Source organism: Homo sapiens, chromosome 19 (genome assembly GCF_000001405.40).
Source record: "Homo sapiens chromosome 19, GRCh38.p14 Primary Assembly".
Classification (NCBI taxonomy): Eukaryota; Metazoa; Chordata; class Mammalia; order Primates; family Hominidae; genus Homo; species Homo sapiens.
This window is the reverse complement of record NC_000019.10, coordinates 43,645,402-43,866,496: the sequence shown is the minus strand read 5'-3', so window position 1 is coordinate 43,866,496 and position 221,095 is coordinate 43,645,402. Positions and strand designations below refer to the sequence as shown.

At 47.1% G+C, this 221,095-nt stretch overlaps 6 protein-coding genes, 1 long non-coding RNA gene and 2 pseudogenes across 53 annotated transcripts, besides 35 other annotated features; 5 read left to right on the top strand and 4 right to left on the bottom strand.

The window, feature by feature from the left end:
* Nucleotides 1–14,479: 14,479 nt before the first annotated feature.
* On the bottom strand, nt 14,480–39,176 carry ZNF283 (zinc finger protein 283). 12 transcript variants are annotated; one of them, XM_047438638.1, is made up of 8 exons: nt 39,053–39,176; nt 38,516–38,721; nt 38,216–38,295; nt 36,280–36,397; nt 35,116–35,179; nt 30,905–30,992; nt 29,318–29,444; nt 14,480–19,558 (listed from the first exon to the last, which is right to left on the bottom strand). In XM_047438638.1, exons 5-8 carry the CDS (start codon nt 35,160–35,162, stop codon nt 17,856–17,858), a joined length of 1,965 nt encoding a protein of 654 aa, XP_047294594.1. In that variant the 5' UTR covers nt 35,163–35,179; nt 36,280–36,397; nt 38,216–38,295; nt 38,516–38,721; nt 39,053–39,176; the 3' UTR covers nt 14,480–17,855. The 12 variants fall into 12 exon arrangements, with proteins under 12 accessions (XP_047294594.1, XP_016882122.1, XP_005258841.1 ...); XM_017026633.2 differs by having other exon boundaries at nt 38,557–38,721; XM_005258784.4 differs by lacking the exon at nt 36,280–36,397.
* Nucleotides 39,119–39,318: an enhancer, noted in NCBI's record as "active region_14744". NCBI's record gives its function as "activates an Ori minimal core promoter by ATAC-STARR-seq in GM12878 lymphoblastoid cells {active_cell/tissue: GM12878}" and the evidence as "EXISTENCE:reporter gene assay evidence [ECO:0000049][PMID:35858748]".
* On the top strand, nt 45,863–70,570 carry LYPD5 (LY6/PLAUR domain containing 5). 3 transcript variants are annotated; one of them, NM_182573.3, is made up of 5 exons: nt 45,863–45,957; nt 66,663–66,791; nt 67,509–67,685; nt 67,896–68,042; nt 68,668–70,570. In NM_182573.3, exons 2-5 carry the CDS (start codon nt 66,728–66,730, stop codon nt 68,904–68,906), a joined length of 627 nt encoding a protein of 208 aa, NP_872379.2. In that variant the 5' UTR covers nt 45,863–45,957; nt 66,663–66,727; the 3' UTR covers nt 68,907–70,570. The 3 variants fall into 3 exon arrangements, with proteins under 3 accessions (NP_872379.2, NP_001026919.2, NP_001275692.1); NM_001031749.3 differs by lacking the exon at nt 45,863–45,957 and adding an exon at nt 64,050–64,180; NM_001288763.2 differs by lacking the exon at nt 45,863–45,957 and having other exon boundaries at nt 66,651–66,791.
* Nucleotides 67,432–67,601: an enhancer, noted in NCBI's record as "active region_14743". NCBI's record gives its function as "activates an Ori minimal core promoter by ATAC-STARR-seq in GM12878 lymphoblastoid cells {active_cell/tissue: GM12878}" and the evidence as "EXISTENCE:reporter gene assay evidence [ECO:0000049][PMID:35858748]".
* Nucleotides 80,797–81,296: an enhancer, noted in NCBI's record as "H3K4me1 hESC enhancer chr19:44289353-44289852 (GRCh37/hg19 assembly coordinates)". NCBI's record gives its function as "activates a minimal SCP1, AML or CMV promoter by ChIP-STARR-seq in naive H9 embryonic stem cells {active_cell/tissue: H9 hESC(naive)}" and the evidence as "EXISTENCE:reporter gene assay evidence [ECO:0000049][PMID:30033119]".
* Nucleotides 80,844–81,291: a transcriptional cis regulatory region, noted in NCBI's record as "candidate enhancer chr19.4591 targeted for multiplex CRISPR interference". NCBI's record gives its function as "positively regulates KCNN4 gene expression with high confidence in K562 cells {active_cell/tissue: K562}" and the evidence as "EXISTENCE:mutant phenotype evidence [ECO:0000015][PMID:30612741]".
* Nucleotides 81,297–81,798: an enhancer, noted in NCBI's record as "H3K4me1 hESC enhancer chr19:44288851-44289352 (GRCh37/hg19 assembly coordinates)". NCBI's record gives its function as "activates a minimal SCP1, AML or CMV promoter by ChIP-STARR-seq in primed H9 embryonic stem cells {active_cell/tissue: H9 hESC(primed)}" and the evidence as "EXISTENCE:reporter gene assay evidence [ECO:0000049][PMID:30033119]".
* Nucleotides 81,786–82,080: an enhancer, noted in NCBI's record as "tiled region #14970; K562 Activating DNase unmatched - State 5:Enh". NCBI's record gives its function as "activates a minimal TATA promoter and a strong SV40 promoter by Sharpr-MPRA in K562 cells {active_cell/tissue: K562}" and the evidence as "EXISTENCE:reporter gene assay evidence [ECO:0000049][PMID:27701403]".
* Nucleotides 81,786–82,080: a silencer, noted in NCBI's record as "tiled region #14970; HepG2 Repressive non-DNase unmatched - State 10:DNaseD". NCBI's record gives its function as "weakly represses a minimal TATA promoter and a strong SV40 promoter by Sharpr-MPRA in HepG2 cells {active_cell/tissue: HepG2}" and the evidence as "EXISTENCE:reporter gene assay evidence [ECO:0000049][PMID:27701403]".
* Nucleotides 83,292–83,758: a transcriptional cis regulatory region, noted in NCBI's record as "candidate enhancer chr19.4589 targeted for multiplex CRISPR interference". NCBI's record gives its function as "positively regulates KCNN4 gene expression with high confidence in K562 cells {active_cell/tissue: K562}" and the evidence as "EXISTENCE:mutant phenotype evidence [ECO:0000015][PMID:30612741]".
* Nucleotides 83,292–83,785: a biological region, named in NCBI's record as "CRISPRi-validated cis-regulatory element chr19.4589". NCBI's record gives its function as "regulatory_interactions: KCNN4".
* Nucleotides 83,426–83,595: an enhancer, noted in NCBI's record as "active region_14742". NCBI's record gives its function as "activates an Ori minimal core promoter by ATAC-STARR-seq in GM12878 lymphoblastoid cells {active_cell/tissue: GM12878}" and the evidence as "EXISTENCE:reporter gene assay evidence [ECO:0000049][PMID:35858748]".
* Nucleotides 83,736–83,785: an enhancer, noted in NCBI's record as "active region_14741". NCBI's record gives its function as "activates an Ori minimal core promoter by ATAC-STARR-seq in GM12878 lymphoblastoid cells {active_cell/tissue: GM12878}" and the evidence as "EXISTENCE:reporter gene assay evidence [ECO:0000049][PMID:35858748]".
* Nucleotides 85,273–85,542: a silencer, noted in NCBI's record as "silent region_10731". NCBI's record gives its function as "represses an Ori minimal core promoter by ATAC-STARR-seq in GM12878 lymphoblastoid cells {active_cell/tissue: GM12878}" and the evidence as "EXISTENCE:reporter gene assay evidence [ECO:0000049][PMID:35858748]".
* Nucleotides 85,524–99,964, top strand: KCNN4 (potassium calcium-activated channel subfamily N member 4). 6 transcript variants are annotated; one of them, XM_005258883.3, is made up of 9 exons: nt 85,524–85,794; nt 89,861–89,956; nt 91,878–92,305; nt 94,366–94,497; nt 96,668–96,778; nt 96,937–97,055; nt 97,465–97,534; nt 98,790–98,957; nt 99,408–99,964. In XM_005258883.3, exons 2-8 carry the CDS (start codon nt 89,887–89,889, stop codon nt 98,952–98,954), a joined length of 1,095 nt encoding a protein of 364 aa, XP_005258940.1. In that variant the 5' UTR covers nt 85,524–85,794; nt 89,861–89,886; the 3' UTR covers nt 98,955–98,957; nt 99,408–99,964. The 6 variants fall into 6 exon arrangements, 5 of the variants coding, with proteins under 5 accessions (XP_005258940.1, NP_002241.1, XP_005258939.1 ...); NM_002250.3 differs by having other exon boundaries at nt 94,362–94,497; XM_005258882.3 differs by lacking the exon at nt 89,861–89,956 and having other exon boundaries at nt 94,362–94,497.
* Nucleotides 86,149–86,278: an enhancer, noted in NCBI's record as "active region_14740". NCBI's record gives its function as "activates an Ori minimal core promoter by ATAC-STARR-seq in GM12878 lymphoblastoid cells {active_cell/tissue: GM12878}" and the evidence as "EXISTENCE:reporter gene assay evidence [ECO:0000049][PMID:35858748]".
* Nucleotides 86,637–87,136: an enhancer, noted in NCBI's record as "H3K4me1 hESC enhancer chr19:44283513-44284012 (GRCh37/hg19 assembly coordinates)". NCBI's record gives its function as "activates a minimal SCP1, AML or CMV promoter by ChIP-STARR-seq in primed H9 embryonic stem cells {active_cell/tissue: H9 hESC(primed)}" and the evidence as "EXISTENCE:reporter gene assay evidence [ECO:0000049][PMID:30033119]".
* Nucleotides 87,896–87,945: a silencer, noted in NCBI's record as "silent region_10730". NCBI's record gives its function as "represses an Ori minimal core promoter by ATAC-STARR-seq in GM12878 lymphoblastoid cells {active_cell/tissue: GM12878}" and the evidence as "EXISTENCE:reporter gene assay evidence [ECO:0000049][PMID:35858748]".
* Nucleotides 88,192–88,692: an enhancer, noted in NCBI's record as "H3K4me1 hESC enhancer chr19:44281957-44282457 (GRCh37/hg19 assembly coordinates)". NCBI's record gives its function as "activates a minimal SCP1, AML or CMV promoter by ChIP-STARR-seq in primed H9 embryonic stem cells {active_cell/tissue: H9 hESC(primed)}" and the evidence as "EXISTENCE:reporter gene assay evidence [ECO:0000049][PMID:30033119]".
* Nucleotides 91,851–91,890: a transcriptional cis regulatory region, noted in NCBI's record as "KCNN4 K1 GATA1 binding motif region targeted for CRISPR/Cas9 perturbation". NCBI's record gives its function as "positively regulates KCNN4 gene expression in K562 erythroleukemia cells {active_cell/tissue: K562}" and the evidence as "EXISTENCE:manual assertion [ECO:0000218][PMID:33828297]" and "EXISTENCE:mutant phenotype evidence [ECO:0000015][PMID:27044088]".
* Nucleotides 100,078–100,241: a silencer, noted in NCBI's record as "fragment chr19:44270408-44270571 (GRCh37/hg19 assembly coordinates)". NCBI's record gives its function as "represses an EF-1alpha promoter that drives an FKBP-Casp9 reporter gene in an ReSE screen in phorbol 12-myristate 13-acetate-treated (for megakaryocytic differentiation) K562 erythroleukemia cells {active_cell/tissue: K562(+PMA)}" and the evidence as "EXISTENCE:reporter gene assay evidence [ECO:0000049][PMID:32094911]".
* Nucleotides 100,628–100,717: an enhancer, noted in NCBI's record as "active region_14739". NCBI's record gives its function as "activates an Ori minimal core promoter by ATAC-STARR-seq in GM12878 lymphoblastoid cells {active_cell/tissue: GM12878}" and the evidence as "EXISTENCE:reporter gene assay evidence [ECO:0000049][PMID:35858748]".
* Nucleotides 101,148–101,377: an enhancer, noted in NCBI's record as "active region_14738". NCBI's record gives its function as "activates an Ori minimal core promoter by ATAC-STARR-seq in GM12878 lymphoblastoid cells {active_cell/tissue: GM12878}" and the evidence as "EXISTENCE:reporter gene assay evidence [ECO:0000049][PMID:35858748]".
* Nucleotides 101,398–101,457: an enhancer, noted in NCBI's record as "active region_14737". NCBI's record gives its function as "activates an Ori minimal core promoter by ATAC-STARR-seq in GM12878 lymphoblastoid cells {active_cell/tissue: GM12878}" and the evidence as "EXISTENCE:reporter gene assay evidence [ECO:0000049][PMID:35858748]".
* Nucleotides 101,805–102,030: a silencer, noted in NCBI's record as "fragment chr19:44268619-44268844 (GRCh37/hg19 assembly coordinates)". NCBI's record gives its function as "represses an EF-1alpha promoter that drives an FKBP-Casp9 reporter gene in an ReSE screen in phorbol 12-myristate 13-acetate-treated (for megakaryocytic differentiation) K562 erythroleukemia cells {active_cell/tissue: K562(+PMA)}" and the evidence as "EXISTENCE:reporter gene assay evidence [ECO:0000049][PMID:32094911]".
* On the top strand, nt 111,535–138,514 carry SMG9 (SMG9 nonsense mediated mRNA decay factor). Of its 8 annotated transcripts, none has more exons than XM_005259057.4 (14): nt 111,535–111,843; nt 115,750–115,905; nt 118,445–118,519; nt 118,600–118,864; nt 118,958–119,055; nt 121,613–121,725; nt 126,279–126,390; nt 128,280–128,375; nt 128,815–128,900; nt 132,002–132,108; nt 132,764–132,871; nt 133,045–133,173; nt 133,495–133,639; nt 137,448–138,514. In XM_005259057.4, the coding sequence occupies exons 2-14, from the start codon at nt 115,756–115,758 to the stop codon at nt 137,527–137,529; spliced, it is 1,566 nt and encodes a 521-aa protein (XP_005259114.1). In that variant the 5' UTR covers nt 111,535–111,843; nt 115,750–115,755; the 3' UTR covers nt 137,530–138,514. The 8 variants fall into 8 exon arrangements, with proteins under 8 accessions (XP_005259114.1, NP_061981.2, XP_011525415.1 ...); NM_019108.4 differs by having other exon boundaries at nt 134,823–138,514; XM_011527113.2 differs by lacking the exon at nt 111,535–111,843 and adding an exon at nt 111,904–111,933.
* Nucleotides 111,755–112,114: a silencer, noted in NCBI's record as "silent region_10729". NCBI's record gives its function as "represses an Ori minimal core promoter by ATAC-STARR-seq in GM12878 lymphoblastoid cells {active_cell/tissue: GM12878}" and the evidence as "EXISTENCE:reporter gene assay evidence [ECO:0000049][PMID:35858748]".
* Nucleotides 112,345–112,604: an enhancer, noted in NCBI's record as "active region_14736". NCBI's record gives its function as "activates an Ori minimal core promoter by ATAC-STARR-seq in GM12878 lymphoblastoid cells {active_cell/tissue: GM12878}" and the evidence as "EXISTENCE:reporter gene assay evidence [ECO:0000049][PMID:35858748]".
* Nucleotides 118,584–118,713: a silencer, noted in NCBI's record as "silent region_10728". NCBI's record gives its function as "represses an Ori minimal core promoter by ATAC-STARR-seq in GM12878 lymphoblastoid cells {active_cell/tissue: GM12878}" and the evidence as "EXISTENCE:reporter gene assay evidence [ECO:0000049][PMID:35858748]".
* Nucleotides 146,476–150,421, bottom strand: IRGC (immunity related GTPase cinema). Of its 4 annotated transcripts, XM_011527118.4 has the most exons (3): nt 150,355–150,421; nt 149,548–149,620; nt 146,476–148,004 (listed from the first exon to the last, which is right to left on the bottom strand). In XM_011527118.4, the coding sequence occupies exon 3, from the start codon at nt 147,936–147,938 to the stop codon at nt 146,547–146,549; it is 1,392 nt and encodes a 463-aa protein (XP_011525420.1). In that variant the 5' UTR covers nt 147,939–148,004; nt 149,548–149,620; nt 150,355–150,421; the 3' UTR covers nt 146,476–146,546. The 4 variants fall into 4 exon arrangements, with proteins under 4 accessions (XP_011525420.1, NP_062558.1, XP_005259115.1 ...); NM_019612.4 differs by lacking the exon at nt 149,548–149,620; XM_005259058.4 differs by lacking the exon at nt 149,548–149,620 and having other exon boundaries at nt 146,531–148,117.
* Nucleotides 149,948–150,448: an enhancer, noted in NCBI's record as "H3K4me1 hESC enhancer chr19:44220201-44220701 (GRCh37/hg19 assembly coordinates)". NCBI's record gives its function as "activates a minimal SCP1, AML or CMV promoter by ChIP-STARR-seq in naive H9 embryonic stem cells {active_cell/tissue: H9 hESC(naive)}" and the evidence as "EXISTENCE:reporter gene assay evidence [ECO:0000049][PMID:30033119]".
* Nucleotides 164,935–164,994: an enhancer, noted in NCBI's record as "active region_14735". NCBI's record gives its function as "activates an Ori minimal core promoter by ATAC-STARR-seq in GM12878 lymphoblastoid cells {active_cell/tissue: GM12878}" and the evidence as "EXISTENCE:reporter gene assay evidence [ECO:0000049][PMID:35858748]".
* Nucleotides 165,085–165,134: an enhancer, noted in NCBI's record as "active region_14734". NCBI's record gives its function as "activates an Ori minimal core promoter by ATAC-STARR-seq in GM12878 lymphoblastoid cells {active_cell/tissue: GM12878}" and the evidence as "EXISTENCE:reporter gene assay evidence [ECO:0000049][PMID:35858748]".
* Nucleotides 165,145–165,194: an enhancer, noted in NCBI's record as "active region_14733". NCBI's record gives its function as "activates an Ori minimal core promoter by ATAC-STARR-seq in GM12878 lymphoblastoid cells {active_cell/tissue: GM12878}" and the evidence as "EXISTENCE:reporter gene assay evidence [ECO:0000049][PMID:35858748]".
* Nucleotides 165,553–166,053: an enhancer, noted in NCBI's record as "H3K4me1 hESC enhancer chr19:44204596-44205096 (GRCh37/hg19 assembly coordinates)". NCBI's record gives its function as "activates a minimal SCP1, AML or CMV promoter by ChIP-STARR-seq in primed H9 embryonic stem cells {active_cell/tissue: H9 hESC(primed)}" and the evidence as "EXISTENCE:reporter gene assay evidence [ECO:0000049][PMID:30033119]".
* LOC105372412 (phospholipase A2 inhibitor and Ly6/PLAUR domain-containing protein-like) lies at nt 165,972–179,108 on the bottom strand (annotated as a pseudogene). Its single transcript, NR_172891.1, has 7 exons — nt 178,356–179,108; nt 176,366–176,438; nt 174,078–174,215; nt 171,316–171,447; nt 168,980–169,144; nt 168,565–168,711; nt 165,972–166,949 (listed from the first exon to the last, which is right to left on the bottom strand). The product of NR_172891.1 is annotated as a phospholipase A2 inhibitor and Ly6/PLAUR domain-containing protein-like (transcript).
* Nucleotides 179,109–185,878: 6,770 nt separating this feature from the next.
* LOC124904724 (uncharacterized) lies at nt 185,879–197,733 on the bottom strand. Its single transcript, XR_007067264.1, has 3 exons — nt 197,314–197,733; nt 196,017–196,471; nt 185,879–186,014 (listed from the first exon to the last, which is right to left on the bottom strand). It is a non-coding gene; the product is annotated as an uncharacterized LOC124904724 (long non-coding RNA).
* Nucleotides 186,681–187,180: an enhancer, noted in NCBI's record as "H3K27ac hESC enhancer chr19:44183469-44183968 (GRCh37/hg19 assembly coordinates)". NCBI's record gives its function as "activates a minimal SCP1, AML or CMV promoter by ChIP-STARR-seq in primed H9 embryonic stem cells {active_cell/tissue: H9 hESC(primed)}" and the evidence as "EXISTENCE:reporter gene assay evidence [ECO:0000049][PMID:30033119]".
* Nucleotides 190,964–191,063: an enhancer, noted in NCBI's record as "active region_14732". NCBI's record gives its function as "activates an Ori minimal core promoter by ATAC-STARR-seq in GM12878 lymphoblastoid cells {active_cell/tissue: GM12878}" and the evidence as "EXISTENCE:reporter gene assay evidence [ECO:0000049][PMID:35858748]".
* Nucleotides 196,260–196,559: an enhancer, noted in NCBI's record as "active region_14731". NCBI's record gives its function as "activates an Ori minimal core promoter by ATAC-STARR-seq in GM12878 lymphoblastoid cells {active_cell/tissue: GM12878}" and the evidence as "EXISTENCE:reporter gene assay evidence [ECO:0000049][PMID:35858748]".
* PLAUR (plasminogen activator, urokinase receptor) lies at nt 196,328–220,402 on the top strand. 18 transcript variants are annotated; one of them, XM_047438925.1, is made up of 8 exons: nt 196,328–196,431; nt 198,806–198,916; nt 201,038–201,181; nt 209,857–210,018; nt 210,924–211,058; nt 214,126–214,272; nt 217,354–217,927; nt 219,949–220,402. In XM_047438925.1, exons 1-7 carry the CDS (start codon nt 196,377–196,379, stop codon nt 217,605–217,607), a joined length of 1,008 nt encoding a protein of 335 aa, XP_047294881.1. In that variant the 5' UTR covers nt 196,328–196,376; the 3' UTR covers nt 217,608–217,927; nt 219,949–220,402. The 18 variants fall into 18 exon arrangements, with proteins under 18 accessions (XP_047294881.1, XP_047294883.1, XP_047294882.1 ...); XM_017026872.3 differs by lacking the exon at nt 196,328–196,431 and adding an exon at nt 198,175–198,720; XM_047438927.1 differs by lacking the exon at nt 201,038–201,181.
* Nucleotides 197,480–197,559: a silencer, noted in NCBI's record as "silent region_10727". NCBI's record gives its function as "represses an Ori minimal core promoter by ATAC-STARR-seq in GM12878 lymphoblastoid cells {active_cell/tissue: GM12878}" and the evidence as "EXISTENCE:reporter gene assay evidence [ECO:0000049][PMID:35858748]".
* Nucleotides 197,600–197,829: a silencer, noted in NCBI's record as "silent region_10726". NCBI's record gives its function as "represses an Ori minimal core promoter by ATAC-STARR-seq in GM12878 lymphoblastoid cells {active_cell/tissue: GM12878}" and the evidence as "EXISTENCE:reporter gene assay evidence [ECO:0000049][PMID:35858748]".
* On the top strand, nt 205,721–205,997 carry RN7SL368P (RNA, 7SL, cytoplasmic 368, pseudogene; annotated as a pseudogene).

Below are 221,095 nucleotides of genomic sequence, written 5' to 3'. Positions count from 1 at the left end.
AAGGAAAACTAACAAACAGAAAGGACATCCACACCAAAAACCCATCTGTACATGACCATCATCAAAGACCAAAAGTAGATAAAACCACAAAGATGGGGAAAAAACAGAACAGAAAAACTGGAAACTCTAAAAAGCAGAGCGCCTCTCCTCCTCCAAAGGAATGCAGTTCCTCACCAGCAACGGAACAAAGCTGGATGGAGAACGACTTTGACGAGCTGAGAGAAGAAGGCTTCAGACGATCAAATTACTCTGAGCTACGGGAGGACATTCAAACCAAAGGCAAAGAAGTTGAAAACTTTGAAAAAAATTTAAAAGAATGTATAACTAGAATAACCAATACAGAGAAGTGCTTAAAGGAGCTGATGGAGCTGAAAACCAAGGCTCGAGAACTACGTGAAGAATGCAGAAGCCTCAGGAGCCGATGCGATCAACTGGAAGAAAGGGTATCAGCAATGGAAGATGAAATGAATGAAATGAAGCGAGAAGGGAAGTTTAGAGAAAAAAGAATAAAAAGAAATGAGCAAAGCCTCCAAGAAATATGGGACTATGTGAAAAGACCAAATCTACGTCTGATTGGTGTACCTGAAAGTGACGGGGAGAATGGAACCAAGTTGGAAAACACTCTGCAGGATATTATCCAGGAGAACTTCCCCAATCTAGCAAGGCAGGCCAACGTTCAGATTCAGGAAATACAGAGAACACCACAGAGATACTCCTCGAGAAGAGCAACTCCAAGACACATAATTGTCAGATTCACCAAAGTTGAAATGAAGGAAAAAATGTTAAGGGCAGCCAGAGAGAAAGGTCGGGTTACCCTCAAAGGGAAGCCCATCAGACTAACAGCGGATCTCTCAGCAGAAACCCTACAAACCAGAAGAGAGTGGGGGCCAATATTCAACATTCTTAAAGAAAAGAATTTTCAACCCAGAATTTCATATCCAGCCAAACTAAGCTTCATAAGCGAAGGAGAAATAAAATACTTTACATACAAGCAAATGCTGAGAGATTTTGTCACCACCAGGCCTGCCCTAAAAGAGCTCCTGAAGGAAGCGATAAACATGGAAAGGAACAACCGGTACCAGCCGCTGCAAAATCATGCCAAAATGTAAAGACTATCAAGACTAGGAAGAAACTGCATCAACTAACGAGCAAAATAACCAGCTAACATCATAATGACAGGATCAAATTCACACATAACAATATTAACTTTAAATGTAAATGGACTAAATGCTCCAATTAAAAGACACAGACTGGCAAATTGGATAAAGAGTCAAGACCCATCACTGTGCTGTATTCAGGAAACCCATCTCACGTGCAGAGACACATATAGGCTCAAAATAAAAGGATGGAGGAAGATCTACCAAGCAAATGGAAAACAAAAAAAGGCAGGGGTTGCAATCCTAGTCTCTGATAAAGCAGACTTTAAACCAACAAAGATCAAAAGAGACAAAGAAGGCCGTTAAAAAATGGTAAAGGGATTGATTCAACAAGAAGAGCTAACTATCCTAAATATATATGCACCCAATACAGGAGCACCAAGATTCATATAGCAAGTCCTGAGTGACCTACAAAGAGACTTAGACTCCCACACATTAATAATGGGAGACTTTAACACCCCACTGTCAACATTAGACAGATCAACGAGACAGAAAGTCAACAAGGATACCCAGGAATTGAACTCAGCTCTGCACCAAGCAGACCTAATAGACATCTACAGAACTCTCCACCCCAAATCAACAGAATATACATTTTTTTCAGCACCACACCACACCTATTCCAAAATTGACCACATACTTGGAAGTAAAGCTCTCCTCAGCAAATGTAAAAGAACAGAAATTATAACAAACTATCTCTCAGACCACAGTGCAATCAAACTAGAACTCAGGATTAAGAATCTCACTCAAAACCGCTCAACTACATGGAAACTGAACAACCTGCTCCTGAATGACTACTGGGTACATAACGAAATGAAGGCAGAAATAAAGATGTTCTTTGAAACCAAAGTTTTTCCTCTTCAAGACTGCTCTTGGCAATTCTAGACCTTTTTATTTCTATGTGCATTTTAGAATTAGCTTGGAAAGATTTACAAAATGTTTGCTGGGATTTTTGTTAGGATTGCATTGAATCTTCATATCAATTTGGGAAGAATAAACATCTTAACAATGTGGAGTATTTCAATCCATGAACATGGTATATTTCTCTATATATTTAGGTTTTGTTCAATTTCACCTAGCAGTATTCTGCCTTCAAAAACACATTATGGGGCATAAACTCCCAACTTTCTGCCACTGCATAGCTATTGCCATCATTCATAAATCACACATGCACATTAACCAAAAGTAAATACTAGCAAAGCAAATACAGTCTGCCCTCTGTATTTGTGGATTGTGCATCTGCAGATTCAACCAACTGAGGACCAAAAAAATAGCAATAAGACAATAAAAAATGCAAAATTTTAAAAATACAGTATAACAACTACAGTTGACCCTTGAAAGTCCAGAGGTTAGGAGTGCCAACCCCCTGTACAGTCAGAAATCGAGAGGTAACTTTTGACTCCACCAATTAGTAACTTCTACTAATAACCTACTATTGAGCATTACCAATAACATAAACAGTCAATTAACACAATTTTGTATGCTATATGTATTACACACTGTATTCGTAAAATGAAGCTAGAGAAAGAAAAAAAAATTTTTTTTGAGAAAGAGTCTCGCTCTGTCACCCAGGCTGGAGTGCAATGGCGTGATCTCAGCTCACTGAAACCTCTGCCTCTGGAGTTTAAGCGATTTTTGTGCCTCAGCCTCCCTAGTAGCTGGGACTACAGGCAGACACCACCACGCCCAGCTAATTTTTTGTATTTTTAGTAGAGACGGGGTTTTGCCATGTTAGCCAGGCTGGTCTTGAACTCCTGACCTCAGGTGATCTGCCTGCCTCGGCCTCCCAAAGTGCTGGCCGAGAAAGAAAAATATTTTAAAGAAAATCATAAAGAGAAAATACATTTACAGTACCATACTGTATTTATCAATAACATATTTACATAATCTGTTTATAAGATGAATCATCTGTCTGAAATGGCAGGCAACTGCAGCCACAGACCTCAGTCTATGGTACGTGACAAGCAATTCAACTTTTTCTTGTAATGTAATAACTTTTCACGGCTTCCTGGGAGCACTTCGAATATCACAAGCAGTGCTTTGTATGGGCACCATGCTGTTATTCATCGTTTACAGTATTGCACTGCACATGATGAAAAATATATGAGAACTGCAAGAGATCACTTTTTACTGCAATATGCAATTTACTGGAGAGATAAACTGCTCCCACAGAAATGACTAGTATCACATAGTGTTTTAAGTGAATACTTGCAACACTTGCATCCACTGCAATAACAACTGGAGGTGGCTATGATATTATTATAATAGAACAGTATGTTCTACGGTTAATTTTATGCAGTTATAATTTAATACTGCATCTTTACAATTAATTACATTTCTCCAACTGCAAACGGTGCCATGTATGGTCTGTAAGTGTTTGTGTGTGTGAGATTTAATATATTTTAACTTTTTAAAAATTTTGTCATTTGTTAAAACAGCATCTATATACCTAAAGATTGTTACATACATTCAAGAATTATTATTTATGCAGTATACAGATAATTCTTGATACACAGAGCAAGGTATTCCCAATACCCTTGCTCTGACTTAGTGATATGTCTCTCTTCCCCCTCCACCTCCAGAAGTAGAGAAATACTTCTAAAGATATATAATACTTCAAAAAATTATTTCTAGCAATTTTTTCCTAATTAGCACCTAAGCATCTATTCATTTGGATGATTACAATTAAAATTAAATTGTTATGAAATACTTTATGGGGTTAAAAACCTATTATTTTACTTATAGAAACTTAAAAATTGACAAATGTACATATTTATGTGGTACATAGTGATGTTTATGTATATATATACACACACATACATATAAAATGCATAGTGATTAGATCAGAGTAATTAGCATAGCCATCATTTCATATATTTCATTTCTTTGTATTGGGAATATTCAATATCCTCCTTCTAACTATTTGAAACTATATATTACTGTTAACTATAGGCATCCCACAGTAGTATAGAATACTAGAATTTATTTTTCCTATCTAGCTGTGATTTTTTCATCCTTCAACAAATCTGTTCATATTCTCCCCTTCTCAACCTATAGTATCCTCTGTTCTACTTTTTACTTCTGTGAGATCAACTTTTTTGGTTTCCACATATGAATGAGAACATGTGGCAGTTAACTTTCTGTTCTTGGCTTATTTCACTTAACATAATGTCCTACACTTCCATCCATGTTACTGTGAATGACAGGATTTCATTCTTTTTATGGCTTAGTACTCCACTGTGTATATATACCACATTTTCTTTATCCATTCATTTGTTGTTGGACACCCAGGTTGATTTCATGTCTTAGCTATTATACATAGTGCTGCAATAAATATGGGGATGTAGATGTCTCTTGGATATACGGATATCCTGTCCTTTGATAAATGTCTGGGTGGGATTGCTGGACCATATGATTACTTCTATTCGTAGGTTTTTTTGAGGAGCCTTCATACTGTTCTCCACAGTGGCCATACAAGTTTACATTCCCATCAACAGTATATAAGAGTTCCCTTTTCTCCACAGTTTTGCCAGCACTTGCTAATTTTTTTGTCATTTTGATAATAACCATCCTAAGTGGGATGAGATGACACTTCATTTTGGTTTTGATTTGCATTTACCTGATGATAAGGCTGGGAATTTTTCATATATTTGTCATCCATTTCTGTGTCTTCTTTTGAGAAATGCCTGTTCAAAAAATTTGCCCATTTTTTTAACCAAAAATTTTTTTGCTGTTGAAATGTATATTCTGGATATTAATCCCCTGTTAGATAAATAGTTTGCAAACATTTTCCCCAATTCTCTAGGTTGTCTTTTCACTCTGATGATTGTTTCCTCTGCTGTGCAGAAGCCTTTTTAGTTTGATATAATTTCATTCGTTTATTTTTGCTTTTGTTGCCTGTGGTCTTACTTAAAAAAAAAAAAAATTCATTAAAATTTTTCCCAGACCAGTGTCCTGAAACATTTCCCCTATGTTTTCTTCTAGTAGTTTTGTGGTTTGGGGTCTTACATTTGGTATTTGATCCATTTTGAGTTTATTTTTGTATAGCATGAAAGATGGGTATCTAGTTTCATTCTTTTGCATATGGTTATTCCGTTTTCCCAGCAACATTTATTAAAGAGAATGTCCTTTCTCCAATGAGTGTTCTTCATACCTTTGACAAAAATCAGTTGACTGTGTATATATGGATTAATTTCTGGGTTCTCTATTCTGTTCCATTGGTCTATGTGTGTTTTTATGCCAGCACCATGCTGTTTGGGTTACTGCAGCTTTGTTTTGTATTTTGAAGTTTCATGGTATGATGCCTCCAGCTTTGTTCTTTTTGCTCAAGATTGCTTTGACTATTCGAGGTCTTTTGTGGTTCCATACAAATTGTGAGATTTTTTTCTGTTGTTGTGAAGAATGCCATGGGAATTTTGATAGGGATTTCATTGAATCTGTAGATTCCTTTTGGCAGTATGGTTATTTTAACAATATTAATTCTTCCAATCCATGAGCATAAGGTGTTTTTACATTTACTTGTATCCTCTTCAATTTTTTTCATCAGCATTTTGTAGTTTTCCTTGTAGAGATCTTTTACCTCGTTGGTTAAGCTTCTTCCTAGGTTTTTGTTGTTGTTGTTGTTTTTGCAGCTTTAGAAAATGAGATTGCCTTTTTGAGTTCTTTTTCAGCTAGTTTGTTTTTCGTGTGTAGAAATGATACTGATTTTTGCATGTTGACTTTGTATCCTGCAACTTTAGTGAATTTGTTTATCTGTTCTAAGAGTTTTTTGGTAGAGTCTTTAGGTTTTTCTATATAGAAAATTATGTAGTCTGCAAACAAGAACTATTTAACTTCCTTCCTTCCAGTTTGGATGCCCGCTATTTTTCTCTTGCCTAATAGCTCTAACTAGGACTTCCAGTATTATGTTGAATAAGAGTGCTGAGAGTGGGCATCCTTGTTTTGTTCCAGATCTTAGAGGAAAATCATTCAGCTTTTCTGCATTCAGTATGATGACAGCTTTGGGTTTGTCATATATGGTCTTTATTGTGTTGAGGAACTTTCCTTCTATACCTAATTTATTGAGAGTTTTTATCATGAAGGAATGTTGAATTTTATCAGTTGCATTTTCTGCATCTATTGAGGTGATCATATGGTTTTTGTCTTTCATTCTGTTGATGTGATATATCATGTTTATTGATTTGCATATGTTGAGCCATTTTTGCATTCCTGGAATAAATCCCACTTGATCATAGTGTATTGTCTTTTTGATGTATTGTATTCTATTTGCTAGTATTTTGCTGAGGTTTTTGCATTTCTGTTCATCAAGGATATTGGCCTGTAGTTTTCTTTTGTTGCATTCTTATTTGACTTTGGTATCAGGGTTATGCTGGTCTCATAAAATGATTTAGGAAGAGTTCCCTCTGCTTCAATTTCTTGGAAATATTTTCAGAAAAATTGGTATTAATTCTTTAAAGATTTGGTAGAATTCAGTAATTAAAACCATCCATTCTTGGACTTTTTTTTATTGGGAGTCATTTTATTACTGATTTAATCTCATTATCTGTCATTAGTCTTTTCAGGTTTTCTATTTCTTCTTGGTTCAATCTTAGTAGGTTGCATATGTCCAGTAATTTATCCATTTCCTCTAGTTTTAAAATTGTATTGGCATATATTTTTCATAGTATTGTCTAATGATCCTTTTTTCTGTGGTATCCATTGTAATGTCTCATTTTTCATTTCCAATTTTATTTATTTGAGTCTTCTCTCTTTTCTTATTTAGTCTGGCTAATTGCTGATTTTATTGTTTCAAAAAAACAATTATTTGTTTCATTGCTCTATTGTATTTTTGACTCTCAATTTTATTTTTGCTCTGATTTTTATTATTTCTCTCCTACTAATTGGGCTTGTTCTTCTTTTCTAGATCCTTGAGATGCATAATTAGGTTGTTTATTGGAAATTTTCTATTTTTGACATAGGTATTTATTATGCTGATGAAAAAAGTGTGTATTCTGCACCCATTGGGCAGAATGTTCCATAAATATGTTAGGTATATTTCATCTATGGTGCAGTTGAAATCCAATATTTCTTTGTTAATTTTCTGTCTAGATAATCTCTCCAATGCAGAGAGTAGAGTGTGGAAGTCCCAAACTATTACTGTATTTCGCTTTATCTCTCTCTTTAGATCTAATAATATTGGCTTTATAAATCTGAGTGTTCCAGTGTTGGGTGCATATATACTTACAATTGTTATATTTTCTTCCTTAATTTATCCCTTTATTATTATATAATGTTCTTCTTTGTCTGTTCTTACAGCTTTTGACCTAAAATTTGTTTTGTCTAATATACATATAGCTATTCCTGCTCACTTTTGGTTTCTATTTGCATGGAATACCTTTTTCCATCTCTTCACTTTTAGCCTATTTGTGTCTTTATAGGTGAGGTGAGTTTCTTATAGGCAGCATATAGTTAGGTCTTGTTTTTTTTTTTTTTAATCCATTTAGCCAGTTTATATCTTTTAAATATGGAATTTAATCTGTTTACATGCAAGGTTATTATGAATAGGTGAGGGCATACTCCTGTTATTTTATTGATTATTTTCTGGTTGTTTTATATATTCTTTGTTCCTTACTTCTTCTCTTATTATTTTTGCTTGGGTGGTATTCTGCAGTGATAAGGTTTGATTCCTTTCTCTTCTTGTGCATTGGCTCTACCAGTGAGTTTTATAGTTTTGCATGTTTTCAAGATGGTGTTTATAGGTTTCCAGCTATTATTTCTTTTAATTTCTGCCATCTATGAATAAATCAGCTATTATTTCATTAAATATGTTTCCCTCAACTTTCTCCTTCTGGAATGCCCATAATGTGAATATTTGTTCACTGAATAGTGTGCCACAAATCCTGTAAGGTTTTTTCATTCTTTTTTCTTTTTTTGTCTGCCTATGTTATTTCAAACAGCCTGTCTTCAAGTTCAGAAATTCTTTCTTCTGCTTGGCCTAGTCTGTTTTTGAAGCACTTGACTGTATTTTTTATTTTATTCATTGAATTCTTCAGCTCTAAATTTTGTTTGGTTCTTTTTTATGATGTTTCTCTCTTTGTTGAATTTCTCATTCAAATCGTAAATTGTTGCCCTGATTTTGTTGAATTATCTATCCGTGTTCTCTTGTACCTTGTTGAATTTTCTTATAATCATTATTTTGAACTTTTGTTCTGGCATTTCATATATTTCCTTATGATTGGGGTCTATTATTAAAGAATTATTGTGTTTCTTTGGAGGTGTTACGTTTTCTTGCATTTTCATGTTTGATGTTTCCCTATGTTGATTTCTAGTCATCTAGTGAAACTCACATCTTCCAATATTTTGGAGTAGGTTTTATAGGGAAAGACTTATCTGCTTGGACTCAAGCACATTACATTTATTGTGCACTTTATTTCTATTATTGTTACATTAGAATATATAATTAAATTATTATACAACTCATTATTTTGTAGAATCAGTGGGAGCCCTGAGCTTGATTTCCTGCAAATAGGCAGTCCCATCTGGGGGTGATGGGAGACACTGACAGATCATCAGGCATTAGATTCTCATAAGGAATGCACAACCTAGAACTCTTGCATGCACAGTTCACAATAGGGTTCATGCTACTATGGCAATCTAATGCCTCCACTGATCTGACAGAAGGGGGACCTTAGTCAGTAATGTGAGTGATGAGGAGTGGCTGTAAATACAAATGAACTTTGCTCGCTCTCCTACTGCTCACCTCCTGCTGTGTGGCCCAGTTCCTAACAGACCAGTATGAGTCTGTGGCCCGGGGGTTGGGGACCCCTGCTTTAAAGCAAGAAAAAGAGGGCCAGGCATAGCAGCTCATGCGTGTAATCCCAACACTTTGGGAGGCTGAGGCAGGAGGATCACTTGAACCTAGGAGTTTGAGACTAGTCCAGGCAACATAGGGAGACCCTGTCTCTACAAAAAGTTTAAAAACCAGCCAGCCATGGTGGCCTGTGCCTGCAGTCCCAGCTACTCAGGAGGCTGAGGTGGAAGGACCAAAGGAACCCAGGAGTTTCAGGCTGCAGTGAGCTATGATCATACCCCTGCACTCCAGCCTGGGCAATAGAGAAAGACCCTATTCAAAAAAATATATAAATAAAGCCAGAGAAAGAAAATACATAAAAAGAACACGATAAAATTAACATTTTAGATAATATGATAGTAAGCCAAGAAAACACCAAAAAATCATCAGATAAATTATTAGAACTAATATAAGAATTCAGAAAAGGTATGGACTCAGGGCTTTTGCCCATGCCTTTTGGATGCCACTTATAGTCTTGGCAAGCCAGATCTGGAGGTCTGTGGGAATCCCTTATACAGAACTTACAGGCAGTGCCTTAACCATGCTGCATGTTTTCACTCATATAATACCCTCCACAGTGCTACGACATGGTTATGCTATTGTTATATCTCTATTACAGATACTAAAGATTAAGTGACTTGAGATTAAGACATTAAGTAAACTACTAGTAAGTGGTGGAGGTTTAGTCTCTGAGACAATGCCCTCAACCTCTGCATTATTTTGTGTGGTGTGAGTTCCAGAATCAAAGAATAAGGGTTGATTCCTTCACACTACATTCAAATTACCAGAAGTCAATTAAATCCAGGAAGTCATATTATTCCAAATTGCATCCTTATAAATATTAGCTTCCTCAGTGCATTTAACTCTACTTTAGTCCTCACATATTTTCCTTCCCTAAATATGAGAAACTCATACTATTCAGAGCCTTGAGTTTTATTCTCTAAAGGAGGCAGCAGTACTCCACCTCTATTTAGAGTCTAAATATGAATCAATCCATTTTCACTTTTATTCCTTCAACAAATATTTGAGCATCTTCTCTGAGCCATACATTTCTCTAGATATTGGAGATACAATGATAGCAAGAGAAGCATATCCCCTGATCCTGTGGAACTTATGTCCAAGAGTGTAGACAATCAACATGGGGACAAATAATGTCACTTTCTTTGACACATTATTTAAAATCAAAGAATGCCTGGCCGGGCGTGGTGGCTCACGCCTGTAATCCCAGTACTTTGGGAGGCTGAGGTAGGTGATCACTTGAGGTCAGGAGTTCGAGACCAGCCTGAGCAACATAGTGAAACCCCATTTCTACTAAAAATACAAACATTAGCTGGACGTGGTGGCACATGCTTGTAATCTCAGCTACTCAGGAGGCTGAGGCAGGAAAATTGCTTGAACTCGGGAAACAGAGGTTGCAGTGAGCCAAGATCATGCCACTACACTCCGACACGGGTGACAGAGCAAGACTCCCTCTCAAAAAATAAAATAAATAAATACATAAATAAAATCAAAGAATGTCACTTAGTGTTTGGTGAAATGAGGAAATTTTTAAAAATAATCTGAAAGAGTGTGACTGACAGAAGGGTGGGGCTAGTCAAGTGGGTGGTCAAGAAAGACCTGTTCAATCAGGTGGCATTTGGGCAGAGACCTGAATTACAAGAAGCCTGTGAAGAATAAACTATTCTCAATGACATCATTAATTATTGCTCAGTTGCCCCCCACAGTGGAATGTGTTGACTCACAGTCATGCCAGTAATGTTGGTATGAATCTGGTGGCTTAGAATATTTGCCCACAATTCTTCCCTTACTCTCCACCCTTGGCAGAGCTCATCCCTGCCCCATTGGTGTTGGGCTTGGCCATGTGTCTAGTCAACAGAATTTGGGTGGATTACAATGGATATAGATACTTTAAATATGCTTTGGCTCAGCCTCTTGTGTTTCTGCCATCTACTATGAAAAGAACATGCCTAGGAACCTGCTGGCCAAGAATAGGGAGACACCAAAAACAGAAGGGTAGAATAAAATCCTTTCAACCACGTGAATTATTTCCAAGTCACCTCTTCAAAGAAAGCAAGTGGAAGGGGTTTTCCACCAGAATGAATGAGTAGAAAACAAGAAATTCAGTAGAGGAGAGAGGTGAAGAGAATCCCAGTGGTGATGGTGGTAGAGGCCACAATATCTCTTGTGCACCAGGCAGAGATCTGGGCAAACAGTCCGGAATGAACCATATTTTTTAAATGTGGCCAAGGACACTGCAGACCCTTCCTCCACAGTAAACACTTGGGTATAGTGAAAATAAATTGAACCAAAATTTTTATTGATGAAATCCATAATGACACTGGTATATGACTAACACTGAATTATGAGATAGTAAAGGAATACTTTCAAATCTTGAATGTCTACTCTAAGGCAATGTACTCTGCTATTTACATGGACTATCTGCTCAAGAACACAGAAGAGGCTGGAAAGTGTAGTTGTCTCTGAAAAGGGTGATTTTAAAGCTTCAGAAAAGGTGAGAGATAAGATTTTTATTTCTTTTGAATTTAGTGCTATGTATGTGTGCTGTAAAAATGAACTGAGGCCAGGTACAGTGGCTCACACCTGTAATCCCAGCACTTTGGGAGGTGGAGGCAGGCAGATCACTTGAGGCCAGGTGTTCAAGACCAGCCTGGCCTACGTGGCGAAACCCTGTCTCTACTAAAAATACAAAAATTAGCTGGGCACGGTGGTACACGCCTGTAGTCCCAGCTACTCGGGAGGCTGAGGCAGGAGAATCGCTTGAACCCGGGAGGCAGAGGTTGCAGTGAGATCACACCACTGTACTCCAGCCTGGGTGACAGAGAGAGACTCTGTCTCAAATTTTAAAAAATGAATTGAGTAAATATGTTCACCCAAATTCCAATTACACCTTGGTTTCATTTCCACATTGTAAATCTTGGCCTTCTCAGTCTTCAGGTTAACTAACAGAATTCTAGAAATTAAGAGTAGGCTCCTCTGAGTCTGGAAGAAAAAATACTTAACAAGGTTAGACCAAAAATATTTTCCCTGTCCCCTACATCTACAAACAATCAGATAATATTCTATATCATAAAAAATTCCTAGTAAATGTTCTAACAATATAGACTTTATATTTCAGAATTTCTGCTTTTAAAAATTAACATTAATCTCAAAAAGGTGAAATTATGTTTGTGGTCTTAATATATACATTAAATTATCTGTATTATGAAATTTATACATATTTGTAATTTTACTTTTTAAAATAAAGGATCACTTGTTATGTCTCATACATAAAAAGCTAATGAAACTTAAGAGTCTGATTTTTTATTTAACTAAAACCTTTGAGAGTCTATGGCTAATTTAAAGTAATACCAATGATTATTTCAGGAATTACATATAACCCATTTTAGCAACTAAAAGCAGATGTACGCTGCTGGCCAATGGGAAATGTTTCCTTGCTCCTGTCACGGGAGATGCTCTCCCTTATTATTTTCTGTGGATGTTGTCATGTCTGTTTGTAATATCTGGAAACCTGCCAGCCATCATGGTGCCAGCCAACACTGGGGAGTGCAGAGTGGAAAATGGAAGAGAAACTGAGCCTCTGAAAATTTAATTTTGCGGCCGGGCGCAGTGGCTCACGCCTGTAATCCCAGCACTTTGGGAGGCCAAGGCGGGCGGATCACGAGGTCAGGAGATCAGACCATCCTGGCTGACACGGTGAAACCCCGTCTCTACTAAAAATACAAAAAAAATTAGCCGGGCGCGGTGGCGGGCCCCTGTACTCCCAGCTGCTCGGGAGGCCGAGGCAGGAGAATGGCGTGAACCCAGGAGGTGGAGCTTGCAGTGAGCCGAGATAGTGCCACTGCAGTCCGGCCTGGGTGAAAGAGCGAGACTCTGTCTCAAAAAGAAAAAGAAAAAAAAAAAAAGAAATTTAATTTTGCTGATGAATCAAAAATATCTGGAGCCCACTGTCCCTCTGAAAGCATGTTATATCATTCAATATACTTCCTCATTGTTCTAGCCAATGTGGTATTTTTTTTTTTTGAGATGGAGTCTCGCTCTGTCACCAGGCTGGAGTGCAGTGGCACGTTCTTGGCTCACTGCAAGCTCCGCCTCCTGGGTTCACGCCATTCTCCTGCCTCAGCCTCCCGAGTAGCTGTGACTAAAGGCGCACGCCACCACGCCTGGCTAATGTTTTTGGGTTTTATTTATTTATTTATTTTTTTTTTAATTTTTAGTAGAGACGGGGTTTCACTGTGTTAGCCAGGATGGTCTCAGTCTCCTGACCTTGTGATCCACCCGCCTTGGCCTCCCGAAGTGCTGGGATTACAGGCGTGAGCCACCGCGCCTGGCCCCAGTGTGGTATTTTAATTTCTGCTGAGTGTATCCTAACTGAATCAAACAACTAAGGGTCATGGTTCATACTGGGAACTGGAGATGCAGAGATAAAGCTGATTCCATCACAGTCATCAAAACCAGCTCACTGGTGGGGAATACACACACACACACACACACACACACACACACACACACACACACAGAGAGAATGTCATGGCCTAGGTGTTAATTGTTGTCCTGCAAACTGAACAGAGGCTCTGTAAAAAACAGACACATCGAATGCATCCAATGCCCGGAGCAAGGAGCGAAGAGAAATTGCAAGAATATACAAATAGGCAGCAATCAGAAAATGGAAAATTAAACCACAATTATCAACAATCAAATGCCACTATATTACCTATGAGAGTAATGAAAATATTCTTTAAACTGATGATGTCAAGTATTTTCAAAGATGTGGAGAAAGCAGAACATTGATATACTGCTGGTGAGAGTATAAGACGGTTCATTTGTTTGGAAAACTGTTCAGAAGAATTTAAACTTACTAAAAAGTTGAACAGATGTGTATCCATGACCACACCCCAGCAATTCCACTCCCAGTATATACAGAAAGAAATGTGTACACGTGTGCTCCAAAAGACATGTACAAGTATGATCATAACAGCCCTATAAGGAAGTTCTGACTTCCCAACACATTATTCTTAAGAGCACATAATGAAGGATTTTAGGGGCCATGCTGGGATGCGTCTTTTATGCGGATCTTGGCTAGTACTACATGGCTATGAAGGCTCCTTAAAGGAACTGTGCTAACACTCAATAAATCTGTTATGTCTGAAGTAGGAATTAAAAGACAAAAAAAAATGCAACAGATGGAACTAGAAAAGTGGTCAAGGATCAAACAAAATAACCTAATAGGATCATACAATATTAAAAAACAGGCTATTGCAATACCAAAACAAACAAAAATACAATAAAAAAGAAAACTATTATATAATCTCACTCATGAGATGCAAAAATACTAAATAAAATGGCAAAATGAAATCAAGCAATGCATCAGAAGGATACTATGACTAACCTGGAATATCCAGGAATGGGAAAAAGTCAGTGAATCTATCAGAATAAATTATCACATGAACAAATTAAATACTATAGAAGTGCAGAAAAAGATAGTGAAACGGCATTTAATAAAACTCAGGAGGCACCACTACTTAGCTACAACAAAGATTTTCACTCATAACTGAGACCATGATGCTGCCATTCCATCATAGCTAACAACCAGACATGGTGACTGAAATTCTCTTTTGGTTATAGCAGCAGTTCCCAATGCAATTTCACCCACCTACAAAGATAATAGGTCATGGGAATAAGTATTTCAACAGTGAAGTTTGCCATACACCAGTTTAAACAAAGTTCAACCATTTTCTTCACTAGAATACTCCTTAGTCTTTTTTTATTTTTATTTTTTTGAGACGGAGTCTCGCTCTGTCGCCCAGGCTGGAGTGCAGTGGCGCAATCTCGGCTCACTGCAAGCTCTGCCTCCCGGGTTCACGCCATTCTCCTGCCTCAGCCTCCCCGAGTAGCTGGGACCACAGGCGCCCGCCACCACGCCCGGCTAATTTTTTCTATTTTTAGTAGAGACGGGGTTTCACCGTGTTAGCCAGGATGGTCTTGATCTCCTGACCTCGTGATCCGCCCGCCTCGGCTTCCCAAAGTTCTGGGATTACAGGCATGAGCCACCGCGCCCGGCCGTCTTTTTTTTTTTTTCACTTCTCTTTAGTCTTTTGATAAGCTGGTGAGGTGCTTTTGCTTGTTCCTTAGGAGGGGATTTAGTAGATGCTACTTTATAAGCTTCTTTAACTGTAAAATCCTCCTTCATTGTCAAGTACTAGTAAGCACTGGTGATTCCTTGAGATATAATTTCAGAAATGTTGGGATAAGGCACCATGTCTACATTTCTTGGTTAACAGGCAAATGTGGCACCCAGAGGGAGTGGCATAATAGCCAGTTACCAATAATATATCCTGTTAAAACTCCCAAAGTACTCTGCTTTGTGTTACAGTTGATTATTAAGAGTGCAACTGTTGGCTTTTTATGCCTTTGAAAAAGTGCAATCATGTAGAATGATGATCACTAGATGGTGAATGACTGACTGAACAGTGATATTACGAATCCCCTATGTGCACAAAATAGAGAGGTCAGGTGTAGACCTATGACAAGGAACCACAGACATTTAGTTATCAATGCATTAGTTCTGATGGAACTGACATTATTTTCAAAAAGAAATAATTTTTAAAAGGGTCGATTTCTAACTGTGTGAGTATATAAACACACACTCTATTTCTTCATAACTAACCTGCCTTGATGCTAGCACTAAATCATGACAGGCACCTGGTTGAAAGTGGTTGCAAGAAGCCATCAATTTTAAGATGCATTGTGATTTCCAAATAGTAAAATATAGCCAGGCGCAGTGTCTCACACCTGTAATCCCAACACTTTGGGAGGCTGAGGCAGGTGCAGGAGTTCAAGATCAGCCTGGACCAACATGGCAAAACCCCATCTCTACTAAAAATACAAGAATTAGCCAGTATGGTGGTGCACACCTGTGTATCCAGCTACTTGGGAGGCTGAGGCACGAGAATCACTTGAACCCGAGAGGTGCAGGTTGCAGTGAGCCGAAATCACACCACTGCACTCCAGCCTTGGTGACAGAAAGAGAGATCCTGTCCCAAAAAAAAAAAAAAGTAAAATACATACCATATGATCACACATTTCCAAAGATCATTGATCAAGGCTGACCAATCCTATTAGGTATATAATGGATCTTTATAACAGACAACTCCAGTAGTTACCATAAGTGATCAAACTTGGCACTGGTGATACTGGGGGAAATGGATACTATCTGCTTCTGAGGTATTGCAAGATGAAGTACACATCACCATCTATGAAGTGTTCTGGTAAAAAATGTTTAAGCCTCTATTTCCAACTTCATGTTACGAGAAATGTGAAGGAGAGGCCCATATCAAATTTCACCATGAGGAATGAAACTAATGTGTGACATTCTATAAAACAGCTTTCCTAAACTCTTCAAAAGTCTGGATTTTTTCAAGTCTCATTTTTTTAGCTCAGCTTAAGGGATAAACTCTGAATTAAAATCCCCTCAAATTCTTTATACTGTACTAGATCTTATCCAGAATGAACTATCTGAAATTCAAATGGATGAGTGGTTATGGGAAGCTTTTCTGAATTCATTCCTCAAAACGGTTGTGCCTCTCCTAAGAATTCACCAGTAGTAATACTAATAATAAAGACAATATGAACAATAGCTAATATGTATTAAGCATAGGCTACATACCAGATACTCTTCCAAGGATATGATGCATACTAAATCCATCTAATCTCTGTAACAGCATTATTAGTTACCATCAGCATTTGAAACATCATGTCCAGAAGAGATAAGCATTTTGCTCACCATCCTACAGGTAGTATGGAGGTGAAATGGTGATGACAGTATGGTATTTGCCATGGATAAGGGTTTTCCTACATTTGTTACATTAACAGAGTTACTCTCTAGGATGAACTTACTGAAGTTTAACAAAGACTGAATAGTGTTGGAAGGCTTCTGCACATTTAACATATCTGGTATAAATTATCTTATGCTGTTACAGGCATTAGAAAATTTTGATTCCCTCATTTGCCAAATCTTGCTATAGTATGAATATTCTGCTATTCTAATCAGAGAGGTGCAAGTGAAGAATTTCTTATTTAAATTGTCACTTGTCTCATGTCTTGAAAAGTGTGAGTCTTGTCTCAAATTATTTCTGGGAAAGAACAAACTTTGTTTTCAATTCTCAATCATTTATGGACTGATAATTTTGTAAAACAGAATGTTATGGAAATGTCAAATTGCTATAAAAGTTCCAAATATTTACTCACTTTCCACGTTTATCTCACAATTGACAGATGACAATTTTATGACTGCACCAGTCTCTGGATAATAATTTGGGTAGCATTTGTCTAAAGGCCTTCCTATAATTCTAATTCAAATGATTTCTCATTTGGATGAATTCTCTGATGTACTCTAAGATATTTACTGTGTCTATAAGCCTTCCCAAATTCCTTATGTGCATAGGATTACACAGCAGTATGAATTCTCTGATGTGCAGCAAGAACTGAATTAAGTTTAGGTCCTTCCCACATTCCTCCTATTTAAACTCTTTTTAACAAATACCAATTATTTGATGTTAATCAGACCTTATGTCATGAATGAAGATCTTCACACATTCCTTACATTTAAATGATTTTACATCAGTATAAATTGATATCCAATAAGACTGTACAGAAGTCTAAAGGCCTTTTCATATTAATTATATTCAAAATATTTCTCACTAGTATGAATTGCTGGATAGCAAGATAATTGCCCATAAACAGAAATGAATGGCTTTTGCACAACCCTTACATTCACAAGGTTTCTCAAGAGTAAGAGTTCTTATTATGATAAGTTGTCTATACACACACACAAAATATTCTTTTACAACTTTCAATCATAAGGTTTCATCAGTATCAATTTTCTCATTTGAGTAAGTTGTCCACAGAAAGGCTTCCCCACATTCGTTATATTTGTAGGGTTTATCATTACTATGAGTTCTCTCATGAACAAGTTTTGAGCCACAAGTAAAGGTCTTCCCGAATTCCTTACGTTGATAAAGCTTCTCACCAGTATGAAATCTCTGATGAACACTAAGTTGATAGCCACTACCAAAGGCCTTCCCACAGTCTTTACATTCATAAGACTTCTCATTAGTATGGACTCTCTCATGCTTAACTAGGCTTGAACCCCAACTGAAGGCCTTCCCACATTCCTTACATTTGAAAGGTTTCTCACCGGTATGAATTTTCTGATGTTGAGTAAGGTGATAGCCACGACTAAAAGCCTTCCCACATTCTTTACATTCATAGGGTTTCTCCCCTGTATGGATTCTTTCATGTTGAACAAGGCTTGATCCACAATTAAAAGCCTTCCCACATTCCTTACATTCATAGGGTTTCTCACCAGTGTGAAATACCTGATGTCGAGTAAGTTGATACCCACTACAAAAGGTCTTTCCGCATTCTTTACATTCATGGGATTTCTCACCAGTATGAACTCTCTCATGTTTAACAAGGCTTGAACCCCAACTAAAGGCCTTCCCACATTCCTTACATTCAAAAGGTTTCTCACCAGTATGGATTTTCTGATGTTGAGAAAGGTGATAGCCACGACTAAAGGCCTTTCCACATTCTTTACATTCATAAGGTTTCTCACCAGTATGAATTCTTTCATGTTGAATAAGACTTGATCCGCAATTAAAAGCCTTCCCACATTCCTTGCATTCATAGGGTTTCTCACCAGTATGAAATATCTGATGTCGAGTAAGTTGATAGCCCCAACAAAAAGCCTTTCCACATATTTTACATTCATAAGGTTTCTTACCAGTATGGATTTTCTGATGCTGAGTAAGCTGATAGCCACGACTGAAGGCCTTCCCACATTCTTTACATTTATAAGGTTTCTCACCTGTATGAATTATCTCATGTTTAGCAAGGCTTGAGCCCCAAAAAAAGGCCTTCCCACATTCCTTACATTTATAAGATTTCACACCAGTATGAATTTTCTGATGTTGGGTAAGGTGATAGCCACGACTAAAGGCCTTCCCACATTCTTTACATTCATAGGGTTTCTCACCAGTGTGAATTCTCTCATGTTTAACAAGGCTTGATCCCCAGCTAAAGGTCTTCCCACATTCCTTACACTCATAGGGTTTCTCACCAGTATGAAATCTCTGATGCACATTGAGTTGATAGGCACTTAAATAATTCTTCCCACATTCTTTACATTCAAAGTGTTTTTCAGCTGTATGAGTTCTCTCATGTTGAACAAGTTTTGAGCCATGACTGCAAGCCTTCCCACATTCCTTACAAACATAGGATTTCTCTGTATTATGAATTCTTTGATGTGGAGTAAGAGATTTACTTTTTCTGTAAGAAGGTATTTTTTCATAGCTGATTATCATTTGACTGAAGTATCCCTCTTGATGTCCTTTTAGTCCCTCGAATATGCTTTTGCACTTCCAATTATTTCTGAAGATGGATGCCTCAAGGCCAAGGGTTTTACTTTTGTCCTTCATCTCCCACTGGGAAAAATTTATTTCAAAAATATCATTTTCTGAAAATATTTTTTTGGTCTCATACGTTTTTGACTCCAAATCTGAAAGAAAACAAGAAAACCACACATTTTATTTCCTTCACTAGGGAAAAAAAAAAAAAAACTACAGTAGAAATAAAAGACAAATTAGGAGACTTACTGAACTCACTCCTTGGCATTAAGGCACTCCCTTGTTAAATAACAAACTCAGCCTTGATTTTGCAGCTCTTGTGATCTGAATGTTCTGATTTTATAGTTTTCTGGAGGATTCCACAGAGGTCGCTTCAACAAGTCCCTCATTTTCCCACGCTGATGTTCCCTCAAACCAAATGTCAGCTTCCATCAATCAAGCCCTTATGTGCCCAGTTGTGGTCATCCAATGTATCTTAATGGGAATCAAATTCTTATCATAATGAGCTTTGGCTGATTTTGTTTTGTCTAACAACTCTTTTGTCTAACAACTCAATGGTCGCAACTCTGCCATTTTATCAAGGCAGCCATGGGCAATATGTAAACATATAAACAAATGGGCAAGACTATGTTCCAATACAACTTTATTTGCAAAAACAGGTGGATTTGGCCTCCAGAGCCAGAGTTTTCCAACCCCTGAGATAAAGCAAACATTGCTTTCATAAATGTTCACAATTGTAAAAATATAAAGTTCAATTAAATTTTACATTTACTTAGATTTATTAGCCAGAATTTTTATAAAAGGATTGATTTTTATAACTTCATATAATGCTGCAATTATGTGACTCTATAGATTTTACCTTATTTAAAAATTTTAAATGTCTATCAATTTTAAAAATCAACAGTAATTGTATTGCTATTTAAGGATCACTTTAAATTATAAGATCTCCAATTCACTTAGACAAAATGATCTTGAGAGTTACTAATAAATAATTTCTGGTTGCATAAAAAGTTCCTAAGAAGATATTCATAAAAGAGGAAGAACAAATATTTTGAGTTATTTTTCAATTAAGTTTACTTATTTCTTGACCATTGTTAAACATATTTTCACTCAACTAAGCTCAAACTACCCTGTCAAAAATCAATGTGATACACACATCATCTTATAACACATTAATACTGTTAATTATATTTTAAAATTGAAAATAAAGCTTTAAATTATAGTGTCATTCAGCATGGTATATTGACAATATTAGCAGGTTTAAATGCATATGGGAAATGCTATGTCATATAATGTATGAAAAAAGTGACATAAGTATGATATGATAGAAAAGACTGCTAGCTAAGGGAAAATGATGATCTTGGAGTAAACTGTCCACTCTATATGAGGAAATTAAAGTATTATTCTTTTTCTTCAATACATGAAGAAAATAAATCTGCATAATTTTGCCACACTTCTGTGTATGCTTCAAATTTTAAGAGTCAAATAATTTTCATGCTTTTAGCTACCTTATACTACACATCTAAACTATTTTTAAATAGAACAGAATTTTTTATTTAAATAAAAATTAAAATCTTGCTACCTTCTCATTATTTTAAATATTGTGTTGATGTTCTGATTAATTAGTCACAACTATTGTTCTTGTCAAAAGCTCCTCTGACAACTCTTTTTGTTAATGCCTTTTCCAATTCAGAATAATGAAACAGATTGTAACAGATTATGTCTTTCACATAAAATCTGCCTTTCAGGTTTCCTAAAAGGCCACTGAGCAAGCACAAAGATTTGCTCTTTCGCTTACAAAAGATACTAGAAACAATCAGGTTTCTTTGACATAATCCAGAATTTACTTAGCCCAAAACTACTATGACTGTGTTTTTGTTTATATAACCCCAGGTATATTAAAAACCAAAAGCTGACAATAAAAAGAGAAGTTTGGCCTTTCTAGGCTAATAAGTTACTTGTTATTAAAAGGTACCTGTCCCAGCAATAATGTACTTGTCAAGTTGGAGAAGATGTATATTCATATTCATGTACCCACAGGTTATGACTTTCTATAAATTAATTTTAAGAAAGATTGTGTACCTAGGTTTAAATACCCTTGTCAATTTGGAACAATCGTAATACTCTTTCATTGTCCATAATGTGTTTTGACTTCAAGGTAGTCACTTACTTTATCCTTATAAATTAATTAGGTTTTATACCTCAATAGAGGATTTAATTTTTTTCCATTATGAAGTTGTTGTTTATTATATTAAATTAACCAGAGCCATTGAGCCTTAACAACTACAAGAAGGTTTTTCCAAACTCAAATCTACTGACATTTGGGCCCAAATCATTCTTGGTTGTGCGGGGTTTTCATGTGCCTTGCCTGTTGATGACTGTATAACATTTTGGTTGAGCTATTAAATGATGGATGATTATTGTGATGTGAATGTGGGAAGTAAGTTTAATCATATATAGTTGGTCACAGGTCTAAACTGCACTATTGCTGTTTCATTTAACAATGTCTTGCTGCTTTTTATGCATTAACATTTGGGTGTAAAGATTCTGTGGATAACCAAAACAAAGCCACAGTATTTAAGCTGACCAACCTAATATTCCAACTGAATATGGAGGTGACCAATTATGAACTAAAAGGAGTACAGTTTTGTACAACATAGCATCAGTAGTTTAGCGAATTTTAATTTCTATGTAAGGCTTAGATTTTAATTTAACATTATAGATTTAGATTTAACATTTTAGTTACTTACTACTTATGTTTTATGTAAGGTTTTACAGTGTCAGTAAATAAATATGGGTTTAACTTCTTAAATGTCAAGAAAAATCATTGAGGACCCAAAAGACTTTTAGTTTATGTAGTTATATATTTTGATATTTGTCATGTTAAAAATTTAAACAGAGAAATTTTAAGATATTTACTAATTCACTTAAAATAACAATAAACCATTAACTGTTAACATAAATGATTTGTTATAAAAATAATCTTTTCTAAAACAAAACAAAAGATGTTTTAAATTTTTTCAAATCTTTTAAATGGATGGTTTAATAAAAGACACCTGGATTCTCATATCTGCTTCTGCATTCAATCTATGGCAATATGTTATTTAGGTTGAAATATATGAAGAAAATCATATATATGAAGTATATGAAGAAAATCTAGCCTCTCATGGTACATAGTTGGAAAATGGCAGAATATTTTACTAGTCCATGCAGATAACTGTGGATATTTTTCTTTGACACCACCCTAAAACTTAAGAAATGGTAGTGTCTGGCAGGTTAAGTACAATGTGGAATATAAAATCATATCTGTGAACTTTTCATACTATGTTACATTGCACTTTGAATAATCTTTTATCCATGTGTAATTTTGTAACATCATACACTGGTCATTTGGAAAATACTGATTCAAAGAGTTATGCAGATCTTTGAAATGTTGACGTAGTTCACTATACAACATCAAAAAATCACATGTTAATATTACCACCCATCTCATAAAAAATCTTAATGTATTAGGAAGCTATAAAGCTCAAAATTATGAATAAACATTTTACAAAATTCTAATTTTAACATGACAGATTGAATTATATCATTGGCAACAAATATTAGTTATTTTTGAAGTGACAGGCTCACTTGCAAGAAAATGTTTTCCTACTGCCCAAGTCTGAACAAACAAAGTTTTTCATTCTTTGGTGAAAAATATGGTGTTTTGTCAAAAAAGCAGTTGGTTTAACTCACAATTTTTTTGGGGGTGGGGACGTAGTCTCACTTTGTCACCAGGCTGGAATGCAGTGGCACGATCTTGGCTCACTGCAACCTCCGCCTCTCGGGTTCAAGCGATTCTCCTGCCTCAGCCTCCCGAGTAGCTGGGACTACAGGCGCGTGCCACCATGCTCAGCTAATTTTTGTATTTTTAGTAGAGATGGGGTTTCACCATGTTGGCCAGGATGGTCTCGATCTCTTAACCTTGTGATCTGTCCGCCTTGGCCTCCCAAAATGCTGGGATTACGGGCATCAGCCACAGAGCCTGGCCTTTAACTCACAACTTAAACAACTGTACAAGTGGTTTTCTTCAAGGCAACCATCATACTTTGGTATACAGCAGAAGACCTTAATGGATACTTCCCATTTCATTACATAGAATATTTTTTAAATGTATATATAATCAAGGGTTGAGATTTAATAAAATGAATACTGCTTCTTCAAGATGTTCTTAAGTGAAAATGGGTTTTTTCTTAACACATTTTCTTTGTGTGTGGAGGTAAAGAATATGATGATTACTAGTACTATTTGGTGCCTCTGCCTTTGCTCATGCTAAAGCAGAGAAGATTCACCATGGCTTCTACACCACCAGTGGAAGTGTCACCACAGTGAAAAAGGCAAACCTCTCAGTATTGTTATGAGAATATTTTTCACTTTGTGAAAGGTTTGGCCCACTGAAAGGTTCTTGGGAACTCCCAGGGGTCTTCAGTCCACAGTTTGAGAACCACTGCCCTACCTAGAGTAAGAATTATGTCCAGGACTAAGGATAAAACCAAACTGTACCTGCCTTCAAAAATCAACTCTTAAAAAGATCATTGTGATCTGCTATTAATTTAACTGCTTGCCTGAACAGTTTAACTATTAGGAAGATAATAAAATCCCCAAGTCACTACAACATGGCATCTACAATGGCCAGTATACAATGAGAAATTGTAAGACCGGTAAAGAAGCAGGAAAATTTGACACAAGATTTAGAGAAAATACAGTCAATAAAAGCAGACCCACAAAACCAAATGTAAATTCTATAACTATAAAATGTAGGTGGAATGAAATCTTTATTGGATAGGCTTAACAATAATTGGACACTATCAAAGAAAAAAAAAACAGTGACTTCAAGACAGGTAAATAGGTATTACCAAACTGAAGTACAAAGAGTAAAAAGACTGGGGGTTGCACCTCCGTGACTGGTGGCACCATATAAGTGGTCTAACACACATATAATTGGAGTCTTAGGAGGAGGAAAAGTACTAAAGAAGCAGAAAAAAGTATTTGAAGATACAATGGTTGAAATTTCTCCAAATTCAATAAAAAAATCAACCCACTGATCAAAGGTAAGGGAAAGTGAAGCATGATAAATGTAAAGGAACCATATCTAGAACTTTATAGTCAGATTATTACAGACCAAAAATAAAGAAAAAACTTAATAACAGAGAATAAAGTATATATAAAATGAACAATAAGAATCATAGCTGTCTAATCATTATATACAATAGAGTTCAGAAGATAATGGAACATTTTTGAAGCTAACTAAAAGAAAAAATATATCAGTTGGGAAATTCATATCTGGTAAAAATATCCTTCAAAAATAAGAAAGATGAAGGCTGGGTGCAGTGGCTCATGCCTGTAATCCCAGCACTTTGGGAGGCCAAGGCAGGTGGATCACCTGAGGTCAGGAAATCAAAACCAGCCTGGCCAACACAGTGAAACCTTGTGTCTACTAAAAATACAAAAACTAGTCAGGCATAGTGGCACACGACTGTAATCCCAGCTATTTTGGAGGCTGAGGCACGAGAATTGCTTGAACCTGGGAGGCAGAGGCTGCGGTGAGCTGAAATCATGGCACTGCACTCCAGCCTGGGTGACACAGTGAGACTGTCTCAAAAAAAAAAAAAAAAAAGATAAAATTAGCTGCTAGTAGCCATATAACACAAGAAATGCTAAAGGAAGCTTTTCAGGCTGAATGAAGTTTACAGATTAGTAAAATTCTTACATTATACAACAAAGTAGTATGTTATTAATTTCAAGTAGACCATGCTAAATTAAGGATGCATATTGTAATCCCAAAAGTAAATACAAATAATACAGCAAAAGATAACAGATGAGATAAAATGGAATACTAAAAAATACTTGATGAATCCAAGAAGGTGGAAACAAAAGAAAGAACTAGTGAAACAAAAAATAGCAAGATAGTAAACTGAAATCTAACCATATCAATAGTGACATTAAATGAATATGTAGGAGTGATGTCACACAAAATGATGAAATAGGAAGCTCTAAGGGCTGGTACCTCCATCAAAGCAACAATTGAGCTGGAAAGACAGATTGTCATTGGCCAGGTGCGGTGGGCCACACCTGTAATCCTAGCATTTTGGGAGGCCGAGGTGGGTGGATCACGAGGTCAGGAGATTGAGACCATCCTGGCTAACACGGTGAAACCTCATCTCTACTAAAAAATAAAAAAAAAAAAGGAGAAAAAAAATTAGCCGGGCGTGGTGGCAGGCGCCTGTAGTCCCAGCTACTCAGGAGGCTGAGGCAGGAGAATGGTGTGAACCTGGGAGGCAGAGCTTGCAGTGAGCCGAGATCACACCACTGCACTCCAGCCTGGGTGACAGAGCAAGACTCCATCTCAAAAAAAAAAAAGAGAGAGAGAGATTGGCATCCACAAACTCTTAATTCTGGAATCTTATCAGGCACTTCCATAACAACAAGGGGAGTGCTGGATGAATAAAGAGGCTACTATTCTTAGGTGAAAGAGTGGCTCGTGCAAGCCACCATCCCCCATTTCTCAGTCCAGCCAATGCTATGGGATGACAGGCCTATGTGCCTGGAATGCTGTGTACCAACTAATCACTTCCTTCACTCCTCAGCTCCACCACAGCTGTGGGGAGAGCAGCCTGTATTCCTGGAACAGCCGGTTGGGACCTGGGTGGGCAGCGTGACCTTGTCTTCCAAAAAATTCAGGGTTGTGCAGTTTGGTGGGTTTTGTGTTACCTTGAGGGACCAGCACAGATAACTGCCTTGATTTTAGCCCCATCAGCCACAGCAGCTTTCCCCAGAAGTATCTATTGGAAGATTTAAAGGGCTAATGGACCTTTTTTTCCTCCCCTTTTTACAGCCAGATATTTAAGTAAATCTTTGTCTGGTACTAACTGACTGTAGAGATGATGGAACAGAAATTTCAGTGACCACATACAATAAGGAATATACAATTTGCAAAAAGAGTTTGAAAAAATCTGACAGCTCCAGCCCTCAACAAGCAGAAATCAGCTATGCCTGAGGAATGGGAAAATTGAATCTCCAGAGGTACCACATTATAATACTCAAAATGCCCAGTTTTAACAAAAAAAATTACAAAGCATACAGTGAAACAGGAAAATATGGGGCCCGTTCAAAGGAAAAAAAAGAATCTGACAGAAACCATTCCTGAGGAAGCCCAGACATTAAATGAACTATCCAAATATGCTCAATGAGCTACAGAAACCATGGACCAAGAGCTAAAGGAAATCAGGAAAAGAATGTATGAACAAAATGAAAATATCAATAAAAGGATAGAAATTATAAAAAAAAGGAACCAAACAAATTCTGGAGTAAAGTAACTGAAATGAAAATTTCAATAGTGGATTCAGCAGAAGAAAGACTCAGCAAACTTGAAAATGAGTCATTTGAAATTATTGCACTAGAGAAGCAAAAAGAAAAAGGAATAATGAACAGTGAAGAGAGCCTGAGGGATCAATGGGATACCATCAAGCACACCAACATACACATCATATGAGTCCCAGAAAAAGAAGAGAGACAAAAGTAGAGAAAAAAATTTGAAGAAAAAATGTCTGAAAACTTCCAAAATCTGACAAAAGGCAGGAATACACACATCCAAGAGGCTCAACAACTTCAGACATGATAAAGAGATTCATATCTAGACACATTATTGTCAAATTATGGAAACCCAAAGACAAAAAGACTTCAGAACACAGGAAGAAAGCAGCAGCCTACCACATACAAGAATCTGCAACAAGATTAACAGCTAATTTCTCATCAGAAACCACAGAGAACAGAAAGTAACAGGATGGTATATTGAAAAGTCCAAAAGAAAAAAAAAACTGTCAACCAAGAATTCTATACCAGCAAAAACTGTCCTTTAAGAATAAAGGTGAAATTAAGGCATTTCCAGAAAAAACAAAAGCTGAAGGAGGTGATTACCAGTAGACCTACTCTAGAAGAAATGTTAGACAAGAGTGTTTCAGACTAAAGTGAAAGGACACTAAACAGTAATTAGAAGCCATAAGGAGAAATAAAGAACATTGGTAAAGGTAACTACATGAGTAAATATAAAAGTTAGTATTATTGTACTTTTGATTTATTGATTTAAAAGACAAATGCATAAAATAATAACTATAAATCTGTGTGAAAGTAACCAGGCACTTCAAAGCAATAGCTGATTGTAAAACTAGACAAGGGAAATTTCATACAAGATGAACCTCTAACACCTTGTTTATCAGAAAACCAGGAGGTACTCAAAGAGTGACGGAGATGTGCCAAAAAGCCATATCATGAAAGGATTCCCACTGACTAAATCTGGACAAGCTCCAACACTTTGAGCTTCAAAATAAATAACAGAAAAAAAACAGAATATAGCCCATTGACTAGAAAGCGAACATATGAATAAATGGAAAGTTTAAAGAGGAACACAATATTTATTTATTTATTGAGGTAGGGTCTTGTGTGTCACCCAGGCTGGAGTGTGGTGACACAATCTCAGCTCACTGCAGCCTCAACCTCTTAGGTTCAAGCAATCCAGCCACCTCAGCCTCCCCAGTTGCTGGGACTAAAGGAGCGCACCACCACAGCCCAGCAAATATTTTTGTATTTTTTGTAGAGATGGGGTTTTGCCATGCTGCCCATGCTGGTCTCGAACTCCTGGCCTCAAGTGATCCAACCGTCTCAGCTTCCCAAAGTGCTGGGATTACAGGTGTGAGCCACCACTGTGCCCAGTTCCACAATATTTAATAGTTTCAAAGTTCCTCCCCACAAAATAGTTGTGGAAGGGAAAAAGGGCAACTGCACAAGGAGGAAGCCAGCAGACGCTACCTTAATCAAGTACTCAGAGTGAATAACATGAGTAATGATAAATTAATCATACCACCCAACAAAATGCAGGGAGAAGAACGCAGCATCAATTCTGTGATAATCCTGCCAAAGATCCATATTCTAAATCTAATCATGAAGAAATAGCAGACAAACCCACATTCAGGAACACTATACAAAATAGCTGGCCTGTAATCTTCAAAAGCATCACAGACATATACGCAAGTCAAGGAAAGACATGTGAACTGTTTCAGACTGAAAGAGACTAAACAATCCAAATTCCACAAACAAGAACAACAAAACAATGTATTATCTGGCCCCTTCCTATCTCCCTGGCCTAATTTCTTAGTACATGTTCCTTTAATAACTCTACTCTAGAGTTCTGGTAAAGTTCCTTTCCAACAACAGGGTCTTTGCATTTGCTGTTCACTGTGACTGATCTGTTCCTCCGCCAGATATTCACATAGAGATCCCAGGCTCCACATCTCTGTTCAAGAAAGCGTTCCCCGACTGTCTTACCTAAATTAGCCCTGTCAGTCCTCATCATTTTCTATTCCCTTATGCTGTTTACCTTTTCCAAAGAATTTGCTTCATTACATACTATTTATCTATTTATAAATTTACTTATTTGATGTTTCTGCTTTACTACAAAGTAAACTGCACGAAAATGGGCAAGTTATCAAAGCTTGTTCATGATTCAATTGACAGTGCTCAGCACAAGGCTGGCCAGGAGTAGATATTCAATATAATATTTGCAGAATTTATGAAATCTGGTTTCTTTGCCATAGTTATGAAATAAATGTTCTATAATGCAAATCCAGCCCCTTGGCCATTAAAGGAGAGAGGTGATTGCAGGGAGGGCCCGAGAATGGTGTAAAGCTCACTGAGGGATGGGGAAGATCAACGTGTTTAACAAACCCATTTCTAACCCAGCAAGTATAAAAGCATGCCCTTGGGAAGGGGGAGAAGAAATTCACCTGGTTTCTTCAAAGATAGCCCTGTAATTTCCAGTGCAGAAAACTGATGATGCAAAGAGGAGACTCTAAATTATTTCAGGCAGATGACCTTACCCAGTGACACCAAGTTACTATAGTTCTCCAACATTACATCCACGTACAAGTCCCTCTGAGCAGGGTCCAGGCATTCCCACTCCTCCTGAGAGAAGTCGATGGCCACATCCCTGAATGTCACCAACCCCTAAAACCAAAAACCCATGTATTACTTGTGAAATTAAAGAAAACATTTCCAAGAGGAAAAAAGAGGGTACAAAGGATGAACTACAAAGAGGGGGAGAAATATAACAATCGAGTAGGCTGAAAGCCTCTGATATAGGTAGGAAAAAGCAAGAAAATCTGTGACTAAAGCAGGATGTCAACATGTTCTACGAGAATCTTGTTATAGCAGAAAAAACTTCCCGGATACTGTGAGATAACTCAGCTATCCAGATCTGTCTGGTAATATATTTTAAAAATCTCAGTTTCTTCTCTGTTATATAAAAAGTGCCTGCGTATACATCATGCAGATTTACAATGTGCTATGTGCCTTCCTCATAAATTCTTTGTAAAAGTGAATTGCTCACCATCTTTCCCCTTTAAGAAATAAAAACAAGGCCAGGTGCAATGGTTCATGCCCGTAATCCCAAGCACTTTGGGAGGCTGAGGCAGGCAAATCACTTGAGGTCAGGAGTTCGAGACCAGCCTGGCCAACATGTGAAACCCCATCTCTACTAACAATACAAAAATTAGCCAGGTGTGGTGGCAGATGCCTGTAATCCCAGCTACTTGGGAGGCTAAGGCAGGAGAATCGCTTGAACCTGGGAGGGAGAAGTTGCAGTGAGCCGAGATTGTGCCACTGCACTCCAGCCTGGGTGACAGAGCAAGATTCTGTCTCAAAAAGAAAGAAAGAAATAGGAAAACATGAAAACTTTTTTCCAAATGTACTACAAAATCTTTATTTTATAAAAATGATTCCCATTAAATTAGGGACTATCAAGACTCAAATACATCACTGTTAGATTACATCATAAGCATTTTTTCTTATGATGAATAAACAGTATTTTTATTTGTTGCAATTCATTTTATCCTCCAATATATGAGCTTAGTCACTCAATTATATCTGTACATTTAGGCTGAACAAAATTTCTGTAGATTTTCTTGATCGTGGAAATATATTATCATCTAGACCTTAGGCATCATCTTATCTGTTACTATCAACTACCCCTCGCTTAGTACTTCACTTGTCCCTGAGTTAGAGAGTACTGATACAAGACACATGAGGATACTGATATAGGATATTGCACATGACACAAATGTCACTCATGGCCTACACATCCTGGTTGACGACAAAATGACTTCAAAGTCAACTGGTTCAAAATCCACTGGTGGTGGAGTCCTTTGGTGACTCCAAAGACCACTGGTCTTCATCTCTTAGGAAATTCCTGGGAAGAACCACTTAACTCCCCTCTCTCTAATCTGAAGCGCCTCCCAACACATGCAGCTTCACATAAACTGAGGTTGAGACCAAGCAACCCCAAAGTCCTTATCTCTGTGGAAAACTTGGGTCTATGGAGAAGTTCTATAGGTCTAAGGAAAATTAATGAAAAGATTCACACGCCCTAAAAATCACAGTATTTCATGGAGAGAAAAATACCAACTTACATCAGTCATGGTTCTGGAATTGCAAGAACTAATTAATGCTCCATGGGATTCCTCTATTGGTGAAGCACAGAATCCAGAAAAGCCAGAACTGGGGAGGGAAAACGAAGCGTTAAACCAGGTGTGCCTCAGTGATCCCATCCTGACTTACACTAATAGAAGATCTTATCTTCTCCATGCCTGCTTCTGCTACACACCCCACGCACCATTTATGGAATTCAAACTTTCACCTAAACCCCAAAGGTCTTCAGCAGGGAGGTTTCTGGCAGTGTCTGGTTCTGAGGATGTGAATCTGGACCTGGGATTCGACAATTCAGTCCTGCCCAGGAAATCAGATCATCCTCCTTCCATTCCTACCTCTCAGGAATACCTGTCATGGTCCAAGCTAGAACGTCCTTCATGGGCTCAGGACTGAAGGAAGTTGGTCAAAACATGGGAGCTGGACAGGCTGTATAAGGAATTCATCAGGAACCCAAAAAGCTGACTTTCTAATGCATATATCAGAATATTCATGACGCAGAACATCATGCAATGAGTACATGCTAACTTAGGGAAATAATCAAGATATACTCAATAGAAAAAGGAGGTTATGAGACTTATGATTACATTTATAAAATACATATATATCAATACAGAAAGACTGACAATCACATCAATAGATGAAAAAATGTTTAGAAAGTTATACATCTCAAGAAAGAAACAGGCCAGGTGAGGTGGCTCAGGCCTATGATCCCAGCACTTTGGGAGGCTGAGGTGGGTGGATTATGAGGTCAGGAGATCGAGACCATCCTGGCTAACACGGTGAAACCCCGTCTCTACAAAAATACAAAAAATTAGCCAGGCGTGGTGGCAGGCGCCTGTAGTCCCAGCTACTCAGGAGGCTGAGGCAGGAGAATGGCGTGAACCCGGGAGGCAGAGCTGGCAGTGAGCCGAGATCGCGCTGCTGCACTCCAGCCTGGGTGACAGAGCAAGACTCCATCTCGAAAAAAATAAATAAATAAAATAAAAAATAAAAAATAAAATTATATATCTATATATATTAATAACATTTATCTTTTCATTATGATCATAATGTTTTCTGTTTAGGTAATCCACACAATCATTGTAACCATGGCCATACATTACATGAACTGTATAATTTCTACATATGCCTATGTCTTGCCTAGAAAAAAAAAGGATGAAATTCCCCAAGTTATGCCATGTATATATTAATGGAATAATACTAATGGAATAATATTAATGAAATGATATTAATATATTCATGGCCTAAGTTGAGGAATTTCATCCTTTTTTTTCATTTTTTGAGGGGAGGTTTTATTTATTTTTTTGTTCCCCTTCCATTAATGAGGTTTTGATTCTACTTTTCTTATCTTGACTGATGGATTTATTTTGTATCTGAACCTGTCTTAGACATGGTACTCTCCAGATAACTGAATCCAGATAACTGAATCACCTGATCCTATTAGGCTCACTTTGCAACCAACATTAGTAGAATAAAAACTATAAAGTATAAACCTTACAGAATAAATTCCATTTGCCTCCAAATGCTTGATCATGGTTCAACGGTATTGCTTATAACTGCCTTCCTATGAGTTCCTAAAGCAGGTCCCCTGGATTGCCTACTGGCCTTTGTTGCTGACTGCTGGCTGCCTTATGCTTACCCCAAGGCATATTTGGTCTCCAAGGTAACAACTATGTCTTCCAAACACTGTATTACCCGCTAAGTACAAGTATCACAGGGTCAGGCATTTGGGGCAAATTCTTTACCCAAAACTTCACTTCTAGAAATGTATCCTTAAGAAATAGGTAAAGAAGGGCCAGGCACGGCGGCTCATGCCTGTAATCCCAGCACTTTGAGAAGCCGAGGTGGGTGGATCACGAGGTCAGGAGATCGAGACCATCCTAACATGGTGAAACCCCGTCTCTACTAAAACTACAAAAAAAATTAGCTGGGTGTGGTGGCGGGCACCTGTAGTCCCAGCTACTCAGGAGGCTGAGGCAGGAGAATAGCGTGAACCCAGGAGGCGGAGCTTGCAGTGAGCCAAGATCGCACCACTGCACTCCAGCCTGGGCGACAGAGCGAGACTCCATCTGAAAAAAAAAAAAAAAAAGAAATAGGTAAAGAAGAAAGAAACACACAAGATGAATACACAAGGGTACTCAACCAAAAATAATTTCTGGTAACCAAAAATGAGAAACTACGTAATAGTAAGCAAAAGGTTTAATAAATTATGGCCCACCATATCCTCATTAGTTATGATGGTGTTGGTTCATATTAATTGATGAAGAAAGACATGCATGATCAATTCCTTAGGCAGGCCGGTTTGTAACTAACATAATGTGGGAGGCATATTCTATTGAAATTAAGATAAAAGTTCTGGTGTGAGAGCTTTAGGATGTGAATTTGAGCTTGATAGTTATCCATTTCTCAATACCTCTGTTTCCTCATCAGTAAGACGGGTGAGAACAGTGTCTACCATAGAAGAGTAAGTAAGAAATCCATACAAAATACTGAATGGTATATGATAATTGTTTATAAGTTGTCTTTTTTTTTTTTTTTTTTTTTCAGAGACAGGGTCTTGCTCTGTTGCCTAGGCTGGAGTGTAGTGACACAAACACAGCTCACTGCAGCCTCAACCTCCTGGGCTCAAGTGATCCTCCTACCTCAGCCTCCATCCCCAGTAGCTAGAACCACAGGTGCACGCCACCTTGCCCGACTAATGATTCTTCTTTAAAATTGTTTGTAAAGAAAGGGTCTCACTGTGTTGTCCAGGCTGGTCTCGAACTCCTGAGCTCAAGGAATCCTCCTGCCTTGACCTCCCAAAGTGCTGGGATTACAGGTGCAAGCCACCAGGCTTGGCCACATTTTCATCATTATTATTGAAAATGAAGAATGTTACTGTCCCTTATCCTGTTATGCCAAAGAAACTTAAGGCTACTCTATTTTGCTCACAGTAAAATGTGTCTTTCTCAGACCTGCTTTCTTATAACGTGAACTCAAATTTCACAGGTCAACCTTGAGTCTGCTATTCTTCCTAAATAACAATGTGAGCAAAACAGGTTCTCAGAAACATATAGAGGAAAATACCCCTTCCTCCCAGAAGTTACATAGAGATTCAGCATCATTAAGCTGCATCAGAAAATACAACCTGATTAGGTATAAAGCTGAGAACTTAACCAAAGGCTCAGTCTTCTGTACAAATTGGTGGTTTACTTAAACATTTACAACAAGAACCTTCTTATTCTACCTCCTGGTATTTACACCTGTCCTTGGAAATATTATCTGTAAAATGTATTTTTTGTAAGATGGCTGTATATTGGAGATTATTGCCATTGTCTGTAGAGGTAACCTTTAAAATAATCTAATTCTAAAACTCTTTTTTGCCTGGTAATTCATTTTTAAATGACATTTCTATAATCCCAGAAGTTGTAAATATTTGAAGGTTTTCAAATAAGGGAATCACTAGTACTTCCCTCTTCTCCCTAAATATTCAAGATTAACATAAAACCTAGAACTGGGTTGGATTTTTTTTTCAAACTAAGAACTAAAGAGTCTTCAATTCATTTACATCACCAATTACTATAATTTTATTCTGCAGAAAAAAAGAAAAAAAAAACAGACCCATAGGCTCAAAGGAAAAAGGATTTAAATAAAAATATTCCAAAGTGCTGGGTGTGGTGGCTCACGCCTGTAATTCCAGCACTTTGGAAGGCCAAAGGAGGCGGATTGCTTGAGCTCAGGAGTTCAAGACCAGCCTGGGCAACATGGTGAAACCCCATCTCTATCAAAAACATGAAAAATTAGCTGGGCATGGTGGCACACACCTGTGGTCCCAGCTACCTTCCCTCTGAGGTGGGAGGATCGCTTGAGCCTGGGAGGTGGAGGTTGCAGTGAGCTGACATTGCACCACTGCACTCCAACCTGGGTGACAGAATGAGAAACTATCTCAAAAAAGAAAAAGAAAAAAAACACCAAAACATTAAAAATGATTAACTCTAGAGGATGCAATTTTTAGCTTCCTTCTCTATATGTCTCCTGGACCGCTGAGTTTTTTTTTTGGACCAAGCCTGCATTAATTCCATAATTGGAACTATAAAGACATTTCCAAATGTAAAAAACTGAGTGACAGGAGGAATATATTCCAGTCATTAAGAAAACTGAACAAACGGGGCCAACACTGAAAATCAGTGGGCCTGAAACAATTTACACCTACCAGCTCTCGAACATCCTGTAGCTGTTATTCAATGTAATGAGACACATTCACTGTCAAGATTCTCCTGTAAATCAACACAAATGAGATAAACCACCTTCAAAGTCTGAGGAAGAAAATAAATGTGCATAAACAAAACAGTATTTGGTATAGAGTAGATACTCTGTAAGTACGGCTGCACCTTTCCACTTCTTCAGTGAATGACCAATTAAAGTAACATTTTAATGTAATTCTTGAAATATGTCTTCCAAAACCGTGTCTTATCAGATGGGATTGACACATAACACAATATTCTTGAGCACTTTTGTTCATAACTATAATGATTGCTTAAAATTATATCATTTATATTTTTCCTTCCTTTGACTCTTTATAAACTTAATTTTTATTAGGTGCATATCATTCCATCACTAGACATACTGCAATTTACTTGACTATTTCCATTCTATTGGACACTAATTTTTTTTTTTTTTTTTTTTTTTTTTTAGATGGAGTCTTGCTCTGTCACTCAGGCTGGAGTGCAGTGGTGCAATCTTGGCTCACTGCAACCTCTGTCTCCCAGGTTCAACCAATTCTCCTGCCTCAGCCTATTGAATAGCTGGGTCTACAGGTGCACGCCACCACGCCCGGCTAATTTTTGTAATTTTAGTACAGATGGGATTTCACCATATTGGTCAGGTTGGTCTCGAACTCCTGACCTCAAGTGATCCACCCGCCTCGGCCTCCCAAAGCGTTGGGATTACAGGCATAAGCCACTGAGCCCAGCTGGACACTAATATTTTTCAAGCTCTTTCCCGGCAATTACAGTCTTTTTTCCAGAACAATGGAGCTAGATCTTTTTGGGTCATGGTCACTTTTGATAATCTCATGAAATTATAGACACTTTGCCCACTTAAAAAAACACATTTACACATATTTACAAAAATTTAGTCTCAATTTCAAGGGATTTTGGTCACCTGGAAGCTCGTCAATGGAACAAGAAGACCTCAGGTTAAGACTTCCTGTCGTAAGGCTGGGCACAGTGGCTCACGCCTGTAATCCTAGCACTTGAGGAGCCCGAGGCAGGCAGATCACTTGAGTCCAGGAGTTAGAGACCAGGCTGGGCAACATAGCAAAACCCCCTCTCTATAAAAAATACAACAAAAACTGGTCAGGCTTTGTGGCACGTACCTGTAGTCCCAGGTACTCGGGAGCCTGAGGTGGGAGGATCGCTTGAGCCTAGGAGGCCAAGGCTACAGTGAGCCATGATCATGCCACTGCACTCCAGCCTAGGCAAAAGGCCAAGAACCTGTTTAAACAAACAAACAAAAAAAGTGTTCCTGTCCTAGATCATTTGAGCATGTGGTCACTTTTTCGTGTCTGTGTGTGAGACAGTCTTGCTCTGTTACCCAGGCTGGAGTGCAGTGGCGCGATCTCGGCACACTACAACCTCCGCCTGCTGGGTTCAAGCAATTCTCCTGCCTCAGCCTCCCGAGTAGCTGGGACTACAGCCACCCGCCACCATGCCCGGCTAATTTTTTGTATTTTTAGTAGAGACGGGGTTTCACCATGCTGGCCAGGCTGGTCTCGAACTTCTGACCTTGTGATCCACCCGCCTCGGACTCCCAAAGTGCTGGGATTACAGGTGTGAGCCACCGTGCCCAGCCCCCACTTTTTTAGTTAATTTGCAAGCACCCGTCACAATCAACTTCATACTTCTGTTACTCTAATCTATAAAAAGTTTATGGGAAATAATCTAGAAGAGCCCAATAATAGCAACTCAATATTCAGTAAGCCCATATCATGGGGATGACACTGCTCTACGAAGCTTTACATATAATATCTCATCTTACATCATATCAACTCCATTAGGTAGGTACTATCCTGTCCCTATTTTATAGATGTGGCACAGAGGGCCTGAATCAATTGTCTAAGCACACACAGCTACCAACAGGCAGAGCCAGGATTTGAATTCAGATACTTTGGATCCAGAGCCTTAATTTTTTTGTTGTTGCTGTTTTTTCGAGATGGAGTCTCTCTCTGTCACCCAGGCTGGAGTGCAGTGGTGCAATCTTGGCTCACTGCAACCTCCACCGCCCGGGTTCACGCCATTCTCCTGCCTCAGCCTCCCGAGTAGCTGGGACTACAGGCGCCTACCACTACGCCCAGCTAATTTTTTGTATTTTTAGTGGAGACGGGGTTTCACCGTGTTAGCCAGGATGTTCTCGATCTCCTGACTTCATGATCCACCTCCCTCAGCCTCCCAAAGTGCTGGGATTACAGGCGTGAGCCACTGTGCCCGACCCCAGGGCCTTATTTTTAACTACAACATAGTACGGCTTCTTACATGCCACAGAAAGCTGGACTTCAAACAAGTCATGCTTGGAAATGTTACAGATTTCTATCTAAAGATTATCTGAAAGTCCCCACTCTTGTTGGTGCAAATTACAAATCCCTATGTTCAAAGCTCAATCATATTTCCACCCCTAAAAGCCTCACAAAGCAGACAACATTGTCATTTACTGCCAGAAACATTCCCTTACTTAAAATCCCTTATACCTTGCCTTTCTTTAAGCATCATGACTATGGGCCAGGCATGGTGGCTCACACCTGCAGTCCCAGCACTTTGGGACGCCAAGGCCAGAGGAACACCTGAGCCCAGGACTTCAAGGTTGCACTGAGCTATGACTATACTACTGCACTCAGCCTGGGCAACAGAGTGAGACCTTGTCTCTAAAAAAAGTTAAAAAAAAATTTTAATTATGACTACAGAAAAGATAAAAAATAATGTTTATATAACACCACCTAATTACTAATCTCTTCAAATAATCATAGTATAAAATAATGCTCTAATAGCAATCTACAAGAGGTGCCTTTCTATAACTCTTCAGTGCATCATAATGCACTGAAGTATTTGAACAATTTGCCATATGAACAGGTGGGTAAGAATTGTGGAGAAGAACAATAGGGGGCCACTGGGAGGAAATATGTACCAGCATGGCGGGTCATGTAACTGGGAAAACCCAGTCAAGATATTTCAGGCCAAGGAAAGAAAATGTTCTCATGACCTAGAAGCAAAGGTAATTGTATGTGTATGTATTTAAAAAGTATGTATAAAAAACCTCACCTGAACCTTGATTTCTAAACATGCAAAAATCCTTTTCTCCTCTTCAAACTCCTTCTTAGAAATCTGGCAACCTGGCAGCACTGGGGGAAAAAACAGTAACATGAGACATCAGCATTTCTAGCGCGTCACAGACTTAATTAAAAAAGAAAAAGAAGAGCAAAACACCCTCTGGGGCCACTTCTGCCTTCATCCACACAAAACCAAACGGAATGAAAAGGGAGGCTAGAGTCTGTCTCTGTGTTGAGGGCAATTCTTGGGGACAGAGGTCTGCTTGCAATGGCTCTGAAACATGTAGCTCACCACCAAAGAGCTCCTAGAGGCCCCTCTTCTAGGAATCCCACCTCTAGAACTTCCCCATCAGGTCTTGACAAGATCCTGTCCCGCGGACACTTCCAGATCTAAAATTCTCATCCTTCTTGCTTGAAACGTTCATTATGGGGCTTAGCATAGACTTCTTTCTTGCGGTCATTTAATTGTGGCAGGCCCGAAGACAGGCTAAAGGGAACCTAGAGCATTTGGTCAAAGCAAATCACATTTACAAATACGGCCACGCACCCTGTCAGCCCGTCACACATTCACAACTGCACCCACCTCCGTGGGGACACGCCCCGTCCCTGCCACGCCGTCTGAGACACACTGTCCCTCGGCTGCTCGCGTGCACACAGGCTTGAGGATCCGGACACGACACGCTCTGTCCGTGACCCAGCCCTCCCCACCTCCAGCACCCCCGATGCCACCCCCACCCTCACTGCCGGTTCCAGTCGGGCCCCAGTAAAGCCAGCCGAGCCCTCCCAGCTTCACCCGGGCTGATTACTTCTACAGACACGACCAACTCACCATGCAGAGTCCAAGAACCTTAAGGACACCGGAAAAGGACCCAGAGACCTGTGGTTAGTTTGGACCCAGAGGCTGATGGGAAACAAGAGCCTGGAAATGCTCGCAGGCTGGGAGAGGAGCTTCTGGCAGGCAAGCTCGCCCCGCCCCTAAAAGGCCTGTGCCCCGGAGACTTCTGGGAAATGTAGTCCACAGCGGCAGAGTCTCCGGAAGTTGAAACCTGGACAGCAGGGATGCTCCCAGCATGCAACTTGGCTTCACCTGTCAAAGGCGCTTTTTTCGAAGACGCCCGGGAGCTCTTGCTTTTGCTTGAGGGTCTTTGGTGTTGACTGAGAGCGAATTAAAAGGTTCTCAGCTTTCGCTAAGGAACGCATTCTGGAGTCTAGAACAGGCGAAGATGGGACTGGGGTGTCTGGGGACTTAGACGTGAGCGAGCAAGGGAATCCGGGGTAAGTTCGCTGGAAATGACCTGCGCGACACTACCAGTTTACCTGGGTATGAGCGCCTGGAACAGTGTCTGGCAATTGAACAGATGGGTGTGTCTTGCTGTGAGGGAGTTTCTTAGTTCGATTCGGTGTCTGGGACCCTGCGTGGACCTGTTTATGTTCATGGGATGTTTTCTAAATTTATGCCTGTGTGAGTCTGTTTTATTAGGTGTGAGATGAACTGTGTTACAGATTTTATATGCCGCTGTTGAAAGACAACAATAAGTGGTAGTGAGTGGATATTGTGACCGTGGAGACTTATGGCAGTGCAAAGGCGGCCATAAACAATGCACAAGCAATCCAGCATGGCTGTGTTCCAATAAAACTTGATGGATTATAAAATTTGAATCTCATTTTTTATAGAGTATGAAACCATTTATTCTGAAGCACACACTCATACTCCAAAAACAATACTATATATTCCCTCTCTCTCTCTCCTGTGTGTTTGCGTGTGTGTGTGTGTGGGTGTGTGAGAGAGAGAAAGGTTTTAAAGGAGACAACTAACTGATTCTGAGGTTAGGGCAAAAAGATTGGGGCTGTGGTTGGTGTGGTAAGAACCTTTGGATATAAATACTTTTTTAAAAAAGAATTGTCTAAAAATATTAAAGCGAAATTTTATATTAAAACTAACAGAAAGAAAAGGAAGTTACTTTTTAGGGGCTCTTTCTGGTCACTGATATCACCTCTCTCATCCTCTGCCATCTCTCACCTCCTGGTCTCTCTTGCTTATCAAGAGAAGACTAGAGCTCTTGGATCCCAGCTTTTCCCCTGCCTCAGCTGAGGCCACTACCCTGGTTGACTCCCATGGTGACATGGATGCCTCATCCAGTATCGTGGGTCTGAGTCCTCATCTGCAGGGTCCTTGAGCTTTCCTCGGCACCCATCCCCGTTTCCCATCTGGGACTTCATTATCATCAGCATCTGCTCCACCTCCAAAACCACTGGTGGAAGCAGCCTCCTCTCTTCCCATGTTACTTGCTCAATGACTCCCACAAGTACTACTCTGAATATTTTGGGGGTCTGATTTTTTTTTAATTTTTTATTTCCATAGGTTTTTGGGAAACAGGTGGTGTTTGGTTACATGAGTAACTTCTTCAGTGGTGATTTGTGAGATTTTGGTGCACCCATCACCTGAACAGTGTACATGGCACCCAATTTTTAGTCTTTTATCCCTCACCCCCTTTCCACCCTTTCCCCCAAGTCCCCAAAGTCCACTGTGTCATTCTTAGGCCTTTGCATCCTCACACCTTAGCTCCCACTTATGAGTGAGAATATACGATGTTTGATTTTCCATTCCTGAGTTGCTTCACTTAGAATAATAGTCTCCAGGCCGGGCATGGTGGTTCACACCTGTAATCCCAGCACTTTGGGAGGCTGAGGCAGCTGGATCACCTGAAGTCAAGAATTCAAGACCAGCCTGGCCAACATGATGAAACCCTGTCTCTACTAAAAATACGAAAATTAGCCGGGCACGCTGGTGGGTGTCTATAATCCTAGCCATTCAGGAGGCTGAGGCAGGAGAATTGCCTGAACCTGGGAGGTGGAGGTTGCAGTAAGCCAAGATAGCGCCATTGCACTACAGCCTGGGCAACAAGAGGGAAACTCCATCTTAAAAAAAAAAGGAAAAATAAATAAATCCAGGCAAATGCATTAATTCATTCCTTTTTATGGCTGAGTAGTATTCAACTGTATATATCTACCACAGTTTCTTTATCCACTCATTGATTCATGGACATTTGGGTTGTTAAGCATTTTTGCAATTGTGAATTCTGCTGCTGTAAATATGTGTGTACCAGTATCTTTTTTGTATAATGACTTATTTTCCTCTAGATACCCAGTAGTGGGATTGCTGGATCAAATGGTAGTTCTACTTTTAGTTCTTTAAGGAATCTCCACACTGTTTTCCATAGCGGTTTTACTAGTTTACATTCCCACCAGCAGTGTAGAAGTGTTCCCTGTTCACCGCATCCACGGCAACATCTATTTTTTTTTCCATTATAGACATTCTTTCAGGAGTAAGATGGTATTGTACTGTGGTTTTGATTTGCATTTCCCTGATCATTAGTGATGTTGAGCATTTTTTCTTATGTTTGTTGGCCATTTGTATATTTTCTTTTGAGAATTGTGTATTCATGTCCTTAGCGCACTTTTTGATGGGATTGTTTGTTTTTCTTGCTAATTTGAGTTCTTTGTAGATTCTGGATATTAGTCCTTTGTCAGATGTACAGATTGTGAAATTTTTCTCCCGCTCTGTGGGTTGTCTGTTTACTTTGCTGACTGTTCCTTTAGCCACGCAGAAGCTCTTTAGTTTAATTAAGTCCCAGGCCCTTTGTTTTTATTGCGTTTGCTTTTGGGTTCTTGGTCACAAAATCCTTGCCTAAGCCAATGTCTAGAAGGCTTTTTCCAATGTTATCTTCTAGAATTTTTACAGTTTCAGGTCTTAGATTTAAGTCCTTAACCATCTTCAGTTGATTTTTGTATAAGGTGAGAGATGAAGATCCAGTTTCATTCTCCTACATGTGGCTAGCCAATTATCCCAGTGCCATTTGTTGAATAGGGCGTCCTTTCTCCACTTTATGTTTTTGTTTGCTTTGTTGAAGATCAGTTGACTGTATTTGGGTTTATTTACGGGTTCTCTATTCTGTTCCATTGGTCGATGTGCCTATTTTTATACCAGTACTATGCTGTTTTGGTGACTATGACCTTATAGTTTGAAATCAGGTAATGGGATGCCTCCATTGCTTTGTCTTGCTTTGGCTATGCGGGCTCTTTTTTGGTTCCATATGAATTTTAGGGTTGTTTTTTCTAGTTATGTGAAGAATGATGGCAGTATTTTGATGGGAATTGCTTTGAATTTGTAGGTTGCTTTTGGCAGTATGATCATTTTTACAATCTTGATTCTACCCATCCATGAGCATGGGATGTGTTTCCATTTGTTTGTGTCATCTATGATTTCTTTTAGCAGTGTTTTGAAGTTTCCTCGTAGAGGTCTTTCACCTCCTTGGTTAGGTATATTCCTAAGTATTTTATCTTATTTTATTTTTGCAGATGTTGTAAAAGTTGTTGAGTTCTGGATTTGATTCTCAGCTTGGTCGCTGTTGGTGCATAGAAGAGCTACTAATTTGTGTACGTCGGAAACTTTGCCGAATTGGACTACATTTCTAGAAATGGATTCCTGAATTAAAAGAGATGCTTCTCTTAAATATTTATGTAAAGTTACTCTCAGAAAGGTTGTAAGTGGATTCCTCCCACCAAAAGTATTGTGAATGAATATCTTCTTAAAATTTACAATTGTTTTGACCATTTCCCAGTCCTTAAACCAATGATAACATTTTATTTTCTTTTTCTTTTTTCTTTTCTTTCTTTCTTTTTTTTTTTTTTTTTTGAGACAGAGTTTTGCTCTAGTTGCCCAGGCTGGAGCAATGGCACGATCTTGGCTCACCGCAACCTCCACCTCCCAGGTTCAAGCGATTCTCCTCCCTCAGCCTTCCCAAGTAGCTGGGACTACAGACATGCGCCACCAAGCCCAGCTAATTTTGTATTTTTAGTAGATATGGGGCTTCTCCATGTGGGTCAGGCTGGTCTTGAACTCCCAACCTCAGGTGATCCGCCCACCTCAGCCTCCCAAAGTGCTGGGATTACAGGCGTGAGCCACTGCGCCCGGCCTTTATTTTCATAATATTTCCATGTCTTTTATTTCTCATAAGCTTACATATGCATTCAAGTATTTATTGGTCATTTTCAATTTTTCCTTCTAAGAGTCTATATTCTTTACCTATTTCTACACATTTTTGTATTCATCTATATGTTGATTTGTTTTAAATTTATTATCTGTTTGTTGTATCTGAAATATTTTCCCTTAGTTTATTTGCTACTTAAATTTGAGGGAGGCAGGGAAGTTTACTGAAACATACTTTATATTTTCTATAATTTATTAACTATTTACTTCATAATTTGTGTTTTGGCTGTCAAGCCTACAGACCAAAATTATAATAACATCAATTTGTAATTTGATAAGCACTCTGGTAGTCTATTTTTAAGTTATACATGTCGTGAACATTATTTGTTTTAATGTGTGAGGGATGGAAGTTACTTTATTTTTCCAGGTGGTTAACTAGTTAACACAGATTATTGCTTTTCTGTAATACTTTTACTGAGATATAATTCATATACTCTAAAACTCACCCATTTAAAGTGTACAATTCAGTAGATTCTTTTTTATTTCTTTGAGACAGAGTTTTGCTCTTGTTGCCCAGGTTGGAGTTCAATGGCGTGATCTCAGCTCACTGAGATTATTGCTTTTCTGTAATACTTTTACTGAGATATAATTCATATACTCTAAAACTCACCCATTTAAAGTGTACAATTCAGTAGATTCTTTTTTATTTCTTTGAGACAGAGTTTTGCTCTTGTTGCCCAGGTTGGAGTTCAATGGCGTGATCTCAGCTCACTGCAACCTCCGCCTCCTGGGTTCAAGCGACTCTCCTGCCTCAGCCTCCCGATTAGCTGGGATTACAGGCACCTGCCATCACGCCTGGCTAATTTTTGTATTTTTTAGTAAAGACAGGGGTTTCACCATGTTGGCCATGCTGGTCTTGAACTCCTGACCTCAGGTGATCTGCCCACCTCAGTCTCCCAAAGTGCTGGGATTACAGGTGTGAGCCACCGTGCCTGGCCGAATTCAGTAGTTTCTAGTTTATTCAAAGAGCTATGCAACCATCATCACAATCAATTTTAGAACATTTTCATTGCCCAAAAAGACACCAATACCCACTAGCAATCATCATTTTCAGCCACTCCATGGGCTACAGGGATCTTTTCTGTTATTGCACTTGTTCTATATTCATATTTCATGTAATAAACATGCATTGCTTTTGTAATTACAAAGTAAAAAGAAAAACGTTTTAAAAAAAACTTATGTTGGGATTTTAAATTGATCCAACTGATTTCACTTTTTCTGATGCCACAATCAATTTCTTATTGTTTTACTTTTAATCACTCAAGTAATTCCATGTTCTAATGCTTTTCGGACCAGATCGGGAGCATTCAGAGTGGTATAGCTGTAGAGATGTTCTAATGCTTTTCAGTGAGGAGATAAAACAGAAATGAGGGAGGTCTATTAAGCTAAAGTAGTTCAGTATTTCAAGAAAGAGTACGTCGCTGAGATAGTAGAAGGCAGCCAAAAATCTTTCAAAATAAGTAATAAAAATATTTATTTGGATTTAGCAACATTCAGTTAATTGTTGCAGTTTTTAAATATTCAAATAACTGATGATAAATAATGTCAGAAATGAAAGTGTCCCCCTACTCATTCCCTATCTACAGAAATGACCAAAGTTAATATTTTCAGGTATTCTTCCAGATTTTTCTGTACACTGAATGTATGTATAAAGACACAGCTATTTTATACAGAAATGGGATCATGCTATCCATATAATTCTGCCATTTGCCCTTTCCACTTCAACACATTCTTCTACTTCATTTCATGTCAGTTATAGATTTAATTCATTCCTTTTAACGTTGAATTATTACCTAACCCAGCACTGTTCAATGTAGCTTTCTGTGATGTTAGAAATGTTTATATCCCTCTTGTCCAATACAGTAGCCACTAGCTGTCTTGGCTAATGAGCCTTTGAAACATGGCTAGTGTAAGAAACTGAATTTCGAATTTTATTTAATTTTAATAGATTTAATTTTAAATAGCCACAAATAGCTATCATATTGGCTAGCACAGACTAACAGTGTCTCAAAAAACGAACATTGAGGTTCTTCAGTATTACAATGTGAATTCTTCAGTATTACAAACACGGCTTTGGTAAGCATTACTGTACCCACATCTTTGTCTTTCATGCCAGCATTTTTGTAGGCTAGATTCTTGTATGTAAAAATGCTGGTTGCTTAGGGGTTTGCTTTCACACTTCGTGAATGCTACTACACAAAACTGTAAAAGAGCTGTAGTCATTTCCACCCACTACGTGTGAAAGCTCTCATTTCCCCACATTCTCAACAATATTGTGTACCATCTACATTTTTAGTTTTTGAAATTTGATAACTGAAAACGAAGTATGCCATCTGTTTCCGTTATCAGTTTATTGCTCTCACCTCCGCACGCACTCTTCAATATACGCTCCCTGCTAAAGGGATTCCCCCGAAGGGTTCCTGCGCCTACGCACTCGGAGCACAGGTTACAACTTCCAGAAACCCTTGGGACGCGCCGTCCCAAACTTGGGTTTCTGGCGTCTCCTGCGTTTCCGGCCCGGGACTACAATTCCCACAGGTCACTGGGCCGAATGAGCGTGCGCTCCTGATCCGCTTTGCGCATCCCAGTGATTCTTGGGTTCCGCGTGTAGTTTCGGAAGGAGACATCGAAGCAGGGCGAGGCGCAGAGGGCGTTGCGGACTCATGCCCCAGTCGGCAGTGCGGGTAAGGGTGGGAGAAGCAATGAGGCGAATGCGAGCAGCCGAAGAAGGCGACAGTGTGGCTGGGTATGAAGACTTGAGGGAGGGGGTGGGGCAAAACGAGGTCAGGCGTCTCCCTGGCCGCGTGTGATGGACCGTCCGTGGTGGTGACAGACATGGTGTAGGGGGTGTGTGCAATATTATGTGCGTGATAGAGCCAAGGATGTGCCCTACCGTGCGAATGGTGACGTTGCGTCTGTATGAGAGTGCACGTGCCACGGCTGGGATGTCTTGTGACACAGGGAATGGGGTGTGTGTGCATCTGTGCACATGAAATGGCCAGGGTATGTCTTCGTGACTGCATGTGTGCTCATGACACAGCAGGTGTGTTTCTCTTTGTATGACAGACTGTGTGTATGTGTCAAAAAGAAGAAAGTGCTTGGTGTATGACAGGACTGGAATGAATCTGTGACTGTGACACAAGTGTGTGGGTTTGTGTGTAGAGTGACAGCTGGAGTGTGCCCTAGACAATCGAGCTTTCCTACAGGAATGGTGAAGTCTTTTCCTTCTCTAGCTACACAGTATTGTCCAATAATTGAAGTTTTTAGGACCCAGAAGTTGCTAATTTGGGCCTTCTGAACTGGAATTGGGTCAGGAACTGGATCAGTGGGCACCAACTCTCTAGCTTCCCAAGGCCATCAGTCTCCCATAGTGGTTCCCTCACATACATAACAGAAAGTAACATTGAGGAAATGAGCTACACTTTCCGCTAGCTGGAGAAACAAGTTCTTTTGTCCTTTTTGGAAGCTCTGGTGTTGGCAGATTCGGCTCATCATAAAAAGTTTGAAACACTGGTTTGGGAGAGTGCCTGTGTACCTCCCCTCAAACTAAAAAGGCAACTTGGGGGTTTAGCCCTGACCCATCGATCTCCAGGGTTACACGTTCTCCTTTTTTCCAACGGGGGTCTAGGGGATTAGTGGGTCATGAGTTAGAGGCCTGTGAAAATTGTGCCTATTGACCATGTGTTATTTAAGCTACTTAGAAAAAGGACAGAAAAGACCCGGTTCACCTTCAGAAAAAGGAAGCCAATCCCTCCTGTGCTACCGGTCACTGTAACCCGCTAGAACTAATAATCACTAATCTCCTAGACCCCTCGGGAGGCTGAGGCAGGAGACTCGCTTGAACCCTGGGGGTGGAGATTGCAGTGAGCTGAGATCATGCCACTACGCTCCAACCTGGGCAACAAGAGCAAACTCCATCTCAAAAAAAAAAAAAAAAAAAGAAGAAGAAGAAGAAGGGAAAAATGAAAAGAATGAAGGCTATGTCCAACTTGAAGTTAGAACACAGAATAATAGAATAAATACAAAGAAAGTTGGTTGAGGTCAACAATAAGCACAAGTTAAAGAAATAGAAAACACTGATGCAATAGAGGCTAAATGCCAACAACTGCTTATTTGAAGTGATCCATTTCTGAGATAATTAAAAAATAGATTATTTCAAAAGATGAATAAAAAAGAGAACAGGCACAAATAATATTAAGAAAGAAAAAGACTACACAAGAATAGAAAATATTTTTTGAATTAGAATAAATTTGAAAACAGATGAAATGGTCAATTTCCTAGAAAGCTATAACTTAAAGAATTGACAAGAAGAGACAGAAACTTTTAATAATAGACAATTAGTCATTAATGATACAGCATCAGTAGTTTAGAATTTAAACTCTAATCATCACCAGGCTCAGATAATTGCATGCAAGAGTTGAATTAAGAAAGAGTTCAGACACATCTTATGTGTCACTTCAGATCCTCTCAGCCTCACCTGTGCCTGGGGCCTCTGGAAACTTGTTTCTCTTGATTCACTGCTGCAGCAACATCCCTGCATGAACTCAGAACAACTCTACATGGGCACAAGCAGCAACGAAACCTGACCTCATGCCTGCAATGGGCACTACTTGTCTCAAGCCCCAGGGCTTTCCTGTTGATGCTGATGCATGAGACGTTACAGAACCCATTGAACTATTCACACGCGACCTGGAAGTACAGCGGAGTTAATAGTCTCTGGGACAAACATTTCATGAACCAGTGGATGAATTCACCTCCCTTCTTCTCCTCAGCTAGGTGGTCTTAAAACACAAAATTAAACAATCAATTACACTTGATAGCAAGCAGTGGCCAGCTCAGTAAGACCTTCATACAAGTGTTGTCTCCTTCCCTACCACACTATACTTTTCCCTCTCTCCTGCTTCCCTGGAACTGTACCGGCTGATAAAATAATAGCACAGAAACTTCTTCTCAGGGTCCTCCCTGTAGGCAATGTAAGCTAAGAGGAGTGTTTCCAGGAGAGACCCTCAAGATCCTTGTGATAGGATTTCAAGCTTGTTACTTATCCATGTTTGGCCCAAGTCTGATCTCACAGTGAGTTCAGTAAGTCCATGAACTCACCCTATGGTTGTTTTCCTCTATCCTTTAACATATATTTGGGATAGATATGCTCATCTTCTGGTAGAACTCATTATAGTGGCTTCCTAACTTGTGAACTAAGAGTACTTATGGGCTGGGCGCAGTAGTTCATGCCTGTAATCCCAGCACTTTGGGAGGCCAAGGCGGGTGGATCATGTGGTCAGGAAATAGAGACCATCCTGGCCAAAAAGGTGAAACCTCATCTCTACTAAAATAAAAAAATTACTTGCGTGTGGTGGTGCACACCTGTAATCCCAGCTACTTGGGAGGCTGAGGCAGGGGAATAGCTTGAACCTGGGAGGCAGAGATTGCAGTGAGCTGAGATGGCGCCACTGCACTCCAGCCTGGTGACAGAGTGAGACTCCATCTCAAAAAAAAAAAAAATAAATAAAGTCCTTATGGTATAAAGAGCCAAGTGGAAACCCTTGAAACTCAATACTGTGCTGTGGGAGGAATTGCAGAGATTGCATCATCATCAAAATTTAGAGGATGCAGGATTATTTGTCCCTATCATACCTCCATTCATTTCACTTGGCCCCTGCAAAAAACCTGCATGACTGAAGCTAGTGGATGTGGTAGATTGAAAAAAAATCCCACAAATTCTTCCCATTCCTGTGTGTATATTCTTTGCAACATGACTTTGCAGCTCTTCCCTTCAAAGGTGGAGTCAATTTCTCCACTCCTTGAATCTGGGAATGTGCATTTGATTTTCTTTGAGACAGTAGTAAATGTGACATATAGAGGTTTGAAAAACACTCACTGAATGGAAACTGCTTTCTTGTTGCATTTTGAACCCAGCTCCCATGGGTTCATGCAAGCGTGAACTAGACTGAGGGATGATGAGAAACATAAGGCCAAGTCATTCTCATGCCCCCTCCCCCACAATAACCAACCAACCATTAGAACTTTGAGTGAGGCCTGACTATACTATGCAGCTGCAGCCAAACCAGCCCAGAGCAAAAGAAATGCTCAGAAAGCCCCCAGAATTGTGAGAAATAATATTCGTAATTTCAAGCCTCTGAGTTTTGGGGTTACTGATTGTTTTCGTCTGTTTTCATGCTGCTGATAAAGACATACCCAAGACTGGGTAACTGATAAAGAAAAACAGGTTTAATGGACTCATAGTTACACATGCCTGGGGAGGCCTCACAATCATAGCAGAAGAGCAAAAGAGAACAAAGAGACATCTTACATGGCAGCCAGCAAAGAGAATGAGAGCCAAGCAAAAAGGGTTTCCCCTTATAAAACCATCAGCTCTGATAATACTTATTCACTATCATGAGAACGGTATGGGGGAAACCACCCCCATGATTCAGTTATCTCTCACCGGGTTCCTCCCACAACATGTGGGAATTATGGGAGCTACAATTCAAGATGAGATTTGGGTGGGGACACAGCCAAACCGTATCACTTATTATGTGGCCAAAGCTAATTCATAGTGACTACTTTAAATGTAAACAAATAGCAGCTCCAATTTCAGCTGCTATGTCAGATGTGACATCTTTACTGGAGTTGACCAACCTAGTTTTTGGTCCTTAGTATGTGCTTAATGATCTGACAAATGTATTTTACTTGATCTCTGACATTTAGGAGAATTAAAAGCCATTCATGTGTGCATGGTAAGGACTGCAGCACTGTCTTGCCCCAGGTTCCTGATAACCCTCCTAATCTCCGTCATATTGTAGTCCACAGAGGCCTTGATCATCTTTACATTCTGAAGAACATAGCACTGGTTCATTCCACCAATAAAATCATGCTAATTTGACCTGGTGATCAGGAAGTGGCAATCACTGTAGAAGCCATAGTAATGCAAATGAGTGACAGAAAGAGGGAGATAAACCTCATGAATGTTCACTAACTTACCACATCAGTGAAGATTTTAGAAGTCCAATCATCTGGGACATGCCATAGTATCTCCCTTAAGGTAAAGAATAAGTTATTACAACTCACACTTCCTAAACTGATAAACAGGCACATAATTTGGTAGGGCTCTTTGACATTTGAAAGTGATAGATACATGATAGGTAGATAGATAGATAGATAGATAGATAGATAGATAGATAGATAGATAGAGTGGGGCGTGGTGGCTCACACCTGGAATCCCAGCAGTTTGGGAGGCCAAGGCGGGTGAATCGCTTGAGGTTAGGAGTTCGAGACCAGCCTGGCCAACATGGTGAAACTCCATCTCTACTAAAAATACAAAAATTAGGCATGGTGGTGCACACCTGTAGTCCCAGCTACTCAGGAGGCTGAGGCAGGGGAATCGCTTGAAGTCGGGAAGCAGAGGTTGCAGTGAGCTGAGATCGCGCCACTGCACTCCAGCCAGGGTGACAAAGTGAAACTCCGTCTCAAAAATAAAATAAAATAAAATAAAAATAATAGATGGGTATATATAGATGTGTGTTTATATATAACATATATGATTTATATGATACATATATAAATCACACTTCAGAATAGTGTTCTTTTTTTCTCTTTTTTTAATAGTTCTAGGTGTCTTTTATAGCTGGTTTTTGGTTTTGTTTTTGTTTTAGACAGAGTCTTGCTCTATTGCCCAGGCTGGAGTGCAGTGGCATGATCACAGCTCACTGCAGCCTTGACCTCCCTGGCTCAAGTAGATCCTCCCACCTCAGCCTCCCGAGTAACTGGGACTACAGGCACATGCCACCGTGCACAGCTAGTTTTTAAATTTTTTGTGGAGACGGGGTCTCCGTGTGTTGCCCATGCTGGTCTCAAACTCCTTTTTCTTTCTTTCTTTTTTTTTTTAGAAATAGGTTCTCACTATATTGCCCAGGCTGGCCTCAAACTCCTGGCCTCAAACAATCCCCCCACTTTCGGCCTCCCAAAGTGCTGAGATTACAGGCGTGACCCATCATGACTGGCCTGGAATTTTGTTCTGACTCATTTTTCAGATAAACTTGAAGGCTGCTGAGTTTCAAAGCAGGTGAGAGCTCTACAGCAGGTAAAGCCTGCGATGCAATCTCCCTGTCCCTGAGCCACATGAATCAGCAACTTTGATGGTGTCACCTCTATCCATAATGGTTGAAGCTGTTATGTGGAGTCTCTGGCAAGATACAAAAGCAAAATTACAGCCCGTAAGGTTCTGAAGTAAGTCCATTTATTATGCAGCATATAAGTGCTTTCAATTTGAAAACCAGCTGCTGAGTACTAATAGAGTCTGTGATTTTGACCATGGGACATCAAGTATCTATATGACTAAAACTACCTGTCATGAGTTGGGTATCTAACCCACTAAGTCATAGTGCGATTTGGGCACAGTATTAATTCATTGTAAGAGATCTAGATGGCACAAAAGAGTTACACACACAGACAGCTCAGACTCTCATGTCACTGACCTTGGTTGCAGCTATGTTGTTCCTTTAATTCACATTCATGACATCATATGAAGATTTTCCTGTAGAATATTAAGGAAGAAAAGGTCTGGCTCACAGATGGATCAGTGTGACTGATGTATTTTGGAAGCTGAACCTAAATTATCATATTACGGGACCACTACTCAGAGGTGGGTCCTACAGGCAGTGGTGAAGGTAAATCCTGGTGTACAGAGCTGTGATTGGAGATCTTCACTTCATTTGTTTGTTTGTTTGTTTTAGAGACAGGTCTTTCTCTGTTACCCAGGCTGGAGTGCAGTGGCAGGATCATAGCACACTGCAGCCTCAATCTCTTGGGTTCAAGTGATTTTTTCATTTCAGCCTCCCCAGTAGCTAGGACTACAGGTGTGCACCACTACACCTGCTAATTTGTTTTGAATGTTTTGTAGAGATGGGGTCTCCCTATGTTGCCCAGATTGATTTTGAACTCCTGGGCTCAAGCCATCGTCCCGCCTGAGACTCATAAAGTGCTGGGATTACAGGCTGAGCCACCACACCTGGCCCCTTCACTTAAATTGGAGTGAGATGTGGCCCAATGTGCAGATATACATGGGCTCCTGGGAAATGGCCCATGGCTTTCTGTTTGGTCAGGATCTTGTAAGGAATGAGACTGGAAGCTCAGGGGCAAGTAGGTCTAGGAAGAAGTATGTGGATACATTTATGGGCGTACATACAAAATGCATGCATATATGTGTCTCATCCTAATTCCTACTAAAAATAATCCTTGGTTGGGCACAGTGGCTCATGCCTGTAATCCCAGCACTTTGGGAGGCCGTTGCAGGCAAATCACTTGAGGTCAGGAGTTCGAGACCAGCCTGGCCAACATGGTGAAACCCCATCTCTGCTAAAAATACAAAAATTAGCCGGGCTTGGTGGTGTGCACTTGTAATCCCACCTACTCAAGAGGCTGAGGCAGGAGAATCACTTGAACCCGGGAGGCAGAGGTTGCAATGAGCCAAGATTGCACCACTGCGCTCCAGCCTGGGCAACAGAATGAAACAGCGTCTCAATAAATAAATACATAAATACACAAATAAATACAACAATAATCCCCACAAAGAAAGCTCTTAACAACAGGGATGATCCATCCCATGAAAGTAAGTCAGTCCATCTCCTCAGCCAGCCCCATGCTGGTTCAATGGTCTCATGAACAGAGTGGCCATGGTGGCAAGGGTGAAAGCTATGCCTGTGTGTTAGTCTGTTTGGCATTGCAATAAGGGAATGCCGGAGTCTAGGTAATTTATAAGGAAAGAAGGTTATTTGGCTCACAGTTCTGCAGACTGTACAAAAAGCATAGTGCCAGCATCTGCTTCTGGTGAGGCCTCAGGAAGCTTACAATCATGGTGGAAGACGAAGGGGGAACAGGTGTGTCACATGGCAAGAGAGAGAGCGAGAGAGAGACGGTGGAGTTCCCAGACTTTTTAACAACCAGATCTTGCATAAACTCATTACTGTGGGAGGGCACCATGCAGGGGCTACCTTTCACTGAAACTAATCAAGTTACCGCCGCTACTGAGTACCCAATCTGCTAGCAGCAGAGGCTGATCCTGAGCACTTGATATGCAACTGCTTCTCAAGGAGACCAGCCAGCTACCTCATAGTAACGTAATTACACAAGACATCTCCTGAATGGGGCAGGAATTTATTCTTACAGTGTCCTTAATATCTTTATGAGGTCGGAGGTGGGACTTGATTCCGGAGGTGGGGCTCAGACACCAGACCTAATTGAGGACCAGCTAAAACAGGGCCTGGGTGGAAGCAGCTTTCCATAAGACACTCCCGCCAGTGTGCCATGTCAGTTTACCATTGCCATGGCAATACCCGGAAGTTACCACCCATTTCCATGGTGATGACCTAGAAGTTACCACTCTTTTCCTAGAAATGTCTGCATCATCTGTCCCTTAATTTGCGTGTAGTTAAAAGAGTATAAATTTGACTGCAGAACTGCCTTTGAGCTCCAAGAAATCTGGTTAAATGTTGTGGCTCAAACCTACGATTTCCTTGTGGGTAAAAATGAATGTTTTTAAATATTTTAATTAGTTGGCCTTGTAGGTCTTCCCTGCATGTTCTTTATCACTGTCACAATTATTGTGTGAATGTGAGATGAACGATCAAGTTTCAAGTTATTTAGCCCTTTAAAAATAGTCTGAAAAGAAGGGAAGGGAAGAATTGAATTGGAGAAAGACCCTTGCCTATGCCAGAATTTATATTTAGGAGTGAAGCAAAAGATGTCTGCAACTTGCTTTTAATGGTTCAACAGTAATAGACAAATAATAGATGATAAAGATGATAATGATGATAGATAGCTGGATGGATGGATAGATAGATGATAGATTGATAGATAGATAGATAGATAGATAGATAGATAGATAGATAGAAAAAATAACCACAAATCATTCCCCTCCCTCTATCCACACCTTTTGTTAGTGTCCTTCTGCACTGACTCTGGGATACCCTGGTGACTTGCTGTGGCCAATGGGACATGGGACATTAGCAAACATAACATAAGCAAAGGCATGAAAAGCACCTGCTTATTAGGGGTTGCTCTTTTTTGCTCCCCTTTGGAACGTTGCAACTCCCATGTGATAAAGTTCAAGCTAGCCATTTGGAGGAGAACTGAGGCCTGCCTGACAGCCAGTCTTGTGAGTGAGACCATTCTGGGTCATCCAGCCACCACCCAACCCTCCAGCTGACCACAAGCACATGACAGAGCCCAGCAGAAATCAGTCAAGCCAGCCCATATCAGAAGAACAACCCAAGAGACACACAGGATTTGGAGAGGGGTAAAATGCTTGATGTTTTAAGCCCCTACATTTTGCTTGTGGTTTCCTATGCACCAGAGGCTGACACAGAAGATAGAGATAGAATAAGCAAATATGGCAAATGTTGACAATTTTGATCCACATAATTGCTATATGGATGATCAATGAGTCTTCCTGCCTGCCTTCCTCCCTCCCTCCCTCCCTTCCTTCCTTCCTCCCTCCCTCTCTCCTTCCCTCTTTCTTTCTCTCTTTCCTTCTTTCTTTCTTTCTTTCTTTCTCCCTTTGTCACCCAGGCTAGAGGGCAGTGGCGTGATCTCTGCTCACTGCAACCTCCGCCTTCCAGGTCCAAGCCATTCTCCTGCCTTTGCCTCCCAGGTAGCTGGGATTATAGGTGCCCACCACCACATCAGGCTAATTTTTGTATTTTTAGTAGAGACAGAGTTTCGCCCTGTTGGCCAGTCTGGTCTTGAACTCCTGACCTCAGGTGATCTGCCCGCCTTGGCCTCCCAAAGTGCTGGGATTACAGGCGTGAGCCACCGTGCCCAGCTGATGAGCTAATTTTTCAACACTTTCATACCTTTAAATTTGTTTGCAATAAAATTTAGAAAAATCACCTTTATTTTCATGATGTCACGTTTCTCAACTATTCCATGTTATCCATTTTTTTTTCCCTCAATCTCCTGGGCTCAAGCTGTCATAGTCATCCTGCCTCAACCTCCCAAATGCTGGGATTACAGGCATAAGCCATGGCACCCAGCCCCATGTCATCCTATATTTCAAAGTTAATCTGTGAAACCTTGCTTATATCAAGTTAACTCAAAATATTCACCTCTCACCTTTTATTTAGAGCCTTCTCCAGGCTCTAAATAAAATATAAATACAAAGGATATTTAATAATTCTTTATGAACATATTTTAAAGCTGTATTAGAAACTACACAAATGCTGCCAAAGAAAGGTGTTTGATCACGCTGTGGGTGGTCTGGTATATATTTACTATTATTTAAAAAATATTTTTCTGTTAGGCTGGGCGCAGTGGCTCACGCCTGTAATCCCAGTCCTTTGGGAGGCCGAGGCAGGTGAATCACCTAAGGTCAGGAGTTCAAGACCAGCCTGGCCAACGTGGTGAAACCGCATCTCTACTAAAAGTACAAAGAATTAGCCAGGCGTGGTGGCAGGCCCCTGTAATCCCAGCTTACTTGGGAAGCTGAGGCAGGAGAATCACTTGAACCCAGGAGGCAGAGGTTGCAGTGAGCCAAGATCGCTGCATTCCAGCCTGGGCAACAGAGCGAGACTCTGTCCAAAAAAAAGAAAGAAAGAAAGAAAAACGGAAAGAAAGGAAGGGAAGGGAAAGAAAGGGGAGAGGAGGGGAAGGGAGGGGAGGGGAGGGGAGGGGAAGGGAGGGGAGGGGAGGGGAGGGAACGGAAGGGAAGGGTAGAAACTAGCAAAATTAGCCAGGCACAGTGGCATGCAACTGTGGTCCCAGCTACTCAAGAGGCTGAGGAGGGAGGATCACTTGAGCCCAGCAAGTTGAAGCTGCAGTGACCCATGATGATGCCAGCGCACTCCAGCCTGGGTAACAGAGAAAGACCCTGTCTAAAAAAAACACACGACTATATAACATCAGTAGCAAGACAAGCATGTTTACTCTCATTAATTCTATTCAATCATGTACTGGGAGTTCTAGCCTATACAATAAGGCAAGAAAAAGAAAAAAAAGGCATAAAGATTGGAGAGGAAAAAGTAAAATGGATTTTGTTTTGCAGATGCCATGATTCTACTGTCACCATGTGCAGTTGTTCATGTTGGGCACTGCACAAGAACACTACACCTAAGGAGGTGCTATTCATATCACAGACATCTTTACTATTTTGAAAACAACTTTTTGAAAATTATTATGTATTGTGCATGCTATTGACGGTTGCAAAAGTGATTTACAATTTATTGCAACTATGTTCCAGCAGATGGCAGTAAAGTGTCTTGTTCCAAGAGGGTTGGTAGCTACCATTCTACTTCCATATACTAAGGAGACATTGGTTTTGAAATGGAAAGACGTGTTGATTTTATGTCATTTAAAATAGTCTGTGCTTCTAAACAATGAGCTGCTCTTCCACCTGATATGCAGAACATTTTGTTAAAGTCCCTAATGGTGCCAGCACATTGTCTGTATTCAGTATTTCATATTGCAGTTCATATTTTCATCTAATTATTTACTCTACCAGACTGGAATTGTTGAATTCTATGTTTAAATCTACAAGTCCTGGCCAGGCACAGTGGCTCACGCCTGTAATCCCAGCACTTTGGGAGGCCAAGGCGGGTGGATCACCTGAGGTCAGGAGTTGAAAACCAGAGTGACCAACATGGTGAAACCCTGTCTCTACTAAAAATACCAAAAATTAGCCCAGTGAATGAGCCGGGCGTGGTGGCAGTCGCCTGTAATCCCAGTTACAGAGGCTGAGGCAGGAGAATCGCTTGAACCCGGGAGGCGAAGGTTGCAGTGAGCCAAGATTTCGCCATTGCACTCCAGCCTGGGTGACAAGAACGAAGCTCTGTCTTAAATAAATAAATAAATCTACAAGTCCTTTCACTTGGCACAAATCACTGTATAATAATATCCGGTCAGGTGCAGTGGCTCACACATGTAATCCCAGCACTTTGGGAGGCTGAGGTGGGCAGATCACGAGGTCAGGAGTTCGAGACCAGCCTGCCAACGTGGTGAAACCAAGTCTCTACTAAAAATGCAAAAATTAGCCGGGTGTAGTGGCGGGCGCCTGTAATCCCAGCTACTCGGGAGGCTGAGGCAGGAGAATCACTTGAACCCGGGAGGTGGAGGTTGCAGTGAGCCGAGACCACGCCGTTGCACTCCAGCCTGGGTGACAGGGCAAGACTCTTGTCTCAAAACAACAACAACAATAACACAACAAACTAATATCCGGTTACCATTAATCATCCACAAAGAATGTGTGTGGGTTGAAATTAAAGAGTATTATGCAAGTCTGTTAATTATACTATTATAGTAGTTGCTTATTATTGCTTTAGAAATTTCATCAGTATAAAAATAAACTTATGAAAATTTAATGATTTGTTGCCTACATAGTATTGTAAGATGCTAAAATTCTAAGATAAAATATTAACCTTATTCGATGTCTATCAAGGACAAAAAATAATCAGGACCAGAAAATGGAAAGCTATTATGAAACAAAGTGGATCATTGAATGAATTTTTGAGAAAAACAAAGTTGCAAGGGGAAAAAATTTCCACAGCTGCTATTTTGGCAGAATGTAGCACAGATCCATTAATTATTGAGCAGAACAGACCATGAATTTACTCCTTCCACTTTTGGGTAAGCCAAGAAAAGAAAATTCAAGAAATAACTGGAAGACAGGAAAAATGGAGAATAAACGAACCCTTTAATTACATGTTCTTTTCGTCAATCCAGGTACCCAGCCACCTAATTTAAATATTAAACTCTTTAGATGTGAATATTTAAATATTAAACCCTTAAATTTAAACTCTTAAAAATTATTCACCTTAAATAAGAGCAGTTAGGCTGGGTGCAGTGGCTCACGCCTGTAACCTCAATGCTTTGGGAGGCTGAGGCCAGTGGATCAGTTGGGGTCAGGAGTTCGAGACCAGCCTGGCCAACATGGTGAAACCCCGTCTCTACTAAATATACAAAAATTAGCCAGGCGTGGTGGCAGACACCTGTAATCCCAGCCTCTCCGGAGGCTGAGACATAAGAATCACTTGAACCTGGGAGGCAGTGGTGAGTCAAGATCACGCCACTGCACTCCAGCCTAGGCAACAGAGTGAGACTCTGTCTCAAAAAAAAGAGCATTTAACTTCCAAAAGACAGTAACGGTAGACAGAAAAGTAGTTTCACATCAATTTTTTCAACTGAGGAATAAATGACCAGATCAGGTAACTTTGTTTAATCTCAAAGGATTCTGTAATTAATGTTTATTTCAAAGAGGTGGAAAAAATACACTGGAGATGGAGAAAAATACACTAAAACAAAGAAATGAGTAGAATGTGGTGGATGCTGTGATTTGCCACCAAGATCTCTTTAGGAATGAAGGACTCTGACAGCTGCTTCTGATGTCAGCCCCTTGGGCATTGCCTCAGCTGATCAGAACCCAGAAGCCCAGTGCCAGACCTCCCCCTGGGGTGCACTGAACCCTTGGATTGACTGAATCAGGACCCAATCTCACCCTCTGCTCAAAATCCAGTTTCCTTTGCCTCCTTTATGCAGCTATTGATCCCAAGGTCCTGCATGCTAATCTCAGCCTCACAATCTGCCTCCCAGGAGAGCCTAGCCTGCAACAACACAGGTGAGCACAGCTATCACAAATTATTTGAAAATTAGAAGGTGGGCCAGGCGCGGTGGCTCACACCTGTAATCCCAACTCTGGGAGGCCGAGGCAGGCGGATCACCTGAGATCAGGAGTTCGAGACCAGCCTGGCCAAAATGGTGAAACCCCATCTCTACTAAAAACACAAAAATTAGCTGGGCGTGGTGGCAGGCGCCTGTAAATTCAGCTACTACTCAGGAGGCTGAGGCAGGAGAATCGCTTGAACCTGGGACACGGAGGTTGCAGTGAGCTGAGATCACACCATTGCACTCCAGCCTGGGTAACAAGAGCGAAACTCTGCCAAAAAAAAAAAAGAAAAAGAAAAGAAAAGAAAAGAAAGAAAATGAGGTGAGGGGCACTTCCACAAGAGCGTGCAACATTCAAAATGATTTGATATAATAACCAAAAAAATTCAAAGCAGGGTCCCAAACAGATATTTGTACAGCCATATTCATAACAGCATTACTCACAATAGCCCAGAGGCGAAACAACCCCAGTGTCCATTGATGGAAGGATGAATGAATAAATAGAATGCGGTGTATCCACACAATGGGATATTGTTCAGCCTTTAAAAGGAAGGAAATTCTGACACATGCTACATACAACATGGTTATACCTTCGGGACATTATGCTAAGTGAAATAAGCCAGTCACTAAAGGACAAGTACTATATGACTTCACTTATATGAGTTATCTAGAGCAGCGGTCCTCAACCTTTTGAGCACCAGAGACTGATTGTGTGGAAGACAATTTTTCCATGGACCTGGGGAGTGGGGGATGGTTTCAGATGATTCAAGAGCATTACATTTATTGTGCGTTTTATTTCTATTATTATTACATTGTAATATATGATGAAATAATTATATAACTCACCATAATGTAGAATCAGTGAGAGCCCTGAGCTTGTTGGGTTTGTTTTGTTTTGTTTTGTTTTGTTTTGTTGAGACGGTGTCTTGCTGTGTCGCCCAGGCTGGACTGCAGTGGTGTGATCTCAGCTCACCACAAGCTCCGCCTTCCGTGTTCAAGGATTCTCTTGCCTCAGCCTCCTGAGTAGCTGGGATTACAGGCGTGCCCACTATGCCCAGCTAATTTTTATATTTTTAGTAGAGATGGGGTTTCACCATGTTGACCAGGCTCATCTTGAACTCCCGACCTCAAGTGATCCTCCTGCTTCAGCCTCCCAAAGTGCTAGGATTACAGATATGAGCCACCACGCTTGGCCCACTGAGCTTGTTTTCCTGCCACTAGATGGTCCCCTCTAGGGGTGATGGGAGACAGTGACAGATCATCAGGCATTATAATCTCATAAGGAATGCATAACCTAGATCCCTTGCATACGCAATTCACAATAGGATTCACGCTGCTATGAGAATCTAAGCCACTGATCTGACAGGAGACAGAGCTCAGGTGGTAGTACAAGTAATGGGGAGAGGCTGTAAATACAGATGAATCTTCCCTCCCTCACCCACCGCTCACCTCCTGCTGTGCGGCCCCGTTCCTAACAGGTACTGGTACCAGGCCCCGGGGGTTGGGGATCCCTGATCTAGAGTAGTCAAATTCACAGAAACAAAGTAGAATGATGCTTGCCAGGGGGTGTGGGGAGGAGGGATAGAAGAAAGGGGAGTTGTTTGATGGGTAAAGAGTTTCAGTTTTGCAAGATGAAAAGTTCTGGATATTGATTGTACAAAACATGAATACACTTGATACTACTGAACTGTAAAAGAAAATTAAGATCTGATTTGAAAGAAAGAGATATTGATGCTGCAGGAAGAATGCATGTGAAAACAACAAAAGAGGCCAGGTGTGGTGGTTCACGCCTGTAATCCCAGCACTTTGGGAGGCCGAGGCGGGTGGATCACCTGAGGTCAGGAGTTTGAGACCAGCCTGGCCAACATGGTGAAACCCTGTGTCTACTAAAAATACAAAAATTAGCCAGGCATGGTGGCAGGCACCTGTGATCCCAGCTACTTGGGAGGCTGAGGCAGGAGAATCACTTGAACCTGGGAGGCGGAGGTTCCAGTGAGCCAAGATGGCGCCACTGCACTCCAGCTTGGGCAACAGAGTGAGACTCGGTCTCAAAAAATAAAAATAACAAAATAACAAAAGAATATATTGGCATACAATCTGCATGATCCAATTTTTGACAAGGTCATGACTAGAGTTCCAAAAGAAAATTCACAATTCTGATAATGTGTGAAATAACATTTATGCAGAACATGAGGACTGGAAGCAAGGGATGACCCACATTACTTAGGGAATATCTTAAAACGCATTACAATTATGACTTGTTTGATTAATGGAATCATTTCCAATAAGGCAAGAAATACTAAATACTTCTCAACTATTTGGGCCACAAACCCTAGAAGGTACCCACATTTAGTAAACTGCTTATGAAAATCAAATATGAAAAAAAATTTTGAGAGGCCAGATGTTTGCAAACATGATTGGAAATGGAACCATGCGTGGAAACTGATGGAATGCAACAGAAGATCCTTGAGAACATTCTAAGGCATTCAGAATTCTAAGGCATTCAACAGACTCGTGAACACTCAGACACCAGGCAGATGAAGACAGCCAGATGGATGCTCCCAAAAGGTACAGGGAGCTGACACTTCAAAGTCTCCAAAAGTACCTGAATGATACCAGAATCAAAAGTGCACACAGCACTCACATACTCATGCATTCACCAGACTGGTCTGCCTACCCTGTAAGCCTCAATCCCTGAAACTGACAACTGCTGTGAAGACCTTCAGTGCCTCCACCTTCCACGGGGGCTTCAGAAAAACCATCCTCCTTCCTGGCCAGACTCCACTCTCCAGAGACCCCCGAGCACAACCCTGCCCCGGTCTGGATAGACCCCCACTGAGAGCCTGGGGCAGAAACTGGAGAATCAGGAAGGAAGAATAATTTGTATGCAAAACAGGTTCTGGGAAGTGAGGCCTGATGGGAAGAGGAGGGATTTGGCAAGATGACAGTAAGGGAGGACATAGTTTGGTGAGTGTCCATAGTGGCTGCTGTCAAAGAAAAATTGCACAGGCAAGGCAGACTTTATTCAAGGAGATTGCAATAGGGAAAGAGACTGAACTCAACTCCACTGAAACAAATATGCTAGGGTGGTTAAGCCCTAGGTGAGTTAATGGAAAAATATTGGAGGACAATGGGGGAGGTGGGTCAATGGGATGTGTCCATCACATGGAGTTATTCTGTCAATGGGATGTGTCCATCACATGGAGTTATTCCTGAGTCTGCAAATGTTTTTCTCTGTGATTGGGCCATCTGAGTTTGCTGATTGTCAATTATCAAAGTGAGGCTCCTACCCTCCCACAGAGACTGGGCGATAGGGGTGCTATCTCCCTTGATGATTTCAAAGGGATAATTCCCAGGTCCTTGAAAAAGACATTCCTGGGTTGTAACGCTGGCAAGAGACCAGGAGAAGATTTACCTACATTTCAAAGGCGCAGAGAAGGCCGGGCACAGTGGCTCACGTCTGTAATCCCAGCAATTTGGGAGGCCGAGGCGGGCAGATCACTTGAGGTCAGGAATTCAAGACCAGCCTGGCCAACATGGTGAAATTCTGTCTCTACTACAAATACAAAAATTAGCCAGGCATGGTGGCACATGCCTGTAATCCCAGCTACTCGGGAGGCTGAGGCAGAAGAATGGTGTGAACCTGGGAGGCGGAGCTTGCAGTGAGCCGAGATCACGCCACTGCACTCCAGCCTGGGCAACAGAGTGAGACGCCGTCTCAAAAAGAAAAAGAGAGGGGGTGCGGGGGGAGCAGAGAAAGAATTTGCAATTATATTTGGCCCTCTGTGTCTATGGGGTTCTGCATCCACAGGTTCTACCTCCACGCATTCAGTCAACTTTGGATAAAAAATATTTTGAAACCAAAAAACAATAAAAAAAATAGAAATAGAAAACAATACCGAGGGATGACTGTACAAGTTTTCTAAAGTAAGTGTCCTACAAAAAGCGTGATCCAGGGCCGAGAGGAAGAAACCTGTCTAAAGTTTAGTCGATCTGAGGGGACCATTAAGGCTCTTTTGGTCACCAGTGTTACGTGGACTCTGCCATCCAGATGTGGGTCTGAGACTCTGGGTGTCTGCACATGGCTGGTGCCCACTCTGTGGCTAGTATCCACTAGCCTGATCCAGCAGGCAGCATCTCCAGGCAGCAAGAAGTGAGACAAACCAGGAGGTGCTAGCCTGGGGTCTCTGCCTCAGCACCAACCACCTGCTGGGGCCTCCTCTGGACCTCCTCACCTGCTGAGTGTCTGAGCATCCACATGTGTCTGCCTGTGTCCTCGGGGGACAGTGACCCTCTGGTTGTCTGCTGTATCTCCATCTTCTTGATTTCATTCATTTAATAAATGTTTCTGAAACACCTGGGGGCATGTCGTGTCTATCGGGGTGTCCCTCTTCACCTCTAGGTTTGTCTGTGTGACTACACAGTCACATCTGTTCACAGCAGGCTGTGTCTGTCTTTCTGCATCTCATGTGTAATTGCTTCCTCGAAGGCACACTCTCTCTCTCTCTCTTCCTCTCTCTCTGTTTCTCTTTTGTGTCTGTCTCTCCCTGTATGTCTCTTGGTGCCTCTCTGTTTGTGTCTTCATTCATTGATTCATTCGTTCAGTCATACGGTATCTCAGACATTCCTGGAGGCCCCCGAAGAGTTCACAGCCCGGTAGGGGAGACAGACGCTAGCCCAGCCTAGTTTGATCAGGGCTGGGAGACAGGAAGGTGCTGGAGGCTGAGGGTGTGTGGATGAGTGGGGAGATGGGGTTCAGAGAAGGTTTAGATGATGGGACGATGAACGTGTCTTTGGGTGTGGAGACATCCCAGGATTGGAAGCTGTGTGGGTGGTGTGTGTTGGGGTAGGGGGAGGGAAGGGAAGTCAAAAGGCCATATGTGCCACCCTCAGATTAGAGCAGAGTGCTGGGAGGGGTGAAGGAAGAAGGCCAACAAGACACCAATCATTCAAAATTAAGGGTTCCAGACTTCTAGTTCTCTCCTCCCTCAGACCCAGAAGTGTAGATCTCCAGCAACTGAGGATCACCCTGTTTCCATCACGATTACCTAGGAAGAGACCCGCCCACATAGGGAGGGTGGGACGAAGAAATACTGGCCAGGCTGGGTGGCCGGGATGCTTAGGACTCAGTAAGGAGAACCAGCCAGGCAGCACATCACAGCGGGAGGAGCTGTCCCAGGTGGCCCAGCTCAGCAATGGCAATGGGGGTCCCCAGAGTCATTCTGCTCTGCCTCTTTGGGGCTGCGCTCTGCCTGACAGGTACGCAAACTTCTGAATCCAGTAGTGAGAAGGGGCAGGTGGCCTGGACTCCTAGATCTGAGGGAGGAGAGACTGGGGGCCTGGACTCCTGGGTCTGAGGGAGGAGGGGTTGGGGGCCTGATCTCCTGGGTCTGAGGGAGGAGGGGGCTGGGGGCCTGAACTCCTGGGTCTGAGGGAGGAGGAGGCTGGGGGCCTGGACTCCTGGGTCTTGGTGGGCAGGAGCCTGGAGGCTATGTCATTTTCATTTCTCTTCCCTGCCTTTGTTCTTCTCCCATCAGTCATTTTTCCTGGTGTCTCTCTTCCCACCATCCCAGCCTTTCTTCTCTTCCTTGCCCAACCCCCAATTCAAAGGTATTTCCAGGGAGCCCTCAGGACTCTTTCCGAAACTGGCAGAAACCCTGGCTTCACCTTCAGGCAACCTCTACCCCATTGTGGGCTAGGACAGGAACATAACTCATTTCAGAATGGAAGTGGTTACAAAGACAGGGAATTAGAAATGTAGAAAGGAGGCTATTCCTGCACACAACCAAATCTGTGTGTTTCTGCTCCTTAATGGGAGAGAGTTTGATTTCTGTATGTGTCCAGGTTCAGTATGTCCTATGAGTCTCTGTGCTTGTGTGTGTTTCTCTGTATAGGTTTTAAAGTCTTAGTCTGAACAAATGCGTTTGTGGGTCTGTTTCTGAGTTTGCTTTCTTTGTAAAAGAGATGCGTGTGTAATTTTGTGTATCTGTGTCTGTGTTTATGTATCTGTGATTTGTAAGCCTATATTTATCTCTATGTATATATGCTCAGTTTTTGTTTTTTGTTTTGTTTTTTGAGACAGGGTCTTGCTCTGTCGCCCAGGCTGGAGTGCAGTGGCACAATCACAGCTCACTGAAGTCTTGACCTCCTGGGCCCAAGCAATCCTCCCACCTCAGCCTCCTGAGTAACTGTGACTATAGGCATGTGCCACTGCGCCTGGCTAATTTTTGTATGATTTTGTAGAGGTGGGGTTTCACTATGTTGCCCAGGCTGGTCTCAAACTCCTGAGCTCAAGCAATCCACTCACATCAGCCAATGAGACTGGCCTTTTTTCTTGTGGTTGTTTTTAAAATAGAGATAAGGTCTCACTCTGTTGCCCACACTAAGGTGTAGTAGCACAACCATGGCTCACTACAGCCTCAAACTCCTGGCTCAAGCAATTCTCCTGCTTCAGCCTCCCAAGTAGTTGGGCCTGCAGGGGGACACCACCATGCCTGACCAATTGTTTGGGCCTTTTGATGTGTTTTTTTTTTTTTTTCTCTCCATGTATCTGTGTTACATGGGTCTATACATTTTGTATCCATATGTGATTTTGATTTTTTTTTTTTTTTTGAGACAGAGTCTCCCTCTGTCGCCGCCCAGGCTGGAGTGCAGTGGCGCGATCACAGCTCACTGCAACCTCTGCTTCCCAGGCTCCAGCAATTCTCGTGCCTCAGACTCCTGAGTAGCTGGGACCACAGGCGTGCACCACCATGCCCAGCTAATTTTTGTATTTTTAGTAGAAACGGGGTTTCACCTGTTGCCCAGACTGGTCTCTAACTCCCGAGTTCAGGTGATCCTCCTGCTTCAGCCTCCCAAAGTGCTGGGATTATAGGCATGAGCCACCACCCCTGGCCTCCATATATGATTTTAAACTGTATGTTTTTGTGATCTCATTTTCCTGTATCTCTAAACATCGCATAATTGTGGCCTCTGGTTTTATTTGTGCTTCTGTGATTTGGGACCTCTCTGGGTATGATTTTCTGTGCATCTGGTCCCTCTCTGTGTTGATATGGTTATCATACAGGCACAAGCATCCTCACAGACATACGCTTTGTGTCTGTGTGATTTTCCATGTGTGAAGTGCTGTGCCTTAGTTAGGGAGGTTTATATTGCAGGGTCCAGATGCGTACTTGTTTTGTGTGAGAATGTAAAACTCTGCCTGGGTGCATTCAGGATATTCTGTGTATATTTGTGAGACTTGGATGAACCTGTGTATGTGTTGTTATTGTGTGTTTATGTCAGTTTGTGTGTTGCTGGGGCTGATGTATGGGTTTACAGGGCACTACAGGACCACACTTCACTCTACCTGTCCTGGAGTGCATGTTTCTTGTCAGGGGTCTCTTACTGTGCTGTCCACTTTGTGAGTTAAGCTTGGGGAAGGATGGGCAGAGCAAGAATGAATCACTTTTCCTTCCTATTCTAAGTCATAGCTAGGGAGAGGGCTTCCTGGAAGAGGGTGGAGACCTGGAGTGTCCTGGAGGGAAAAAACTGGACTGTCAGCTGCAGAGAGGTCATTACTCTGCCATGAGACAGACACAGCTGTGACCAGCTGCAATAGCAGCACCTGGTCTCTCAAGGCGTGTCTTCCCTGGGAGCAGAGGGGCCAGGCCCGTGTGCCTGTCATTTGCTGGGTGGAGCTCTGAGTTCCTGGGACAGGCTCACACTGGCCCTGCTGACTCTGCCACGCCTCTCTCCCCAGGGTCCCAAGCCCTGCAGTGCTACAGCTTTGAGCACACCTACTTTGGCCCCTTTGACCTCAGGGCCATGAAGCTGCCCAGCATCTCCTGTCCTCATGAGTGCTTTGAGGCTATCCTGTCTCTGGACACCGGTAAGGAGCGGGAGCCGGGGGACAGGGATGAGAGATTAGGGAGGAAAAAGGGGGGAGAGGGGAGCAGAAAGGGAGGGGAATTGAGTAGAAGATGAAAAGATAAAGATAGAAAGATGGGGAGGGAGAGGAAGAAGAGGAGGAAGAAAAAGAAAAGGGTGGATGAGGGCTGGGGCAGTGGCTCAGGCCTGTAACTCTAGCACTTTGGGAGGCAGAGGCTGGCGAATCACGAGGTCAGAAGTTTGAGACCAGCCTGGCCAACATGGCAAAACCCCGTCTCTACTAAATATACAAAAAGTTAGCTGGGCGTGGTGGCGGGCACCTGTAATCCCAGCTACTCGGGAGGCTGAGGCACGAGAATCGCTTGAATCCGGGAAGCGGAGGTTGCAGTGAGCCGAAATCGGGTCACTGCACTCCAGCCTGGCGACAGAGCGAGGCTCCGTCCTCCGCCCCACAAAAGAAAAAGTGGATGAGGGACGAGCGGTGAGGGGAGGAAACAATGGGGAAGCAAGGAAGAGAAGGTGGGAGAGGCGCACAGGGAGGAAGAGTGGAGGAAGAGAAGAACTCGGGGGAAAAGGTCTGGGGGTGAGAGGAAGGAGGGAAGGAGGGAGGGGAGGAGGTGTAGGTGAAAGTGAAAGGATAGAGGGAGGAGGAAGAACGCTGAGACTGGAGGGAGAAGGGTTTCGGGAAGCAGAGCACGAGCCCCGATCCCGCCCCCAGGGTATCGCGCGCCGGTGACCCTGGTGCGGAAGGGCTGCTGGACCGGGCCTCCTGCGGGCCAGACGCAATCGAACGCGGACGCGCTGCCGCCAGACTACTCGGTGGTGCGCGGCTGCACAACTGACAAATGCAACGCCCACCTCATGACTCATGACGCCCTCCCCAACCTGAGCCAAGGTGCGCGGGAGAGCGGGGCTGGGCTCCGGGAGGGACGATGAGAGGCCTGGCAGCCTCGGGGAAGGCGTGGCCTCCGCTGGGCGCCTGCTCTTGGCGCGCTAGGATCCCAACCCCCGAGACGTGCTAGGCGCGGGCTCTGGCGCAGTGCGCAGCCCGCACGACTGTGCCAGGGTACCACTGCCTGAGTGTGCATCTACGCTCTCTTGCCAGCACCCGACCCGCCGACGCTCAGCGGCGCCGAGTGCTACGCCTGTATCGGGGTCCACCAGGATGACTGCGCTATCGGCAGGTCCCGACGAGTCCAGTGTCACCAGGACCAGACCGCCTGCTTCCAGGGCAATGGCAGAATGACAGTTGGTAAGGGGCTGGAAGGGTGGAAGGGCCTGGGCAAGGGATATGGAGGCAGGGCAGCCATGAGGGTAGTGATACCAGACAGGCCCAACAGGGAGACATGGCCCTGCTCTGAGGTGGGAGGCATGACCCTGGTCTGAGGGAGAAGGTTTGACCCTGGTCTGAGGGAGAAGATTTGGCCCTGGTCTGAGGGAGAAGATTTGGCCCTGGTCTGAGGGAGGAGGCATGACCCTGGTCTGAGGGAGGAGGCATGACCCTGGTCTGAGGGAGGAGGCATGACCCTGGTCTGAGGGAGGAGGCAAGACCCTGGTCTGAGGGAGAAGCCTGGCCCTGCTCTGAGGAAGGAGGCCATGCCCTGGTCTGAGGGAGGAGGCATAACCCTGGTCTGGGGGAGGAGGCATGGCCCCTGGTCTGAGGGAAGAGGCATGGCCCTGGTCTGAGGGAGGAGGCACGACCCTGTTCTGAGGGAAGAGGCATGGCCCTGGTCTGAGGGAGGCCTGGCCCTGGTCTTAGGAGGAAAACCTGAAGCAAGTCTGAGGACCGAGGCATGGCCCTAGCTACCAAGGTGAAGGTTCAGGTGCAGCTGTCTCCCTCAGTTCTGACCGTTCCTCACTGCTTTGCCCACCTCCAGGCAATTTCTCAGTCCCTGTGTACATCAGAACCTGCCACCGGCCCTCCTGCACCACCGAGGGCACCACCAGCCCCTGGACAGCCATCGACCTCCAGGGCTCCTGCTGTGAGGGGTACCTCTGCAACAGGAAATCCATGACCCAGCCCTTCACCAGTGCTTCAGCCACCACCCCTCCCCGAGCACTACAGGTCCTGGCCCTGCTCCTCCCAGTCCTCCTGCTGGTGGGGCTCTCAGCATAGACCGCCCCTCCAGGATGCTGGGGACAGGGCTCACACACCTCATTCTTGCTGCTTCAGCCCCTATCACATAGCTCACTGGAAAATGATGTTAAAGTAAGAATTGCACTCCTGTCCCTCTGGCCTTCCATCTCTCCCGCCCTTGTGCCCCACAACCTGGCCAACAGTACTGGAAGAAACTGGACACAGTCACCAGCATCCCCGGGGAGGGCAAAACAGCCATGTCGTGCCCCGATGAAGAGCAATTCTGATCACAGCTGTTACTCACTGAGCACCAGCCAGGCACCAGGCACCCCATAACACGGCTTCCTGTGCTCTCCCTCCAGAGCCTGTCGCAGCTCTAGGAGGGAGCTATACAATGATGTCTTTATTAGTGTCATCATGAGAAGCCCAATAAGCAGTATGCCCTAACAGTTAGTAGGCCAGGCTCTGGAGCTAAGCTGCATGGGTTCAAATCCCAGCTCCACCATTCAGCCTGCAGAGACCATGAGCGAGTTACTTAAGCCAGGCTCTGGAGCTAAGCTGCATGGGTTCAAATCCCAGCTCCAGCATTCAGCCTACAGAGACCATGGGTGAGTTACTTAAGCCAGGCTCTGGAGCTAAGCTGCATGGGTTCAAATCCCAGCTCCACCATTCAGCCTGCAGAGACTGTGGGTGAGTTACTTGAGCTCTCTGTGCCAATATTTTCTCACCTATAAGGTGGAGGTGAAAATAAACTCTATAACATGACAAGAACTACTTCACAGTAGTTGCAGTGAGGATTCAACGAGATGAACATTTAGTACTTGGGACACAGCAGTGGCCCAGTGTAAATGGGCTACTTGTCATAAGCCCTAAGTCACAGGTCAACAAACTGAGAGGCAAAAGCACTTGGTTGAGCTTGTGTATCTAGTGAGTATGGATTCAGGGACCAGATTCCCAGCCCCACGAACTGCTAAGCAACCCCACCTCCTAAACACATGAGTGCCGATTAACTTCACAGAAAAACACACAAGGCAAAGTTCAGCGAGGTGAAATTCTCCAAGCTATAAAGATCAGGGAAGACTTCCTGGAGGAATTCACCCTTGAGCAAAATCCTAAAGGATCAATAGTAGCTGGCAAAAAGAAGCAGGAGGAAGCGCATTCTAGGTAGAGGAGACAGCCTGGACAAAGGTCTGAGGGAGGAAGGAGCACAAGGAGTGCAGGACACTTTCATGAGTGCAGGACACTTTCATAACTGCATGAACTTCATAGAGATGGGATCCTTTAGCATGTTCTCTGTGCACATGCTTGACCATGTTCTTTCACATGCTTTTTGCCACTTGATCTTTCCAGCAACTCAGTGAGAGAAGCAAAAAAGTAAGTTGCATCCTGCTATTGTCTGAATGTTTGTGTCTCCCCAAAATTCATCTTTTGAAACCTAATTACCAAAGTGATATTACTGGGAGGTGGGGCCTTTGGGAGGTGGTGAGATCATGAGGGTGGAGCCCCCATGAATAGGATTAGTGCCCTTATAAAAGAGGCCCTGGAGAGCTGCCTTGCCCCTTCCACCACATGAGAACACAGCCAGCAGGTGCCTATAAGCAAGAAAGTGGGTTCTCACCAGCCATCGAATCTGCTGGTGCATTGATTGCAGACTTCCCAGACTCCAGAGCTATGAGACATAAATTTCTGTTGTGTATAAGCCATACAGTCTATGGTATTTTGTTACAGCAGCCTGAAGGGACTAAGACACCTTCCTGTTTTACAGACAAGATGCCCAAAGCACAGTGAGAGAGCAATTTTCAGAGTAAGTGCATAGCAAGAGTAGACTCCCGTGTCTTCTCGCTCCATGTCAGCAAGTAGACTTGTGGGAAGGGGGGCAATTCAGAAACACTCCGCTCCTATGCTCCTGTAAGGCCATGTGACAAGGGCTTCAGGTGTCTTTACATCCTGACATACAAGGGGAAGCTGGATGTCTTCATTCATCCTTCACATTTACTGAGCACCTACTATGTGCAAGGCACTGTTCCAGTTGCTGGGCATGCAGCAGGGAACTAAAGTGGCAAAAATTCCCACCTTCAAGGAGCTAGCCTTTTTGATGGGCTAGCAATCCAAAGCGAACTTTGGATTTTGCTTGTGTATTTATTAGAGACAAGGTCTCGCTCTATCCCAGGCTGGAGTGCAGTGGCACAATCAGCTCACCGTGGCCTCAATCTCCCAGGCTCAAGCAATCCTCCCACCTCAGCCTCCCTAGTAGCTGGGACTATAGGTGTGTGCCACCACACCCTGCTAATTTTTGTATTTTTCATAGAGATGGGGCCCCCACTATGCTGCCCAGGCTAGTCTCAAACTCCTGGGCTCAAGCAGTCCTCCTGCCTCAGTCTCCCAATGTGCTGAGATTACAGGTGTGAGTCACCATGCCCAGCCAGATTTTGGATTTTATTGCAAATGTGGTCTGAAGTTGGGATGGCCAGTTTGATGTGTCAGCTTACCTATGTGACAGTTCCAGTTATTCAGTCAAACACTAATCAGTGTGTTGATGTGAGGGTATTTCGTAGATGTGATTAAAGTCCATAATCAGTTGACTTTGAGGAAGGGAGATTGTTCTAGACAGTTTGGGTGGGCCTGACTCTATCAGCTGAAAGGCCTTAGGAGCAGAGATGAGGCTTCTCTGAGGAAGAAAAAAACTGCACCTATGGACAGCTGCTTCAGCCCATGCCTGAGATTCCAGCTTGCTCTTTCTGACCTGCCTAGCCAGGCCACATAAGCCAATTCTTTGCAATAAATCTTATATTATAGATTGTCTACTGGTTCTGTTTCTGTGGTTAATCCAAGACTAACACAGAATGTGTTGGAGCCAGCGTGGTGGCTCATGCCTGTAATCCCAGCACTTTGTGAGGCTGGGTTGGGCGGATCACCTGAGGTCAGGAGTTCAAGACTAGCCTGGCCAACATGGTGAAATCCCGTCTCTACTGAAAATACAAAAATTAGCCGGGCATGCACCTGTAGTCCCAGCTACTTGGGAGGCTGAGGCAGGAGAATCACTTGAACCCAGGAGGCAAAAGTTGCAGTGAGCTGAGATCATGCCATTGCATTGAAGCCTGGGCAACACACAGAGACTCTGTCTCAAAAAAACAAAAAAAAGAATGCGTTGGAGAAGTAGAAGGCTGCCATAATCATATATAAGGGTGTATGTGTGTGTGTGTATGTGTGTATATATATGTTGTATGTGTATATAATTATATGCACATATAATTACATGTAATATATGATATAACATTTTCATTGAGGTATAAAATATATACAATAAAATGCATAAATTGCAATTTTTCCATATGTACATACCTGAATAACCTCCACCTAGGTCAAGATGTAGAATATTTCCAGCCCATGTCCCCAGAGCCTCCCTCATAGCCCTTCAGAGTCAGTTTCCCACCCCAAGGATAACCATGACTCCAACTTCTATCACAGATCAATTTTGCTTATTTTTAAACTTCATATGAATGGAATCCTACAGCATGTGCTCTTGTGTACATGCTTTACATTTTAAAAGCTTCCCTGTGGCAAGAATGGAAGCTAGACCTGTGAGGTGGCTACTGCCCCAGTCTAGGCAGAGATGATATACCTAGGCAAGAGATGATGGCAGAGGTAGTGCAAGGAGTTGGAAAATGAATAGATTTTTTAAAAATTTAGCTTCTCCTTAACAGGCTGCAAGGAATAGGTTTTATTAGTGGAGAAGACAGGACCTGCTGATATATTGGTTGAGGAGTACTTGAGATGACTCCTAGGTTTCAGCCTGAGGAACAGGGTAAATAGGTTTCAGCCTGAGGAATGGGGAAAAAAGGAATCGCTCAGCTTCATAGTAATCTTTCTTCTTCTTCTTCTTCTTTCTTATACAGAGTCTTGCTCTTTCACCCAGGCTGGAGTGCATTGGCACGATCTCGGTTCACTGCAAACTCCGCCTCCCAGGTTCAAGCAATTTTCCTGCCACAGCTTCCTGAGTAGCTGGGATTACAGGCATGAGCCACCGCGTCTAGCTAATTTTTTGTGTGTGTTTTTAGTAGAGACGGGGTTTCACCATGTTGGCCAGGCTGGTCTCAAACTCCTGACCTCAAGTGATCCACCTGCCTCAGCCTCCCAAAGTGCTGGGATTACAGGCGTGAGCCATCACACCTGGCCAGCTTCTTTATAATCTTATGGTGCCACAGTGATGATAAAGGCAGTCCGTCGTTGGCCAAGGGGTTGTTAGGCAGTGTATGACTGTACTTCTGAGATAGAAGATTATCCCTGAGGCATGGTGGCCAAGGACTCCTGTGAGATGAAATACATGAGCAATTGGCAGTTCTTTGTCATGAGAATGATTCAAAAACTTCTAAAAGCTTATACTTGACAGCTCTCACTAAGTAGAACAGGGGTGCACCGACTGCCTTAGAACTCATAGTATGGGGGGTCCAAGTGAAACTGTGGACTCGGCTATGTAGCTGCTTGGGTATTGCGACCCAGATGCCTTCCTGAGTGCTTAGCAGAGAGGGAGATGCCTTTCAAAAGTAATTATGGTTTTGGACCATAAATTTCATTTTATTTATTTATTTTTTAGACAGAGTCTCACTCTGCTGCCCAGGCTAGAGTGCTGGAGTGGCACGATCTCGGCTCACTGCAACCTCCACCTCCTGGGTTCAAGCAACTCTCCTGTCCCAGCCTCCTGAGTAGCTGGGACTGTACAGATGCATGCCACCACATCCGGGTAATTTTTGTATTTTTAATAGTGACAGGGGCCAGGGGGAGGGGGAGCTTTCACCATATTGGTCAAGCTGGTCTCAAATTCCTGACCTCAGGTGATCCACCCTCCTTGGCCTCCCAAAGTGCTGGGATTACAGGCGTGAGCCACCACGCCCAGCTCGGACCATGAATTCTAAATCATTATAACTAGGCTCACACACATCTTTATTAATCAAAATAGGAACCATTACAATCAACACATTTTTGCCAATGAGAAATAAGTTTGTTGATTCCTGTAGTATAAAAATATGTGCTTCAGGATTCAACAAACTCTGCTTTATGACCCATTTTGAACTCAAATAAGAAATAAGAAAGTCGCTCTAATGTGCTTTTTGTCTAATATCATTTCCAGAGTCTAAAATAAACATAAAATAAACATCAAGTAATAAGTCATTAGCAGAAAAACATAAAGCAAGAAATGCCCATTACAAGGATGTATAACAGGCCAGGTATGGTGGCTCACAACTGTAATCCCAGCACTTTGGGAGGTCAAGGTGGGCAGATCACTTGAGGCCAGGAGTTTGAGACAAGCCTGGCCAGCATGGTGAAACGCTGTCCCTACTAAAAATACAAAAATTAGCCAGGCATGGTGGTGCACACCTATAATCCCAGCTACTCAGGAGGCTGAGGCAGGAGAATCGCCTGAACCTGGGAGGCGGAGGTTGCAGTGAGCCTAGATCGTGCCACTGCTCTCCAGCCTGGGTGACAGAGTGAGACTCTGTCTCAAAAAAAAAAAAAAAAGATGTGTAACATAACCACATTTATTTAAGAATGTATTCCAATATCAAATGGCAAATTCCAACAATGCAAAAATCGCAATTACTTTTGCACTCACCTAATAAAAGCTTCACCTGCTGGAAACAGTGGCTCACACCTGTAATCCCAGCAATTTTGGAGGCAGAGGCAGAAGGATTGCTTTAGCCCAGGAGTGCGAGACTAGCCTGGGCAATGTAGCAAGACCCCGTCTCTCTAAACAATTTAATTAAAAGTAAAATAGGCTGGGCACAGTGGCTCACGCCTGTAATCCCAGCACTTTGGGAGGCCGAGGCGGGCGGATCACGAGGTCAGGAGATCAAGACCATCCTGGCTAACATGGTGAAACTCTGTCTCTACTAAAAATACAAAAAATTAGCCAGGCGTGGTGGCAGGTGCCTGTAGTCCCAGCTACATGGGAGGCTGAGGCAGGAGAATGGTGTGAACCTGGAAGGCAGAGCTTGCAGGGAGCCGAGATTGCGCCACTGCACTCCAGCCTGGGCGACAGAGTGAGACTCCATCTCAAAAAAAGAAAAAAAAGTAAAATAAAAGGCTTCATTTATTAGCAAGGATGTGGAGCTACTGGGATTCTCACATCCAAGTAGTATGTGTGTAAAATAGAACAACCACTTTGAAAAACTATTTTTCAGTACCTACCTGTGTTTAAAGTGTGAGGAAAGCCAGAAGCAGTGGCTCACTCCTGTAATCCCCGCACTTTGGGAGGCCAAGGTAGAAGGAACACTTGAGCCCAGGACTTTGAAACCAACCTGGGCAACATGGTGAGACCTTATCTCTACAAAAAACTAAAAATATTAGTGGGGCATGATGGTGCATGCCTGTGGTCTCACCTACTAGAGAGGCTGAGGTGGGAGGATTGCTTGAGCCCAGGTATTTGAGGTTGCAGTGAGCTATGATCGCTCCATTGCACTCCAGCCTGGGCAACAGAGTAAGACACTGTCTCTATTTTTTTTTAAGTGAAGAAGATGTGAATGAAGATGTGGCAGTGCCCCTGAAGGGCTTACAATGTCAAATAGGGATAACATTTTCTGAACTTTCTCCTACAGCCAATGGGGATACATGGACTGATATAGAGAAGGGGCGAGGCATGGTCAAAGCCAGGTGATATGAGGCTCTCCCTGTGGCCATGCAGGAGACAGGCCCGAGGGAGTGAGATTGGAGGCAGGGAGACCAGGGAGGTGGATGGTGAGAGGGCCTCTCATGCTGCCTGGTTTCCAGAGTCAAGGGCAATTTAGGATTAAAAGGCTGGAGGCAGAAGGAGGAACTGAGAAACCAGAGTGTGAGTGTTATGGTCTACGAGGAGTTAAAGTCCCTTCTAAGTGAGGGTAGTGGTTTCCTCTGGAGGTTGGGGGTTCCCGATCATAAAGGAGCACATAAGGAGATTCTAGGGAATGCAAATACTTTCTCTTGGTGTGCCTTTGATTTTATGGAGGTTCACAATACATCATTTGTCCAAAATGTACCACTATGTTTTATGCACTTTTGGCATATAAGGTATATTTTATTTATTTATTTGTTTTTGTTGTTTTTATTTTTTGAGACAGAGTCTCGCTCTGTCGCCCAGGCTGGAGTGCAGTGGCACAATCTTGGCTCACTGCAAGCTCCGCCTCCTGGGTTTACGCCATTCTCCTGCCTCAGCCTCCCGAGTAGCTGGGACTATAGGCGCCCACCACCATGCCCGGCTAATTTTTTTTTTGTATTTTTAGTAGAGACGGGGTTTCACCGTGTTAGCCAGGGTGTTCTCGATCTCCTGACCTCATGATCTACCTGCCTCGGCCTCCCAAAGTGCTAGGATTACAGGCTTGAGCCACCGCGCCAGACCTATTTTTTTTTTAATGTCAAAAGCAAAGACATGGCTAGAGCTCAGGTCTTTGGACATCCATATTAGAGCTTTTTAATCTTTGGTGATAGGGATTCAGAATACTGGTTATCTCTGGTGTATCAGTTGGGAGGGTTACAAGAGAGCCTCTTGTGGTGATGGAGATAGCTTGATAGAGATGGTGGTCACACATGTCTGTATACAGGTTTAACTGAATTAATCCATACACTTAAGATCTGCGGACTTGCAATGTGTAAGTCTGTCTTAGGTCAGTCCTGGTGGCTCACGCCTGTAATCCCAGCACTTTGGGAGGTCGAGGTAGGAAAATTGCTTGAAGCCAGGAGTTCAGGACCAGCCTGGCCAACATAGAGAGACCCTGTCTTTACTAAAAATTTTAAAAGTAACTAGGTGCAGTGGTGTGCGCCTGTAGTCCCAGCTACCTGGAAGGCTGATGCAGGAGGATCTCTTGGGGGCAGGAGGTCGAGGCTGCAGTGAGCTATGATTGGGCCGCTGCACTCAGCCTGGGTGACAGAGTGAGACCCTGCCTCTAAAAAGAAAAAGAAAACAATTTTAAATGCCACATATGATTAAATGGTATTACCTCTAGGTTTTACACTGAAATAACATAGGAAGTGAGGAAGTAAATGGAAGCACAGATGAAATGCAATTGACCACGAATTGGTATTTGTTAAATAGATACATGGAGATTTATTATACTCTTCTGTTCACTTCTATATGTTTGAAGTTCTCGATAATAAATATATATGTACACATATATGAATATGTATGTATATATGAAAAGGTAGATAATAGATAGAACTAATACCTATTTAACTCACAGTGACCCATACACCCACTTGGGAACCCAGACATCTCTCTTCTTCTGGTAATGCAGATAATGATTATTTAATGTCTGGATTTTACATACAACCTTGCCCCTTCCCAAGATTCCCCCACCCTCCCAAGCTTAAGCGGAAGTGGAAGTCCAGGTCAGCACCAAGGACAGATCCACAGTATTGGGTCTCAGAACCACAGACAGCAACTCAACTAACGGAGGACAAAAGACAGGGAAATGAAGAAATGCCATCTTGAACAGTGTGGAACAGGACAAGAGGCTAGAGTCAAAAAACGCCTATCAGTATCATTGAACAAGAGCATTCCTTCAACAAATATTCATTGAGCATCTGCTATGTGCCAGGCACTGTTCTGAACACAGGATGGCCAGGTTCCTGTCCTTAAACAATGAGACAGATAAAATGAGATCATTTTATATAGTCATAAGTTCTATGATAAAATATAAAGCAGTGAAATAAGATGTAGGATGATTGAGGGAGATGGAAGAGACCGTTTTTGAAGAGGTGGTTAAGGCAGAGATTATATTTGAGCAGAGTGGCTGGATACTGTGGCTCATGCCTGTAATCTCAGTACTTCAGGAGGCTGAGGAAGGAGGATTATTTCAGTCCAGGAGTTCAAGACCAGCCTGGGAAACATAGGAAGACTCCTTTTCTAGCAATTTTTTTTTAATTTGCTAGGCATGGTGGCTTGTACCTGTAGTCCCAGCTACTTAGGAGGCTGATGCAGGATAATCACTTGAGCCTGGGAGGTTGAGGCTGCAGTGAGCTATGATTGTGCCACTCTACTCCAGCCTGGGTGACAGAGCAAGACCTTGTCTCAAAAAAATTTAATAAAATAGGAAACAAAAATTATATATAAATATATATGAATATATAAATAATATAAATTTATATAAATTTATAAATATAAATAACATAAACATAAATATAAATATAAATATAATGATATATATTTATAATATAAATATATATTTTATAATGTAAATAATATGAATATAATTATATGTTTATAATAATAGAAATATAAATAAGTATTTATAATAATAGAAATATAAAGAAATATTTATAATATTATAAATATAAATATTTATAATATTATAAATATAAATATTTATAATATTATAAATATAAATATTTATAATATTATAAATATAAATATTTATAATAATATAAATATAAACAAATGTTTATGATAATATAAATTTATATATATTATATAAATTATAATTATTTATTAGATATTATATATAAATTATATATAATATATAAATATAATATATAATATATTTATATATTATATGATTATATATTTATATATTATTGATATATGTATTATTTTTATTATATGTTATATGATATTATATATTGTATACTATTATAATATATATAATAATTCATATATATATTTGAGCAGAGAACTGAATGAAGTGAGGGAATGCCCCATGAAGAGAGTGGAGGTGCAAGCATTCAGGAAGAGGGAACAGAAAATGCTAAGACCCAGAGGCAGAAAAAAGCTTGGTATGTTTGAGAATCAGCAACAAGGCCAATGTGATAAAGCAAAGTAAATGCAAAGGAAAGTGATGGGAGGAGTTTCGCCAAGATAGGAATAGACACACAGAAAGAAAGCAATAGAGAAAGACAGACAAGAAAATTGAGACCCAAGCTGAGACTGACCAAGAAAGGCTCATAGGCAAAAAAATTAGGAGCAAAATGATGCTAGCTGCAGTGTATGGAGTGCAATTTGCATTATACATTTTATTATTTTATTATCTATTCACATATACATACATATGCATATACTTTTTTTTTTTTAGTTGAAGTCTCACTCTGTCACCCAGGCTGGAGTGCAATGGCACGATCTTGGCTCATTGCAACTTCTGCCTCCCAGGTTCAAGTGATTCTCATGCCTCAGCCTCCTGAGTAGCTGGGATTACAGGTGCCCACCACCACGCCTGGCTAATTTTTTTTGTATTTTTAGTAGAGATGAGGTTTCGCCATGCTGGCCAGGCTGGACTTGAACTCCTGGCCTTAAGTGATCTGCCTGCCTCAGCCTCCCAAAGTGCTGGAATTACAGGCGTGAGCCACCATGCCTGGCCCATATATATATATTTTTTATTATGGAAAACTTCAAACATGCAGATATGAACATAAGGGTATAATAATCTACTTTTTATTGTGTAACAACCCGCTCCAAAAGTTAGTGTCTTAAAATAAACAATCTCATGATTGAGGCTTGACTGGGCATTTCTGCTGGTCTCTCCTGAAGTCATTCACATGGTTGCATTCTGTTAGGACAGGACTGGGGCTTTAGCCAAGATAGCTTCATTCTCCCTGCATGGCCTCTCCATGTGACTAGCTTGGGCTTCCTTACAGCATGGTGGTCTTCTAGTTCTAAGGGTACAAAAGCAGAAGCTTCTAGTTTCCTTAACATCTGGACCTGGAACTGGTTCAGTGTCATATTTGCCACATTCTATTAGTCAAAGCAAGTCATGAGCCAGATAGACTGAAGGAGAAGGAACATACTGTTCCTTTTCGTGGGAGAAGCCACCTGCCAGTGCAGGGAAGGGAGGAGTCACTGGCAGGCAACTTGGGAGACAATGTATCACAAGACTTTAACATAGACCAGGCCTGCTGTTAGGGCTCCAGACATTCTCTCTCACCTAAGCCTCAAGCAGCCCTGTCACATAGGAAACATAATCCCTCTTTTACAAGTTTCACAGAGCACACAACTATGGATGGCAACTAGGTTTGAACTCAGGTTTGTCTCTAAACCAGGCTGTACGTATAACATATTCCATACAAAAATAAAGTTAGGCCGGGGGTGGTGTCTCATCCCTCTAATCTCAGCCCTTTGGGAGGCTGAGGCAGGTGGATCATCTGAGGTCAGAAGTTCAAGATCAGCCTGGCTAGCATGGTGAAACCCCGTCTCTACTAAAAATACCAAAATTAGCCTGGTGTGGTGGTGCATGCCTGTAGTACCAGCTACTTGGGAGTCTGAGGCAGGAGAATCGCTTGCATCCAGGAGGTGGAGGTTGCAGTGAGCCAAGATCGTGCCACTGCACTCCAGCCTGGGTGACAGAGCGAGACTCTGTCTTGAATGAATGAATGAATGAATGAATAAAGTCAGTGGTCACATCGAGGCTTAAACCGAGGTCTCTAGACTTCCATATTGTGAGATATAGATATCTGTATATCATATACATCTGTATACACTATACATCTGTATACTATGCCATATACTATACTACATATCTGCATATACTATATATAGAGTGTGGGTGTATGTCTCTGTGTAATAACATAATATACATACATTTTTAACTGGCGGGGAACACAGAGATACAAAGAAGAAAATAAAAGCAGAAATGAAGAAAAAAGGAGAAAGGAGAAAAGCATGCACTTGGAGACTAAGACCAGGAGATAGAAACAGAGAAGCAAGACAAGGCGCAGTGGCTCACACTTGTAATTCCAGCACCTTAGGAGGACGAGGCAGGAGGATGGCTTGAGACCAGGAGTTCGCGACCAGCCTGGCAACATAGTGGGAACTGATTTTATGACCAAAAAAATGTTTTTTAATTAAAAAGAGAGAGAGAGAAGAAAGAAAGAAAGAAAAGAAAAAAGAAAGAGAGAGAGAAAGAAGAAAGAAAGAAAAAGAGAAAGAAAGAAAAAACAAGGACAATGATATACAGAGAGAAAAATGAAGACTGAGAGCAAAGAAGAGACTGAGATTGATGGAATCACGAGGTCTCCCTCCTTTAGCCTGGAAACTCCACAAGAGCAAGAATTTTGTCCATTTTTGTTCATTACATATCGCCAACTCCTTGAGCAGTGCCTGGCACTCAGTAGGTGTTTTGCTCTATGTTGGCAAGAAACCAGGCTGGACAGGGAGAGTGTCTGCAGTTGCCTAAGTGAACACTAGGTGACAGTATTTATAAGCCCTGGAGCTTCCAGGCTCCAAGGTCCCAGAGATGGCGGTGGAGGATTTGCCGCCACTGACCTCTGACTTTCAGGATCTCTTCCTCGGGGCTCAGCCCTGCCTTTCCCTGCACAAGCCTTGGGCGATGAATGACCTTTCCGCCTGAGACACCCTCTTCACTCTCCTTCACCAGCCTGCCCAGTTAAACAACTCTTTGTCCCTGGCCCCTTCCTGCTGGGCCCCGAGGCACCTGGGTTCTTTCCAGGCCCGGAGATGGGGCTGCGACAGAGGTGGTGCAGCTGGGACAAGGCCAAGGAAAAATCCTGGAGACTCTGGAATCAGTTCTTCCAGTGTATGAGACCCAGCCCCTCCTCCCTCAGACCCAGGGGTCCAGACCCCAGCACCTCCTCCCTCAGACCAGCAGTCCAGGCCCCAGCCCTCCTCCCTCAGACTCAGGAGTCCAGACCCCAGATCCTCCTCCTTCAGACCCAGGAGTCCAGGCCTCAGCCCCTCCTCCCTCAGACCTAGGAGTCCAGATCCAGCCCCTCCTCTCTCAGACCAGCAGTCTAGACCCCAGCCCCCCTCCTCCCTCAGAACCAGGAGTCCAGACCCCCTGCCCCTCCTCTCTCAGACCAGCAGTCCAGACCCCATCCCCTCCTTCCTCAGACCCAGGAGTCCAGACCCCAGCCCCTCCTCCCTCAGACCCCCTCCTCCCTCAGAACCAGGAGTCCAGACCCCCAGCTTCTTCCTCCTGGACCCTTCCTCTTAGGCATTTTGAGGTCCTCTACTATTCCCTCTCCCTCTCTTTTACACAAACCCCTCTCTCCCTCCACTCCCCATTCTAGGATTGAGACCAAGGGTGAGTCACAAGAAGCCCTGAGGCCCTGAGTCACCTCGCCCTCCCCCCTTGGCCCCTCCCTGGGCTGGAGGCAGCTGGCTGAGGAGTGAAGCAGTTTCCTAGGACTGACCCCTGCATCCCAGGACTGCAGTTTGAAGGCAGGTGCCCTTCCCACTGTAACCCCATCACTGCCACCCAGGCATGTCCATGCCCATCCTTTGCTGTTTTTCTCTTTCAGTCATGGCCTATTTGGAGACAAAATTTCTCTGTGCTCTAACTTCCGTGTCTTGATTGTGTTTTCCGGTTTCTCTGCACCTGTGGGTCTCTTTGATTTTTTTTAATACATGCCCCCACCATCCCTGGCTGAATGCCTCGAGGTCTCTCTGATTATCTCTCTCTCCCTCTGTGTCAGTCTCTGTCTCCGTTTTTCACAAGTGCCTGAACTGGGGCACAGATGCCATGGCATGGCCGCAGCTGGAGCGCTATTTAGTGGCTTCTGACCCTTGGGTGGCCACAGTCTCTGGATCACTGGCCCTCAACCCCTGAGTGGGACTGGGGTAGAACCGGAAGGAACCAGGCTGTCCGTAGATGTGCCAGTGAACAGCAGAGAGAAACTGAGGCAGAGACAAGCATAGAGAGGCCCGGAGAGAGAGAGAGAGACCCAAGAGGAGACCAGGAGGCAGGGAGAGAGTGAAACAGAGACGGAGAGAAACACCGATTCAGCAAGAGACAGACAAAAACAGAGGGCCCTAGAGACGGAGAGATGGAGACAGAGTGAGACACGATGACAGAGACACAGGCAATGATGAACACAGAGAGAGACATGACAGAGAGACAGTGACGGGGAAAGAAGGAAACAGAGGAGCAGAGAGGGACACGAAGATGGAGAAAGGGACAGAGCGATGAGAGAGACACAGAGAGGCTAAGAGAGGCAGAGACAGAGAGACAGAGTGAAGAGAGACAGAGAGAGACAAAGGTACCAGGAGAGAAGAACAGAGACAGAGATAAAGACAAACCTGGCCAGGCACGGTGGCTTACGCCTGTAATCCCAGAACTTTGGGAGGCCGAGGCGGGTGGATCACCTGAGGTCAGAAGTTCACGACCAGCCTGGCCAACATGGTGAAACCTCGTCTCTACTAAAAATACGAAAATTAGCTGGGTGTGGTGGTGCACACCTGTAATATCAGCTACTCGGGAGGTTGAGGTAGGAGAATTGCTTGAACCTGGGAGGTGGAGGTTGCAGTGAGCCGAGATCGTGCCACTGCACTCCAGCCATGGGAGACAGAGCAAGACTCTATCTCAAAAAAAAAAAAAAAAAAAAAAAAGACAAACGCGGAGGTTTCCAGATCAGGAGAGACTGAGACAGGAAGCAAGTCCCAAAGAACCAGAGAAAGAGCCGGAGAGGGAGGAGAGAGACGCAGCGAGCCGGGCGGCCAGTGGGCAGGGGTGCCCAGGCTGCAGGCTCAGGAGTGCCCGGCGGCTGCACTTTCCCCAAGTGGACGCATGTGTGGTGTCTGGGCGCGCCCGGGTGTGTCTCCAGCCCTCTCCCGCCAAGTCTCGCCGAGTGGGTAATTGTGTGTGCCGAGGGGCGGAGCCCCCGCAAGGGTTGTGTTTTTGCCACTGGGCGTGTCCATGTGTATGGTTTGGTGTCTCTGGGTGTGTTTGTGTGGGCTGCCTTGGTGTGCAGTCAGACATGTCTGTGCGTGTCTCGCTTCCCTGGGGCTGGTGGGTCCAGGGTCCCACACGACCTAGGACACAAGGAGGGGGAGGGTTGTGTCCGCAGGTTCCTTGCAGAGGGGTGTGCATGAGGCCAAGGGCAGTGTCACCAGTTCAGTGCATGATGCTGGGAGGTGATGTGCGTCACCAGGTCAGTGCATGCCTGTGTGTCTCCACAGGAGGGTTTGATCTGTGTCGGAGCGTATGGTGTACAGATCCATGAGTGGCTCGTGCTGCGACACATGGAGATGTCCTATGTTGTGTGTTGCTCTGAGAGTCACCGTGCACATTCCACACTGGCATTTGCTGTATCTCACGTCAGGGTCCATGTCCCTGTTGGGGGCCTCTTCCTTCTCAGCCCCCAGCACCCACCCTGAGTGCCAACCACCCCAAGTGTCTTGTGTTTGTGTAGCTGTGTGTTATGTTGTGTCAGAGGATACACCCCCCTCCCCCGATGCTGGTGTTGTGTGGGTGGCGGTAGACCTCAGTGTCAGTAGTATCAGTGAGTGGTGACATCTGGTGTTTTATGGGACATGTGGTCGTTTGTGGAAGGTTGGGTGTGTTGGAAAACATTGTGTTTATGTGTTTTGCGTTACTGTGTGCTGGTGTATTACTCCGCGTATGTTGTTGTGTGGCCACGCATGTTGGAATATAACGTGTTGGGTTGTGTGGAGGTATTGTATGTCATGTTTGGGTGTGGCTCATGGCTCAGAGGTGATGGTGTATGTTGCGTTTGTTTTTTTGTTTTTGCTTGTTTTAGAGATAGGATCTTGCTATGTTGCCCAGGCTGGTCTCAAACCCCTGGGCTCCAGCAATCCTCCCACCTCAACCTCCCAAACTGCTGGGATTACAGGCATGAGCCACTGCACCCAGCCGTATGTTGCATTTGGGCACTGGGGTCTATGAAGGTCCAACCCCATCCCCTTCCCCCAGGGCATCATCCTGGATGTTGTCCTGTGTGGCCAGAATATACCAGAATCATCTTGCTTCAGGCATGTGCTTCTTGGGTTTCTCCGTGTGTCGCTGTACCTTGTAGGTCTCTGCATGCATCCACTCAGCTTGTCCTCTGACCATACATTTGAATCGCACCACACATCAGAGCATGCTGAATCAGTGCGTGTTTTGAATCATCACTGCGAGCACTTGTGTTCGAGTCAACAGGCGCCACAATGTATGTGCAATTCTCTAGCTCTGGGTGATTGGGGGCTACTATAGGTATGTCCCTAAATGTTGTGTGTCTACACGTATTGGGTTTCGTTCCAAGGGTGTGTAGTGTTTAGGAAACTGGGACTGCACAGTGTTTGTGTCGGTGTGTGGTGTGTGGCATCAGGGCGTCACTACTTTAATATATATTGTGTGTTTGTGTAACACCTGGTGTATGTTGTGTTTGTGTGGCCACAGTTGTGCATCGTCCTATTTGTGGTGTTTGGGTGTGGCTCTTTGTGTCAGAGAAAGTTGTGACAACTTTGAGTGTAATATTTGTGCCTGTGTGTGGACGGTGTTTGGGTGGCTGTGTGTGCCACGGGATACTGCCTGCTTGCTAAGTGCTGGTGTGTGTCACACCATGTGTGTGGTGTCTGGGTGTGGCTGTGGGTTTCAGAGCTTGCTGGGAGTTGTGAGTCACTCTGTGTAGGTTGTGTTGTGTGCCCTGGTGTGTTAGTCTCCGTCTTGGGCTGTGGAGTGTCCTTCGGTGTCTGGGTGTGGTGAGTAGAGGTGTGTGTCACAAAGTACAGACCATTGTGTGTGACAAAGCCCATCGTGTGTCTGTGTGTGTCTTTATCCACGTGGATGGACGTCTCTTTCTTGCTCTGCCCCAAGACACACCCTAGCCCCTCCTTATTCTCAAAAGGGGGAGCTGGGGAGCCTCCCCCTACCCTGGGGCCTCCCCTGCCCCTCCCCGCCCTGCCTGGCCGTCACCACTCCCCAGAGGGCACAGGGCTCTGCTGTGCCTCAGAGCAAAAGTCCCAGAGCCAGCAGAGCAGGCTGACGACCTGCAAGCCACAGTGGCTGCCCTGTGCGTGCTGCGAGGTGGGGGACCCTGGGCAGGAAGCTGGCTGAGCCCCAAGACCCCGGGGGCCATGGGCGGGGATCTGGTGCTTGGCCTGGGGGCCTTGAGACGCCGAAAGCGCTTGCTGGAGCAGGAGAAGTCTCTGGCCGGCTGGGCACTGGTGCTGGCAGGAACTGGCATTGGACTCATGGTGCTGCATGCAGAGATGCTGTGGTTCGGGGGGTGCTCGGTGAGTGGGGCATGGTGGCTGGGAGCTGGGACTCCTAGGTCTGAGGGAGGAGGGGCTGGGGGTCAGGACTCTTGGGTCTGAGGGAGGGGGGGCTGGGGGTCAGGACTCCTGGGTCTGAGGGAGGAGGGGCTGAGGGTCAGGACTCCTGGGTCTGAGGGAGGAGGGACTGGGGACTTGGACTCCTGGGTCTGAGGGAGGAGGGACTGAGGGCCTGGACTCCTGGGTCTGAGGGAGGAGGGGCTGGGGGTCAGGACTCCTGGGTCTGAGGGAGGAGGGGCTGGGGTCTGGACTCCTGGGTCTGAGGGAGGAGGGGCTGGGGGTCAGGACTCCTGGATCTGAGGGAGGAGAGGTTGGGGGCCTAGACTCTTGGGTCTGAGGGAGGAGGGGCTTTGGCTGGGACTCCTGGGTGCTCCCAGGAGACAGTTGCTGGGGTCCTTCTCTGCAAAAGGAAGGGAATATTTGTTTCAGTGTTTCAGTCTTTGAAGATGTTGCCATTAGACGGCCAGAGGTCCAGGACCCCTGGAGGCCAGAGGGTGGCTGATCAGACACTCAAGCCCCCCAAGAGCCAATAAGGGGAGAGGTAGCCCCAGGTTTGGTGAAGGGAGAGTGGAGGAAAGACAAAGTTCTTCCAGTAGGCGGCAGCTCTTTGGTCCTTGTCTAACCTCTAATGTTTACCCAGTGCCTTAGATGCAAAGGACAGAAAAAACTGCCTTGGGGGTGGGGATGGGAAATGGGAAACAAACCTCTCCCCCGACCTGCCTCCCCCCACCAACCCCAACCCAGTCTCCACTGTTAACAAGCTCAATTTCTCCCCAAATCTGCATGCTGATTAGTCAGGGAAATAGTGGAGAGGTAGGCTTACAGTGGCCTGGACTCCTAGGTACCAGGAGAGGAGGGGGCTGGGTCCTGGATTCCTGAGTCTTAAGGAGAAGGGGGTTTTGATTGCTTTTGGGGAAGAGGGGCTGACTCCGAAGATGAGTGGTGAGTAGGGAAGAAAGGGGAAAGTGGGGTCAGGGCAGGTCTCAGCAGGCTCCCGTCACATTCCAGCCCTGGTCAGGCCAGTGATGGGGCAGATCAAGGACAAGGGTTGGAATAAGTGGCTTGAGGGGAGAACAGACTTGCTCAACAGGAAAGGAGGGGCTGGAGACCTCTCTGGCAGAAGGGTTGTGGAACTGGGCTGGTAGGGCCAGATGCGGACACTGATATGAAGATTGGGTAGATTCCTGAGGGTCTGATGTTCCGACTTGGATCTGGAGGGGGTGGTGGGCAGCTCTGAAGTGACCAGGAGCCACATGGAGGGTCAGGCATGCAGCTTCCTCTGGCAGGCGGCGGGCACTGAGGGGGTGGGGCCGCCGAAGTCCATGCCAACAGGAAGCATGGCCGGGGCCTGCCCGCCGCTCCCACGCCGAAGCACCGCACCCAGAAGCCGAGGTGGGAACACAGTGACCCTGGCAGATGGGAAGAGACGGGGTCCATCCTACCCCACTTCACCCCTCTGCTTTCTCACCCCTCATTTCTTCCTTCCCTCCACCATGGCCAGGCCACTGCCTCTATCAGTGGGACCTTGGGGAAGCTGTTACAACCCTCTGAACCTCAGTTTCCCCATCTGTAAATTGGGGTGAGGGTTAAAATACATGACCCTAAGGGTCACCCTCCACCCTTTTTATTTTATGTAGAGATGGGACCTTGCTTTGTTGCCTAGGCTGGTCTTGAACTCCTGGACTCAGGCAATCCTCCTGCCTCAAAGTGCTGGGATTACAGGCCTGAGCCACAGCTCCTCAGTCCCCTTTTGAGGACTCTCTTAATAACATCCACCGCCCCTCACCACCTCCATCTCAATCTAATGAGCTCATTTCTGCAAAGGACCCAGACACCTGCTCCCCAGGGGGAGGGGCTGGCAGAGAGGCAGGTGCAAAACCCTAGGGAGTCCAAGGGAACTGGATAGAGATATCCAAAAGCACCAGGTGGGGTGGAGGAGGAGGGATGGGGAGAGGTACAGAGAGAGACAGAGACACAGAGATACATGGAGAGAAAAAGAGAGATGGAGACAAAAATGCAGAAAGATAGAGAAGTACAGCTAAAGAGAAAGACAAATAGGGCTATCAAGCTACTGAGAAATCCACCAGTGAGAGATACACACACAGCGTTAGAAAAGACAATAGAGGGCCGGGCGCGGTGGCTCACGCCTGTAATCCCAGCACTTTGGGAGGCCGAGGTGGGCGGATCACAAGGTCAGGACATCGAGACCATCCTGGCTAACACAGTGAAACCCCATCTCTACTAAAAACACAAAAAATTAGCCAGGCATGGCGGCGTGTGCCTGTAGTCCCAGCTACTCAGGAGGCTGAGGCAGGAGAATGGTGTGAACCCAGGAGGCGGAGCTTGCAATGAGCCAAGATCGTGCCACTGCACTCCAGCCTGGGTGACAGAGCAAGACTCCGTCTCAAAAAAAAAAAGAGACAATAGAAACAAAGACCCTCAAAACACATAGAAAGACAGCAACAACCATCCCTAGAGACAGGGAAATTCAGAGAACAGAGTACAGGCCCAAGTGCAGACAGGTCCGGGATTTGGGGGAAGAGGAAATGGAAAAGTAGAGAGGACCACCAGAGAAGCAAATTGCAGTGTGAGGAGGGAGCTTGTTGTCTAGTGGTGTGGGCAGTTAAGACAGACTGAAGAAAGAGGCAGGGAACCAGGGAGCCATAGAAGGTGGGGGAGGGCTGGTGACAACAGCACTATTGTTCTGATAGGGGGTTGGGGAGCAGGCCCCTGGGGCAGGAAACTGGCCCTCTTCCCCTGCTCAGAGGCGGGATGCTGGCCCAGCCAGGGGAGCTGGCAGCCCTCTTAGGAGAAACAGGTGCAATGCTTTGTAAGGACGCCCAGGTGGTCCCCTCCCCCTGCAAATACCCGCCAGGCAGGGACCAACCCCTCTTAGGAAATCCAACAGTCCCAGTCCCCTCTAAATCCCTCTCTCCAGAATTCTAGATTCCTCCAAGGTTGTGCCACACAAAGAGAGGAAAAAAAAAAAAAGGAACAATTTCTCCGTGGTTTCTGGAGGCCCTGTGCTTCCGGCCAGATCTGCCCTGGGCTTAGAGCCAGAAGAGAGGGGTGGCAGTGGGGAGCTGCAGGGGGGCAGAACCGAGGGGGCTGTCTCAGAGCTGAGGCTGGGTCTCAGGGACTCAGCCCTCCGGATGAGAGCAGAGAAGGGTGTGACTCAGTCTTTGAGGATTGAATGGTAGTTTCTACATTCTTCCAGATCTGGGGTTGGGGTTGATTGAAGTTGGTTTCTAGGACAACACCAGGTGGGTAGGAAGGGAAGGGGAGGGGGCACTCTCTAGAGGCTAGATGTCTTTTTCTAGACACCACACACACACACCCACACACACACACACACACACACACACCTGAAGAACTATTTTTGATGTGAAATGGGACAGGAATAAGAAGGAATGTGAGTTTCAAGGTCCCCCTTCATGGGTATGGGTCTTGGGAGAAGAGCTGAGGAAGAGGGTAGACACCAGCATCTGGACAGGGTTGTCCTGTTGGGGAGAAAGAGAGCATTCCTGGGGACCAGATGATGGTGTTTTTTTGTTTGTTTGTTTGCTTGCTTGCTTGTTTCGAGACGGAGACTCGCTCTGTTGCCCAGGCTGGAGTGCAGTGGCGCGATCTCTCAGCTCACTGCAACTTCCACCTCCTGGGTTCAAGATTCTGGTTCCTCAGCCTCCCAAGTAGCTGGGATTACACACCCAGCTAATTTTTTGTTTTTTTAGTAGAGACTGGGTTTCACCATGTTGGCCAGGGGGTCTCAAACTCCCGACCTTCGGTGATCCACCTGCCTCAGCCTCCCAGAGTGTTGGGATTACAGGTGTGAGCCACCGCACTGGGCCCAGATGATGGTTTTGAGACTTCTCCAGAACCGACACATCAAGAGGGACTGATTTGCAGGGGAAGGAGGCTAGGAAAATTGGGAATCAAAAAAAAAAAATGGTGGTTTTGAAGGAAAGGTGGAGGGCCAGGCGGAGGGAGACCTGGGATCTCACACCGCTTTTTCCGTCCCCCCTGACAGTGGGCGCTCTACCTGTTCCTGGTTAAATGCACGATCAGCATTTCCACCTTCTTACTCCTCTGCCTCATCGTGGCCTTTCATGCCAAAGAGGTCCAGGTAGGGCAGGCCCCGCCCCTAAGCCTTGCTCCCTCCAACCCCCTCAGCGCCCTGTCAGCTCACACTTTCCACCCTCCTCCTCCTCCTGATCTGAGTAATGAAGTTCTTCTGCCCTAGGTGCTGCGTCCACACCCTCACCTACCCAGATGGGATGAACCATGAGCAGACAGGCAGAGCCTCCCCCACCAGCTCCGCCTTCCCCTGTAGTCCCCAGCCCCCCCTTGCACACTCACGGATGCTGAGAGTGCCCTTGCAGCCCTGCTTCCGCCCCCAGGCCTCTGTCCACTCTGCTCCCAGGCACTCAGCTTCCCAGATCTCTGTGCTCCGACATGGCATCCCCAATCCAGTCCTCAAGCAACCTAAGGTCCTAGGGCTGCCCACTCCTTTTTTTTTTTTTTTTTTTTTTTTTTTTTGAGACAAGGTCTTGCTCTGTTGCCCAGGCTAGAGTGGAGTGGCACGATCTCTGCTCACTGCAACCTCCACCTCCTGGGTTCAAACAATTCTCATGCCTCAGCCTCCCAAGTAGCTGTGACTACAGGCAGATGCCACCACGCCCAGCTAATTTTTTTGTATTTTAGTAGAAACGGGGTTTCACTATGTTGTCCAGGCTGGTCTCCAACTACTGAGCTCAAGCAGTCTGCCCACCTTGTCCTCCCAAAGTGCTAGGATTACGGGCTTGAGCCACTGCACCTGGTCCGGTCCCAGGGGTGCCCACTCCTAATCACCCTATCTCTGTGCCAATAACCTCCCTCTTGCCCCAGACCCAGGAGCTCTCCCCATCCATACCCCACCTTGGGTCTCACCCAGACACATCCCATCCCCTATTGTCCCATTGCCCCAGATCCTGTTGCTCCATTCCCTTTCCCCTCTTCCCCCTCTCCTATCATAACTTTGCATGTAAAATGGGGATTATTGGCCATGTGTGGCAATTCTATGAGCAGTGCCTGGCACATAAGAGGTGCTCAGTAAACAGTGCACATTATCATCTTATCATAGAGTAGCTAAGTAGCCTGTAGCCCAGTGCGCCATTGCCCATGGAAGGGACCTGGGCCTCAGCTTCCACATCTATAAAATGGGGGCAATAATAATATCAATCTCACTGGGTTGTGGGCATTTACTAAGTCACAATATGTAAACGGGATAGAGCAGTACCTGGCGTATCCACGGTGCCCAGTACATGCTGATTTTGTTATTGTTATTGTTTTGTTTATTTTGAGATGGAGTCTCGCTCTGTCACCCAGGCTAGAGTGCAGTGGCATGACCTCAGCTCACTGCAACCTCTGCCTCCTGGGTTCAAGTGATTCTCCTACCTCAGACTCCCCAGAAGCTGGGACTATAGGTGTGCGCCACCATGCCCGGCTTATTTTTGTATTTTTCAGTAGAGATGGAGTTTCACCATGTTGGCCAGGCTTGTCTCAAACTCTTGACCTCAAGTGATCCACCCACCGCAGCCTCCCAAAGTGCTGGGATTACAGGCGTAAGCCATCGCGCCCGGCCCATGGCTTTGTTATTGCTGATATTATTATTACAGTTATTACGCGTGTCAACCGAAAGGGGAGTAGGAGCGAGCTCCAGGCATGTGGAATGCAAGCTCTAGGGAGGCAGGGGGGTCTGTTGGGTTCACTGTGTATCCTTAGCACATAGAACAATGTCAGGCACACAGTCGGCGCTCAGTCAGTGTTCAAAGGCTGGAAGTGGGCTGAAACTAGTGGGGTGGGTGGTGGGGAAGGAGGAAAAAGTGGAAAGATGTCTTCCTCAAGTCCTGTCCCGCTCCCTCCCTATCCCTCTCCCGCCCTGCACTCCCTCCCTCCTGGCCAGGCGGCACACCCCACTTATCTCAGGGCGCAGGCAGGCGCGGGCCGCCGCCTGACCTGCGCCTGACCTGCTCCTGACCCCTCCCTTCTTGGCCCCCTACCGGCAGCTGTTCATGACCGACAACGGGCTGCGGGACTGGCGCGTGGCGCTGACCGGGCGGCAGGCGGCGCAGATCGTGCTGGAGCTGGTGGTGTGTGGGCTGCACCCGGCGCCCGTGCGGGGCCCGCCGTGCGTGCAGGATTTAGGGGCGCCGCTGACCTCCCCGCAGCCCTGGCCGGGATTCCTGGGCCAAGGGGAAGCGCTGCTGTCCCTGGCCATGCTGCTGCGTCTCTACCTGGTGCCCCGCGCCGTGCTCCTGCGCAGCGGCGTCCTGCTCAACGCTTCCTACCGCAGCATCGGCGCTCTCAATCAAGTCCGCTTCCGCCACTGGTTCGTGGCCAAGCTTTACATGAACACGCACCCTGGCCGCCTGCTGCTCGGCCTCACGCTTGGCCTCTGGCTGACCACCGCCTGGGTGCTGTCCGTGGCCGAGAGGTGAGGGTGATGGAGGCATAAATGCGCAGGGGGGAACCCCGGACAGCCACGGCGGCCGTCCTGTGCCGCGGTGCAGGTTGAGGCCCCCTAGGACCAAGCAGTGGAGAAAGTTCACACTTTGACCCCTTCTCCTCTTGCTGGCTGAAATTTGCCCACACTCCCATCAACTGGGGTGAGAGGAACCAACAGACAAGCCCCCAGCCAATCCTCCACCTGCAGCCTTCAGTCTCCCCAAACGCACACACAGACCCTAGAAAGCCCCTCCCTTCCGGCTGCCTGACCTCTGCCTCAGGTTTACAGGCCATCTGTTCGGTCTCCGAACCTATCTCTGGGACCTGCCTAAAGGGTTGCCTCTGCCTTGGAGGAAGGAGACATATTTTCCCAATTAGCACGGAATGCACTGTAGGTAGGTGCTTTTTGTGATCCTAGGAAGGGGATGATTTGGAACTGCTCTGGAAAATAATTCCAAGCAGGGAATTGGAACTAGATCCTGGTTGCCAGCTAGATACTGTGTAACCCGATGCCGCGCCTCAATTTCTATCCCTTTCAGAGAAAAACGAGGTTGGGAGTGATCTCAGCCAGTGGTCCTCAAAGTGTGATTTCAAGACCAGCAGCATCACCTGGGAACTTGCAAATGAAAACTCTCAGGTCCCTTCCAGACCTACTGAATCCTGGAGGGTAGGGCCAGCAATCCACTTTAGCAAGCCTTCCAGGTGATTCTATGGCCCAACCAAGGTTGAGAACCTCTGGTCTAGTGTATGTGGCAAAGATCCTTCAGGGCAGGAGGAGAATGAGAAGATCTGGCTTTAGATCTCTCCTCTCTGAGCCTCAGTTTCCTCATCTGAAAAATGCATGTCACGTTCCACCATCTGTAGTCTCCCTGGCAGTTCTTGTTTTTTGATCTGGAGTCTCAATTATCCAGGCTAGCGTGCAGTGGCACAATCTCTGCTCCCTGCAACCTCTGCCTCCCGGCTTCAAGCAATTCTCATGCCTCAGCCTCCCTAGTGGCTGGGATTACGGATGTGCACCACCATGCCTGACTAGTTTTTGTATTTTTAGTAGAGACCACGTTACCGTGTTGCCCAGGCTGGTTTTGAACTCTTGATTTCAAGTGATCCTCCTGCCTAAGCCTCCCAAAGTGCTGGGATTACCATGCCCGCCCTCTGTCATGAGTTTAAACTCCTTCACCTTCCAGGATCTTAGTTTTCACAATTGGGAAATTGGTCAGAATCAGGATTAATGAATGATCCCCCCACCATGTTTCTCAATTGAATGATGGGAGAATGGGGAGGAAGTCAAAGTTCCACATTCCAAGGCAGAAGTCCTGAAACTAGAATGTACTTCGGAATGAGGGGGTGGGGTTTGTGAACAGTACAGATTCCATCTTCGCTCCTAGAAACTCCAACCCGGTGGGTCTGGGGTGTCAGGGGCCCTCATGAATGAAGCTTTCCCTGCTGGTCTTGCGGCAAGGGGCCTGTGGACAAAGTTAGACAAATCTCAATGTTTCAACCCCTTCCATGGCTGGACTTAAATGTCTCCTCTGTGAAGTGAGAGGAAAGGAAGGCCGAGTCCCACCAAGCCTTTTTAGAGTCCTTTTTGGTCCTGATAGGGCCACTTCTGGACCACACAGCATCTTTGTGGAAATTAGAAAAATATACCCCTTCCTCTGGGTGGATGTAGCCACCAGTCAGGGTCTGACTGGGTTTTGGCCCCCTATCGACTCTCCACCCTCAACCACACGCTCTGAATGCTACAGCAGCCCGGGTAGCCTAGCTGAGACCATACCGGCATTGGGATTGGCCAGACCCAGTCTCAAATCCCAGAGTGGCTAAGCAACTTGCCCAGGTCACACAGCAGAGAGGAGGCCATGCAGGCTTTCCAAAGCTCAGAACTTAATGGCTTTTTGTCCAGGTGATTCTTAGGACTATGGGTGTATACTGGGAGGGGAAGGGAGGGAACCAGAGGGAAGGGGATGGGAGGGTATAGAGGGAAGGGGAGTGAATATCATGGAAACCTCTATGGTGGGGTTTTAGAACTAACCTACCCTTCCCCATAGGCAGGCTGTTAATGCCACTGGGCACCTTTCAGACACACTTTGGCTGATCCCCATCACATTCCTGACCATCGGCTATGGTGACGTGGTGCCGGGCACCATGTGGGGCAAGATCGTCTGCCTGTGCACTGGAGTCATGGTGAGTACAGCTGCCTTGGGGACATGATCCCTATCCCAAACTGGTCATCCTCTGGCCCCAGGAAGCCATGATTAAATGGGTTCAACACAGGCTCTCAGGGACAGCTCCTGAGAAACTTGAGTGTCTGGGGCCCCCAGAGCCCCATTCTCTCTTCAAGAACAAGATACTCACCTGTAATCCCAATATTTTGGGAGGCCAAGGTGGGAGGATCACTTGAGCCCAAGAGTTTGAGGGTACAGTGAGCTATGATCATACTGCTGCACTCCAGCCTGGGTGGCAGAGTGAGACCCTGTCTCTTAAAAAATAAAATAAAAAATCAGACCTAGGAATCCAGCCCCTAAGTCCTTGCTCTCTCTAGAACCTAGGGCCCCAGCCCTTATCCTCCTCAGGGACCCAGGCTCCTGACTTCGCAGCCCCATTTTCTTCCAGAACTGGGAAATCGTCTCCCAGCCTCCATCAAGGGTGTAGAGTCCAGTTATCAAGTGCATACCTGTGGGGCCAGGCTACCTGGGTCCGAATCCTGCGGCTGCCACTTCCTGGCTGGGGAGCTCAGGCGAGCCACGTGATCTCTCGGGGCCTCACTTTCCTCATCTATAAAATGGGGATGCTGATGCTCCTCATGGGCTTGCTGAGATGATTAAATGGGTCCAACTACGTAAAGTGCTTCCAACAGTGCCCAGCCCACAGGAGGTGCTCAGTAAACAGGTCTAGGGGTGGCCAGGCATCCAGCCACCCCACACCAGCTCCTGTTGCCCTCAAGGATGAGGCAGAGGCTCTGCAGCCTGAGTCAGCCTCTTCCTGAACCCTGACATCCACCTCCTTCCCTCCATAGACCCAGTCACTCAGGTCCTCCCACCCAGCCCTGGCCCCCTCTAGAGACTAGCACCTAATGCCTTGGCCTTCACCTCCCTACAAGATCGGGTTCCCCTCACCCTCGGGGACCTAAGCCACCAGCACCTAGCCCAGATGTGGGCCTAGGAAGGACATATTCATCCCCCAATCCCTAGGTGCACAGGTGAAGGATGTGGTGACCTCCACTCCCCCAGTGGTGAGTCTTTGGAGCAAGGGAAGAGGGGCAGAGACTCAGTTAGGGACCTGCAGCACCGCTCAGGACCTCCTCCCTCATTTGACAAAAGGAGAAACAGAAACCTAGAGAGATAGGGTGATGTGCACTTGAGCTCACAGCCTGCTCCTGGAAGAAAGGCTCCATGGCATGGTTGGGCCATAAAAGCTTACTTTTCCGGAGCACATACTCTGTGCCAGTCTCTGCCCTACACACTTGCCAGGGGTAATTCATGAAATCCACCTAGTAACCCTGTGAGGCCATTTCACAGATGAGACACTGAAATACTGAGAGATTAAATAACTTGCTCAGAGCTGGGCTTGGAACCCAGGCAGTCCCCTGGAGCCAGCGTTTGTGACTGGAAGTTGTTCTGAGTGATCAAGAGCTGAAACTATAGGGTTGGGGATGCTTCCTAGGAAGATTCCTTCTAACTTGGGGACAGGTGAGCAGATGCCACAAGCAGCTAGGAATTGCCAAGGCCTTGAAGGGCCAGGAGCATTGGGAGAAGGAAGGGAGGAGAATGAGTGTTCGGAGGAAGGTGCTCAGGGAGGGCAGGCAGCATGGAGCCAGGGCTGAGTTGTCCAGGTGGGAGGCATAGACCTTGGAAGGCCTTGGGAGCCAGGCTGAGACGTTCAGGCCAGTGGAAGCCTGGGAGATTAGAGGGGACCAAGGGGGTTAGGGGAGGATGAGTGGGAGGCTGGAGACGGTCCAGGAGAGAGAAGACAGGGCTGGAGCTAGGAAGAAGTTGTGGGAGTGGGAGAAGGATGGTCGCCCTCCACAGTGCAATGGCTGACCACATGAGCACTGAGGACCCAGAGGCCTGCCCCTGGCTCAGAACCCAGCCTTCCTCTCACTCCTCCAATCCTATCCTTCATTCAAGAGGCCACCCTGAGGGTGTGAATGCTATGCATCAAATTTGGGCTCGGACGTATGCGATTTATGATTCTAGCTCCACCGCTCTGAGCTGGGACCTTGGCTCTCCTCTCTGAGCCTCTTTGCTTGTCTGCTAACTGGGGATGGTCGTGCCTACCGTCTGTGGCTGTTGGGCGGGTTCAAGGAGGGAGTCGGTGGCACAGCCTCATGCCACGGTGCCTGCTGTGCCCACAGGGTGTCTGCTGCACAGCCCTGCTGGTGGCCGTGGTGGCCCGGAAGCTGGAGTTTAACAAGGCAGAGAAGCACGTGCACAACTTCATGATGGATATCCAGTATACCAAAGAGGTGAGATGGGCATATGGCACCCATGGGACACCCCTCTTCCAAGAAGCAGGAGTCCAGGCGCCCCTGCTTCCCCTAGGACCCAAGAGTCCCAGCCCTAGCCCTGCCTTCCCAGAACCGTAAGGGTCTATCTCCACGGACACTGTGCCACCCACCCCCAGATGAAGGAGTCCGCTGCCCGAGTGCTACAAGAAGCCTGGATGTTCTACAAACATACTCGCAGGAAGGAGTCTCATGCTGCCCGCAGGCATCAGCGCAAGCTGCTGGCCGCCATCAACGCGTGAGGGCCGCTTTGTATGCACACGTGTCCATGTGCACCCATGTCCAAGTCACCTCTCTGCACGGCTGTGTGTGTGCATGTCCATGCCTGTCCAGGTCAGGACACCCAGGTGTGGTCTCACTCAACATCCAGGTCTCACCTGGATCTGACCGTGCATGACTCTATGTGTCTGTGCTGGTTTGTCTCCGCATATCTCGGTGTGTCTGCGGACCTGGGTACCTGGGTTTCTACTGGGGATGGGGGCTCGTGGGGAGGCAGGGTGCATCCCCTCCCACTCTTTCAGCTCTTCGACAACTTTGTTTCTTTGTTTTGTTTCTTCATGTGCCTCTCCTCCCTTCATTCCTCCCCTGAGCTACAGCTACATTCAGGGACCAGGCTTGTAAAACTGACTCCCCACTTCTTCCCACAGGTTCCGCCAGGTGCGGCTGAAACACCGGAAGCTCCGGGAACAAGTGAACTCCATGGTGGACATCTCCAAGGTACTAGGATCCCGTGGGAGGAGGTCTTGAAGAAGGGGGAGGTTGGGGCCACAGGGAGGGAAATCTGGCCCTAGAACAGGGAACCTTGGCAGGGGCCTGGCACACACAGCCTGTCAGTAAAGGTCTGTGGTTGAATGAAGGAAGGAAGGAATGAATGATGCAACACAGAGCTTCTTACATTCATGAAAGGCACAGATCCCTTACAAACTGAAAAAAAAAAAATTGCACAAAGAACCCCAGTGTTTGGTTTCAAATTATCTTTATTGTTAAGTTACTTACATGTGGACGGATATAAAATTCCTTCCAACTACAGCTCATACAATAAAACCAAAGCAAATTTACAAACCAAGCCCATAGACGGCAAAACCAATACAATTAAAATGAACAACACTGACAAGGACACAGGTGACATTGTTTCCGTAAAACTCAATCTCTGCTGCTCTTGTGGAGGGGTACTCAGGGCAACAGGGACGTCCATGCAAGTTTGCCTGGCCAAGGCGTGACTCAGCTACCCGCCCCCTTCTTCTGCTGAGACCATTTGATTTCGCCAGTGCTTAGGGACAATGATGTCACAACACCCCCTTGGCCTGGCTCACAGCATCTTCTGCTTATCTGGTGGCCTTTGCTTTTTCTCGTTAGCCCACGACAGTTCAAACAGTGGCCCCTGGCAGCAATGCCATGGTAAGCACGGTCACAGATGCAGGCCCCAAAACCGCATGGCAGGTCTCAGTGACGAGGCAGTGGCCCAGATCTGCAGGAATTGGCAGGTGGTAATTTCTGAAGGTTATCAAGCCAAAAACACAGAATTCAAGAATTTCCATAGAAAATCCACAAACCCTCAGGGATCAACTAGTGAATCCTAGCCAGAGAATGCAGTAAAAGACTATGTGGATTTGGAAGTCAGGCATCATCCATGCTAGAAATATCTAATGAGCACCTGCTATGTTCTAGGTCTTATTTCAGGAGCTGCTTTGGGCATGTCATTTAACTGTTCCATGCCTGTTTCCTCAGCTGTAAGACAGGAACAGGATTCCCACTCCCTGTGGCTTTTGGGAGGATTTTAAACCATATAGGGAAACACCTGGGCAGGTAGCTGGGAAGTGGTAGGTGGTCAATACATGGTAACAGTTATTGTCGAGGGTAATCCTCAGAGGACCATAAGGATGTGGTCAATATTGGTTCCATTGCCTTACGCTATGGAGTAGGTGGGGGTCGACCCCAGCCCCGACACCTCTGATCCTCTCCTCCCACCCAGATGCACATGATCCTGTATGACCTGCAGCAGAATCTGAGCAGCTCACACCGGGCCCTGGAGAAACAGATTGACACGCTGGCGGGGAAGCTGGATGCCCTGACTGAGCTGCTTAGCACTGCCCTGGGGCCGAGGCAGCTTCCAGAACCCAGCCAGCAGTCCAAGTAGCTGGTGAGGGGGCTGGGACTTGGGCAGGAAGGCATCCTGGAGGAAGGGTTCCTGTGGCCAGCACCCTATGTGGCTAAGGGGGCGGGGGATGGCTGGGAGACAAGGCCGCCTTTTCTCATCAGCTCTGGCACTGTCTGGAGGAAAGGACTCAGTTCGGGGCTGGACTGGCAGTGAAGGAAGATGGTGTACCCTCTCCCCTTCACTGACCCTTGATGGCCTTCTCCCTCTTTGCTTGGTCTCTCTCTCTCTCTCTGCCTGTCCTGGGCACATTGTCTGGCTGTCCATCCAATGTCTCTGTCTAAATGCCCTCCTGCCCCCTGGCCTCGGGGCCCGGAAACACCTGCCCCCTGTCTCCCACTTCTGCCCACCGGTTTCTGTCTGCACCTCGGTGTGTCCCACTCTCACTCTCCCTCTTCCTGGCCTGCCTCTCCATCAGTCTCTCTGTCTCTCCAGGACCCACGAGGAGGAACCAGGCTACTTTCCCCAGTACTGAGGTGGTGGACATCGTCTCTGCCACTCCTGACCCAGCCCTGAACAAAGCACCTCAAGTGCAAGGACCAAAGGGGGCCCTGGCTTGGAGTGGGTTGGCTTGCTGATGGCTGCTGGAGGGGACGCTGGCTAAAGTGGGTAGGCCTTGGCCCACCTGAGGCCCCAGGTGGGAACATGGTCACCCCCACTCTGCATACCCTCATCAAAAACACTCTCACTATGCTGCTATGGACGACCTCCAGCTCTCAGTTACAAGTGCAGGCGACTGGAGGCAGGACTCCTGGGTCCCTGGGAAAGAGGGTACTAGGGGCCCGGATCCAGGATTCTGGGAGGCTTCAGTTACCGCTGGCCGAGCTGAAGAACTGGGTATGAGGCTGGGGCGGGGCTGGAGGTGGCGCCCCCTGGTGGGACAACAAAGAGGACACCATTTTTCCAGAGCTGCAGAGAGCACCTGGTGGGGAGGAAGAAGTGTAACTCACCAGCCTCTGCTCTTATCTTTGTAATAAATGTTAAAGCCAGAAGTTGCCATTTCTCTCTAAACATATCTACACTCCTAACTGGCAGACCGTCCAGTGGAAGACTGTTGCCTTGTCTGAACCTGTCTCAGAGGCCTTCTCCTGTAAGTGCCCTCCCAACTCTGTAGGCTGGGCAGTCCTCAGCAACAGTCCCCTGCCCAGATCTGAGGCAAAGAGCAACAGCTTTGAACTCAGACAGATCAGGGTCCAAATCCTGGTTCTACCATCCACTGGTGGTGTGATCTTGGGTAAGTGGCTTCACCTCTGAACAGTTTACCTCACCTGTGAAATGGGACTGCCTCCCCATGGAACTGCTGTGAAGATTAAAACATGGAGTAGCCCAGAGGCATTTAGTAGGAACCAAATATGTGAGAGAGAATCTTTTTTTTTTTTTTTTGAGATGGAGTCTTGCTCTGTCACCCAGGCTGGAGTACAGTGGCGCGATTTCGGCTCACTGCAACCTCCGCCTCCAGAGTTCAAGCGATTCTCCTGCCTTAGTCCCCAAGTAGCTGGGATTACAGGCACCTGCCACCACGCCTGGCTAATTTTTGTATTTTTAGTAGAGATGGGGTTTCACTATGTTGCAGATGCTGGTCTTGAACTCCTGGGCTCAAGCAATCTGCCCGCCTCAGCCTCCCAAAGTGCTGGGATTACAAGCGTGAGCCACTGTCCCTGGCCAAGAATCATTTTTATTATTGTTTTTGATTTTCACACACAATGCGTGGCTGCCCTTTTTCTGATTTTTTGTTGCTTTTCTCCCTCTATTCATGCCTTACCAGAATCTAGATGACAACTCACTCATCAAGAGACTAACAGAGGCCCCAAACCTCCCCAAACCACCCACATACCCGTTTCACATCCGCTCAAGAGAGGATGTGAAAGGGAAGGGGGCAAAGGAGGGGGGCTGGCACTTCCAGAGGCCCTACTGTGTGCCCAGCTCTGTTTATAAGTCACCATAACCACTCTCCTGACCCTCGTTACCCCACTGCACAGATGTAGAAACCGAGGTTTCAAGAGGAGCCAGGCCTCCCCTCAGGCCCCCAGCCGGAAGCTAGGAATACGGGCTGGAGAGCCCAGATTCACACCCATCCCGCCCCACTGCAAGGTGAGTCAGAGGCAGAGTGGCCTTGGGCCACAAACCGAGGACTGACTTCCCGCCGCAACTTCATTCCAGCTTGAGAGGCTGATTCATTCTTGCTTCCCTCCTCTTGAGGGGAAGATCAGGCTGCGAGTCATCCTTTTCTGTTGAGCTATCTTTGGATTTCCCTTAAAGTCCACAGCCAGCCTCGCCCCTTCATCCCTGAGAGCTAAATTGGAGCCTCCGCCACCCACTGCCACGAACTGCCCTTCCTCTGGAGGCCAGCCCACCTGGGGAGTAAAGGCGGGGACTCAAGAAAGGAACTGGATGAGACCTCCAGATATTGCTGACACCCTTCCCCTGCAAGAAGCTCTCCTGGCAGTGTTGCCAAAGCCCCTGCCAAACTCATTCTTCTGGGACCTCTCTTTCCTTGCCTCCACTCCCTTTTAGCTGGCAAACACTCCTTCCTACGCCTCCTGTAGGCCTCGGCTAATATGTCCCCTCCTCCAGGAGGCCCTGTCTGATACTCCTATAGCCTCATAAACCTATCCCTATCACGATAATAATATTGGGTCTGGCCAGGCATGGTGGCTCACGCCTGTAATTCCAGCACTTTGGGAGGCCGAGGCAGGCAGATCACCTGAGGCCAGGAGTTCGAGACCAGCCTGGCCAAAATGGTGAAACCCTGTCTATACTGAAAATACAAAAATTAGCCAGGCGTGGTGGTGTGTGCCTGTAATCCCAGCTACTCGGGAGTCTGAGGCAGGAGATCACTTGAACCCAGGAGGCGGAGTTTGCCGTGAGCCGAGATCGTGCCACTGCACTCCAGCCTGGGTGACAGAGCAAGACTCCATCTCAAACAACAACAACAACGACAACGACAACAAATTAGCCAGGTGTGGGGGCACACACCTGTGGTCCCAGCTACTTGGGAGGGTAAGGTGGGAGGAACACTTGAAGAGGCTGGGAAGTCGAGGCTGCAGTGAGCTGTGGTCGTGCCACTGCACTCCAGCCTGGGTGACAAAGTGAGACCCTGTCTCAAGTAGTAGTAGTAGTAGTAATAATAATAATAATAATAATAATAATAATAATAATAATAATAATAATAATGGGTCAAGCACCACGCTAAGCCCTTTTAATAAGTGACCTCACAAAAGGAGGCAAGGTAGGCAATGTTGGTCCCATTTTACAGATGAGGTAACTGCCCGAAGCCATAGCAAAGCAGTTTGGAGCCAGGATGTGACCCAGGCAGCCTGACCCCAGAGCCCCAGCACTTAGCCACCTGGCGCATTCAGACACTCAGGAGACCATCACATTGTATTTTCATTTTTGTTCATGATTGCGTCTTCAACACCAAGGGCCTGACATAGACAGGGCCTCAGTGAATGTCATTAAACGAACCCTCTGAATGCCTGGGATGGCCTGAAGCCACCCCATGTTGGTTTCAGCTGAGCCATCCCATGTTGATTTCAGCTGAGGCAAGGTCAGAACCAGTGAAAAGGGGCTTTTGACTAAGAACCTAGGAGAACATACAAGAGATCCTGTGTTCTGAATTATCTTGGATCTGCCCTGGCCCGCCTGCCCTCATTCTCCACTGTGGGGCTCAAGCCTGGATGCCCCCACTTCTGGCAGGTTTTGCACCCCCCTCACCAAATCAACACTTCCTGAAGGCCCTGAGCCAGGAGCTGGGCTGCAGACATGAATCAGAGGGCTCTGTCCTCCAGGAGCTGAGTCTCATGGTGATTTTGGCTCCTTCCTTCTCCTATTTCTGTTCTGCCTGCACTCTCATGAGGACTGGGTGGGGGAAAGGCGGTCCAGAGAGGGCAGGGGCTTCCCAGGGTCATACAGCCAGTCACGGGCCTTTCCCCTTCATAAATCCCCCAACTGCCCTTGAGGACCTTTCTAACACCCACACACTTCCCATTCCTCCCACTGCCCTCCTGTCAAAGTCTAGCTCTGAGTCCAGCTCTTTTTTTTTTAGAGACAGAGTCTTGCTCTGTCACCCAGGCTGGAGTACAGTGGTACAATCGTAGCTCACTGCAGCCTCGAATTCCTGCACTCAAGTGATCCTCCTGCCTCAGCCTCCCAAGCAGCTGGGACTACAGCTGTGTGCCACCATGCCTGCCCCCTTTTTTTCTTTAACTGACATATATTTTAACATACAATAAAGTACACAAATTTTAAATGTAATCTCAATATATTTCTTCAAATACATTCACCTGAGTAGCCATCACTCAGATCAAGCTAGAAGTGTCTAGCCCCCTAAAGCTCTCATTTCCCTCCCAGCCAACAGCCCCCTTCATCCCAGGAACCACCATCCTGACCTGTCTTGATTCCTTTTGTTCAACTTTGAACTTTGGAAGGAACCCTGCTGCACGCCCTGGTGTGTATCTGTGTCTTGGGCTCTGCAGGGTGGTGGTGAGATTCAGCCATGCTGCTCATCCTTTTCATTACACAGTAGTATTCCATTGTGTCAGTATGCCCACAAGCCTCACCCGGGGGACTCTGCAAGCTCAGTCTCTCCCCGTCTTCTGGCCTCCCCTTCTCCTCCCTGTCCTGGCTGCTCAGGCCACTAGGCTCCTCTTCCTTCCCAAACTGCCTGCTGCTCTCCCCTCCTTCTTGCCCCATCCACTCAGAATAAAAATAAACATCACTAACATTTATTCAGTTCTTTGTTGTAGAGACGGGGGTCTCACTATGTTGCCCAGGCTGGTCTCAAACTCCTGGGCTCAAGAGATCCTCCCACCTTGGCCTCCCAAAGTGCTGGGATTACAGGCAGGAGCCACCATGCCCAGCCCAGCTATTTATTATGGTCCATAAAGGAAGCTGTATCATCATCATCAACACCAGACTGGCAGTCCAAAGGCATGCTTTAAGCTTTTATGTTGTGTGGAATAGCTGCTAACATATACAAACCAGGAGAGTGCTTTTTATAATTTGGAGGGGGTGTCAAATGATAAAACTTTCCTTTCTTTTTCCAGGATGAGCTGGCCCTTCTTCAAGTCAAGTCTAGCCCCCTCACCCTGTCCACACCTCCTCAAAAAACAGCTCCAAAGTCTCCTGGTCTCTTTTCCCTCTATCATTCCCATCTGCACACAAACATGCTATAATTTCTCCCATCTTATAAACATCCCACTGGAACTTTCAGAAGCATTTTAGATTCTCCATTTTCCTTAAAGTTCACTATTCACCAAACTGCAAAATATCTGTCGCTCTGTCACCTAGGCTGGAGTGCAGTGGCGTGATCTCGGCTCACTGCAACCTCTGCCTCTCAGCTTCAAGCAATTCTCGTGCCTCGGCCTCCCGAGTGTAGCTGGGATTACAGGTATGCACCTCCACCACGCCCAGCTAATTTTTTGTATTTTTAGTAGAGATGGGGTTTCATTATGTTGGCCAGGCTGGTCTCGAACTCCTAGCCTCACGTGTTCTGCCTGCCTCTGCCTCCGCCTCCCAAAGTGCTGGGATTACAGATGTGAGCCACCAAGCCCGGCCATAAAGTTGGTTCTAAACTCCTGCTACATAGAATGACATAAAAGACTTTGCCAGACATAAAGAGCTAAAGATGCCAGACACACGGAAGACATGCTGTAAGATTTCATTCGCATGAAGTTCAAAAACAGACACAACGAATCTCTGTGCCTGTTTTTGAAAGGCATTAGATGGGTGGTTGCTTCTGGAGCAGGGGAATTGACAGGGAAAGAGCACAAGGAAGACGTCTGGGTGCTGGAAATGTTCTCTGATTAGCGGTTACATGGATGCATAAATTTGTGAAAATTCATTACCTGGTACACTTAAGATCTGTGCCCTTTATATACTTTACCACACTTAAGTTATATGTCACCCAAAAAGAAAATAAATAAAAATAAAGAAAAATAAGTACTTATACATTTTTCCTGATAGATACTGAGAAGGTTCCATAACACAGTTAGATGGGGGATCAAAAGTCATGTCTTTTCCATGGTGGACCCCACATCTGCCTCCAGCTGCTGCCCCGTGTCTCTGCTCCTTAGTCCATTATCTTCTCTTTGGAACCCTTTGATCCCATGGCGCCAGGTCATCCCCTCTCCTGACACTCCTGGCTCCATCTCAGCCCCTCTCCAGGATCCTGGCTTCTACATGCGGGATGCTCAGGCCTAGTCCCTGCTCTCTTCAACCTCTCAGCCTAGATGATCTCAGCAAATCATAGCTTTAAATATCATCTATAAATAGGCAGCTCCAAAATTTAGCATACTTGTATAGTTATTAACAAAATGACAGGTTATCTGTGATTTTCTTAAAACAAACAAAACTCCAGGGGGTGGCGGGAAGTATGCTTATATGTGGGAGGGAAAAATAGAAGACATAAGACAAGAAAAATGCAGATGTCTGTCAATATTGGGCGATGGGTACGTGGGAGTCTCTTCATACCATAACATCTTTGTGTGTATTTTTAAAACTCTGTAGTGACTGTAATCCCAGCCTTTGGGAGGCTGATGGGGTGGATTGCTTGAACCCAGGGGTTCGAGACCAGCCTAGGCAGCATAGTGAACCCTCATCTCTAAAAAATTAGCCGGGTGTGCTAGAGCATATGTGGTCCCAGCTACTTGGGAGGCTGAGGCAGGAGGATTGCTTGAGCTCGGGAGGTGGAGGTTGCAGGGAGCCAAGATCGTGCCATTGCATTCCAGCCTGGGTGACAGTGCAAGACTTTGTCTCAAAATAAATTAATTAATTAAACTAAATTCTGTGACGCAAAGTCAGAAAGTCTTTATCTACAAACCCCGGCTTTTTCCCCTAACTCCAACCACTTATTTGATGACCAACGTGCATCTCAAAGTTAAGAATTTCAAAGCTTGTTGATTTCCCATCAAAAGTACTTTTCCTCATCCCGGTAAAAAGCCTCAGTCTTAGGCCGGGCGTGGTGGCTCACGCCTGTAATCTCAGCACTTTGGGAGGCTGAGGCGGGTGGATCACGAGGTCAGGAGATCGAGACCATCCTGGCTAACATGGTGAAACCCCGACTCTACTAAAAATACAAAAAAATTAGCCGGGCGTGGTGGTGGGCACCTGTAGTCCCAGCTACTCGGGAGGCTGAGGCAGGAGAATGGCATGAACCCAGGAAGCGGAGCTTGCAGTGAGCCGAGATCACGCCACTGTACTCCAGCCTGGGCGACAGAGCAAGACTCCATCTCAAAAAAAAAAAAAAAAAAAAAAAAAAAAAAGTCTCAGTCTTCAGGCAGTTGGCCAGGACCAAAACCTCTCGAACTTTTTTTTTTTAATTATTATTATACTTTAAGTTTTAGGGTACATGTGCACAATGTGCAGGTTTGTTACATATGTATACATGTGCCATGCTGGTGTGCTGCACCCATTAACTCGTCATTTAGCATTAGGTATATCTCCTAATGCTATCCCTCCCCCCTCCCCGCTAGAACTTTTTTTAATGCTGCAAATAACATGATGTTTTAATATATGTACACATTGTGGAATGGCTAAATCAAGCTAATTAACATATGCATTATTTCACATACTTATTTTTTTGTGGTGTGAGAAAACTTAAAATCTATTATTTTAGTAAGTTTCAAGCATATAACACATTGTTATGAATGAGAGTCACCCTGTTGTACAACAGATCTCTAGGATGACTTTCAAGTCACCCCTGATTCATGCTTCCTCTCACACCCCATGTTTAATTTCTTGGCGCTACCTTCAAAAAAGATCCCAGTTCCTGACCCTTCTCAACTCATCTATTAGCACCACCCTCTTCCAGAACCACTATCCTTTCTTGCCCAGGCAAGGACACCAGCTTTCTCATCTCCTGCTTCCGCCCCTGCAGGCCATTCTCCTCACAGCAACCAGCACTGTTTTCACTGAACATTTTTGCGCATAGCTAATAATTACGTGGTTTAAAAAAACAACAACGCTTTTTAAGTTCCCATAGCCCTGACCCACATCTGTCTATAACCCTCATCCCTATAGGCAATCACTGTTAATTTTTGTTGTTCACTGGAGAAGTCTTTGTAAACATTAATTGGAACAAGCCGGTGCTTGTTTGTAGCCCTGCAATGGCTTTGTTACATTTGGAAGTAAATTCCAAATGCTTACCATGGCCTGTAAGACTTTATGTAAACTGGCCCTGTCTACAGCTCCGTCTCTAAATAATCCTGCCCTTCTTTCCCTCCCTTGCTCTGTTTCAGCCACTCTGGCCACCTTGACCATCCTTGGACAGCCAGGCCCACTCCCACTTTGGGGTCTTTTACTGGCCGTTCTTCAGCATCTTTAGATGGCTCATTTCCTGACCTTCCTTAACTGCATTCAGGCCTCTGATCAAATGTCATCCCCTCAAAGCGGCCTTCCCTGGCCACCTGTCACTCTCTGTGACCTCTATCACTGTCAATTCCTGTAACCTGACTTTTTTTTTTTTTTTTGAGACAGAGTCTCGCTCTGTTGCCCAGGCTGGAGTGCAGTGGTGCGATCTTGGCTCACTGCAAGCTCCGCCTCCCAGGTTCATGTCATTCTCCTGCCTCAGCCTCCGGAGTAGCTGGGACTACAGGCGCCCGCCACCACGCTTGGCTAATTTTTTGTATTTTTAGTAGAGACGGGGTTTCACCATGTTAGCCAGGATGGTCTCGATCTCCTGACCTTATGATCTGCCCGCCTCGGCCTCCCAAAGTGCTGGGATTACAGGCGTGAGCCACTGCGCCCGGCACCTGACTTTATTTTTAATTGAAAAATAAAAATTGTATATATTTATGGTGTACAACATGTTTTGTATATTTATACATTGTACAATGGCTAAATCAAGCTAATTAACATATGCATTATTTCACATATTTATCATTTTTGTGGTGAGGACACTGAAAATTTATCCTCTTAGCAATTTTCAAGTATACATTGTTACTAACTATAGTTACCATGTTGTGGACTGGATCTCTTGAATTTATTCCTCCTGTCTAAATGAAATTTTGTATCCTTTGCAATGTCTTCCCAATCCTCACCCCCGATTTTCTTTTCTTCCAAGCATCCTTTATCTGATGTCATCTGCCCCACTAGAATATCTGCTCCCAAAGGGCAGGTGCTTTTCCTATTCATTACAGGATCTCCAGCCTACAGCTGTGCCTGGCAGATGACTAGAGTTCCATAATTCATTCAACATATAAATGAAAGAAATGAACAAAAAGTGAAAAAGAGATGAACAGGGCCAGGCGCAGTGGCTCACACCTGTAGTCCCAGCACTTTGGGAAGCTGAGGTGGAAGGATTGATTGAGGCCAGCCTCGGCAACATGGTGAAACTCTGTCTCTACAAGAAATACAAAAATTAGCCGGGTGTGGTGGCACATGCCTGTAGTCTCAGCTACTCGGGAGGCTGAGACAGGAGAATTGCTTGAACCTGGGAAGCTGAGGCTGCAGTGAGCTATGATCATGCCACTGTACTCCAGCCTGGGTGACAGAGGGAGACCCTGTCTCAAAAACAAAAAATAAAGACATGAACAGATCATTTGGCAATGGCTCTCAAAATTCCCAATGTGCATACCCTTTGACCCAGCAATTCTACTTGCACTTCAAATGAGATAGTCTACTGACAATACTAACATATACATGCAGCCACGTGTACCAGGATATTAACTGTAGCATAATCTCAGCACTTTGGGAGGCTGAGGCAGGAGGACTGCTTGAGCCAGGAGTTTGAGACAGCCTGGGCAACATAGTGAAACCCCGTCTCTACAAAAAATAGAAAATTAGCTGGGTGTGGTAGCACATGCCTGTGGTCCCAGCTACTCCTCAGGCTGAGGTGGGAGGATTGCTTAAGCCCAGGAGGTTGAGGCTGCAGTGAGCCACAACTGTATTACATGACTCCAGCCTGGGCGAGACAGCAAGAACATGTCTGAAAAAGAAAAAATTAGAAAACAGAAACATACACACAAACCCCTGCAGTAAATGTTTGTAAGAGCAGAAGTTCAGCAACAGTCTAAATGCTCATCAACAGAGAAAGTGTTAAAGTATGATATATCTCCAGAACAGCATACCATGCCACTAATACAAAAGGCAGCTCACTGGGTGCCTGACTGTACTGCTGACTCATCACCAGGCTGGCTCCCCGGTGCCAGGGAAAAAGTGTAGGCTTGCTCTGGAGTGAGACAGGCTTGGGTTTGAATCCAGGCCCGGGTTTGAATCCAGGCCCTGCTGCTTCCTGCCTATGGGGACTTCGGTAAGGCCCTTCTCTCTTCCAGGCTCATTTGTCTACATCTGTTTTTTTTTTTTTTTTTTTTTTTTTTTGAGACAGAGCCTTACTCTGTCACCCAGGCTGGAGTGCAGTGGTGCGATATCAGCTCACTGCAACCTCCACCTCCTGGGTTCAAGTGATTCTCGTGCCTCGGCCTCCCGAGCAGCTGGCATTACAGGCGCATGCCACCACACCCGGCTAATTTTTGTACTTTTAGTAGAGATGGGGTTTCGCTATGTTGGCCAGGCTGGTCTTGAACTCCTGACCTCAGGTGATCTGCCTGCCTCGGCCTCCCAAAGTGCTGAGATTACAAGCGTGAGTCACTGCGCGGACCAACATCTGTTAAACAAATTAGGGGAGAAGATTATAGTGATGTATATAAAGCAGAGAGCACACAGCCTGGTACACAGTGGGTCCAAGGTCAATGCCAGGCCTCCTCTTTCCCTCTTTTAAGAAAATTCTACCTCTGAGGGTTGCCCTGACGTGAAACTGGCAATCGTGAGTGATCTGGGGTTGAGAAATTCAGATATGGCCTGAGCTGAAGAAGTAAAATTGGACACTGATAGACATAATACAGAGATGGCCTGTCATGTGTATCTTTATCAAACACCCAGAATCTTTCCCCAGAATCCATCAACAGTGGACTCAAGTCATTCTGGGTGACTGGTGTTTCTACCTGTGGCAGCCTGGAGAGGTGGCTCCACCTGGTACTGGTACTGGGACAATGACAGTAGGGATGAGGCCTGGAGGGGAGAGGGCTGCTCAGAATCTACAACTATCAGCATGGTAGACCACAAAATAATACACAGAGACAACACACAGTACCATTAGGCAACAGGCACTGTTCTATGCACTCTCACCCATTTAATGCTGGCGGCAATGTTGTAAGTAAGGTTATACCACACCCAATTCACAAACAGGGACGTAGAAGTAGAGAGTATTAAGTCACTTGGTCAAGCTCAGCCGCTATTTATATGAACTCAACACATGCTCTTAACTCCAATGCTTTATTATAACAGCAGCTCCAGAAGGAAACCGGGAACCAGTGCTTTAGGAAAGGAAAATGGGAACCAGAGGTGGAAACTTACTTTTATTGTATACAGCCAGAGAGGTTTGAATTGTGTATGTACATGTAATACCTGTTCAAATATAATTTTAAAAAACTTTTTTTTAGACCAGCCACGGTGGCTCACGCCTGTCATCCTAGCACTTTAGGAGGCCGAGGCGGGCGGATCACTTGAGGTCAGGAGTTCGAGACCAGCCTGGCCAACATGGCAAAACCCAGTCTCTACTAAAAATACAAAAAATTAGCCAGGCGTGGTGGACGCCTGTAATCCCAGCTATTTGGGAGGCTGAGGCAGGAGAATCGCTTGAATTTCAGGAGGTGGAGACGGCAGTGATCCGAGATCTCGCCACTGCACGCCAGCCTGGGTGACAGGGCGAGACTCCGTCTCTAAATAAATAAATAAAATAAAAATAAATAAAATTTCAAATAAAAAGCTAGAACCTTCCCATCCACCCACTCTGCCCACTGGGGAACTGCCGACCCTTCCGAATGCGCATGCGCTCTCCAGGCCGCGCCCGTCGCCCAATGTTCCTCTTTGGCGCGCGCAAGACTCCGCCCACGTGTGTTTAAATTTTCGACCCTGGAGCGGATTCCCTTCTCCAACGCGGCCTTCGAGGGTTTTAAACATAGTTCTGTCTCAGACTATTCTGCATCTCCCAGGCCTTAAGGATAAAACTGACACTGGAGACCCTTCAGGGTCTGACCTGCCCATTCTGCTGCCTCACCTCCCACCCAGGTGGACCCTGAATCCAAGCCAGTCTAGACCTCTTCCCCCGGGGTCTTCGCCGCCTTTGCTTAGCTGTTCCCTGGAGTACCCTCGCCTGCCTGTCCTTCAAGGTCCAACCGGACCCGCGCCCTTTCCTAAGTGATTTGAGGCCCTGGCAGTCTCTCCACAGGCCGGGGTGTCTTCCAGGGCGCACGCCAAGTCTGATTCATTCATGTGTTCTTGGCACTCAGCCCAGAACAGTGAAATTCCTCCCTGTCGTCCCACCCCACTGCATCCCGCCAACATCACCGAAGAGGCACAACTCGAACCCCAGATCCGGGCCGCTCTCCCTCCTGCCGGCTCCTCGGCGTATCCATTTCCCTACTCATCTCCCCACCCTCAACCCCCCAACCGCGCGCACGCGCATTGAGTCAGAGCCGCGGCGTCCTCCCGCCTCCCGCTCCGGAACCCGCATGCGTGCTGAAGCCGACCGCCTCCATCCACGCACGCTCAGCCCGGCGAGCGCATTCAGTTCTCGAGCTCCAGCCCTCAGCGCATGCGCAGGACGAGTCGCCTGAGGGAACTGATCTCAGCTCGGGCCCGCGTTACATCCTCCTCCTCTTCTTCCTTCGGCCCAGCTTTCCTTAGGGGCTGCAACCCGGACGCCGAGGCCGGTTTCGGAGTGGGGAGTGCCCATTTTCTCTCCTTCCCACGTTCCTGGCCCCCAGACGCCATTTGCAGGCGGGTGGCTTGGGTCAGCCTCCCCGCCCCCACCCGACTCCCGTCACGGGAGAGCGCACACCGCGCCCCGAGAACCAATCAGCAGCCGCGTTAGGTAAGGGGGCCGCGAGCCCGCGCGAGGCTAGCGCACCGGCGGCGGGCGGGGCGCTCCGGCAGGCCCCGCCCCCGCCTTGGCCATTGAAAGGTCGCTGGGACGTCCGGCGGGGGTGCGGCACTGAGTAGGGGGCCGGCGACCGTCAATTCGATACTGGGTTGGCAGGAATGGGGGCGGGGGACGGAAATAACGTGTAAATGAGAAACTTATGCTCTGCGAGATCCAAGTACAGCCTGCAAACTGCCCGTCAAGTACTGGGGAGGCCGCCCCAATAACGTGTAACGAGAAACTTGAGTTGGGTTCCCCGAGGGAAGCTTTGTAAAGCAATGCCTAAATCCGGGGGAGGCTCCCTTCTAGAACCCCGTAGAGAGAAGTTTAAATCCTAGGGAGTCCTTAGGAAAATGTGCAAATCGACTACAGTTCTGGGCTGGGGAGTGCCCCACGAAGTGGGCTTACATACTCAGGAATCGGGAGAGTCTCCCCAAATATTTGCAAATAGTGAGGTTCTGGGAGATCCCCGAAGGGAGTGTGTGAAGCGATGCCTAAATACTGAGGAGACACTCCCCAAAAATATGTAAATTCGATTTGTTAATTTTCGGGAAGTCACCCTAGAAGTCCATCAGCAGACACTTAAATAGACCAGCTTTCCTAAGTTTGGGGGTAATCCCCAAAGGAGCCCGGAAACAGCATTGGAAGTCCCCAGCTTGCATGTGGGTGGGGTTTTTTTTTTTTTTCTTTGAGACAAGAGTCTCGCTCTGTCGCCCAGGCTGGAGTGCAGTGGCACGATCTCGGCTCACTGTATCCTCCACACCTGGTTTAGGTGGGCTTTTAAGTTCCAAGGAACTCCCCACATTCAGATACTGTGGAAGCTCCCAGAATAAAGGGCACAGGGAGGCCAGGTGCGGTGGCTTACCCGGGGAATCCGATCACTTTGGGAGACCGAGGCTGGCGAATCACTTGAGGCCAGGAGTTCGATACCAGCCTGGCCAACATGGCGAAACCCCGTCTCTACTGAAAATGCAAAACTTAGCCCGGCCTGGTGGTATGCACCTGTAATCCCACCTACTTGGGAGGCTGAGGCAGGAGAATTGCCTGAACCCGGGAGGCAGAGGCCGCAGCCAGCTGAGATCGTGCCACTGCACTCCAGCCTGGGCAACAGAGCAAGACCGTCTCAAAAAAAAAAAAAAAAAAAAAAGAAAAGCATTCACACAGGGGCGCTTACTTTGCACAGGAAAGGGCATCCTCATAGGCCAGTAAACAGAAACCTCAGGGCTGGGCAGTATCCCAATTGAGGCATGAAGACAAGTACTTAAGCACTGGGTAGATTTCAGAATAATGTGTAAAGACACTTAATTGCAAGTGAGGGAGGAGTCTCAGATTCTGGGGAGAATCTCCATCCCAGACTAAGCAGTCATTTCGGTATGGAATGAGTCATTTTCCCTAAGCAGCTGTAAACAGGCCCTTGTCCTCCTCTGTCTAGGAAAGCAGTCTTCAGCCTGGCTTGTGGCTCTGGGAGAGGTCATGTAGCACAGTAGGAGAGGAGCTAGACAAGCCACTTGTCTGGCTAGCAAAATTATGACTGCATCTTGTAAACAGACCCTTCCATTCTGGAGAGTCTCGGAGGGACCTGTTTATGTCATTATGAGGTGGGGCAGGGGAGGATTCATGGAGGGATTTAACAGATACTTCCAAGCTAAGCAAGGGTCAGCAAACTGTTTTTTTGAGACAGGGTTCTGCTTTTTTTTTTTTTTAGACAGGGTCTTGCTTTGTTACCCAGGCTAGAGTGCAGTGGTGCAGCATGATCATGGCAGCCTTGACCTCCCAGGCTCAAGTGATCCCACCACCTCAGCCTCCCAAGTAGCTGGGACTACAGGTGCATGTCACCACGCCCAGCTACTTTTTTCTTTTTTAAATGTTATATAGAGACAGGATCTTGCTATGTTGCCCAAGCTGGTCTCGAACTCCTGGGCTGAAGCAGTCCTCCTGTCTCGGCCTCCCAAAGTGTCGGGATTACAGGTGTGAGCCACCATACTCGGCCATTCAGTAAAACTTTCTGTTAAGGCCAGAGAATAATTATTTTAGGCCCTGCAGACTGTATTGTCTGTCTCAGCTCTGCCATTGCATCAAGAAGGCAGCCACAGACAGTTTCTAAATTGATGGATGTGGCCATGTTCCGATAAAACTTTCTATTTACAAAAACAGAAAGCAGACCAGATTTGGCCCCTAGGCCACACTTTGTCAACCTGACTTCTGAGCTTGAGCAGATAGCCCCACTGAGTTCTACAAACAGTTAAGTAGTCAAATACCACCCTAGACTGATGTGTGAACAGCTGGGAAAACTCTCTAAGGACCTGTAAACAGATACTGAAATGGTGGAGAGTGGGTTGCATAGGTAGCCAGACATTATATAACATCTCAAATAGAATAAACACTGGAGACACCTTGAAATGAAATTCACTGTGAGGGAAGGCAGACCGTCAGGAACGGAAGACAGACAGACACTGAAATGTAGTGGGATACCAGGTGAAAATAGGCCCTTGAGTGTTGGAACCTCACCATGACATACACTAGTAAGTGGCTGGAGCCCCACCATGACATACACTAGTAATGACTAATCAAGAGTAGCTGTTGGACTGAGGATCACATTGCTGGTTTGTAAGCAAATGCCTTGCTGCATTTTGGTAAGGAGAATATCCTATTTTTATGTGAACTTGCCCCTGTGAGTTTATTTATGTTGGAGCATTTTAATAGTTGGGAATAGTTTTGGCTGCAAGTAAGAGATAGATGTGTATTTGTTTTTCACTGCCTCTCGAAGTAGGCAATTCAAGGTTAACGTGGAACCCCCCAACCTTGTGTCTTGTTTTATTGTACCTTCCATTAAATTGCCTTACAGCCCAGGATAGCTGCTTGAGCTCCAACCTCCACACCCACATTCCTGTCACTGGGAGGAAGGGGCAGAAGGCATGTGCCAGAGTCTGTGAAGGGAAGTTTCTGGAAGCTGCCAAGCCACACTTCTAGTGTCATACCATAGCCAGAAAGTACTTACTCACATGGCCACACCTAACTGCAAACAAGGATGAGAAGTTTGTTCTGGATAGCCATGTACCTAGCTCAGAACTGAGGGTTTTACTTTTTTGGAAGAAGTCAGGAGTGGATGTTGGGAACCAGCTTGCAGTTGCTACCACAGGCCCAGAGCTCTGTTGAAAGGAAGGGCCTTGGCCGGGCATGGTGGCTCACGCCTATAATCCCAGCCCTTTGGGAGGCTGAGGCAGGTGGATTGCCTGAGGTCAGGAGTTTGAGACCAGCCTGGCCAACATGGTGAAACCCCATCTCTACTAAAAATACAAAAAAAATTAGTCGGGTGTGGTGGTGGGCATCTGTAATCCCAGCTTCTCAGGAGACTGAGGCAGGAGAATTGCTTGAATCTGTGAGGTGGAGGCTGCAGTGAGCCGAGATTACGCCATTGCACTCCAGCCTCGGTGACAAGAGCGAAACTCTGTCTCAAAAAAAAGAAGAAAGGAAGAGCCTTGGTTGGGCACAGTGGCTCACATCTGTAATCCCAGCACTTTGGGAGGCCAAGGTAGGTGCATCACCTGAGGTCAGGAGTTCGAGACCAGCCTGGCCAACATGGTGAAACCCCATCTCTACTAAAAATATAAAAATTAGCCAGGCATGGTGGTGGGTGCCTGTAATCCCAGCTACTTGGGAGGCTGAGGCAGAAGAATTGCTTGAACTCAGGAGGCAGAGGTTGCAGTGAGCCAAGATCAGGCCACTGTACTCCAGCCTGGGCGACAGAGAGACTCCATCTCCAAAAAAAAGAAAGAAGGGACTTCGTATAGTCTAGGATATGCCAAGTAGAGTAGGAAGAGACTCTGTCATCCTGAAATCCCCTCATTCCCTCCATAGGTAACCATGTCTGAGTCTGGACACAGTCAGCCTGGACTCTATGGGATAGAGCGGCGGCGACGGTGGAAGGAGCCTGGCTCTGGTGGCCCCCAGAATCTCTCTGGGCCTGGTGGTCGGGAGAGGGACTACATTGCACCATGGGAAAGAGAGAGAAGGGTGAGTGTCTGGACCCAGGAGCAGCATTCATGTATCTATTTGGTTCCACGCACCTGCCATGTGCCAGGCACTAATCCAGATGCCGGGGATATATTTGTAAACAAAACCTACCACCCTCATGGATAAAGAAGGTGGAGAGTGATAAAGGAGACTGTTCTAGATAACATGGTCAGAGAAGGTCTCTCTGAAGAGGTGACTTTTTAGCAGAGACTTGAAGGAGATGAGAGAATAAGCCATGCCAGCATCTGAGATGAAGAGCATTCCAGACAGAAAGAACAGCAAGCGCAGAGGCCCTGAGGTGGCCCATATCTGGCGTGTTCAAGGAGTAGCCATAGGAGGCCAGGATGGCTGCAATTGATGAGGAAGGAGGGAGAGAGATAGGAGATGAAGTCAAGTAACTGGGGCCAAATCATGTAGGACCTGGTAGGCCTTGGAAAGAACTTTGTATTTCACTGAGTGAAATTGGCATTGGAGAGTTTGAGCTGAGAGGTGCCATAGCTCATGTTTTAAAGGGTCATGTCATAATAACAACAACTGTTACTCTTTTTACTGAGCAGCCTATACTGTGCTTGCACTGTGCAAAGTCTTTTACATCCTTTGGGTCTTCCTGAACCCTTACAGCTACCCCATGAGGTAGATTCTATGATAGATCTGATTTTCACTAATGAGGAAAATGAGCCCCAGAGGTGAAGGGACTTTTCCAAAATCAGAGTCAATAAACTTTGGGTCCAGGACTCAGATCCAGGTCCAGCTTAGTCTCACATATAGCATCGCTCTGCCTGCTGTAGAGAGCGCCCTGGGCTGGGAATCAGGAGGGATCGGCTTGTGCCCAGGCCCAGCCTCGCTCCCCTCCTGTACCTAGGTGACTCACTGCCAGAACCTGCCCCCTGGGCTTTTTTCTCTAGGGCCCTGTCCACCTCAGAGATGTCAGGTAGGGTGGAAGTAGGTGACAACTGGGGCCAGCTTCTGAGCTATAAAACTGTACAAACATGAAGAATAGTTTTTTCACAGTGAGCTGGGCTCTTACTTGCTCCTTCTCTTGGGCCACAGTGTAAATGAGAACACGTAGTCTCTCTTCCTTCCACATAATGCCCTCCTGGGGAATGTTATCCCGCCACACCTTCAGGTTTAATCCTTGAACAAGCACCTCCTAAACCTCATCTTTGTCTCTAAATGTGCTACTGAGCCCTGGCAGCCTCTTGTCACACCCATGGGCTTCTTATCCTCTGTGTCCCGTGCTGACCTCGGCATCTTTCTGCCATTTTTCCTCTTCCCATTTTTTTCTCCCATATCAGTGACAGCCCATTGGGCCTTATCCTGAATGCCTCTCTCGCCTCTCCCCTGCTTCCTCTGTGCTAGTCAGGCACCAGTGCTTTACATTCTGCCGCCTGGTTATATCTGTGTGTCTTCTCTCTACCCTCACAGCGTTCATCCCAGGTATAGACTGAATATCCGAAGTGCTCCAAAATTCCAAATGTTTTGAGCACCAACGTGACATTTAAGGGAAATGTTTATTGGAGCCTTGCAAATGGATTTGGGGTGCTCAACCAGTAAATATGCAAATATTCCAAAGTTCAAAAAAATCCCAAATTCAGAACACTTCTGGTCCCAGGCATCTGAGATAAGAGATACTCAGCCTGTATCATCTCCCCCTTCCTAGCCTCCTGGAAGTCCACAGCCTCTCCTCCTGTAGTTTTTCCCTTGAAACTTCTTTTCGAAGCACTTTCACTTCGTCTTTTTGTTTGTTCTTCACCGTAAGCCAGTGAAGTGAGCAGGGTTTAAGTAAGTGTCCTCAGTATATTGGTGAAGGAACAGACACAGTTAGGGGTCAAGACTCTCATGAGGTTACTCAAGGAACCAGAGAAAGAACGGGACTCAGACTCAGATTTCTCCCCTCTTCAGCAGACTGAGGGTAAGTTGGGGAGGCATGAAGAGGTCAAGGCTTGGGATCAGCCTGCCAGCTTTGCCAGAGCAGGAGGGGGCTGAGGCAGAGGTGATCAGGATAGCAAGTGCCACCAGCAGCTCTCACATAGTGAGCACCTGCCATGTGTCAGGTGCCATGCTAGACACTTGATGAGTTCTCTCTCCTTTCATCCTCATCATAGTCTGTGAGGAAGGAATTCCCATACCCACTCACAGATGGGAAAATGAGGCATAAGTGAAGGTGGCGAGGGTGGTTCCTTATTCAAGTTCACACAGCCAACACGAGGCGGGATCAGGTTTGCACCCAGACCTGTCTAGCTCCTAGTTCCTTTCCTCCTGGGCTTGTTGCCTCGCAGAGGCAGCTGAGCAGAATGCTTGAGGATTTGGTTCTGCAGCCAGGCTGCCTGGGCTTTGTGACTTTGGGCAATCTGCTTAACCTTTCTAGGCTTCATTTTCTTCATCTGTAAAGTGGGGGTAATAATAGTATCTATCTCACAGGGCTGTTGGTAGGATCAAGGTAGTTAATATATTTCGGCATTTAGAATAGTTCATGGTACATAAAGATCTGGAATGTCCAGGAGAGCCATTCATGAGTAACTGCCCTCCCTCACCACAGGATGCCAGCGAAGAGACAAGCACTTCCGTCATGCAGAAAACCCCCATCATCCTCTCAAAACCTCCAGCAGAGCGGGTGAGCAGAGAAGGAGGGAGGAGGGGGAGCCGTTAGGGAAGGGATTGCCCCCATTGATGGGATTTTTTTTACCTCCGTAGTCAAAACAGCCACCACCTCCAACAGCCCCTGCTGCCCCGCCTGCTCCAGCCCCTCTGGAGAAGCCCATCGTTCTCATGAAGCCACGGGAGGAGGGGAAGGGGCCTGTGGCCGTGACAGGTGCCTCTACCCCTGAGGGCACCGCCCCACCACCCCCTGCAGCCCCTGCGCCACCCAAGGGGGAGAAGGAGGGGCAGAGACCCACACAGCCTGTGTACCAGATCCAGAACCGGGGCATGGGCACTGCCGCACCAGCAGCCATGGACCGTGAGTTGGGGCTGGGCAGTACCAGGTTGGGAACTGGCGTCTCCTCACAGATCCTCACTGCATCCTCTGTCTCCTGCTTTCTCCAATCTCCAGCTGTCGTGGGTCAGGCCAAACTACTGCCCCCAGAGCGCATGAAGCACAGCATCAAGTTGGTGGATGACCAGATGAATTGGTGTGACAGTGCCATCGAGGTACCGAGGGGTCCTGCCCTGCCTGAGCTTCCGCACATCCTGCATCCTCTGATCTTCCACCTCTCTGTAGGCAACACCAGACTGGAGGGTTTTGAGGCAACTTACAGCAGTGAGAGGGGGTGGTATCAGAACATTCTCACCTAACCAGAGCGGAATTTCAACTAGCTCGGCTGTGCTTGCTAGTTGGTAAAATACAGAACTCCTTTGGTACCGATTGGTAAAGAAGTACTCTCACTACCACCCCAGGACCCCTGGGATCTCCCGTGCCATCCACAGCAGGGGAGTCTTTTGGACCCTGCTCCAGTACCCTTCTTATTTGGTTGAAACCCTTGCTGGTGGCTCATGCCTGTAATCCCAGCACTTTGGGAGGCCAAGGTAGGAGAATCACCTAAGCCCAGGAGTTCAAGACCAGCCTGGGCAACATAGGAATACTCCATTTCTACCAAAAATTTAAAAATTAGCCAGGCATGGTGGCAGGAGGCATCCAGGCCACTCAGGAGGCTGAGGTAAGAGGATCACTTGACTCCAGGAGGTCAAGGCTGCAGAGAGCTGTGATCATGACATTGCACTCCAACCTCAACAACAGAGTGAGACCCTGTCTCAGTAAAAAAAAAAAAAAAAAGAACAAGAAGCCCACGCTGTCTCAGTGTCAACTGTTTTGAATGTCACTCCCCCAAAGTGACCCCCATCCATCCCACCACCCCCTGCTCTAGTTCAGACCTCACATTCCTAGATCATCATACATAACACCAGTCTCCCAGATGTTGTGTCCCTTCTTCTGCTTTTTCTCCCCTAGACCTGTCACACCCCTGCTCAGATTGTCCCAGAGGTGTCACCTCTCCTACCCAGCAGCCTGGACTTATTAGCACAGCCTCAAGTCCATTTATTGCCTTGCCCCTGCCACTTCTGTGTCCACTCTCACATTGGAATTAACTGGGGAGCTTTAAAAAAACAAAAAACAGAACAACAACAAAAAACCAAACCCTACCCTTCAGCGCTATTAAGGAAAACTTTCTGCAGTGATGAAGATCATATATATTTGAACTATCCGTCCAGTATGGTAGCCGCTATCCCCAGATGTGGCTTTAGAGCACTTGAAATGTGGCTAGTACAACCAAACAGAATTTTTAATGTTGTTTAAGCTTACTAATTTAAATAGCCATGTATGATCAATGCCTACTGATTGAACAGGGCATCCATAGATATTCTGCTTTAATGTGTTAAAGCACGTTAAATCCTGATTGGGCCCAGGATTTGCTTTATTTATTTAGGAGACGGTCTCGCTCTGTTGCCTAGGCTGGAGTGCAGTGGCACCATCTCGGCTCACTGCAACCTCCACCTCCCGGGTTCAAGCAGTTCTCCAGCCTCAGCTTCCCAGGTAGCTGGGACCACAAGTGTGCGACATCACGCGCAGATAGTTGTTTTTTTTTTTGTTTTTTTGTGATGGAATTTCGCTCCTGTTGCCCAGGCTGGAGTGCAATGGCACGATCTCGGCTCACCGCAACCCCCGCCTCCCGGGTTCAAGCAATTCTCCTGCCTCAGCCTTCCGAGTAGCTGGGATTACAGGCATGTACCACCACACCCAACTAATTTTGTATTTTTAGTAGAGATGGGGTTTCTCCATGTTGGTCAGGCTGGTCTGTAACTCCCGACCTCAGGTGATCCGCCTGCCTCGGCCTCCCAAAGTGCTGGGATTAAAGGTGTGAGCCACTGCACCCAGCCGGGTTTTGTATTTTTGGTAGAGACGGAGTTTCACCATGTTGGCCAGGCTGGTCTTGAACTCCTGGCCTCAAGCGATCCTCCCACCTTGGCCTCCTAAAGTGCTGGGATTACAGGCGTGGGCCACAACACCTGGCCTATAGGATTCGCTTTTAAAAAACAAAACAAAACAAAATTTTAAGGTAATTCTAAGGAGCAGCAGCCACAGTTCAGAACGTAGCTGTTTTCCTTGAGGAGTGTCTCTTACACCCCCTGGTGGTGAAAGTCAGCAGAGCTGGTGGCCCAGAGTTGGTCTCAGTTAATTTCCAGAGGGGCTCTTAAATCCCACAGACAACAGCATATGAATGTAAAAAAAAACAAAAAAACACACACACAGACGAAAGCCTGGGTGGCTCCTGTTTGCACACCACTCCCTTTCATGTGCTTTCCCAGGTTTGCCAGGAATCTGTGCCAGTAGCCCTCAGTCGCCGAGTCCTATCTTCTCCAACCTGCCCTTCTGTTCCTGTGACTCTCACTTTCACTTCTCCAAGATCAGACTTCCCTTTTTCCCGCTGTGTTCAGCCACACTGACTTCCTTTTAGCTTCTTGACCATGCTAGGCTCTTTTCTACTTCAGAGTTCTCACAGACACTGTTGTTTGTGTCTAAAACATTTCACATAATCCTACCATGACACGGAACAGAGGCCCTATGCCTAGTTGAAGGGGTTGGGACTATAGGAGTTTCTCTTCATATATGATAAGGCAGGTGGGGGAGCCACAAGGGTCTCTGGAGTCCCCCCCTCATTCCAGCTCCAGCAGCTGACAGACTTGTCAGAGTCATTTATGTATTTTCCCACAGTACCTGTTGGATCAGACTGATGTGTTGGTGGTTGGTGTCCTGGGCCTCCAGGGGACAGGCAAGTCCATGGTCATGTCATTGTTGTCAGCCAACACTCCAGAGGAGGACCAGAGGTGAGGGGCTATCAGATAGGGTGCAGGAGGGAGGTGGGCACCCACTGGGAGCAGGGGCAAGGTGGGCTTGGGTGTTTCAAGTGGTGTTACCAAAGGACTTTGGAAAGTTGCTTTTCTTCTGTAGACCTCAGTGTCTTCATGAGATGAAGATGATAATGGGCTGGACTAAATCTGTGTAGCTCCAAGGCATCCAATCCTGTTCCTCCCTCCCTCCCTCCCTTCCTGCCTGGCCTCAGGAAATGGTACAGGTCCTAGACAAGAAGTGGGATGATGTAGTTGTTAAGGTTTTGGATTTGGGCCCACCTCAGGCTCAGCCCTGCAACATAACTGGTTGACCTTGGGCAGGTCACTTCATTTCCCGTATCCCCTGTCCAGGTAGATTTTTGGAGAATAAAATAAGATCAAGAAGGCAAAAGTTAATGAGCACCTGGCATAGAGCAAGTATCACAGAATGGTAGCTGATACGATCTGAGAAATAGAGTGGGGAAAGAGATCTGGAGACAGAGAGTGGTTTCTGTACCAGCCTCAGTCCTACTGTGTCACCTTGGGAAAATGGCTCTGCTTCTCCAGGCTGGGGAGGATCAGACATGAGGATTCTCTGGCCTGAACAACATTCTTGAGTAAGGATGGAATGTGATTATGAAGATAAAGCATAAGGGCACAGGAGCAGGTTTTGGGGAGGGGAGAACTTGAGAAACAGGTCCCGAAACTGGGGGCAGAGAAGGAAAGGGAAAAATGTAGGAATTTGGGAATGGGGGAGATACACATCTCATTAAGGGAGAATCAAAATGGGGAATGAGAATGGATAGTAGCCACTGGGGTGGTGAAGAACAGAGACATGTTGAAGTTACCTAAAAATACAGGGATCTGTTTTTTTGTAAAGCAGGTGATACTACCCTGGCCTCCATGGATGAGCGTCAGGAGTCCATTAATCCCTTAACAGTATATGCAGAATTTTATTTATTCATTTATTTTTGAGACAGTGTCCTGTTCTTTCACCCAGGCTCAAGTGCAATGGCACGATCATAGCCCACTGCATCCTCTACCTCCCAGGCTCAAGTGATCTTCCCACTTCAGCCTCCCAAGTAGCTGGGACTACAGGGGCATGCCACCACACCAGCTGGTTTTTAACTTTTTTGGTAGAGATGGCGTCTTCCTCTGTTGCCCAGGCTGGTCTCAAACTCTTGGGCTCAAGCAATCCTCCCGCTTTGGCCTCTCAAAGTGCTGGGATTACAGGTGTGAGCCACCACCGTTGGCCGTATGCAGAATTTTACACACATTTGCAGTCAGGCTTTTCTTCTAGGGAAAAGGTCCCTAGTTTGCACCAGATCTCAGAGTGGGCTGATGGAGATCTAGAAAAGGTGAAGACCACTGTTGGGCGAATACACATCCCATAAAGCTGGAGCTGTGAGGTTCCTCTGCCTCTCTCCCTCCTCTTCTCTGCTCACTCATGACTCAGTTTGGTTCCATTTTGGAATAGTTCCAGGTCTTAGATAACATTCTTTCCATTTCAGCTTTTCACCCCAACTAGCAAATTTTCCCCATGGGTCTCAGTTCAGATTCCTGAGGTAGGGAGAATCCTGTCACCCAGCTTGTCTTTTTGAGCCACGTCAGCCTGTGGTGTGGTAGACTTCAGTATCAACTCTTTTCATCAGGTCTAGGTTTTGCCTCCTAATTCTCTCTCTCTCTTTTTTTTTTTGAGACAGTCTCGCTCTGTCACCCAGGCTGGAGGGCGGTGGCACAATTTCAGCTTAACACAATCTCCATCTCCTGGGTTCAACCGATTCTTGTGCCTCAGCCTCCCGAGTAGCTGGGACTACCATGCCCAGCTTATTTTTATATTTTTAGTAGGGATGGGGTTTCGCCATGTTTACCAGGCTGGTCTTGAACTCCTGACAGGTGATCTGCCCACCTCGGCCTCCCAAAGTGTCGGGATTACAGGTGTGAGCCACCGTGCCTGGCCTTCCTGCTAATTCTCTTTCTAATTCATCTGTTTCTTCCCTCCTTCACTCCCACCTCCTTAGTCCAAGCCATTATTATCTTACATGCAGGATACCAAGAGGTTTCTGTCTGGTCTGCCTGATTTAATTCAGTTTTGACAAGTACTGTATTAATTGCTTACTATGCGCCAGGCACTGTTCTAGGTGCTGGGGATACAGTGGTATACAAAACTGGAAAAAATCTGCCCTTGTGGGACTTATATTTTAATAGGGAAGATAGTAAACAAAATAAACACACTATTCGGCACGTTAGAATATAACACAATGGAAAAGGGTTATAGGGAGGTAATGTTGGGCCTAGGTTACAGGTTTTAAAAATTATTACTATTTTTTAAGAGACGAGGGTCTTGCTCTGTCACCCAGGCTGGAGTGTAGTGGCCTGATCATGGCTTCACTGCAGCCTTGACCTGGGCCCAAGCCATCCTCCCACCTTGGCCATATGAGTAGCTGGGAACCACAGGTATGCACCACCATGCCCAACTAATTTTTTAATTTTTTGTAGAGACAGGATCTCACTGTGTTGCCCAGACTGGGCTCACGTGATCCTTTGACCCCAGCCTTCTGAGTAGCTAGGACTACATTTGTGTACCACCATGCCTGGCTAATTTATTTATTTTTTATTTTTGAGACAATTGTCGCTTTGTCACCCAGGGTGGAGTGCAGTGGCTCCATCTTGGCTTACTGCAACCTCTATCTCCTAGGTTTAGGCAATTCTCCTGCCTCAGCCTCCCGAGTAGCTGGGATTACAGGCGTGCACCACCACATCCGGCTAATTTTTGTATTTTTAATAGAGACAGGGTTTCACCATGTTGGCCAAGCTGGTCTTGAACTCCTGACCTCAAGTGATCCTCCCACCTTGGCCTCCCAAAGCTCTGGGATTACAGGCATGAGCGACCATGCCCTTAATATTTTTTTTTATTTTTTGTAGAGATGAGGTCTTGCTGTGTTGCCCAGACTAGGTTATAGTTTTAAATAGGATGGTGAGGGAAGGCCTTGCTAAGGGGAACGTTTGAGAAAAAGCATGCTGGGAGGAGCATTCCAGTGAAAGGGACTGGCATGGGCAATGCGTCTGAAGTGGGAGCTTGCCCATAGTGTGTGTAGAAGAACGTGGCAGCCTTAGAAGGGGAGTGGTAGGAGATAAGGCCAGAGAGGCAGAGCGAGGCACTCTGGCACTGGGCCTTGTAAGCCTATCTCCACTTTTTCCACCGTACGGTCCTCACCACATAGCAGCAAGGGGACCTTTCAAACCACAGTCTGATCCTGTCACTCCTCTACTTACATCTCTCCAGCAGCTTCTCCAGGCTCATAGGCCAAAGCCTTACCATGCTCCACAAGGGTCTGTGTATCCTCTTCTTGCTCCCTCCCCTCCCACATGCACCATCTTTCTGCTCTTGCCATGCTGGTCTTTGAGTCCTAGTACAACAAGCCACCTACTTTCTGCCGATGCAACCTTCCTCTGCGTCCATCCCCCACCCAGTGCCAATTAACTCCCTCTTTCTCTCTCACCCTCAGCATTGTCATTTCCCTCTCCAGGGCAGCCCTTTCTGGCTCCACCAACTAAGCAATCTGCACTTGGAGCACTGCACGCCTCTTCTTTCTAACACCCACAGTTACTGATTTCTGGTAATTTGTAAACTAGACCAGAAGCTTCACAGAAGCCGACTTAGTCTTTTTTGTTCACTGCTATATCCTGGTATCTGGCAAATAGGAGGTTTTCCGTATAGTGTTTGTAAAGTGGAAGGATGCCTGCTTTGTGTCAGACAACAGATTATGCATCTTGAGGGGAGATAGAAATTACCCCTTGAGAGGTAGGTACTATTACCCTGATTTTACAGATTTCAAAAGGTAAAATCACTTTGCCCAAGTCACAGAGTCACCAAGTTGAACTTAGTGGTTTAGGGCACGGCCCTGCTCTGCCTGCTTTGCCCTCATATTCCCAGCACCCAGCACACGTAGAAGTGAGGGAGACTCACCTGACAGGGGAAGATGCTGGGAACAAGACCCAAACTCTCTCTCACTGTGGGAGTGGAGGGCACTCAGTGCTCTCTCTCCAATGCCTGGGATCTAGTAGGTTTATTTGATAATTAACAGCTAAAAGTATATATCATTATATATCAGGCACCATTCTAAGGGCTTTACACATACCGACCTCACAGTAATACACAGAGTTTTGATCATGTGGTTATCCCCGTTTTATAGATGAGGAAACTGATGGAAAAAGGTTAAGGAGTGTGCCTAAAGCCACACAGCCAGGAAGAGGCAGAGCTGGGATCTGAATCCTGGCAGACTGGCGGAGTCTCTGCCCTTCAACACCTCAGTGTACTGGCTTCATTAATTGAACTAATGGATCTCTTTATGGATAGGAGTGAAATTGTGTGCTTCAAAACATGCACTACCCCCGCCTCCCACCCCCTGACATGGGCCACAGATGAAAAGCTTAGGGAGCAGGCAGGGCACCACGGCTCACATGCTCAGCTCACAGGGTCACACTTCGGATGCATCCAAGGCTGAGAACCAGAGCTCTCACACACCCCTGCCTGCTCCTCTCCACAGGACTTATGTTTTCCGGGCCCAGAGCGCTGAAATGAAGGAACGAGGGGGCAACCAGACCAGTGGCATCGACTTCTTTATTACCCAAGAACGGATTGTTTTCCTGGACACACAGGTGCCAGCCCCGCCTGCCTTTGCCCCACCCTGCCACATCCTGCATTGAGCCTCTTCCTGGAATGTGATTAAGCCAGAACCCTGCGTGGATTCCATGTGCTTCCAGTCAAGCCATGGACATACTGGCTGCCCTGGGGCAAATTGTGTCTTTTCTTGGCCCTTAGTCTCTTGTCACTTTTGCCCCCATCTCATTCGCCTTCTACACAGTAGCCTAAAGGATTTCTAGTATAGTGCTGAAAAGTGTGGGCCCTGGAGAATGTGTGTTCTGATCCTGTCTGTTAGTTCTTACCAGCTGGGTGACTTTCAGTTTTAAACTCCCTTAAACCACAGCTCTTTATCTGTAAATAGGGATGGTAACTGTACTTAGCCTCTTAGGAGTTTCAAGGATTCAGTGGAACAATCCAGGCAAAGTGCTTGGCCAGGACCTGGCACAAGGTTAGTGCTCAGGCTCGTCACTGTCGTTAGCACTGACTGGTCCTGCGTTTACCTGGCAGTTTTCCTCGGCTTCTCCCTTCCTCTCAGGCAAAGTCCAGATTCCTTAAGCTGGCATTCGGAGGGTGTGGCTTGCCTCCCTCAGACTGCCTATCCTCGCCTCTGGAGGAGCCACCAGACCCCCAGCACACACACACTGATCTCTCTCTTCTCTGGACTTCGCATATCCCGTTTTTACCTGAAACCACCAACGAATTGTGTGACCTTGTCAAGTTATTTATTTTCATTCCTCAGTTTTAAGTGGGAAAAACAATACTGCCTGCCTCATAGGGGTTTTGTGAGGTTTCAGTGCATCGATGCAAGTAAAGTCCTAATGACAGCACCCAACAGGAGTTAGGTGCTAAATACCCTTAGCAATTAATACCATTATCAGTACAATAGGCTCTCGCCTTGCGTTTTTGCCTGGCTAACGCCTTCTTCTTCCTCAAGACTCCACTGGGGTGTGGCCTCCTCTCAGAAGCCCTCCCCTTCCACTGTTGCCCATATGCACCTCCCACCATAGCATGTGATTTGCCACCGTGTCTGTTCCCACTCCCTGCCTGCCCGAAGCTCTTCAGAGCAGAGCCCTGGCTCTGGGGGTGAGAGCTGGGGCACAGGGCCTGGCCCTTTAGTTGGCACTCATAGTTGGTGGAACAGAGTTCTGGTCACTGTGGCATTGATGACACAGAGTGGAAAATCTACAAATGTGATGTGAGCCTTGTGTGCCAGGCCCTGTGCAGGGGCCATGGAGACCTGGAGACAAACCAAACCGGCTGTGGTCTGGGTCAGAGACCTGTGAAGAGGAGGACGGAAGTTAAACAAGACAGAATAGAGCACTGCTCAATGTTTGGAGTTTGAGAACGCGAGCAGTTGTGAAAGCCCCTTTCTAAAAGAATTTCACTGCAGTAAGAAGCCAGTAGACTATCAAGCTAATTTAATTTAGCTCTTAAAGTTTTTTGATTGAATGTTCCTTTAAGAAAAAAAAGTCCGGTGAGCTCACCACTGATTCTTATACATACTGATGCAGTTTTTAAAATTCTCACCAGTTTTCACACTAATTATTTTTTTTTTTTACCTAAGTAATTATCTTAGCAAAGTTTTGAAAGCGTATGAAACAACTGACAACAAAATGAGCCTTTAAGGGACATGACTCATTTGAGTAAACGTTAAAAATTCATTAGCACAAAGCAGTTTCTTCTCTTTGGGCATGAGGTGCTTGCGAGCAACAGTGATTTGTAAAGGAGCTGGAAAAGTGTATCAGCTTTGAGTTTTTTTTCTTTAACTTCCTTTTGCTGTTCTAATTAGAAATTGCCTGCCTTTGTTTCTGACCTTGTTTTGTCCTGAGATAGACAATGTATTTGCCTTGAGCGTGTGAAACTTGGGTATCTGAGTGACACTCTGTTCTCTTCCTTGCTGCAGCCCATCCTGAGCCCTTCTATCCTAGACCATCTCATCAATAATGACCGCAAACTGCCTCCAGAGTACAACCTTCCCCACACTTACGTTGAAATGCAGGTGAGGGAGCCAAGCCAGGCCCAGGACTGAGGTTTTACATCCCCACCCCCATCCTCCCAAGATCTGGAGAGCTGGGTGTGGGTGGTCCACTTAGTTTCTGCTTCAGAAGAGCCCTGGCTGCCCCAAGGGCTATAGGAAGAGGACAACACTGAGAGTCAGGACTGGCTCAACTCCTGGCTCTGCCCCTCAGGCAAGTCATTTCCCACCCCCTCCCCTTTGACGCCTCAGCATCTGCCTGTGTAAAATGGGGGTGATAATTCCCACCTTTCCTGAGTTAGGGATGGCCTGTAAGGGAAGTGCCATCACAGTGCTGGGCACACAGTAGCTGCTTGAAGGCTCCTTGCCTTGCTGCCTCCTGAACTGAGTCCTGGGATCAGGGACTCCTGATTAGTCTGGGCAGAAGAGGTCCTCACCTCCCTTCCATCCTGCCCACCCTCAGTCACTCCAGATTGCTGCCTTCCTTTTCACGGTCTGCCATGTGGTGATTGTTGTCCAGGACTGGTTCACAGACCTCAGTCTCTACAGGTGAGGAGCTGAGGGGTTGGAGGGTGGGGAGGAGGAATGAGGCAGGAGACAAAGGCCCAGAGACTTGAGCCACTGACTCAAGGGACAGCAGCCAGAGGGATCCTTTTAAAATGTAAGTTGGAGCAAATCACTCCCATCTAACCTCCCCCTCAAAGCACTGCGCGCACACACAGCCCTCCACTGACTTTACATATCTACCAGAATAAATCCAAAGTCTGCCCGTGCATGGCTTACAAAGTCCTTTGCTCTCTGGTCACCTTGCTGACTTCTCTCACTGCCTCCCCTCGCTCCCTTTATTTTTATTTATTTATTTATTTATTTATTGAGACGGAGTCTCGCTCTGTCGCCCAGGCTGGAGTGCAGTGGTACAATCTCGGCTCACTGCAGTCTCCATCTTCTGGGTTCAAGTGATTCTCCTGCCTCAGCCTCCCGAGTAGCTGGGATTACAGGCACCCACCACCATGCCCAGCTAATTTTTGCATCTTTAGTAGAGATGGGTTTCACCATGTTGGCTAGGCTGGTTTTGAACTCCTGACCTCAGGTGATCCACCTGCCTCGGCCACCTAAAGTGCCGGAATTATAGGCGTGAGCCACCGCACCTGCCCTCACTCCCTTTATTAAAGCCACAGGGCCTCATGGCTGTTCTTCCTGCAGCCCAGGACCTCTGCACTCCGCCTCCCTCAGTGGGAAATACCCTTCCCGCAGATCTCCTCAGACTCTCGCCCTCGTGCCATTCGAGTCAACTTCAGGCCTTCCCTGACCATCTAACATAGCATCCCCTGTTACTCTCCCTCACTTCTGTGTTTTCCTTCATTGCATTTACCTCTCCTTAATAGGATACTGTAGCTTTCCTTATGATCTTTCTCCCCCATTCGAATGTAAGCCCTAGGAGGGCAAGGTCCCCAGCACCTCACACAGTGCCTGGCACACAGTAAATATTTACTACAAATTTGCTGAATAAGGAGCATGAGGAGCTGGCTTGTCTGATCCGTGGAGTTTTGCTGTTCATCTCCTTCAGGCTCGTGTGCCCTCCTGTTGGTACTCAGGGAGGCAGGACCTGGCAGGAGTCCTGCCTGAAGCAGCCACAGATTGCAGAAATGCCTCCAGAAGAGACTGGCTCAGAACCTATGGCCACAAGGGCTCTTCCTGGCTTCAGGCCCCAGGAGACCGCTGGGAGGTGTTGGGGGGAACAGCTTTGGGCACACGGACCAGGCAGAAGGAAGGGACAGGAGCTTATAGGGAGGGGAGAAATGGAATTAGGAAGCAGATGCCTTCAGAGCTAGGTAGTGCCTTTGAATCCTAGCTCTTACTGGGCATGTGTCTGTTTCCTCCTCAGTTCCTCATCAGCAGCATTATGTTGTGTAGATTCAGTGAGTTAAGGAATTTAAAGCATTCAGCTTAGTCCCTGTTACATAGTAAGCAGTTGATGGAGAAAACTTAATGTTTGTATTAGTAACCCTGGGGACAGGGATGAGCTGAGGGTCTGGCCAACAGCAAAAAAGGCTTGCTGGGGAGTTGGTTGTTCTGACCAGATCTAATGCAGCTGAGCTGTGACTTCATTCTGAAACACCTATTCCTACCACCATCTGGGATTCATTCACATCTAGGTGTGCCAGGCACTGTTCTGGGCACTAGGGACACAGGTGTGAACAAAACAGATAAAAGAGAGAAAACAGATAAAACTCCTTGGGGAGTTTACATTCTGGTAGGAGTATTGGCTCAGGCCGGCACATGGCAGAGCCTTGTTTTTAAGGTCTTGTCTACAGGTGGGCTTCTCAGAGTAGGGGAGCCCCTTGAGATTGTAGATGTGTTTGTGTGTGTATGAGGAGAATGTCCCTGTATTTTAGCAATCCCATTATCCCTTACCTTAGAAAACAGGTTTATGTACTCTTAACCTATTGTAAAAAATTATTTTAAAATAACATAAACTGAAAATTCCACTAAAAAACCACACAGATTTTTTTTTTTTTTTTTTTTTTTTTGAGACAGAGTCTCACTCTGTTACCCAGGCTGGAGTGCAGTGGCACAATCTCGGCTCACTGCAACCTCCGCCTCCTAGGTTCAAGTGCTTCTGCCTCAGCTTCCCAAGTAGCTGGGACTACAGGTGTGTGCCACCATGCCCGGCTATTTTTTGTATTTTTAGTAGAGACACAGTTTCGCGATGTTGGCCAGGCTGGTCTCGAACTCCTGACTTCAGGTGATCTGCCCGCCTCAGCTCCCCAAAGTGCTGAGATTACAGGCGTTAGCCACCGTGCTCGGCCACACAGATGTTTATAGCAGCTGTATCCATAATTGCCAAAACTTGGAAACAACCAAGATGTCTTTCAGTAAATCGAATGGATAAATCATCAGTGGCACATCTAGACAATGGAATATTATTCAGCACTGAAAAGAAATGAGCTATCTCACCATAAAAAGACATAGAGGATCATTAGATGCAGATCAAGTGAAGCCAATCTGAAAATGCTATATACTTGTAATTCCAACTATACAGACAGTCTGGATAAGGCAGAACTACGGAGACAGTAAAAAGATCAGGGGTTGGAGAGAGGGAGGGATGAATAGGGACAGCACAGAGGATTTTTAGGGCAGTGAAACTACTCTGTGATGCTATAATGGCAGACACACACCTTTATACATTTGTCCAAACCTGTAGGACGTACAGCACCAAGAGTGATCCCTGATGTAAACTAGGGATTTTGGGTGATAATGATGTGTCAGTGCAGCTTCATGGATCTTAAATGAACCATTCAGGTTGGAGATGTTGATAGTCAGGGAGGCTGTGCATGTGCAGGGGTTGTGTGGGAACGCTACGTGCTTTCTGCTCAGTTTTGCTGTGAACCTAAAACTGCTCTAAAAAATAGCCTTTAAAAAAAAAATACAGTAAACTCAAAGAATTTATACAGTTGGTAAGTCCATGGGTTGGTATCTGAGAGGATTATCTCTGAATTCTCTGAAATTGTGAGAAACATGGTGTGTATATGGTATTTTTCTGAGCATGGCTGTAGCTTTCATCAGAATCTCAAAGGAAGCCCCTGTCCCAGGCTGTGGGACCTGGGGTGCAAGTGCAAGAGCAACAGCCACTCACCCCAAACCCCAAGGTTCCTGCAGACAGCAGAGATGGTGAAGCCCTCCACCCCATCCCCCAGCCACGAGTCCAGCAGCTCATCGGGCTCCGATGAAGGCACCGAGTACTACCCCCACCTAGGTGAGAGGCTTTCTGGGGACTGGAGGGGTGGGCAGGAGGAAAAATGAGGGGCTGAAAGTCAGGAGCACGCTGGAGAAGAGGGGAGAGAGAGGAAGGAGTGGGGTTCTGGGTGGAGCACTTTTGAGAGTTGTGAGGAGCAAAGTCAAAAAGGATTAGCTGCTCCTTCCAAGTTCCCACTGCCCTGGTCCAATCCTGACAGTTGAGGGCATGACCCCTGAGCCTGTGTCTGGAATGGGACAGGCCCCAGGTCTGCCTATTTCTGGGTCCCTGGAATCTCCCAACTCAGGAAGTGAGTATTAGGTTGGGTTCATCTGGGTGGCCCCGTCCACCTGTTCTCCCTCCTCTAGCCTTTGCACATGCCGTTCCTTTGCCTGTTTCATCCTTTCTCCGCTCTACTCTTCTTCAAAGACCCAGTTCATTTTATGATCCCTCGCTAGGGCCTCAAAGAGACTAGGGGCAGAAATCAGACCTGACTCACTTCTGGGTCCCCAGCATTGCCCTACACAGAGCCTGGTGCTAAAGTGAAGTGAAGTTATATAAATATTTACACAGTGATCTGAACTCAGGGGTAACAACAGGTCTTTGGGGTGAGAAAGGGGAGTCCATGAAGCCAAGCGATGTCTGCCTGACAGGGCCCGTCTCTTCCCACCCTCAGTCTTCTTGCAGAACAAAGCTCGCCGAGAGGACTTCTGTCCTCGGAAGCTGCGGCAGATGCACCTGATGATTGACCAGCTCATGGCCCACTCCCACCTGCGTTACAAGGGTAAGGGTTCCCACATCACCCCCCAAGCTAGTCAGCCTCCTAATTCCTGATCCAACCCCGTGGGTCAGTCTCTACCCCCAGACTAGTCTCCTGATCCTGCTTTGACTGTCAACAATTCCCACTCCCCAAACCCACAACATGGTACCTGAAGGCTGAAGCGTTTTCTCCTCCAGGAACTCTGTCCATGTTACAATGCAATGTCTTCCCGGGGCTTCCACCTGACTTCCTGGACTCTGAGGTCAACTTATTCCTGGTACCCTTCATGGACAGTGAAGCAGAGAGTGAAAACCCACCAAGAGCAGGTACAGTTACCCTCAACAGGTTCATGGAGAGACAAGTCCTATCCTGATCAGAGAGAGACCCAGCACCCACTGGTCTAGGAGGCGACATGGGTTGCCCTGGTTTGGGAGCAGTGTGGAGCCTACCTGGTCTGAGAGAAGATCCTGGTTTGTTCCTGGGGTGTGTGGACCCTTTATTAGGAGTGTGTTTCAGAGTCATAGAAGTACAGGAAGAGCTCAGCCGGGGCTGAACTCTCAGGTGCTCCTTGAAGCCCAGGATGCTGTTAACTGGGAGAAAGACCCTGGCAGTCTATCCCTCTTACCCTCCCTGCCCCAACTTTCCAGGACCTGGTTCCAGCCCACTCTTCTCCCTGCTGCCTGGGTATCGTGGCCACCCCAGTTTCCAGTCCTTGGTGAGCAAGCTCCGGAGCCAAGTGATGTCCATGGCCCGGCCACAGCTGTCACACACGATCCTCACCGAGAAGAACTGGTAAGAGCTCTTTGCAGAGGGGGTCAATTTGAGGCACCCCACCCTGGTGTAGAGAGAAGGGGGCGTCCCTTAGATCGGCATGACCTTGTGAAGCCCCTCCTCTCCAGATCCCAGGTTCCTTTTCTGGAACAGTGATGATTGCTACTGTCTTGTAAGCATCTCACCCATGTGGCAACATGCTGTTTCCTGTGACTTTGAATCCTCCTAATCAGCCAGCATCATGTAGGTCCTTGTCACCAGTTTTCCTGGTGGGGAAATTTAGGCTCGGGGAAAAGTGTTACATAGCAAGGCCACACATCTGTGGCTAGGAGTCATTTGATTGCTAGGAGTAGGACCAGTGACCAGATTTAGCTTAAGGAAGATTTATTCCAGGGACCTGATCACAGAAAGCAGGGCCCTGCAGCAGATGGGAACCAGGAAGCCATCAGGGTCTCATTCTTCACACTTCTGCATTTGTCTTGTTTCCTGCCTCTGGCTTTCTCTCCCTGCTTTCACTTGGCCCGGCACTAGCTCTGTGGCCCCTACTTTACATTACTTCTTTGTCCAGAGCTCTCAGCATATGAGTCCAGGTCTTCCTCATCTTACTTCAAAGAGAAAAATTGGAAAGATAAATAGCTTAACTGGGTGCAGCCTCTCTAACTTGGCTCCCTACATCTGTTTGCAGTTGGCTGTGCCTGGAAGGGGTCAGGAGTGCAGACAAAGCAGCAGGAAGCCCCTCAGGGCTTGTAGGGCAGAGATGGGGCAGAGCTTTGAGTCCCAGCTCTGCTCCTGCCATTGGTCTAAACCAGGACCCAGAGGAGAGAGGGAGAAGATTGTGGGTTGTGCAGCTGCTGTTAGATGTTTTCTATGTCGTAAGACTCTGGAGGGAGGTGGAAACTGAACCCTCACCCACAAAGCCAGCACTGTGTGGAGTGGGAGAAGTTTAGGTGGTGGAGACTTGAGGTCTTAGTCCAAGCCCTGGAACCTTCAGCTTTGCATAACCTGGGTGAGCTAAGAAAAGTTGGGCCACCTCCCATCACTGTTAGGATCCTCCCTGTATCCCAGTCGAGGAGATTGGGTTCCAAGAGGCTCAGAGTCACATCTCAGGTCATAAAAGGGGCCTCAGTTTCTCCACCTGTCCCGGGTTGGTGCTGGGCTGGGGGGAGCCCCGGCCAGGCAGCCCTGACTGTTGGCCTCCTCACAGGTTCCACTACGCTGCCCGGATCTGGGATGGGGTGAGAAAGTCCTCTGCTCTGGCAGAGTACAGCCGCCTGCTGGCCTGAGGCCAAGGAGAGGAATGTCATGCAGGGGACCTCCTGGGTCCGCAGTGTACTGCGAGGGAGCACAGATGTCCATCCCCCGCTGGGGTGGAGAGCGGCAGCAGGCCTGATGGATGAGGGATCGTGGCTTCCCGGCCCAGAGACATGAGGTGTCCAGGGCCAGGCCCCCCACCCTCAGTTGGGGCTGTTCCGGGGGTGACTGTGAGCGATCCCACCCCAAACCTGAGATGGGGTAGCCCGTCCTGTGTCCTCCACAGGGACAAGCAGTGGGAGGAGTCTGAATGGTCACCAGGAAGCCCGGGCTCCATCTTGACCTCCTTTTTCAGGGACAGGAGCAACAGGCCCCTCTTCCCTGACTCTAAGCCCTTCCCTGTAAGGTGAGGCAGGGTCTGGAGAGCTCTTTATTGGAACAGATCTGGTGGTTCAAATAAACACAGTCATGCAAGCCTGTTCTTATGTTCCACTTACTCCTCTACCCACCATGCAGCTCTGGGAAGCAGGACAAATTGGACACCCAGCCCTTGCGGGCAGATGGAGATCAGTCTCTGCTAAGAAGTCCCTAGAAGGGGTTATTCTGTTTCCTGGGGTGGCATCAAGCCTCCCCTGTGTATGTTTTGGATGGGAAAATACACTGGTGCAGCTGAGTACAGCAACTACCCTCGTGTCTTCTGCTCTCACTTAAAGACAGTTACCTGCCTTTGGGTTAAATGCCCAGTTAAATACAGTGCCTAGGCTGGGCATGGTGGCTCACGTCTATAATCCTAGCACTTTGGGAGGCCGAGGCAGGCGGATCACTTGAGATCAGGAGTTCGAGACCAGCCTGGCCAACATGGTGAGACCCTGTCTCTACTAAAAATACAAAAAAAAATTAGCTGGGCGTGGTGGCGCACGCCTGTAATCCTAGCTACTTGGGAGGCTGAGGTGGGAGAACTGCTTGAACCCGGGAGGCAGAGGTTGCAGTGAGCCAAGATCACGCCACTGCACTCTCCAGCTTGGGCAACAGAGCGAGACTCCGTCTCAAAAAAAAAAAAAAAGCCTACTTTTGACTTAAGAAACAGAACTTGTCCTTAAATGTAGTAAGTACTTACCCTTAATCCAAATACCATGCCTCACCCGTACAGACAGTGCCTTCTGTTGGTTAAATACAGTGGCTTTCCTCTCGTAAACCTCATCTACTCTTGCTTAGAAATGGCAACCCTCACCTTTAATGTAAATCCAGAACCTACCCTCAGTTAAATCCACTCTGCGATTTGGTACAGTACCAACCCTCATCTGCTCAGTTAAATACAGTACATGATCTTAGTTTGAGGTTTCCCAAAGTATGTCTCCAAATTGGTCTCGCCACCCCAAATTAATCCATCGTTCAGTAAAGCAGTCAGCTCCAGTCCAGCTGGCTGAGTCTGTTCATCCATTGCCCTCCCCCACCCCCTGCCGCCCGTGGCACATATTTGTCTCCCTGGTTTCCTCCTGCTTTCAAGCATCCCATACAGCCCTGGTGTTTCATACCATGGGGATCCAGGGCCTTGTGAGAAACAACTGAAGTGAGGGGGGGCGGGGGGTCAGTGAAGAAAGCACTCAGCAGGGCCAGAGAAGGTCAGGCCAGAAGTGGATAGAATGCCAGTCTCTACAGAGGGCTGAGGCCTGGGAGACAGGAGGCCCAGCACAGGCTCTGGCACAGCCACTTCCTGACCGACTGTAGTAGGCAAGGAGCCTCCCCTCTCTGGCCATTATTCCAACATTTAAGATCATCCTCGAGGCCCTTCAGAGCTGTGACATTCACTGCCCTTTTACCGAAATGCTTCTAAATCCTTTGCCCCACTGTCGTGATCTCTACAGAACCCTCCTGACCATCCTCTCCAGCTAGATAACCCAGCTCTTCCCTGCCTTGTCAAAATGTCTGCCCCAAGTCTCATCCCCACCCCTGCTTCCCCAGGGGGTCTTCCTGCTGGTTGATTTGGGGGTTTGCCAGAGTAGGAAAGGTGGTGGGGGCAACGGCCAGAGAAAGATGGGAGACCCAAGGCAAGACGGCACCAGACAGCATGCAACTCAGTCCAGGAGAGTTGGAGCTTCAGTTTCTTCCATCCCAGCCCCTTTCAGCACAAGGCTGGGGACAGAGAGAACTGTGCCCTCCCAGCCCTAACCTACCACCTCCTGCTGGCCCAGCTCAGGGCTGAGATTGTTGATTGGATTCACCTGTGATCTTGTGGTCAGTGTTGCCAAGGAAGGTCTGAATCAGCACACTCTTGGTGTCCCTGGCTGCCAAATCCAGGGGCGTGTGAAGCATCCGGTAGATGGTGGTGAAGGAGGTGCTGCAGGTGACCAGGATGCCCGGATGGGTGAAATGAGGCACTCTGGAAATCCGGCCTAGCGTTTCCACCACCACCACCGTGGTGATCTGGTGACCTTGGTCCAAAGGCCCTGTCCCACCTCCAGGGTTTTGTGCAGGGGCTGGCTCGTTGAGGCAGTTTGACAGAGGAGTCAAACTGGCAGTAGCCTTCTGAACAGTGGGTAAGTATGTACCGGTCACCCGCCACCCCCTTTACATCCAGCAGAGGACTCAGGCTGATGCTGCCAGCAGGCCACTGTGGACACCAGCTAGATATACTGCTGCAGGGAGGCCTTCTGCTCTAGGATGGGCTGCAAGATGGGCCTGGCCACCAGGAATGCCTGCTGCTTGTGGCTCTCCAGTCCCTTCATCATTCCCAGCAGGTGGAACTCACGCTTTTCAATTCAGACACAGGAATACATTGGTATCCTTCTCACCCTCCACTGCAGGAAACATGAGCACCGCTCAATCAGCTTCTACACTGGAGCAGGCCATGTTGTGCTGGCAGCTGCCTGGGCTCAAGCGCCTGTCATGAGCGCAGCACTTGGCCTAAGAATGTCAGCCCTGCAGCCAGGCTGCCTATGTTCAGATCCCAGCCTTGCCATCTACCACCTGTGTGGCATTGGACAAGTTGCTAAAGCTTGCTGGGCATCTGTTTTGTCTGCAAAATAAGGTGATGATTGTACCTACCTCCTAGGGGTGTTGTGGTGATTAATTGAGTTCATAATGGTGTCTGTTTTAGTCGGTTCTTGCATTGCTGTAAGGAAATACCTGAGACTGGGTAATTTATAAAGAAAAGGGGTTTAATTGGCTCAGAGTTCTGCAGGCTGAACCAGAAGCATGGTGCTGGCATCTGCTCGGCTTCTGGGGAGGCCTCAGGAAACTTACAATCATGGCGGAAGGTGAACTGGGAGCAGGTACTTCACATGCCCAGAGCAGGAGCAAGAGGGGGCAGGTGGCACACACTTTGAAACCACGAGCTCTTACAACAGATTCACTATTGTGAGGACAGTACCAAGGGGCTGGCGCTGAACCATGAGAAACCACCCCCATGATGCCGTCCCTCCCGCCAGGCCCCACCTCCAACAGTGGTGACTACAAACTACAAGTTGACATGAGATCTGGTGGGGACACAGATCCAAACCATATCAGTGCCTGACCTATGCTGAGCCTCAATAAATGTTAAATGCCACCATCATCCACAGGTGCCAGGTCTGCATTGGGCACATAGCATTTTGCAATCCTCTAACTTTGCAAATAAATGAGCCAATACATACTCTTTCTCCTTAATGCAAGCGATTGGTCTCTATCACCAGTGACTGAGAAGTGCCGACTGTTAGGGAATGGCAGCTAAAAAGCATTATTTCACTACAAAGTCTAGTTCAGTCATGCGCTGGTACCGGGGGTGACCTCTTTTCCCACTCTGGGCCTCTGCTGGAAGACGAAGGGGAAGGGGTGGGCAGTATCTCAAGGGTCCAGGCTCTCCTTCTCTGCCACCAGTACCCCAGAGCATGTCCCTGACCTTCCAGCTACTGTTGACAGCCATCCAGGATCTGGCTGAGCCCACTCTCCTCAGAGAAGGTGCTGGGGTGGCAGCTTTGGGGGTGGCAAACTCCATCTTGGAGCAGAGGAAGGAGAAACGCCCTGCTGCAGGATCTCGCGAGCCAGCTGGGCATGGCCGGTGGTCAAATGCTCTGATGCAATGATAATGAGGATGTAACGGTCCAGCAGCACCTGCTGGAGGTACTTGTCAGCCTAAAAAGTGGGCGTGCCTATGCCTGGCCGGTCTGATGATGACCGTGGGTGCGGGTAGGGTGTAGGGTCCACAGCCATTTCTATCACAGCCATGCAGGCTGAGTTAGGGTCTTTATTTCGTAGCCTCTCATGATATTGACAGGTCAACTTGCCTGAGCCTGTGCCCTTGGTAGTGCCAGCGTGCAGCCTGCATTCTCCCGTGAACAAAGTGTGGCCTGCAACTTGGCAGCAACTGCTGGCAGATTCCCCATCTTGCGGGCCTCCGTCAGAGCCCTGGCTGCCTCTCACGACAGCATCAGTATCTTGAACTGGCTGAGGGCTGGCTGGGCTGTACTTGCCATGGGTTGCCTGACCCCTAGTTCTCCAGCTTCAGAACGTGGTGACCCTTAGCAGAACAGGGGAGGGAGTATTTTCACCCTGAGTTACCCATTCTCCAATCCCTCTGCATGCCTGTCATAAATGTGTTACAATATACTTGCTGCCTTGGCATCCACTTTTAGGCCTGACATACATTGTTTGAAACTCAACGAAACCTCATCACCTTGGCCTAGTAAAACTTCCCCTTCCCCTTGTGGCTTGCAGTTTAGCCCACTTGTTCCTCATCTCACCAATCCAAAATCCAACAACATCCTACAGTGGCTGACCATGGCCCTATGGGATGGTCAACATCAGAGCGATGTAAATAAGTTCCCCCTTCAAGCGTGTTTTCTTTAAAATAGCCAATCCACAACCACCATGGGAAAGCCTAAGGGAATACAGGCATAGGCCCACAGGTTGTTTTTTTTTTTTTTTTGAGACGGAGTCTAGCTCTGTTGCCCAGGCTGGAGTGCAGTGGCGCAATCTCGGCTCACTGCAACCTCTGGCCTCCCGGGTTCAAGTGATTCTCCAGCCTCAGTCTCCCGAGTAGCTGGGATTACAGGTGCCCGCCACCACCCCTGGCTAATTTTTTGTATTTTTAATAGAGATGGGGTTTCACTATATGTTGGCCATGCTGGTCTCGAACTCTTGACCTCAGGTGATCCACCCACCTTGGCCTCCCAAAGTGCTGGGATTACAGGTGTGAGCCACTGCACACAGCTCTCCATGACTGTTTGACACTATCTTTTGATTCCCTAAAAAATGTTTACAAGAATTTCCGCTAGATAATGCTGAACTGGCTGAACTATGGATATAGATGGATCGTATCTGAAAGATGACAATGGTAAAAACTGTGTAAGATATGTAGTTACCACTTCCTTCGAAGTTGCTGAAGCCGCCCCTTACCTGTGGCTACTTTTTTTTTTTTCTTTTGAGATGGAGTCTTGCTCTGTTGCCCAAGCTGGAGTACAGTGGCGCAATCTCAGCTCACTGCAACCTCTGCCCACTGGATTCAAGCAATTTTCCTGCCTCAGCCTCCCGAGTAGCTGGGATTACAGGCACCCACCACCATGCCCAGCTAATTTTTTTGTATTTTTAGTAGAGACAGGGTTTCGTCATGTTGGCCAGTCTTCCTGAACTCCTGACCTCAAGTAATCTGCCTACCTCGGCCTCCCAAAGTGCTGGGATTACAGGTGTGAGCTGCTGCGCCTGGCCCCTGTGGCTACTTTTGCACGAAAAGCTAAACTCACTGCCCTTGCTGGCCTCCTCGTGAAAGGGCAATCTGTTACTCTATACAGATAGTAGATATGCCTTTGGGGTTGCTCCTGATTTTGGACTGCTATGGAAATGAAGGGGTTTACTCACGTCCACTGGAGGTCAAATTAAAAATGGATCCTATGTACGGGACTTACTGGATGCCATCCAGCTGCCAGCTGCCTTGGCTATTATGGAAACTCCCGGACATTCAAGGTTAACCTCTGCGGAAGCTAGAGGAAACAGTCTTGGCTGATAATGCCGCAAAGGATGCTGCTGTTAAAGGTTCGGTTCCTCAAATCTCTCTTGAGGCCCAGCTAAAAGAGCCACCAAAAGGTGATCTAAAAATGATTACCAAAGATGCACAAAATTGGGCACCAGAAACGGAAGAACAAAATTGGAAAGATCACACTGCTAGTTCAATGATTTGAAAAAAAAAAAAAAAAAAAAAAAAAAGCTGTGTTTAAGGCCTGATAACCAGTTCTCTCCAAGTCAATATTCTTAACTACAGTACATAATCTGACCCACTGGGGAACTTACAAATTGTTTTATGAAACAATATTAGGGGGAGTGACATTAAAAGAAGCTGTACTGGCCAAGTGCAGTGGCTCTCGGGCCTGTAATCCCAGCACTCTGGGAGGCCGAAGGGGGCGGATTGCTTGAGTCCAGGAGTTCGAGACCAGCCTGGGCAACATAGGGAAATCGTGTCTCTACTAAAAATATCAAAATAAGTAGTTTCAACTACTGGGGAGGCTGAGGTGGGAGAGTCACCTGAGCCTAGGAGATCAAGGCTGCAGTGAGTGGAGATCGTGCCATTGCACTCCAGTCTGAGTGACAGAATGAGACCCTCTCTCAAAAAAAAAAAAAAAAAAAAAAAAAAAAGCTGCCAAAAAAAAAAAAAAAAGCCTATTTGGCACTTGTGCCACCTGCCGTAAGTTTAACTCAGGAAAATGTGTACATCCCGATCCTGGACATTTTAATCTACCTAATGGGCCCTTCAAGGTTTGGCAAATGGATTTTATCCAACTACCCACTTCCGTGTGTGTGTGTGTGTGTGTGTGTGTGTGTGTGTGTGTATATATATATATATATATATATATGTACTAGTAACAGTTTGCACATTCTCCTATTGGGTAGAGGCTTTCCTGGTAGACAAGCCACTGCTTCAGCTGTGGCCAAAATTCTCCTGGAAAAAAAGTATTCCCACCTAGGGAACTCCCCTTGAAGTACATCGTGATCAGGAGCCCATTTTACTGGCCATATAATAAAACAAGTGAGTTCAGTTTGGCCAATTTCTCAGCATTTCCACTGTCTACAATCCCCAATCTTCTGGCTCAGTGGAACAAACAAGGGGAACTATAAAAACCCAGTTGGATGGCCGGGCACAGTAGCTCACCCCTGTAACCCCAGCACTTTGGAAGGCTGAGGCAGGCAGATCACTTGAGATCAGGAGTTCAAGACCAGCCTGGCCAACATGGTGAAACCCCATCCCTATTAAAAATACAAAAATTAGCCAGGTGTGGTGGTACACGCCTATAATCCCAGCTACTTGGGAGGCTGAGGCAGGAGAATTGCTCAAACCCAGGGGACAGAGGTTGCAGTGAGCTGAGATCAAGCCGCTGCACTCCAGCCTAGGTGATAGAGTGAGACTCCATTTCAAAACAAAAAAACAAAAAACCCAGTTGGCAGAATTTATCTACACCTTCCTTGACCTAAGTTCCTCCTTTGGTATTATTAAATCTAAGGGCCACTCTCTTTGGGGCTCATAAACTTTCACCTTTGGAAATAGTCACAGGCCATCCTATGCACTTGGCCTCCTCTGCTTTTGACCCTTAATTGATAAAAGGAGACATATCCATCTGGGTGCAGTGGCTCACACTCGTAAAATCCTAACACTTTGGGAGGCTGAAGCAAGGGGATCGCTTGAGTCCAGGAGCTCGAGACCAGCTTGGGTAACATGGCAAAACCCTGTCTCTACAAAAACACAAAAATTAGCTGGGTGTAGTTGTGTGTGCACCTGTAGTCCCAGCTACTCGGGATGCTGAGACGGGACGATCACTTCAACCGGGAGGCAGAGGTTGCAATGAGCCAAGATCCCGCTACCGTACTCCAGCCTGGGCACCAGAGGGAGACACTGTCTCAAAACAAAAACAAAAAAACAAAAAAAAACAAAACAGACATACTTCAATATTAATAAAGCCTTACTAAGGTAAAGGCATTAATAAAGCAATGGATAGAAATCATATTTTGATAGAACAATCTTTCCACAGCACAATCATAGGAGACAAAGACCTACAACACCATGATCTGCAGCCTGGCGACTTTGTCTATTGGAAAAGACACGTACGCAAGAATTCTATCCAGCCTTACCAGAAAGAGCCACATTAAGTCCTTCTCACCAATCCCTGTGCTGCCAAACTAAAGGGCATTGACTTCTGTATCCACATCTTTCATATTTATTTATTTATTTATTTTTGAGATGGGGTTTTGCCCAGGCTGGAGTGCAGTGGCATGATCTCGGCTCACTGCCACTTATGCCCACTGGGTTCAAGCGATTCTCCTGCCTCAGCCTCCCAAGTAGCTGGGATTACAGGTGCCTGCCACCACGCCCAGCTAATTTTTGTGTTTTTAGTGGAGATGGAGATGGGGTTTCACCATGTTGGCCGGGCTGGTCTTGAACTCCTGACCTCAAGTAATCCGCCCACCTCGGCCTCCCAAAATGCTGGGATTACGGGCGTGAGCCACTGCGCCCAGCCTATTTTTTCTTTTTTTGAGATAGGATCTCATTCTGTCACCCAGGCTGGAGTGCAGTGGCACGATCATGGCCCATTACAGCCTTGACCTCTGAGGCCCAAGTGATCCTCCCACCTCAGCCTCCTGAGTAGCTAGGCCTACAGGCGCGTGCCACATGCCTGGCTAGTTTTTTGTATTTTTTGTAGAGACAGGGTCTCGCCATGTTGCCTAGGCTGGTCTCCAACTCCTGGGCTCAAGTGATCCTGCTGCCTCGGACTCCCTAAGTGCTGGGATTACAGGTATGAGCCCTGCGCCCAGCCACAAAGTCAAACTTTGAGACATACATGTTCAGATTCCCTGTTTCACCCCAAAAGTGACTGCAGTCTACAGAAAAGACATTGAAATTAGATCTTAAAACTGCCCAAAACCAGAATTTAACTAAATGCAAAAATACGCTGGGCATGGTCATTCATACCTGTAACCCCAGCACTTTGGGAGGCCAAAGCAGGAGGATCACTTGAAGCCAGGTGTTCAAGACCAGATTGGCCAACACAGTGAAACCCCGTTTCTACTAAAAGTACAAAAAAATTAGCCGGGCACGGTGGCTCATGCCTATAATCCCAGCAACTCAGGAGGCTGAGGTTGGAGAATCGCTTGAACCCGGGAGGTGGAGGTTGCAGTGAGCTGATATCATGTGACTGCACTCCATCCTGATGACAAAGTGAGACCTTGTCTCACAAAAAAAAAAAAAAAAAAAAGCAAAAATATTTATGCTCCTAATCCTTTAATTGTTGATGGTCTCCAGCAATGTCATAATTAGATAATAGAAGCTTGGGCAAATACTGGTTGACACCTCCCTACAACAGCCTGGGTAAGTTTTCTGTTCGTTTTTTTCAGACAGAGTCTTGCTCTGTCGCCCAGGCTGGAGTGCAGTGGCACAGTCTTGGCTCACTGCAACATCTGCCTCCCCAGTTCAAGCAATTCTCCTGCCTCAGCCTCCCAAGTAGCTGGGATTACAGGTGCCTGCCACCACGCCTGGCTAATTTTTGTATTTTTAGTAGAGACAGGGTTTCACCATGTTGGTCAGGCTGGTCTCGAACTCCTGACTTCAGGTGATCCACCGGCCTCAGCCTTCCAAAGTGCTGGGATTACAGGCATGAGCCACCACACCTGGCCGAGCAACTTAATCATTCTCTCAGTGCCAAATGTAAACAGTAAGAGAAGCTTCTTTTCCAGGGTGTTATGAACCAGGAGTACCTAGCAGTGATGAATAAATGTTAGCTAATATAAAGTACTTAGCCTTGCGTGTGGTTACACTCTCAGTATTATTATTGGTGATGCCTCAGACACTCTGGGCATTGTTATGACTTTTATTGTTATGGTTACTTTTTAATTTGGTCTTGAGCAGGGGAAAGTTAGGTTTGAGTGTGTCAAAGTGAAAAATAAAAATGTAGACATGAATCTCTAAACTTAGCTTTTTTTTTTTCTTTTCTTTTTTTGAGGCAGAGTCTTGTCACCCAGGCTGGAGTGCGGAGTCACAGTCTCAGCTCACTGTAACCTCCGCCTCCAGGTCTCAAGCGATTTTCCTGCCTTAGCCTCCCTAGTAGCTGGGACTATAGGCAGGCACCACCACACCAGCTAATTTTTGTATTTTTAATAGAGATGGGGTTTCTCCATATTGACCAGTCTGGTCAGAAAGCTCAACACATAGTTGCCCTCCCGTTAAGACCCAGGGCCTTTCAGCAGGTCCCAGTATTCACACGCGCACACCCCGACCCAATCCCACAGAGACAGGTGACCCCAGACTCAGCAAATGAGTCACAATCTTAGACTCACAGCATCAAAATCAAGAAGTCAAGGCTGAAGAGAGCTGTGATCACGCCACTGCACTCCAGCCTGGGCGACAGGGCAAGACCCTGTCTCTAAAAAAAATTTTTTTTAATCATGGAGAGACCAGGATTCTTCCCAATCACAGACACGCCAGATGTCTCAACACCATGTGCCTTCCTGCTCTGAGACACACCCGCCCTCCTTCTGGAGTAAGACTCATGCTAGGCCACGGAGTTGCATCGTCGGCCTCCTCTCTCCTCCGATGTTCATGGAAACATCCAGTCACTCTCTCACCATGCCATTCTCTGTCTTCTCAAGCACCACACGGAGGTGAGCCCTGTGGCCGCCTGGCCTCCCTCTCCCTGCCACCCCCTACCCCTCCATGGCTCCCAGGCAGCAGGCAGGCACGGATGCCCACTCTCCCCAACCTGTTTAGCCATTGCTGGACACCACTGTGCTCATCCCAGGCCCCTGGGGCTGTCTTTGGTACACTGGGTTCTCAGACACGGACATGAGATTGAAACTAAAGTACCTTAGCAGGGGCCAGGTGCAGTGGCTCACGCCTGTAATCCCAGCACTTTGAGAGGCCAAGGTCAGGAGTTCAAGACCAGCCTGGCCAACATGGTGAAACCCCCTCTCTACCAAAAATACAAAAATTAGCTGGACGTGTTGGCGTGTGCCTGTAATCCCAGCTACTTGGGAGGCTGAGGCAGGAGAATTGCTTGAACTCGGGAGGTGGAGGTTGCAATGAGCCAAGATTGTGCCACAGCACTCTAGCCTGGGCTCTGAGTCTCGAAAAAAAAAAAAAAATTAGCTGGGCTTGGTGGTGCTCACCTATAATCCCAGCTACTTAGGAGGCTGAGGCAGGAGAATTGCTTGAACCTGGGAGGCAGAAGCTGCAATGAGCCGAGATCGGGCCACTGCACTCCAGCCTGGGTGACAGAGCAAGATTCCATCTCAAAAAATAATAATAATAAAATAAAATAAAATAGAAAGCACCTTAGCAGGATGCAATCTCCTGTCTTGGCCCTGCTGTCCTGTGCCCCACAAATTCCTCCTGGCCACTTGGGGACCAGGGAGAAAGACACCACCAGGGAACCCTGGGCCCACCATCCATGTCTCCAACCTCCCTCTCCAGGGCACTCCTGTCCCCTTTCACTACACCCCTGTTGGCCCTGGGCCCACCTGCCTCCCTCCTCCCCTCCCCAGTGCCCCCTCCTTTGCCCTGCCCAGGACGCCGGCTCCCCTGCCTGCCAGGGACACAGGCTCCCTCCACACCCACCCCCCAGGCAACTGCAGCCCTCACATTCACCACATCGGCCTTTTTTGTTGGTAATTTGGATTTTGTTAAGACTTAGTTTGTGGGTGAGGCAGGGGGGCGGGGCTGCACTCTTTATTTCTCTTCTGAGTCGTGTTTCTTCCAGCTGTCCAGAATGTACTTAAGAAGGAGGCCGAGCTTCCTGCAGGTTGAGAGTGGGGCTTCCTCCCCACCTCCCTCCCCGGAGCCCCCCTTTTCCACGCCATTGTCACTGGCCACTTCCAAGCTGACCTCCGGCTGCGGCTCGTCATCCTCCAGGGCCTTGATGCGGACACGCTGGGCGTCCTCAGCCATCTCGTTGAGGCAGCCCTGGAGCATGGTGTAGACAGCGCCAAAGCTGATGCCGCCAGCCACCAGCGTCCCAAACACAGGGATGCCCCTCTCAAAGGCGCGGGCCACCCGCATGGCGCCGTCGGACGACTGGGAATAGAGCCGCAGGACAGTCTCAGGCGAGACCTCGTTGGCCAGTGGGGAGCGGATGACCGAGCGCAGGTCACCTGCCTGTTTGCCCACCTGCTCGGCCAGCTTGGCCAGCGAGTCGTCGTCCAGACCAAAGCTGCGGTGGTAGCCACGCAGTGAGTGGATGAGCAACGCATCATCGTAGGCGGCCGCCAGCCCTGGGACCGGCAGGGCCTGGATGACGCCCAACACCAGGGCGGTCTTGAGGACTTGCTCTTGAAGCATGGCCTTCTTCTTCTGCAAGGCCTCCAGCGAGATGTCGGGGAGCGACAGCAGGCCAGCGTGGCGCCGGTGGGAGGGCAGGTCGTGCTCCCAGGTGGACACCAGCGTGGGAAAGTCGTAGCGGGCCGGCGAGAGGTTGGACACCAGGAAGATGCGAGGGTCAGCCACGCCGGCCTCCCGCAGCCGCTCGGCACAGTGGTCTCGGATCTCCTGCAGGACAGCGGCCTCTCTGAAGCCCGACGGCCGCTGGGTGCGCGTGGCCGCCAGGTCCTCGTCCACCTTGGTGCGCACAAAGTAGAACTTCTTGCCCTGGCACAGGATCTCAGCGGCCAGGCGGGTCTCGACGGCCCCGCAGCGGCGGGGGGAGACCAGCAGGAAGAAGTCATAGCGGCTGAAGTCTACCTGCTTTAGGTACTTGTCAGCCGGGCAGCCTGGAGAGCCGGCTCCTGGCAGGTCCCAGAGGGTCACGTCAGGGAACTGTGGGTGTGGATAGGGCGACGGTTGCATCGTGGTCTCCATGACGCCCGTGAGAGCCGCGCCAGGGTCCTCGGCCTCCAGGCCACGCAGGGCATTGATGAGGGAGGACTTGCCCGCGCCCGACTCGCCCGTGACGCCCACCTCCAGGCGGATGCTTTCCGTGGAGGCCAGCAGCTCCTGGAGGTGAGAGGCGGCCTGGGGGAGGTCACCCGACTCAAAGGCTGTGCGCAGGGCCTCCAGCCTTTCCTTGGCCATAAGGATGGTGTTTTCCTCCTCCCCAGGCACCACGGGCAACTTTGAAGTAGCCATGGTGGCCAGTGGTTCAGAGGGTGGCGGGGGACAGGGGAGAGTCACAGGATGCGTGATCCTCAGCGCCTGCAGAGGAGAAGGGAGCCATTCACACCTCCTGGGCCTTGGCATGGGGCAGGGAGAGACAGATACCACGGATGTGAAGGGAGTCGCCCTGGAAGCCCACAGCTCTCTTTTTCCTTCAAGAATTGGGGACACATTTTTGGCACAAGTTAGAGGGCTTTGGGGTCTGGCAGGCCCAGGTTCACATCCCTTTTCTGCCACTAACTTGCTGTGTGACCAGGGGCAAAATGAAGCACCTCTCTGGGTAATGGGCATGACCACCAAGCAGCCTCTTGGAGCACTATTGGAGTCTCCAGGGTAACCTAGGCACAGGTCAGTTTTCTGGGTGTATGTGTGCCCTGGAGGGTTCTGTGCTTAGAATGGCCCAGTGCTTGGTTTAATGCTCTGCTGACACTAGCTGAAATTGTTTGTTTGTTTGTTTGTTTGTTTGAGACAGGGTCTCTCTGTCATCGAGGCTGGAGCACAGTGCTACGATCATGGCTCATTGCAGCCTTGATCTCCTTGGCTCTAGCAATCCTCCCACCTCAGCCTCCTGAACAGCTGGGACCACAGGCGCATGCCACCATGCCCAGCTACTTTTTAAATTTTTTGTAGAGATGGGAGTCTCACTATGTTGTCCCAGCTGGTCTTGAACTTCCGAGATCAAGGTCCTCCTGCCTCAGCTTCCCAGAGCGCTGGGATTAAGGGCATGAGCCACTATGCCTGGCCTGAAATTCTTTATAATATTTGAACCAGGGGCCCCATATTTTCATTTCGTACTGGGCCTTGCAAATTATATAGCCAGGGCAAATTACATAGCCAGGGCTGCATAGGAAAGGGTGGTACAGGCCCATTCAGAGGAAACAGCTGCACTCCTGCGGTGGCTGGGATTGGAGGGTAGGGTGGAGGGGACCCAGACCCGGAGCCAGACTGCCTGGGATCAAATCCTGGCTCCACCACATACTTACTGAGTGATGTGAGGCAAGTTACTTAACTCTCTCCTCACTCTCCTCATCTGAACACTGAGAATGATACCTACAATCCTGGCAAACCACCTCCTAGGATCTCTGTGACTTGAATGAGTTATGACATAAAGCAGCCCATAAAACGGCGCCTGGCTCAGGGCAGGTGCCTCGTGTCATTGGCATCACCATCATCGTCATTATTCTTATCATTAGTAATATTCTTAGCTGTGTGACTTTGAGCAAGTCCTCGCCCTGTCTGAGCCTCAGCTGCCCCGTGGGGGATACTCCTCCCCACCTCGCAGGGCTGCTGTGATGCCCACAAACCCCGTTCAGCTAGCCCTAGGCTGACTTTGGGTTCAGACGCCCTTGGGTTCGGGAAGCCAGACATGGGGACCACCTGGACACCAGGAGTCATTTCCATGAAACCCCACCCCTGCCATGGCAGCCCTTGCCTCCCGGGGTTCAGTTCCCCTCCCACCGCCCAGAGCTCCTGTCGTGATGGTCCCCCCTCAGATCCCTCCTCCTCACCAGGAGCTTCCCTGGTCCTCCCTCTTCCCACTCACCCTCCTCTGGCCCATCATCTCTAAAATACATTTACTCACTAAGGGTCTTCAGGGTGCCCTGGGAGAGCTGCTCATGTCTGGGATCACTGTCCCCATTTGACAGGGAGAAGGACTGAGGCTCAGACAAGACAAATGAGGTCTCCTCATCCAGAGGCATAGCCAGGACCCCAACCCAGGTCCCCAGGCTCCTTCACCCACCTAGAGAGCTACTCTCCCTTCAGCTGCATGTCCCTGCCTCCTGCATTGTCTCCTTGCCCCCTGCACCCCGTCTCTTCACCTCCTACCACTCACCCCATCCTCTGCTACCCCACTCCACCCCCCACAGAAATATGTCCTTAAGACATTGTTCCCGGCTGGGCATGGTGGCTCACGCCTGTAATCCTAGCACTTTGGGAGGCCGAGGTGGGTGGATCACTTGAGGTCAGGAGTTCGAGACCAGCCTGGCCAACATGGTGAAACTCCATCTCCACTAAAAATACAAAAATTAGCCAGGTGTTGTGGCGCATGCCTGTAGTCCCAGCTCTTGAACCCAGGAGGCGGAGGTTGCAGTGAGCCAAGATTGCACCACTGCACTCCAGCCTGGGCGACAGAGCGAGACTCCGTCTCAGAAAAAAAAAAAGGAAAAAAAAAAGACATTGTTGCCTCCAGATCTGAGCCTCCTATCCTGGGTGTGCCCTCTCCCTAGTATGGTCTGCGGTGGGAAGAGTAGGAACCTGGAACAGGTCCTGGCAGCAAGGGGCAGACAAGTCAGTGGTTGGAATTTGGGCTGAGGGGGTCCGGATTAGACCATAAGCTCCTGCTCCGCCCACGCACAGGGGCCCAGCGAGAGAGCCCTGGGGGACTCACCTGCCCTGCAGGCTCTCCCTCTCCCCTCACACTCTCCCCACTGATAGGATCTCCTTCCCTCTTAGCCAAGGTCAGACACCGTTGCTAGGACCCATTATCATAGCAAGCAGCAGCTTATTGGTCAGCCAGACCTGGTGCAATAATGCGACAGTGATGTCAGGGGGTGGGGCCCGGAGGTGGAGCAGGGACCCCAAGCCCCAGCTGCTCATGGGGTCACCACCCACTCACACTGGGCCCTCCAGTTCCCCTGAAGACTCCAGAGAGATCTTTCTAACACCAAGACCTGTTCAAAATCCTCCATGGTCTCCATCACCCCCCAAGGACAAAGTCTCAGATTCACAGATTGGTTTCCAAGGGCTTGGCCCTGCTACCACTCCACCCTCCACCCAGGGGACTGTCAGTTCCCCAGAGAAGTGTGAAAGTTGATGATACAAATTCGGTCATTGCTGGTGGGCACAGTGGCTCACGCCTGTAATGCCAGCACTTTGGGAGGCCGAGGCGAGTGCATCACTTGAGGCCAGGAGTTTGAGATCAGCCTGGGCAATGTGGTGAAACTCCATCTCTACTAAAAATACAAAAATTAGCCAGATGTGGTGCATGCATGTAGTCCCAGCTACTCGGGAGGCTGATCTGCTATCTTGTAAGCCCAATAATTTAGTCATTGATTTCTTTTTTTTCTTTTTTTGAAACAGTGTCTTGCTCTGTCACCCAGGCTGGAGTGCAGTGACACAATCTTGGCTCACTGCAACCTCCGCCTCCTGGGTTCAAGTGATTCTCCTGCTTCAGCCTCCTGAGTAGCTGGGACTACTAGCATGCACCACCAGGCTTGGCTAATTTTTTTTTTTTTTTTTTTTTTTTAGTAGAGGTGGGGTTTCACCATGTTGCCTAGGCTGGTCTTGAACTCCTGACCTCAGGTTATCCGCCTGCCTCGCCTCCCAAACCTCCTGACCTCAGGTTATGCCGCCTCCCAAAGCGCTAAGATTACAGGTGTAGCCACTACACCCGGCCCCTTCTTGTCCTTTATAAGTGTCTCTGTCCTGTCTCCCCTCCGGGCTTCCTCTCTGCCCAGGCCAGGCTCCACAGGGCCTTCTCCATTCTCCTCTTGTAGGGAATTTACAATAACGCTACTCAGAGGATTTTCCTGACCATCTGCAGGCCAGTTCTGGAAAGGAGCCTCTGAGAACAACTAAGGAGAGAGAGGCCCAGAAGGGGAATAGACTAGCTCAGAGCCACCCTGAGAGCTGGGGAAGAGTGGGCTGTTGGCCGCATAGTACAGAGTTCTTAAGCCACAGGTGAAAGGGAGGTGCAGGGCAAAAGACACACGACTCACTCATGCTCTCACTGACTGACACAAACACACAGAGCTGAAGAGAGTGAACAACATGGTTCTCAGACTTCCCCGGACACCGAGCACACAGACCAGCAGACAGCAAGGACTCCTTCCCAAAATGCATGGACACGCACCCCTGGCCCAAGAGAGAAGGGAAAGACACAGAAAGAGCCTCAAATACAGAGTTACTTCGTGGCTGGGCATGGCGGCTCACTCACGCCTGTAATCTCAGCAATTTGGGAGGCCGAGGTAGGAGGTTTGCTTGAGCCCAGGAGGTTGAGACCAGCCTGGGCAACATAGCAAGACCCTATCTCTTTTTTTTTTTTTTTTTTTTGAGACGGAGTCTCGCTCTGTCTCCCACGCTGGAGTGCAGTGGTGCAATCTCGGCTCACTGCAAGCTCCGCCTCCCGGGTTCCTGCCATTCTCCTGCCTCAGCCTCCCGAGTAGCTGGGACTACAGGCGCCTGCCACCGCGCCTGGCTAAATTTTTTTGTATTTTTTAGTAGAGACGGGGTTTCACCGTGTTAGCCAGGATGGTCTCGATCTCCTGACCTCGTGATCCGCCCACCTCGGACTCCCAAAGTGCTGGGATTACAGGCGTGAGCCACCGTGCCTGGCCAAGACCCTATCTCTTAAAAAAAAAAAAAAAATGAGCCAGGTATGATGGTGCACATCTGTAGTCCCAGCTACTCAGGAGGCTGAGGTGGGAGGATTGCTTGAGCCCAGGAGTTCAAGGCTGCAGTGAGCCGTGATCATGCTACTGCACTCCAGCCTGGGTGACTGAGCAAGATTCTGTCTCTAAACGAAACAAAACAACAGAGTCACTGAAGGAAAGCAAGACTCAGACAAACACACACTTACCAAAGCCTCGCAAACACACACATTCCGGGACACAGATGTGCAGACTTTAAGAGACACAGTTACACACTGACAACATATACAGAAACCCCGAAACCCACTGACTCCATTCAGGAACCTCATTCATTCTGCTGCAGCAGCTAGGGCTCCAGAGATGCATCAAACCCAGGCACTGCTTCAGGGGCTCCAGGCCCGAGAAAATGGAGATTATTGCAGCCCAGGATGATTGTGGACCAAGAAAGAGAGCCACTGCCACCTGCACACATGCACCGATGCAGACTGGCATGTTCCCAGGGATGCCCCTAGCAGCTCCTGAGAGCACCAGCCAGAGAGAGAGGGGTTGCACCCTGCCTATCTGCATGCTGGAAACGCAGCAATGGACAAGACAGCCAGGCTCTGCCCCCACAGGACTCAGAGTCCAGTGGTGGAGTCAGATCCATCCCAAGATAATGATGACAGAGGGGGCAGCACTGGGATGGGGGACCCCAGAGGGCTGTGGGAGCACAAAGGAGGAAGCCCGACTCAGCCTGGGAGTCAGGGAGGGCTTCCTGGAGGAGGGGGCACCTGACCTGAGATCCAAAGGATGAGTAGGAGTGAGCCAGATGGCACATTAGGGAGTTGCATCCCAGGCTAAGGGACCAGCCTCTGCAAAGAACCTGAGTTGAGAGAGAACTTTCATTCGTTCAATAATAAACTCAATTTCAGGCACACCTCATTTTATTGCATGCAGCTTTATTGTCCTTCACAGATACTATGTGGTATTTTTTGCGGGGGGGCGGGGATGTGGTGGAGAAGAGGGTCTTGTTCTGCCACCCAGGCTGGAGTGCAGTGGCGTGATCTCTGCTCACTGCAACCTCCACCTCCTGGGCTCAAGCAATCTCTACTACCTTTGCCTCCCAAGTAGCTGGGACCACAAGCACGCGCCACCATGCCCAACTCTTGTTTTATTTATTTATTTATTCATTTATTTATTGAGACGGAGTTTTGCTCTTGTTGCCCAGGCTGGAGTGCGTGGTATGATCTTGGCTCGCTGCAACCTCCACCTCCCAGGTTCAAGGGCTTCTCCTACCTCAGCCTCCCGAGTAGCTGGGACTACAGGCATGCGCCACCATGCCCGGCTTGTTTTGGTATTTTTAATAGAGATGGGGTATTGCTATCTTGGCCAGGCTGGTCTTGAACTCCTGGCCTCAAGTGATCTTCCCGCCTTGGCCTCCCAAAGTGCTGGGATTACAGGCATGAGCCACCCCGCCTGGCCTGATACTATGGTTTTTACAAATTGAAAGTTCGTGGCAACCCTGTGTCCAGCAAGCCCGTTGGTGCCATTTTTCCAACAGCACGTGCTCATTTCATGTCTCTGTGTCACATTTTGGAAATTCTCACAACATGTCAAACTTTTTCATCATCATTATCTCTGGTATGGTGATCTTTGATGTTAGCATTGTAATCATTTCGGGGCACCATAAACTGTGCCCACAGGTAACAACAAACTTAATTGATAAACATTGTATGTGTTCTGACTGCTCCACTGACTGGCCATTTTCCTGTCTCTCTCCTTCTCCTTGCACCTCCCTCTTCTGTGAGACACAACTATAATGAAATTAGGCCAATTAATGACTCTAAAATGGCCTCCAAGTATCCAAGTAAAAGGAAGAGTCACGTGTCTCTCACTTTAAATCAAAAGCTAGAAATGATTAAGCTCAGTGAAGAAGGCGTGTCCAAAGCTGAGATAGGGGCCAGGCATGGTGACTCACACCTGTAATCCCAGCACTTTGAGAGGCCGAGTTGGGAGGATCCCTTGAGGCCAAGAGTTTGAGACCAGCTTGGGCAATATCGTGAGACCCCATCTCTACAAAAAATGTTTAAAGTTAGCTGAGTGTGGTGACACTTGCCTGTAGTTCTGGCTACTTGGGAGGCTGATGAGGGAAAATTGTTTGATTCCAAGAGTTCAAGGTTACAGTGAGCAATGACTACAACACCGTACTCCAGCCTGGGCAACAGAGCCAGACCCTGTCTCAAAAAAACAAAAAGGCCGGGCATGATGACTCATGCCTGTAACCCAGCGCTTTGGGAGGCTGAGGCGGGTGGATCACTTGAGGTCAGGAATTTGAAACCAGCCTGGCCAAAATGACAAAATCTCGTCTCTACTAAAAATACAAAAATTAGCTGGGCGCGGCGATGTGCACCTGTAATTGCAGATACTTGGCAGGCTGAGGCAGAAGAACTGCTTGAACCTGGGAGGCGGATGTTGCAGTGAGCTGAGATCATGCCACTGTACTCCATCCTGAGTGACAGAGCAAGACTCCATCTCAAAAAACAAACAACAACAAAAAAAAGACTTCAGTGGAGGCATTTACTGCAGATGTGGTAGAAATAGCAAGAGAACTAAAATTAGAAGTAGAGCCTGAAGATGTGACTGAATTGCTGCAATCTCATGATCAAACTTGAATAGGCGAGGAGTTGCTTCTTATGGATGAGCAAAGAAAGTGGTTTCTTGAGATGGAATCTACGCCTGGTGAAGATGCTGTGAATATTGTTAAATTGACAACAGGGGATTTAGGATATGACATAAACTTACTTGATAAGGCAGTCGCAGGGATTGAGAGGATTGCCTTCAATTTTGAAAGTTCTGCCATGGGTAGAATGCTATCAAACAGCGTCGCATGCTACAGAGAAATCTTTTGTGAAAGGAAGAGGCAAGTGATGCAGCAAACTTCATTGTTGTCTTTATTTATTTATTTATTTATTGGGACCCAGTCTCACTCTGTCACCCAGGCTGGAGCGCAATGGCGCGATCTCAGATCCCTGCAGCCTCCGCCTCCGAGGTTCAAGCAATTCTCCTGCCTCCGCCTCCCGAGTAGCCGAGATTACAGGCATGCACCACCACGCCTGGCTAATTGTTGTATTTTTAGTAGAGATGGGGTTTCACCAAGTTGGTCAGGCTGGTCTCAAACTCCTGGCCTCAGTTGATCTGCCTGCCTCGACCTCCCAAAGTGGGATTACAGATGTGAGCCACGGCACCCAGTCAATTGTCTTATTTTTAAAATTGCAGCCAGACCCAGTGGCTCATACCTGTAATCCCAACACTTTGGGAGGCCAAGACAGGAGGATTGCTTGAGCCCAGGAGTTCGAGACCACCCTGGGCAATATAGGGGGACCCCATCTCTACAAAAAAATTTTAAAATTAGCCAGGCATGGTGGCGTGTGCCTGTGGTTTGTTACTCAGGAGGCTGAGGTGGGAGGATTGCTTGAGCCATGGAGGTCAAGGCTGCAGTGGGCTGTGATCACATCACTGCACTTCAGCATGGGCAACAGTGAGACTCTGTCTCTTAAAAAAAATTGTTAAAATGTGGGAAAAGAAAAAGGAAAACGAATCTCTCTTAGAATCAATGAAGGTGATTTGTGAGTGTCTACTCTGTGTCCCTCCGGGGTGAGAATACAGCAGTGATGGGACGGCTCTGCCCCACAGAGAGGAGGTTGATGCAAAGTATACTTACTACCTCCAAGAACCCCTTGGTTGATGTTGGGGACCCAGTGGTGACTGAGACAGCACCAACCCTATGGACTCTGAGTCTTGTAGGGAACACACCTCCGTCCTCAGACAGTGATGACCCACAGTGGTTACAATGGGGTTGAAGCTGCCCAGAGAGGTGTGGGAGCCATGGGGGTTGCCTGACCCAGCCTGGGGGTGGGGGTGGAGTCAGTGAAGGATTTTTGGAGAAAGTTCATTCATTCAACACATGCTTTCCAGACACCTACTGTGAGTCAGGCCCTGGCTGGTCGAGGCTGGAGACACAGCAGTGAAAAAGACAGTCCCTGAACGATTTCTTCTGCCCACTCCCAAGCCTCCTTTCCTCCCTGCCCTTTCTCTCTGTGTCTCTTAGAAATTCTAAAGCACTTTCCTAGGAATATCTACATGTGGTGGCCTCCACCTTCTCTCCACTCTCCACAACCTGGGTAAACCTGAAGTCAGTCCTCAGGGATTCATTCATTCATTCATTCATTCATTCATTCATGTAAATACTGGCTGCCTTTTAGGTGCTAGGCACAGTTTTAGGTACTGATACAGTGATGAATAAGACACAGAAGGCCCTTGCTCTCGTGGAGCTTATATATTTTTTAAATATGTAGAGAATAAACAAAAGTAATTAAGATAGTGTCAAGTAGTGATAAGAAAAAAGAAGAAAAAGGGCCAGACATGGTGGCTTATGACTGTAATCCCAGCACTTTGGGAGGCCGAGGTGGGTGGATCACTTGAGGTCAAGAGTTTGAGACCAGCCTGGCCAACATGGCAAAACCCCATCTCTACTAAAACTACAAAATAAGTAAATAACGAAATAAATAAATAAATAAATAAATAAATAAATAAATAAATAAACAAAAGAATAGTCAGGTGTGGTGGTGGGCACCTATAGTCCCAGCTGCTCGGGAGGCTGAGCCATGAGAATTGCTTGAATCCAGGAGGCAGAGGTTGCAGTGAGTCGAGATTGTGCCACTGCAATCCAGCTGGGGTGATAGAGCAAGACTCTGTCTCAAAAAACAACAAAAAACAAAACAAAAACAGTCCTTGCTCTCATGGAGCTTATAAACAAAAGTAATTAAGATAGTGTCAAGTAATGATAAGAAAAACAAAGAAAAAGCAAGCAAGAGGATAGAGGTGGGCAGTTGGGGAAGGGGTTTGGGGAAGGGATAGACTGCCACTGGCAATTTTCCCTTCCCTGTGGGCATGTACCACTCTTTCTAGCAAGAGGCAGAGTCTCTTTCCCCTTCCCTTAAATTTGGGCCAGTCTGGTGACATTCTTTGTCACAAGAAGTGACACTCTGGGACTCCCAAGCCCAGGCCTTAACAGGTGGCAGCTCCTGTTTTCTCCTTCTTTCTCCAGAACTACTATGCAAAGAGGTCCTGCTACCGTGCTGGAGAGACCTCATGTAGAGACTGCAGCCACATGGAGATGAGCTTGAAGCCATCCAGGACATTTCAGCCACAGATGAGCTCCAGCTGAATGCAGGCACAGGTGTAACCCCAGCCAACACCACATGGGGGGCAGAAGAACCATACAGCTGAGCCCAGCCAACCCACAGGCTTTCCAGAAACAAGCCAGGAGTGAGGTGGGACTCTTCTACATTCAGTGACTCAATTTGGTCAGAACTAAGGACAATGAGGAACTGGCCTTGGGTGCAAAATTTAAGGGAGTGCGAAAAATTGAGTCATTGAGATAAATTATATTTTAATGCAATTTTTAATGCAATATTTTAACTAATAAAAATTAATGCCAAAAAATCCATGGTTTGTTCTTTTGTTTTTTTAGACAGAGTCTTCCTCTGTCGCCCAGACTGGAGTGTGATCTGGGTTCATTGCAACCTCTGCCTCCCGGGTTCAAGCGATTCTCGTGCCTCAGCCACTTGAGTAGCTGAAATTACAGGCGCCTGCCACCATGCCCAGCTAATTTTTGTATTTTTAGTAGAGACAGGGTTTCACCATGTTGTCCAGGCTGGTCTCAAACCCCTGACCTCAAGTGATCCACCCTCCTTGCCCTCACAAAATGTTGGGCTTACTGGCGTGAGCCACCGTGCCCAGCCCTGATATTTTCATGAACAAAATATCAAAATTCTAAATAAAGACCAATGCCACACCAAGCCCTAAATATACACTCCAGCTTTGATGGAAAAATAACTCATCAATAATGTTTTCAAAATCTACATCTTGGCTTATTTCATTTTCAATTGAGAGAATCTCCACGCTTGACAATTTCTCTTAACCAAGTGATGATGTTCAATAATTTTTAATTAACTTAAGCTGAAATAAAATTATAATACATTTTATATTGTTGTAATTAAAATATTTTAACTTGAAATAGCGTGAGTTTTAATACACCCACTCAAGAATTTTTCAATATTATTTTGACTACTTTAATGTTCTGGAAAAAAATTAGCCACTGAAAAAACATGAAGGGCCAGGCACGGTGGCTCACACCTGTAATCCCAGCACTTTGGGAGGCTAAGGCGGGCAGATGACCTGAGATCAGGAGTGTGAGACCAGCCTGGCCAACATGGCAAAACCCTGTCTCTACTAAAAATACAAAAATTAGCTGGGCATGGTGGCATGTGCCTGTAGTTCCAGCTACTTGGGAGGCTGAGGCAGGAGAATTGCTTGAACTCGAGGGGCGGTGGTTGCAGTGAGCCAAGATCATGCCACTGCACTCCAGCCTGGGTGACAGAAAGAGACTCTGTCTCAAAAAAACAAAAAAATTACATGAAGGCCAGGTGCAGAGGCTCACACCTGTAATCTCAGCACTTTGGGAGGCCGAGGTGGGCGGATTGCTTCAGCCCAGGAGTTCGAGACCAGCCTGCGAAACGTGACAAAACCCGGTCTCTACAAAAATTAGCTGAGCTTGGTGGCAGGCGTCTATAGCCCCAGCTACTTTGGAGGCTGTGGTAGGAGGATGGCTTGAGGCCAGGAGGCGGAGGTTGCATTTAGCTGAGATCAAGCCAGTACACTCCAGCTTGGGCAACAGAGCCAGGCCTTGTCTCAAAAACACAAAACAAAAATGAAACCATGACAGAGGGGCATGGGTAAATAGTGCCTTTTGTGTCAGGCCCCACGTGGCTCAGCGCAACACTGGTCAGAACCCCACGTTGTGACCTTGGAAGGTTCAGAGAGAGAGGGTGGGAGGAGGCAGAAGGGATGGCTGGGAAGTTGGATTCGGCCTGATGGAGAGAAATAGGTGTTCTCCATGCAGGAAGGCCCCAGATGAAACACTTGAGGCAAATCTGACAACACTTATTAATGAATTAAACGCACACATTTCCTTCAGTTGAGCACCCCTGCTCCTAAAGATCTATCTGATGGAACTTTTCATGACTGAAGGAATTTCATTGACCACTCCCTGGAGCCTGCAGGGGAAAAAGGATGTCTAGGGGGCCCCATCTGGATGGAAATGGCACATGGGGAGTGGGGCACACCCGGGGAGGTGAGGGCCACTTCACTGTTTCTTACTTCTTCTCTCTTTTTTTTTTTCTTGAGACAGAGTCTCGCTCTGTCACCCAGGCTGGAGTGTAGTGACATGATTTAAGCTTACTGCAACCTATGCCTCCCAGGTTCAAGCGATTCTGCCTCAGCCTCCGGAGTAGCTAGGATTACAGGTGACCGCCACCACACCTGGCTAATTTTTCTATTTTTCAGTAAAGACAGGGTTTCACCATGTTGGCCAGGTTGGTCTCAAACCCCCAACTTCAAATGGTCCTCCCACCTTGGCCTCCCAAAGTGCTGGGATGACAGGTGTGACCCACCGCACCTGGCCTCTTACTTCTAATTTTTAAGTGTAACTTTCAATTTCATTTAATTACACATTTTTGAATTTTTTAAAACATGCATGAAAGGGATATGATATCCAAGCTTTTTTTTTTTTCTGAGACAGAGTCCTGCTCTGTTGCCCAGGCTGGAGTGCAGTGGTGCAATCTTGGTTCACTGCAACCTCCGCCTCCTGGATTCAAGCGATTCTCCTGCCTCAGCCTCCTGAGTAGCTGGGATTACAGGCATGCAACACCACGCCCGGCTAATTTTTGTATTTTTAGTAGAAACAGGGTTTCACCATGTTGGTCAGGCTGGTTTCGAACTCCTGACCTCGTGATCCACCAGCCTCAGCCTCCCAAAGTGCTGGAATTACAGGTGTGAGCCACTGCACCTGCCCCAAACTTTTAAAATTCATTAGAAATTATTCAGGACACAGAGACACATAACAGATGATAACTGTCTTGTCAGGAGGATGTTTACTGCTGCATCTCTCATAGTGGGAGGGACAAAAGAGAAAACAGCGTCAATTCCCCTCAATAGGACGATGACTGCTGAATAAATGTTGGTAGATCCATGCCATAGGCCATGGAAACCACACCACACAGCCATTAGAAAGGGTGAATCAAATGACTCGGAGGGTTGAGAAAAGCAAGATGCAGAGAGTTGGCCAGGCACAGTGGCTCTTGCCTGTCATCCCAGCACTTTGGGATGCCAGGGTGGGCAGATCGCTTGAGCCTAGTAGTTCGAGACCAGCCTGGGCAACATAGTGAGATCCCATCTCTACAAAACATATACATACAGCTCAGCATGAGGGTGCATGCCTGTGGTCCCAGCTACGTGGGAGGCTGAGGTGGAAGAATCACTTGAGCCCGGGAGATCAAGGCTGCAGTGAGCTATGAGCACCCCTATGAAGGAGTCTGTGGGGGAGAGAAGAGAAAGGTGAGGAGAGAGCCAAGCAGAAAAGAAGAGAAAACTTTCCTTAAAAAATTAAAGGTGGCTGGGCATAGTGGCTCACCCTGATAATTGTAATCCCAGCACCTTGGGAGTTCGAGGCAGGAAAGTTGCTTGAGCTCAGGAGTTTGAGAACAGCCTGGGCAACATAGGGAGACCAGAAAGAGAAAGGAAGGAACCGGGCATGGTGGCTCATGCCTGTAATCCCGCACTTTGGGAGGCCGAGGCGGGTGGATCACCTGAGGTCAGGGGTTCAAGACCAGCCTGACCAACATGGTGAAACCCCGTCTCTACTAAAAATACAAAAAAAAAAAAAATTAGCCAGAAGCAGTGGCATGCACCTGTAGTCCCACCTACTTGGGAGGCTGAGAGAATCACTTGAACCTGGGAGGCGGAGGTTGCAGAGAGTTGAGATCATGCCACTGCACTCCAGCCTGGGCAACAGAGTGAGCCTCCATCTCAAAAAAAAAAAAAAAAGGAAGAAGGGAGGGAGGGAGGGAGAGAGAGAGAGAAAGAAAGGAAGGAAGGAAAGGAGAGAGAAGCGGAGGGGAAAGGAGGGGAGGGGAGGGAAAGGAGAAGGAAAGGAAAGGAAGAAGGAAGGAAGGAAGAAAGAGCTGGGCATGGTGGCACATGACTGTGGTCCCAGCTACTCAGGAGGCTGAGGCAGGAGGATCACTTGAGCCCAGGAGGTTGAGGCTGCAGTGAGCTATTGATAGCACCATTGCCCTCCAGCCTGGGCAACAGAGTGAGACCTTGTCTGAAAAAAAAAAAATCAAAAGCATGCCTGTAGGTGGCAAAATTGGAAATACCATGTTCAGGATAGAGGTGATCTCAGGTGAGGAGAGAGGAAAGGAGCTGTGGCCAGGGACAGCTATGGCCACTGGGTATGTATTTCAAATGTTTTGATGTTTCTTGTCTTTCAACTGAGTGCCAAGAGACTCCACTTATTCTTTATTTGTTTTTGTTTGTTTTAAATAATTTATAGTAAAATTTTAAAACTTGAATAATATGCCTACATGTATGCCCCTATGGAAAATTAGCAATGTACAATAACATCAAATTCTTCACCCAGGTTAGCCCCACCCCATCCCCAAAGTCCCTTTTACCCCTGCAGATTCCAGGACCATTAAATGACTGTTTTCCACAAATGTTTCCTGACCACCTGCCATGGACTCTGGACTCAGCCAGGACAGGTCATATCCGGGACCCATCCCCCGAGACTCCAGTCTGGCAGAGATGTTGCTTCCTTCCTCACCACCCCCAGGTTCCTTCACACCCATACCTTGGGGTAGGCAACCTTCACAACGGGAGGCCATGTTGGGTAACAGACAGAAACGGGACCCATGACCCAAAGGGCACTCCCCCTCCCCAATAATGACAGTAAGGGCCACCATTTACCTGTGTTGAACTCTGAATTCCAGGCGCTGTTCTGAGTTCTGTGTATGTGTGGACTCTCTCAACCTTTGTGTCCACTCTGTGAGCAGGAACCACTATTGTCCCATTTCACAAATGGGAAAGCTGAGGTCAAGGTACTCACCTGAGGCCACTAGTAACTGAACTAGTGACTGGGCTCAGTGGCTCACAAAATGGTGGTAATCCCAGCATTTTGGGAGGCCGAGGCAGGCAGATTGCCGGAGCTCAGGAGTTGGAGACCAGCCTGGGCAACATGGCAAAACTCCATCTCTACTAAATATACAAAAATTAGCTGGGCATGGTGGCACGCCTGTAATCCCAGCTATTGGGGAGGCTGAGGGAGGAGAATCACTTGAACCTGGGAGGCAGAGGCTGCAGTGAGCTGAGTTTGCGCCACTTCACTCCAGCCTGAGTGACAGAGTGAGACTCTGTTTCCAAAGGTAAAAAACAAAAACAAAAACAAAAAAACAACTAGTAACTGGCAAAGTGTTGGCTTTCGAACCCAGACAGACTGGAACCTGAGTACATCCTCTGAACCACTATGCTGAGCTCTGTGGCTATGTCTCTTGTACGCATATTCAACTAGTCACTTTTTTTTTTTTTTGAGTCAGGGTCTCACTCTGTCGCCCAGGCTGGAGTGCAGTGGCGCGATCGCAGCTCACGGCAGCCTCAACCTCCCAGGCTCAAGTGATCCTCCCACCTCAGCCTCCTGAGTAGCTGGGAACACTGGTGTGTGCCCCCACACCCAGGCTAATTTTTGATTTTTTTGTAGAGACAGGTGAACTAGTCACTTTTGATATGAGCTTTCTATGAAGGATTTAGAAGAATGTCACAGATCCATGGGTGAAGGGAGATCTCCCCTGAAGGATTAGGATATTCTAGGCCTTCTGCAAACAGGCAGGGATGGGTGTGGGTTATGCTAAGCTCTCAGTATGCTTTATTTTATTCCATCCTCCCTCCCAGAAAGGATGTGTCCGTCCTACAAGAGTCGAAAGCATGGGCTCTGATGCACAGGGAAGTATTTATGGGTGAAATATGATATCTGGGATTTGCTTTAAATGTCTCAGCACAAAAAGGAAAGAAGGGAAGAGGGAGGGAATATAGGAAGGCAAGAAGGGAGAAAGGAAGAAAGAAGTATGAAGGAGAGGAGGGAGAAAGAGAGAGAGGAGGAAAGAAGGGAGAAAGGAAGGAGGGAGAGAGAAAGAGCAAAGGAGGGAGGGTAAAAGCAAAGGAAAGGCCAGGAGCAGTGGCTCACGTTGTAATCCCAGCACTTTGGGAGGCCAAGGCGGGCGGGTCACTTGAGGTCAGGAATTCGAGACAGGCCTAGCCAACAAGGTGAAACCCCGTCTCTACTAAAAATACAAAAATCAGCTGGGCACGGTAATGCGTGCCTGTAATCCCAGCTACTCTGGAGGCTGAGGCAGGAGAATCGCTGGAACCTGGGTGGCGGAGGTTGCAGGGAGCCGAGATCACGCCACCGCACTCCAGCATGGGCAACAGAGCAAGAGACTCCATCTCAAAAAAAAAAAAGCAAAAGAGAGAGGTGAGGAGGGAGGAAGAGGGGAAGGTGTAGGAAAGGAGGAGGCAGGGAAGGGGGAAGGAAGAGAGAGATAATTTGGCAAAATGTGCATAATTTTGGACACTGAGAGATTGATACTGAAGGGTCATTTAATGACTGCTTCCAGCTGCAAACATCTCCTGGGCGCCTGCTATGGGCTCTGGGCTCAGTCACATTTTGGTCCCATCATAGATTGGGGTATCAGTCTGTCATAGATATTATACTATTTTCTCTACTTTTGTGTATATTTGGACATTTTCTTAATGTTTAAGGGGGGGAAATTTTATCTTCTAGAGTCAGACAGATGTGTGTTCAGTCCCAATGTTCTTCATACTAGCAGTCTCTTAGCCTCCTTCAGCCTCAGTTTCTTCCTCTATACAATGTGGATAAATAATAGCACAGTCCTCATGATTAACAACCTGAAGACATGACTATTTCAATTGGTTGAAAGCTTAGGGTGGGCCAAGCCTTGTGCTTAATGTACCTTACAATAACACCTTACAATATGGGAACACAAGGCTCAGAGATGTTATGAAACTTGTCCAAGACTACACTGCAGATAAATTGTGAATCCACACCACAAACCCAGGTCTGTTTGAGTCTAAAGATCTTTTATTTTTTTTCAATTTTTTTATTTTAATTTTTTTTTTTTTCCTGAGACGGAGTCTCACTTTGTCGCCCAGGCTGGAGTGCAGTGGCGCGATCTTGGCTCACTGCAAGCTCCACCTCCCAGGTTCACGCCATTCTCCTGCCTCAGCCTCCCGAGTAGCTGGGACTACAGGTGCCCACCACCACGCCTGGCTAATATTTTTTTTTTTTTGTATTTTTAGTAGAGACGGGGTTTCACCATGTTAGCCAGGATGGTCTTGATCTCCTGACCAGCTGGGACTACAGCTATACCTGTAGTCCACCACCATGCTAGGCTAACTTTTCAATGTTTTGTAGAGATGGGATCTTGCTATATTGCCCAGGCTGGTCTTGAACTCCTGGCCTCAAGCAATCCTCCTACCTCAGCCTCCCAAAATCACACTGTGATTACAGGCATGAACCACTGCGTCTGACCCACATTAACTGTTTCTTACTGCATCTGCCTTGGAGCCTTTGCCTTTCCAGTTCCCTCTGCCTGGAATGTCCTCCTCCCCCACCTCAGACAACTGCATGGCCTTCTCCCTTGCCCCACGTAGGTCTTTACTTCCTCAATTAGGTCTTTACTTACGTCACCTTACTGAGGCTCTTACTCACCATGTATAAGATCATATCTCTTTGGCAGCGTTCCCCATTCTCCTTCCCCGCACTGTTTCCTTCCTAGTACTCACTGATATGTGATGTACGATATGTGATATTTATTTATTATGTGTCTCCTCCACTAAAATACCACTTCCATAAGAGCACAGAATTTTGTCTGTATCGCCAGTGTCTCATTTACAAAAGAATACATAGCTTGTGACTGATAAAGATTTGTTAGATGAATGTTAAATGAATTGTTTCTATTCTTTCGGTTGGGCTTTCTGTTACTTTCAGTTTTTGTTTTTGAGACGGAGTCTCGCTTTGTTGCCCAGGCTGGAGTGCAGTGACGCAATCTCAGCTCACTGCAACCTCCGCCTCCCAGGTTCAAGTGATTCTCCTGCCTCAGCTTCCTGAGTGACTGGGAACACAGGCACTCGCCACCATGCCCGGCTAAGTTTTTGTATTTTTAGTAGAGACGGGTTTCGTCCTATTGGCCAGGCTGGTCTCAAACTCCTGACCTCAAGTAATCTGCCGGCCTCGGCCTCCCAAAGTGCTGGGATTACAGGCGGGAGCCACTGCGCCTGGCGGGGGCGGTCTCTTTCAAGCCCCCTAGAGCCACGCCGCCTAATCTGTCTGGTGCATGGCCTGGAGTGATTTCTTAGGTAGCCCTCCCTCCCACTGTCATAGCCCCCAGGCACTGGGATTACAGGCGTGAACCACTGCGCTCAGCCACTTTCAGCAGAAAGCAAATGGTTCCTGGCATTCTGCCTGTGGTGAGCAACCCAGTTTCACTTCTCCGCTCAATCCTCTGAGTTCAGTTCCAGATGCAGCATTTGGTCTTATGCCCACCCTGGCCAGACACTGTTGTCGGTTTGTCCCCTCCAGGTTCACCAGTTGAAGTAACTTAACCTCCCCTGGCCTCAGAGGAGAGAGGACCACATCAGGGCCCTCTTTGAGGCTAAAACTTCAGAAAAAGGAAACTCAAACCACTTGGCATTGTGAGATGTGATTCATTCAGATCTGGTTACAGCTGGGAGATTGGGCCCACACAGAAGAGGGGCTCCTCACCCCACCCATGCCCCCTGCCCCGTCTTGGCCCATGGTGGGGGTGGAGGAGGCTGCTCTGAAAACCTTGGAAGAGGGTGTATCGGATCCTCAAGCCCCGCCTTGGCTGCCCAGGATTTTGCTAGACCCCAAACAGGGAGAACAAAAGAGAAGTTGCTTGTCAATGTGTGGGAGAAGAGACACATCCCTGGTGTCTGGGAGCAGCCGGATATTGGGTATCCCCTCGTTTGAAGAAGGAGGCTTAGTAACTTGAGGAAGAAGAACAGCCCTCTTCTGAGGGAGGAGGTTTGGCCTTGGGGAAGGTGCTAATCTGAGGGGGGAGGTATAGCGCCCCGCCCCAACTTAGTTGAGCAGACGCCTGATCTCAGCAGCAGGTGAGTGGCCTTAGTCTGAGCGGGGAAGACACACCCTAGGCTGATGGAGGCATGGCCTTTGGGACCCTGGTGTGAGGAAAGAGGACTTAGCCTTGAGTAAGCCCTGAGTCTGGAGCAGAAGGTCTGGCTTTGGGAAACGCTAGTCTGAGGGAGGAAGCTCATCCCTGCTTCCTGAGTTTCTCACCAGAGGCTTCCAGGTCTCCGCATTGCCCCAGCAGAGGGGAGCCAGGGCACCATCTAGCGACGTGCCGAACAAGCAGGTGGAGGGGGCCTCCCGGGCGGCGGGGTGGTCCAGGCGGGATTCCTTAGCACAGCGTCGCGGTTGCCAGGACTACCACCAGAACCGGGAGGGAGAGGCGGAGGCCGGGCGCGGCGCCCGAGCGGCAGTGGGACTCTAGGACGGCGCGGCGGTGGGGGCTGCAGTGGCTCGACAGCCAGTGTCTTGGGAGCACAGAGAGCCCGTGGGTCCAGTCCAGGGCGCTGCACAGGTCTCGGGAGCCGCAGCCGCGTACGTTCACGTTCCGGCCGCCTGCCGAGACGGAGACAGGGTGCAAGGAGGGGACGTGGGGGCGCGCGCAGGCAGAAGGCCACCCCCGCGCGCACCCAAGCGCACACGCGCGCGCCTTGCACACGCACAGGGCCCGCGAGCCCCTCGAGTCCATGTCCTTCGTGAAAGCTCATCAGGAATGTTCTTTTCTTTGAGCTGGGAGCTGGTCACGGCTGTCTCTCTCTCGTTGTCACTCTTTCTACCTTACACGTATGTTACAGGTGTGTTTTCACTCGTGTGCAATGTTTGTTTCCTTTTTTAAAAACTTTTTTTAAAAAAATGAGACAGAGTCTCGCTCTGTCACCCAGGCTGGAGTGCAGTGGCACAATCACAGCTCACTGCAGCCTCGACCTCCTGGGCTCTGGTGATCCTCCCACCCCAGCCTCCTGAGTAGCTGCGACTGCAGGCCGTAGCACCAGGCCCAGCTAATTATTTTGAAAATTTTTTGTAGAGATAGGGTCTGCCTCTGTTGCCCAGGCTGGTCTCAAACTTCCAGGCTCAAGCGATCCTGGCCTCCTAGAGAGCTGGGATTACAGGTGTGAGCTACCACACCTGGCCCAGAAAATTTTAAATTACACACGTGTCTTACATTACATTTCTTTCAGAAAGCACTGATATAGTTTAGTGGATTATCTTATTCAATTCTCACAACAGTCTTAGGACTTAGCGACTGTTGTTATTCCCGTTTTGTTGTTGTTTTTTCTTTTTTTTTTTTTGAGACGAGGTTATGAAACTTGTCCAAGACTACACTGCAGATAAATTGTGAATCCACACCACAAACCCAGGTCTGTTTGAGTCCAAAGATCTTTTATTTTTTTCAGTTTTTTAATTTTATTTATTTTTTTTTTCTGAGACGGGATCTCGCTTTGTCGCCCAGGCTGGAGTGCAGTGGCGCCATCTCGGCTCACTGCAAGCTCCGCCTCCCGGGTTCACGCCATTCTCCTTCCTCAGCCTCCTGAGTAGCTGGGGCTACAGGCACCTGCCACCACGCCCGGCCAATTTTTTGTATTTTTAGTAGAGATGGGGTTTCACCATGTTAGCCAGGATGGTCTCGATCTCCTGACCTCGTGATCCGCCCGCCTTGGCCTCCCAAAGTGCTGGGATTACAGGTGTGAGCCACCACGTCCGGCCCTCCCCTGTTTTTTAAAGAACTTGTTGCATACCAAGTTATCCCCTTTTACAGATGGAGAAATTGAGGCACAGAGAGGCAAAGTCACCTGGTCAAGGTCACCCAGCTCAGGTGGTGGATTCAGCATTTGAACCCAGGCAGCCTGGCCCTAGAGTCCTGTTCTTATGCCCTTTACTCTGTCACCTCCCTCATGAGTTCACTTTGTCCTCACAACGCCCTTCAAGGTGTGTGTCTACCATCCCCAATTACCAGAAGAGAAAACAGAGGCTCAAAGAGATAAAGTCACTTGCCTTGAGCTACACAGAGTAAAGGGTGGAGGGGAGACTCCAAACTCAAGCACACCAGTATCCAAATCTAACGTGCTAAGGCTCACTCGTGCACACACACATGTGCACACACACACACATGCTGTCCCCATTACCTTCTTCACACACACACACACACACACACATGTGCTGTCCCCATTACCTTCTTCAGACGTTAGGTCCAGCTGGACACACTCAGATTCCCCACTGGGACACTGCATGTAGAAGGAGGAATTGCAGGGCTCCAAGTAGCTCCCAGGACATGTAGGACACAATATCTCACTCAGGGTGTGTGAGGCCAGATGAGCTGCTGTGTAGAAGAGGATGAAGGTCAGTCAGAAGGAATCTCAGGACCTCCCGGGGCCCCGAGTGCACTCCTAGGCTCTACCACATTGTCACGAACTTAATATTGTCATGACCTTGGTGGGATTTCCTCCCAAGCTGGGATCAGGGTGCCTGAGGGCAGCCTGGTTGGGGTTGAGTGATGTTCCTTCCTGCATTCCTTCCTCAACTCTGCCTCCAGAGTCACCCACCACCTCCTTGGCCACCCATCTGACTGCTTTCTGGTGACAGCATACCGAGAGGGGTGGGCTCCTGGTAGTTGCCTTGGCAACAGGTGGTGTTGACGCAGAAGCCAAAGCCAACACCATAGGTCAGGGCATAGATGGAGTTGCCAAATTTGCAGTCCTTGGAGGTCACGCAGAAACCGTTTCTCCAGGAGACAGGGTTACCTTCGCCAAAGCCTGGAGAGAGATGGAGGCCAGGCTAGTGAGGAAAGGCAATCACAACCCACCACCCAACCGAACTCCCCAAATCTCTCTGAGTATTTCCCTGATGGCATTCACTCTGCCTGAGATCTCCCCATAATACATCCAAAGCTGGTCATTGTTCATTAAGACACATTAAGTTCAGGCTTGGGGCAATTGTTCATGCCTGTAATCCCAGCACTTTGGGACAGGAGGATCACTTGAGCCCAGGAGTTCAAGACCAGCCTGGCCAATATAGTGGGACCCCCCGCCTCTACAAAAAATAAAATAAAATTAGCCAGGCATAGTGATGCAGTCCCACCTACTTGGGAGGGTCGCTTGAGCCCAGGAGGTCAAGGCTGCAGTGATCCAAGGTTGTGCCACTGCACTCCACCCTGGGTGACAGAGTGAGACCTTGTCTCAAAACAACAACAACAGTTAAAAATCACATAGTTCAGAAAGCCTTCCATGATCCCCTGCCTTCTCTCCTTAGGGTTTCAATTAATAGGGTGGCTCTGTATCTGTGAGGTCTCCCCACCCTGTCTATGAGCACCTCATGGACTTAGTAAGAAACTTCTCTAAGATCCCAGAAATGTCCAGAACTGGAGCCTGGAACACTATCTTTACTATGTCTCTTTATGCTGTAAAAAGATAGCAAAGAGCCGGTTTCAAGTTCAACTCCTCTTCCCGTTTACAGAAGAGTCCACTTTTCCTTCTATGGGGAGAGAGTGACAGGAGCCTTAAGTGGGGCTGCCTGCCCAGAGTGTTGTAGTAGATACCAAGATGGCCACAACTGTATCTCCCATCCTGCATGCTCTTGTGCAACATAATCTTGCCACTCTCTCATCAAGAGGTGGAATCTGTTACGTCACCCCTTAAATCTGAGCCTGCCTTGGGATTTGCTCTGACCAATAGACTGTGGCAGAAGTGACACTGTGACAGTTCTGGGTCTATCCCTTAGAAGGCCTGGTTGTTCCCACTTCTTCCTTCTCAGAAGCCGGCCACCGTACTATAAGGAAGCTCAAGCTAGGAAACTGACTAGTGAGAGCTCAGAGGAGCGAGGCTCTCCCCAGCTGTCTTAAACATTCCAGGTGCAGTCAAGCTCCCAGCTGAATGCAATCACATAAGTGACCTCAGCCTTTACCACTTAGAGCAGAAGAACTGCCCAGCTGAGCCCAGTCAGCTGCAGAATTGTGAGAAATAACAAATACTTGTCTAATCCAAGAAGCTTTTTTTCAATTGTGATTTTTTTTTTGAAAATCACACTGTATAAAATATACCCTCTTAATGTTTTTTTTAAAAAAATAGAGATGGGGGGAGTCTCACTATGTTGCCCAGGCTGGTCTTGAACTTCTGGCCTCAAGTGATTCTCCTGCCTTGGCCTCCCTAAGTGCTGGGATTACAGGCATAAACCATCATGTGTGGCTTTCTTAACAATTTTTTTTTTTTGAGACGGAGTCTCACTCTGTCACCCAGGCTGGAGTGAAGTGGTGTGATCTTGGCTCACCGCAACCTCTGCCTCCCGGGTTCAAGCAATTCTCCTGCCTCAGCCTCCCAAGTAGCTGGGACTACAGGCGCATACCACCAAGCCCGGCTAATTTTTGTATTTTTAGTAGAGACAAGGTTCAAAGCATGGCCTTGAACTCCTGACCTCAGATGATCCGCTGGCCTTGGCCTCCCAAAGTGCTGGGATTAAAGGCATGAACCACTGCGCCCGGCTGGCCTTCTTAACAATTTTTAAGTGCACAATTCAGTAATGTTAACTATATTCACATTGTTGAGTGTAACAGCTCTCTAGAACTCATTTTGCACAACTGAAACTCTGTACCCATTGAACAACTCCCATTCCCCCGTCCCCCAACCTCTGGCAACCACCATTCTATCTTCTGTTTCAATGATTTTGACTACTCTAGATAACTCAGTGAAATCATACAGTATTTGTCTTTTTATGACTGGTTAAGCCACTAAGTTCTGGCCAGTTTGTTATTCAGCAGTAACTTAAACAACTATGGCAGCAGATTTCAAACTCACACCCTCCACTGCACCCTAGCCTCTGCCCTGCATGTCCAGGAAAAGGCTACAATGGCTGAAGCTAGGCAGCAAAGTGGGAGAGTGAGGATAGGTCTTGCTGTACCCCAAGCCCTATTTCTGTCCCCATGGGCACTCACCTGTGATGCCTGCCATCTGAAGGCAGTAGTGATTATCCTCTGGGCATGGAAGGGGGCCACAGCTGTGGAGGTCTCAGCAGGTGAAGCAGTCGGTGGTCTCAGCTTTGGTGTGGGTCACAGTTGCATGAGGACCTGGGGACAGAGGAAGATGAACTGGATGGAAGACAACCAGTGTGCATGCACGTGCATGGAGCTGAGTTTCCAGGCACATCAGTATGTGCCCATGAGTGCGCAAAAGTGCCTTTTGTGCGCACTTCTGCAAGAATGCCATTTGTGTGTGCAAGTTTGCAGGCCTGTTAAGTCTGTGTGCACATCTGGCTGTGCCTTCCTGTGTTGAATTGTCTGTGTGTTTCTGAAACTGTCTGCAGGAGGTCAGGGATGTGTGTTTTTGTAGCTCTGCAGGACACTGTGTGAGTAGGTGTTTACCTGCGTGTCTGTATAAACAAAGGCGTGTGTTTATGTGTATGTGTATAAGGCTGGTTTTATGGGTATGTGTGTGTTTCTGTGGCTGGGTGTGTCTGTGTTTCCATCAAGGTGTGGGGGTGCTTGTATATATATATATGTTGGTATACAGATGTGAACGTTCATGGATGTTGGTAATGTATTTCAGCTTGCCTGTGTATATTTTGTGCTTTTGTATGTTTGTGGGTGTTTATGCCTGTCTCTTTCCCATGTCATATATATGAAAGCCTGTGTGTCCATGCATAGATATGTTCTGTGTCTGTGTCCACAGGGATCATGTGTGCAAAAATTCCGCGTCCCACATTTCTGTTGTTAGTCTTCCTATTTTGCCCTTTTTCTTTCCATCTTGTAAATTTCGAGCTCCCAAGTCAGCCTTTTTTCTTCATTGTGATAATTAATTAAATCCGCTGCTCAGGGCTGGTCACAGTGACTCACACCTGTAATCCCAGCACTTTGGGGGGCCTAGGCAGGTGGATCACCTGAGGTCAGGAGTTCGAGACCAGCCTGGCCAACATGGCAAAACCCCATCTCTACTAAAAATACAAAAATTCACCAGGCTTGGTGGTGGGTACCTGCAATCCCAGCTACCTGGGAAGCTGAGGCAGGGAAAATCGCTTGAACCCAGGAGGTGGAGGTTGCAGTGAGCCAAGATCGCACCATTGCACTCCAGCCTGGCCGACAGAGAGAGACTCTGTCTCACAAAAAAAAAAAAAAAAAAAAAAAAATCCATTGCTTAGTTTAAAAAAGGAAAACTCCTGGCAGCTGGAGATTTGAAGAAGCTAAGGTGAGAATGTTTCGGCTTTGCCTGCAAATTCAGTAACTACACTCTCCTATCAGCCTTTTTTTTTTTCTGAGACAGAGTCTCTCTCTGTCACCCAGGCTGGAGTGCGGTGGCGCAATCTCGGCTCACTGCAAGCTCCACCTCCCGGGTTCACACCGTTCTCCTGCCTCAGCCTCCTGAGTAGCTGGGACTACAGGTGCCAGCCACCACGCCCAGCTAATTTTTTGTATTTTTAGTAGAGACAGGCTTTTGTCGTATTAGCCAGGATGGTCTCGATCTCCTGACCTCGTGATCCGCCCATCTCGGCCTCCCAAAGTGCTGGGATTACAATCATGAGCCACCGCGCCCGGCCAGTAAACACACTCTCTTTTGCATCACAGAATGGTTCTTCAGCTTTGGCAACGTAGGGAGGACCTCACCTCTAAAAAAAAAATTGAAAAATCAGCTGGGTGTAGCAGTGTGTGCCTGTGGTGCTAGCTGCTCAGGAGGCTGAGGTGGGAAGATTGCATGAGCTTGGAAAGTCAAGGCTGCATTGAACCATGATCGTGCCACTGCACTTCAGCCTGGGTAATAGACGGCGACTCTGTCTCTAAACACACATACACACACACACACACACACACACACACACACACACACACACACACACAGAGAGAGAGAATGGTCCTTTCTGGTGTAGTTTCTGACAAAGTTTCCTCTACATCTCTGGAGCTGAGGGAATGCAGCTGTATCCAGAGAAAATTGCCTTTCTCACCTCTAAAACGTCTATCCCTCTGTTCAGTTGGTTGAATTGCTTAATAAACTGTGGCCCCAGTAAATACTATTTCAATTAGCATATCACTTTTGCGGAAGACAAAACTTCTTGTGACTGTTCTTTGTTAAGCCAAAAGAAGACTATTGGCAAATCTGTCTTCTTTCACAAGCAAGGAAGTGAAGAAAAGAGGGAAAACACCATCAGATTTATCTTTTCTTTTCTTCCTTTTTTTTTTTTTGAGAAGGGGTCTTGCCCTATCACCCAGGCTGGAGTATAGTGACACAATCTCAGCTCACTGCGACCTCCGCCTCCCGGGCTCAAGCCATCCTCCCACCTCAGCCTTCCAAGTAGGTGGGACCACAGGTGCATGCCACCATGCCTGGCTTTGTTTTGTTGTTGTTGTTGTTTTGTTGAGATGGTGTTTTGCCATGCTGCCCAGGCTCAGATCCATTTAAAGAGAACGTGGATCTTTAACCTCACTCACATAATATGTTCAGAGTATGTTCATGTTTAGAAATTTGTGTGCCTCTGCATATTTGTTTTGGGTGCTAGGATGTAAATGTGGATGTTTGTGGATATGTGCCAATAGATGTTCTGCTTCTGAGTGTGTCAGGTGGTGTGTGTGTGTGTATGGGTAACTGTACTCATTGGGAGCATTATCGTAGGAAATGTGGACACCCTGGGAACACATAGGTTTGAAAAGAGCATAGGGGATCCAGGGAGGTAAGAAAGGTTGGGTTTTTAGGAAGGCAGGGGTCAAAGCACCTGGATGTGTAGGAGTAAGGCAGTTGCATTCAGGCTTAGCGGTGAGATGAAATCCAGAGTCTTCTGGACCCAGGGTGGCATTCTCATGTAAGTTGCAGACCTCTGGTGTAGCACAGCCCTTCAGAATTTGGGGACCCCCTGTGGAAATGAGATGAGATTGCAACAAGAGGCTCAGAGTCCAAGCCTTCCAACTTGATGTCTATCTTTCGCTATCTGAAAGTTGCCATCTTAGTAGTTCTATATGATTCAGTTTCAAATCTACCTGGTCAGTTTTTACAACCTCTTGTTGCCTGCTCACATTTGTGATTCTAAGTTTATTCCTTCAGACATATCACGTGCCGGTACGCTATGTTCTACAGCTGATAATTACAATAGCTGAGCTCCTCACAGGTCTGTATCTGTGATTTGTTATTTCTGCTATCACTCATGGTGGCTTGTTTCCTTGTGCGTTTCATGAACTATGATTGTGAGCTCATATTTGGTTGATATTCATCTGTGGGAATCCTGGGAGCTTTTCCCTGGGAAGGAATTGCTTTTGATTCTACTGAGTGCCAGGAGGTGCTACTGACCAGGGATCATTTTGGCTTCTGTCCGAGGTCCCTTGCTTATGTGGGAATCTAAATTCCAGAAGCATGCTGCCAGCCCAAGACCTGTTTACCTAAAGCAGGTTATTATCAGCATTTGCTCCCAGGCCACCATGCCTTCCATGTTTTCTCACTGCTCCCATTATGATTTCTGTTCACATTTTTGTTTTGCTTAGGGACACGTGGACATTTTCTTAACTTTCTGCAACCCCAAAAAGTGTGGAAAAATATTTCTGTACAGGATCTTGTTTATCTGTAAACAGTGGCATACCAAGCAGGGGAAGGGAGTGGGAGCAGTCCAGCCTGGGAACAGGCTACAAGGGGCTTAGTGTCTATAGAGAATTTTTTTTTTTTGAGACAGAGTCTCACTCTGTCACCCAGGCTGGAGTGCAGTGGCACAATCTCGGCTCACTCCTACCTGAGCCTCCCAAGTAGCTGAGATTACAGGTGTGTGCCACCATACTCAGGTAATTTTTGTATTTTTAACAGAGATGGGGTTTCACCATGTTGGCCAGGCTGGTCTCGAACTCCTGTGCTCAAGTGATCCACCCGCCTCAGTTTCCCAAAGTGCTGGGATCACAGGCATGAACCACCGTGCCCAGCCTATAGAGAATTTTTTTAAATCATAAAACCAACTAAAAATCAGTTTGCTTTTTATTATCACCAGGTAGTACCAGCAATTCTAAGCAATGTCAGTGATAAACTGCTCCTCCCAACCATGATGGGCCACTTCCTCTATTTCACTGTCTCAGTCCTCCACCTTCCCAGTGTGCCACTGTTTGGAGCAGAAGACCTTTTAGAGGATTGAGTCCACCATACTGCCAAAAGCAGAAGCCCAGGCTACTGCTCTCGATCCTTTGATTGGCTTCATAATTAGTCTATCCTCTGGCTACTGTGGTTATATTATAAATCTTTTGCTGAAAAGGCCTCTCCTCCAACTGTTTGCAAATCATACTGGTGATTTAAAAATACCTTTGCAAATCTATGACACATCAACAGGTGGGGTCCATGCCTCTTTCATCTTGAAACCAGATGGAACTTTTGTGACCATTTTGATCAATAAAGCAGAATAGAAGTTACATTATGTGACTTCCAAGGCTGAGACATAAAGACCAAGCAGCTGTAACTTTGTTTGCTGAATGAAATCGTTAGCCACCATGTAAAGAGCCTTGAGGTAGCCATGATGGGAGGAAGCTCAATCTAACCGATGTGGAGAGGCCACATAGAAAGGCCTGTGCTTACATATATGCAAGAGATGCTCAGAAAGCCCCTGGTTGTTCCTGCCCCAGCAGTTCCAGCTCTTAACACCCTCTGACTACAACATACGAGAGACTCAGAACTCTCCAGAGGAGCTCTTCCTGAATTCCCAAACCAAAGAAACTGGAAGAGATCATTAAATGATTGTCATTTTTAGCCACCCACCTTGTGAGTGATTTGGGGTTTTTTTGTTTTTGTTTTTGTTTTCGAGATGGGAACTTGCTATGTAGCCCAGGTTGGTCTTGAACTCCTGGGCTCAAGTAATCCTCCCACCTTAGCCCCCCAAAGTACTGGGATTACAGGTGTGAGCCACTGCTCCTGGCCTGTGGGTGATTTGTTAAATGGCAATACATAACCAGGACGCACGTGCAAATGAAGCTCAAGCCTTATTTGTGCAGGTGGGAAGAAACCTGCCACAAAAATCACCTCCTGTGAAGGGGCCCTTACCTCTACTCCAGGTCCCGTGGAGGGTGACACATGCAGTCTGTTTCCCAGTGCAGTTCATGGAGCCGACTTATTCCTGGAACAGTAGTGACATTTCACAGTGTTGGGCTTGGCCTTGGGCCCTGCCTCTGGTGGGAGTGGACAAAGTCAGGGCGGGGTGGGGGCTGAGGAACACCCCTACAGCCATCCTTCCTCACTAGGCCTCTGTTCTCCTGCCCTCCCTCTCTCACTGCCTCTACTCCCACAATCCAGATCATTTCCCTCCAAAGTGATTCTGCGCCTGGCCCCAGAATAAGTTTTCAGGGGCTGCAAGGAGTGTTTGAGACCGAGGCTGGGCACAATGGCTTATGCCTATAATCCCAGCACTTTGGGAGGCCGAGGCAGGTGGAAGACTTGAGCCCAGGAGTTCCAGACCAGCCTGGGCAACATGGCGAAACTCCATCTCTACAAAATGCAAAAAAAATTAGCCAGTCATGGTGGCACATGTCTGTAGCCATGGTACTCAGGAGGCTGAGGTGTGAGGATTGCTCAAGCCCAGGAGGTGAAGGTTGCAGTGAGCCAAGATTGTACCACTGCACTCCAGCCTGGGCGACAGAGCAAGACTGTCTAAAAAAAAAATTAATGCAGTTATAATCATACCTGACATTTTATATACTGAATAGCATGCCCACCTCGTAACTTGAACCTGGGGGTTTTATTTTGCTGAGAGACACAATTTAGGAGGGCAATTAGACACAAATTAGGAGGAGGGAAATCGCACTTGTTTGAAAGGATGGCTACCTCTCCCCATTGCTACATCTGCCAAGTACAAATTCCTTCTTAGAAGAAATAACCAAGCAACGAAAAGTGATCTTTGTCACCACCCAGGGCCAGATCTAGGGTGAAACCAGGGGCCCAAAATTTAAGGAGGCACGACTTTTCAGGGTTGTGCAAGTAGAGGGCTATCCCCTCAGCGTGAGCATCTCCTTAAATTTTGCACCCTGGGGCTGTGCATGAGGGCTCACACTTGTAATCCCAGAACTTTGGGAGGCCAAAGTGGGTGTATTGCTTGAGGCCAGGAGTTGGAGACCAGCCTGGTCAACGTGGGGAAACCCCATATCTGCTAAAAATACAAAAAAAATCAGCCTGGTGTGGTAGCATGTGCTTGTAATCCCAGCTACTCAGGTGGCTGAGGGAGGAGAATTGCTTGAACCCAGGAGGCAGAGGTTGTAGCGAGCCAAGATCGCACCACTGCACTCCAGCCTGGGTGACAGAGTGAGACTCTGTCAAAAAAAATAAAAATAAAAAATAAAGAATAAACATTTTTGCATCCTGGGCTCCTGGCTGGGCTCCCCTAGACCTGGGCCTATCACCACTTGTGAGGTTTCTTGTTCTGTTTGACTAGCCTTCAAGGGGAGCCCCTCTATTAAAGACAAAAAGAGAGGCGGGGCACAGAGATTCATGCCTGTAATCCCAGCACTTTGAGAGGCCCAGGCGGGCAGGTCACTGAAGGTCAAGAGTTTGAGACCAGACTGGCCAGCATGGCGAAACCCTGACTCTACTAAAAATACAAAAATTAGCCGGACGTGGTTGTGTACATCTGTAATCCCAGCTACTCGTGAGGCTGAGCCACGAGAATCGTTTGAACCAGGAGGTGGAGGTTGCAGTAGGCCAAGATTGCGCCATTGTACTCCAGCCTGGGCAACAGAGTGAGACTCTGTCTCAAAAAGAGAGAGAGAGAGAGAGAGAGACAGAGAAACAGAAAAGAGCTTGGAGTTCTCTTTAGCCTCCCAGTATTCAAATAAACATGGCAACAAAAGGAGTGTCTACCACGTGCCAGCCTAGGGGATGAACACCCTTTAAAACCTACATCACACCCATTTTCCAGATGAGAAAACTGAGAGTCTCCTTCTTGCCCCAATCAGCCAGACAAAAAGCTGTGAGGCAGGAAATTGAGGCTGGGTCCCCATGACACCCTACCCTGGTGTGTGAGCCTGAGGTCCTCCCAACAAACCTTACTGGGGAAGGTGGCTGCAGTTGTTTTCACAAGAGGCTGTGCTGACCCAGAGGCTTGCATGGGGGCTGTAGGTCAGGGCGTAGACACCTTCTTAGCATTCTCCAGGGGCCACACATGACCCCTTCTCAATGAGAGTCCCATTTTCTAGGGATAGAGTTTGAGGAAGGGAGATTAGGGCCCCTGCTTTCCAAGCCCTCCAGGACCTCTGCCCACTCTATAGCCATCCCCCTGGCCAATCCAGGGCCTCTTTTGCTGTTCAGCTGCCCTCTGCCCTTTACCCCAGTAGCACCAGGCTGAGCTATGAGGCAGGGCTGGCAATCTCCAGTCCCAGGATGGCTCATCCATGCCCCCCTTCCACCCACTGCCTTTGTCCATTCTCTCCACCCAGCCCCTGTCCAGTCCCCAGCCCGGTCCCCCACCCAGCTGCATCTGGCTAAACAAGCAGAAGTCCTGGGCAGAAGGACAAGTTATTTCAATGCAGGTTCACAGCAAAGAGCAGGCTGGACATGTCTTAGAGCTTCCTGCAAGGAAGAAAACAGTGATCAGACTCTGCAGTTTGAGAAGGACAAAGAACACACACACACACACACACACACACACACACACACGATTCAAGAATAGGACTAATCAGGCATGGTGGCTCATGCCTGTAATCCCAGCTATTTAGGAAGCTGAGGATGACTTGAGCCCAAAAGTTCAGGCTGCAGTGAGCTAAGATTGCACGACTGCACTCCAGCCTGGGCAACAGAGTGAGATCCTGTCTCAAAAAAAAAAAAAAAAAAAAAGAATAGGACTAAGGGCTGAGGTGGGAGGGCCATTGGGAGATCAGCAACCTTCTTTGTTGTGAGGAGTGCGAATGGCATTCCAAGTCGATGAAACAACGCAGACAAAGGTTTGGAGATGAGAATCACAGAATCTCTAAGTGGGAGCTGCTGGGTTTAGGGTTTCAATTCAAGATCGCACAGTGAGGTCCTGGCTAGGATCCAAACCACTTAATTCCCAACTCAGGCAAAGGTGGCAGAATTAGAGCCAAAGGGGAGACAGGCAGGTGAGGTAAAAGAGTAACAGTAACTGCTCCTGGATAATCCAGCAGAGCTCACCCTCAAACAGAGCCACTGCCAGGCTGGCACTGTTCTGAGCTCCTCAAACGTGTGGATTCAACCAATGTCTCAACAACTGTCTGAGGCAGGGGCATTGTCACCACTTCACACATGGAAAAAATGAGGCACAGAGAGGTTATGTGGTTTGTCTGGAGTCACACGGCTAAGAAGTGACAGAGTCAGGATTTGAACCCAGGCAGCCTGGTTCCAGAACTAGGTTCTCAGCTGCCCTGTTCTTCTGCCTGCTAGACAATGAGCCCAGTTGGAAGGACCTGGGGCCCAGACTCTGAAGCCAGACTCCCAACACCACATGTGACCTTGAGCCGACCCTCTCCCTTTCTGATGGACCATGACGCGCTTACCTGCTGGGGCAGCCAGTGCTCCCAGGAGCAACAGGGCAGAGAGAGCCAGAGCATGATCCAGGCAGGAGAGAAGGAAGCAGGACACAGGTGCCCTTGCCTTTTATTCAAGGGCCTTGGCCAGGGTAGCAGCCCCGGAAGAGGGAGAGCAAATAGGCCGGGAAGATAGCGGTGCCACCCACCATCCTGGCCACTGGGACACCCAGCAAGAGAGGGGACTGAGAGAGCATCGAGATGGGGAAACTAAGTCCTGAGAGGCATGTGGGGAAAGCCTGGGACTACTCAGTGAGGCCAGAGAAGGACAGGGGGACATGTTGTTATTATTATTATTACTATTAATAGGTTGTGGCCAGGTGCAGGGGCTCGTACCTGTAATCCCAGCACTTTGTGAGGCCAAGGTGGGAGGATCGCTTGAGCCTAGGAGTTAAAGACCAGCCTGAACAACATAGTGAGACCCAGCGTCTTAAAAAAATTTAAAAATTAGACAGGTGGGCCAGTCGCCGTGGCTCATACCTGGAATCTTAGCACTTCGGGAGGCCAAGATGGGCAGATCACTTGAGGCCAGGAGTTCGAGACCAGCCTGGCCAACATGGTGAGACCCTGTCTCTACTAAAAAAAAAAAAAAAAAAAAAAAAATTAGCCGGGCGTGGTGGCACGCACGCCTGTAATCCCAGCTACTCGGGAGGCTGAGGCAGGAGAATCACTTGAACCTGGGAGGCGGAGGTTGCAGTGAGCCGACATCACACCACTGCACTCCAGCCTGGGCAACAGAGCGAGACTCTGTCTCCAAAAAAAAAGGCATTTGAAGCCCCAAATCTTTCTCTCTCAGGCCTTATCTACTGGTTCTTAACCCTTCTCTTTCTTTCTTTTCTGATGTCTTTCCCCACTAACACCCCTTTCCTTTCTGCTTCACAACCTCAACCTATAAAAACTTATCCCCTTAAGACCAGGCTGTCTAACGACACTGAGGTCCTCAGATTTCTTATGTCTCTGGAACTAAAGCTGAACTCTGTGCTATATCCAAGGCATTTCCTGAGGTTACTGAAGAGCCCCATCATTTTGCCGATAAATCTAACTTCACAGTTCAGGCTTACCCATCCAGCTTCTCTGATCTTTACCAACTTGTTTTGCACCCTTGCGGGAGAAGGCCAGGCCCAACACTGGATGGCAAAAGCCAATTAGGGCCTGGCGCGGTGGCTCACGACTGTAATCCCAGCACATTGGGAAGCCGAGGCAGGCAGATCACAAGGTCAAGAGATCAAGACCATCCTGGCCAACACGGTGAAACCCTGTCTCTACTAAAAATACAAAAAATTAGCTGGGCGTGGTGGTGCATGCCTGTAGTCCCAGCTACTCGGGAGGCTGAGGCAGGAGAATAGAATTGCTAGAACCCGGGAGGCGGAGGTTTCAGTGAGCCGGGATCACACCACTGCACTCCAGCCCAGTGACAGAGCAAGACTCCGTCTCAAAAAAAAAAAAAAAGTTAGCCTGGTGTGGTGGCACATGCCTATAATCCCAGCTACTCAGGAGGCTGAGGCACAAGGATCTCTTTAACCTGGGAGGCAGAGGTTGCAGTGAGCCAAGATTACACCACTGCACTCCAGCCTGGGCGACAGAGTGGGACTGTGTCTCAAAATAAAAAATAAAAATAAAAATAAAAATTAGCCAGGCGTGGTGGTGCACACCTACAGTCCCAGCTACTAGGGAGGCTGAGGTGGGAGAATCGCCTGAGCCCAGGAATTCAAGGTTGCAGTGAGCTATGATGTCACCACTGCACTCCAGCTTTGGTGACAGTGAGACTCTCCTCTAAAAAAGAAATAATAATAATAATATAAAATAATAATGGGTTGCCTCATCACTCATTACACACATTAGCTCACTAAATCCTTACAGTAGTCCTACCAGCCATTATCATTAACCCCACCCACGGAGGATACTCAAAATATTTGACCACCTGTCAATACAGGCCAGGGTATTGGTAGTAACAATCCTGCCCACTTGCTAGAGTAGCAGCCTGTTGGCCTCCAGGGACCCGGTCTTTCCCTCATCTTTCTAGAATATGAAGATGTCTGGGAGGACCCAGAGATGCCATCAGGGCACTCAAGGCCTCCAGGCAGGGGAATTTTATCAACCAAATCTGGACATACCTCAATATTTTAACAACCAGTACAACTGAAATCAGCCCTGGGGTTCCCTCTTTTACAAAAAAGGGAACCAGGGCTCACAGCAGTCAAGGCCTTGTCCAGGGGCACATAATAAGAAAATCAGCACAACCAGGATTTGAACCCAAATGTCTCTGGCTTGAGCACAGGGCTGCACCAAAAGGGAAATTGATCTGCCCTCTCTGGATGAGACCCGTGTCATTCTCCTCCTGCTCCTCCCTGGGCCACCTTGATTTTCACACTTGTTCAGTGGGAATAAGATCAATTTCAACCACCCCATGAGGGGCCTTCCAGCCTGGTGCCTGGCAAGTCCACCCTTCATGGGCTTTGACACCCCACCTGCTCCTCCTATGAGGTGTAACTCTGGGGATGTCCCTTCCCCTATTTCAGGCCTCAGTGTGTTTATCTGCTAAATGGGTGTAGCCCAGGGCCTGGATTGCTGTAAGTGCCCTCCTTTTTTTTTTTGAGATGGATTCTCACTCTGATGCCCACGGTGGAGTGCAGTGGCAGGATCTCAGTTCACTGCAACCTCCACCTCCCAGGTTCAAGTGATTCTCCTGCCTCAGCCTCCCAAGTAGCTAGGACTACAGGTGCCCGCCACCATGCCCAGCTAATTTTTTGTATTTTTTTAGTAGAGACAGGGTTTCACCATGTTGGTGGCGGTCTCGAACTCCTGACCTCAAGTGATCCACCCGCCTCGGCCTCCCAAAGTGCTTGGGATTACAGGCTTGAGCCATGGCACCCAGCCTGCCTCTTTACTAATGCTAATGGTGGCTCTGTTAGGATTGGAGGTATTTGTAGTAGTGAGCTTTAAGAAAACCACACACCCGTCCAGAGGGGTGATGAACGCTTTAGAACCAGACAACCCGAGTTCAAATTCCAGTTCTGCCACTTCCAAGTTAAGTGGCCTTGGGCAAGACATTTTACCTACTGGGCCTCAGTTTCCTCATTTGTAAAACAGGGCAACTAGGAGGACCTCCATCGAAGGGCTGCTGTGAGGATTGAGTTGATTTATGTAGAGCACTTAGAACAGTGGGCAGTAACTGCTGTGTCATTGTCGTTGTCATCATCATCATCATCGTTATTTAGCAATATAAATAAGGCTGCTAAGGGGACAAGTTGAGGTTGACCTCCCCTCTTGGCTCAGAGGAGAGATCTCAAGCGAGAGAAAGGACGAGTTCAAGGTCACCCACAGGCCTGCCAGGCTTCCCAGAATCCCAGGTGGGGCCCCTCAATCAGTGTGTACAATCAAGGAGGTGACTCTGGAAGGTGCCAACCCTAAGGAGGAAAGATAGCAGCCTGGGGATGGGAGATGGCTTTTCTCAATGGGGTGCTAGGGCAGGGAGAAGTCTGGGGACTTGGCTCACATCCTTCCCAGGTAAACCAAGAACCCTTTGGTGCAGGAGAGGTGAGAAGATGGGACAGAGAGTCCCTCAGCCAAGTCTGGAGTTTGGGGAGGAGGGAGCAGCGCCTGACACTTCATGACTAGAGGAAGCCAGTCTCTCTAGATGTTATCGTCACCGATAACTCGGGCTGGGTGACAGGCCAGGAGCTGCACAAACACGAGGCTTGTGGACTGAAGAATGAAGAGCAGGCATGCAGGGAAGGGACATTTCCCTGCACTTCACTTGAAATGTGGTGGCAGGGGGGCATCAGACAAGTTGTTTTGTATTTTATTTTTTATTTTGAGACAGAGTTTAGCTCTGTCACCCAGGCTGGAGTGCAGTGGCACAATCTCAGTTCACTGCAGCCTCAACTTCCCATGCTCAAGCAATCCTCCCACCTCAGCCTCCTGAGTAGCTGGGACTACAAGCACGCACCACTACACCCAGCTATTTTTTTTTTTTTTGTAGGGACAGAGTCTTCCTGTGTTGCCTAAGCTGGTCTCAAACTCATGGGCTCAAGCAATCCTCCCACCTTGGCCTCCCAAAGTGTTAGGATTACAGGCATGAGCCAGCACACCCAGCCCAGACAAGTTATTTAATGCATATACTCTACAAGCAAATATAGACACATGCCCTTCTCCTTTTTCTTTTCTTTTCTTTTTCTTTTCATTATTATTATTATTATTATTATTATTATTATTATTATTTTGAGACAGACTCTCGCTCTGTTGCCCAGGCTGGAGTGCAGTGGCGTGATCTCAGCTCACTGCAACCTCCGCCTCCCAGGTTCAAGCGTTTCTCCTGCCTCAGCCTCCCGAGTAGCAGGGATTACAGGCACCCACCACCATGCCTGGCTAATTCTTGTATTTTCAGTAGAGACAGGGTTTTGTCATATTGGCCAGGGCAGGCCTCTCTCCTTTAATGCACAGTGGGGTATTCCCTGCACTGTTCTGCCCCTAGATTTTTGAACTTGGCCATAATGTAACCTGAATTGCATGAAGAGTTTCTTCTTTCTTTTTCCGCTGGATAAGTGCACCTCTTGTAGCATTAGTATTTTCCCATCTGACGTTACAAACTATGCTGCAATGAAGAGCCCTGTGACCATATCATTTCACGCATGCACCAAGTTCCTGGACGTGGTGAGTGGTTTTGGAAAATGACGAAGGTTTTGCCACACTTGTGATTTTGAGAGCAATTGCAAAATTACCTCTTATAGGGCTGTACCAGTTTACACCCCCAGGAGAAACAATGGGGAGTATCTGTTTTCCCACAGCCTCATCAACTCCATGCATTATCAAACTGTTTTATTTTTGCCAACCTGAGAGGTGAAAAGGTGTGTGGTCGAATACAAGTGGCCACGAGTTCTGTGCAGCTCCTTCCATCAAGAGATAGCGTCGATCCTCCTCCTTTCAAATCTGAGCTGGTCTTGTAACTTGGTTTGGCCAATAGAATGAGACATATTGATGTCCCATGAGTTCTGAGCCTGGGCCTTGAGCTCCTGGCCTCAAGAACTTGCAGCTTTGTCAGGGCGCAATGGCTCACCTCTGTAATCCCAGTGCTCTGGGAGGCGGCACGGTAGGGGGATCACTTGAGCCCAGGAGATCAAGACCAGTGTAGGCAACACAGTGAGACCCCGTTTCCAAAAAAGAATAATTAGGCCGGGTGCAGTGGCTCACGCCTATAATCCCAACATTTTGGGAGGCCGAGGTGAGTGGATTATTTAAGGTCAGGAGTTCGAGACCAGCCTGGCCAACATGGTGAAACCTCACCTGTACTACAAATACAAAAATTATCTGGTCATGATGGCGGGTGCCTATAATCACAGCTACTCAGGAGGCTGAGGCAGGAGAATCGCTTGAACCCAGGAAGTGGAGGTTGCAGTGAGCCGAGATCACACCACTGCACTCCAGCCTGGGCCACAGAGCAAGACTGAGTCTCAAAATAATAATGATAATAATAATAATAATTAATAATTAGGCCGGGTGCAGTGGCTCACCCCTGTAATCCCAGCACTTTGGGAGGCCAAGGTGGGTGAATTGCTTGAGCTCAGGAGGTCAAGATCAGTCTGGGCAACATAGCAAGTCCCTGTCTCTACTGAAAATACAAAAAAATAGCCAGGCATGGTGGTGTGCACCTGTATTCGCAGCTATTCGGGAGGCTGAGGTGGGAGAATTGCTTGAGCCCAGGGGATGGAGGTTGCAGTGAGCCGACATCTCACCTCTACACTCTAGCCTGGGTGACAGAGAGAGATCCTATCTCAAAATAAATAAATAAATAAATAAATAAATAAATAAATAAATAAATAAAATTAATAATTAGTTTTAAAAATTTAAACAAAAAGAACTTGTCACTGCTGTTCTCACTTTCTTGCTGCTGAAAACCCTTTGACACTGGATGAAGGAGCCCAGGCTTACCTCTTGCAGGGTGAGAAATCTTGAGGAGAGAGGCTCCCAGCACCCCAAACATCACGGTTGAGAGTCCAGACATATAAATAAGACCATCTGTCAAACTGAATACCTATAAACAATAGACATTTATTTCTCACAGTGCTGGAGGCTGGGAAATCCTAGGTCAAGGCACCAGTAGATTTAGTGTCTGGCAAGATCCTGCTCTCTGGTTCATGGAAGGCATTTTCTTGCTGCATCCTCACCTGTTAGAAGGGACGAAACAGATCTCTGGGGTCTCTCTTATTGACTAATTTTTTTTAGAGCATAGTCTCACTCTGTCACCCATGCTGGAGTGCAGTGGCACAATCATAGCGCATTGCAGTCTTGAACTCTTGGGCTCAAGAGATCCTCCTTCCTTAACCTCCTGAGTAGCTGGGAAGATGGGCATGTCCTACCACGCCTGGCTAACCTTTTTTTATTTTATAGAGACAAGGTCTCCCTTTGTTGCCTAGGCTGGTCTGGAACTCCTGGGCTCAAGCGATCCTCGTGCCTCAGCCTCCCAAAGTGCTGGGATTACAGGCGTAAGCCACTGTGACTGGTTAGTGTCATTTTTATAGGGGTCATTTGTGCTTCTTTTCCTGTCCTCTATTAATTATTATTATTATTATTATTATTATTATTATTTTTGAGACGAGTCTCACCCTGTCCCCCAGGCTGGAGTGCAGTGGTGCAATCTCAGCTCACTGCAACCTCCGCCTCCCAGGTTCAAGCAATTCTCTTGCTTCAGCCTCCCAAGTAGCTGGGACTACAGGTGCACTCCACCATGCCCAGCTAATTTTTTGTATTTTAGTGGAGACGGGGTTTCATGGTGTTGCCCAGGCTGGTCTCGAACTCCTGAGCTCAGGCAATCCACCCATCTTGGCCTCCCAAAGTGCTGGGATTACAGGCGTGAGCCACTGTGCTCCACCCAATTGATTCATAGAAGCTCTGTTAGCCTCCTATGGCTGCTGTAACAAAGTACTACAGACTGGGTGGGTCAGAACGACAAATGTATTGTCTTACAGTCCAGAGTCCAGAAGTCCAAGATCAAGGTGTCATCAGGGCCATAAACCCATAGAGGACTCCTACCTGGCTCTTCCCAGCAGCAGTGGCTTTCTGGCAATCTTTGGCGGTCCTTGGCTTGCAGCTGCCTAGCTCCACTCTCTTCCTTTGTCTTTACATGGCATTATTCCTGTGTCTCTCTGTCGTCACAGGGCCACCTTCTTCTTTTTTTTGAGATGGAGTCTCACTCTGTCACCCAGGCCGGAGTGCAGTGGCACAGTCTCGGCTCACTGCAGCCTCTGCCTGATGGGTTCTAGCGATTCTCCTGCCTCAGCCTCCCAAGTAGCTGGGTCTACAGGCACGCGCCACCACGCCTGGCTAATTTTTGTATTTTTAGTAGAGATGGGGTTTCATCATATTGGCCAGGCTGGTCTCAAACTCCTGACCTCAGGTGATGCACCCACCTCAGCCTCCCAAAGTGCTGGGATTATAGGCGTGAGCCACCGCGCCCGGCCTAGGGCCACGTTCTTATAAGGATGCCAGTCATAGTGATTTGGGGCCCAACCTACTTCAGTATGACTGCAACTTAACTAATTATATCTGCAACAGCCCTATTTCCAAATAAGGTCACATTCTGAGTACTGGGGGTTAGGACTTCAACCTATGTTTTTCTGGTGTGGAGGGGAAGCAATTCAACCCATAACAGGAGCTCCTTATATATTCAGAATATTAGGCCTTGAATTGCAAAGATGATTTCTGCTGTTGCATCTAGGCGGTGGAATAAAAGAGCTGCAAGGTGCTAGAGGCAAGGAAAGCTTTTTTCTTTACACAAACTCAGTGAATATTATTCCTCTGGTCCCTGCTTCTTTCCAAGTCACCCCTAATACCATGAAGCCAGAGAGAGGCATAGCAAAGAAGGCTGCTGAAGGATGAGATGGAAAGAGGCGGGAGCTGGGAGAGAACAGGATGAAACTTCTATTAATAGCTCCTAGTCTTTGCTTGCCCTACTCCAGGGCAGCACCCCTCAGCATGGTGGGTGTAAGTGTAGGAAACAGAGCCAGAATGCAGGGGTTCAAATCCTGACACTACACTTAGCAAGTCAGTTTATCTTATTTTATTTATTTATTTATTTATTTTTGAGACAGAGTCTCGCCCTGTTGTTTAGGCTGGAGTGCAGTGGCGCGTTCTCGGCTCACTGCAACCTCCACCTCCCGGGTTCAAGTGATTCTCATGCCTCAGCCTCCTGAGTAGCTGGGATTACAGGCACCTGCCACCATACCAGGCTAATTTTTATATTTTTTTAAAGTAGAGACGGGGTTTCACCATGTCGGCCAGGCTGATCTTGAAATCCTGACCTCAAGTGATCCTTCCGCCTCGGCCTCCCAAAGTTCTGGGATTACAAGCATGAGGCACCACACCTGGCCTAACAAGTCAGTTTAGAAGCCAGATGTGGTAGTTCAAGCCTATTAATTCCAACACTTTGGGAGGCCAACACTGGAGGAATGATGGAGGCCACGAGTTCAAGACCAGCCTGGGCAACATAGTGAGACCCCCCACCCTCCCCCACCGTCTCTATTAAAAAAAAAAATTCAATCAGCCAGGCAGCCAGACACGATGGCTCATGCCTGTAATCCCAGCACTTCGGGAGGCCAAGGTGAGTGGATCAACTGAGGACAGGAGTTCAAGCCCAGCCTGGCCAACATAGTGAAACCCCGTCTCTACTAAAATACAAAAATTAGCCGAGCATGATGACAGGCATCTGTAATCCCAGCTACTCAGGAGGCTGAGGCAGGAGAATTGCTTGAACCTGGGATGTGGAGGTTGCAGTGAGCTGAGATTGCACCACTGTACTCCAGCCTGGGCAACAGAGCCAGAATCCACCTCAAAACAAACAAACAAACAAAAAAGCTCTCTAAAATCAGCCAGGCTTGGTCACATGGGCCTGTAGTTCCAGTTACTCAGGAGGCTGAGGCAGGAGGATCACTTGAGGCCAGGAACTGGAGGCCGCAATCAGCTATGATCCTGCCGTTGCACTCCAGCCTAGGCAACAGAGCAAGACCGTGTCTCAAAAAATAAAAAATATCAGCTCAATTTAGGCAAGTGAGTTAACCTCTTGTATTGGTGTCCTATTTTGCTGTAACAAATTAGCTTAGATCTAGTGGCTTAAAACAACAGAAATTTATTCTCTCACAGACTGGAGGTCAGAAGTACAAAATGTGTCTCATGTAATCAAAATCAAGGTGTCAGCAGAGCAGTGCCCTGGTCAAGAGATGTCCGGGGTGAGTGATTTCCTTGTCGTTTTCCAGCAGGAGCTGCATTTCTTACGTTTCTTGGTTCTTGGCCATTTCTCCATCATCAAAGCCCGCAGCAAATACCTTCTGTCTCCCACCCTGTTTTCCTCTGCTTCTCTCCCATGACTTACTTTTCTTCTGTCTACAGTCAAATGTCCCTGTCCCTCCTTCCTCCAGGGGCACTTCTGATTACACTTAGGGCCCATCTGGATAATTAGGAAAATGTTCCTGATTAAGTTCCTTAACTTAATCATATCTGCAAAGACCCTTTTTTCCTTTAAGGTAACACCCATAGGCTCCAGGGCTTAGGACCTGGATATTTTCGGGGACCATCTCTCAGCCCACCACACCTCTCTAATCCTCAGTTTCCGTGTGTGTGTACGAAATAGGATATTTACAGATTCACCAATAATATAGATAATACTCTCAAAACAGTACCCACTGTAACACAAACACAATAAACTTGAGACGGGGAGAAACTCATTTAAAGTCTCCTGTTTTAGGCCGGGCGCCGTGGCTCATGCCTGTAATCCCAGGACTTTGGGAGGTGGAGGTGGGCAGATCGCTTGAGCTCAGGAGTTCAAGACCAGCCTGGAGAACATGGTGAAATGTTGTCTCTACAAAAAATACAAAAATTAGCCAGGCGTGGTAGTGCACGCCTGTCATCCCACCTGCTTGGGCAGCTGAGGTGGGAGGATGGCTTGAGCCCAGGAGGTGGAGGTTGCAGTGAGCTGAGATCTCACCACTGCACTCCAGCATGGACGATAAAGCCAGACGTTATCTCAAAAAAATAAAAAGTCTTCCCTTTGGACCTCAGTTTCTCTGCCTGGAAAACGGGGGAAGAGGGTTATTGGACTCAAGGGTTTACCAGCTCTTCCACTCCCCAGGGAGGCCCTGAGTGGAGAGGTCCTCTACATCTAAGAGGTGTCCAGGCCAGGATCTGAAAGCCACATCAGTGTGGCCTGTTAGGCGTCCCAGAAAGGGGAGGTTATGAGCGATGGCCCTTTCCCTACCATCAGCTCAGCCACCCCCCATCCCCCCCACCTCCCCAACCAGAGAAGGACCTTCCCAGCGGCCAGGCCAGAGGGCAGTCACTTCATCATGGCAGGTGGCAAGAGGATGAGGGAGCCCCAAACAGGTGCACACACACACACACACGCATGCATGCAGGCACACTCACACACATGCATGCATACACACACTCACACATGCACATATGCACACACACACACACAGGCACACAAACACGTGCGCGCACACACACATGCACACACATGCACACAAACACATGTGTGCGCACACACGCATGCACGTACACTCACACACATGCACACGCATGCACACACGCGCACACATGCACACACGCACACACACAGTGTCCCTGTATCTCTGTGTCTATTTTGTGTTCTCTGAAGGCAACTGTGTGTTGTTTTCTCTAACTCCTCTGTCAGTCTCTTATCTTCTCTCTCTCCCTGCTTGCCCATTTTTCTTTCTCCCTGTCCTTGTTCTTCGGTTGCTGTTTTCTGTCTCTCTCACTCCCCCCACACCCCCATCTCAGATTTCCCCTGAGCCAGTCTGTCTGTGGGTCTCTTCTCTCTCCCTCTCCCTCGTTTCCCCACCTCCATCTCTATCCCCAGCTCTCTCTCTCTCTCTCTGTCTCTCCCTCTCTTTGCCTCCTCCTCTATCACCCTCTCTGTCTCTGCCTGAAATTCTCCTCTCCACAGGCTGGGGAAGCCCCCGAAACCCATGGGCCTCACCCATGATCCCGCAGGCAGGCAAGAGCTGGGTGAGGCCCAGGTGAGTCACGAGGAGGAAGGAGCCGACATCCCTGCCGTGTTTCTGGAGAGTGTCCAGGTCCTGATCCCTGCATTTCCCTTCCCTTTACACGTCAGCAGAACCTTACAGGTGTGTGTGTGTGTCACTTGAGGGAGAGACAGAGAGAAAGAATCAGAAAGAGAAACAGAAACAATGACACAGAAAGAGAAAGAGAGCCATGGGGAGAGACAGAGAAAAGGGAGAAGCAGAGATAAAAAGACATGAAGAGAGAGACAAACAGATACAGAGATCGAGGTACAGAGAGAGAAAGTGATAGAGTTGGAGAGAGAGAGAGATAGGCATTGAGAGAGAGAAAGAGGGACAGAGACAAAGAAAACAACAAAACAGAGAGATAGAAAAAGACAAAGACACAGGGAGAGACAGAAATTTCAGGAGGCGAGGGCAGCCTTGGGCAGGGATGAGTGGGCTCTGAAATACCTCTCATTCGTTAAAGAGGAAATTGGCTGAGCATAGTGGCTCACACCTGTAATCCCACCACTTTGGGAGGCCAAGGCGGGAGGATCACTCGAACCCAGCAGTTCAAGACCAGCCTGGGGAACAGACCAAGGCTCCATCTCTACAAAAAACACGAAATATGAGAAAATAGCCAGGCATGGTGGTGCACACCCCTAGGTCCCAACTACTCAGGAGGCTGAAGTGGGAGTTTCGCTTGAGCCCAGGAGTTCAAGGCAGCAGTGAGCTATGATCATGCCTCTGTCTCAAAAAAAAAAAAAAAAAAAAAAAAAGGGAAATTGGGAAATTGTGGCTTAGAGAAGTGAGGTCATCCCACCAGGAAGTGGTAGCAGCACAGCACACAGCTCCGCATGACCCTCAAACCTGAGTTTTCTCTTCACTGAGAGATGCCCCCTACCCACCCCAGACCCATTTCATAGGTGGCAAAGCCGGGGATTGATGGAGTGAAGCCATCTGCCCAGGGTCACCCAGAAGCAAGTGGCTGAGCTGGGTCTCAAGCCTGCTTGGACCAACACCCCAACTGTCTATTTCCCCACCTCATGTACATTCCGATCTAGTTTAGTTTTCACACCAGCCCAAGAGGGATCCCCTTCTCCAGCTGAGAAAACTGAGGCTCAGAAAGAAGAATGTCATTGGCCCAGGGTGACCCAGCCAGGGAAGTGCCCACTTCAGCAGCTGACGCGTGATAACTGTTGACGTCAGACTCAATGACAGGCCTCCATCTCCCTTCCTACTCCAGGAAGAGGTGAATGTCCAGAGTTGCAACAATGATAATACTGGCAGCTATCGCTTTTATTGAGCACATACTATGTACCAGGCACTGTGGCAAGCATCTTAGGAGCATTCTTCTTTTTGTTTGTTTGTTTGTTTGTTTTAGATGGAGTCTAGCTCTGTCGCACAGGCTGGAGTGGAGTGGTGCGATCTCGGCTCACTGCAATCTCTGCCTCCCAGGTTCAAGCAATTCTCGTGCCTCAGCCTCCTGCGTAGCTGGGACTACAGGTGCATGCCACCACACCTAGCTAATTTTTTTGTATTTTTTAGTAGAGACAGGGTTTTGCCATGGTGGCCAGGCTGGTCTTGAACTCCTGACCTCAAGTGATCCACCTGCCTTGGTCTCCCAAAGCACTGGTATTATAGACATGAGCCACCATGCTCAGTCATTTTAGGTGGATTCTTTTACCTCCGCAGTACACCAGCCCTGGGAGGGTGATACTTGCTATCTCTACTTTCCAGATAAGGGGCTTGGGCACAGAGATAGATTAAGTAACCTGCTAGAGGTGACACAGCCAATATGTAGATGCAATTTAGATTTTCACAATCTGAGACCAGCTCCCACACTCTTAACCATTGGGCTATACTACCTCTTAGGAAATTCTCTGGGAGTTCTTTTTTTTTTTTTTTTCAGTCTCACTTTTGTTGCCCAGGCTCGAGTTCAGTAGCTCGATTTTGGCTCACTGCAGCCTCAAACCCCTGGGGCTCAAGTGATCCTCCCACCTCAACCAGAGAGTAGCTGAGACCACAAGTGTGCACCACGACACCTGGCTAATTTTTCTATTTTTCATAGAGACAAGGTCTCGCTATGTTGTCCAGGCTGTAATTTTATTTTTTTATAGATACAAGGTCTTACTATGTTGCCCAGGGTGGTCTCGAACCCCTGAGCTCAAGCAATCCTCCAGCCTTCGCCTCCCAAAGTGCTGAGATTATAGGCATGAACCACTGTGCTCACCATTGGGAGTTTTTTTGTTTTTTGTTTTCTAACCTTATCTTAAAATCATTAGCTTACAGCTTCAATGAGTTAGTAAGAATCACATAGTACAGGCTGGAAGCGGTAGCTCATGTCTGTAATTTCAGCAATTTGGGAGGCCAAGGTGGGTGGATCACCTGTAGTCAGGAGTTAGAGACCAGCCTGGCAGACATGGTGAAACCCCATCTCTACTAACAATACAAAAATTAGGGCCGGGTGCGGTGGCTCACCCCTGTAATCCCAGCACTTTGGGAGGCTGAGGCAGGTTGATCATCTGAAGTCAGGAGTTCGAGACCAGCCTAGCCGACATGGCGAAACCCCATCTCTACTAAGAATACAAAAATTAGGGCTGGGCGCAGTGGTTCAAGCCTGTAATCCCAGCATTTTGGGAGGCTGAGGCGGGTGGATCACCTGAAGTCAGGAGTTCAAGACCAGTCTGGCCAGCATGGTGAAACCCCATCTCTACTAAAAATGCAAAAAATTCGCCAGGCATGGTGGAGAATGCCTGTAATCTCAGCTACTCAGGAGGCTGAGGCAGGAGAACCTCTTGAACCTGGGAGGCAGAAGTTGCAGTGAGCCGAGACCGTGCCATTGCACTCCAGCCTGGGTAACAAGAAAGAAACTCCGACTCAAAAAAAAAAAAAAAATAGCCAGGCATGCATGAGAATCCCTTGAACCTGGGAGGTGGAAGTTGCAGTGAGCCGAGACCACGCCATTGCATCCAGCCTGGGAGACAAAGTGAGACTCTGTCTCAAAAACAACAACAACAACGACAACAAATCACATAGTATAATCATTATTACAGCAGTAGAAGTAGCTACCACTTACTCATCCCCTACGACTCTCTTCCTCTCCTAATCTGTTCCAGCCACACTGACATCTCTTCTGTTCCTAGAATCTCATCAGGCTTCCACCTCAAGGCCTTTGCACTGGTTGTTCCTGCTCCTTGGAAAGGTTCCCTGCCCATCTGCCCTACTTCTTCCCTCACTGCATTCAGCCTCTGCTTGAATGCCACTTGCTCAGGGAACCCCTCCTGGATCACCCACCTAAAACAGCTCACACCTCATTTGCACCCAGATACTTCCTTCAGCCTGCTTTGTTTTCTCCAGTTTGCTTATCCCTCTCAGACAGTGAAAGATTAGATAACACATATCTGCTCCCCACTGTCAACACAACAAAAGGTGGGAACTTTGCTTTGCGTCCTGCTGTGCCCCTAGCTCCTGGACCAGTGCCCAGCACAAAGTAGGTCCTTGGTAGATGTTAAAGGAATGTGTTGAGCCCTCCATTTCGGCCAGCAGCTATTCCAGGCATTGCACCTACATTAAATTGCTCTGTTTAGTTAGATGCATCCTAAGACGGGGAGACAATTTTATCTTTAGTATTTTATTTTACTTAAAAAAAAAAAAAACTTGGCCAGGTGCAGTGGCTCATGCCTGTAATCCCAGCACTTTGGAAGGACAAGGCAGGTGGATCACCTGAGGTCAGGAGTTCGAGACCACCCTGACCAACATGGTGAAACCCCATCTCTACTAAAAATACAAAAATTAGCCGGGTGTGCTGGCGTGCCCCTGTAATCCCAGTTACTCAGGAGGCTGAGGCAGGAGAATTGCATGAACCCAGGAGGCGGAGATTGCAGTGGCCGAGATTGCACCACTGCACTCTAGCCTGGGTGACAGAGTGAGACTTCGTCTCAATAAATAAATAAATAAATAATAAAAAGAAAGAAAAAACTTATTATAAGCCTTTTCAAACCCACAGAAAAGGAGACAGAATGGCATAATATGCCCTTATATACTGATTACCTTTATATAATTGATACAACCATTTGGCTATTTTGCCTTTATTTTCTACTCAAGTATTTATTTATTTATTATTTTTTTGAGACAGGGTCTCGCTCTGTTGCCCAGGTTGGAGTGCAGTGGTGCAATCATAGCTCACTGCAGCTTCCAGTTCCCAGGTTCAAGCGGTCCTCCCACCTTAGCCTCCCAACTACCTAGGACTACAAGTACGGGCCACTGCACCCAGCTAATTTTATTTTATTTTTAATTTCTTTTGGAAAGATGAGGGCTCTTTATGTTTCCCAAGCTGATCTTGAACTCCTGGCCCCAAGTGATCCTCCTGCCTTGGCTTCCCAAAGCATTGGTGTTACAGGCATGAGCCACCTCATCTGACCTCTTCTAAAATATTATAAAATAAATACAGACATCAAAATGAAAACAAAAGAAAAAGAAAAAACAAAACAAAAATCCCCAAAACAACAACAACAAAAAATGCAGACATCAATAACATTCACCACTAAATACTCTAGTAAGCATCTGCAAAAACAAACAAACAAACAAAAACCAGAATCCCACCTAAGCATACAGCCATTGTCGTAACAGTGATATCTACTTTTTTGGCTGAAGTGTCTTTTTTTTTTTTTTTTTTTTTTTCTGTGAGAAGGAGTCTTGTTCTGTTGCCAGGCTGGAGTGCAGTGGCACGATCTCGGCTCACTGCAACCCAACCTCCGCCTCCCGGGTTCAAGCGATTCTCCTGCCTCAGCCTCCTAAGTAACACACACACGCCACTACGCCCGGCTAATTTTTGTATTTTTAGTAGAGACGGGGTTTCACCATTAAGTGTTTTAATGTAGGTGCAATGCCTGGAATAGCTGCTGGCCAAAATGGAGGGCTCAACACATTCCTTTAACATTTACCAAGGACCTACTTCGTGCTGGGCACTGGTCCAGGAGCTGGGGGCACAGCGGGAAGCAAAGCAAGGGTTAAGTGTTTTAAGTGTTTAAGAGATGCATATTTCAGGATGCATCTCTAGATAAGGACATTTTCCAAAATACCAGTATCCCTCCTGACAAAACTAACAAAAATCCTGTTAGCCAAATAATCAGCCACATTCATATTTACCGTCAAAGTTTTTATCCTCATTTTACAGCAGTGGAGAGCGATTGCCCCGGGTCCCACGTTAGGAAGAGAGAGAACTGGGATTTGCACCCAGGCAATCTGGGGACAGAGCTGTGATCACAACTCCATGAGTCAGGGCCGAGCCAGCCCCTTCACCACCAGCCGGCCGCGCCCCGGGAAGGGAAGTTTGTGGCGGAGGAGGTTCGTACGGGAGGAGGGGGAGGCGCCCACGCATCTGGGGCTGACTCGCTCTTTCGCAAAACGTCTGGGAGGAGTCCCTGGGGCCACAAAACTGCCTCCTTCCTGAGGCCAGAAGGAGAGAAGACGTGCAGGGACCCCGCGCACAGGAGCTGCCCTCGCGACATGGGTCACCCGCCGCTGCTGCCGCTGCTGCTGCTGCTCCACACCTGCGTCCCAGGTAGGGGCTGGGTCCCGAACGCCTGCGCCTGGAACAGGGTCTAATTGAGGGGGTTGGGGGTTGTCAGAGGATGAGTTGGAGGAATGCGGTTCAGTCCTCAGCATCCTCCCTAATCAAATAATAGTAATTCTCGTGCTTTGTGCAACGCCACGCGGCGCAGTACCTGGCACTCAGTAGCTAAGGAAATATTAGTGGAGCAAAGGCATTTAGCTTTACATAATTTAGTGAGTGCTTTTTTTTTTTTTTTTTTTTTTTTGACAGAGTCTCACTCTGTCGCCCAGGCTGGAGTGCAGTGGCGCGATCTCGGCTCACTGCAACCTCTGCCGCCCGGGTTCAAGCGATTCTCCTGCCTCAGCCTCCTGGGTAGCTGGGATTACAGGCGCCTGCCATCGCGCCCGGCTAATTTCTGTATTTTTAGTGGAGACCGGGTTTCACTCTGTTAGCCAGGATGGTCTCAATCTCCTGACCTCAGATGATCCACCTGCCTCGGCCTCCCAAACTGCTGGGATTACAGGCGTGAGCCACCGCGCCCGGCCCAAGTGTTCTTTTTTTAAATGGAGTTCTTCGAAGCCTCTTCCTTGCAATTTCAAACTAGGCGATGGGACTTTATTAATTTCGTTTCGCAGAGGAAACTAGGGCACAGAGAGGTTAGATAACTGGCCTAAAATCACACAGCCAGTGCTTGAATACGCAGGATCTGACCCTGCAGCGCCCCCCAGCGCTCTCCACGCTGCTGGGTCTCCCCCTCTGAGAAACGGGGGGACAGGACCCCCTTTTACAAAAGGCCCAAAGGGAGGCTGACTGAGCGGCGCAGAGCCAGTGCTGGAGACCCGGGACTGTCCCTCAGGACCTTTCCCTCTCACTGAGGCGACTCTCACTTACTTCCCCGGAAAATGTGGGGGGCTCTGGGTCGAGGAATTCGAGAAGGAACTGAGTCAGGGCGGGTGGCCACAGGGTGTTGGGGCCGCGATGAATAACCCGGAAAGCGCTCGAGACCGCGGGAGGCCGGGAATGAGTAACAGCTCCGGGATACTCCGAACGCGCAGCTGGAAAGGGATGTCCGGGAAGGCCCGGAGGTCGGGGACCGGGCCTAGGGACTGGGCTGCAATCTCGGGGCGGAGCCTGGGGCGGGGAGAGAGTGTCGGGGAGGAGCCAGAGGGCGGGGCTGGAACCTCAAGGAAGAGCTACGGGAGAGGTTACAGACCGAGGAAGAGCTAGGAGCGGGGCTAGAACCTCGAGGCGGAGCCAGAGGGCGGGGTTATAACCTCGAGGCGTAACCAGAGGGCGGAGTTATAACCTCGGGAGGAGCTAGAAGGTGGGACTAGACTCTTGAGGGGCAGGATTATAACCTCGGGGAGGAGCTAGAGGGCGGGGCTGGAACCTCAAGGAGGGGCTAGGGGCGGGGTTATAAGCTTGGGGAGGAGCTACGGGGCTGGGCTAGGACCTCAAGGGGCCAAGGGGCGGGGGTTACGACCTCGGGGAGGAGCTACAGGGTGGGGCTGAAACCTCAAGAAGGGACTGGGGCGGAGTTATGACCTCAGGGGAAAACTAGGGGCGGGGAGAGCTAAAGGGCGAAGTTAGAATCTCAAGGAGGAGCTAGAGGGAGGGACTAAAGCCTCGAGGAGGAGCTAGGGGCGGGGTTATGGCATCGGGGAGGAGCTAGGGGGCGGGAAGATAAGGTCAGGAAGAGCTAAAGGGCGGGGCTAGAACCTCGACGATGAGTCTGGAGCGGGGCCAAAACCTAGTTGGAGAGCTGGAGGGCGGAGACAGAACTTCGCGGGAAACTAGAGTATCTAACAATAGAAACTCCGGAGGGCTGATGGGGCCGGGCCTAGAATTTGGGAATAAATTAGTGGGCCGGGAGAGGCTCTGGAGCCGGGTAGAACCAGGGGGAGTGAGTGGAGGGATAGTTCCATTAGGGCACTGGGAGTGACGGTATAACATAAAGATCGACGCGGGTGGGGCAAGGCTAGAACGTCCCCAGCAGAACTGGAGAGGCGTAATCGACCGAGGGCCGGTGCGGTGAGAAAGACCTAATAGGAGCAGGAATAGAACGTACTGATAGAGAGGGCGGGGATACGACTGTCAGGATATACGCCTCACGAGGACAGAATGAAAGGAAAAACGGGCCAAGGCAGGACTTTGGGAAAGGACTTGTGGGCAGGGATAGAACGTTCAGTTAGTGGGGTGGAGGTAGAACGTGGACAACGGACAGACTGGAAGTACCGCCGGCCGGAACCCAGCAGAACATGGACACGAATCTGAATGGACGGGGCCTGGAGACTTGGTGTTGGTATTGGGACATGCAGGGGTGAGCGGGGGTCTTGGAGCTAAGCGTAGTTAACCTCTCCTCTCCTCTCCCTCCTTCCCCCAGCCTCTTGGGGCCTGCGGTGCATGCAGTGTAAGACCAACGGGGATTGCCGTGTGGAAGAGTGCGCCCTGGGACAGGACCTCTGCAGGACCACGATCGTGCGCTTGTGGGAAGGTGAGCTTCCCCCCAACCCACACACCCCTCCAGCGCAGCATGGAACGCGAGTGATTGAGAAACCTTCCTCACCAGTAACTGGGACATGCAAACTAAAAACAAACAAACAAGGAGAGCCCATTTCACACCCACCAGATTGGCAAGCATTTAAAAATCTGACAATACCCGGGTTAGTAAGGATGTGGAGTTGCAGACCGTGTCTGTGGTGGGGGAGTAAATTGGCACATCAACCACTTAGAGCGATTCGGCAATATCTAGTCCAGATGAAGATTAACATATGCTACAGCTCAACTCCTCGCCATGCAGAAATGCCAAAGAACCTTGGCCACATATACCCAGGGACACATGTATACGAATGTTCTTAGCAGCAATGTTTGTGACATGGAAAATTGGAAACAGGCTGGGCACTGGCTCACACCTGTATTTCCAGCACTTTGGGAGGCAGAGGCGGATGAATTGCTTGAGGTCAGGAGTTCAAGACCAGGCTGGCCAACATGGTGAAACACCCGTCTCCACACACACACAAAAAAGGAAAAATTAGCCGAGTGTGGTGGCACGCACCTGTAATCTCAGCTACTTGGGAGGCTGAGACAGGAGAATTGCTTGAACCTGGGAGGTGGAGGTTGCAGTGAGCTGAGATCATGCTACTGCACTCCAGCCTGGGCGACAGAGCGAGATCCTGTCAAAAAAATGAACGAAAGAGAGAAAGGTGGGCCGGGCATGGTGGCTCACACCTGTAATCCCAGCACTTTGGGAGGCTGAGGCAGGTGGATTACCTGAGGTCAGGAGTTCAGGACCAGCCTGGCCAACATGGTGAAACCCTGTCTCTACTAAAAAATACAAAAATTAGCCGGGCTTGGTGGCAGGCACCAGTTATCCCAGCTACTCGGGAGGCTGAGACAGGAGAATTGTTTGAACCCAGGAGGCGGAGGTTGCAGTGAGCTGAGATTGTGCCATTGCACTCCAGCCTGGGCGACAAGAGCAAAACTCCATCTCAAGAAAGAAAGAAAGAAAGGAAAGGAAGAGAGAGAGAGAGAAAGAGAGAGAGGAAGGGAGGGAGGGACGGAGAGAGGCAGGGAGGGAGGGAGGGAGGAGGGAGGAAGGAAGGGGAGAAAGAAAGAAAAGAAGAAAATGGAAACGACTTTATGTCAGTCAGCAAGTCAGCAGCAGAAGAGAAACACTGTGGTAATAATTACATAATGGAGCGCTCTACTGCAGCTTAAAGAAGGAAATAGAGCTGCAGATACCAATGTGGACACATCTCAGAAACCTAAGGTTGAGAGGGAAAAAAATGTTGCAGAATATGATACGTTTTTTATAAGCTTTAAGAACACATGAAACAACAGTATATGAAGCCAAGCACAGTAGCTCACATTTGTACCCCTAGCTACTCAGGAGGCTAAGGCAGAAGGATTCCTTGAGCCCAGAAGTTCGAGGTTGTGGTGAGCTATGATTGCCCCAGCTGGGACAACAGAGACCCTGTTTCTAATAAATAAATAAATAAAATAAAGTTACATTTGAGGCATCTCAGTACTGAGATCACTAAGCTGAGGGTGTGGGGGAGGGATAGATGGATCCAGAAAGTCCCAGTTGTAGTGCTGTCACTACAAGAGCAGGAGTGGGACACAGTGGCTCACACCTGTAATTCCAGCACTTTGGGAGGCCAAGGTGGGAGGATCACTTGAGGCCAGGAGTTTGAGATCAGCCTGGGCAACATAGTGAGATGCCATCTGTATAAAAAATTTAAAAATTAGCAGGGTGTGGTGATGTAAGCCTGTGGTTCCAGCTACTCGGGAGGCCGAAGCAGGACTGCTTGAGCCTGGGAGGTCAAGGCTCCAGTGAGCTATGATTGCACCACTCCAGCCTGGGTGACAGAGCAAGACCCTGTCTCCCGGAAAAAAAAATTAATTAATTAATTAATTGAAATAAAATAGAGCAGGCTCCTTGTTGGGGTGGGGGTGGAGGCAAGGTTAACTCTAGAAAAAGACAGAGTTCGACTCAAATAACAGAAGAGGCCTAGCAGAGATCAGCCCTGGGAGTGGATGACCTTGAGACCAGGAGTGTCAGAGGCTGGTTGAGCTGAGAGGAGCCTCTGGGGTAATGAAGATCCCCTCCTTGCAGAAGGAGAAGAGCTGGAGCTGGTGGAGAAAAGCTGTACCCACTCAGAGAAGACCAACAGGACCCTGAGCTATCGGACTGGCTTGAAGATCACCAGCCTTACCGAGGTTGTGTGTGGGTTAGACTTGTGCAACCAGGGCAACTCTGGTGAGTAGGGCAGCCCTTGCCATCCCCAACCCCAAGCCATCCCCAGCTCAACCTCATCATCATCCCAATCCTATTCTTAACTTTACATCAGCTGAACCCCAACTCCATGCCTTATCCAAGTCCCAACCCCAACCCAACCCATCTCTAGCTCAGCTCCATCCCCAACTCATTCTTGACCCCATATCCAACCCCAACTCAACTTCACCTCCAATCCTATGCCCAACTTCATGTTACCCTAACACTGTTCCCAACTCAAACCCAGCCCTGTTCCAAGCACAGTTCCAACCCCATCCCCAAATCAACCCCATCCTTATCTCAGACTACCCAAATCCCCACCCCAACGACACAATTACTTTCATCCTTAACCCAATCCCCATCCTGCATGTTTGTATGTATGGTTGTTATGTATAACTTGCAACTCTGCCCTTAACAAGCTCACACGCATGCATGAGACATAGATGAGATGTCTCAGTGATGTTTGTCCATCTGACTGGGCAGGAGATGGTCCTGCCCAATCCATTGGGACGGGAGATGGTCCAAGCAATAGATACTGAGGGGCCAGGATTCAAGCAAAGACTTGACGTTCTTAAGGGAAGTCGAAAGAGGGGAAGATTAAATGGGCCGCAGTAGGCTGGGAGAATCCTCTGCAATAGATGGTCTCTGACTTGGGCAGTGAAAAAACAAATGTGAGGAAATGTCCATAATAGGCTGGGTGTGGTGGCTCATGCCTGTAATCCAAGCACTTTGGGAGACCAAGGCGGGAGAACCGCTTGAGCCCAAGAGTTTAAGACCAGCCTGGGCAACAACCATAAGCCCCTTTGTCGAATTTCATGGCTTCAGGCTCTGATCATTTTAAGAAAAAGACTTAGAAAAGGTCAAATTTTCCTAAATTCCCACAGGAGAGGAAGGGTGGGGAAGGAATGGGTCCATGGTGCATGGATCCATCCGTGAAAGAGATTCCTCTTTCTGGACCTGGTGAGGAAGGAAATAGGGTAAGGCCAGTCTAGTCATGGTTGGTGACATCAGTGAGCAGAGTGCTGCGTTTGCACTGGGTTTTCTTTGTTCTTCATTCATCCTGATTCTGCCTGGTTTTCATCCATCCTGACCTCAAACACTAATCCGCTGGTGGGGCCAAATCAGATGTTTGTTTTGAGGAAGTGACGAGAGGATGTGGGCTTCCCGTCTCGGTGAGATGTGCTTAAGGAAAGCACCAATACTTGGGTCTAAGTAGTGCATTCAATCAGAGATGATAGCGAAAATATTTAACAATATTGGTCAGTGCTGGGACAAACTCCTGGAGTCCGCTGCTGGGCCTGGTGTTGCCCCTTTCCATGATGGGTCACAGGGACATGAAGGGTCCTGGGGAGAGAGTTGGCAGTGGTCAGGGATCCACCAGGAGCTTAGAGCAGCAGCTATCAATTCAGGAATCTAATAACTGAGATACCTATATCATCCCTTTTTCTTTTCTTTTTTCTTTCTTTTTTTTTTTGTTTCCTTTTGTTTTTGTTTTTTTTTTTTGTTTGTTTGTTCGTTTGAGATGGAGTTTCACTCTTCTTGCCCAGGCTGGAGTGCAATGCCACGATCTCGGCTCTCTGCAACCTCCGCCTCCTAGGCTCGAGCGATTCTTCTGCCTCAGCCTCCCAAGTAGCTGGGATTACAGGCATGCGCCACCACGCCCAGCTAATTTTGTATTTTTAGTAGAGATGAGGTTTCTCCATGTTGGTCAAGCTGATCTTGAACTCCTGACCTCAGGTGATCTGCCCGCCTCAGCCTCCCAAAGTGCTGGGATTACAGACGTGAGCCACCGTGCCCGGCCTCATCCCCATTTCTAATGCCATTGTACCCTGCTTGTGGCAACTTGCATAGTTGGTTAAACTGCACTCAGTACTTACATGATGCTGGGAACACAGCAGGGACCAAGACAGCCTTGTGCCCTGCCTGACTCCATGGGACTCACAGTCCTGTGTGTGTGTGTGTGTGTGTGTGTGTGTGTGTGTGTGTGTGTGTGTGTGTGTAGGGGTGACAGACCCATCCATCACCAGACAGTGACTGATTATTAGGTTAATGCAAAAGTAATTGTGGCTTTTGCCATTAAAAGCAATGGCAGAAACCACAATTACTTTTGCACCAACCTAATAGATTTGTCTGGGCTATGAAGGGGGAAACACAGGCAGAGGGGTCAGGGCTGGGATGAGGGAAGAGTAGGAGCTGTGGGACCCTAGAGGAGATACCTGACTCAGGTCAGGGAAGGTTTCCTAGGGGAAGCAACAGCTAAGCTGGATCTTGAAGGATGAGTAGGAATCAGACTATTAAACAGCTAATGGAGGCTGGGTGCAGTGGCTCACGCCTGTAATCCCAACACTTTGGGAGGCCCAGGTGGGAGGATTGTTTCAGACCAGCCTAGGCAACATGACTCTACAAAAAAATTAAAAAATTAGCCAGATGTGATGGTACATGCCTGTGATCCCAGCTCCTTGGGAGGTTGAGGCGGGAGGATCACTATAGCCCAGGTGGTGGAGGCTGCAGTAAGCTATGATCGCACCACTGTACCCCAGCCTGGGTGACAGAGCGAGATCCTGCAAAAAAAAAAAAAAACAGTGGAAAGGGTTTTCCAGCAGAGGGAGCAGCAGATACAAAGGTGGCCAAAAGCAGTGTGGCTGGACAAAGGAAACAGTACAGTGGGGCGAGATGAGCTGGAAAGCTTGGCAGGGGCATGTTACACAGGGGTTTCTAGACATTGTCCTGGGAGCACTGGGGCATCACAGAAGATTTTAAACAGCGAATGTCATGATCGCAATTATTTATTTATTTATTTTTGAGATGGAGTTTCGCTCTTTTTGCCCAGGCTGGAGTGCAATGGTGCGATCTCAGCTCACTGCAACCTCCGCCTCCTAGGTTCAAGTGATTCTCCTGCCTCAGCCTCCCAAGAAACTGAGATTACAGGCACCCGCCACCATGCCCGGCTAATTTTTTTGAATTTTTAGTAGAGATGGGGTTTCACCATGTTGGCCAGGCTGGTCTCGAACTCTTGACCTCGTGATCCACCCACCTCGGCCTCCCAAAGTGCTGGGATTACAGACGTGAGCCACCGCGCCCGGCCCCCATTTATATTTTTAACAAATTATTCTGACCTCAGGACAGAAGATAGACTGAAAGGAAGCAAGAGTAGATGAGGGGAAACCAACTTGGGGGTGGGCGAGGTTGTCCAGGTGGAGAAGAGGGCAGCAGGACTAGGGTGTCAGGTGTGCAGAGGAAGAAAAGTGGATAGATTTAAGAGCTATTCAGGCTAGGCACAGTGGCTCACGCCTGTAATCCCAGCACTTTGGAAGGCCAAGGCAGGAGGACTGCTTGATCCCAGGAGTTGGAGGCTGCAGTGATCACGCCACTGCACTCCAGCCTAGGCGGCAGAGCAAAACCCTGTCTCAACCAAAGCCGAACAAGAGCTATTAAGAAGCAGGCCTTAGTGGTGGATTAGATGTGGGAGGGGACCTGCAATTCTGGTCATGATGGAGTCACTTGTATCAGACCAACCCTTCTGCCAATGACAGTTGCAAATGCTGGACAAATAATAAACAATTATTGGAAGTCACTGGAGAGCAGCAAATGAAAGGAGAAACTTGGCTGGGCAAAGTGGTTCATGCCTGTAATCCCAGCACTTTGGGAGGCCAAGACAGGTGAATTGCTCGAGCTCATGAGTTCAAGACCAGCCTGGGCAACATGGCGAAACCCCGTCTCTACTAAAAATACAAAAGTTAGCCAGGCGTGGTGGCACATGCCTGTGGTCCCAGCTACTTGGGTGGCTGAGGCACAAGAATTGCTTGAACCCGGGAGGTAGAGGTTACAGTGAGCCAAGATCACACGACTGCACTCCAGCCTGGGCGACAGCGCGAGACTCCATTTCAAAAAAAAAAAAAAGAAAAAAGAAAGAAAGGAGAAACTTGAGGCGCTACAATCTCTGAAATAACAGAAGTGTAGAATTTGGGTTCCACAGACAACCTGGCTTTTTCCCGGAGCGCACTTGCCAATCTGCTGCTGTGGAAGGGAAATAGAGCCCAGACGGAAAGAGAGTCGCTAGACTGAGAAGACGGAGGTTGGAGTTTGGGGCTGCCAGAATGTCTGGAAGATGAGAGTTAAAATCCTGGAATGGATGGGACCACAGAAAAGGGAGTTCCCAACCTGCAAACAAATCTCCCTCAAGTCATTGGCAAGCTCTACATGCACAGGGTGAGAGTCCAAGAAACTTGGAAGAGAAAAATAGCAACTGGGAAGCTACAAAAGCGAACAAGGCTTCCAGCAGACATGTGATGCTGGGGACACAGGTTGCCAAGCTGAAGAGGCCTTGGTAAGCATCTCAGGCTTTCCCCCTAAGACCACCCCAGGGGTAAGGGCCAAAGTGAAATAGACCAGCCCTAAACAAGCCTAGGTCCAGTCCTTGACAGGAATGAAAACCTGACTCTCTGTGGAAGAAGAAAACATCGTTTAGGCCCTTGACAGATTTTTATCTAGAATGTCTGGCGTCTGATCAAAATTTACAAGATAGCTAGGCATGGTGGCATGCGTCTGTAGTCCCAACTACTTGGAAGGATTTCTTGAGCCTGAGAGTTCTGGGCTGTAGTGTGCTATATCAACCGGGTGTCTGCACTAAGTTTGGCATCAATATGGTGATCTCCCAGGAGCAGGGGACCACCAGGTTGTCTAAGGAGGGGTTGAAGCAGCCCAGGTCAGAAATGGAGCAGGTCAAAACTCCTGTGATGATCAGTAGCAGGATTATGCCTATGAATAGCCACTGCACACCAGCCTGGACAACATAGCAAGACCCCATCTTTAAAAAAAAAAAAAACCAGGCCGGGCATGGTGGCTCAAGCCTGTAATCCCAGCACTTTGGGAGGCCGAGGTGGGAGGATTACAAGGTCAGGAGTTCATGACCACACTGGCCAACATGGTGAAACCCCTTCTCTACTAAAGATACAAAAAAAAAAAAAATTAGCCGGGTATGGTGGCACACACCTGTAATACCAGCTACTTGGGAGACTGAGGCAGGAGAATTGCTTGAACCAGGGAGGTGGAGGTTGCAGTGAGCCGAGATCACACCATTGCACTCCAGCCTGAGCGAGAGGGCAAGACTCTGTCTCAAAACAAAACAAAACAAAACAAAACAAAACGCAAGACTCTGTCTCAAAACAAAACAAAACAAAAAACAAAAAATAAAAAACAGTAACAAAAAACCTTACAAGGTATCCTGAAGAAAATAAAAGGGACCAATTGACCAGAAACCAAGAGAAAAATCCAACTGTAGAAACAGAATTGTAGCAACTCAGATATTGGATTATAGGACAGGAAACATGAAAATTGCTACAATCGATATATTCAGGAAAACAGAAGAAAGGATATGTTTTAGCACCTGGAATCCATTTTTTAAAAGAGTCCAACAGAAAATATAGAACAGTGACTCAAATGAAGAACTCGGCAGTTATGCTTGATAGAGGTCAGAAACAGCAGAGCAAAAGGATTAAGGAGCTAGAAGACAGAACAGTAGAAGCATGTCGGTTGATGCACAGATGTGGAAGATAAGGGGGTCTGCCAGGTTTCTGCCCCGGGGACTGGATGGGGCCGCCTTGGACGCGTGGACTTCAAGAAAAAGAGCAGTTGTGGGAGAAGATGGGGAGTTTTGTTTAGGACAGGTGTTTGAGGTATAGCCATGGGGCCTCGAAGAGACAGTTGCGTGTCTGGAGCTCAGAGAGAAGTCTAGACTAGAGAGAGATTTGTGAGTGATGAGCAGATAGATGGAAATGAAGTCATGTCAATATTTACCCCATGAGAGAGTCTATACTGTGAGAGATAAAAAGGGCTTAAAACAGAGCCCTGGCCAGGTGCGGTACTCACGTCTGTAATCCCAGCACTTTAGGAGGCCGAAGCGGCAGGATCATTTGAGTCCAGGAGTTCGAGACTAGCCTGGGTAACATAGCAAGACCTTGTCTCTACAAAAATACAGGAATCAGCCAGGTGAACTGGCACATGCCTGTAGTCTCAGCTACTCAGTAGGCTGAGATGGGAGAATCACCTGAGCTCAGGGAGGTCGAGGTGGCAGTGAGCCACTGCACTCCAGCCTTGGGACAGAGCAAGACCCTATCTCAAAAAAAAAAAAAAAGAAAAGAAAAGAAAAAGGAAAATAGCCCTAAGGATCATTGGCATTTACAAGAGTTCACACCAGAGACCCATGAGTGACCACCCAGAGTGGGCAGAACTAGAAATGGGGAATTCAAGGGGCAGTGGGAGCTCAGAGCAGGTACCCGTTCCAGGCTGATGGGTCAGGGAGGGCTTCCTAGAGGAGGTGAAATTGAAGATGACAGCTGAAGAATGAATAGGAGTTAGAGAAAGTAGGGCTCAAGGAAAAGGTGTTCTAGGTATGAACAGCTATGTTGGCAATGGTGAGAATTTGTGTTTTCATTTTCATGGAAGTTTGTGTGAGAAGACGTGGGTGGCCTTGTAGTTATTTTTCTTTGAGGGGGACGATTGGGCTTTGGATGTAAATGATTCGCCTAATTACAGCTAGCGGCCTGCCAGTTGAGAACCTTGGCTGACATGGTCCTCTCACTTTTTTAAGACTTGGCCTGGACTCAGCTTAGATGTGTCTTGGGTCAGGACGGGGAGGGCATGCCAAGCATGGGAAATGGTGTGAGCCAAGGGCTGGGTAGAGGAATGACTCTGGTGTTTCCAGGGAAAAGTAACGGATCCAGTTGGCCAACACCACAAGGTTCGTGCAAAAGGCGAAGTGATCAGGAATCAGTCAAGTGAGTCTTTGATCCCTGGGACAATTAGGTAGTGTATTATCTATTGCTTATCTATTATCTATTGCTGCATTACAGATTGCAGCAATAAAATAAGCATGTGTTATTTCACAAAGTTTCTGAAGGTCAAAAACCCTGGAGTGGCTTAGCTAGGTGGTTCTGGCTCAGGATCCTTCATGAGCCTGCAGTCGAGATGTCAGCTGGGGCTGCAGTCATCTGAAGGCTCCTAAGGTAGCTTCACTCACATGAATGCTCCCCTCCCATGGCTTTGGCACAGGCCTCAGTTCTGCCACGTGAACTTTCCCATGGTGCTACTTGAGTGTCCTCACAACATGGCTGCTGCTTGCCCCAGAAAAAGTGATCCAAGTGAGAGAGCCAGGCATGTGTTCTATGATCTAGCCACAGAAGGCATACACCATCATTTCCATAATATCCAGTTGACTACATAGGGCATCCTTATTCTTTTCTTCTTCTTTTTTTTTTTTAATTTAAAGACAGAGTCTTGCTATGTTGCCCAGACTAGTCTCAAACTCCCAGACTCAAGCAATCCTCCCACCTCGGCCTCCCAAAATGCTGGGATTACAGGCATGAGCTGCTGCACCCAGCCAGCCCTATTCTTTAAGGGCATGAATACCAGGGAGCAGAGATTATTGGGGGCCATTTTGGAGACAGGCTACCACAGGGAACAATAGAAGGGTTTTAAGTAATTGCTCATTCATTCATTCATTTAACAAATATGCATTGAATATCTTATCTGTCCCTGGCCATGTGCCAGGTGGTGTTGGGACACAGTAGTGATCAAGACAGCCCCTGGCCCTGCCCTCCTGGGGGCTCACAGTCCAGTAGAGGAGACATACCTGTCACCAGACAGTGACCACCCAGAGTGGGATGGGGGAGTACAGGGGTGTGTGGGAGCCTGGTGGATCAGGAAGGGCTTCCTAGAGGAGGTGAAATTAGAGCTGACACCTGAAGAATGAGTAGGAGTTAGGGAAGGCAGAGAGCAAAGGAAAGGTGTTCTAGACAGAAACAACGGCATATGCAAAGGCCTGGATGCCAGGGAACATGTGTCGTCGCAGACTGTGGGAAGTCAGTGTGGAGCAGAGTCTCAGGGTGTAGTGGAGGGAGACGAGGCAGGAGAGGTGCTCAGGCCCCAGTATTTGATAGGCTTTGAATCCCATGCTGAGGATCTTGGAATTTATTTTCAGGGCAGTAGGGAGCTATGGAAGAGTCTTGAGCAGAGGAGAGACAGGGTCAGATATGAGTATTAGAAATATCCTTCTAAGGGCCCGAGTGCAGTGGCTCATGCCTGTAATCCCAGCACTTTGGGAGGCCAAGGCATGTAGATCACTTGAGGTTAGGAGTTCGAGACCAGCCTGGCCAACATGGTGAAACCCTGTCTCTACTAAAAATACAAAAATTAGCCCAGCGTGATGGTGCACGCCTGTAGTCCCAGCTATTCGGGAGGCTGAGGCAGGAGAATCACTTGAACCCGGGGAGTGGAGGTTGCAGTGAGCCAAGATGGTGCCACTGCGTTCCAGCCTGGGTGACGGAGTGAGACTCTGTCTCGGGAAAAAAAAAAAAAAAAAGGAAAGAAATGTTTCTAGGGCCATGTGGAGATGCTGCACTGGGGTGAGTAGGGGGTGACAAGAATGGAAACCCAGAGGCTAGGGAGGTAGCTGGAGTTGAAGGAGGTCTGAGCTGGACTGGTCCATGGGGCTGGAAAGGAGGGGGTGGATTCTAGAAAGATTCAGCAGGCAGAATAGGCAGGGCTCAATGACTGGCTGCAGGGTGGGATAAGGAGGAATTGATTTTGAGTGAGTCCTTGCAGAGCTGGGGCTCCAGGACTGTCCCCATGGAGTCTCACTCCCCTCCCCCTCTTCCAAACAGGCCGGGCTGTCACCTATTCCCGAAGCCGTTACCTCGAATGCATTTCCTGTGGCTCATCAGACATGAGCTGTGAGAGGGGCCGGCACCAGAGCCTGCAGTGCCGCAGCCCTGAAGAACAGTGCCTGGATGTGGTGACCCACTGGATCCAGGAAGGTGAAGAAGGTGAGCCCCAACCTGCTGGCAACTCCTCCTCCCTGCTCTGCTCCTCCCTAAGACTGCACTTAACAAACAACCCCAAAGTAACAGGGATGTCAGCAAGGGACTAAGTTCTCTCATACACAAGAGGTCCAGTGATAGGAAGTCCAGGGCCACAAGGACAGGTCCAGAGTCACCAGGAACCCAGATGCCTTCTCATTTCTTTTTATTTATTTATTTATTTATTTTTTGAGACAGAGTCTTGCTCTCTGTCACCCAGGCTGGAGTGCAATGGCATGATCTTGGCTGGCTGCAACCTCCGCCTCCCAGGTTCAAGTGATTCTCCTGCCTCAGCCTCCTGAATAGCTGGGATTACAGGTGTGCATCACCACGCCTTGCTAATTTTTGTATTTTTAGTAGAGATGGGGTTTCACCATGTTGGTCAGGCTGGTCTCAAACTCCTGACCTTGTGATCCACCCGCCTCAACCTCCCAAAGTGCTGGGATTACAAGCGTGAGCCACCACGCCCGGCCACCCTCTTGTTTCTTACACATTACTTCCATTCTCAAAATGCCTCATAGTCTAAAATGGCTGCCAGAGCTCCGGGTCTCACATCTAAGTTCCAGGAAGGAGGAAGAAGGAAAGAAGGGACAAAAAAGGGGGCACTCCTCCTTTTGTAAGGGTTCTCCTTTCTGGAAGTCCCATAAAGCACTTCTATTTATATCACATTAGTCCGAACTTCATCACATGACTACCTGGAGAGGCTGGAATATGTAGTTTTCGACAAGATCTATGACTGTTCTAGATAAAATGAGGGTCTTATGATGAAGGGTGAAGTAGAGAATGGTTGAATGCCTGCTATTTCGGGCAAATCCCATCTTAGTCCCTCATTCACAATCTGACATCTGACCTCTGTCCCCTGGCCCCCATAGGGCGTCCAAAGGATGACCGCCACCTCCGTGGCTGTGGCTACCTTCCCGGCTGCCCGGGCTCCAATGGTTTCCACAACAACGACACCTTCCACTTCCTGAAATGCTGCAACACCACCAAATGCAACGAGGGCCCAAGTAAGGAACGGGAGACACAGGCAAGGCCTGGGGTCGGGCAGGGGCATGCACTCAGGCAGACAGCTGCGCAGTCACTCTCTGGCAATCAAGTCCTCTCTGGGCCTCTGTTTGCTTTTCTGAAAAATGGGAGTATCAGGCCTTTTTTTTTTTTTTTTTTTTTTTGAGACGGAGTCTCACTCTGTTGCCCAGGCTGGAGTGCAATGGCGTGATCTCCGCTCACTGTAAACTTCGCCTCACGAGTTCAAGCGATTCTCCTGCTTCAGCCTCCTGAGTAGCTGGGATTACAGGTGCCCACCATCACCCCTGGCTAATTTTTCTATTTTTAGTAGAGATGGGGGTTTCACCATGTTGGCCAGGCTGGTCTCGAACTCCTGACCTCAAGTGATCTGTCTGCCTCAGCCTCACAAAGTGCTGGGGTAACAGGCATGAGCCACTGCACCCAGCCAGGCCTTTCTTCAAAGAAGAACTTCGTAAGGATTCAATGATACTATCAGCCCTCGCCAAGACCTGTGCTTCCTGTCTCTTTTGTCTCTCTCAAATTTTCCCACTCCTCCCCTGCTCCACTGCCACCACCTGGGCTGAGCCACGCTGACTTCTTGCCCAGGTTGTTGCAATGACCTCCTCTCTGGTCTCCCTGCTTCCACTCCTGCCACCCTACAGCCAAGGCTCAACCCAGCAGCGAGTGATTTTTTGGGGGGTATGGGGGGGACAGGGTCTCGCTCTGTCACCCAGGCTGGAGTGCACTGGCATGATCATGGCTCACTGCAGCCTCAAACTCCTGGGCTCAGGAATTCTTCCCACCTAAGCTACTGGAGTAGCTGCGACTACAGGTGCATGCCACCGTACCCAGCTAATTTTGTATTTTTGGTAGAGATGGGGTCTTGCTTTGTTGCCCAGGCTGGTCTTGAACTCCTGGGCTTGGCCTCCCAAAGTGTTAGGATTACAGGCATGAGCCACCATGCACCACCAATTTTTTATTTTTTAATGTAAATCAGATCATGTCACCCTCCTTTCTCAGGCACTTCAATGACTTCCCCTTCCTCTTAGAATAAGATCCAAAGACCTTATTCTGTTGGCCTATGTAATCTGGCACCTGTCTGCCTCACAGTCTTTGTTTAGATTCGTTTTTGGGGTTTTGTGTTTTCTTTAGACATAGGGTCTTGCTCTGCCACCCAGGCTGGGGTGCAGTGGCACAATCACGGCTCACTGCCACCTCAAACTCCTGGGCTCCAGTGATCCTCCCACCTCAGCTTCCCAAGTAGCTGGGACTACAGATGCGCATCATTGCACCCAGCTACATTTTTTTTTTTTTTCTGAGATGGAGTCTTGCGCTGTTGCCCAGGCTGGAGTGCAGTGGCGCGATCTTGGCTCACTGCAAGCTCCGCCTCCCGGGTTCACGCCATTCCCCTGCCTCAGCCTCCCGAGTGGCTGGGACTACAGGCACCCACCACCATGCCTGGCTAATTTTTGTATTTTTAGTAGAGACAGGGTTTCACTGTGTTAGCCAGGATGATCTCGATCTCCTGACCTCATGATCCGCCTGACTCAGCCTCCCAAAGTGCTGGGATTACAGGCGTGAGCCACCACGCCCGGCCGCACCCAGCTAAATTTTTAAAACTTTTGTAGAGATGGGGTCTCACTATGTTGCCGGGGCTGGTATCAAACTCCCAGGCTCAAGCAATCCTTCTGCCTTGACCTCCCAAAGTGCTGGGATTACAGGCATGAGCCGCTGCACCTGGCCTTCATTTAGTTTCTTTCTTTCTTCCTTTCTTTCTTTTTTTAGATGGAGTCTCGCTCTGTCAGCCAGGCTGGAGGGCAGTGGCGTGATCTTGGCTCACTGCAACCTCCGCCTCCCAGGTTCAAGCGATTCTCCTGCCTCGGCCTCCCAAAGTGCTGGGATTACAGGCATGAGCCGCTGTGCTGACGTTCATTTGGTTTCTATAATCACCAAAGCCCATCTGGTCTCATGGCCCTTGCAGATGAATATCCTCCCTTAGAACACATCTTCCCCAAGAGTTCACCCTGCTGGCAACTTCTCATCCATTAGGCCTCAGCTTTAATGTATCATCTTCAGGGATGCTTTCACTGTCCCTCCCCTCCAGTGTAATCTAGATCCCTGTCTCTATTACCCAGCACTGTCAACAGATAGAAATGTTCCCTATCTGTCCTGTCCAATATTACAGCCACCACTGTATGTGGTCAGTGAGCACTTGAAATGTGAACTGAATTTTAAGATTCGATTTAATATTAATTTATTTAAATGTAAACAACCACATGTGGCCAGTGGCTACCAGATTGGGTAGTGTAGCTCTAAATTGTAAATTCTGGCTGGGCACAGTGGCTCACACCTGTAATCCCAGCACTTTTGGAGGCGGAGGCGGGAGGGTCGCCTGAGGCCAGGAGTTTGAGACAAGCCTAGGCAACATAGCAAGACTCCGTCTCAAAAAAAATTTTTTAGTAATAATAATAGTAATAACTTGTAAGTTCTGGCCAGGTACAGTGGCTCACACCTGTACTCCGAGAACATTGGGAGGCTGAGGCAGGCAGATTGCTTGATCCCAGGAGTTTGAGACCAGCCTGAGTAATGTGTCAAAACCCCATCTCTACAAAAAACAGAAAAATTGGCTAGGCATGGTGGTGCACGCCTGTAGTCCCAGCTACTCAGGAGGCTGATGTGGAAGAATCTCTTGAGCCGGGGTGGTCGAGGCTGCAGTGAGCTACAATTGCGCCACTGCACTCCAGCCTGGGCAACAAACTGAGACCCTGTATCAAAAATAAATAAATAAGTTGTAACTTTTGTGAGAGCAAGGACAGTTTCATCTTACATAGTTTTACCCAGCACCCAGCACGGTGCCTGGCCAGAAATGGGACTCATGGGGAGTTGAAAGTTGGGGTTTCTCTCAAGCCCTCGAAAACCATCCCCCTCCAAATGCCATTCAGACGCCTGACCACAAGGTGGCTCCATGACATCTCTGGCTCGGAGTGGAAGTCCTGGGGAGGTCATTCAAGGAAGTGGAGATCCAAGCACTAATTTTCTTGGTCTCTGTGTCTCTGGTCTTCTCCTAAGTCCTGGAGCTTGAAAATCTGCCGCAGAATGGCCGCCAGTGTTACAGCTGCAAGGGGAACAGCACCCATGGATGCTCCTCTGAAGAGACTTTCCTCATTGACTGCCGAGGCCCCATGAATCAATGTCTGGTAGCCACCGGCACTCACGGTGAGGCCCTCTCCGAGGCTGGGAGGGAACACTTATTGGGGGTGGAGAGTTCCGCAAGAGATTGACTTCCAGTTAAGCTGGAGTTAACTGTGGTGGGTCTCCCTGTGGAAAAGGTGGGATTTCCTTCAGGTGGGTGAATATTATTGTAAGGAATTAGGACTTGTCCATCAGGATGTGGACATTTTTGCCATGGAAAAGTGGAATTCCGGCTGGGTGCGGTGGCTGAAGCTTGTACTCTCAGCACTTTGGGAGGCTGAGGCCGGAGGATCTCTTGAGGCCAGGAGTTTGAGACCAGCCTGGGCAACATAGCAAGACCCCCATCTCTACAAAAAGAAAAATGGAATTCTTTGGTGGATTTCTCGTGGGTTGTGGGGATTTGCTGAAGACATCTTGGGCTTTCATCCTGTGGTGTCCTGGAAAGGTCTCTGTATTCCAGTGGTTCTCAAACTTTTTGGTCTCAACTTCTTCATGCTTTTAAAAATTATTTTTGGCCAGGTGTGGTGGCTCACGCCTGTAATTGCAACACCTTGGGAGGGTGAGGAGGAGAACCACTTGAGGTCAGGAGTATGAGAGCAAGCCTGGCCACCATGGTGAAACCCTGTCTCTACAAAAAATTACAAAAATTAGCTGGGTGTGGTGGCGTGCACCTATAACCCCAGCTACTCAGGGGGCTGAGGCACGAGAATCACTTGAACCCAGGAGGAGGAGGTTGCAGTGAGTGGGGATCACCCCACTGCACTCCAGCCTGGATGACAGAGGGAGACTTTGTCTCAAAAAAAAAAAAAAACTCTTTATTGTTTATATCAGTGATTTCTATAGATAAATGCCACATTAAAATTAAAACTGAGAACCAGGAGTGGTGGCTCACGCCTGTAATCCTAGCACTTTGGGAGGCCGAGGTGGGTAGATCACCTGAGGTCGGGAGTTCAAGACCAGCCTGACCAACATGGTGAAACCCCATCTCTACTAAAAATACAAATTAGTCGGGCATGGTGGCACATGCCTATAATCCCAGCTACTCGGGAGGCTGAGGCAGGAGAATCACTTGAACCTGGGAGGCAGAGGTTGCGGTGAGCCAAGATTGTGCCATTGCACTCCAGCCTGGGCAACAAGAGTGAAACTCCGTCCCAAAAAATAAAATAAAATAAAATTAAATTAAAATTAAAACTGAGAAATCTTTTTTTTTTTTTTTTGAAATGGAGTCTTGCTCTGTCGCCAGGCTAGAGTGCAGTGGCATGGTCTCAGCTCACTGCAACCTCCCCCTCCTGGGTTCAAGCAATCCTCCTGCCTCAGCTTCCTGCATAGCTGGGATTACAGGCATGAGCCACCATGCCCAGCTTATTTTTGTAATTTTAGTAGAGACGGGGTTTCACCATGTTGGCCAGGATGGTCTCGATCTCCTGACCTCATGATCTGCCTGCCTCGGCCTCCCAAAGTGCTGGGATTACAGATGTGAGCCACCGTGCCCAGCCAAAACTGAGAAATCTTTAAAGATTTATTTATGAATTCATCTTATAACAATAAAAACTCATTACACATTAAGATAAATAACATTTTAATGAAAAATAAGTATAGTTTCCAAAGAAAAAATGTAATGATAGCCAGGCATGGTGGCTCATGCCTATAATCCCAATACTTTGGGAGGCCAAGGTGGGCGGGTCACTTAAGCCTAGGGATTTGAGACCAGCCTGGGCAACATAGCAAGATCCTGTCTCTACAGAAAATACAAAAGTTAGCTGGGCATGGTGGTGCATGCCTGTAGTCCCAGCTGCTTGGGAGGCTGAGGTGGGAGGGTCACTTGAGCCTGGGAGGTGGAGGTTGCAGTGAACGGAGATTGCACCACTGCACTGCGGCCTGGGCAACAGAGCGAGACCCTGTCTTAAAAAAACAAACAAAGAAACAACAAAAAAAAAACCAGCCAGGCGCGGTGGCTCACGCCTGTAATACCAGCACTTTGGGAGGCCAAGGCGGGCAGATCACAAGGTCAGGAGTTCGAGACCAGCCTGGCCAATATGGTGAAACCCCGTCTCTACTAGAAATACAAAAATTAGCTGGGCATGGTGGTCGCGCCTGTAGTCCCAGCTACTTGGGAGGCTGAGGCAGAAGAATTGCTTGAACCCGGGAGGCAGAGGTTGCAGTGAGCCGAGATCGTGCCACTGCACTCCAGCCTGGGTGACAGAGTGAGACTCCATCTCAAAAAAAAAAACAAAAAAAAAGCGTAATGAGAAAACTGGCATTATTTTGCTGTGTTGCACATCTCTTTAATGTCCAGCTTAATAGAAGACAGCTGGGTCCTCATGGAAGCTTCTGCTTTCAGTCTCTTGCAATATCACATGTCCTGGAGTTTTTGGAAAAGCCCATTGTACACTTATGAGAGTGAAAAAGCCATGTGAAATCACAGATCTCCTGAAAGGGTCTCTGGGGTCCCTGAGCCACACTTTAAGAACCGCTGCTCGCTTCCTTTCTTTCTTTTTTTTTCTTTCCTTTTCTTTCTCTGTCTCTCTTTCCCTTTCTTTCTTTCTTTCTTCCTTCCTTCCTCCCTTCCTTCCTTCTTTCCCTTCTCCTTCCTTCCTTCCTCCCTCTCTCTCTCTTTCTTTCTTTTCTTTCCCTTCTTCCCTTCCTCCCTTCCTTCTTCCCTCCCTCCCTCCCTCCCTTCCTTCCTTTCTTTCTTTTTATTTGTTTTTTGAAACAGGGTCTCACTCTGTTACCCAGGCTGGAGTGCAGTGGCGTGATCATAACTCACCACAGCCTCCATCTCCTGAGCTCAAGTGATCCTCTCATCTCAGCCTCCCAAGTAGCTGGGACTACAGCTGTTTTTTTCTTTTTTATGTTTGTAGAAACAGAGTTTTGCTATGTTGTCCAGGCTGGTCTGGAACTCCTGGGCTCAAGCTATCCTCTCTCCTTGGCTTCCCAAGGTGTTGAGATTACAGGCATGAGCCACCACACCTGGCCCTGAGAACTGCTGCTTTCTCTAGGTGGTAGTGAAGGTGGCACCCACTGCAAGGTGGCAGGTCACCTACTGGAGAATTCCAGTCCTGGGCCCAGGAGCTGGAAGTCTCACTCCGTCTTCTCTTTCCTCAGAACCGAAAAACCAAAGCTATATGGTAAGAGGCTGTGCAACCGCCTCAATGTGCCAACATGCCCACCTGGGTGACGCCTTCAGCATGAACCACATTGATGTCTCCTGCTGTACTAAAAGTGGCTGTAACCACCCAGACCTGGATGTCCAGTACCGCAGTGGGGCTGCTCCTCAGCCTGGCCCTGCCCATCTCAGCCTCACCATCACCCTGCTAATGACTGCCAGACTGTGGGGAGGCACTCTCCTCTGGACCTAAACCTGAAATCCCCCTCTCTGCCCTGGCTGGATCCGGGGGACCCCTTTGCCCTTCCCTCGGCTCCCAGCCCTACAGACTTGCTGTGTGACCTCAGGCCAGTGTGCCGACCTCTCTGGGCCTCAGTTTTCCCAGCTATGAAAACAGCTATCTCACAAAGTTGTGTGAAGCAGAAGAGAAAAGCTGGAGGAAGGCCGTGGGCCAATGGGAGAGCTCTTGTTATTATTAATATTGTTGCCGCTGTTGTGTTGTTGTTATTAATTAATATTCATATTATTTATTTTATACTTACATAAAGATTTTGTACCAGTGGACAAGGCCAGGTATGCCCTTCTTTGTAGTGTCTATCTTTGGGAGGATAAATGGTGGGGGACACCTTTTCACAGGCTCCTGGAATCAGGGGTCATGTTTGAGGCCCCTGCCTAGGTTGGAAGTCCTCCTGGGGGCTGCCTCCACATCTATTTCTGGACTCCAAATGCTGACAGAGCAGGAGCACTGCCATCTTGAACAAACACCACCATTCTTAGTTCCTCTTGATTAAAAATCGGCTAAATCCGGACGTGGTGGCGGGTGCCTGTAGTCCCAGCTATTCGGGAGGCTGAGGCAGGAGAATGGCGTCAATCCGGGAGGTGGAGCTTGCAGTGAGCCGAGATTGCACCACTGCACTCCAGCCTGGGTGACAGAGCAAGACTCTGTCTCAAAAAAAAATCAGCTAAATCCAGCCCCAAAACATCAGCCTAATGGCTACCATCAGCATAACCAGAAACATTCCAACCCTAAGATAAACCCCTCTCTGACCAGAAACATGCCAACCCCCAGATAGCCTCCCTTCCGACCAGAGACTTTCCAACCCCACAATAAACTTTTCCTCACATGAAAACATTCCGAACCTAGATAAGCACCCCCTTCCAAAACTCTTAAATATCCTTAGTCTGTAAAAAAAAAAAAAAAAAAGGGCTCTCTAACCTAACTCAGCCAAAAGCCCCCCTCAGGTTGGTTTTCTCTAAAATAAACCTGTCCTTCACCGTCAAGCCACATTTCATGTTTCTTTCCTTTTCCTTTTTCTTTTCTTTTCTTTTCTTTTTTTGAGATGGAGTTTCACTCTTGTTGCCCAGGCTGGAGTGCAATGACACAATCTCAGCTCACCACAACCTCCACCTCCTAGTTCAAGGGATTCTCCTGCCTCAGCCTCCCAAGTAGCTGGGATTACAGGCATGCACCACCACACCCGGCTAATTTTGTATTTTTAGTAGAGACAGGGTTTCTCCATGTTGTTCAGGCTGGTCTCAAACTCCCAACCTCAGGTGATCTGCCCACCTTGGCCTCCCAAAGTGCTAGGATTACAGGCATGAGCCACCGTGCCTGGCCTCCTCTTTCTTTAATTCTTACAAATGCAAGCTTCCAGATCACACACTGAACACTAACCTTCTAGTCTTCTCCTAAACTTCAAAGGTTGCAACTATTTTGTTGTTCTAAGGAGACATCCCCACATTTCCCAGCATGCTTTGGGAAAGGAGACGGATAGAAGATAACCTGATGGCCAGAACTCCCTGCATGCACTGCAGTGAGGAATAAGGACAGGAGTGCACTTCCCCTGATGTGCTGGGGACCGGGGATAAAGGCTGGGCTCTATTTCCCGGGATGCCTCAGGACTGTCAGAAAAAGAGACAGAACTACCATTTCAATGGCACTCTAGGAGCACAATATTGAAAAATTCATGTTCTTCTCATCATTTGCTAAGGCAACCCATGGAGACAAAAATTACATTCCCCATCAAATCTTGTGGCTAATGAAGAAAAAATAAGATATCTTCGGCTGGCTGTGGTGGTTCACGCCTGTAATCCCAGCACTTTGGGAGGCCGAGGTGGGCAGATCACTTGAGGCAGGAGTTTGAGACCAGCCTGGCCAATTTGGCAAAACCCCGTCTCTACTAAAATTACAAAAATTAACCGGGTAAGGTGGTGGGTGCCTGTAACTCCAGCTACTCGGAAGGCTGAGGCAGGAGAATCGCTTGAACCCAGGAGGAGGAGGTTGTAGTGAGCCAAGATCACACCACTGCATGACACAGTGAGACTATCCCCAAAAAAAAAAAAAAAAAAAAAAAGACATCTTCCATGGTATTTGGGGGCAGGTGAGGGACAAGGTTCTTGTTTAGGGCTTTCTCTAATGACATATCACCACCTGTCACTGTAGTGGCTTAAAGAAGTGAGGTCTGTACTTCTGCCTCTTGAATATGAGTGACTCTGTGACTGCTTTGACCAGTAGAATGTGGTGGAAGTTTTGCTGTGCTATGTTCTGGAACCAAGTTTTAAGAAACTTTCATTTTTCACTTTCTGAATCTTAGAACGCTCACTCTGGGGAAGCTGGTTGCCATGTAAAAGTACTACTGCCCTGAGACCACCATGCTGTGAGGAAGCCCAAGCTACTCATGTATAAATGCCATGTGGAGATAGAGCCCCAGATGTTTCAGCCATCTCAGCCCAGGCACCAGACAAGTGGGTGAAGAAGCCACCTTGGACATGTAGCCCCAGCAGATGTGATATAGAGAAGAAACAGGAAACTTGGCTATATTAGTTTCCTAGGGCTGCCTGTGATAAATTATTACAAACTTTATAAACTAACACATTGTGTGCCTATATCAAAACATCATGGAAGGACAGGCACAGTGGCTCATGCCTGTAGTCCTAGCACTTTGGGAGGGTGAGAAAGGAAGATCTCTTGAGCTCAGGAGTTCAAGATCAGCCTGGGCAACACAGTGAGACCTCATCTCCACTAAAAATAAAAAAAAATTGGCTGGATGTGGTGGGGCATGCCTGTGGTCCTAGTTACATGGGAGGCTGAGGCAGGAGGATCCCTTGAGCCCGGGAGGTCAAGGCTGCAGTGAGCCATGATCCCACCACTGTACTCCAGCCTGGGCAACAGAGCCAGACTCTGTCTCCAAAAAAAAAACACTAAAACCCAAAACCATATTACATATGTCCTGTAAATATACACCACTATTATGTATTCATAATACTTAAAAATAAAAAATTAAAAACACACACACACAAATCTTACAAGCAAGGTGGCTTAAAACCACAGAAACTTGGCCGGGTTTGGTGGCTCATGCCTGTAATCCCAGCAATTCGGGAGGCTGAGGCGGGCGGATCACGAGGTCAGGAGATCGAGACCATCCTGGCTAACATGATGAAACCCTGTCACTATTAAAAATACAAAAAATTAACTGGGCGTGGTGGTGGGTGCCTGTAGTCCCAGCTACTCGGGAGGCTGAGGCAGGAGAATGGCGTGAACCCGGGAGGCGGAGCTTGCAGTGAGTCGAGATCATGCCACTGCACTCCAGCCTGGGCAACAGAGCGAGACTCCACTCAAAAAAAAAAAAAAAACAAAACAAAACACACACACACACACACAGAAACTTAGGCCAGGTGTGGTGGCTTACACCTGTAATCCCAGCACTTTGGGAGGCCAAGGCAGGCATATCACTTGAGGCC

Coding starts and splice junctions, on each gene's coding strand:
- ZNF283 (NM_181845.2), bottom strand. CDS start 32,992: ATGGAGTCTCGCTCTGTCGCCCAGGCTGGAGTGCAGTGGTGCGATCTT. Junction 30,993..32,870: donor CTGAGTAGCTGGGACTACAG/GTGCCCGCCACC, acceptor TTCCCTCCCCAG/TTCTGGCTTTTCTGGATTCT. Junction 19,559..29,317: donor TAGTAACTTGGTGTCACTGG/GTAAGGTCATCT, acceptor GTTTTCTTTCAG/ATTTGGAGTCAAAAACGTAT.
- SMG9 (XM_005259057.4), top strand. CDS start 115,756: ATGTCTGAGTCTGGACACAGTCAGCCTGGACTCTATGGGATAGAGCGG. Junction 118,865..118,957: donor CGCACCAGCAGCCATGGACC/GTGAGTTGGGGC, acceptor TCCAATCTCCAG/CTGTCGTGGGTCAGGCCAAA. Junction 126,391..128,279: donor TTGTTTTCCTGGACACACAG/GTGCCAGCCCCG, acceptor TCCTTGCTGCAG/CCCATCCTGAGCCCTTCTAT.
- PLAUR (XM_047438925.1), top strand. CDS start 196,377: ATGGGTCACCCGCCGCTGCTGCCGCTGCTGCTGCTGCTCCACACCTGC. Junction 196,432..198,805: donor GCTCCACACCTGCGTCCCAG/GTAGGGGCTGGG, acceptor TCCTTCCCCCAG/CCTCTTGGGGCCTGCGGTGC. Junction 201,182..209,856: donor GTGCAACCAGGGCAACTCTG/GTGAGTAGGGCA, acceptor TCTTCCAAACAG/GCCGGGCTGTCACCTATTCC.
- KCNN4 (NM_002250.3), top strand. CDS start 85,636: ATGGGCGGGGATCTGGTGCTTGGCCTGGGGGCCTTGAGACGCCGAAAG. Junction 85,795..89,860: donor TGTGGTTCGGGGGGTGCTCG/GTGAGTGGGGCA, acceptor CCCCCCTGACAG/TGGGCGCTCTACCTGTTCCT. Junction 89,957..91,877: donor TTCATGCCAAAGAGGTCCAG/GTAGGGCAGGCC, acceptor CCCTACCGGCAG/CTGTTCATGACCGACAACGG.
- LYPD5 (NM_001031749.3), top strand. CDS start 64,117: ATGGCAATGGGGGTCCCCAGAGTCATTCTGCTCTGCCTCTTTGGGGCT. Junction 66,792..67,508: donor TATCCTGTCTCTGGACACCG/GTAAGGAGCGGG, acceptor TCCCGCCCCCAG/GGTATCGCGCGCCGGTGACC. Junction 68,043..68,667: donor CAATGGCAGAATGACAGTTG/GTAAGGGGCTGG, acceptor GCCCACCTCCAG/GCAATTTCTCAGTCCCTGTG.
- IRGC (XM_005259058.4), bottom strand. CDS start 148,049: ATGCCAAGGCCCAGGAGGTGTGAATGGCTCCCTTCTCCTCTGCAGGCG.